The sequence below is a fragment of the Plodia interpunctella genome, chromosome 4 (assembly GCF_027563975.2).
Source record: "Plodia interpunctella isolate USDA-ARS_2022_Savannah chromosome 4, ilPloInte3.2, whole genome shotgun sequence".
Taxonomy (NCBI): domain Eukaryota; kingdom Metazoa; phylum Arthropoda; class Insecta; order Lepidoptera; family Pyralidae; genus Plodia; species Plodia interpunctella.
This window is the reverse complement of record NC_071297.1, coordinates 2,570,458-2,858,815: the sequence shown is the minus strand read 5'-3', so window position 1 is coordinate 2,858,815 and position 288,358 is coordinate 2,570,458. Positions and strand designations below refer to the sequence as shown.

Below are 288,358 nucleotides of genomic sequence, written 5' to 3'. Positions count from 1 at the left end.
GCTTAACTGCTTAACCCATAGACGATTAACTGCTTAACCCATGTGTCCTAGGTATGTGGCGCAACGTAGATGTGTCGCCGCTCGTTAAATTTGAGAATTACAGCGACATACACAGGCGAAAAGTAAATACATAAATGCAACTGATTTGAACGAATGACGACCTCGGTGGCGCAGTGGTAAAGTTCTTGCCACTGAACCGAGAGTCCCGGGTTCGATCCCCGGTCGGGTCATGATGGAAAATTATCTTTTTCTGATTGGCCCGGGTCTTGGATGTTTATCTATATATGTATATGTTATAAAAATATAGTATCGTTGAGTTAGTATCCCATAACACAAGTCTCGAACTTACTTTGGGGCTACCTCAATCTGTGTGATTTGTCCTAATATATTTATATTATTTATTTATTTTTATAATGAATTTATTGCTGTAAACACGGTGTAAAGATGTCACAAAGAGGAACTGGTTATGGAAACTCATGTTTAATCATTTATTGACAAACAAGAGACAAAATTTAAGTCGACATTTAGTAAAATGGCATATTTATGTATCGTAATACATAAATATGCCATATTACTAAATTTCGACGCGTCGTAACGCGTCGCACTGCCATGTCGCCTTTGTCGCTCACATAGGACGACGGGTAACGTTCCACGAGTTCATGTTACACTTGCTCGACTATTCGGAACACATTTGGCCCTTTCTCTAAAGTTCCACACGTTTCACGCTTGACCTTACGTTGGAAACAATTTCGCAATTGCCTCCGTCATACTTTGAAGGCCTGGCTATATTTATTTAATTGTAATTTGGGTAAGCTTCAGTGATGGGAACTGTGTTACGGTTACTTGAGAAGGGTTGATTTGATATCTAGTAGGCAATAAATTATTAATATTTAATACAATGACACAACTTACATCCAGTACTTTTACCAAGTAGTTTAACCAAAGTAAATCCATAATTTTCACTAGAGGATAATAATTCCGATTGCGCTTGTCACTTCAGCTGGATCGCGATTGAACCACGATCGTACCGGTATTTTTTACTTTTTTGTTACTTTCTATTCGAAATTTGTAGTTTTGATCTAAGAATCTGTCAAACTATATATTCGCGACACCGAAATGTTAAAAAATAGCACAACGATCGTGGTTCAACTGTGATCCAGTTAAGTTTTTAGCGCGATGGGGAGGCTGGAGGCTGGCTCGGACCGTATAACAACGGGTGGCTAATGGCCGAACCCAAATAAGAATTTTAAAAAATGGTATATCTATACTATTATTATAAAGAGGTAAGGGTATGTGAGTTTGTTAATTTGTGACTTTGTGATTTTGTATGTTTGAGGCGGGTAATCTCCGAAACTAATGAACTGATTTTTAAAATTCTTTCACCATTAGATAGGTACATTGCATTGGAAAGGTGCAGCAAAGCTTAAATAAAAAAGATCTTGATAGACGGACAGACAGACGACAACAAAGTGATTAGGGTTTCGTTTTGAGTTACAGACACCACAAAGTAAAAGAAAAAATCTTCACTCAACTACTGCTGATTTTGTACACTTTATATTTTGCAACGGTGTAGTGGTCAGTTCTTAGGTAAAGTTACGCAGTTCATCCCCAATTTATTTTTTACCACCCCCTAAGTAGGGGCACGCGTGACGGGACTGCGCAAGCATCGACACCACCGAAACTTAAAAAAAATGTTTGAAAGGCTATGTTACTATTTATTATATTAGTTATTATATCTTATATGAAGCGGTGGTGGTGTAATGGTTAAGACGCCCGCTTGTGGATCGAAAGGTCCCAGGTTCGCTGAGTCATGTATTTCATCGACCACTACTTGCTTCCGGTGAAGGAAAACATCGTGAGGAAACCTGCACACTGGTTGATTATTAACTTGTGTCTAAAATGGAGAAGGCAATGGCAAACCACTCATTACTATTTCCAAGAAAGTTGTTGTGTGTGTATAATTCCACGTAATGACCACGACACTCAGCCATGAGGAATACGACTATAAAGAAGAAGATATCTTATATCCTAGCGTCCCGGTTACGCTCGGGTAAAAACGTAATAAATTATTATTCCTTAGGAATCACAGTATGAATTATGAACTTCCTCAGGAATCACACTAGATATTGGTGAAAACCGCATGAAAATCCGTTTGTCCGTTTTCGAGTTTATCGCGAAAAGTTCCAGTGTCATGTTTATCACAATAAAGCACTGACATCTAAACTTTTGCTCAATCGATTGTAGATCTACTTCAAAATTGATTTACATGATTCCACCCGAACATACATATATTCATATCATCTACAATTTGGTATGTAATTTGTCGATATGTAAGTAAAATCCTAAATTCAATAGTATTTTTTGATTTTTTGATATCGATAAATACGCATAAGCATTTATGTCGTGACATAAATAAGATATAGGTATAAATATAATTAATTATCTTCAAGAGATCTCGAAGTCTTTTAAGTACATTATTTGTATATTTTAAAATTAGCTTAGCCAGTAATACTAAGTAGAAAACGAGAGGCTTTATTCAGCTTTAATCTTTCGTGTCTATATTAAGCTATCATTATGTTATTATATTCGGCAGTGAGCCTTGAAATTAAATTAAGCTCGGTTTCTGTCTAGACTAAAGTAATAGGTAATAATAACAGTAGAGATTAGGAAGTTATGTCAGTCTATATTTCAGTTATCGAAACGTGACTTTAAGAGCTACTAACGTGAATTAGAATTAGGTTGGGTGACACTAGACCACTTTAACGTTAATTTTAAACTCCGCAGAAAAACGCAATGTCCGCCATTTTGTCAAAGACTGGTGCAACTCAGACTAAGAAGTTAGATTGGACTTTTTTATACTATCAAGCAAGCAAACAGGCATACGGCCCCCTGATGGTAAGTCACCATCAATCAACATCACTTGCAACATCAAGGGTGTCATACTTTCTTATTTGTCGGTTGTTAATATTTTTATGTCCTTTATGAAGAACTCTATATAGTCTACTGTCTCTAGGGGAAGCTCATTCAATCATGGGAGGTAGTGCGTACTCTGAAGTATGAGCGAGGAAACGCAAGGTACACAATTTTTTTTATCAAATGGAGAAGTCGATTGTGTTTAAATTAAATTAGCTTCAACTGAAAATAAGTATTTTCAATGATCTTCAATGAACTTTTGTTATCTCATATGATAATTAGAAACGATAAAGAAGTTAATTCAGAATGAAACCTAGCAAAACCACGAAATTCCTTAATCAAATCAAGATTTGATAATACGAAGCTCTCTCGAGTAGGGTTGTTAGATGAGATGGGCGAAATATCTGGGCGTAATTTCAAAAAGTTGAGATTTGGTAGTGATCTTGGATCCCGACAACAATATAAAAGCAATACACCAATCGAAGTATTAAACAAGTTTTAAAGTTCAGTCATTTTTTGCTTGGTATATATAATTACAGTTATATGAAAACCAATTCGTTTCGTACGCTTTATATTATTATAAAATCAATATACGACTGTGGAGATTTTAAGAATTCTTTTTTCGCTTTTCGTTACAGTTCAAATCCAAGACTCGTTTCAAACTTCCTATTCAGTAGCGGGTTAGATTTTTTAAATATTGTACGTCATGACTACGGAGCTTGACTGAGCACCACATATGATTTGAAAAAATAATTATAATAAAAAAGATTTTCGACATGTGGCAACCCTAGTTGCAACAAAAGGGCGACTTTCACGACCGCGCACAAAAGTCGCTGGATTAAGTCGTCTTCACTTTAATCCTAACAGCTCACAATCCGACGAAAAATGTTAATCACGAACCGAAGCGGGCGACAATGTTATTTAAATTGTAGCTGTCGAAGAAATGCTGAATTGACGCAGCAAATGAAGTGGATTTAGTAAATTAGATGATCTTAGAAACAGTATAGGAATATTAAGTATTATATTAAGAATATAACTTAATTAAGGAATATAACTGTTGTTATATAATCTATACTATTATTATATAGAGGTAAGCGTTTGTGAGTTTGTATGTTTGAGGCGGGTAATCTTCGAAACTACTGAACCAATTTCAAAAATTCTTTCACCATTAGAAAGGTCCATTGAACCAAGATTGCTATAGGTTATATTTTATCTTAAATTTCCCACAGGAGCGAAGCTCCGGGCAACATCTAGTACTTAATATTCATATAACATTTTTCAATTTGATGCTTATATGTGGAACAATATATGTGTGTAATCATAGACACAGATATTATTTACACAAAAATTTCTATATTAGAAAATAAATAGCAAACTAGTCCGGCGCACTATTATTGGTCGAATCATTGGCTAAAATAGCGGACTGGTGAAGGGCGCCATGATTGATTGACATATTTTATTGGCTGAACAGTGGACAGTTTTAGGATGCTGCGATTGGTCGACATAGTTTATTTGGTGAATTCCAGCCATTTTTATCGCACTGTGGTTGGTCGATATATTTTATTAGCTGAAATAGCGGAATGGCTTAGCGTGCTATGATTGGTCGACATATTTTATTGGTTGAAATGTGTTGTATTACACACAATGTACCTATCTAAAGTAAATCAAGTCTCAGCTCTACAGCCGACACTAATTTGAAAATGTCACTACCTCTTTAGGCATCGTTAAGTATCGTTACACAAAGTCCCGGCCCACTCAACTCGCGCATTACAAATTCAGAGGCTGTATAGTCGTTATCAAGTAACACCTGTTGTCGACCGCTGACGTCACTTAAAGGTTACAAGCAACCCCCACTTTACCCTACTAGACATAAAAAGGTAATCCGTTTAGCGCGTCATTTGTTATAGCACGTTAAGGCCGTACCTACTCGCACTCTATTGGACACATTTGCCACAAATTACTATAAAACCAGGGGGATTATTGGTTAAAATAAGTATTACTTATATAATCTGTGTCTGGCATCCATTTGGTGCGATTTGAGAAAAATGTTAAAGTGTATTGTATACCTCTAAGACATCCCGAGCTAAACTGATACTAGTGATGGGGTCTATTGACTAAGCTGCTAAGGACGAATCGGTGCTATTACAAATGGTGCGCTAAATGGAATATATCTACTTGACGGCTGCTTTTTAAATTAGCCTAATTCAATTTTAAATTTCGAAAGACGTCAACTCAAAATATGAAAATGATGTACATTTTTCTGAGGCGTTTCGTAATTAACTTATCCAATGTGCAAATAAATGTGGTAGTTAAAAGTTAGTCGGTTTTCCGCATAGATAAAATAAATGTTGGCAAAATGTCGACGTCATTTCAACTTCCTCAAATTAATGGTATAGAGGTTTCGTTTACTGCTGTGATGCCTTGAACCCCAAGTCCACTTATTTTTTTAAACATTTGGCTCTTTTTGGAGAATGTTTTTAAGCCATTTAGTTGTTAAGACTTTTCGGTCTTGACAACTGAGAAGTAATATAAGCGCTGGCATCTGACGCGATTATTCTTTATCTAGTACTAGGCGACTCGTCCCGGTATTTCTTAAAGAATCATGCACCTATGCAAACTTAGCAAGAACACATACACAGAAACTTTACCCGCAACTAGGTCGAGTTGCAAATTGTGCATAATTAGCAGCCAGCCGACTTGACCGGATTGTGCAGATGCTCCCGCGGACAAACTGTATTAAACTTGAGAGATGAATTTCAGCCAGACAGTTATGCCATCCAACTTGAATTAGAATTGTTTCTTGGTCTAAATGTAATAATTGCCTTATGATTTTTACGAGCTTTTATTTAATGACAGAATCACAAGCCGTTACTTACTTCCCATTAGGACAATTTTTATTTTGTTTGGAAGATTACCGGCTAAACAGATAACCTAGCGATAAATAGCAACTAAAAGCCATTTACAAATAGAAAGAAAGAGTTTTTACAGGTAGGCTTCTTGATAGGGCTCTGCGCTGTCTAGTTTCACCAGCCCAGCTTCTAAAGCAGGCGAGCACCGCAGTTATGGTGTAAGGCAGGCTTCGCTCATAGTCCCTGAGTTAAACTTGGTTTCCCAGGAACTCTTCTCATTTTGATACAACGCCATGATAATCCAAAAAGGAGATGATTAGCAGCTGCTGTCACACAAAAGCTGTTATTTACTGTAGGCTTTTGTCCAGCAGTCGGACACGTCAATAGGCTACATAACTTGAGTGAAAGTTGAGAAGAGTGTAAGTTTGTTAGTTTAGTTTAGTAATGTATCTACATTCTGCCATCTTGCAGTAAAAATATTTTAGCAGTTGCTCTCTGCATCTAGATGAGAAGATAGTTAATAGCAGTACTGGCTCCAGTATTATCTACAGCTTCATGGGAACACTCGCTGTTTGTCGACATGACAGCTACACGATTGACAGTGGCGGGGCGATGTTATCTCACACAAACAATACGCCCCTAGCCGGGTAAATATGGCTATACTTATTTACACAATACTTCTTATATTGTTGGATCGTGTCATTGGATTTAGGTAACTCTTTATTTTATCTGGGAGGCGATTCACGTGTGATGCGACAATCTAGAATGCACACAATCTGTTGTGTCTTAAGCAATGTTGAACAAAAATGTTATGATGTTACCATTTTGATAGAATTTGAGATTGATAACGGGACATAGACTTGGCGATAATGTGTGTTTTAACCTGAAATTAATTTAATTAGATCAAATCATTAATTTGGTTCAATAATTTACTTTGTAATTTGTATATTTTAAAAAATTCTGGAACAGATCTTCAAACTGGAAATATTATTGCTTCTGTGGTAATTTTTAATTTACTTTTTGATATCCTAAATCCCTTTTTGCGAATTTCCTCATTTTTCCTTGAACAACCTCGCAAAACCTAATTCTTAAACAACCTTCGCCTTCATCGTTTTGTAATAAGTATTCACAAACATGCCGAAACGTCGAAATAAACGTGAAAAGGAAATATTGTTAAGCTTTATTACAAACTCAGACTACAGACACCCTTTTGTACAATGTTATTTTTGGTGATCCCTGCTGTAATTATGAAGAAAGAAACCTTAGGCAATTAATCCTCGTAATTATAAAGATTACTTTCATTTTGTGTTAAGCTCGAGTTATCCATCTAAATATCGTCGGCTTTGAGTTTTGCAACTCTGGGCTCTGACTGGTCTTCTTTGTGTGCTTCTCTCTTTCATCCCCGCGTGTTCACGGTTGCATTTGGAACAGAAAATTATATATAACCTTATTTTTTTTTACAACCGGCCTGACGTCAACTGTCCTTTGGAATGTTGTTGTTGCCTAGGCAAGTGACCCTTAGTCAAATTTGACAACCAAATGGAGGGAAACCAATGGGAGGAGGAATGGTCTTATTCTAGGGCGGGACCACATGCACGACTTATTATATTTTTATTACATAACATGGGCGATGTAACTTGCCTATTAAACAACTTGTTACAAAACTATTAAATTAACGAAATACAAAATATGAAACCCAACACCCTCAAGGCGGGCACAAGCTGAACATTTTTCTGAACTGCACAAGTGGCAATCAGATGTGGGAATAGCTGACTTTTTCATATAAAAGGCTTGTAACTCCCATAATACTCCACTCCGCGACACAAAAGCCTCCGTAATGGCTGAATTAACGTATACCTATCGCGATTCAAGCCAGTCTATTTTTATTGCATTTTAAACTTTATCCTCTGAAACATAAAAAATAATTTTATTAGCACTATAAAAAAATATTGCGCGCTGCGATGCGGTTTAGAAATGAACTTAGAGAATCTGTTTTTTCTGTCGTTGAATAAAATGTTAAAGTAATTTTGTTGTAGAATCTACTTATAATATCATAAAGGGATTTCTTTTAAAGATATGTGAAAGTTGTTCAATCATCATCGCCTGTTTATAGATGGATCTTTCTCGTATTGATGACGTCCTTTGTATAGTTATCATAGCTCATGCCGGACTCCTACACGTCCTGGACGTCCCAGGTTCTTTTCTGATTTTATTTATTTGTTATAAAATATAGTATCGTTAAGTTAGTATCCCATGACACAAATCTCGTACTTATTTTGGGGCTAGCTCAATCTGTGTGATTTGTCCTAATATATTTATTTACTTGGATATGATATGCTTGTTCATGATAAAATATAGTATCGTTAAGTTAGTACCCCTTACCCCAGCTTTTTAATTTACTTTGGGGCTAACTCAATCTGTGTGATTTCTCCCTGAATATTATTTATTAATTATCATAATCTTAATTATAATTACTATAATAATTTTTGTTACCTCTTTTATCAGAAAGAGATTACTTACACTCTTACCTCTACGTGTTCCTGAGAAAAAGGGATTTGAAAGATAGACAGACGGATAAAAGAGTGGTCCCATTAGAGTTTAATTTTTATTTTTTAAAATACGGTACCTTAAAAAGCTAACGACTGTAACAAAACATTTCAACTTTAACTTCCATGTAGTTTGTCGAAACATTTACTCCTTGTGTAATACACACTGGCTCAGAGCGGGGTGGTCTCATTACTGGGGGTTATCTTGTTAGAGGGTATATAAATAAGGGTCAGCTAACAAGCGCTCGTTTTTCACAACTTGAGATTAGGAATGCTTTCAACTGCTCTCTTACGGACTGCTTATTGTAAATTGAGTTTTACAACCTGAGTGGACTTTATTGAGGCGTTCACGTGATCTTTGGTTCCCGCTCTAAAACAGGACCATAGGACTAGTCTATATCCTCCCGTAAATGTCGTACGAGACGACTAAGGGACATAGCCTTGACAGCTGACAGATAATAGCGTTCCCATTTCAATAGCGTTTAAAATCACAGCCGAATCTTAAGGTTTGTTTTTTTGGCACTGATCATAGACTCGACTACAACTGAAAACACGCAAGATGATAGAGAGTTTTCTTGGCTTTGCTGTGTCACAGCCCCGAATGCAACTGAGAACACGTGAAGAATTGCGTAGAAACATATTCTTGACAAATATAAAGAGCCAACAGCAAATTCACAAAAACACGGCAAAACACGGAAGAAATCGACCACCTCAGCATGCAATTTTAATGCTCCCTTAGGAACCTTCTTTACCCGGGACACGACCATTGGAGGCCATGGACGTGGAATCAAATTGAATTATCAATCTGCACTTTACTATTTAACTGCTGCATTGTATTATGTACTGTCCCGGTTATGCATGGTCGTATAGGTTCCCACTTAAGTTCTAAATTTTTTCATCTCATTTTTTAATGGGTTGATGTTGCCAAATAGGATATATGTTAGAAATGAAAGATTAGTGGACTTAGGTAGGTACAACAGCGTTTATTATCGTACAATGAGGAGCCTTAACACTTTACAATCACGGAATATTTATCTTAGCACACACGACTGTTACAAGACGAACGACGACACAGACTGACTTGAGAGCGGGCGCGGGAAGCGGGAACGCGTGATGCTATCAACGGACTATAGCGACTGCGAGCGCCAATCACGATCGAGGACCGCGAACATTACCAAATAAGGCGCGTTATTTGCGCGTGTCCCAGTATAGTAAAAGCATACGCATTGCCGCCAGCCCACAGTATAAATTAATGCAGGGAACGACTTATGTATCGGTAACAATATATGTGTCAGTAAACTCTGAATGAAGACTGCGAAGTGGAGAGTGTATTCTGGGCTACGATACTTTACAGGAAGTAACCGGTAAAACGCTCAGATGAGAGAGAGAAAGAGGAACTATACTATTTAACTTTTGGCTTTTGTATTAGGCTTTTGTAACCACCAAGTGGCTTCGTCAAGGTGGGTACCGAAAGACAGGAAGGCCACAGACGAGAGGAACTAGCCAGAGATTGAGAGGATCTATAAATTATCTCTATCTCTTTCTGCTCCCCTATTTTCCAGAAAACTTTTGCCAACTAGGACATTTTAGTTTTTGCGAATTTGCACCGCAAGGCCGTGGGGATTAGCAAGGGATAAAGACGTTATAATATATATGATGTTTTAGAAATATTTGCATTACAATATTTAGACGCGTGTCGCTTCAAAACTCCTATGGAATGTGGATAAGATGACATAATAATGTGGCATATCCCGTCAGACGCGCGATGTACGCAGAACCGCAGAATCAAATGATAACAGCGATGCACGTCAGCTTTGACGTCGGAAATAGCTGGAGGGTTGTTCGCTCTTCGACTAAGCCAATTAGTGTCGCAGCAGTTCCCGTTGTCTCTCAGACTATGTCTTCGAGGACATTGAAATATTTTTATTTTATAAAAAAATATTTTTTCACGATTATGTATATCAATGTTTTTGAAACAAGCTTCTATTGTCGTTAGAGAGATCTTTTTGTATTCATGGCGTGACAAAACTATCGTATCCGCGAAATAAACCGATAGCCGATCTTCAGTGCACTATTTTTATTTACGGTCATTATTTTCAACGTGCGACATGAGAAATATTAACTCTGTAAGAAATCGGAATTAACTACTCACTAACTGCCTGGTTTAATAATAACTTCCTATGAGAACTGTCATATTTTGGAAAATAATGAAGATTTGATCGTCACGTTCTCTTGGTGTAAACCGTATAATTATTCTGTTTTATACACACATTTTTCAACAATATATTTGAAATTTCTGAGTCAATATTAATACCTAGAATATGTACCCAACTGTACGTAACTAACCCGATAGAACCCAAGAGATTTCAGGCATTTTAGGTAAATGATTAAAAGGAAAAAAAAAACAATCTATCAATGAGTTTTTATACATATTTATTTGAAATAAAGATATATTACTTGAAAATCAAGACCTAGAAAATATCTCCGTCGACTTGTCCGATGAGGCCATGTCCAGTGGAGACGAAGATGGGGGAACAATGGGAACAGCCAGTGCCGTGTCTACGACCTGCGCTCTGTACACCATTGCGTTTCAGTATTACAGCACGAGTTCAAGTTTTATTATCGTCGGAACACATCCAAGCTAATTATTATACAAATTGAGGCATACATTTTCATTGTGTATTGAGTTTATATTATTCGAATTGTCATTTATGATTTGATCGACTTTTTGCTGGTAATTTACTGTAAATATATTTTTTATTCATTTAATTTTAGAGGCACTTTTTTACAATAAAATTATCGATGGTATAATTTAATAAATACAGTTACTTCGGGTGGTCTCTGAGAGTAGGTATGCCAGCTTGTATGAGAAATAAAAACACTGAAAAGATCCGCCTGTGTGAGGAAGAGTGAGAGAGATTTCTTTGGATACCTGCTCTATTTCGTCATCGTCAAAGTTGTGGAAATTCGGTTGGTGTTTAAACCCAACTCTGTATACATATAAGCACTTGATATTGTGTGGTCCGCTTTTATACAATAAAAGCGAATTCCCAGACGACACTGTGATTGAACATCCAGTGAAACAGCCCTTTTGTCCTTGGCACTGAAGAAAAACGTTAATTTGACAGTATCGCAGTAGGGAGATATATGGGCTTTATTGGCAATATGTGAAGAGTACAGTAAAATACATAATAACAGTAATTTCGAGAAGTGCGGGACGAGATGAAAGCCACACTACAAAATAACATGGGAACAGAAGTAAAAGTCACCTTTCAGAATTATCAGTATAAAGATCACATTTGTAATTAAAGTTTTACCAGGATATGAAAACAATTTTTCTTTAGGGCAATTTTTAAATTTAATGTTTTTCATTAATTCTGACCTTTAATTGTCACTAATACCATCTATTCAACAGTTCCATGCCGTAACTAAAAATATCTAAAATGTATTTTGTTTTCTGGCATTGCCTTACTAGTTACTAAAAACATTGTCAGTACAATGTTTTTAGTAACTAGTTCCATTTTAAAAATAAGCTAGTGCCAGTATATTTGGGAAATTCTGACTTTATTTGTGCACTCTCGACGATTTGTGATCATATTTAGCCCAAGATGTTTTATAGGAGCAAAGAAATTTTATTTCAGGCGAAGTCACCCACTGTGACGATTTCTGTATGATCTCGTAAATATGCTTGTTGCAATGTTTTTATGTTAATAACATTTTGGATCAGTTTGTGATAAATCGTGATTTTCATGTTATACATCAATATGTACACAATTACAATTAATAACTAACTGAAGTGATTGGTCAGTTCGCCCTATCCAACTCTTGTGAAACTCAATTTTTGTTCTATATGTTACATATCAAATTCTTTATCAACTACCTAGTGGTGAAATTGGACCTTAATTCAATGGTTGACTGGAAGAGAACATTTTCAGCATCAAGTTTGTATTTGTTTACAAGTATGATTTTTCTTTGAACAAACCAGCCCCGAAATCAAAATTATTTGGAAGGTTTGGCTTTGATTTCACAACTATCCTGGCTCACGTCAACCCTCCATATTTCTATAACTTGAAGGCAGCTAATTGAGGTCAGTAACTTGACTGAGTCCCACAGGAGCAGGATTCCGAAGAACATTTCATCGGGAAACGACGGGAAATTGCAAGAAATCCCGCGGGACACGCACGAATCAATTGTACATTTTATTGTTTACTGTTTGATTTTTTCTCAGAAACGTTTGATCAATATTTTAGATGTTGTGTTAAAAAATCATAATATTTGTTAGAATGTCATACGAGTAGTTAAGGTTTGTAAGGGTTAGTGATCAAAGTGAAAAATAATTCAAAAATTATTAAATATTTCGAAGGGAATTCTAATTTAGTTTCAGTTATTACTTAAGATGTTATTACATAGAGAAGTCGTGCGAATTTCTCCAAAAAAGATAACTTCGCCAAACTAATACATAAATTACATATTTTTTTGTAATCGAGCCGAAATGAAGGTGAAGGTCAAGATGGGCTGCCCAAATTAATGGATGGCCGGGAGCCAAGGGGCCGTATGTTGTTTCCCTTCGAGATTGAAACGGCTTATGCGATAAAGAGCTTATTAGTGCAAAGCTATGAGCGGAGGTAGTGAAATTTCTTGATTCATGTGGCCTCTACCTATATTACATCCAACCTTGCTTTAAAATAGTTTCTTGAAGGATGTTGTGTATTTTTCGCTTATAAACTAAACTTTATTTATTATTCTTCTTTCGGGGTTATGTCGCCACGGTGATCAGGTTTGCCATAAAAACATCATGATTCACATGTGATTTTCCCACAGCTGCCTGTTGACGTCATGACCCTCTTTGGGAATACTATTCAATCAGTTGTCAAGGCATCTTCTAATTTAGTCGCAGCGTACGACATTCACGGGAGGATATAGAGAGGTTCTATTAAAGGGACCACAAAAACAATTCAATCGAAATGAAACACGTAAACATAAGACCGTATTGACTATTACAAAACAATGGTTTAATTTTGTTGTAGCGTTTAAAACTCATTTGTGTAAAGAAATGGCAGTGGTGAAGTTTCTTGCGGAGCTTGGAAGTCTGCGGTGGACTTGGTTTTAAGTAAATGTTTTGCCATCATTAAGTGATTTAATATTATAAATTAAATAAAGAAGTTTGAAATTTAAAAAAAAAGTGTTATTGTATTGTATTTTTTCTAAAGGTAATATCAACACATATCATTAAATGTAGCGGTATTATTCTCGTGGAGGTTCGTAGCACAGACATATTCTGTTTGTTGTGTGGCTCGATCGTAGAGGGTTTCGTAGCAAATCGGATTGATTCCGTGACTCTTAACAGCAGCTCGGCCGTAGAGGTTCGCAGCAAATTGGTTTATTTCGGTGCCTGATCTTAGATTGATCGTGGAGGATAGTACGAAATTGTGTGTACAAATCATAGATATTCGAGGCGTAAGTCAACTCAAAATAACTTGAAGTCGTGACGTCGCTCACTTGGGAATGAATAGAAGTTTGATTTCTTCTCCTAACTGTACTATAGTATCAAAGTAATATTCATATCTGCTATGAACTTTTATAATAAAGTCATGCCGTATTAATAATATTGATATTGTGAACCTCACTTTTATCTTGAGCATTATCCCAGTTTCTTCCGTAGCCATTGAGCGTCGGAGCCCAGGGTCCGTTTTCCTACATTTTCGTCTCCACTTCGCACGCTCGTCGACATCCCTACTTGTCAGCAGACCGTTGGCACGCATATCGTCCTTGACGACATCAAGCCAACACTACAATTACCCAATGGTAATTAAAATAATGATATTCTTGTAATACTAAGTAATACAATTATAAATCTATAAGGCTGTTTTGATGGAGTCAGGCACATGTGTAGAATATAACCTATAATAGCAAATAGGGTACTTGTTATCCTGATTTCCGAGAATTCACATAGAATCGAAGCTAGTACGAATATTGCCTTTCTGAACTCAATTAATTAAAAAAATATGGAATACATTTTCGCGCAATTTACAACAGGCGACTCGTATGTAAGGTCAAAGGTCGACTCGTACGTCGAACAGAATTTTAGTGTTTCATTCTGTAGAAAATCCACTGGAAATAGCTACTTTTAATTATGTTAAAATTATATTTCAATTCGTGTAAAAGCTTTGAATTCAAAACCAAAACATTTCAGTTCACCTTTGTGTAACCCTAAGGGTGGCTTGCACCGTCAACTTTGACATTAACTTTAACTTGCGCAGAAAATCGCAACGTAGGCAATTTTCTATCTAACAAATCTAACAATTTTCTCTCTAATTATCAGCGGCACGCCGGTTAAAATCAATGTCAAATTTGACGGTGCAACTCGCCCCCAGTACCTGTAATAATTACATGAAAATATTATTTCTAACGAAAGTTAGTTGTTTATATCCTGCGCTCTGTCTGTTTTAAAAACAAGTATTTCCAACTCGAGCAATGTTTAGTAATTAACTTGATATTTTCATTTAATTTATTGGCACCTTCCCTTGAGGAAGTCTGTCTGTATGTATATAAACTCAAAAACTACGGGACGCTCTGAACTCACAAAAAAAATATGTGTCTCATTAGGAATTTGTTTCATGATTTCGGTTCCTAATAATTATTGAATTTTTAAATTAAATTAAATCTTATCAAATTAACAGATTCTATTCCGTTTCAATTCTCCAATTACTTAATATTTGAGAGCAAATTTGAACTTAACAATTCCGAGAAAATGTGTCAGGGTTTGATCCTCATGCGTGCTATACCAACATCAAACAAATATTGTACCTAATATTACAAAATATTCTATTCCATAGATAAAAGGAAAATATTATTTATTTTATCTATGTTCTATTCTATTATCACTATCACTACATAAAATAAAACAAAGTCGCTTTCTGTCCCTATATACCTATGTATGCTTAAATCTTTAAAACTACGTAACGGATTTTGATGCGGGTTTCATTTATATATAGTTTTGATTCCTGAGGAAGGTTTAGGTATATAATTTATTAACGTTTAACCTGAGCGAAGCAGGGACGGGCCGCTAGTTAGATATATTTTGAGAATATGAAGTGGTCCAATTGAGCGAGAGTCGCAGTCGCAATTTTTTCTATATATTTTCGATAGCGAACTGTTCATGTTAGAGAAAAAAACAAAGATTCAAATAAATAAATCAGACAATTTCTCTCCACAAGTGTTGCAATAATTGTTCATAATAAATAATTTTCCTCTAACTTTTATCACATAATATTTTGTTTTTGGAAACAAATAATAATCTTGGTGTTTGTCACTGTCATAAATAAACACCTCGTTTCTTAGCTATTACCATTGAAACAGCCGAAAATAATTTAGAAATTAATAATGAGATAAATTAATATAAAGGAAGGCCTTTTGACAGAAAACGCAACGAGACATCGCAGACTTTCCTCAATACAGTTAAATAGTAATTGTACGTCGAGATTACACTAGTCCCTCGAGTTACACAGTTACATGATACATCACGTTACCTACACTGTAACCTGTAATTACAGCCACCGGCCCTTGTTACAGCTAATGCTGCCACGTCACACGATGAGTTATTACGTACTTAGCTTAGCTTGACTCGTTGTTACTGATCACAGAATGGAGGAGATGTTTTTGACGGTTAAAATACTAGTAATATTAGCATTGAGTGGAGCCTTTTCGCCGTGGTAGACCTACACGCTGATGCCACAGAATAATTCTGCATTGGTGGCATCTTACTGGTCTCTACACACGGACACTGTAAGAAGAAGATTGAGTCTCCACTCAATCTTATGATACTTGATAATTTATTGCATCGTTGTGTAATAACTTTAATAAAATAAAAACAAGATGAAGACACATGTACAACGATGGATATTTTCCACTTAGGAATCTATTTTAGAAATAATTTATCTTTCCCAACTGATATTACAAATCACGACAAAAGTTTATAAATATAGTAAAATTACATTGTCTATTCATGCCATTCGATAAATCGTTAATAACGAATGTAAGTTACGTAGGAAACTGACACCAAAAATTTTACGGTACTGAAAATAAGCGTGTTTTCCGGAAGCTCTCCTCATTTCTATGATCTCGGTATGTTTCGGCGACGTGAGTGGCGCTGGCAATCGAGCTTGCGCACGATTGATGGCCGTCGAGAAAAAAAATATGGACGTCGCTCGTGCAGTTTTGAAAAGCTGTCAGTGTAAATCTTGCGAACAGGTTATTGTGGGTCGAAACAGGATACATGACTTGTGAAGGAAATATGTTTTCATGGTGTGTGTGATGGGTAAAAAGTGGCTTGCCTCTGTTTTGTGTTTTATTTATTTAACTTGAGAAAGGCAGTTACAGACGATCTTTCACCTAAAATTTATACTATTTTAATAGCATAGTTTTGATTTCCAGCTTGTTTCAAAATATGTATGTATTTGTCTATAACCCCTTTTGCTGCAATCTTATTGATCCAATCACGGGAAGCCGGCAATGTTAGTGAGACTCGAACCCACTAAACCCTTATGAATGTTATTGCAATATTATATGATTATAGTTATAAGCTCACCTTATAAAATTACATCTTTAGTTAAATATATACACTGACATTAAACAAGTTTGACTAGCACAATAAATGTATAACACCTTGGTTAACACAATAAATGAATATGATCACACGGTGTACCGGCATCGTGTGCCATTCTCACTCCACAGTCACCACAATATGTATGGAAAATTCTTCCTATGAAAAAGGCTATTTGTTAAAAGTACCAATATAGAACCACTGAACCCCTACTAGGGGTTCCGATTTATTGATAATTTTAATTCAATAGTGTTAATATTCCTTATCTGTAATTTGATAAATAGCTGATTGTTAACGTAATAGTAAAATACGAAGCTCCAATGAAAGCCGTACGAGTGCGGAGTATCAAGTGCACAGTTTACGATTTGAATTTATTGGGCAAGTTGTAAGGGCTCGCAGTAGGGCAATGGGACTTGGCAACTGATAATGGCAACAACACGTGACAACTTTACGGTTATTCTGTGTTCTGTGTCTTGGCGCGACAATATCTTTTTTTTACTATTGGCTTATTACTTGCGAGAAATAACAGTAGCCTTTAGGACCGACAGATGTCGTTTATTATTCCGTAAAAGAATTTTTTTGTCCGCGCTATTATTAAAAACTTCAATTGTTGTTATACCGGCTACACATTCGCAGAACAGTCAAACTTAGCAGATTCGGCATGCTTTGCTGGTTTTTAATTGCGGCAAACAAAAGCTCTCATACGCACTACGCAATGTTCATGCATTTGTAACGGCATTTGTCCGCGTTCGGCGAAAGTGTGTAGCCGGCATTAAACTTTTCGTGCCTGATTATTAGGAATGGTTTTTTTGGTATTTTTCTTAGTTATCAAAATATCTTCTGCATAATCATAAACTCTATTTTCGGCGAATGTTCACATCGCCATCAAAAATATATTTGTATGATCTTAAACTCACCAGCGGATATGTTTTTCTGTTCTCATTGTCATTACATTTTCAGTGATGGAGAGTGACGTGGACTGAGTATGATTGATGGCCATCATTAACCTGAGGAACAACGGATTTAATTGCCCCCTAATTTCACTGCGGAGGTCGACATCTTGAAAAATAGAGGGCGAAGATTATGAGCGCTAAGTTGATGAGCGCAATACTGCTTTTTGTGATTACTTAAAAAAATAAGTTTGTGACCTTTTAATGAAAATCGTTGTATCTGTGAAAGATTAAGTAAAAATGTGTTCATAAGAGTTGGTTCAAATCTAGCTTTTATTTTTTTACCAAAGGTTAAATAACTCAAATTAAATGGAAGCTTGTAAAAATTTCAGACACACAGTTTCATTAATTAATTGGTATATGAATTGACTAGAAACTAAAACCTACAATAATAACAGTATCTAACTGAAATACTTGGGTCTCTCTGCTGCGCGTCATAAATCGAGTCGTACGCCAGATTTACGGTCATAATAAAAACAAATCTTAAATAATTCCACTAACCTATATTCCGAACAGCGCTGACAAGGACAATTCAATTTCCACCTAAACACGACCTTTATTACCATCGCATTAGGGCACGCAATTTTCCAAATACATAAAAAGGTACATAGACTTGGATTGGATCGTCTTCTCGAGTTATGAGGGTCGGAAACGCGGGACGACCATGCGTCACAATCACTCTCTGTCTGAGAACTGCGCCCTCTCTCTAAATATTGTTTTTAGATGGTTTAACGGCAAAACACGTGACGCAACGTAAGCAAAATTCACACATATGACGAAGCTCGTAAGAATTAGTATTCCGTACAGAGATGAGTTGGAAGTAAATCCTTCCGGTTGTGAGTTAATAATAAGTTACTTTTATGGCGTTTGATGTACTATTTACCTTTATGCATATATAAGTATAAGAAGATTTTTTTATATATACCTGTTTCTGTAATATTTGGTGCAGATTTTTTACTAGCTTAGGAATAAAAAAATCTTAGCTGGTGCTTTAAATATACACGTTAGTGGTCCCTATTCTTGGAAGGAAACCACATCCCAAATGAAAAGTTGCAGAGGGTAAGGTCATTTTTGTGAGCAATTATGTTATATTTGTACTATATTTCGTCGAATCAAAGTAAAGAACTCAAAAGTGCTTGAAAACAAAGACCGATATCGCGCAAACTAATGGAGTTTCGGTACTTTCAATACACCCACTTAATTCAGGAGATAAGTGCATAGGTTGCACGGTAGAGTTATGTGTGCGCCAAGTTCGGAATAACTTCGCTTGCGGTCTATTTGCCGAGCTCTCGTGTGACTGGACGCGGAATTATCGACAACTGAATTTAAAGTTGGAGTATTTTGCTTACTCAAGTTTGTTCTACAGCAAATTAAAGGTTTTGTGTACGTTTATCTCACGGAAAAAGCCCATCTGTGATCGAAAGGTCCCACGTTCGAGTCATAATGATTCAACATGAGTTGGTATAACAATCTTGTTTCAATCAACAACCAAGTTTATAAAACATTTGTTGCGTTTATGTTGAGTTCTAACTAATTATTTTCGCCAAATTGACAAGAAATAAATTCTGTGACGCAGATGCTTTCGTCAATTGTGTAATTATTCACCCTAAAATCCTTCGGACACGTCACCTGAAAAGATGACGCGTTGGATCGTCTAGTCATCCAAGGCCCTACTGAAGGCTAGTGGTCAGGTGGTCAGCAGCAGCCAAGTCAGCCATACTCTGGTATGGGTAGGTCTTTTCGGACACTTGAAAGATGAAGAGTGAACGACTAATAAGACGAATTTCTGTAAAAATTTCAGAATAACTAAACATTTCACTATAAAATTGAAGAACTAAGCAAACAACTAGGGAAGTTATTCCTAAGAGTCGGTACACAGCTACCGATATGCACTTATCTGCTAGGAATTAAGTGGGCGTTGCAAGTATTGGAATTCCATTACTTTTCAATTGCAGAAAACGCGGGGGCGAATGACGATGTTTTTTTTTTTTTATTTTCTCCAACTGTAGGGCTTTAAGTTCTTGACTTTGCTGCACTTTTTACTGCGAAATTTGTGAAAACATTATTGAGAGACACAAATTTTGTTTTATTATGAAATGAAAATACTGCAGAAGGATTTTTGTTGTGGCGATGGTTCGTCTTAAGAATGAAAATCTACTTACAATGTTCTAGTATGGAAATTATTTCTTATTACCCTGTTATTTATTATTTATTATTAAAAAAAAGGAGTAGATTATGTGAAATAGTCCCCTCGTATGACATACACGGGAGGATATATACAGTGTACATAATACATCCTGTGATTGACTTTTACAATATGTTCGGGTGCATAAACATGTACCAAATACATTCGCTGTTTATTTTGTCGCTCATCAGCCCGCATGGAAGCAAAAATCAATTCTAATTAAAACAATCATCACCCAAGTTCGCCTCCGAAATTAATTTCTGTTACGTTGAGTATTCGAGAGGAGCGCGGTTCTCATTAGCAAGTTCGTGTAGCTGTTAGTTGAGTTTCTTTGCATCTTAGACGACTTTTACGATTTAGCGCACTCTTTCCAACTAACACATAGTGTGCAATGCTTCACTAGGCAATGCTCGTGTCCGCCCAAAGAACGCAATATGTGGAGCTGTCAACAGATCGGCCACGTTGTTCTTTACACTTTCACAAGATAATTTTCTTTAAATCACACTTCATTTATTTGAAAGTGGCATCGTTCATACTACCTCTATAAAAACCATGACCTATGTAATAACAGCCAAGATTCAATAATGAATAATCGCCTAAAGAACAACAAGCAGTGTGAATGTTTTCCAATAAAACTTGAATATCTATCCATTAGAGAAAGTCGGCCATCAAAATTAGTTCGCCACAATCGTAAATCGTAACAAACAAAACAATTAGAGCTGGAATAGAGTTGTAGGTAATTTATAGGAGAGATATTAGTTAAGGCCGTCCATCACCCGCGCCTGGCTACAATCCGTGGTCTGTTCGGCGCGCGGTCGAGTGCCAGCCAAGTCATGAGAATTATTCTTTACTACTAAAATATTAATATTTGTATTTATAGGAGAGATATTAGTTAAATGACATAGGTATTAAATGTGCCTCCTTTGTTAAATCACATACTAAATGTTATGTTATGTTTTATGATCGATTATTTTTTTTATTTTCGCACCATCCATCACTCATACTCTGATATAATACATTCTGTTCGGCGCTTGGTTGTGTCGGCCAACTTTTAAGGATAAGTATTAAATTTAAAGAAGCGTTTCTGAGAAAAAAGGTTCATGAATTACAGATCCATTGATAATGAAGTAAAACTATAATATTATTCGTTTTTTTATTTCAGAAAGATGAACTCCTATTTATTTACTTTTATACAATACAGAGTAGAGTAATGATAAAGGAATAATTATTGATCATAACTTAGTTAATAAGAATATGTTTTACTTAACATAATAAAATAAATTTACATTTGAAAATAGGCATACTTTTGTCTTATGTAAAAAAACTCATATTTGACGATTTGGCTCTTTCACATCATTTATTTCGCGATCGTAACTCACTGGATCAGGCGGATCATTTGGCGCAATCACATTTTGAGCCGTTTCAATGTTTTCATTTCAACAAATAAAACAAATTTTCATTCAGATCCCGGTTTATCTATTTTAGTGTAACTGATGATTATGACATATTATATAGTTTATAATATAATTATCTTAGTGTAATCTTAGTTTCATATGTTTTACTCTATGATTATATAATGAAATCAAAGTTAATTATTTTTTATTATAAGGTTAAATTATCTTTAATAATTTCGTCACACAAAATTGGTTGTAACGATTCGGACCTGAATTTAACCCGTTGGAATTTGGTAACGTACCCTTATGTTTTATTTCGGTAGTGAATGTATCCAACTTTACATAATACCAAAATTCCAACGGGTGCATTATCCAAAATAAAATATTTACTAATCTTTATCCGGAAAACTAGATATTGAGGCTTTTCGAGGGAATCCTTTCAGCCGTTTTCAAGTTACATGCATATTCCCCAAGATTATCTGTTACTTTCATCAGAATAACATTACAAATGAAACATTGCCAAAGGGATTTTTCGTGGACCTGGCATAAAGTGGGTTGTGCAAGCAAAAAGAAAACGCAAACATTCACAGAAGTGGAAAACAGGGTAGTATTTTTCAAAACTGTAAGCAAAATCTCAAAAATAAATATAAAAAAACGTCGACATAGACTTTGTCCAATTTGTTTTTTTTTTTTTTTTGTAAAAACGTTTCATTTTTTAGCTAACGACGTCGCTCAATTCATTGGTGCGCTGTTAAATCGTATAAAAAGTTTTCCGTGTACAAATATTCAAATCAAGTGGGACATGGCGTGCGCTTTTGAATTTCATTCGGATTTTGCTGCCGTTCAGTTACTCCTAGTTTCGGTTCGTGTTAGGCCGTGTCCACATTTCGTTTATAAGCGGATTATACCCGACCAGATTAGTGGACTACGTCAAATTACTTTGAAATAATGAGTACGAAAGTGAAGGGATATGCACAGAATTTTATTTGAATGTATGATTTGTCAAAAAGTCTTTAAATATACTTACATTCATTACTTCTGACTCAATTTGTGTTTTCAAAATATTTCTTCTCATATAATTGTAAGTTTATTAGATTTCAGTAGCGCCAATTACTCCATCAAAGGCGGTCAAATCTTCCGGGACATTATCACTATAATACCAAAAATAAAAAAGTCATGTCACATACGTTTAGGCGACTTAAATAAAATCTGAAACCAATGTTAGCAATTAACACACTCGAAAAGGAACAAAAATCACTATAATTTTATTTTCAAATGGCTCCATAGATCACACTGTCTGTGTAGCATCCACAGATAATCTAAAATAGACATCTTCACTGGGTAAGTTTTGACAATATCGATGTAAAGGTAGCCAATTAATGTTTGAAAGCACAATACTCCGGGTACGTACAGAAGGTAGCTTGTTAATGTTGCAGAATAATATTGTTCGCAGACTTCGCAAATACTACTATGTTGCCTTGTTGTAAGTTTGCAACAATTTCTGCCTGTCTTGTTATAAAAGTATTGTTTACTGTTTAAACGCATTCTATACGTTTTTTATCTATGCTGTAAGTGTTATATTCAACTGCTGAGAATATGGAAATATACATACCCCTTCTTCTAATAGTCACATATCTTTATTGCTCTGTCTATCTCATCTACAGTTGCATTTGTTTTCGAATACATACATTGTTATGTATGTAGCTCGGAGTCATTTCTGTATACTTCTATTTGTGGCTATATTCACACCAGATTTTATCAATGTCGTCCCGCAACCTGCAATATAGTAAATTGTCGTCAGGAAATATCTTTTGGAACGCTTAATGGCTGTGGAAGAAAACAATCAGATGAAAGAGAGCTTGCATCAAGATTATAGGTACCGATGAACATATTCTAAAAACATTAAAATACTATCAATGATTTCTCATACATACATAGAGTACTTACAGAAATTGTTGTCTTATTCTTAAGAGAAACTCAATGGGAAAAGTCGTAAAAATATGTGGCATATGAAAATGAAATGGTTATATTTTAAAAAAGTTTAGAGAAACCTCTACGCTTGTAAATATTTTCACGTTCCAATTAAATCGTCCCAACATTAGGGTATATTAAGCACTAACATAAATCGGCTAAAATAAATAACATTATCCGTGTCATCATTCTGTAAACCAGATTTTCTTGCTAAAAGGGAAATAGGTTTATCTCAAAATGAAACATTTTCAGTCGTTATGTTGTAAGTTGTGTATGCTGCTAAGCTCATAAAATAAATTCTTAAACACACGTTCGTTGTAAGCGAGTGACAAACCGCATTGCAGTAAAACAAGGGATGCTTTACACGAAAAGATGTCAACATAGCCTTAGTTTCATCTGCATTGGAAACTCGTCCTTATTAGATGCGACATAACACCTAGATCTGTGTATAGCTCTGGTAGGATTTATACGAAACCATTTACAGTGCGTCAAATGTGACTACGTCTTTATCGCTTCGTATTAAAAATTATAGTAGTGAGCGAGGAAATGGGGATTCAAGTCATTGACTGTATGGATAAAATTTTCCCAAAATAGCCTTTCCTGATTTTAGATATTTTTCGTAGTCTAGTAGAACATAATAGTCTAAGAAGAAGACAAACAACAGTATGGATAATCATTCTTTAATTCTTTTTAGTTTACTGATTAGATCTACACTGTAATAATGTAATATTGTCAAAATTTATAAGGAAACCTAAAGAATCCTCTCCTCATCTGTATGAAAATAGTCTTAGGCTGAGACTCCACCAAAGTGCGATGCGTTTCTAACAACCAATGAGTTTGTTTCTATTGTATGTCCGTGAGCCAGCTGGTTATATAGACTTCGCATATTTATATATATTATAGATTTATACACATAAAATATCTTAAATTATATGTGATCCAACGATTGATAGTAAGATAAAGCTTTAACCATTAAGTCCGCCTATTTTACTGTCTGTAACCAACATAATTTCGTAACTTTTGACAAGGAAAAAATCAGTTGGCTATTCAAAATTTATTGAAGATTCGCTCCGCTACACACAGATTTGGTAGAGTCTCAGCCGTGTTCGGCGGTCTAGTAGCGGCCGGAGTTTTGTGCCGACGACGGTACCTTTGAATACTTAATGTAGCAGACGTCGCGTGAAGAGACGAGCTACAACTGCCCGCTGCGTGTCTGCGGATTGGCGGGACACCAAATACTGGGGTATGGAGTGTATTTAATAGTGTATACCTACCTGTTTTTTTTAGCCTTATTGACCATAACTGGTCTTGCCAACTCCAAAAAAGGCATTTCCGGGATTTCCCAGCTCGGCATCCGGGACTTTGGTATATTACGCGGGACACAACCAACACATACAAATGGTAGCAAAAAAATATTTATAAATTTTTTATTCATATGTATAATAGAAAAAAAAAACAATACAAAAATGTACCTATATGTAGGTACAGCTTGAACGAACGAATACCGAACGTTCCTCAAGCGAAATATGTATTGCGTAGGTGATTAATAATTTATAAAAAAACTGACTTCCGGGACAAAAGGCCCGCAAGGGGTCATGGCGGGACGGCCCCAAAATTGACCCAGGAGCGGGACGTCCCGGAAAATCCGGGACGACTGGCAAGCCTATCTATAAGGTACATTACATTTGGTAAAGTATGTTTGTTCACATTTGTTGTTTTAAGCAATAGGCTACGGATCACCGCAGCCTATTGCTTAAAACAACAAATGTGTAAAGGCCCTGAGTATATTTTCACCTCCTTATTTATTGAATGTAAAGTTTTCACCTATATTTAGTGTAAAGATCCTGAGGAAGGTTTAGGTGTGTAATATGTTATGGTTTTACCGAGCGAAGGCGGGATGGGCCACTAGTCCTTACATATTATAAAAGAATATATACAATATATACGAGAATATATATAATATATAAGAATATACTTAAAATTACTTCATACTAGATATATCTACGTCATATTCGGCGAATAAATAATATTTAATTTTATTCCTCAAGTCCTCTGTCGCTTCAGTCTGTCTATCTGTTCGCGAACAAGACCGGATTTTTATATGTTTTTCACAAATAGTGTTAAACAATACTGAGGAAGGTTTAATTTAGTGTATAATTTATTATGGTTTAACCTGAGCGAAGCCTGAAGGGCAGCTAGTAATTCGTATATGTACATTGCTTTCATGTAACGCTGTTTTAATTTATAAAGTTTTAATGAACAAATAATAATAATAATATTGTATTATAATTATAATAACTATTTAGTTTCTTGATTTAACTCACACGACTCAATCATTCTCTCGATTGATCCCTGGCTCCGAACGCTCAAATTTATTGAAATTGCCAAGTAAACCGCTGAAGTAATTCAATCTGTACTTCTCATATAAGAAGAAAATGTTTACGGTACAAAATATTTATTCACGAGTAAGAATTCATATCGTCAACATATTTACAGAAGCATGCTTCGTCAAAAAATATATTGAATGATTAGTATTTTATTTTCAACTCCGGTCCCGGCTTCGCTTGAGTAAAAACTGATTAAATTATACACACTTCCCTCAGAAATCAACACTATGTTTTTGAGTTTATCAGAACAGACAGATGAACAGACAGACGCGGCAGAGGACTTTGTTTAATATGTAAGTATTAGTATATAATTGTTAATACATACTTGTATACTTTGTTTAATATATACCTATGTGTATTTTTTTTTACTTTTTCACGCAAAACCAGTAGATTTTGCTTGGTATAGTAATTTGGTACGTGGGTAGAATATAGGCTGGAATAAAACATAGATAGCACTAACCTTTATTATCTGTTTGTTTCATATTTTTTACAGACTTATACCTACACAAGTAAGTAAGTACCTAAGTTCTTATAAGCGAAAATTCATTCGCCAGTTAAAGTAGTATCTCAACATAATTCTTCTCTTTATAAATACCTGTACGCTAAGCAATATGGGAAAGTTATTTTAGGAGTCACAGATAGATTGTTTGCGCCAAAAAGGAGTCGCCTCGGTAGGTGTAAGATTTGTTTGCAAACTTCTGAACTTTGCCCGGTAACAAACAACTTTTGCCTGTTTTGTTATCTCACCCAAATATTGAAAAATGGCACCCATATGTTATACTCTATTATGTTTATCGAGCGAGTGGCTTTTATTTAATAAGTCAATAGGTATTGGCAGAGAATGCCTTCGAAATATGGATACGGGAAGCTATTGATGGTGACATGTATTTTGAGGTCTATGATTATATTATGTTGCTCATGGCTTAGTTTTCATCAAAATTACTCTGTGCTCATTCACATTATTAACAATACACACAGGAGAATTGAAATAAATTTGTTTGCAAAACATTAAGTACAAATATTAACAAGTGTGATGTTAAAAAGAAAAATCAATTAACATGTTTCAGCTACTGTGGGTATGAAAATTATTTTATGGAAGCGTAATTTACAAAAAGTTACACTATATACTAAACAGCAAGTATTAAACGCGCACATACCTTTTATATTTTCCAGACGTACTTACTTACAAAGGTCAGTCGCCCAGTGACCGCGGACAGTTTAAAAGTAGTTAAAAACTATTTGAATTGGATAATACCTTAATTTTATATATAAACAGAATAGAAGCGATCTACGTTAACAATCTGGGTGAATTAGACGATATTAATACAACGCATCTTTCCACTCCGCTGAAACAAATTCCAATTAACTATAGCGCCATTAATGATCGCATGAATCCCAATTTATTGTGGTAAATAAATTGGTACAGCCAACACTGTTTGCTCAGATTCATACGTGTTGGTTTATCCCGTGCAATTTAACATCGCAACGACAAATAAAACCCAATGCAATATATTTAAAAAGGCGTTTGTAAATTTATTGGATTAAAGGTGGAGCCGCGAAGTATTGAATGGAATAAACATTTGTGTTAAATCAAAAGCTATTTTTTCGTAATTCTGTCAAAGGAAATTGAAGTTGGTATCATTTGTGCAGTATGGTTTTATGATTATCTGAGAATTTCAGGCATGAAGGACAGGGGTTTGTAATTACTATTTGAGATAATTTGTTTCTACAAAATGTAAGTGTTTATACATCCTTACGGTTATTGTATGTATATTATATGGTTATTTTAGGAGTTGCATAGGCTGGATTATGAGATAAAGCAAAATGAAATGAATATCTTCATATATATGTGTTTGTTACATATTGTAGTACACAGAAAACACATAGTAAATAGGAAAGTAAGTTCAAAGGCCTATAAATATTTTTTTATTGCTGCCTATGTCACAAGTGGCAGGTTAGACGAAATAAAATATTGTAAAAAACAGGAATCTTGTTCAATTACATTGACAAAAAGCCAACAGTCGTTGGAAAAAGCGGAAGTCGCGTTTCCGCCGCTGTAAAACCGCGGCCACATCGGCTGCAAGTTAATTAAGGCGACTTCACAAGAATCAGAAATGCAATTAGTCGGTGCGTGCCACGGTTTAATGCTTTCGGGTCAAACTTGCTTTGGACTTGTCCCACTCTCTCTCATCTTCACGTTCTCGGTTGCATTCGGGGTTGCGACGCCGCGAAAGGTCAGCGTAAAAAGTCTTTTAAATTTTCGATCATATATTTGATGAAAATGATTCTCCTGGGATTTTTCAACAGCATTCGTAAAGTCGGTTGACGTCAGGCAGGTGGCCGATCTTAAATCATAGCCAAATCTTAAATATTCACAATTTTAACATTTACTTTTTACGTGGACCTTGGGCTTTTGGTCGTTACAACCGCGAATGCACTCCAGAATGAGACAAGTAAAACCATACATACCAAAGCATCTTCTCCCGGCATATGTTATTTTGTTATAGAATTTGCTCTCTCTCACTCTGGTTTTTCATTTTCATGACACGAAATAAAACGGACAGGTGGAAAATTAATATTCCTTTCCTACCCTTTGTAATGTAAACGAATTATTCCGACTTGCACTTAGAACAACCTGTGGGGCTAGCACGAGTTTGTATATTTGTCAGTTCCACAGCCTATTCCTGCCCTAAGTGGGCTAGCACGAATATTGGCTATTGTTACTATGTTGGCATGAAAATGTATATTGAAAATTACGTTCCTTTAACGTTACGATAGAGTTGTTCTTCTTTCCTTATAATTTTTGTCGATGGCGATACATTTACGTTCTCTCAAATATTCGTGTAAAATGTTTGTACACTTTTTGTACTTACCCAAGTTTAGTTTTTTTTTTATTTTTATTTTTTTTTAATCTTAATTTTCTTTTATGGTTATTATGTGTGTGTCTGTAGTTTTTTGAATAAACTTATTTCTATTTTATTCTATTCTAAAACAATAACCTCGTAACGCCAAATCCAAAGTAAACACGCATGCCAGTATCTTATGACACAATGTTTTCTCTCAACGATTGTCGCATCTGGTTTTCTTACGTAGGCGCGTAATCCGGGAACATAATTCCGGGACATTTGTCCGGAGATTCCCTAATGAATACGCCGGGACCCCCATTCCGACCGGCGAGCATAACCCTATCTTGATTGAGAAGGATTACGTAAAGCATTACAACGAATGACCCCCCCTATTCTACTTTTGTCGAAGAAAAATTGTTCTGATTAATACTTCCTTTGTCCCCGATAATGACCGCGTTTGTAAACATTTCGCCGCTTTGTGCAAGTTTTGTATTTCTTTTTTTTTTGCAGTTATAACATTTTTAGCATGCACATGGAACATTTTATTTCTATACGACATAGCTTATATATAAATATTACATCTGTACTTATCCTACCTCATAACATAACTACAATATATATATGTTAATGGTACTTAGCACTAACCTTTATTATCTCCCTGTTTCATATCTTTTGAACCGTCTTATTCTACATGTTTTGTGTGAATTTTAATTCTTTTTTAATTAAAAAAATTTCTTTTAATTATTTAAGCATACATTTTAAAATTATTTATGAAATTTTAATTTGTGAAACTACACAGTTGCAGCAACTATTATAGCACTTATAAGCCTCGGAGCTACCCAGGCAGGCTAAAAGTGATAAACTACATTGTATGAATGCTGAAAGTTTGAGTAACTTTAAGTCCTTTGTATATCACAATTTATGTAGGCAGCGAGCTGTTAACGGGTAGACCATGTTAAATGTGGTTAAATTACAGATTTGAATTTGACAATGAAAATTACAAATAGAATTTATTATTAATTTAGGGTGAGTTGCATCAGTCAACTTTAACGTTGACTTTACCCTGCCCGCCGCCGATGTGTAGACAAAATACCTTACTTTGTATTTTTCTGCGCATGTTAAAGTTAACCTCAAACTCGACGGTGTAACCCATCCTAAGACAGTTTTTAGTTTTAGTTGACATTTCTAGAATTACATTTCTCGATTTTGACTTTCGATACTCTGATATTCAGTTTCTAAATCTATGATGACATTTAACTCTCATACGGTAATTTTTACTTTGATAGCATAGCCATTTTCCGGATGTCTATTCCAATTTATATCATCGTAAAAAAGGGTCACCACACCACTGTCGGTGTGATATGTCGACGTTCCCTAGGGATAGACGTGTTACCTTTATTGCATTAAGGATTTCTTCAAGGTCTTTCGCGAATTGGGATTCTGATATAAGTACGTGCGGTCATACAGGAGTAATGTAAAGCAAGATCGTTGTGACTAAGTAGATTTTGATTTCATCGTCAAAATTTTTGCATAGTCTGTCGAACTGTGAAAACTATTAGACAGTTCCAGTGTCAGACTCAGTCAGCTTTGACGTTTTCAACCTGCGCAGAAAAACTCAATGTACACCATTTTGTCTAACCGTCAGCGGCGGCTCGTTGGTCAACGAAAGTTGACTGATGCAACTCACTAGTGTATTAAATATACAAGAAATAAACCGGGCTCGTTGACACGAGATCGAAAATTCGTAAGACGGTTGACGTCTTACGAATTTTCGATCACGTGTCCTGACGCGAGTTTTTTTCTTACTCATAACAAAAAGTACACAACACCGCTAAATAAGTTTTCACTTCTATAAAAAATAATAGTTGTCCATTGCGATGGCTGGTCTATTCAAAGTAACAGAATAAAAAACTATCGAATACACGAGCGGGTAATTGCAATAACGTTATTTAACTGGTAACAAGTGGATAAGCGCATGATTTATTGTACATTTTACTCACCGCTAGCTTCCAGCCGGCATCGTCCGGTCGCGGTCGACGGTATAACAATAACTGTATGTTTGTATGTGTCGATACTGTGTATGTGTAATTAAAGCACAATAAAATAATGACTAAAGGTTAAGTACAATACATTTCTTTCGGCGTTTATTTTAAGCAGTGTCATCCCGAAATGCTAGTACCTAATTTGTATAGCTTATTAACAAACATTATCACAATATTTACGTAATTTCAGACGGAATTGGCGAAAAAGTACTTGTGGTTGTCTACTTGTTGAATATGTACTGCAATGGCAAACACTCCATTAATAATGCCAAGAAAGTTGTGTGTGTTTCATTCCATGTAACGATCACGAGCCACAGCCATGAGGAATACGACGACTATGAAGAGTTATGCCTCGGATATTGCCGTCCTCAGCAGAAATAAGGTCAACGAGCCAAGAAATACCTTTGCCTGTACTCTCACGATAACTGGGGGATGTAGACTAATTTATTTATTTACTAGCGGTCTGCCCTGGCTTCGCTCGGGTTAAAATATAATAAATTATACATCTAAACCTTACTTAGTCTTAGAAATATCTATTGGTGAAAACTGCATGAAAATTCGTGTAGTATTTTTTAAGTTTACCGTGATCAGACAGACAGGTGCGGGCAGACTTTATTTTATACGTAACAGTGTAAATATAAAAGTTCTGTGTTAATTTGTCCCATTTATGGTACCCTGTATACGCACAGTAGATACTTGACAAAAGACATAGTATCATATCGAGTAACAAAAAAGCTCAGTGATGATGCGCGGCAAGTCTTTTTGGTCCAAACCCTTGCATAATATTTCAGGCATATGGTAGGATAGCCGGCCCGACCATAAATATTACCGCTGCGCCGCTGCCAAACGCAAACTTTAAACCGGCCTTTATATACGACTTGCCAGCTCTGAGGTTTTCCAAATACATATATTTACGATGCCTTTTTACCGCTATGATACGATGCATTTTTACCGTTACGATACGCGTTTTTTTTAGGTTTTGGTGATGGGTGATCGCCCGGGTTAAAACCCAGTTATCACCCTGTCTGCGGCCACGATAAGATGAAAAAAAAAACTAAATACACATTTTAATAGGTTATTTACTTATTTGCGTGTTCATTTCTTCTGAACGATCTCTTATCTAAAAATGTAATAAGAACGATGTGGATAAATTAATTTTGTTCTTTTTGAATTTCCGGAAATCGATCTACAATTTTCCGAGGTAGTCTTATTGATAATAACTTGGATTATATTTACCCTGATAAATACTTAAATAATTTATTTTTGTATTTTGCAAATAATTATATACACGCGTAAAAAGATTTATGCAGGGCCGGCAATGCGTGTGTGACACCACTGGCAGCAGGCTTCGGTGACCGCTTCCCATAGATAAAATTAAATTTATTTTATCTATGCCGCTTCCCATCAAATATAAGCCGCATACCTGTTTTCTTGTTCATTACTATAAAAAAAATGTTTCAGCACATTTTCTCCAATAACAAGAACTTTTTGGTACTAAAAGAGGAAACACAACGTCATCGTTTATGTATGCATTATCATTAGCATCGTCCCAAAGGATGCCCAGCAGTTAATTAACCGTATCGTTGTACAGATCGCCAGTAGCCAACACGGGAACGCATAAGCCCGTCAGGATTGATATAAACGATAGCCCAATCGTAATACACGCATTATACTTTAGATACGTATATTTTCCTTTATCCTCGTCCGTTAACTGAAGGTTCTTCAATTCCCACCTTCGATTCCCACCTTTGACAAAATATGTTTGCACTTGTGTTAAGATATATTTATTTGTCTGTGATTTTGGATGTGTTGTTCCCATTTCTAAGTTTGTGTCACGCGATACATATGCTTAGTGTGAACCGTTAAATGTCGTCCATTTATATGTTTTGTTTATATTGTCAGTTAATGTGGCTAATTGAGACTTATTAATTTTATGTGCACTATATTTAGTGGAGCGGTTGTGGTTCAATTCGCAACTCTTGGTTTTGTCAACCCCGTAAAGAATATAGACGGGTTACTTACTATATGTGTACTTGAAAAAACAAGCCCTTTTTTAATTATATAGAAGCAGGCAGTTACGGACTCAGGTGATAGCGATAGATTTTATTTTCAATACTTGTTTCTCTAAGTTTTCATAAATAACTTCTTCAATATTTATCAAAGTAAAAGAGCATTTAGTTCTCAAATAAAGTGTTACTAAGTAAAAACAAGTTCAACGCAGTTTTTAAGTAAATAGCAGCTTTCATTTTACTTGAGTGGGTGTGGAAGGAATTTTTTAAGCGTTCTTTAAACAAAATAGTCAAATTGAATACACCTAAGTTTGTTTCACTTACCTTGCTTATCTTTCGTCTAAACGAGATTAGGTATAAGTAATATTCGCAATATGAATACTGAGAGATGAGAACTTTTTTCATATTTTCCAACGTGATAAATGTTTTGCAAACATTAAGATTTATTTATCTCTGAAATGTCTAAATTATTTACCAGCTGCACGTGAATTCTGGACTAGTGCTCCTATTGGGATTTTAGGATATATTCATAATTATAGATTTCACAACCCTCACACCAAATTCAATTATTATACTTAGAAAACGCCCAAAATATCTGAGAAAACCTAAAAGTTAGCAATCATCGTGGTTTATTATATAAATTAAATTCCTCCGTCGTATATGCGTTTTTTTTATCCAGATACTTCTGAAAAACTTGTCTATATATTTCAGAGGAACATTTCGATAACGAGGCCTGCCCTCTTATTCATAAAAAAATAAACATACTTTACTTTAAATAATAATTATAAAAAAAACTTTAGCTTAAAGTATGCTTAAACGAATAACCGTCCTAAACTGCAAGTTCAATGGAAAACACCAATAAATCGAAGTGTTATTGTTGCAACAGCGCTTCCTTTCCATACATTTGAAACTGGGACGAGTCACCTAAAGTTGCGTTCACAAGACAAGGTTCAATGAAGACTTACGGCGGTTGTCCAACACTTTCTTATAAGAATATATTGCTATACGGAACCGTGCCAACTTCGGAGCGCTTCCATTCCAATGATACGATTTTGCAAAGTTGTATTAGCTTCCTGGAGCTCGCGTGTACGTTGGCGAATAATGGAGAGTATAGAAATAAGCGGGGTTAATAATTTTATGACATTAGAAAAAAAATTCTACAAATAAATCAAACAATCTAATTATTTGTTGAGAGTAGTATGCGATGGTTTGGGCACGTGATGAGGAAAGATGAGGAATATGCTGTCAAAATGATCTTGGCTATTCCAGAGATGAAGAAAATCCGCTATTTCGTGGGTGACCTTCCGCGGTGTGACAGATGTGGCGGGGGGGGGAGATACTCATGGCGCCGGCGGGTAGAGGATGGTGTAGCTGGGAAGGGTACGCTCTCCCCGCCAACGTCTGAAAGGTCGCGCATGAAATAGCTGGACTATAGCCAAGTGGCAGATAACCGTTTCCAAGGGTAGAGAAGGGGCTAAGCTCAACACACAGACAACCCAGAGCAGAACATCCTGGTGCCTAAGCACGAGGAAGCCCGACCCCAAGTAATGGGAACAGACAAGGAAGAAAAAAGAATGAAGAAATGAAGCTAAGTTTCGAACAACCAATAGAATTGCGTTTGTCAACAATTTCCTATCAGCTGTCTCGTATATAAAATAATATAATATTTTTATTGATAGCTTAACAGATATATCTTATGAAACATATATGAATATATAGCGCTGTATTTTCCATGTTTTGAGATTATATATATATATTTCATGAGGATATGTACCACGGTATATGAAAGTTGGCGGTTGTTTATATGTGTTTAATTGCCAAATGAGCTTTTTGGATATTTGATATGAAGGCTTAAAAGCGTTCAAAGCTCTCACGTTTGAAGGCGAAACGCGTACCATAATTAATATATGTGTTCGTATACATATCTTCCGTGTATACAATATAGAGTACTAGCTTTTGCCCGCGGTATCACCCGAGTGATTTTTTCTTCTATAAAAGAATCTAAGTCATTGTATTGTATATTATTATTGTAAATATCTAGGGTTATAAGAAACATATCGCAAGGAAACATATACCAGATTCTAAGTTGACCTATGAAACTGTGAAAACTGCATATTATATTCAGTAGTTTTTGCGTGATATGGCAACAAACGTATCATACAGATAGATAGACAGACAAAAATTTAAAAATATATTGTTTTAGTATCTATTAGTCCCTCCTTATTTACAGTTTTATTTTATGTATAATTTTTTTTCTATCTTGCTGATAGATTTTATAAATATATTCTAAAATTAATGAGATGAAAAAATCTGAACACGACTGGGAATCGAACCCTTAATATATTCGTTTTGCTGACATAAAAAAACAATATTTCTAAGAGAGAAGAAAACAAAATATAAAGAACATTTCAAATTTCGAATACAATATTTTCTAATAAATAACTTGTGTTTGTTACTGGCACGAAAACTCGTGGAGTTAAAACAAATACTTGGCGCTTAAAAAATTAGCCCCGATTCCAGAAACAAAATGGAAGACGTCCTTCGGCAAAGTATCGAATATCCCGACAAAAGTTTCTTTAAATCCTCTTCCCTTTAAATCGTCACGATTTTGATCTGACAACATTCAATCAAGCAAAATAAATTTGTATGGAATGCCGGAACGTGGCGCTTATAAACATTGAATTAATTTGAATAAATACGTATACAGGTAGTAAAGATATTGGGGATTTAATAAAACGATTCTGAGTGAAATGAAGCGCAAAATAGAGTTCCTTCCAGAGATTAGAGCTTTTGTCGCTTGAGGGGAAATCGGGAGGAAATTGGTCGGCGCTGGCGAGCTGCGGAACTCCGAGATATGAACACTTGCTGCTTGAGCACATTCCTATTAACAGGAATTTCTGTTCATGTTCATTAAAAAAAATAAAAATATGGCATGATTTCCCGTGAGATAAACGTTCTGAGAAAACGTGCTAAGCGTTCATTAATTTATGTGAGGATTTCTACTGAAAAACGTTGAAGGATGTTGCCAGACTTTTTGGAAAACTTACAGAGATATTTATCATTTATAATGATAATAATTGCTGAGCAATAAGACCACCTTTGCTTATGCTGGTCTGCCTTTTTTTTCAACTCTTCTCTCATGGTAATGCTGGCAGAAATTTAATTTGAAATCAGCACTTACTTTCCTAATTAGTTTATGTACATAAACTGTTCAATACATTAATTAAAGTTGTTATTAATTTGGTAACTACCAAATAGTAGTTAACAAAACGTGGTCCGGTCCGCTATCGAGGCTTGTATGGGGACATAGGTCTAACATGTAGAATCTTTGTAAAACGTTAGTTTAGAACAATGGTATGGGGCACGATCCAAAGTATGGCAGCAAACAAACCATTATTACAAGTATTTTATCAACTTTTTTAATTTTTTTAATGTATTCTAAAAATATTAAAAGATGGCGGGGCCAAGACCTAAGCTTCCAGTAGTGGGGTGAGAAGTGGTCCTCCTCTCAATACGGGCCATTTCCAAGTTTAGTACCGTCATGTGGATCTGACTTCGAACCAACAGCCGAGCGAGAGCGTCGCAAGATGACGGTCGAAACTCATCACCATAAGTCCGTTCGCACTCACGTCTATCGGGACAATAATTGTAAATGCACGGTTGAAAAACAATTCAAAGCCGCGATACTAGCGACTCGGTCAAGCCATTAAAACTTAGCAAATGGCGACTTTTCATGAGGAGCCATACTTGCGAGTTCCTATTGCTGCTCTCCATCCCATTTTACTCTTCTTCCTAACATTTAGAAAGTTTAAGTTATAAATAAATTTGTCTTTATTAAAAAAAAATCTAAACATACTGCAACCGTCGAACATATGCTACTTCAGTATAATAAGTAATTAAAAAAAAAAAGATAAACGAAAGCTATTCGATATTCTGCCATTTAGATATCATAGAGAAATTGTATCTATTCTTATGTGGAGGGCCTGGCAGCTGATTGGCAATTACAGCATTCCTAAAGAGAGTTGAGGTCAAGTAGGCAAGTCGTAAAATCATAAGGTTAACAATGTCACGAATGTAACCGAGAGAGAAAGTAGTCTTTTGGCATATCAAAAGAAAATAATAACACATTTTTGTCCGTAAATGTGAAAAGAAAGAAAGATTATGTCATGTAGGTCAAGAATTATGTCTTGTATTTTTTCTCAAGGTAAAAGAGTTAGCTCCCTGTCGGGTCTTGTCCGATAATTTATAACTTCCATTTTGAAATGCTTCTGTTTATGCTCCCGAGGGAACGCCGTGAAATATGAATCGCGTTTCTTGTATTGTTTTTGTTCGTCCCTAAGGCATTACGGTGTTTGGAAGGAATGAATCTCGGCTGTATTTTGTTTGAAATAGTACTGGGGCTCAATTCTTTGAATTTTGTTGTCCATGGATCGCTGTTTCGAATGCAGGTTACAATTTTGATTTTTTCGGTACATACACAATTATGTTTTCAATTTCGCTGTAGGAACGAAATCTTTTGTTCATGTAGGTTTTGAAAAATGTATAGTCAATAGCACATCCACCTATCCACTGCCATAAATCCACTGTACCTGAGAATAAGAATTCGTTTTGACAGGCGAGAAGTGGAAATTCCACCGTTCGAAAACTAACATTCACTATTCAACGAAATCAACGTTGCAAAAAGCTACCATTCAAAAAATACCGAACTCGAATTGAATCTCATCAGTGAGATTCAAAGATTGAACCACACGGGGTTCAATTTCAGCGAGTTAATTTTAGACATTTGTTTTGTAAACTCCAATTGTTCCTTTATGTACATGCTATTAAAGGTTTTGTCAGTTCTGCATGTGTAATTGAGCAATTAATAAATTTTAAATTACATTCCATTGACTAAACTAATTATACTCAGAGCGTTTCGACCGTTATTTCAAAGTCAGATAGTAAAACTAATTCTTATCTTTGTTAATATTTGAAAAATTGTAATGACAGCGCGGTCGCAGCGGTCGAAACGCTGGGATAAACAACCATATATTGTTTGAACTTGATGGCCGGCATCGCGCCTGGCATTGCAGGCTTCGAAGACCATTTCCTCATGTGAACCGCATGCCTGTTTGGTTGCTCAGTTGTAAAAAAAGAAACAAATAGACCAATCACTGGTAGCTATTAGGTCAAGGGGCTCTAGGAGGATCATATTTTAATAAATATTTCTCGAATCGAACTTGAAAAGTATTGATCGTTGCTCTACATCGTTGCATTCGATGACATTTGTCGAGGAGTGACAATCTTCTCAGTAGCCTATGTTTTTGTACATTATGTCATTTTATTAATAGAGGCCAAATAATTCTTTATACTTCAGAATTTGAAATCATATAAAAAAAATCATCAAATACGATAACAAAAAAAAACTATCGAAAATATCACCTTAAAAAAATATTTATTTAGTATATCAACACCCATAATTTTCAAAAGAACTCAAACTATTTCAGAGACCATATTTACGAGCAAGTGGAAACATTTGTTGTAATTTCCATTGGAAAATTTTGGCGCATCCCATTTTAATATCAATAGAAAAGTGTCGTAACCAAATTATATATGAGTATCATTTCCATATAAGTTCCGAGCTTATCTCATAGAAAGCGGCAAGGTAGATGTTGTAATACGCACGACAAGGCACACAATATATTAGCGCTCTGTCTTGTTTCGTCTCTTTATTTTTAATGTTGTTCTTCTTTTTTGTATGAGTGAAACGGAAAATATGACAAAGTCTATAGGTTTCACTGTCTTCGGGAAAAAAATGTGAACAATCTAAAGATACACTCCAGCGGAAAGGCTAAAATAGTTTCAGTCACTTTGGTAAACCCTTATAAAAAATTAACAATATCTACAGTTCCTTCTTCTCCTCTTCATTGTCGTAATTCTTTGGTTGTTCGCCCGGCTTCAGTAACTGCCCCACGATGTCATATTTTTCTGGAAAAAACAAGATTTTGTGTTCAATATTTTCAGCTAACTTTGGGTTATTATCATTAGGTTACATTTAGATAAATGTATAATCATTAGTAACGTTAGTTGTCATAGTTTTAACACCAAGATGTATATTCAAAAGCACTGCACTGATTGACTTGGGGGTGCCATGGTTCCGAATCCAATTTCCCGTGGCACCCAAGGGGATTCCCTCGGGGGTACGGAATGAAAACGGCTACACACGCTCCGATTTAAGAGAACAGAAAAAGATGCAGATATACAAAAGAAAGGGAAGGATGGCTTCTTTTTTTGTTAAATAAGTGCATCCTTTTTTTCTTCTTTTGAGAGTCCGCCTAAACTCTGGATTTCCATTTCAGTTAGTCAATAAGATAATGCTGTATGTAAAGTGAACACCACATAAACATGTCCAAATTCATTGTAAATTGGTCACTATACCGCGCTGTAGACGTTCTAGGTAACTAGACATGCGGTTGGCTGTACATGCCAATTGTCCAAATTTTTCTCTCAAAGAACTAAATAGTCTTTCCGGGCACACCGTTTTTTATAAGAAAAATATACATTCAAGACTAAATAAAAAGATAAATTATTGTAATTAGCAAATAGGCTATATTCAATGTAATGTTTAAAAATATAGCCATCTCACCTCTGAACTGTTCCTCCCATTCTTTGGCCGAAGCGACCTCATCAGGCGAGAGGTCACTGGTGTCATCCCACTCCTTGTCACTCGCTGCTACCTGACCAGTCGCAAGACCCCTCGTCGCATCCTTGCCAGCGAACGCGGAGTAAGGACCACCTGGAAATGAAATAAAATATGAATTAATTTCTTTTAAATCAGAGGATATTCTTATTTTGGCATCGGAGAGGAATAAATATGCTGAATATGACACAAGCGGCACCAGATTCCGATTATCTGATATCATATTGTAATCTGACAGATAAATTACCTGTTAATGTTAGATAAGTCTGTCTCATGTGATTTGCAAGTCACAATACTTGTGAAACACAATGTTTTACGCCACATGTTAGATTTAGTAACTGACTTGGTATTTTATCAGCGGTAAAACAGATCCATAATACGAGTATAATATTTGGAAAATTGTATTCCCGCTTCTCATTCAGCTAATATTTGGACCGCTTTGAGACTTTTCTGCCATTATTTCCTTGATAATTTAAATCAATTCATCGTGATCATGAGTAATATCATATCTACATGTATACTTATTTTTAGATATTGTTATCGTTTTGATGACAATGACATGCACTATTACAGCGCGCACTATAGCTTTATGAATATCTATATAATATAATGTACCCGCATACTAGCGCCGCCATCACATCTTTTTTATTTTCATTAATTTAATTGCAGAAACTTAAAAATATATCTTACCAAATTATACTACTAAGGCACAGGATTTTATTACAAAGTATTTTAAATGTTGTACACAATTCAGTCCAATGGAAAACTATAACTGACACAATTTACTAAAGCGGTAAAGGCGGCGAAAATTGTGACTAAACTGTATGTGAAAAACTATAATATTTCCTAATAAAATCGTCTATTCAATATAGCATAATTTGTGATTGTAAAAACAAAAATGCGTTCATAGCGTTAGTGTGAGCCTAGGTCATAACGAGAACCCATAATTGCTAAGGTAGGTTGCACCATCAAACTTGACGTTGACTTTAACCGGCGCCCCGCTGACGTTAAGAAAAGATGGCGTACTTTGCGTTTTTCTGCATACGTTAAAGTTAATGCCAATATTGATGATACAACCAACTAGACTTTGCATTGAACTGAAGGTCGGATGTAATTTTTGTGCTTCATTAACAACTTGATTTGTGTGTCAATCAAATGAAAGACAGATACATGTAAAACTGTGTATGTCTCTGTATATAAATTATTTAATGTGTGAAGAAATATATTTATATATATGAGATACCCCCTCATATATATTTCTTCATAATTAAATTCTTCTCAAAATTATTTTCACTTTCTAAAAAACTAACGACATGGAAGCAGGAGGGGGATGACTTAGCCCAGAAGTGGGACACAAAATTGTCTTCAAAAAGTTACTATTTATTGGCAAATAAAAGGTGCCTATACGTATAAGGGTTTACCCACATTTTAGCATCTTGAATATATCTGATAAGGTTTTATCTCGTAGATGTAAGCGGTATGTTAATAAGTACTTTATCACAGTTACTTATGTATTCTAGTGTAACTGAAAATATTGTGCATGTTTTGCATAGCACTATATATAGTTGATGCATAAAATATTGCGGTTTCTATAAAGTTATTTTACAGAAAATAATGTTCTTATGAAACAACAATACACATGATTCTCATAAATTGAAAAAGATCGTGTTCTCTTATGATTTCCATCAAATCTTTAGAATTACTTGTTATGTAAAGAAACCACTGAACTGTTATTTCGATAGCCATCAAAGATTAGAGCGAAACCATTACAATACAACACAACCAAGAAATCTGAAATTAACGATAAAAATAATCAAATACGGCAAATATCACAAATTCATAAATTATGATTTACTATTAGTACTCGTATGTTTGAGTCTTTGAGTTTGACTATCCAATCATACAACATTATCTGAAGTTTAGATTAGATATTTTTTGAAAAAATATACCTATGATATTTGGTATTCAGTTCGTATGAATTTACTTTTGACAAAATTAATCGTGGTTTATTTATTTGCTCGCGGTTTATTTACCCGTAAAAATGCAAATTGATTTTTGAACACGGTTACCAGGTATTTTAATCGAAAGATACTGAAAAATTTGTTGTTTTTGCTATTTTTGATTTAAAATATATATATGACAGAAATTAAAACATTTTTAACCTTATAGGTTAACCGTTTTTGTAAATGGGAATTAAGTAGCTGTTTTCTGTAGCGGGAATTCTGATAGTCATGTCCCGCAAGGGGTACCTACTGCTACTTTCAAAAAAACCCAAGGTTCAACGTGTTTCTGGTACCATGGACCCACCGTGCTATATGATTATATAATAATAAGTATATGTAGCCTTATGAGTTCATACACCAATGTGTTTTAGATTATAAAGGTGAGTGCATTAAAATTTGAAGTGAAACCGCAAAGCCGCGACCCGTTGACCGAACGTTTCCGGTACACGGAACATGGTCTAAATGTTACTCCAAACCTGGCGAACTTATTTTATTATATTCGGTATACTATATACCGCTATGTAAATTTATATTTAAAAAATGGTAAGCCCTTCTGGCATAATAGGGGTCAACACTGTTTGAATGAGTTCCTTTCGGCATTTCTTCTCAGCAGTGGTCTTTCCGAAATGCTATTAGTTTGTAGCTTTGGTAAACATCATTTAATTTAGAATATGACGTGAAAAAGTGCCTGTGAAGGCCTAATTTCTGAATAAATGATTTGATTTTGATTTTTGACCGAATATAATAATTAAGTTTGCCAGGTTTGGAGTCTAGTCAGTGTACTGGGCTCCAACGCTCGATGGCTGAGGAAGGAACTGGGAAAACGCTCAGATGAGAAAAAGAGCGAATATATAGGCTGCCAGGTTATAATGCAAAGAATATGTAGGTACAGTGTGATATTTTAACACTGCAATTTTATGGGCACATTATGATGATGCGACCGAGTTGAACCTACGACAAAATAAGCCATTTTTTGTTGTTGTACAAATTTGTTGATCAACTGATCGGTTTTATTATGGAATGTCGAAATTATATATACTTTTTTCGAAGTATTCCTCCTCCGCCTAGAAGTCGGTATTGCATTTGTCTCCATCACTTCTCAAACACGTTACATGGCTAAGAAGACATAGGTACTACCCAAAAAATAAGCTGTCAGTCAAAAAGGCGAACAGTTCAGCCTGTGCTATACTATGGCGATGCGCCAAAGCGCTGATTTTCAGCTGGTACCAGTAGGAGGTTAAAATTATATCTACTGGTCTTATTGAATTACCATGTGAAGAGCTAGCTTCATAGTCAGCGTCTAACATAATGTTTACCTTTGCATAAAACAAATTATGAATACTTTCATTGTTCATATAACAATAGTGTTTGCTCAAATTACTTGTATTTGTATCATATACGACACATTCTATGCGTTTGAGTGCCATACAAGTCTAAACTGGTTGTGCATTCTCATATTTAACGACGCAAGGTCACTTGAAGATTTTCTTTGTGTTTGTGCGATGAATGGTATTTACTATTTACATTGCCTATTCTATATTAGGTACTTATAATTTTCAATTATTTTATAGGCAATTAATGGAAATATTATTTTTTATTTATTTAATTACATCTCGCCTGTTTTTCTGAAAGCCTTTGCATTGCTCAAGTGAGTTGATAAAATTATTAACTGAAGATTAGGTTTATCCATCAAGTTTTGCTCCACTGAAAGTATTGAAAATTAAAACATGGGTCGGATTAAAAAAAAACAACCGACCCAAATTTTACTTTTCAATACTTAAATATGAATAAAAAATTATATGGTACCTATATACATATAATAAGATGTGAAGACCCTATAATAATAGCCACATTATTACACTTATATTCAGTCTTGATAAAAAACACCTGCTTTTCAAGGCTTAGGTAACTGGTTTCCAAATAGTACACCTACATTGTAGAAGATAAACGTATTTAGTGCTATAATATATTCTGAAAGGTGGACCGTATGCTGTGTTTTTTCCATTTTTGCATGTATAATATGTATTTATTACCATTGTTTAAATGTTACGGCTTATGGCTCAATTTGAGTGTAACGTGCAAACATTTTGTGCGTCATAGAATTGAAATATAGTGCAATTTATTATTTGGAAATAATTTGCTTCGCTTTTCACATTAATTTAATGTTACGTTTATGAAATAACAAACTGTATGCTTAAGTTAAAAAATCAAACGCCAAAACTGTTGTTTTAATGCGGAATAATATCGTAGATCAACAATCTACATAATTCTTTTTCTTTATATTCACAAAACATCACAAATATTTTGTGATGTTTGATATCATGAATATCTTCTATTAGAATACTGAGAAGCTTATTATCATAAAACATTGCAAACACATCAAATTTGTGGATCCGATCGGTGGTCCATCTTGTTTATCGATAGTCGTGAATATATCATACTTTCCTTTAAATAAAACTTAGTACAGTGTTTCTTTTATCGAGCTCCGTGTTCGCTTGACAATGTTTGATGGTTCATAAAACGATAACATAACTTACGTCATGATTATGAGTATAAACATAAACCGGTTCTGTTTGTAGGTTATGAAATAGAAGCAAAGTGGTCTCACCCGTTCGCGCATGTAGCACAGTCTTAGGAGGGACAGGGATGGCCATATTGGATGGAGAGCACAGATTGCGTCGTACGCGCTCGTGCATGGTAATTACATAGAGGTAAATTGTGTCTTTTGAGAAGATTTAAGTCGTTATACAATTCGATTTCGATTGGGCATTAACTTTTGAATTACTTGGATCCCATTTCATTTGTATTATGTCATAATATACTTATATTACCTACAAGTCATGGCGTTCTGTTTATCGCTGCTTATCACATGTAAACTCTGATTTTACTATCTGCTAATAGCATGTCAAAGTTATCATGCTTATTTTGGTTAGCGCTGAGTCACGACTATTATTACCACTCTCAACGTTGGTTAGCATTATGATCCTATAAAATGAAATAGTCACTTACCTGGTCCGTAAAATCTCTTCCCTCTGGTGACGTCAAATATAACACCATTCACTGCTAACAATACTCTGCCGTCGGCTTGTGTACCATCGTACTGTTTCAGTTCAGAAACTGTGAGGTCTTTCCGGATTTTTGGTAACGGCGGTGCCGGCGGGGCTACTGGGGCGTTTGATTCGAAATTGGACTGTATTATCTTGTAAATAAGGTACACTATGAAAGCTAAGAGAACTAGGTTGATGGGGCTGGTGAGTTCGTCCCACAGACTGGTCGCTATTTCGGACATGGTGCGTGTGTGTACCACGAGCTCTTGGTAGTGACTGAGGCCGAGCCGTTATCAACTAGGTGGGGGCAAGGCGTTTTCATCAATTATTGTTATTATTGTGATACTTCGGCGTGAATCTGGGTTATTGCTGAAGTTACAATTGTATACTTCTTCATTTTATCATGTTTTATATATTTTTTAGTTATTGGAATTATTATATGACTTTAACAATTACTAAGCTTATTTAGTTTTTTTTTAAATATTACAAGTGATCTTTGCCTTCTTTAAATCTCAGTTGCCTAATCGTAGGACTAACTTATTGAGAGCAGCTAGATGTGATTAATGCATACGTTGTATTATCTTCGTGTTATTATATATATTTATTATTATAAATGCAAAATATATAAATGCAAATATATTATTATTATAAATGCAAAAGTCTGTCTCTATGTCACGCTTTCAAGGCTAAACCTCTATATTTAGAGAATTTTGATGAAATTTGGAATAAATATATTAGATGCTGGGGTCAGATTTGCGGGAAAAAGTTTTGATGATATATTTTTAAAGACACAATACATTCATAACTACACATACACCATTTACGAGTATATTATGTAGAAAAAATATTATGATTTAATATAGAGTTATTTCAACAAAAGTAATTATGCATCCATACTAATATTATAAAGAGAAGAGATTTGTATTTTCGTTTGTAATAAGTAAACTCAAAAACTACTGAACAGATTCTGTTGAAATTTGGCAGAGATAGACGAAAGTGACATAGGCTATATTTTGTATTATAATTTTACACGAGCGAGCCGGGCGGGTCGCTAGTAGATAATAAACATGTTCAATATCTTATATATGAAGCATTTTAAATTAACAAGGATTAAGATTTAATAAAATATAAAATACATTAAATAATTTTACATTCATATGTAATGAAATTACAGAACTTAATATTACATTATTAATCTCTAAAGTATTGTATAGTAAACGCGCTAAATAACAATGATAAGTATATTTTATTTATAAATACAAAGTCATGGTTATTATATTCACGAATGTCAATTAGGTCTACATGTTTATCTCTATTAGTTAGAAGATAATATCGTTTGAAAAAAGTTCTATACTTTTTTCCTGGAATCATAGCATATATTGAAGGTTAGTGATATAATTTATGTGCATTAATATTGGTTTAAAAGTAGTTGTTCAGTATATCAGTATTATTACATAGTATAAAACAAAGTCGCTTTCGGCTATCAGTCCGTCTCTATGTATGCTTTAATCTTTTAAACTACGCAACGGATTTATTCATAACAAACAAAATACAATCTTTTCTCTTTATAATATTAGTATGGAAGTATGTATATGGATAGATTCTAAACTTATTCAACACTTTTGCGGAAGCTCGACGCGATAGCAATTGAAACAATTAAAATTATTTAGTGTCTCGTCGAGCGTCTACGAATTAGATAAAAATACCTATGTAAGACAAAGCGACTATATTTTCGCAAGACACAAATTATTGCAATGCACAATGCGAGTATAAATCTCGCTGGCACCTTAAAGGACATCAAAGACCCCAGCTTCCTTACCGGGGCCTTTGTCAACACCGTTAGTTCTAGCCAGGCTCGTCGTAACTTGCTTAACTACTAATGCAAAGTAAACAACCCTGCGTACAACCATAATTAACTGGCTATTTGTTAATGAAAGCAAAAGTAATTACTGTGGGAACTACTTGATTTGTAAATGGAAGGATTCTTTCATAAGTTACTGACTGGCTATTACAGTTTATTTGTTTTGTTGGACAGAATAAAAGGTTCGATTTTTGAATAGTCTCTGTCAAATTTTGAAAATGACAAATACCTTGTATACCTCGTCCGATACATGACAAGTTGATCGAGCTAGGCATCGTGTGCTGATCAATATTTATTTATATAAAAACTTTAATGCATAAAATTACCAAAAATATGTTAAAATGGTGGGTTTAATATTCTCTACCAGTCAAGCATAAGACCTAACATAGGTATATCGCAATGTGAAAGAGATCACAGAGGCCTTTAAACCTAAAGTTTATTTTGAAATCATCACATTTATCGGTTAATTTCCCACAGGAATTGCACTTTTTCCCAAAATATAAAGTAGTTAATATCCTTCTCCGTATTTTTAACTATACGTATGAGACATTTCAAGAAGATTGGTTGGGTAGAGCGTGAAAAGATAACAAACAAACATAGGCACTTTCACATTTATAATATTAGTTGGGATAGTTGGGATAAAGCAATACTGGCAGCCTGTAAAAATATACGATTCTGCAATGTACAAACAGAAATCATGAATCCATTAGACGTGTCTCTGATTCTTTCGAACAATCAGTGTTTCGAGTCCACGGCCGTGGCACTTACGTCCTTTATTCCGGGGGATAGAGTTCAATATCACCTGATTACCATAACCGTTCGCCGGCTGACGTCTTGCTTTAATTTTAATATCATGAATAACAAATTGTAACATAACGTTCTGTTTTGGAGGCCTATTCAGATTCACAGTTTTTGTGTCCATGCTGGGACAGAAAAAATCTTGAGCGTAAAATAAATGTCGCTTATTCACATCCGATTTAAATACTAATATTTAACTACTAGTTTTGTTATGCGCACGCCATTCTTCTTGTTTAATCAACTCTCCTCACACGAGTCTACTGGAAGAGATTTCTTTTGTAATAAGTAGATCCTTCGTACTTGTTTTATCGTATACTTTTTTCTGTAAATAAATATATAAGTACATAAAAACAAATAAATACTTAAAAAATAAAATTTAAAATAAATTACAACAATCATAATAATAAATACTCTTGTTATAATGAAATAGACGAAAAGCTCAAGTGAGAGACTTTGCTATGTTTTGTCATTGTAAAAATAATCCCTACCATCTAATGTCCAATGGGTCGCATTCATTCAATTAGGCATCTGAATGTAAACACGCCTTGGAAGTAGGTTAAGAATAATTAAAGGTCGCTGCATATATTCATCTTGTGGAGTTATAACTTTGCCTCGTTCTGTAAAGTTGCGGTCAACTTTGACGTTAACTTTAATCTGCGCGCCACTATGTCTTAAGACAAAATTATGTAATTTGCGTTATTGTGCGCAGGATAAAGTTAACATCAAAATTGACTGGAATAACCGAGCCTTAAAAATATCCCTCCTTTTTTATGTTACATAATATCAAATATAATTTAGGTATTATACATTTCACAAATATAAATATATTTACCACATAATATATCTACACTTGGATTCGACTTTTCATCATATGCAATCAAATTGTTAAACCGCATGAAAAATGTTTTTCTTATTATTCGATAGAAATCGATATAGCCGCCAGACCTAGATATTTATTTATTAATTGAGTGAATGAAGTGCTCTCCAGTGTTCGCCAGTTATAAAATCTACATTGACGTATAATGTTACTGGAAGAATGATATAGTACCTTGGGTATATACCTACTGTTTTTATTTTATTACCAAATCAAATACCGAATATGCTTTTCACCTCTATATTATGGAGGTTGGTTAAAAATGGGCGCACATTACAATACTGGCATAGATAGATAAACATCCAAGTAATGGTAATTGTTAAGCAAGTAAAAATTCACATTTCATTACATCATTTTCAAAAATTGCCATTGAAAGGCACGCACCACTGTCTTTGAGTGGACTTGACAAGATATTGTTGAAATTTCAAGTCAACTAAATAAATAAATGGACAACGACCAGCACTTAGTTGCATTGTGGATCCGATAGATACAAAAAATAAAACACCCAGAACCGCTGACGCTGATTTGAAAACATGCACAAAAATTTTAGTCCACTAGTAGCTACCAGCTCCCTCTTACACAAGTTACCCGTGTTGAGAATCATAAGCCCAGGACCTCCAAATGGCGGTAGAGCTATGTGACAACTTAAAATTTTAATTGAATACATAGTAATATTCATTCTCAGTAGTATAAAAAAAAACTAAGTTTTTGGTCTCATCCAGAAAATATAGATCCCCAGCGAGTATCGATCTCGCCAGCGTCGGGCAGCCGGGCTCAAACCACCCATGTTGTTTTATTGATACGTATCTATGTCTCTCTTATGTGTATTTCATTATGTATTTCATTAATAATCAGCTACGTCATAATTATATTTCTACAAAAAAAAGTCGCCCATCGCGCCTGTATTCTAAGTTTTCTTCTTTTTTACCACGGATTTTGATGCAGTTTTCACTAATATTTAGACTAGTCCTGAAGGTTTATGCCTCCTGCAAAGCCGGATGGTGTCGCTAGTTATATTATAAAACACTTAGTTTGTACGTCTCTAGCACTGCTCTTATAGGACCTTCCATACCATACGAGGTAACTATATAAGAGACATAGCCTTGGTAATTGGTAGACAGCAATACTATCCCTAAGAAATGTTAACGTCAGCCAGGTAAATGCAAAATCACAGTCGAACGTAGCTTTAACGTAAATATGGTTAAGTTAGTGTTTAAAATGCTCAAGAAACTTTGTAACCTGTGAGCCTTCCATAGTGAGTGTACTATTATGCTTATCATTATAATGCATTGTCATCCAAACAAAACGTGTGTACAAAATTTCAGCTCAATCGGTTGATAATCTTCAAAATTGAAATACAAGATTCCACCCGAACACACATACATTCACATGTAAAAATTGACCATTTAGTAAATACAGCTGTTGCTGGTTTTAAAAATAAAACAAAAGATTTCTTTCTGTTAAAGTCTTTAGAGATAATGTTGTTTTAAAAAATAATTGAAACGAGTACTCCAGATCTCCATGCCCGTAACGCATTGACCTACATCCGCATCCACTGTGTGGGTACCACATAATGAATGACGTTGACATATAGTAGATTATTCTCTGGCCCCTGATTTATTTTAATGGGTTTAAATTGAGCTCTGTCCCAGAGCATCGGCAGGGTATTAAATGACTATGAATGAACATGCGTCAATACGTTTTTAAAATGAATTCATTTTAATTCTTTTAATATGGTGGGGGTTTTTGACCTTTGATTTTTATTAAAGAATTGATCATTATTATTATTTTAAAGAGTTGAACATTTTTATGTTCAATGGCCCGGTTTAATTATTGTGGATGTAACATGACTATGAGAAAAATTTTTGTATAAGTTTAGCATGGTCCTCAGGTCCTCATTTATTTATTTTTGCTTATCCAGTCGGTCCGTCCATCAGTCGGTAAAATATGTAGGCTTAGTTTTTTCATGTACACTCAGTAAACTGTTGAGGAATGCCAGTAGTAGTTGCTTTTGAGAAATTACTATATAATATAAAATTTGACGTGAAAAAGTGACTATGAAAGTCGAATTTCTGAATAAGTGATTTGATTTGCTTTACCAAATTTCATAGCAATCCGTCCAATAGACAAATTGCATGGAAATAATTGTAAATTAAATCTATAAGTCAGTTTATAGAAACTGAGTTGTGAGTTCAATACGTCGGACGTGGTTTGCATTTAATTTGGGGAGTTCCCGCGGGAGACGGCGCGAGTCGCCAAGTTTGTGCAAGTTCCAAATCCGTAATGTTTTAATGCACTCAGTCTGGCTTGCTGGTTAAATAGAGAACTGTTCGCGTTGACTCACGGGAAATTTCATATCATCTATTTTTAACAACGCATTCTTTTTGATTTGATTTTTGATTGCGAAAACTTTGTTTGTTTTTAGTTTTCTCCGTGTAATTCTCAATATACGGGTATTGTCCGTCCGTTTGCTACAAAACAAAAATAATTAATAAATTAAAAACCGTCTCTGTCAGTGTATTACAACATTTTCGGTGAATCAGAAAATAGAAAAAAGATGCTAGAATACAAATCCAAAGAGTCTCTATTTTATAATTATTTTCATACAACAACGTCGTTTATAGGCAACCAACGATTATCAGAAAAGTATCCGAGAAACATCCGACAATGGACACACGTCATCGCCAGAAATACGTCTGCGGAGTAATCGTGCAAGTTTGAGAAGTGTTTGCATTCGAGATAGCGTTAGGTGTTATGACTGCTACCCGCGCACTCCCAGCATTCGCAATACTTCGAATAGTTGCATTAGCCGTATGTTTAGCACCGAAATTGTGCCAAATTTTGTGCACTTCAGCGGTATTAGGAATTCCTTGTATCAATTCTATCAACAGCTCCTCGCTACATTGTAAGCGAATGTTAGCAAATATGTTTGGTATTCCTTATGGGATTGGAGAATTTGTAAAGTGACTAGATTTAGAAGAGGTTACTTTAGTACTGGACAATTAAAATGGTATGTCTTTATCCATCTATGAGAAAGGCCGGTGCCCTAGCAGTTGGGATAATAATGACTGATGGTGATGATGTGTCAAAAGAATACAATACAACACTGTCAAATTTGACGTTGATTTTAACCGGCGCATCGATGACGTTTAGATATATAACGATATAAGTTTGTAGATAATTAATTCTTTATAATGATGACTAAATACATAGCAATAATACGTACAGAAAATGCATGAAGACACAATCATTACGCAAGGTGTAGCGTAATTATAATGGAGTTTAATTAAGCTTAATAAATACGAGATAATATTTTAATATAACAATATTAAAACCGTAAAAAGCTATGAAGTCTCAAAGAAACACTCAATGGAAGTAATTAACTGTATTACAACGAAGCGGGACTAAAATGAAATACATTGTGCCTTGAAGTTACTAATTTGCGGGAACCATTGGAGAAGAGAAATACAGGTTATCAACACATTTTGATCTGAATTCCTACAACGCTACAGTCTATTTTTGAGCAACAGATTATGTACAATTCGAGATATTATTGCATTGTGACACATTTTGACATTCAGAATTTTGAATTGGCCTAATTATGTTCAAAAGGACGAACTTGGAGAAAGCTCGCGTACGTAATTGGGCTTTTCGATTAATATCGATAAAGGGTTGTGCCTTTGAGCAACCAATAGCAAACTCGTTTTGGTACGCCAATACTTACCGTATTTGGTATTTTCAATATTTACACCAAAATTAGTATTTTCAGTACATTCTTTACATTATAGTAAAATATATAATTATCATATTATTTTGGTGTAACTACAATGCTTCAGGTATTGTTTTTTGTCTTTGATCATTTACTTGCGTGCTGTTTTTTTACATGGGTATAAAAATAACCGAACGGGTCTGAAAATAACCTTTCTCAGTGGCTGAAAATCTCTTATAAATGTAATATAGATTCAACATTTGCGTTACACGCTCGAAGAAACCAGTTTCCTTTCGGAAGTAGGAGTATATCAAGAATCATACGTAGCCGACTCTGTTGCAGAAATGATGTAACTTTAAGCCGTCCCGTTGCTTCATTTTGCAGCCGCAGGGTTATCGACAATTTGAAATTCGAATTTGTATAAACAAATGGCCAGTATTTTTAGACATGCAATTTAAATGTTTTTTGTTTTTCTTTTGGTATTTGTTTTCTATATTCAAATTAATTTGGACCATGAGTTATGAAACTTACGTAATGTTTGACTTTTATGTGGTACTTTAATTTGGGTGACTGTTTTTTTGAGCGAAAACTGGCCACAACAATAATAGAGCAAAAACAAAAAGCTTAACTTTGTAATAATTCCACTGTCTTGTTTTTTTAACATCTATTTTGGATAATTGGATGCAGATAAAATAATTATTATTTAGAATATTTTTATAAGTGAAATACCTGTAATAAATACTATTGTCACACAACCCTACGCAGGAACAACTTCGCGAAATTTTAAGACGAGATTCGCACAAAATTCACTCGGCATGCGCTGGGAAGCTTTAAATTTTTTGGTAATATAAAACCGGATAAGCGACCCATTTTTACAACACAACAATTTAAAAACTACAAAATATATTTTTTAAGGAATTTTATTTAGAAAAGGTTAAAATTCATATGAAAAGGGAGGTATTTTAGGGTAGACTGCTAAGAATAGCACTTTGTGTTAATTTGTCTCTTATATTTGTAAATGGTAGTACAATGGTGATTGTACAGGTTGTATTCTTTATATATTCAATAAAATAACCTGATGAGGTTGAGAATGAGGATAGATAGAATTAAGATATATTAACAAAGATGTATTTACACCTTAGTATTGATACATAAAATAGTAATATAAAATATTAATATTTTTTTAATAAAACCTATAAAATTATCCTTTAAAAACATCAAACAACGAATATTTCATTAGTATTTTATCCAGATTTAATTGAACTTCACTTTTATAAAAAATATAGCATCACAATTTTCTTTTAAAGCTCGTTCGGTAATATGTTCCACCTATCCAGCAAAAAGGTCATAGGTAGAATTAAAATCGTATTTTTCTAAATGATTCCATAAAAATCTCTTTTAAATAATGTTGTTACTTTTATCAAAAAGCAAATAGTGTAAAAAGTACAGTTCTATCTTCGTTTCTTTGGCAGCAAGCGGAGCATTTTCGCCATTTTTAAAGACTTCATTTTAAAGGCTCTTATTTGCACAATGCAAATGTGACAGACTAGAGAAAGTGAAAATAAAACCACAAACTTATATCATTTCTTTGATAAAGACGAGGTTGCAGCTGCGGACATTACTTTGCTATGTTAGGGTACGTCTACATGACACCGAATTTCTTAATTTTAAGTCTTAATGTCCTTCGTGTTTAACGTTTAAATTAAGCGTTGGTGGCTTTTCTACCAGATGTTTTAAATTCAGTAAAGGTAAAGTGTAATTAAATTTTGTATCGAGTTCATGTCCAATTTGTTTTTTTATTTAGACATAAATAAAAAAACTAATTGGAGATAAAAGTTCAAAATAATATTCTCATATTATCTTTTCCATTCCCGAATGCTATTCAGTGATGAATAATTAGGTGAATCGCAAAAGGCTGGCAAATTTTTGTATATAAATAATTCATGTCAACTGAACTGATAAATAATAAATATATGAAAAATTAAGACCTAACATTATGTACAAATTTGACGCCCAAGTAGAATTGTTTCTGAAAAAAAATTAAAATCTTTGTTCGCAGCTAGTAAATTCAAGACACGTGTAGACTAACCTTTATATTTGTATGCGCTCTTTTATAATGCAATTCTTTGTAACAAGAAAAGAAACGAACTGATTGTTCGACTGTATGAATAAAATTCAGATTTCACGATCGGGGAGGTCTGTTTGAAGTTGTGGTTTTGAGTGAAACGGAGTTTTGGTCTGAATGAATTTTCTGTCGAATAACTTTTTGCGTGGAATGCTTTTTAAATGTTGCAGTCGCAAAGTGAAGTCGATGGAAAAGTTTAACGCTAAATTTTACTTTTAAGTAACTAATTATTGCTTTTAATTATCCAAAGTTGGAGTTGTCTTCGTTGTTCATCTGAACAACTCACTTGATACATCTGTATCGAGTTAAGTTTTATTTATCAGTTAAGTTAAATTAAAAGGTGTTTTACAAATAGATTCAATGATAAAGTCTAGTACACAGTTTCTGATTTTACTAAAACTTTATTGGGCTATTTAAGTCTAAGTAATGAATTAATGAATTAATTAAGTCTATTGGTGAAAGGACCGGGATATACTGAGATAATTCAGAATTTAATGAAATTTTGTCGTTTTTTTAACTCACTATTTGGCGCCACTATCGAATGAGGTGCTTTTACTTTAGCCGCTATAGTCGATTTTCAACTCATGCTCACACGCAACACAAACGTGTAAAGCCTTGTTCATGGACCCTCAGACCAAACTCTACACCAACGCTCCTAGCGGCGAGTTCAATCGCAGTATGGTAGTCACCTTGATTAGAATTATATTGATCTTCTTATCGATTGCATTAATTGTTAACAGTTGATGTAAGATTTCCAGTCGCCTAAAGACATCTGAAAAGTCTTTTATGACCTACTACGTCTAGTGCAGGCATTGATGACAAGGCTGTAACGTAGTGTCGGTTCTACCTAGTCGCAAACAGTAGGTTCAAAATGTTATATAAATTTGCCAGTAAGCAGTACATCAACCTAACCAAAATCATTGCAATTTTGCATATATTACATGCCGAGTAGTTTTATGTGCGGTTGATATATTCTAGAGCGGATCTATCCTCCAGAAAGGTTACTGTCGACAACAGAGTCAAAAAGGGAGTGTTTCTTTTGTACACTCTGATTTTGCGATGCACTAAAGTGCAAAACTGTCGGAGCCTGCAGAGAAGTGTCACGTAGCCGACGCCCCACTATTACTGCTGAGTGCTTCCTCACAATGAGGAGGATGAGGATTAGAACGAGGTCGCGGGCGCTGCGATTTATTGCAGTTAAAAAGTAATTAGAGAGTGTGTATTCTTTAAAATATTATTTATATAAGGTATAGTATAGGTATTATAGCAAAATTGGGTAAAAAAACAAATTGCTACACAAGATCCTCCTGGCACTGATATTATAAATAAATTCGTCAACTTATATTTAAACTGAAATATCTAAACTAGAATTAGTTGTAAGTCATTTTATTCAGGTGTCTAGGGAGATGTTATTCGACCAATAACGAATATCTGGGTAGCGGAGTAGTAGCGCAAACACATCAAGAAATTGAGACGCCATAGTAAACATTAATATCACTTACTAAGATATATGTTGTGTACGAGTTCCCTAATATATTGGAATTATTAGATTTTTGTGCCGGTTACTTTTATGTTCTATATCATTATTATGAAAGGCTTTTGTTTTTTTTAATGAACTACAGCATTATCAAGAATGTCTCTTAATTTATCATGTTGAAAGAAAGAAAGAAAATATTTTTATTCGACAAAAAATTACATAAACTTACAACTATGGGACTTAAAATTAACAATTCAGTAAAGCTCAGCGTGTTACTGTGACAGAAACCATAAGCAACCATGAGGCATTGGAGGTATGGTGGCTTGAGAACAAAGGGAAAAAAATATAAAATAAAAACAAACATCCGAATAAAATTCAGTGACGCAAGTGTTCATATAGTGATACTTTAATCAGATACCTATTAATATTTTCGCAAAAAAGCACAACGTTTGGACCTCATTTTCATGTTCTATTTGCCCATTCTAAAAACATATTCAATGCATTGAATATATGATTATTTACTTAGAACGATCCTCTTTTTGGAATTAATTGGATACCATAAAGTTTAGCTTCAAGATCATACTTCACTAACACTACATAGTATATAACAAAGTCGCTTCCCTCCCACTGTCACTCTGTCCCTATGCCTAGATCTTTAAAAATACGTAACGGATATTGATGCAGATTTTTAAAAGTTTGTAATGATTTAAATTTGATTCGTGATTTTTAGTGATTTTTTTAGAGTGTTCAGTGATTTAATTTTGATTAGTGTTTTTTTTTTCATAGATAGTGTGATTTGTGCGGGAGGTTTAGGCTGGGCTGGGCCGCTAATAAGACAATAACAAGAATTTTTGATTATCAGGTTTATTACCTACACAGTAGGGTCGAATCACGAAGATCCAGGGGATACAAGATCGAGTAAAGTGATTCAGTCGAATTGCAGTTTCCTTCCATCTTCCTCCCCTTAGGAAGCGCGTTTAATTTCGCCCGACGCGTTTGATACTACACTTTTATTTCAACTGTACCGTTTATTTCGACATCATTTGCTTTTAGAATTAATAAAGTTGATGAATAAACCAACAAAGCTGGCCGTAACCACAAAATATTAAGACCACAGATAAAAAAATTAAATATTAGTTAATTAAAAAGGAATATTAATTTAGTGTAATGCATTAAATTGCAGTGTACATAGAAGATTTTTAAAAAACAAACAAAAATAAATTGTTTTGGCTTCCATTTGTCCCATAAAGACACCCCATAATATGTATTTTTATATCTCCTGTATACGGACATAGCCTACTCAAAGTTTAAAAAATCTACGGTTATTCTCTATGTACGGTTCACAGCACATGAGCTTACCCGAATTTATTGCAAATTAAAATTGCAACTTAAGCTTCTCTTTAATATTGGGTTTAATCATTTTCAGGTTTTATTAAATGTTTAATTCTATATAATACATTGTTGGTCACCCATCCAAAGACTGCACATAGTGCAAGTTGCTTAACTCTCACTATCACGAGCAACGTACGCGAACCATTTTACCATCGCTATCGAGCAAAAGCTCGATATGTATTAAAAGATTTGAGAGTTTATAGTGTGTGTGTATTGCGTCTTAGAATAACAATCTACCAAACCACGGTTCATAACTATAGCACATACTTAATACTTCCCGACAGTAAAGTTAGACGAGTAAGTTTAAAAGCCTGAATGTATTATGGTCAATGGAACCGAGAGAAAAGTAAAAAAGTACCAAGTCTGAAACTTGAAAGTTAAATGTTCCAGAGTTTCGCAGTTTTTATCGTCGTCTCAATATTTCTTTACTGCACTTGTCGAGTTTACGCTGTTTGAGAAATTTAGTATCGATATTTTCTATTAAGTAAGATTTTTATCTTAAATAAATATTTCACTTCTTGAAAATACGATTCAATTATTGAACAGTAGATTGTCGTATTAGCGAACTGTCTCAGTATAGTAAGCTTATAAATACATCCAAATAAATAGATCGCTAGTTTAGATTCCCGAATCCAGAATAGGACTCACAGATGTTTTACGAGGTAACTAAATGATAAAAAAGCTTTGAAACAGCATTCTTAAAGAGATTAGACATCAGGCTGGCTGCCAAATGTCTAACATTTTAAAGTTACATTTCTACGCTGACGTTTGCGAGACGTCACAGCCACGAATGCCCGGAAAATGTGCGGACGACATAGAGAAAAGGTTCCCTATTTTCCATGTAAGGTAATAGCGAAAATGCATTATAAGATAAAGAGGTGTGAATCCCGCGGCGGCGCGGTGTGACGGAGGAATGTGGCCGTGCTCGCGTGATAAAGTGTCGCGCGTCCTGACCCGAGGAATGCTAAAACTTCACACCCACTTAGCCTGAATGGAAGGAACACATTTTCAGTATAGAATTTGGTACGATTACTGGCCTTGGTCTTTTTTTTTTTTTCAAAATGATTGTGATGCGTGATTTGACATGTTGCAATCAAAGACTTTTTTTTTGGTTTCGTTTATCCATGTGGAAAGGAAAAGGGATCTAAGCCCATACAGCCGTCGTCTTTACATAGTAATGTTGTAAGAAAACTGAAGATTGACATTGACTTGACATTGACAGAAAAATTGAAGAAAATAATGAAAAATGAGGCACAGCATCGCAGTGCAAATTGGCTATGCTGCCAGCCCTTGGGCACGTTGCTATACAATTTGTATTTTTCTTAATTTGGTACTTTCAAGTTTAATTAAGATTTTTATGTATTTTACTAACACTAGATAATAAGGATATTTTGTTACTAACACATATGGATCTATGGTCTGAAATAAACGTTTATTATTATAATATTTTTATTTTATTATTTAATATATTATAAACAGCTCAAATTTACTGTTAAATAAATACTCGTATATAATATAGAACTGTGAAGCGCCGTTTTATCTAGCTAAATGTAGGAATGTCTCGGTATGTGTGATAAACTGCCGCTAAGCACGGCGAATACTCTTAGTACTAATGCAATTTTATATTATACCCCTCAGTAATAAACGTTCTATGTGAATATTGTGAAGTTGTAAGTATAGTAAACTTTTTCTTGTAATTACGTTTTAATCCCTTAAGGGGGTCTACCCCTTAAGGGTTGAGAAACACTAAGGTCACATTTAGCTATCTCTTCATAGTCGTATTTCCTCATAGCTGATGCTCGTGGTCATTACGTGGAATGAAACACCCAAAACAACTTACTTGGCACTATAAATGGAACCGTTTGCTATTGCCTTCTCCATTTTACACACAAGTTAATAATCAACCAGAGCGCAGGTCGATGAAAACTACTATACATGAGTCAGGTTGGTATAAAAACGCATGCGGCACGAGTAGGATTTGAACCTGGGAACTTTCGACACCACCACCGCTTCGAATTACATAACAATATACATTTAGCTGTACACGGACATAATTGTTAAATAGTGATAAATTGCTATTTTATAGTCCATCGCCCGTAATTTGTTTATCTTTTTCACAGGAGAAGATGGAGTTAGCATATTCTTTTCAGCTTGAAGACTTTTCAACTTACAATTATTCCTGACTAGCTGCGACCCATGCATACACATACATACACACATACTTTCGCATACTTTCACATAATTTCGCATATATAATAATAGTAGGATAATAATAAGAATTTTGTTAATAGTTAATCCACATTAAAACTGTCTACAATTTTCCCTTTTATGCTCGCGTGTACGTAGCTGTGGCGAATCAATTTATGGCGTTGTAACTTCATAAACGATCTATTTCAAGATGTTATTGAAATAATTGTGCAGAATTAATTCCTGAAAATGAAGTTGCAGCAAGTCTTCGTTCAATAAATGTGCAAACAATTTTATTTGCAGTACCATTTTCTAGGTCTTGCAAAGGTCATTGTAGCGCTTCTTGAAACACTAGGAGCTAATAAATTACATTGCACTCCCAGTAATAGAAATGTTTAAAATATTCTTCACAGCTTTGCGCTTCTGTCGTTGTGAGAGTACATTATTCTAAGTTTTTGTATCGGGACCGCTTTATAGTAAAATGTCATCAATTACAGATATGGAGCTCAAGAAATTAGATAATTATGATCATATGAACCCAAAACACCATATTATTTTTTTTGAAAAGTAAGGTAAAATGTTTATTATTTTTTTCCTTTGCACGTTTCTTTTTTGACATATAATTACACTATTTTTAAGTCTTGCTTCTTTCTGCGATCTATGTCAATATCCAGCAGTGTATTGCTTGTCCTTACACATTAAAAAATAAACTCCTCTGCTGTGTCTGTCTGTTAAACGATAAACTCAAAAACTACTACCCGGTTTTTCATACGTTTTCAACAATAGATAGTGTGATTCCTGAGGAAGGTTTAGGTGTATAAGTTTTTATGTTTTTACCCGAGCGTGTATCTCACTCTCTTTCGTCAAGCTGAAGAGTTCTGTAATGGCGATATTTTGTGGCATGGTGATTTACGGATGCACAATTCATTGCAACAGTGACATTGACAAATGCAGTGTAGTATATTGAGTATGAAAGAAACAATTGTTCCGAGTCGCGAATGGGAAACACGATGAAGTAGTTCGGATGCTGTCTTATATTCTAGAGAGACGTCTGTCGACGAAATTATGAAATGAAAATGTGCTGGGAAGGAAAAGCAAATTTTATTGTTATATTGTGAATTCTTAACCCTAATTTTTAAGGGTGAGTTTCACCGTCAACTTTGACGTTAACGTGCGCCATTTTGTGTAAACATCAGGGGCGCGTCGGTTAAAATTAACGTCAAAGTTTACTGTGTAACTCACCTAAAATTTTTAGACTGTAGATTGATATTTTTTATTATTTTGATATTGCAGCAACACATACATTACATGTGTGATATATTATGATGGCATGATACAGTTTAATATTATCATGTACTAACTTTTACCCGCGGCTTCGCCCTCTTTAATTTCGTATTCCTATTATTGTCTATATCTCGAGTTTTAAGCCACGTATCGCGATGAAACCTGTACCAGATTTGAAGTTAGACCATCCGCTATACAACTGTGAAAATTTTGCATTAAATTCCATCCAGACAGGTAGACAGATAGACAAAAATTCTAATATAAATTGTTTTGCATTCTATTAGTGCCATAAAGACGACCCATAATTATTTTTCATTAATATCTCCTATGTAAAGACATATTTCACTTACAGTTTTATTATATGTGTAGATTTTTATATGTATGTAAACCAGTAGGAACGAATGAAAGTGATACTCTGCTAATCTACTGCACTGATACAAAAAATATCTTATCAAAAACAGTCTTGTAAAAGTAGTGAGCAGTTTGTTTTTAAGTAACGCTCGAAGAATCAGCAGTATCACCACAAACGAGACACACGTATGCGGGAGGCAAACGTTTACTCAACTTCGGTGTAACCTGCTACTAGCTCTCTTGTTTACTTGTAGAGACTATGGCGCTAGGGAATTCTGTACTTGTTTATTTCTTGAACACAACGCGGATCTTCTTTAGAAAGGAAAATAATTCTAAGTTAGTGAAGATAAAATATTTATTTGTTAAAATAACACAAAACAATTCAGACACAGACCCCCCTTATTAATAAAAACGTTATTCTCTGATTAGCCTCGGAATAGTTATTCTTTGTATTGTCTCGTTCTTTCAATGTCAAATGTTGAAAAGAGGGAGAGGGACAAAACAAAAAAGAACTACTCCAAGCCTGATCATAGAATGAAATGTTTATTTATAAGGCGGAATAAGACTAGAAAACATAAACAATACTTTATAGTTGGCAGTGCAATGGTTGAAATATTTTTTATGCTATTTAGCTTAGTATAGATTGAAAATAATGTATGTATTTGTTTTTCAATGCCATTTTTTGTAGACTAATCATTGTCATTTAGAAGTATATCACTATTCTATATACGTAGGTATATCTGAGCCGCTAGGGGGGTGACAAATAACAAATATATTTTTATCCCAGAACTCCCATGGGGGGGGGAAAACAACCGTCTAAGAATAGTGAGCCTTTCTCCACGCAGACGGTAAATACACTTCAGGGATGTAAAAGTAATTTATTTTGAGAACACAAATAAAGGACGCGACATAAAATTAGTAATTCAGCTTTCGTTTGTTGTAGCTGTTGGTATTTTGGTATTTAGGCTTACAATTATTCTTCAAATTGATTTGGTACCTAGATGATATAAATTACAATATCACGAGACATTTTAATCAAAATAGATACATAGATATACTGTCATCTTAAATGATCTATCCGATTTACGATGGCGGTACATCTACTAGTTTTATAAATCAACGTCATAATTGAGGGTCTTCATGACGACGTTGATTTTAACCGGCGCGCCGTTGACGTCTAGACAAAATGGCGTACTTTGCTTTTTCTGCGAACGTTAAAGTTAACGTTAAAGTTGACGGTGCAACCCACCCAATAAACCTCTGACTATCAGCTCATGTGCTAGAAAAGAGCTGACTGTATCCAAACGACTAGACGCACTTTTTCCAATCAAAGCTAAAACACTCTCGATTAAATTCTTTTTAAATAAAAAACTAGATCAAAATCCGTTCAGCCGTTTGGCTGCTACGATGCGATCTGCAGATATACTGTTACAAAGACACGTTAAATTTATAACTTCTTCTGTCGTCGGGGATTAAAAAATTAAAATGTTACAACATGGCCCAATGTAGGAGTTACAGATCCTTTTTTGGTTTTTGCTTAATTTTCAAAATTAAGCAAAAACGCAATTAGTTTTTATCAAGCTAAGAAACGATATACTGGTTTCTGGTAAATAAAGATCATTATTATTTTTATTATGTGTTGTCACCAACAGCATCTAATTTATAATACGTCAGTGCGTTATATGGTGTACAGTATCCCAATGGACTGGCGATCGCGGTCGTATGAAATTGATGTACAGCCGACATAGAGACCACAACCGCATTCACTGATTCCATCGGCTGTGCGGTCAGCTGTATGCTATATCGAATTCAGTTTGATAATTACTGTGTCATCTTTGATTTTATTGGCATCGGTAAAGGAGACTTAGAATAATTTAATCGTATTATTCAGCTATTTTTTTGTTATGTACTGAACACTTCGAGCTAATTATAAAAACAATTGAACAATAGGGTCGCAGTCCTATCGGGTCGGGCGAGAACTGAGTAGTTAATCTATTAAAAAAATATAATGAGCACCTATTTGTAGTGCCGTCAATTGTAGTCGTGAACAAAGCGGTACTCAGAACAAGAAGAATGCCACCAATTTTTTTTCAAAATTGAATTGTTTACACATTCGTTACACATGTATAAAAGCACGTACCACATTCTTTTTATTTTGGATTTTGATACGTAATCTTTAGGCAACAATAGCATTCCCAAATTGGTTGAAGACAGACAGGCTGCCGGTTGTAACAGTACAGTCGAAATATCAACATTGTTATGCGCTGATTTCAGGCTTCGCATTGTCACAGCTCGACTTGCTACCTAACACGCAAGTATGATGAATCTCTGTACGATTACTAAGATCCTATTGGTTATTTGGAAGCCAAAAACGGCATCCGGTTTGGTTGCCATGTCGCAGTCTGGATAACCACAAATGCCCACATCGGGCAGCCCACATTTCGTACAGATTGCGATCCGATTGCGAGAATTGGTTTTACACTGGAGCTATATATCATTTTAAGGTATTACGCCCTTTTAAAGAATCTATTTTGTTGTACACTGCAACATAAATACGCAAGTTTGATTGATGATTTTTCGGAATTTCTATTCCGAAAGATCGATCAATGTTGCGTATTTATAATTTTAGCAAAGAAATTATAATAATTGATTGAAAATGTGTTAAATGGTGTACAATGATTTATTTGTATTCCATTTTATACAAATCATATGTCTAACACCGCCAGCCCACATGATGTGAAATTGTGGAAGTTCCTGCTATTAATACTGACTTCTATTTGTTAGAAATTAGTCTGGGCTAGGAAAGAGGCTAGGTTAAAACCTCTAGGGACTAGATATTTTCATTCCCTAGAGGTTTTGGCCTAGCACATAATAATATTTCATTATAATTAAAAGCCCACACAAAATATCAAGCGCCCACATGAAATAGGAATAATGTACGTGCATAACAAACGGACCTATAACATAGTCGATTACCGACTTAGTCGATTTGAGCTTAGGGTTATTCACTACGAGACCTAATGGTGCTGACCCACGTCAAATGGTTCAACTATTTTTTCTTCGTGGGATCTTAACATCCTTACTAAGTAGTACATAAACTACTATTGAGCTATTACATAAAAGAAATCGAGTTTAACTATTTGACCATAGACGTGGTTTGGTCATGTGGTCTCATAGTGAATTGAAAACAATAAAGACGTATGTTAACTTCACAAAGCACACAATGCCCATTAACCAACAAAATTATAAAGCATAATACTTAAGTATGATATTTGCGAAACACAATTTGTAAACAAGCTTTCAGTCCATGAAAGTTGATTGTTATAATTGTGAGAAGCAAATTACTCTGTTATCACAGATTTAACACCTTAATTTAATGTTACAAGCTTTTATTATCTACGTGATAAAGTTGAAAATGTTTTGATATTTGGTTATGAAGGTTACATTTAAGTATGTGCAAGTACGGATTGCGCAAAGTAAGGTAAACTGTATACGATGTGTGACTTGTTACGTATGCCCGAAGCTTGACGGATACTTCCGCAAACCTTATCTTGTTAAATTTTAAGACATTAACAACATTGAAGCGAAATTATAAAAGTTTCAAGTATGTTATCAAGAGTTACGCGTGATAAATTATATATTTTGATAATTAATTTAAATTACAGGCAAGAAGAAACAATGAAAATATACTCGTTTTCAATATATCCGACGTTTTAGATCACATTATACAGGTATTGATATATACTCATATGAGCGATGTACCTATATAATATAGAAACTACAGTGGTCCCATGGTTGAGACGCCCGCTTGTGAATCGAAAGATGCCAGGTTGGAATCCAACTCGTTTCACGTGAGTTTGTATACAAATCTGATATATGTATAGTAGTTTTCATCGACCTCCACTCGCTTCCGGTGAAGGGGAACGTCATGAGGAAACCTGCACTCTAGTTAATATATAATTTGTTGTTTAGTATGTGAAATGAAGACGGCTATGGCTAACCACTATATTAACATTGGCAATAAAGTGTGTATTTCATTCCACACAGTAACAGTATTTCCTTTTAAGCTTGTTACAATTATTAGATTGTTCTTAAAAACCTTTTAACATTAAATTCATGTAACAAACCAAAGAAGTGTTTATTCACTTCGCCGTTTCACGATAGTTTATTTCAGTTCACGAAAGTTTAGCTGAACCTTCGAAATTTTTCGAAAGCTCGTTTGCGAGATGAATCTATGTGGAAATGACGCCACGGAACCGATAAGTACCCTATATATTTTCGAAATACTTGACCCTATTTTCTGTTTCAAGTTTCCTCATTATGTAGTCCTGAAAGCTGCTAACAATCCATTTTATTCAAGTCGTATTATTATCCGCGGTATGGACCGCGGTCTTTGTATATATTTTTCTTTGCGTGTCGGTGTCAATACCAAAAATGCTATATACATAAATCCTTATTTTAATATGGCACCTAAAATTTATAACAAAATTCCAATTAAATTTATTTAAAAAGCACCTCAGGTTCTTGCTGATTGATAAATGTTATTATAATTTGAACGATTTTTTAATGATAGATAAAGATACAAATTTAGTTAATATAGTTACTTTTATTTATTCGATTTTGTTTTGCGGGATGATAGCATGCTCTCCATTTAAATTTGCATACCCGTGGACGGTGAAACATGTAGGATGAAGCTTTTTTTTTAACACCACATTGTAAAAAAATGTAAACTCATGTTTTAGCAAATAAATAATCTTTGTCTTTGTCTTTGAAAATAGCTTCATCAGAAGCTAACAGCTTCAAGTTAACACGAGTATATGTACATTTTTTATTCAACACATGTTTACTCATCTCTGTGTAAAGCAATGCTCAGATCAATCTTATTAAAGAAAAAAAAATTCGTCCAACCCATGTTTTCCATAATCAGCCTCTCTGTGAGTTGTCGATCTATTTCTGGGATCCAGAGTAGATTAAAATTGCATTTAAAACAGTGATAAGAAACAATAATTTGTTTTAAGTCATATATTGAGTACCGCTGATGGGGGCTATAAAACAGCTAAGCTAAAGTGGCAATGGTCGGGACTTATAACAGAACGCATCCTAAAAATGTTCATTCTATATTATATAATTTCAATTTAACGTCCTGTCATATGTAATAATCCAATTAAAAGGAAAATAGACCAATCTAAAGCGGTCTACACACCAAAGCCGCTGACCCGGCGGCACAGCCCGGCGGCTTAGTGCCGGCGGGTTAACCCGGCGGCTTCAGAATGTCCAAGCCGAACGACTTTGCCGGCGGCAATACCGGCGGCACGACAGCCGCGGCATGTGGTGTTCTAGTAATTGCCAAATAGTCGTAGAGATTGGACGTGTGTGTTGCGAATAATTCAGAAGTAGTATTTTCAGATTGACATGGAGGAGGACGATAACAGTGATTTAATAATAGCAGTTTGTGGAGTTATTATCGGTGGATCCCTCAACACACGAAAGTGTTGGGTTAGGCCAAGTTTAATGAGTCGCAATAAATACAGTACTTGTCAAAGATTAAGTGATTTAAGGGAAGACGACTTGGTTCTATACAAACCCATTTCTTTTAAGACTTTCCTGTCATTAACCAGTACCGACTTTGAATATTTACTGAATATTGTTGGACACAAAATAGCTAAACAAGACACAAATTACAGAAAAGCAGTTTCACCAGTAGAAAGATTGTCAATAACGTTAAAATACCTAAGCTCAGGAAATTCTTTTAGTAGCCTGTGCGACGTCTTTAAAGTATCTCCTCAACTAATTTCAAGCATTATTCCTGAAGTATGTGATGCTTTAGTTGAAGGACTTTCAGATTATGTGAAAATTCCAAGGAGTCAGGAAGGATGGAGAGAAATTGCAGATGAATATTTAAAAAGATGGCAAATACCCAATTGTCTTGGGTCAATGGATGGGAAACACATAAAACTTCAATGTCCCCCAAAAAGTGGAAGTGATTATATAAACTATAAAAAATATTTCAGTATTGTGCTCTTTGCTTTGGTAGATGCTGATTACAACTTTTTGTACGCTAATGTGGGATGTCAGGGTCGGATTTCAGATGGTGGGGTTTTTAATAATTCAGCATTATGTCGATTGTTAAATGATAATGAATTGAATATACCACATAAAACCCCTTTACCCGGAAGGAATCTACCAGTACCGTATTTTTTTTTGGGTGATGACGCGTTTCCTCTGCAACCCCATATTATAAAGGCTTATGATGGTAATCACACAATGGGATCATCTAAGAGGGTTTTTAACTATCGCGTATGTCGAGGGCGAAGAGTAGTTGAAAACGTGTTTGGGCAGTTAACACACAAATTTAAGATTTTTCATAGACCTATTCAGCTAATCCCAGAAAAAGCTACTACTGTAACTTTGGCGTGTATACATTTATTTAATTATATCAAACGAACCGCTGCAACTCAGCAAAATGAATACGATACTGAAAATAATCAAGGAGAAATCTTTCCCGGTGAATGGCGTAGACATCTTGAAAACGACAGTTGCTTAGATAATATGTCAGGAGAAGACAATCAAACCTCGGATACTACAGTGACCGCTGAGGATACAAGAGTGGAGTTGACTCATTATTTTCTTTCTAGTGTCGGAGGATTAGAATGGCAATATAACCAATAACTCAACTCATATAATCAATATTATTTTTAATCATTAAAGTAGTTCCATGTATTATCCATTAAATCTAAAATCGTAAATTACACAGTGAGATACACTTTTATTGTGATTCGTATAATAAAATTTTAAACAAAATAAGAAATGTGTTTTTGTAAACCAATAACATGATATTAACTATTGGTAGAAGTGTCACTAAACTAAAATTAAAACCTTGCTATTCCTTACGCACATATGTCAAGCTCTACTCGTGTGAAGGGAATAGTCAACACTAATTTTAAATTTAACTTTAATGGGGCTACCTATAGCTACCTTTATTATACCAAAAAGAAAATTAAATATTTATAACATATTTTGAAGATTACTTTATAACACTATCAGAAGGATTTAGAGCTAGGTATTCTTCAGCAAATGTTTCTAGTGACGAAGGTTGAATTGTTTGTGGATCTGAGTTTGTTTGGGCAGAGTATTCAGAAGAAGTTAAGTTATTTGTAGAAGGGCTTACAACCGCCTGTTGTAGTGAAGATGCTGTATAGTATCCTGGATGACTGTGTGAACTAGAAACACTACTTGGTCTTGCAAAATCCGTAAATGTATCGGATCTATATCCAGTTTCGGCTTCAAATATTATATTGTTGATCCGATGTCTCACAATAGCTTTCATTTGTCGATCCATTTGTCTTAACTGACCCGCAATATAATCTCCAAATAAACCATCCTCATCTTTTGTCACATTTGGTCGTTGGGAGACATTCTTCATAATATTCAATGCTTCGGATATCAACTCTTTATTAGGGTTGATTTTAGGACGTTTATTTCGTTGCCAAGTTGTATTTTCTGGCGACATCTGTGGTAAATCATTATGATTTGATTGTGAATCTCCTGGTGACATCTGTGGTAAATCATTTTGATTTGATTGTGATTCTCGTCTCGATTGTGAATCGTGGCTCGTCGACGGTGTGTCCTGCGAAAAAAGACGAAAAAGACTGACGTTTTACTTTAATTTAATAAAAAATAAATAAGTATCTCTAGTCAAAATCAACATTTATTGTGTATTTTTTTATTATGGATTTTATTAAAGGCACTGAATAAGTCTTCAACATTTCAATTACTTTTTTTTCAAACACATTTTTTTTACCTGAGTGGCAACTATTTTGCCAATGCCCGGGAAAGGGTTAAAATGTAAATACCAAGATACACTAATAAATAAACTAATATTATAATTATATGTCTATGGGGCCCTAGTTGCCTGATTATAAATAAAAAAAAAATATATCTTTACTTACAGTATCGGTGGTTCCAGTAGGCACATTTTTGTTCCGCAGAAAATTTAGTGATTTGTAGGCAAACCATTTACTATGATAAATACCATCAGTACCCGCACCAGACTTATTTGAATTATCTTCTTTTTTTTTCTCTCGGTAATAATGACTAGTTAAATTTTTTATCTTTCTCTCGATTTCCGGAACATCAGTAGCAAATTCACTGGCAATTTCATTAAATGCGTCGTAACGCTTTGGCCGGCTTTTGTAGTCACGGTTTTTTGGGTTCCATAATATTTCTTTTAAATGATAGAGGTCTATTAGTTTTATAACTGTTGCATCGTCCCACTCCATATTGGTTAGTTGATAAAAATAAAAGTGCCGACACTTCACAACAACAGAGAATGAATAAGTGATACGTCACTACTCTATGAAAGCCGGCGGGCAACTGACTGAGTGAGTGGAGAGGGATGCCGTCGGCATCGGCATGCTGCCCCGCCGGCTTGCCCGCGCGGGCGCAAGCCGGCGGCATGATTGTACAAAATAAGGCCGGCGGGTTGGGCCGGCGATCCGTGCCGCCGGGTCAGCGGCTTTGGTGTGTAGACCGCTTAAGTAATTCACGTCCAAATCACGTTAAACTAGATGGCAATTATACACATGGGGGAAATAAAGGCGTTTGTTAGCAACTAACAGAATTAGCTGAATTGTAACCACGGCTCGCAACGAAATTCAATTAGGGCGATTAGACTCGGCCTGCAATTGTTGTCATTTTTTAATCAATTCTAAACTTTATCCTCATTGCTTTAAAGGTGTAGTGACCGGTTCAATTAAAAACAAACTGTAATAGTGCCTGTAAGATTTGATAACGAATATATAATTCTTATCGCGTGTTGCTAATTGTTGTCCAGGGTGCCCATCCGATTTAGCAAGAATACAAATGGTGATATCGATTTCGTATAATTGATGCTATTTACTTCTTCCGCATCTTATGATTTAAATAAAGATGTATGAACAAAGTCTAGAATCAAAGCCTTCCCTTAATAGAGATAGTAAGAAAAACGTCGTTAAACACATTAGTATATTACAGTCTAGATCAATAACCGCTATTAGGCTAGATTGTAATATATTATCAGCCTACGTAAAGACGTGAGTTAAGAAGGAAAAAATATTCTTATGATTTTAAATACTTCGCTAGTTAATAATCTAGATTGCATAAATCTAGTCAAATGAATTTAAACTTAAAACAATTTGAGACGAGACGTAGTCTGCATATTTTAAAGTTCCCAGCTGCATGATTAGAATTGCGACTGTAAAAGTGGTAACTATAACTTATGAATACCTATGGATAACTTTTGCTACATAATCGATCAAGGACGAAGAAATAAATTAAATAATAATTGTAATTGTAAAAACAAAACAACAGTCAAACTTTATACAAAGAAATTCTCATTTTTCCGGCGATCTTGCGAAATGCCCAGTGACTTAAATACGTGACAAAATAAAAGTGGTGCTCGGTTCTTGGGGATTCCGAGCAATGCAATCTAATTTGGGAGGCACCATTATTCCTCGCGAGCCGTCCTAAGTCACGTTCATTGCCACTCGAACGGGTAAGCTTTCACTTATCGCAGTTTTGGAATCGAATCCGGCGGAAAATTGTCATTTTACGTCGAACAATAAGCGCTTTGTTTGTCGTTTGCTTCGCTTCCTGTATCGAGATTCGCAGGATCTGATTCTATGCGTTGATATTTGGCTAATTCTTTTTCAAAAGGAATGTTTACATTATTCGTAGTAGGGTCGCCATGTAAGGTTATTAGTGTAGTTTTTGTGTTAGAATTCTATAATACTTTGTAACTCATTATCTTAGGCTACTGCTATACTATAATGTCATAAATGTAAATCTAATATAACTCGTAATAAATATTGTTATACGAAAATTTACCGTACCTCAGTACAGTACAGTAGTACAGTAGTGTTGTCCATTCATTTATTTACTATACAGAATTTTATATACTTTCCTTTGAAATGTTCATACATATTTTTCTTAATTTTATATACGTATTTTAATATCAAAACCAAGATGGCGTCGTTGTTTTTAAAATTATAATCTGTATCACCGCGAGGGATTCGTGGAAGCGGCTCGCTCTAGATACTGTTGATATTAATTTTGCTTGTGTTTTAATATCTTTTGGGAAGACGTGCGGGGATATCTCGAGATTTCATGTCGACAAGGAAGAATGTTAAACAAAAGCTTTCTGACTTTATTTAGGGAAAAACCATTTGATATTATTCAATTACATGTACGAGTATACACATCACCTTATCTTAACAATAATATTAATACCACAATTAATTGTCTTTCAATAAAACAACGTTATACCGCCTCGCTTGCACACATATAAATGACGTCCGGCCTAGTAACTTTATTAATTGAAGTAATGAATATGGAATTAGTAGGTACTCCGTAATTAATTCCATGGTAATGATATCAGCAAAGGAATCAATCAGCAAACTGACAGTTGATAGCTGTCAGTGTAAATAAAAAATAACAAAAATTTATTTAAATCACTTAGCTCACAAAGCTATATTTATCCCCACAAAATTCTCTGCATACAAATTAAAAACACTTTACATCGTTGCAACGGTAACAAATAAATTTATCAAAAAATGACAAGCCAAATTAAACGTTCAATATTTACAAAGTCGTATCGACAACGGCTGTTGGTCCATAAATAAATCAATCCCGCGAGATCTGGAAAACAATCTTGGCGAGTGGTTTCCTTCGAGTGAATTGAAAATTGCGTAAAAACTTGGAATAATTTTCGTATACATTAAGTTGGTGGTCGCTGCCATGAAGTTATGTAAGACTGGAGTAGACTGTAGACTGGGTACTCCCAAGAACTGATCCAAAGTGCTTGTATTGCTATCCCTTTCATCGGTAGTTCAACCTCTCTTTCTTGGCTGTTGAAAGCTAAATTATATGGTGACTAACATATCGCAATAACATAAATCGTGTGACAATGTGAACAATTTTGGTTATGATTCTATAATGACAATCAAATTGCAACGCCTTTGCAAGGTCTAATATGTGCACTTGAAATGTATTTACACTAACTGACACTAAATGAAAGCAATAAAGAACTATGAACCATAAGAGAAGTCGGGCTATCGATGCTTTCATCATTGCAGAAGCAGCTGGTTAGCAATTATCTTGCATCAAAAAGTTCTTGGGAGTACAAGCTCCAGTATCGTCTATAGCTTCATGGTCCGGAATGTTGGACATCCGCGAAGAACATTCATCTTTGTGCCATAACCGACAACGACAAGTGTACATTCTGATATCTTGACGCACGCCAGCGAAAACGTATTTTGGATGCGGTATTCGATTTTTCATGATATGAAAAAATCGCTCATTATACTAATAATATTACTCAAGTCCATCTATTGATAATTTTCATTAAACTAAAATATGTATGTGCTTAACTAGTAAGGGTGAGTTGCACAGTCAATATTGACGTTGTTTGTAACTGGCGCACCGTTGACGTTTAGACAAAATGGCGTACTTTTTGTTTTTTTGGGCACGTACCTAAAAGTTAACGTCAAAGTTACCGATGTTAGTATTTTGCTGCAGACATATTTCTATAAAGACAAACAAAAATACTTCAGTGCTGTGTCTGGCCTCTTGTTATATGGCTGTGAAGTTCGGGTCCTAAAATAACTCCGTGCCTTTTTTAAACTTGTTAATTGTCCATATCAAGCGGTGGTGGTGTAATGGTTAAGATGCCCGCCTGTGGATCGAAAGGTCCCAGGTTCGAATCCTACTCGTGCTACATGAGTTTGTATACAAATCTGACTCATATATAGTAAGTAGTTTTCATCGACCACCACTTGCTTCCGGTGAAGGAAAACATCGTGAGGAAACCTGCACACTGGTTGATTATTAACTTGTGTGTGAAATAGAGAAGGCAATGGCAAACCATTCCATTAATAATGCCAAGAAAGTTGCTGTGTGTGTTTCATTCCACGTAATGATTTCATTCCACGACATTCCTCAGCCATGAGGGATACGACTATGAAGAAGAAGAAGAATTGTCAATTCTCACGTCAATGTAATGAAAGTCCACCATTGCAACTGTTTTTTCTGTGTCTTTGTGTATTCTTATGTAATTAAGTTATTTCAGAAAACAATAAATTGTTTAGATTTGTTTGGATCGGACGGGAAATGCGAAAGTTTGTGAGGATGTGTGTATGTATGTTTTCTTTCTCGTAAAATCTTGATGGATTGTTATGAAATTCGGTACACGAATAGATTATACCCTGGAATAACACATAGGGTAGCTTTTATCCCGAAATTCCAACGGGAGCGAAGCCCCGGGGCGAGGCTAGTTAATTATATAGTTTTAGTTGCCTCCTCCGATCGTCTCAATCATATTCCTGCATCGTGTTGAAACATCTATAAATCCGGCAACGACGGAGTAAGACATCCAATTTTCTCTAAAGCCGGAGTCCAGAGATCTTTGTCGTGATGAATAGAATGCTCAGGAAACAAATCTTTTCTGAGTTATTTTACATTCTGGCTAAAGGAGATGACCCTTTATTTACTTAATGGCCGCACTTTTTGTGAATTTCTGGTTCAGTTTTAGCTGAAATTGCTTGGGGAGATTTAGTTTAGCTTTGTAATAATTGTTAAGATAAGGTTTAGTTTTACTGTAATTAGATAATTTGAACTCGTTACTACTTAAGTCTTATATTGTATAAGAGTTGCGATCGGTTCTGTAACCAATTTATCAAAATTACTCGACCACAAATTGAATTCATATAATAATTAAACGATCGAAATTGATAAACGGTCCTTCACTTGAGTCGAATTTATAGTAGAATTGAATCAAAAGAAGTGTATGAAAAAATAATTACAACGTAGATACGAGTACAATCACTTTAGAAAAATAGAATACACCTTAAATACGACGTATTGAATACAACAAGATATTTCCAATGAAAATTAAAGATTGTATAGAAAATGTAATTTTTGTAAAATGTAATTTTTCACTGATGTTTGTTGTTGGCTTAAAAGTATCTAAACTCAAAATGTAGCATTAAGATTTTAAGTATCTGCAATATGAGTATGCATGAGCTGTTTTAGCAGAATCTCAGATGCAACCCTGCAGATGCAGTCAAGCACTGCATACAAATACCACACGTGTTCAGCCTCTGAACGGCTACTTGGTACGATTATGTAATTCAAGTAGAATTACAATATATGTAAGGATGTGGTTCGGCAAACTAATTGGCAATTTTCGTATATTTATTTGACTATCTCGAAGTCCGAATTTCTAGAAGTCCACAGCTGAAAATAAATATTGTATACTAAACTAGATTTATACTAAACCGGTTGCATGACGCAGATATTTGGAGTCAAGTTTAACAAATGTTTGCGAAGGTTCAGTGTAAGTATCTCTAGTTTCACATGTCAAGTTTATAATAAAATGTGAAATAATAAATTCTATACTATTTTATTATATTATATGCTAGCTGAGCTCCGGGGCTTCGCTGCCATGGGAATTTAGGGATAAAAGTACTCTTATGTTTTATTCCAGGTTATATCCTATCCATGTATCAAATTTCAGAATAATCCGTCCAGTCCAGTCCAGATTTTGCGTGAAAGTTTACTTTTATAATATTAGTAGGATTATTATGTCATATTTCTTATATATTTTCTATTGCTGCAGGTTATAGAGACAAGGTTACGAATGATGTTTGGCTATCTTATACGAAACGACAACTTAATGAGATTTTTAATTGAAGGAAAAGTCGAAGCTCTGAGAGTGAACGCAAAGCCAAGAATTCATGGATCAATTGAAAAAAAAGGCAATGTTTGTGACGTATAGGATATCGTATAGGTCGTATAGGTTAATCCGATAGCAGAGGGAATGGAGTCTGCTCTACCGGCAAGAACGACGTTCTTAAATGTTTAAAGTAGGTTGCATCAGTCCACTTTGATGTTAACTTTAACCTGCGTAGAAAAACGCTAAATACGTTATTTTGTCTAAACGTCGGTGGCTCGCTGGTTAAAGTCAACGTCATAGTGACCGGTGCAAACCATACTAAACATTTAAGAACGACGTGAAATATTTGAGACGATGGTGAGATGACTAACTTACCACTGAATTTCCCAATCATACATAACGCTTATTTACTATGTTTCAAGTGAATAAATATTTCATTAATTCATTCATTTGTAACCAGACTGCTTCTAGTAATCCGTTTTATTTTTTCAAAAAGGCCACTGTTTTACACCGAGTCTCTGAGAAAAAAATCATCCTAATATCCGCTCCATACACAAGTATGTTTAACGAAAGGTAAACAGACGATGGAAAATGGCATGAGTAAGGATTCTATGAGCATTAACATTAACATGATATAAGCAATACCGGCGCGCGTTACCGACTCACTAATGCTACCGTCATATTTTTGTCGAACATCTAAAAAAATACCAGTAATCAGATAGGTCTCCAATAAACAAAACGTAGTCACCATTTACGACAAGGATTTTGGCGTATACCGTTTTCTTTTCAGTGAATTGTGGTAACTATGTCCAAAAGACAACTTTAATATTATCTTTAAAAAATCATTTGTATAATAAATGTAACAGTAAAATAAATTTAAAAAACGTGACGTTGGCGCTAGTGTGCGGATGGGTCCAGTCCTAAACTTATCCATTTCCAAACTTCAATGCTAATATTATAAAGAGAAAAGATTTGTAATATAAATTAAGGTAAGTAATAAATTTGGTACAGAGACGAAACATTCAAGAGCAACAGGCTACTTTTTACTAGAGCGAAGCCGGAGTGAGCCGCAATTTTTTAATATTCTAATTCCTTTCAATCTTTACTCACTGGTTTGAACGCGTAGCGGAAATAAGGCTTAGGTGAAAATGCTATACATCACGTTGTGCGTATTCGTTATGAGGGTAGTATTGATCGCTAGGCTGCTTTCATGTTTTTATAGATTTCATTGTTTATAATTTTAAAGTCTGAATTAAAATAAGACTTGCTGTGGTAATAGAAAATTGCAACAACTACATACTACCTAACTACATAACTAATTAAAAGGTTTTATATGGTAGGTTATTAAAACATGTGTATTTGTAGTATTACGATACTAAATGTTTATATGTATCATAGTGTTAGATAGTACGAGTATATCAACCCAATATTCTATAAGAGTATTTATGCTATAAATTTAATCATTGATAATATATTTATTTTTTAATATATAAATTATGAAATTATGTATAAACATTCGTCCACTTAATTGCAATATACAATTGAAGTATATAAATACTTATAAAGACCCACATCTCTGAAGAAAAAGCTTTGGTGAAGTTCATTGTGCGGCTTCTTTTTCACTTGCGTTTTATCGCTGACTTTTATATTTTTGACGACTGTTATGGTTGTTATATCCTTAGTTGGTCTACTTAATGCTATAAATTGAAAAGAAAATAACATTGAAATTTGATTTAAAATGAAGTTAAGTAGAAATTCGCAACGTTCTCGAACACTTAAAAACATTTTATACAGTGACGTCCTAAATAACATTTGCTAAAAAATACGCGTCACCGATATAATGGAAGCCTAAAACAAAGCTCAATGGAGCTGGACGGCTGTAACACGCTCCATACTGACAATGAGAGCGAACGAAAATGCCCGCGAAAATGCTATATGAACACTTCCATAAAAGTTAAAAGCTTTTGTGGAAAAAAGTGGAATAAAATAAAAAGTGGACTAAAAGCGGGTGCAGCGTAACAGTTGTCCCGTCCCACGGGACCGCGGGTCCCGGAAAATATTTTCCCGGATGGCTCGTGGCTAGTTTTTGAACGTAATGTCGGATCTTTTTTACAGCGAACCGTGTTTATCGTGCGAGCTCTTCAATAAATTTTGATGTTGTCACCGCTCGTCGGCAATGTTTTGTGCATTATTTTATTTAGTGTTTGAAGTTTTATCAACAAATGTTGTTGAGTTTCTAGCAAAATAGTTTTATTTCCTTTTTGACTATTTGAATCCACCAAAATCCAAATATGTGTCTGATCTTTCACGCAGAATCAGGCATAAGGATATGATACGTTTAAATTGTTTTAATGTGCTTTAGGAATAAGATTACTTTATGGAAACTAAGGAGCATTGACACTGCAATATCCTAAACAAAATATTGTATATTTTACTTTTTTATTATGATTTAAAAATTTCATAAAAGTGATAAAACAGTCATGGTTTTCACAATTTATTTACGTGCACAGGTGCAAGTTTCTGCGGGAGGTGTCAATGTACATTCAATCGGAAATAGTTGGCCTTTAGCGTTGTATTTCGATATACGAACACATTCAATCAAAGCGAAGAGCATTGGTAACCGACGTGCATGTACGAAGATTGATGGATATTGAGTTGGAGGAATCCGAGGCATGGGGCTACCACGCGTTCCGTTTAGCAGGGACTTTATAACATAGTTTCTTGTTAAATTATACAACACTTTGTCTCTGAAGATTGGAAAAAAACAAACGTATTTTTTCTTCTTTGCATGACATTGTCTTGAAGATTCTATATTTGAAATTCTTCACAAATTACTATTGTGATACGTCCAAAGCTATATCCGTGGCTAGCGTCAAATCATTCGAAATACAGTTAGGGCATATAGGACAAGAGAGTTGACAATATATGTACTGTAAAATTAAGCATTTGTTTCATTGACACTGCGCATACAATTATAATTTCTTCTATACTCACTTTGGACTCTGGTTGTCAAAAAGTTATTATGGTCGAGCCATGTCTGGATATCAAAGATAAAGTTTATTTACACATATTCAGAAATTGACTTTATCTGAGACATGAAGCTGTTTTGTGTTCATTGGGAAATTTTAATATCTCGAAAAATTTTATAGTGTTCGGCGTTCGTCCAACGCAAGATTTCTCGGAGAACGTTTCTCTATTACAAATTTTCGAACGTTACTCTATTTATTTTGGAATATCCTGCTTTTCCAAAATAGGTTGGTTACTAAGTGGTACATACAAGTACTATCCTAGAAGATATATGAGAATACATATGTCTTCAATCATAATATACATACAGATGCAAATCAATGATTGTTCACGTCACACTTTGTAGGAAATCAAATCATGTAAAAAGTACTCAATTACTTTTATATAATTGGATGGTTTTCTTAGAACAAGTAAAAAGGGGTTTAAAAAAAACGTATAATAAAGAAAGACGCACACTCTTTGGACGCCTATTTTCTCTAGTATGTATAAGTACAGCTATCCATGTTTTCCCTAGCCAACTGTACATGTAAGAAAGCCTCACTCGGCAGATTATTTCACTCGACATGACACCTCTCCCGGTGTTTGCTTACTGTACCGTTATCTCTTTATTCTTCGCTGACTTCCCATTTTTCTCACTAATCGGATGTAGACATCAAGGGTAAGAATCCCCCGTAAATAAATAAGGTATTTGTTTTGTTACACCCAGCTTTGTGTGACTTTCTTTTAGAAGTAAATTAAGGGAATCGTGTAGTGTTAACTTGTCCTATGGCTCTACTGGTGGCACGTGGTTTTCGTCGTAGAATAGGACTTTTCTGTATACGAGTATCTATCCCTGGATGGGCTTTGGAAATCAGCAGTAGACTTAGTTTTAATTAAATTTTTGTTGTCAATAAGTGATGTAGGTATATCATCCTTAAATGAATATAGAATTTTGGAGGGATAATATTATCATGTCTCGATAATTCACAAGCAATAACAAAGCTCTAAGAAGAAATTTCTTCTTCTAAGAGCCACGCCAGACATTCATGTATCATGAATTTACGTTCGCCAAAGAGAAATCGCATAAATTACCTGAATTTTAAAATAAATAGGTTCATAAAAAAATCACACATTCTTTCTTGTGTTAAAAGCAATTGTTTATCTACAAAAGTATCAATTCCACGTTAGTGCGAATGGACCGTATAGCCGAGGTGCTAAGTTAACCGATTACCTCACAAACCAAGGTAGGATTTAACTTTGAATCCGATTTGCCCCCGGTGCCGCGTCCCTAACACATATTGAAACTTTTCACACTTTTTGAGATACACTCTTTCCTTTTGTTGTTACAACATCAAGGTTTTAAAACAAGTAAATAAATAATAATGGACCTGAATAAAACAATTACATTATGACACTCGACGCGTCTCGATGTTTCATGACCGTAAGAATATCGGGATAAAAGAATAGATAATTTAGCTTCTTACTGGTGGAAGGTTTTCGGAAATCGTTTCGGAGATTAAGTACCCGTTGCACTCACATACATACTGCCTTTTTATAATATTAGTGTAGATTATTATATAGTTGATGAGAATAGACCATTTGTTATATCACAAGATATCGCTAGGTCGAATGCAATTCGGTCGCTTTCGATTTTTTTATAAATGAGTAAATTACATGGACCACGCGTGACGCCCAAAACGCGCCCATACCTATCACCGTCGTTAGGTAGTCGGTTGTTCAGTTTTCTATTTTCAATTAGTAATATATATGGGTAGTTAGTTCTTATAAATCCAAAGGTATAATAAGAGAAAATGTAAGCATAATATTCCTATACAAGATAAATTATAAAATTTGAAAATAAAATAGACTGAGAATATTGACCATTGCTACTCAGTCTCGACTGGTGGGGTCCATACGACCCCAAGGCCTCGCCAATAAATCATAGCCCACGAATCAGGACCCATCCTTGAATATTTCACGTCGCCTCCGACCTTTGATAAATCTCAGCACCTTATAATAAAACCGGTCGCCGAAAGTATCCGCGCACTGAGGGTCCCGTATACTAGAGAGATTATTCTCGTCTTGTTTTCTTATCGTAATTATTGTTAGATACATGAGACCGTTCACCAATCTTATAGTTATTATTGTTAGATTGTGAAATGCATGAGACCGTTCAACATAATCTACATGCGAGTACACCAGCGATTTCAGAATCGTTAAAGTGGTCACCATGACTGAAATCGGTCGGTCATCATCATCATTAAATAAATAAATAATAATAAATATATTAGGACAAATCACACATATTGAGCTAGCCCCAAAGTAAGTTCGAGACTTGTGTTATGGGATACTAACTCAACGATACTATATTTTATAACATATACATATATAGATAAACATCCAAGACCAGGGCCAATCAGAAAAAGATCATTTTCCATCATGACCCGACCGAGGATCGAACCCGGGACCTCTCGGTTCAGTGGCAAGAATCTTACCACTGCGCCGCCGAGGTCGTCATTGTTAGATTGTGAGGTGTTAACCCTCTATGGGAAAGCTGTTGCCGCTTGACAGCTTTCTTCTTATCCCTTAGTCGCCGCGTGTGATATACACGGGACGACATGAAGTACTCCTACTCGAATACCTGTTTTGTAGGGATTAAAATAATTAATAGGAGAAAAAGACCTAGGCTTGAAGTAAAGCAAAATAAATAAATTATACTCCATATTACTAAAACAAAGGGTTTTCTTGTTTCGATACGGATCTTCAAAAAATATAGCCTTCATAAGACCTTATCGATGGCCAATATCGTCTATTTAGGTTATTCGGCCGTAATATTTCTTCCCTTCATATCCATTTTCGTAGTTGATCATCATGGGGGTTGATCAATACTAGGATGACATAGTCGTATATTTAACCCATATTATAATCATATTATAGTGCATTTAAGAATCTGGCCGATTCATAAAAATTCTTGCTTTCCCTCAAAATCACAAGGTTTTTTTAATCACATGCGCAGTTATCTTCTTTTTCTTCATGGTCGTGTTCGAAAATCTAGTAAAGAATGCTTGAAAAAATCAATAGCATCGACTATGGTGATCAAAAATGAATATTGTATGAGTAATTAACAAGACTTGGTGACAAAATGGGTGTGATACACGCCAATCTAAGTATTGACTTGTCATTGAGTTCAAAAATTGAGGTCGATTATAATATACTTTTATCAGGCGGTAACGTAACATAACGTCGCGATGGGCATTTGTACCAATTTATTATCATTTTCGAAACTGGAGTCAAGAGACTACATAATGTTTTTAATTTTTTGCTTTTTTAAACTCAGTTTTAAATTTTTTTTTTATTCATTTATGAGAGGTATCCTGCTTACCGTAAAATAAGAACAAACAAGTTTATTTAGATCCATGCAATTTTTTTTTGGAAAATAAAGTTTCAATAAGGATGAAGTAATAAAAGAAATATAACTCAACATTATTTTAGTTTGAAATTTCCGAAAGTACAATTAAGTTTTACTATCTTCATATAAGCGGATCTCAGTCTTAAGTAGCCACACTCTCAACTTGAGTATTACACGATGATATCTTAGCGTCACTTAATGGGCTATTATAAACAACAGCAGTTAAGGATTATTACATTTTGCAGGGTAATAACGGCGATACCATGTGCTTATGGATCTTGAGTACTGATAATAATATTGTGTAATGTCTGTGTATACCTAATATGCGATGAAGTGGTGGTGTAATGGAAGACGCCCGCCAGTGGATCGAAAGGTCCCAGGTTCCAATCTTACGTATTCAATTCAAATCATTTTTGATTTTTTACATTGTACAGTATTCTGGATTATCAGTCATTATAAACAATATAAACCCTGTCGGGCATTGCAATTTAAAATACAATATAGATTAAAATTAAGAATATCAGATTATGAATTACAAAATTAAAAATATCAAAATATTAAGTATATTTTGATATTCTCGTGCCACACGAGTTTATATACAATGTGACTCATGTATAGTATTTGTCATTAATCGCCACTTGCTTTCGGACAAGTATTATTAACGGCAAGTGACAGTATCAAATGGCAGGAGTTAACAGACTGTGCCGACATCTGGGGTCTGTTGATCCTTTCCTAAAATAAAAGCTCAAGAAGAAACAGAAAGGAAGGAAGAGTAACATGATTGAAGATGATTCAAGATTTCCCATAGTTGTCGTTATTTTTAAATTTGCTACTACATTATTTTTATGTAGCCCAAGTGACTACTACTTGAGTCCCGACTGATGGGAAAAGATCGCAAGGCAAGCCGAAGCTGCGATGGTCCGACGAACTGTCGGCCTTCGATAAGGATTGGCAACAACTGGCGAGGAATAGAAGTGGTTGGAACAAAGATGGGAGGCTTTTGCCCACCAGTGGGACCTGAGAGCTACATAAAAAAAATGTAGTGCTAATGTATGCTACTAAATAAGTAATCAAAATATTTAAAAGGAAGTTTCAAATAAAAATAAAGAAAATTTAAAATCAGCTTAATTAGAAGAAGGTTTTTAAAGAAATAAACTCGCCGTTTCCATACAAAAATATATAAAGCATCACACAATCGTCACGCGCCTACATTTTTTCGAGACTTAACAAATAAGGGAATTCGCTAGTGGTCAAGATTTACGAGAAGCATTGTCTCCCACGCAGCTCCATAACAAAAGGTCCATTTCACATAGCGCGTCTCATTACACGCTCCACGAACGACAAAAAGAATGGAATGGGAAAAAAAACGTCGACAAAACCAGTTACAGTACATTCAGACTCGGAGAATGGGACGTTCAAGGAAATGTATTAAAAGTGAGGTTATCATTATATTTTATGCTAAATTTTTGGACAGTTCAGCTAAAAAAAGGCTAGGGTTTTTAAGTTGGATCACTGCCCCTTGTATAGAACCTCAGTCCAACTGATCGAGGCAGTTGAACCTCTGCCCCTGACTGTTATTTTCAACTAGCTAGTTGAAAATAACAATAATAATAAGCTGTTTGTTACCCGTGGTGATAAGTAGCCTAATCACTCTTCATCTTTCCATAAATCTTTATATCAAAAATCAATCTATCTCTTCGTTCCGTTTTGACGTGAAAGTAAGACAAGCAAACGCACTTTCACATTAATAAATTTGTATGAATGAAATTTTGTATTATGATTTTTGTAGTGTTTTTTTTTTAAGCAAAAAATGAAATTAAAGAAAACACTCAAATCATTGTGATCAGTTTAACTTGTTTAGAAGGACATGCATATATGCGTAATATTATTATTATATTTTTAAACTGTAAGAAAGGAAAATAAACTTACAACAAAAATGGCGCGCATTGAAGACAAGCCTAAAAATAAAATTTAAGATGTTCCACGATTCAGAGACTCTATAATGAAGTAAAAAGAATAGAATAAAATAATTGTTTCCTCTCCCTTTTTCCTTTGATAAAATAACTTTGTGAATGTTTATTAACTCCGGCTTAATATAAAGTTACACGAGTTTCTTTTCATCTGGATACCTGCAATTCGTATTATTTTGATGTTATAATAAACTTTGTCGTTTGATACAAAGGTTTTTACTATTATTTATGAAAACTGGCCAGTTTTATTACAAAGTAAAATTTTCCTAAATAAACGTCCTAGAATTGATTTTTATTTTTAAAAAATATCCTGTGGTTGTTCTTCCGAGATCGATGAAAAGATTTCATCGAAATCTGGCCAAAAGACTTTGTAATTAAAATGATTACGGGGTAGTAGGCAAACTTTCAACTAAAAACTGCATGTTACGTTATTAGATTTTTATATAAAAACTGTGTAAAGCATGTTAATTTAATATATCTTGGAAACAAAGTTTCCCTAGCTCTCTTTTAAAATAAATATCATACTTACAACGTTAGGAATAATTAGCGCATCCTCTTTTAAAGGCAGCTTAGTGAGCGGGCGCAATACCCCGTCGCGTTTATCTGTATGTTTGTTCGTGCATCACGCAAAAACTACTAGATGGAATTGGATGCAGTTTTCACAGTTATATAGCGGATAGTCTACCTTAAAATCTGATATAGGTTTCATCGCGATACGTTGCTTAGGATCCGAAATATTGACGATCATAAATTATGAGCGGACGCACATAATAAATACAGAAAAAAGCTAGTGAAAAATAAAATATGTAATTGATATCTTTAGCTTAAGGTAATTAAAAATATTTTAAATCGAGAACAGAGTTCTCTCCAATTGAATCCATCTAGTTTCTGTGGAGAACTAATCTTGTTGTCTAAATCAAAATTTAAAAGCAGATTTCAACATATTTATCCGTTGACGTTCTAGTCTAGATATTTCCAGTTCTTTTCTGAGTAGCAATATTCAGATTGGCGTGCCTTTAGCCCTCCAAAGCTGAAGCCACCCCTGTCTAGACGATAGAGACAGGAATGCCTTAATAACAGCTCTGAATAGATTCAATTCAGGAGGTGGTGAGGACTTCTGCGCGTGTGCGAATGTCACACGCCACCTGAATTTCTAATGTGCATTTTTTCAAACTTGCCGAAAATATATGCTAATAGCTGAAGTTGATATTTAATTACAATAAACAAATTCAACAACTATTGATAAAACGAGTACTGGTTCAATAGTACGAGTAGTTCATATTGCGTATGGTTTTGAAAATTAATATTTTACCATAATTAATTAGTTTTAAAATGTTTAATAATAATAAAATTACCGATTTAATATTTTGTATTAACTTATTATGTAATCATGAAATACCATTTAAGCATGCAGAATTTAATTTTGCAAACACATAAACATAAAGTTTTTTTTTTGTGGGTTTGTTAACATAAATGGTAACACAGAATGTTGCTAATTCAAAGTAAGTTTTTTTGGTATGTACCTGAAGCGTGTCGGAACAAGACAAGCGAAAATTGCAAACAGTTAATTTTTTTGGCCACCCCCGTCCGGTAAATATGCCACTGTGCAGCGGTACGCGAATTTTTGAATTATTCAACTAAGCGAATATTCTGGGCAAAGACTAACACAAGGGCGTCGCCAGCCGATAGACTAGGCGGGGAGAGGGGGGGGGGGGCTCCATTTGTTAAAACAATTAACTCTTAGTAAAATCAAGAGCACATGATTTCACACAATTTTTTTTAACGCAGTTTGTACCGAATACTATGAATTATGTATGTCAATTCATTCGAGTTTCGACCTACAGCAATGATCGATCAAGTGTGCACGATAGTGGTTGGCATCATTTTTTAGAATCTCTAGGGGTGTGGCTGCCCCTCCCCGTCCCCCTTGGCGACGCCATTGGACAAACACAAAGAATAACTGTAGTGCATCGTATGTTCGTCTGTTTTCTTTGTGGTTTTTATGGTGTGCAGTCCAGAATTTAAAGTGCGGAAATGAGTGTAGCTGAAATGTTGTCGACTGTGAATTTTTGATGTCGCCATTTTAAGGTTATGATTTTTCTTTTTGCATTGTGCCCTCTGTTCTATCACTCTGTATTGTGACGTTCATTCGCCAGGGATTACGTCGTGTGCAGTTTGTGAAGTAAAATGTAAAATGTTTTATGACACAAATTGCTTCTTGGTAATATTTGACATCAATAACAGATAGATAGATAAATTGTTTATTCAACTGTTACATACGCAAATAAGAGAATAATAATGTCTAAACATTGTTACTGATGTGAAATATGTATATCGTTTTCTCTTTGCACATTGTGAGAAAAAGTAAAATAAAGTTCCGAGTGTCATTGTGCTGTAAGAATTTATTGAAACGAAGAAAAAATTTAAACTAATCATGTACTAAATCCTTTGAAGCACAGTACAATATTATTTAAGCAACTCTCAGTGAGAAAAAAACAAGGGAAAATATTTAAATTCGTAGTCAAAATGTTACTGTTGTTTTTCCTTAATTAAAACCTTACTTCTAATTAATTTAAAGAAATCCGACCCCTTTAAGCAATTATGACTCATAGCTACAAGAAAGTAATATACCTATTGAATTTCTCAATACTTTTGCGCACTGAATTATTATTTTATCCCACAATATTCAGATTCTTTGATGTCATACAATAGCAAAGGGAAAACGTTTTGATGTTATATCAAATTTTAATGTTAATTTAATTTCCCAGCCAGTCCTAATGAGATAAATTTAAGATAAGGCGACCCTCACATGCTATGACGTCATGAGAATATTTTATCATAAGGGAATTACTATAGCGCCCTTATATGTCAACTTCGTGCCTACGGATGCCGGCAGACGATTCTGACCTGTGATCTTTTTATATGTGTGGTCTAAAGAAAGAGAAGATTGTTGATACTCAAGTTCATACCAGTTGCGTCACGGGTCTCCTATTGTGAGATTTAATCAATAATTTTTTCAACGACCGCGACCGCTAATCTCCTAAAAAGGCATTCAGATTTATTTCTTAATACGCATGCTGTTATCATAACATCACAATTGCCATGTGGCCGTCCATAATTGTGACGATATGGTAGGTGATGCTGAGACATTATACGTACCTATTTAGCCTTCAAGCGGTTAAATACGTATTATATTTTTATTAAATAATTTTCCATCCATTATTGACCATGCTTCTCCATTACGGATCAGAAGCCCGTATAAATTTATTAAAATGCGCTATTCAGATGGACTAACCCTACTATATTAGTTTTTTTAAGTGCAACGCCGCCATAAGAATTCCGCGATCGCTTACTTCTTGCGCTGGCGTTAAGGCTTATTTCACACAGCGCGTGCTGATATCATAACATCACAATTATCGCGCTGTCACAGAGACGACCCTCATCACGCACATCTGCGGTAGGATTAATCAGGAATTAACTTAATCTCAACCGAACAAATCTGCTTTGTTGTGCGAAATCACTCGTGACGTTTTTATTTCGAATTTCGAACGCCATGTCAACCCTATTGACGTTGTGTTGTGATCGTGTTCAAATTGGACCAGCGTTGTGTTTGGATTTGAATTCGATCAAATTTCATATCGAGATTATTCAATGTACTGTTAGTGAGGTTATACACATAGACATTATATAGGAATTAGTTTAGTTAATGATGCAATAAGGACTATTTTTGGAAACAAAGAGTTGTAATGTAATTTTTACCGAAAATTTAAAAGTTTTTTTTAGTGTTTGTATTTAATTTTGTCCATAAAATAAACGTCTAGATTGTATATTAGTCTTTCTTATTGGGTGTGCTATTAGATCTTATTGAAGTCACCTAAATATATCTTTACTTTTAAAACTACCCATCGTATGGCAAGTAGTGGTTAATGAACTTAATCAATGTGCAGTTTCCTTCACGATGATTTTCAGTGGAAGCAATTTGGGTCTCTGAAAACTACTATACATGAGTTAGATCAATGTACAAACTCATGTGGCTTGACACATGGGACACTAAGATAACTTAGACCTTTAACTACTGGACAACCGCCCCATTTGTACCATATTGTATTATTTACAATATAGAAATAACAGTTTAGAAATTTAGAGTTTTGTGTATAAACTTAAATAAGTTAATTTAATAGACTCGACCAATATGAAAAAATAAACTGTATATAAAGCTATATAGGCTGAGTTTTGTTAAAAACGACTGATTTATTTGAATTCCTTTTTTACTGTTTATTTATATGGACAATATGAGACGAATCGGACGCGAAACAAATTTCGCAAATTGTTCACATCATGTCACGAATTTTATTCGGGATGATCGAACGAATCCACGCTTTTACTCTAAAAGATATGAAAAAACCCACCCAGGCTTAGCCGGCTATATCTAGGTATAGCCGATCTCAGTTGGGCGGCTATAGCCGGCTATTCCTAGGTTTAGCTATTAACATTTCAGCTAGATCTATCGTTTTTATCTCAAGATCTAGGTGCAGTTAGTCACAGATGGTTAAATGGAGATTTAAGATTAGGTTAACTCGTACTGTTACATTAGTTTTTTAGACCTTACATGAATATTTGTAATATTCGTGCATAGAAATTTCGACCTTATTGACTTAATAATATTTTCTTTGATTTTTACTTACTTTTACATGCAGTTGTGTTAATGCGTTGGTCTGTGTGTGGTCCTATTTTAGGAAAACATAGAATATGAAATATTCATTAGCGTATCCATTGGTCTGCCACTTCTATAAAAATACGCAAACCATAGTTACAGTAAAATCAGTTGAATTAACTTAAACATAGTATCTGCCTTTACAAGAACTAAACTTTAACCTGAACCTTAATCAGCAATTCTGCAAGTTAACTAAAAAGAAAAGAACAAAGGAAAAACGAATAGACACGAAGCCGTACAAAGTAACTTGCCACTTAGTATTGTTATCTGCCTACTTAAAAAGCTTTCGGAATTACTTAAGGAGTTAAGAGAATTGAGTTGAATTTAATTATTGATGCTTTTTCCCGCCATTTTGTTTTTCTACTATTACACTTTTTGTAATAAATCAAGGTGGTCTTTCCTATGAAAAGGTAATTCCTAACACTCGAATCAAATTTTATTTTAAGTTACCTAATGGCATCTGACATGATGTAGGTACAGCGCACGTTGGGAGATCCTGGTTCTGGGTACACATAATTAAATGGCTGGAACTGCTATAGTTTCTCAATTTTCCAAACATTCAAGTCAATATGAGGAAGGGGATTACCTATTTTTTAAATAACCCATGTATACATCAAATAATTATTTCAAATTCGAATGTCATATACTTATTTCCTGTATTTTTTATATAATGTCTGTAAAATAACTGAAGTATACATAGGTCATGAAACAGTAGATGCACACAGAAGAAATTCCCTCAACATCTCTATCTATCTCAATGACAGACCCAAAGAAATCAGCTGAATTAAATGTACACTTGCTACGGGTTCATAAAACTTGGACCCATATTGGGGCCACAATTTCAGATAGAACCAACGATAACGGAATGTCGAATGCAAATATAATAAGCTACACACAACTTGAAATAAACTTTATTGATTAGGAAATAAAGTATAATTTATATTGATGAGAATGTCGCCTGCTTTATTTGAATTCCTGTTTACAGATCGCGTGCACTCCGCGACAAAAAGTTCCGAAGTCTCTAATGGAATCAGTGCAATTACTTTTTCTTGTTTTATTACTTTGTAATGACCCTTATTTTCGATTTTAATGGTTATTCCGATTTCGCGACAATTTTGAAGTTATTACAAAATTATCGTGGAAGTTGGTAATGATACTTATTTATATACATTATATCATCACACCGATTTTCCATGTCATAGACTAGGGATGTCCACTCGATCGTGATTAATCTCTCCTTCTTTCTCTGTTGGTAATGATAAAACTGTAAAATTCATCAATATTATTTCATGCATATACAATTTTAATTGTTTTTAAGTTACTATGATGTTTTTATTACTTTTTGCGCCGCATTGTTATTGTTTTTGTTGAAGTAATTAAACGCATCTACAATTTGACAGTTGTCTATGTCACAGATATAACTCTCTCTTCTAGCTTCGCCCATTACGCTATGTATTTTGTGCTGTATTAAAATCTTAATAAATCTCGGTTCATCCTGTGGTTACTTTCATCCATAACCCTTCAGATTTTTTCTGTTTGTCCTATAATAGTTAGCTGGGAGAGAATGCTTTTAGCATTAAGTTTGCCATTTATTTATAAATATGTTTTTTTTTTGTATAAAGTGTAATAAGTAAATGTAAGTTGTCCACTACTATTTTATTTTCTTCGTCCAACACCGATAGTCTTTCCCTTTTTCGTGGCCACATTTTTACAATGGTCATAATGTTTACGCACGATTTAAGTTTGAGCGGTTGTAATGAATATCCCACTGGGCTAAATGGAATCCACGCTGTGACGCGTCACTGAACTTAATATCATTAAGCCTGCTTATGTTTGTTACTTATGTTCGAAACAGATTGCAAAAAGTATATACTTAATTGTTCCTTTACTACTTAACACGTATGCAGACGCAATACTGCTATAGCAGTTTTATTAATTAAACTAATCTTGTGTCTGGTCTATCGCACGCAAACTTGATGTTAACCTGAATTAATGTAATAATTTTGAAAATGATGTATGACGGAAATGGCTATGAATATTCTGAATGATCACTCAATATTGGCGTATTTTCTTAACTATATCAGATAAAGTATTAAAATAAAATCTAAATACTATACTGCTGGCTACGTACATTGTTGTTATCTAAATAGCTTAAAAATAAAGATTGCCACAAAATCCATTTCTTGTTTTTACTTATCGGCTACACTTTACCCCACCCGAGGGACTACTAAATAATACCCTTTGAACGACTATCTGCTCGGAAAGGCGGAAATGCTGTTATTTAATAAAAACATGGCCTTATTGAAATTATAGAAAGAATTTAGTCTAATTATAGCTTTAATATCGGTTAGTGTAAAAGCAAACGAATGTGACTTTATCTTCATATATGATTGGTAATAGAAAATAGTCAAAGCATTCAGAATAAAAGCAATTCTTCACATCCTAATTTGAATTGCAGCATTTGGAATGACTATTACTGAGAAAAAATTGCCGAAAGAAACTCATTTAGATAGAAGGGCCTTACCTTTAAACCTTTATGTTTAAGACATTCAGAAAGAATAGGCAGCTCCTCACGTCCTAATCTAAACCAAATAATATAAAATTTTCCGAAAGAAATTCATTTAGACAGAATATAACAATATACATTGTAGACATGGTCAAAAAGTATAACAAAGCTATTGTTGTAAAATATAACAGATCAGAATTTAACAACGTCTAAAGCAGATATATTCATATATCGCAAATCATTTACATAATATTAGACGTTCATTATACGATGCACGAGTATACTCAGTGTATTAGAGATATGGACGGTATTGTGATAAAAATAATACAATTACGTTGGTTCAGGAGCCTTGAGTGCTGGATCAATGAAGCTTTATTGAGAGCGTGCTTCGGATCGAAAATATGAGATCTTTCACATGAAAAATATTCGTATCAGTACTTAAGAGTATATGATTCATTACTCAATTACGTAAAAAATGATATTTGTTTTTAAATATTAATAGTTATGTTTCTCTTTAGCTCACCCCCAATTCCACTTTAGTATAGCTATGTGCTCTGGTTTAGTTTCAACAAACGACCTAAGAAAGAAATTTTTGAAGACAAAAGAGAAGTCCCTTGCCCAGCAGTGGGACATACTCGTATAAAGAGGCTATATAAAAAAAGTTATTTCATCGTACAAAATAGAAGCGAAATAAAAGCGAAAAATGAATATAATAGTCGATACTCACCTATAAATATTATTCTAAAATTAATTTACGTTTCATATTAGGACGAGATTGGTCGGATAAACTTAGAGCAAGAGTCGACAAGAGCTCTATGGACAATACCAGAGACAAGAATGCATAGAAAGTGAATGGGGAGGCTTTTTCTCAGCAGTGGGACATGTTGTAACTATTAAAAAAAACCAGATTTTATTCTGTACTGTATTAATGTAAAACTATGAAATTATGTTTCATGTGAGAGACTCTCTTTAACTTTTTGGACGAATTTAGCCTCGAATAGCAAAGACGTCATACGAATAAATAAATATAGGGAAAAGTAGAAAATAGGCGCAAGCTGCAAGTGTTCACAAGTCAGATAAAGTTATCCGCAGCAGTTCTCGCTGATAGTTCCGCAGAACCCAACTCACGGAATGTGTCCTTTGAAATATAGTTTTGTATACGGCCCGTTTCTGTGATTAACGCATTCTATAGTATGGGAGTATGTGGATTTAGAAAACCAACAAGCCCGTAAATGATGTTCGAGGATATAATGTTCACAGCTAATAATCAACGACAGCATTCCCAAAGAAGCGTTGACGTTAGGCAGGTGGCCAGTTATAAAATCAAAGCCGAAGGTCGTAAAAATAACGTCCGGATTTCGGATGTCACAGTCGAAGATCCAACGATGTCGCGCGAGAATGAGGGAGAAAAAACCGTAGGTGATTGTTTCGATGAAAATTGATGGAAGGAATATGAATGTTAGTCGTTGATGGTTTTTTTCTTAGATGTTATTTTGTACTAAATTTTGACAGTTAATGTTTTTTATTTCAAACTGAAGAGACGTGAAATATTTCAATACTATAAAAGCGTAAGGCGATTGAAAACTGAAAAGTATGGAAAACAATAAACAAACCTGCAAATCTAATCGCGATATTTGTCTTAAAACATCAGCATTTAACGTCAATCATTTTAGCACTCGACAAATTGAGATTCCCATTTGTAAATGTTACTCTCTTGTTTACTTGAGAGCATCAAGCATTTCAGACGTTTTCCCGTATTAAAATAGTCCCCTTTACGATTCAAAATGGCTGACAGATATTCCCCGGCATTCCCCACTAATTGCTCGAGCCCTCAATATGCACCGGCACGCGAAAAGAGACAAATTAATATAAAAGTGATGAATATTGATGTCAGTATCCACTAGACAACACACTTGCCGCTTTTTCGTTCATTCATTGGTGTGATACTTGATTTGGTTGACAGGAATTTTTACCAATACTTATTAAGTAATATCTATTACGTAAGTTAAATTTAGTTTTTATTTTAATTTATGACCTTGTTGTGACTTTTAATATTATTATGTGTGCAGAAACAAATTTGTTTGTAATAAGTTCTTCGAGCAGATTGTTTTCGTTTTATCAAGTGTGTTGTTAACACTGGTGTCAGATTTTATTCAAGTTACTTGACGAATTCTGACATGACATTTACATTACATTATAAATATTCATTCATGTAAATAGATAAACAGTCAACCATATGAAATATGACGTTTAATTAATCTAATATTATGTAAAAAATATATTCAATAGCCCTCACAATGACACTTTTATTAAAAATAAACTTAGATTTTGGGAGTCTCACGGGTACATTGCCCGCAGACATTTGAATGTGGGTCAAAGGTACAAGGATCTGTCAGGCTGGTCACGTTGGAGCCCACTTATCGCGAGTTTGGTCCCGAAATAAAATGGATTACAGGATATCTTGGAAAGGCTAAAAATTAAAGAGCATTAGGTAGTTTGATTTTTGTTATTGGGATACATATGAATCTGACGCGTGTTTCATTTAAACCATTGATCCATATAAACCTATACAAAGGAAATTAAGCTTTATTACCATGGCATAAAATATTTATACAGGACTAGTGAAATGGACAGGCTTCATACGGGGTCATGTACTTATGTGTAAATCTTCGGGAGTAAATTGTCTAAATAACAGTGAAAACTTGATCAAAAAAACTTGTAACTCCGAAAGAAAGATCAGAAACAGACAGACGCGGCGGTCAACTTTGTTATATATTAGTAGTGATAACTTTACATGTAGTCTAACCCTTCCCGTCTCATAGTACAACTGGTTGTTGGGTCATTGGGAAAAACATTTACCAATAGCACAATTGACGAAAACTCGTTTCGTCGTCGCACCGTGGGTAGCTTAAGGCGTTGCAACTGACAAACAAGACAACTTTGTTAATATTTTTGTATTACATGTATATTTAGAACTTATTCTAGTCGACTAGGGAATAGAGTAACTCATGAAAAACTATCGTAAATGTTATAATAATATAGCTCGATCATGATTTCAGTTTCAAATGTACATGTTGTAAAAACATCATTTCTTTATCTATCAGTTTTGTAGAGGAAAATTTCTAAATGTTCTTGTAACAATCTTAAAATAGCCTTTATCGCCGGAGGTTAGTGACTGTCTAATCCGGCTATTGATGTATATTTGCAGACAGCATGTTTTCTTACAATGCACTTTCACACGGAGTAATAAACTACACTTCCATAAAAAATGTCTATAAACTAACGGACAATGAACTTGTCTTAATAAGAATATCTTTTAAAAGACAACACTTTATTGTTTCTAGTCTGGAGATGTTAGAAGCGTGGAGGTGGAGAGTGACGTAGACGACGACGCGGGCAATAGACGTTATATTATTTATAATTATAATTTGAATGTCGCATGGACAAATAAACTTTTACCTAGAAGTGGGACATACTATTGTATGTGTCTATTTCTGAACATAGGTATAAAAGGTTCTGAGATGTTGATCCTGGTTTGTCCATCCAGATAATATTTGTAATATAAATTTTGTAATTTTGTAGTGTAATATTAACATGTTGCGTAATTCATAATAATATTAGAACAATAAATCAAGTCAAAAGTTTAATTACATTTAAAATCACTTCTTATACTTAATTTATAATTTGTAATCAATCAATCTATCTATGGACAAACGTCTGAAAATAAATATTTTTTATTTTTATTTTATTTTTATTTATTTATTTCGGAACAATCATTGCTGAGAAGAATCGCCGAAACTCATTAACAATATCGGTTCTTGTCACGCCAAGAGAAAATCGAAAACTTACCGTGGCAATGTTTCATCGTAAACACAGCACTTACGACTTAATTCCAACAATATGCAAACCAGCTGCAGACAGTTGCATGTTCAGTGTCTTTATTTAGCTCTGTAAGTATAAGTAATGTGTTCGGTGCCGACTCGTGTCTGGGAATCTTGCGAAACGTATGGCGAATGTGCCGTGATAATATGAATTGAATTTTTAGCACTATATTCTGTTATGTACTTTGAAAGTTGGCCTAAGTAATGAACTTTGTGGAGAAATACAATTCGAAAAAAGGGATTATATTCCGTTTAGTGCACCATTTGGAATTACTTCGTTATATTGATTCGTGTGCAGTACGACGAATGAATAAAAATATATTCATGAGTACATCGAGTACATATTTATTTTGAAAAAGTGTAATAAAATAGAAATTAAAAGAATTTTTATTCCAATTTACGAATGTTTTAAGCTGGATATTTTGTTCTTTTGTTTATTTATGGTTTTCAGATACAGGTAAATGTTTTATTTCATGCAGGAAAAAAAATGGCTATTTTGAATATTTTCTTTTTATTCACTTTACGTAAATTGGTTTCATAAAACTTCGAATAAAGAAATCAAACCCCAAGTTTGATAACCGAAAGACAATTTTTCCGTGGTTTATTATTATGTTAAAAAGTTATTTTTGGGAGAGCTCTGGCCACTGCAGGCAAAGTTTTTGCTGCGTTCAACTTTCTTATTAAATATTCGGTTTGAAACTTTGCCCAGTTAATGGAATTTTAACCGCCGCAATGATTAAGTTGCTGAAGACTGCCTCATTCATGCTTCATAGTTAGCGAAGTTTCCGAAATTTGAATAAAAAGTGAAATAATGATTGCAGAGAGTGGCTGTGCATTGTAAGTGACACTTTGACTTTTTAAGAGAGGATGAAAATACTATACATTGCGAGTTTTTTGTGTACAAAATATTTCTTACTAAATTCGAACCGAAATGTTTTTGTCAGCTTGTAGTTTGAATGTTAAAAAAAATCTATTAAATTCATTAAATATCAATTAGTCCAAGCAAATGGTTTTCATTGGACCAGTAAAAATTAAGGCTTTGTAAAGATATAGGTTTACACTAATGAACACGACAGGTTAAAAAATAAATGAAACTATTTGGCTGTAATGGGAATCGAATCCAGGATCTCTTGATGAAGGCAGCTGGCGTGATGACTGTGGACTACACCACGGTAAGTAATATATTACATCTATTTATATGGCTTGCGAAACCTTCGCCTAGTTCTATATACATCGGTATTCTATATACATCGGCACACTCGTATAAAAACGTATTATATGTTTAAGTACACATAGTTATCACATTACATTAGGTAAGTATTTGTATAAAATGTATATTAATTCGTTGTATAAAGTTATGCTAATACTACGAAAATCAACAAACAAAACTCTGAACTGCTACAGAAGCAAAATAATAATTTGAAACTTTGCCCCACCTATCAAACTTACTAAGTATACAAAGTGAAAATTTAAGATCTATGAAAAAAGGAAGATACGTCCGCTTTCCAATATTCTTATGATGATCAAACTTGAAACTTGCAATACGAAATTAAAAAATAACTTTAACAGAAAAAATGGCATCATAATTTTGAACCTATGTGATACAGTTCATACTTTGTTCTGCGTAGTTTTTGATTCAGAAATAAAGAAGAGCACGTCTTCAATTTATTTTCCTCTAACGTTGGAAAACCGTATGTTGCAGCTGCAAGTCGTGATAAAACTCCAGCGGATGGTCATAATTCTAATACTAAAGTGCGCAACTCCTGAATAAGAATGGTACTTGCAAGAACCTTGTTTCTCCACAGATAAGTACTTGATCCTTGAAAGTTTCGGAGAATCTGTTTTGTCAACAACGGATCAATTTGGATAAGATCTTCTACTTACGATAAAGTACGTTTTATTACTTACGACATAAGGAGACAAACATAAATCAAGTGTTATCGGACTAAATAAACAGTGTTTGGGCAGTTTACATGGGAATGGAGAAAGGGAATCATTGGAAATTCTAGGAATATCCACTGAAGAGCTGTCAGCGATGATGTAATATTGAAATTACTTGGGGCGAGTTTCACCAGTCAACTTTGATGTTGACTTTGACCTGCGCGCCGCTGACGTTCAGACAAAATGCCATACTTTGAGATTTTCAGTGCAGGTTAAAGTTAACGTCAAAGTTGACTGGTGCAACTCTTTTAATCGAGAATGCTGTAGTTGGCAGGATACAAAAAATGTATTACAGACATATTTGCACATGCTTGGTCTTTTTTTGTGATTAAAATAAATTAATTAGTCAAACGTGAATATATGGTTTCTCTTGATTTCATTTAAAATTTATGGGAAGAGAATGAAATGCAAAAGCAATACCTTTTCTTAAGTTGATTATATACAATTATCCGATTTATATGTGAAAAAAATTCATGGAATGGAATTATGTTCGTTGTGTTTTTAAAGCGTTGCAGCGTTGTAATGACCATCTAAAAAACAATGTTGTAATCCGATGAAAGGTCTTCCAAAGAATATTACAAGAGAATTTGTATTGAATAATATTATCACATAAACGTAGGCTGGGTTCTAAGGCTCCATTCACATATTTACATGATTCTGGAACTCCTCCATGCATTAATTATGTATGTATTTATAGGATTGTGTTTTTCTAACTGCATGATTCTGAAATATGGTGAGAATTTCGTTGTATTAAAGTACTTAAAGTGCTCTTTGAAAATTAAAGCTATATTTAATATTATTTTGTTAAACGATTTTTCTCCTCTTTTGAGGAAACAGGGTATACACCATACATGCGGGCCTAGGCCAAGCATGTAAGGGAGATTATTGAATACAAATAGTGGAAGATAGTCTAGACGAACTTAAGAATTTTCGAGTAATACGGCAGGTGTTGAGAATAACGGCCTTCTGTAACAAGGTGAGTATATGTGATGGCATTTCAAGTGTAGCAAGACTGTGTTTTAAGGATATTGGTATAATTCCGGTAGACGATAATACTATTGGGATAATATGGACAATTTGAACCTTCCATTGGGTTTTAATTTCGATTTATTTTGTTTATTATTAATAAAAGTTAATTCAACTAATTCCACATGTAGTAGAGACTTCAGGTACTTTTGCTTTAAAATGTCTATAGTAATAAATATAATAGCTACTTTATAAAAGCTATTTGGTATAATATTTAAGGTCGGTGCGCTGGTAACGCGTGCGCTGGGAGCAAAAAAAATACATAGAGTGTGCCTACTGCTTCTCCTGCGCAGATAGTAAAAGTCAATCAAGGGAAAGAGCTACAAACAGGAGATTTTTCTCATAGGCGATTGGCTGGCAACTTATCACTATGTAATGTAATGTCAATTCCACCAATAAACACAGCACACCGCATACAGCTGAAATATTGACTTCGAGTTTGGTGACGTTCGGCTCTGTCGACCCCGTAAGGGTTAAAATACGTGATTATGAATATGTAGCAACAAATGTCCAAGTACTAAAGGAAATTTCGAAATTCGTCATGTAAATAAACCTTAGCTCCTTTGTTATGCTTAAGTATATCCCGACAACATTATTTTAAGCCGGGCTTATACCGTCCCTAGGCCTTTGCTGAACAATGATTTATCGACTTCTAGGGACGTATTTACTTCCCACTTTGTAAACTCTGTCTTATGTTGTCCTTCGGAAAAGTATTTCTGAGCGTATTAAAATTTTATCCGTACTTATCGAGTTTCTGACATTTTTCAACAGTTGTTATGAATTTTATTCTAAAGATTTTAATAAAATTATTTTTATTGTTTTTTAATTTTGTTATGTTTCTGAATAAGTTCAGCGGGACAGCAATCTCAGTCACATTTTTGGAATAGCTCGATCAGGACCGCATTCTTTTTGACAGAAGTCAACTCGTTTCGTTAAACATCCACTATAGTAAACGATGCTTTATTTTTCCCAGCTTATTGCGTTCTCAAAGAGCCATCAAAAATACCTACGGAATCACAGAGCCGTTATGTTCGTGAGATCACTTACAATGACTAACAAGGCCCGATTTGTCTTTAGTTTCTCACGTTTCGGGCCGTAATGTATTCACAAACGTCGATAAATCAAAGGTCTGCTCCCTCAGCAGTCCACTCTGTATGTCGCATTTTGACGCACTCGACCTGATACATTCAACTAGATACACAAACAAGGTCCCATTTACATATTTTGGCCAACGTATATCTGAATCTTCTTCAAGAAGAACTCAAAGGCGCAGTAGTAAGCGCGCTCGGCTTGTGATAGCGGCGGTGATTAAGACACTCTCACATCGTCTATCTCGGGTTTATCAACTTTCTTTATGTTTGTTACTATGGATTGTCTTTGATTTATTACTTTTATACTTTCGGGGCGTTTAGACTTATTGATTGATTTATTTCAATTCTATTTTAGGTGACCGAGGATCACCTATGCTATCACTATTTCATAGAGTACAAAAACTATGGTAATGAGATGTCATTAAACCTTTGACTTTGTTAAAACTGTCAAAACTATAGCTATTTATCATAGAATTAGTAGATACTCTGAACAACGTACCTAGTAATTCCATGCTATTTATACATTCGCCGACTGTTTTAATCTGTGGCCGTCGGCAATCAGAAAAACGGCGTATGAATAGTGGAAACAAAAAGATTCATTACGTCAGCGTCGTGCTAATGAATGACGTCATTATCTCTGGGGTTGCGGAATGGTCACGTTTTTCTTAGGACTGCGAGTACCTACAGTTACGACGAGATGACGTCTATCGTTGGTATCAAAATGTGTATCAGAAAATTTTGTTACGAACTAAGGGGCTCTATAATCCTTACATATTATAAAACAAAGTCCTCTGCGGCGTTTGTCTGTCTGTTCGCGATTAACTCAAAAACTATTGCACGGATTTTCACGTGGTTTTTACTAATAGATAGTGTGATACCTGAAGAAGGTTTGGGTTAAATTTATTATGTTTTACCCGAGCAAAGTCGGGACGGGCGGCTAGTATGGAATAAACTTCTCTCGATTGAATTTAGGATTCACGGTGTCATTGTTTAAAAGCCTTGAAATATATGAAAACAACACGTATAATAATATATATATTATTTATTTACTATATACTCCCACGTTATTACTTTACACGATACAAACTAATCAAAATATATTAACAAAAATGCGAACAACCTTTTACCGATAATCTAATTTGAACCTTTAATCAAATCACACAACGTACTTAAAATAAAATAGATGAGTTTTTATTCGTTAATTTAAATTAAATGATTTAACATTTTTTTATAATTGGGAGTCAAGAGCAAGTCGTCCGTTGCACGGTTAGACCAAAAGTGAGCCCGCGCCGTTTGTTTCGCCACGTCTCACCACCGAGTAGGGGCAACCGCTTACGTCAGCACGATAGATGGCGCTGGATGAACGATGTTGCCAACATATATATTTTTGACAGTATTACGTTTTCGTAACAATACTTTCACTTTTTTATATAAAGCACGCCCATAGACATGGGGCCTATTTAATGACAAGTGGTTACCCCAGCCTATGGACCCCTGCACATGCCTCGTTGCCGACTTTGTAGACATTCTGATTATATTATCTTAACTTTTAAAACCATTATTGATTTAATCTAGTCAGGTCATTATTTTTTCATCAGTATTTAAAAAAAAACACAACACTTGTTTTTGATTAGTCGCGTAAAAACAGTGCGTGCAAATTCCATGCTGCGTCATATAAAAATCGCTGTCGCCCTAACATCATTTGTCATCAGTAGGTGTTGTCCGCGCCAGCCTGAATGTAGGACACACTGCCGGATATTTTTAACGTGAAATGAATACTTAAACACCCCATTATTCAGCTTTCAAGGCTGTTTGAAATCAGTTTACATGTGAAAATATTTTTGCTGTGCCGTGAAAAAAAATCGTGTGATTGTGTGAGTATGTTTAATGCAGGCGATACATTATCGTACTACTGGACGGATTTTAATTAATTTCGGTACATCCTATAAATAAATAAATATACATATATATATAGTGTATAACTTGGCTCATAGTGTACTTTTTATCCGGAAATATTACTGGACCAAAGCCTCCATGCGTAGCTTGTACATAAATCCTAATAAGCATTGTATTCCTTGAAAACAAAACGCTATGCGACGCGATACAAAAATATCAAATGTATAGACGTATACGTCTGTGTTTCTGTATAATCACTATAACAATCTAGATTGTAATATAATTGTCATATAGCGTTACGTCCAATCACGTCGCGGATTTTATCTCAATGAAGACGCAAAGTTACAATTTTGAGACTTTTTCATAAATTGATTATATGGAAAAATATCATGTTTCTGTCACTTATAACGTAGGAAGTATCGATCCATGTATAGGGGAGATGAACTACAACTAAAGAAAGTTTTTTCAGAAGAAATAAATCTGCTTCAGAAACATTCTCAACTCTCATCACGCCGCACTGCGTTCGACGTTTGCGTATTGTGATATGTTCCCGCGTTTTTCACTTGACGCCGTCAAAATCACAACACGTGGAGAGCATATAAATGATGCTTCTTCTTCACAGATAACTTATTTATTCTTACTTACCTTGTCCTCACTGCGCAGTAGAACGATGTACGATGCGACACTACATGATGTCAAATCTAAATGCATACACGTGGCTGGTACCGTCTTGTTGCGCAGCTTCGAGCTGCCTTGTATTGTTGTTTAGTTAGGACAATAGGTTAGTATGACATTGACACTATATATACACAATATCCCTTCCACTGTACTAATCCTGTTTAAAATTAAAAAAAAATTGATCTGGAATGCTGTTTGTTAAAAGTTGCTAATTAAATTAATTAAAAAGTATTAGTGCGATCGTATATACGTTTAATTTATTTTTCTACGTATCAAAGTCTTAAAAAATCTGTCAGATTAAATAAAGTGCTCATGTTTCGTAGCAATAACTAAGTAGTCGTAGCGAACGCTACGAACTGCTACGAAGGTTTACAACAGCCTTGTTAAAATAGACTTGTTAGATATCCTTGAACGATATCCAAGTTTTAAACACTTCCGCTTCGAGTCTGTGAAAATGGTGATTTTGTAAAAAGTGTTTGCTCATTTATAGATGGGAAAACATAACGAAAAATCTATGTGATCATTAATTTTAAGATTCGGAGGTGGGCAACGCAATTTGGTTTTAATGTCGAGTATTTAATGTGTAAAGAACTTTTGGTCGACAAAATAATTGTTTGTCCACCAAAATTTGTTTGTCGGCCAAAATCGCGAATCACAGGAACATTCGGTTTTCGAACTTTTCGAACGCTGTTGCGGTTAGCCGTTGCATTACTTTGTGAATTACTTTACTGTATCCATAGACCTTAAAAATATAAACACTCGATTTTAAACGTATACATGTGTTGACATATTAAATTTTTTTAGCAATGTTGTCTCTATAGTTTATTTTGTATTCTTAAGGTCGATTTTAGTTTCATATGCTTCACATTTGTTTTTTTGTGTACACAACAGTGTAAAGTTATGCTTAAACCAAGTAATTCGGAATTATTGATAAAATAAGTTGCATTTGCTCGCAATGAATTTATAACTGATTATGGCTGCGCCCCGGGGCTTCACTCCCTTGGGAATTTCGGGTTAAAAAGTATAGGGTACTTTTTCTCCCAAAAGTACCGTAAAAAGTACTCTATACTTTTTATCCCAAAATTCCCATGCGTTATTCCAGATTATAATCTTCCCCGTGTACCAAATTTCATAAGAATCGCTCCAGTAGATTTTGCGTGAAAGTGTACTAAACATACATACCTCACAAGTTAAACAGAGAAACACAACATTACGGTGTCATTGACGCTCCACTCATTTTATGTATATTTATTATATTCTTGCGAGTTTTCAATTTCATTCTCGACTATGATGCTTAGAACTCAAGGGGCTCGCGTTAAAATGTAATTTTGAAGATTACATTTTGAAGATTTGAGTAATTTTGTGACTAACCTCCTACCTGACATCAGCTATATTTAAGAATTTCTTATTTATCATGTCTATATATTATAAAGTCAATGCGCTCACCACAGAAAGGAGGTTTGGATAAAATTCCCGGGACCACAGCCTAACTTAAGTTATGAATTGGTAAAAGGTCTAACTAGTGAAGCGGTTTTCCCAAGTTCACAAGGATCGGGGGGAAATAAACGGGAATATTGAAATTGTCCGTATCCTTTGACCTTTGCAAAAATAGTTGTTAACAGCCCGTTGGAGTTTTATAGAGCTCCGAAAATATTTGTGGTGCTTTCAGTGATTCGGGGTTTGGAAGTTTTTGTTTTATAATATAACTGCCGCTCGCTAAGGCTTCGCTCCGGTAAAACCATAATAAAAAGTAGCCTACGTCACTCCTGAAGGTTTCGCCTCTGTGCCAAATTTCATCAAAATGAGTTTATTAATTAGAAACAAAAATACAAGTCTTTTCTTTTTATAATGTTTTTATTGTATGTGTGGCTAAAGTGAAAGTAGCGGTCCCTGGGCTCCAAGAAAACGGAGTACATGCTCAGATGAGGGAGATTGGCTGAAGTCACGTTATGTTTTAATCCGATACAGTATCACATCCTTATCTCTTACGGGGTTGACCGTTACTATGAGCTACAGAGCTGAGTTGCAAATCTCGAAATTTATATTTAGCTTACTGTGGCATTGAGATTAAATAGTGACAGGTTTACTACTGAATAAATAAATAAAATAAAATAAATATATTAGTATAAATTACACAGATTGAGCTAACCCCAAAGTAAGTTCGAGACTTGTGTTATGGGATACTAACTCAACGATACTATATTTTATAACAAATACATATAAAGATAAACATCCAAGAAACGGGCCAATCAGACAAAAATCGTTGTCCATCATGACCCGACCGGGGATCGAACCCGGGACCTCTCGGTTCAAAGGCAAGCACTTTACCTCTGCGCCATCGAGGTCGTGAAATATAAACATTTCCAGTTTTACAATCTGCGAGGGGGAGAGGGGAAGAAAATAGTTAACTATATGGTAATAGTTTTATGAGTTTTATAGTTAATCTAATATTTTAAACAAAACACAGAGCATATTCAGATTATGAGTCTGTAGTCTTCGGATGTAGACAGAGTCAAGATTTACGAAAAGCTGAATATTATTGTGAAAGTATCCTTATCCTTACACATATTATAAAACAAAGTCCTCTGCCGTGTCTGTTTGTCTATTCGCGATAAACTCAAAAACTACGGCACGGATTTTTATCCGGTTTCAACCAATAGATAGTGTGGTTCCTGAGGAAGGTTTATATGTATAATTTATTATGATTTTACTCGAGCGAAGCCGGGACGTGCTGCTAGTTTAAAATAAATAAATCTATATTTTTTCCATACTAGCCTACGGTAGCCAACATATAATTATCCCATTTTAGGTCCTCTCCTTTATTATTTTGAAGTATTTGCAAATAGCAAACACCAAATAAACTCAAATATTATTCAAATAACATGTTAGCAAATATGTAAATCACTGATGTTCTTGCAACCTCAAAGTCTAATTAAATTTGACGTCTCGGTTATTGGGGCTTCAACAGGCCTTGATCTCGATGAGATTTCAATAATCTGCCACAAGGTCGACAGAACCCACTTCAGTAGCCAATGAACGTTGTCAAAACAAATCATTAAGCGAAATTCGCTTCTTCCTTACAGGTAGGTTTACCTTGTTTGTTGTTTGATTAAATGATCTTTCCATTGAACAGATTTTACGGTCATACATCCATCCGTATATAACGCATTGAAATTTTCGCGTTTCATTACCTTATTATAACTTATCTTATATTTTAAATGGCGTCGCAATGAAGATCATCGATCATCAATTTGACGACTTCAATGGCGCGGTGGTAAAGTGCTTAGAGGCCTCTGAACTTAGAGGTCCCGGCTTCGATCCCCGGTCGGGTCATGATGGAAAATGATCTTTTTCTGATTGGCCCGGGTCTTGGATGTTTATCTATATGTGTATTTGTTACAAAATATAGTATCGTTGAGTTAGTATCCTATAACACAAATCTCGAAATTACTTTGGGGCTAGCTCAATCTGTGTGATTTATCCTAATATATTTATTTATTTTATTTTATTTATTTATTCAGTAGTAAACCTGTCACTATTTAATCTCAATGCCACAGTAAGCTAAATATAAATTTCGAGATTTGCAACTCAGCTCTGTAGCTCATAGTAACTGTCAACCCCGTAAGAGATAAGGACATAACGTGACTTCAGCCAATTTCCCTCATCTGAGCATGTACTCCGTTTTCTTGGAGCCCACGGACCGCCTATCTGTGTGATTTGCCCTAATATATCTATTTATTATATATCTAACTATTTATACAGATATTAAATGCATTCGTTTTAAACTTAGGGCGCTCGCAGTAGCCGGTCAGTGACCCCGTGGTCGTTGTAACACACAGACCATTTAAATGGTTGTGTGTTACAACGATACGAACGAACGTACGAAGTGTATAATGTATGTGCGCACAAGTTACATATATACATATTATCACGCTTGTTTCCCATGGAGGTAGGCAGTAGGTACTTATGGTGATGATCACAAACTTATATATTAACCTCAAGGTGCTGATAATAATATAATAGTTAATTACTTTCGAAATAAGACTTAAATTTATTTGTTAAGCTAGATTTGAAACTCAGTAACATATTACATTATTTGTTATTATTCGATACTTACGAAGAATTGATTGTTTCTAGATACATTCCAATTTCATCTACAAGACCGCCAACTCTTAGTGAACTCCTTATAAGTAATTGTACTTTTGATAAGTACTAAATTTCTTTCAATCTTTGATAGTTAAAATTGGAAGTTCGAAATATTGAATCCCTACGAATTTGTGTTAATCCTTGTATTATTCTTTAACTAACCATTTTGACTCTTGGCGGTAATGTATAATACAGTCAACAACACATAAATTTACCCAAATTCATTACAAACTCGCCGCTATTACCGCGTCGTAGAGGTTCATGTAGGGTAACATGATGTGCTGTTGACTGTACTACATTGTAACAGTGATATAAATAGAAAAAACCACACATGGAACACCAAAATTGGATGGCCGTGATTGGCTGCAGGCGGCTGGTATGTCCAATTTCGGTCCAGATATTCAGAGCGTATCGATCTACACACAGATAAACCATAGATATAATGGCTGTATAGAACCCGCTACATTGTCAATAGGAGGTAGATAAATCTAGTCACCCATTTCAGTGTTATCTGCCTGTACACAACACAGAGAATTTTGCCTGACTGTACACAACACAGAGAATTTTTTTATTTATCATATTACAGCGTGTTATTACAGGCTTACCCTAAAACAACGTTAAAATAATTTACTTTGGTACATACGTGTATAACTGTGAGGTTATCCAAAGAACAATTAAATTTTGTACTAAAAAAACGCAAGTTGTTGTTTATTATTCAAAAGGTTGTTATTATATATGTTGGTTATTATTATTCAAAAGTTATAAATTTGAATAATTCTCTGAGTGGTTCCTGGTTAAAATAATTATTTTATTAATTTTATAATTTTTGAAATTGTGTAAATATTTGGTAAATAATCTAAGTATGATATAAGTAAAGGAATATGTTTTACATACCTTTCAAGTATCTAAAGTTGTATCAGTCAATATCGATTTGCATTCTACCTACACAAATGCGAATCGCGAACCCTTTTAGTAAAACTATCAAAATAAAATATGGACCCTCTTCGTCTTTTCATATATGAATCTTGTTTTTTCACTTCGATCAAATCAGTCACTATATGTATCTATTTCGGTACTTGTTTGACATCATGTTTTAAATTGTGTGGCCCTAAATAATAGGACTCCAGGTCCTCCCGTGGATGTCGTACGAGGCGACAAAGGGACACAAAGCCTTAACAGCTGATAGGCAACGATCGCATACCCAAAGAGGGTTGACGGGCGGTTGTAAAATCGTTGCCAATTGAATGTCAATTTGGAACATTACGCTAACCCTGGGCTTTGTGGCGTCACAGCTCCGAATCAAACCGGGAACACGCGAAGATGTGAGAGAGAGAGAATGCATCTATTTCAGCTCTTGTGTGACATCATGTACTAAATTAACGAGAAAAATTAAAGCAATGTCTCATTTATATATATGTTAGTTACTATGTACTCATGCTGTGAAATTTTCTGAATTAAAATAACGATATTTTTGTAATAGAATTCCACGAAAATTTTAAAGATTTTTATCGAATATATAAATTAAATAAAGTTAGGTACGCTTAAGTTGAAATGTTCAACTTCAGTTTCCAGGAAGTAGATTATTCAAATATTGTACATTCGAATGTCTTTGGCGAATTAGTTCAGGGTCCAAATCTCAAAATGATTGACATAGGTCATTTGAGTCTGTTATCAGTTTACGTGAGCTGCAACTTGGGACAGAGTGTGACAATTTGATAACTTTAGTTAACGAGATACTACTGTCCTATATTTCAAGCTATCGGGACTGCTATAAGTAATTACTAAAATGATTTACATTGAAGTATAAAAATATAATTTTTTTTTTACTTTTAAATCACCATGACGTGTGATTACCTACGGACATGATGATTTGGCAGCGCTGAGGGCTCAGGTAGCAATCATTATAAAAAGGTCTACTATTATACTGAAACGATAGTCGATAATAAAACGTAAGTACCCATTTTACATTAATAATGACATTAGTAACGGGACCTTTAGTGTAGCAGTCAGCACGATGACCATTAGGCCACGGAGGTCGTCAAAACTAAACTCTTATATTAACCGACAGGTATTAAACGCGCAAAAAAGTTATGTGCGCGTTTAATACTTATCGGTTAATATATAATTATGCAACACGAAAGTTTAAAAGGAGTTAAACTTCTATTAATAAACTTCGATTTATATAGATAGAAATTGATGTAATGTTTGAATTATAGAAAAGAAAAATCAAACTGACGAAGTAACCAGGAAAACGGTCAGTTGAGCGGGAGATGTTGCAGAAAGTGTAATAAAACATCTAAACAACGTATATAAAACATAGTAAAAAAAACATTTGCTTAAAAAACGCAAAACGCCAAGCTTTTATTCACATTGTCTGTTTATGAAGGGCACTCTTTACACCTTGCGTTATTTTTCACCCATCCGAAAAATGTGGCGACGAGCCCGCAAGTATTTAGGTCGCGTATTAAAAAAGAGTCGCTCGTGGTGATATTTTAAATGCGGGAATAAAATTCTGAGGGTCGTGGCTAGGTTTATTTTTAGTCTTTTATTTTTGATATGGTGTTCTACAGCTGAGCGCGTTACCTCCACTTTTTGCTTAGTCTTTTGTTATTAATTGTTATAAAATAATACCTATTACTTATAACTTTCACGATTGCCAGAGAATGTTACTGGACCGTGGGTTAAGAAACTTAATGGGTAAGGAAGAAAACGCCCAGATGAAAGAGGCTTATTTATACGTACGTACGTTTGTATAACTTCATGGTCTATTGACCTTGAACTTGATGGTCTTTTATTCATGGTATATATGGAAAATGATGACTATGTATTATTTAAATAGCTACATAAAGGCATTTTTTCCGAAACTACGGTTCAACAGTAATTATGGTATAGGTACCTAAATAAAAGTAAAAACTTTTGTTTTGTCAAACAGAGTACTAAAACAAGTGACGTGTCCAACAGTTAATCTTCACGCCTTCCAGAAAAACGAGTACGCGTGGCGAATGCCAAAGTTTCTTAAACTGAATTTAAACACTACAAAACTATTTATAGTGGGAGATAAGAGAAGACGTCTCTTGTTTATGGCGCGCGGAAGTCTTTAGCGTGGACTGGCGGGGTAGTCGGCGAATTACGTCGTTATGCGGCGCTTTAACATTTGTGACACACTGCTAGGAAATATGGCGATATTGTTTTGCAGATTGACGAGGTTATCTGTCCTCCAATCGCGCTAATAACTTCAGCTTCTTCACAATAGAACTCTCGCTCTTATGTTCTAGAATTTCTTCACCGTTTCCCTGATAAGTTTAGTTTGTTTTTTATTTTCGAAACTTGTTTTGACAACGTCAATGTTGGTTTTTGGTTCAGTTTTGATTCAAAAATCTATTGAACTGTTTCCACTATACCCGAACGTGTATAGCAAGCGAAAATAGGAGTTTAGCTTGCAGTATTTGATTACATACAGACGGAACAGATAAAAAAAGATTGTAAAATAATATTATGGAAAATGATGACGACACGATTGGATAGTTTGTATGAGTGCTTTTATTTACCGCAATGAAAATTCGACAAAGTTTGGCGAACTATTCGCGGATAGCGGCGGATAGCTGGCTTTACATTCTCAGTGCCCGTATGTATGATTGCACAAAGCGGTTGACGGCCGAAGGAAGTAGACTGATAACATACTCCACATTGTTGGATAACGTTGTTGTTAAGTGAATAACGTGTTATAGATACCTATCGTTATCATCACTACATAGTATAAAACATAGTCGTTTCCCGCTGTCTGTCCCCATGTATGCCTAGATCTTCAAAACTTACACATTTTGATGCGTGTTTTTTTAATAGGTAGTACGATTCCTTCAGATCTATTCCCCAAACACATTAAACAGCTTTCATGGCTTTATCCTTAGGTTTACGAGTTAAAACTTGCTGCTTAAAATTTGCATTAGTAAATAATAAATTTAGAGACTCCGCCGAGTGGGTACTTGAAAACACCAGCGCAACGTCTTCTTGAGACAGTAGGTGTTTCCGTCCCTCAGAATTTTCGTCCCATGCGGCGAAAAATCAATGTTGAAAAAATAAATAACAATGAGCTGTACGAATTTAATTTCATTTGTCTATTTTTATATAACCAACGTGATATAGTTTCGATTAGATAGCATAAATCTTAATTTACATATTCAATTTCAATTTTTATTAAGTATATTGTGTGAAAAGGATTTCAAAGTACCCACGGCTTATACTGTTGAGTGGTGGCGTAGGGTAGAACCTTTATGAAAGTTCAAGGTTCACATTTATCATTTAGTTGAATTGTTGAGTTGAATCTCTAAATTTTGTTTATATTTATATTTTACAGCGATTGTAAAACAAATGGGGTGAAGTGAATGCACGTATGTTTTTCGCAGTAGGCGTTCGCTTGTTTCGTCCTACGGGCGAAAATGTTGAGGGACGAAACGCGTACTCATTTACTCGTCTTCTAGCCTCGCTAACTCATGCAAGTTTATGCATACAAAATGAATTTACGCTCTTGGAAATATGACCCTTGAGTGCGCCGCTTGAGATAATTGTAGTTTAACCGTTCTCTTAATGAGGACGGCCTTTTGCAAGATTAGGTTTAAACCACAGTTTATAATTTACCATTTAATAATTCATACAGTCGTTTATTGACTTTACAGCGTGCTAAATGACACTGCCTTGTCTATGAGCTCCCCAAGTTCCCGCACTGATTTCGTGCATCTCTATTTTCAAACACCCTACGACTTCCCCGCGTGGAGGTATTTGTTAAACCACGACTCTATGAACAAAGTTAGGCCGGTAGCAGCACTAAAATCTCCATAATAAATCTAACACAGTTAATAATGTTAACACATTAACCCTGCTAATTCATAAAAAGTTAAAGTATAGGTACTTTTAGATAAAGTATGTTTGTTTCACTATCGCAACATAAAATATTTGAAATTATAATAACAATACCTTTTTTTCGCTAAGAAATAAAATAAACTGTTAAACATTTGGTAGTGGCGCTAGTGTGCAGATACATGACTCGATATTCGATCGATACTGGAATTTATCTCAAACTCGGTTCTTTATTTTAATATTACCAGCGTTTAGGTAGTTCTAAATGCCTTTACTCAGCTTTTAAATAGTTCTCACACATAACGCCTTGAAGCGTATAGTAACTAACATTTTTGGTTGACGTGACACAGGCACTCGCCGCCGCCGTCTCGACGCAGTAAAATCTCGTCGGCTATTCGAAGCAACGGCCCGCGCCGCCAACACGACCGGAAAATGCAATTTGTGCCCAAATCCGTTGCATTTGCCTTGTTATTGTGATGCACCTCGATTACCTAAATTACGTTTTATTACTTTATTTATCTTAAAATATCCTTTCAAATTTTTTGAAATGATGTAACTTAATGCGCACATAAATTGTTAAAACAAAGCTTGATTTTAAATATGCATAAATAAAAACTTGTAATCCAAAAATATTCATATAAAAATGTTTATCGCATTTCCCACGATTCTATTTTTTATAATATATACATATATAGATAAACCAAGACCCAGGTAGATTTAAAAAACATCACTTTCCATTTTTTGCCGTAACATAAAATAAAAGCTTGTCTGTTAATCGTAAATAATAATTATATAATAATAAATATTTCATTATAATAATACCAAGTACAGTTTTGTTCGATATATTTGGATTATTATGATATCTGTGAGATATAAATTGGCTAATATTATCTGAAAATGTATTATTACGCAGGATGACATTACTCTAATTGCGCTATTGAGAAGGGTATAAGAATTACGAAAGATTCCCAAATCTACCGTATGACAATAACACTTATATATTATATACATTAAGTACTTATATATATTAAGTAATTACGGGAAACAGTCGCTATTTAAACTTATATAAAATTATGAAATTAAAAAACAATACACGAAATTATGTTTTGCTTGTCAACCATTGAAGTTTCGAACTTTTTAATTTTTTCAATAGAATATAATAGGCACTGTTATAATATTTCAGTGTTAGTAAAATGTATGTTGCGTGTGTATGCAATACATACAACTTACATTTTACTAACACTGAAACATAACTGAAGTGACCAGAACTGGTTTTCAGCCCATACCTTCTTCATAAATGGACAACTTTCTTACCAACAAAACATTTTTCACAGACAAACTGAGATACAACATCTCACAAAAAGGGACCTTATTGTAAAATTGAGTTATTTGGTCAATCATAAGTTTTTTTTTTTCAATAATTCCTGGTTCCGAAAGCGGAGACACCAGACGGGTTGGTCCTGTCTGGGACCATTTCACTTAGTTATTTAAATAATATTAGAACCTATAATGTTTGACTTGAATTCTCATTAAATGCAACAAATATTGATAAAAACCAAAACAAACAGAAGTCATCAAGGGAAGAATATATGTCCATAACAAATTTATTAGCTGCGCTGGCGAAAGCCTACCCCTAAGTGAATTCTCCGATATTTTAAGTATTTACATTAAAACTTTGCGGAAGGCCAAGTTCTGATGTCGATAGCCACTTAACATGATTAATTATTCAGTTTTGTTGGTCTACGACACTTTATTATATTCTTAGTCGACCTGACGCAACTTTGAAACTTGCCAAAGTTGATCATTGTCACTGTGTCGCTAACTTTTCTCAAGTGCAATTTAAAAGTGTGTTTTAATAATTATTTATTAATTTATTGTTTTTGTGTTTTTATTTGAAATATTAAAGAGATATTGAAAAAAGTAATTAATATTTTATTTGTAACTGATATTGATCGACCAGCTTATTCGATAGATTGGATTATTTTTTATGATTCGAAAAAAATAATATAGTTTATGTAACACTCTTTGTTTTGCCGTGTTTGTGTGCACTTATCCATCATTTATCTGTAGGATTATATTTGCTATTTGTAATTTAATTCAAAGGCTCAGAAAATAACATAAAAATATTACCACTTAGTGTAATCGCTGCATGTGGCGTTATTAGCATAATGTCCGGGCGACCGCAACTGACGCGGGTGTTGTCGCGAGCGTAAACTGTCCGAAACTTTATCCATAAATAAATCTTTTTTTTTTTGCACATAACCGACGCTTTTAAAAGTAATAGTGTTAGCTCAACACTTAAAATATCGATTCTTCATAAATCGATATTATAATAGATTTTATGTGACTTGGCTGTTGAGTTCTATCTATCAACAAATAATGACGCGGTCGGTGATATAAAATCTTAAATATTATTGAAATGATAAATCGCAGTAAAGAACCTTAGACTTGAGCTACATTATCTCTGTTCTCTATTCGCGTTTGCGTATTTTAGTTACATACAAAAAAAAGTATATGGTACTTAAAAAAATATGAATTAATCGTATCGCAACACGATACAGTATATACAAATATATAACAACAAATATATATAATATATATATAAATGTCAAACATTTTAACAGTGCGCTAAAAGACTCCTTTTACCAAAGTTCACTCGGCTAGCTACTTGGTAACGTGCCACTCCGAACAAAATACATTTTCATCGTCCTTGTCAAATTTTAGCATAAAAGTTAATCCTTGATACTTTTGTTCTTTATATACCTATAGTTTTTAATAATAGACTACACAACAATCAATATATTTGAACATAATTGCGTATAAGCTTTAATACAATAAATATTTATTTTAACCCTGTTTCTCGTTCAATTAACGTCGAATATATTTAGTTCATACATAATGGACTATATTGCCATTAGTATAATCGAACATACCTGCGTATATGCAAAAATATAATCCAATACATAATTCAATTCAACCTTGTTTTTTGTTCTAATTATATTTAGCTTTGCTTGCCTCGAACAAACTGAATGAAATGAGTGGAGTGTTTCTCGATAATTACACTGCATATTAGTTAAGGCCCGAAGGTATTTCAGCTGGCTGTAATTAAGCCTGACATTTGATATTAAGCTCCTCTTTCTAGAGTTGTAGTCACGAGTGGGTTACTTTAATTAAAAAAGATAATTTCATATATGTTGCGTAATATTTCTAGAACAATTACTAATAAGTTAATTGTTCTTTTACGAAAATTCTATTTGAAAATGTTTTATTAATTGGATATTTTTAGTTACGAACATAAGATTTATTTTATTATTGTGTAGTGTCCCGATGCTAGGCTAAAGCCTCCTCTCTACTTTGTCATCCATCCCTGTCTTTTGCGTAACTAGTAATGTATAGTTTTTTTTTAAATACTCCATTTAAAAAAAAAACTATACATTACTAGTTACGCAAAAGACAGGGACAGGACAAAATAAAATTTAACGTTTTTATAAAAAATGGAAATGAATAATCCAGTGTTTGCAAATCAATCTAGCAAATGGGATGAGTAAACATATGACCGCAATACATCAAGGAAAGGCAAACGCCACGAAGTTATCGTGCGGCAATTTTAACGGATAACGAGGCATAAAATTGACCTTACCCAAGAACTGGAGGCTTCCACTGAAATAGCTTCAGCGCTTAACAAATTTATGAAGCGAGAGCAATTCTTGAATAAAAGATGTGAGATTTCCACCCATATGTGTTGTGTATAGATAGCGCACATGTATATCGATTTAAGAGCTACATTTTTCTGTTTGTGTTATAAAGGACCTTAACTTTCATTTCTTAATTTCTAATAAATGAATATAAGGTTTTCTTTTTAATAATTTCACTGAGTTTGACTTCAATCTGGCCTGTTAGGAAGTTAATATGAGGTCAAAGGCTCAAAAAATGCCTACTCATTCTTGGAATACCAATGATAATTAAATAAAACAGAGTATTATTATTATTAGGAAAGTTGGTATTTTATGACCTGTAAACTATAAAAGCAGCCGCGTAAAATTTTCACTTGTGGTTGTATTTCGATGTGAGTGAAATATCATAGACTTTGTGCATTTATGATTACCTAATGGATGTGATAATAAATTGAAGTAAATTCGGGGACATATCAGCTTGTTTCTAACAAGATTAATAAGTTGCTATATGTCTGTCTTACTAATATTATAAATGCGAAAATGTGTGAGGATGTATGTGTGTATGTTTAACTCTTTCACTGGCCGGTTTGTTATGAAACTTGGTACACGGGTAGTATATTAACCGGAATAACACCTAGGGTCCTTTTATCCCGAAATTCCCACGGGAGCGAATCCCCGGGGCGCACCTATTAGAGTATAATCCTGAAGTGTATAGTAGGCATTCATTTCTGAACACAAGTACTTTCGAGTACTAGTTTATTTTGCTTTTAAAACAAACTGTATATACTTTGTATTTCAAATAAATTCCAATAAATTTAATGCAGATATTATAAAGCGCGGCATTATGATTATCTTTCCTGCAACAATGCAAGCGTATCTATGGAAGACTAGGATTACCAATCATCAGAAATTTTCCGGATTGGAATTAAAATTTTTTTAATATTTTTTATTGAAATCATTGTTTTTTTTATCGAGTGAATTGCATTGTCAATTCATAAGAATGCAAATCCTAATGGATGAGTTTTGTCTAAAAAATTTTTGATTATATATAAAATTATCTAAAATTATATATAGATATACATAATTTTACGTTTCGTTTTATCATTGGGTCCATGGAAATGGGTCATGAGAAATGTTATTTTTTGCGGTAAAAGTATTAAAGTAGATAATCGTTTATGAGTGTTGTTTGAGGCGGGTAATCTCCGAAACTACCGAACCGATTTCAAAAATTCTTTGACCATTAGAAAGGTACATTATCCAAGATTGCTATAGGCTATATCTTATCTCAAAATTTCCACGGGAGCGAAGCCCCGGGCAACATCTAGTATATTATAAACAAGAAGCACAGACCCGAGGATCATGTCGTTAAGAAGTGCCTTTCCAAGGCTACCAAACCTAGAGGAAGAGGTAGTCTGTCACCAACTATCTGACAAGAGTCCAGCAGGATATGAAGTAGGTAGGCCTTTCTGAAGACGATGCTGTTACAGCATGCAGATAGCGCTACAAAATTAAAAAAGTCTATTCCGTATAGCGTAAAGAGACAGAAGGGTTATACTTATTCACAATGCACTGAAGATTCGCGCAAATGTTGTTGCAAATGTCGCCTGCTACCATATTTTTTTGTCCAGAATTGGTCAACCTACGTGCTACGGAAAAATATTTCAACGCGAAAATGTAGATCGCGCAATGAATATTAAATGTAGTAAACCACAGAAAAGTGCATAAAGACTGCGGAATAGCCCCATTATAATTAACTACAAACAGTAGACACAGCGCAGTAAATGAGGATTCTTAAAAACTGCTCCTTTGCATGCTTTTGTCTGATTTACAAACTGCCCCGCTAGTCTTTTGTTTCGTAATTTTTAACACTGAAATTCTGAAAGCAAATGGCTGATAAGGTAAGAGATATTCTTTTTTATTTCTCTGATATTTCCATAGATAAGTTAATTTATTTTAGGTAGTTCTTTGTTACTTTTCATCTCATTGATTCATGAAATTCTTATGTAATATATCGCAATACTAACTAATATTATAAATGCGAAAGTCAGTTTGTTTGTAACCTCTTCACGCTCCTATCTACTCAACCAAACTTCTTGAAATTTTACCTTTTGTCCCGGAAAAATAACTGCTTCCGTGGGAATTCAAAAGCTAGTTAATTAAATACGATGAAATAATGTAATTACCAGCACAATATTGCAATTTAAATATGATAGAGATGTAAGTATATACATTTAGAACTATAGTCACTGCTTATCCCAGCGGGAGAGAAACACACACAGATATCGTGTCCGTCCATATCCATTTAAATTGCACCCTTGTTCATCTCTTTTGAATGTGAAGTGGAGCTAAAGGTGTGAATTCTAAAACAAAAGAAGGAAACAAATACCAGTTGGTATATTAGTTTGTAATGGATAAAGTATATCTTGTTATAGGTTAGTTCATTACTGTAACGTTTTGTATTGCTTAGGGTGAGTGTACTAGTTAGCATTGACGTTGACTTTAACGTGCGTGCCGCTGACGTTTAGACAAAATGGCCTACATTGCGTTTTTTTTCTAGTTCACATCAGTTGACTGGAGCAACTAACCTTTATTATATTAATTTTTAATATATGTATAAGACCTATATTTGTTAATTTGACGTCCTTGGAGAAAAGGCTGCGGTGAAGTTTGTTGCGCCGCTTCTTCTTCACTTGCGCTTTGGAAGCCGGCAGTAGACTTAGTTTAAGTAATTTTTTTGACGTCAATAAGTGATGTATATCATCCTAAATTGAATAAAGAATTTTGAATTTGAATTTGAATTAATACGTACTTTATTTGTTTTGATGAAGTGGATACGAAAAACTAGGAAAGTGGACCCTGGGCTCTGACGCTTGAGGAAGAACTGGGTATCGATCAGATGTGAGAGATTATTGGATTCAAACCGTTTAAATAAGAGTGTGTAAATCATCCAATCTAGTTTACAATAACCAAATAATTATACATGAATTAACATACATGTTAAGTTATAAACCATAAACTGTTTAGACTATTATAGCACCTACATACAATCAGCAAACTCAAACAGACACCGTCGCGAATGAATGTGTGTACATTACGTAGTTTATAAATGAGCTTTTTATTATCGCAAGGAAAACAAGTAATGTATATCAAAACAGCCAAATTCTACGAACTGTTTGCTTATACCGCGGCTTTATGTCGATTCTAATGAAGTATGTTTTACGCCACATTAGGTATCGGGGTACATTGTTTACGTACAAGTTCGCGATATTAGATTTTAGGCAGATATTTGCATATTATTATTATTGGGTTAAGGTGGTGTTATCGAATACAATGTAATTTTCTGATGGTACTGCGTACTGTATTAAGTCCGCCCAAACTCGCGGTAAAGGCTTTCATTTGAGGTTCATTGAATGTACATTCAGACGTACAGATACAGTCGTGTATGAACTGCGAAAGACCAGCGTTGTGGGTTACGCTACCGCATATGCTGCGCGGAGGCAATTTTGTTTCAAGCATCAATCTATTCGTACAGTACTATTGACTGGCCAGTCCCGGCCTCGTTCAGGTAAAAATATAATAAATTATGTTGGCCTTGTAGATCTGAATGCCCTTATTAATTAAAGTTCTTATAAATTAAATCATTTTCTTTCTCTGCTATTTCTATCTGCTACATTTTAACGTCTTCTAAATTCAAATCCTTTTTTTCACAACACAATGTTTTTCACAACATTCTATATGAAATAACCATAAACAATATATATCAATGGAATATAACCTCTAAATGTGGTGGCTGTCCACTAACTTATGTATACACAACACTTTTCCTCAGACATCAGTTATTACTATAATAATTTAAAATTTCTAACTTAACAACAGATTCTTTTAAACAGATCTTACAGGCTTAGTAAAAATATTAGCTAATTGGTTATGAGTACTTATATATTCAACTTAAAAAAAACCTTTTTTTTCATCATAAGTTTGAACAGATTTGATAGTGATTGGATTATCTTCAAAAATTTTGAAACCCTTCACTCAAATTATTCAAAATTATCAACAAAACAAGACTCAACACAAGCTTCACACTGTAAGTACTATATATTCTGCTTCTATCGTACTTTAGAAGAGAGATAAAATAATTTAATTTAAAGAAACTTCATTTAATACACTTTATCATTCCTTAGGGATCACAGACAGATAGACAGACGCGTCAGAGAACTAAAATATAGGGATAATGGTTGAGCAAATTCATTCTTTTCAAATACTTTATGATAGAACCTTTATGCAAAATTACAGAAAACCCGAGCGAAGCCGGGTCGGTCTGCTAGAAACAAAAAAATACATTACATAAAATCGAAAAACACGAATAGGAAGCCCCACCTCTCAGAGGGAATTAAACTGAAGTTAAAATCAACATTAATTCAAAAACCTTTTTACGACACATGAGTTAGGTTAAAGCAAATGGAGGTTGTAATAAAATAATGTACTTTGTAGTCAATTTCAATTACCTGTTTTGTTACAAATTTATTCAAAAAGTCTTTGTAAACACACTATGGTTGGTAATTTACTTAGAATAATTTTCTTTGTAAGTAGTCATTGACCTATGTTTTGACACAATCTGAAAAACAAAACGGCACATAAAACAAACGGCTTTTATTGTCGTCGGAAAGATCTTGTTTTATTTAAAGTGTGACGAAAAATCATGTCGGTATAGTAAACCATTGAGCAGTTTCCACGTTGTGATCCGATTTTGGTTCACTATCATCTTGTATCATAATGGATTACCGTTAGAACTAAACTACAACTAAAGCCACATGTCAATTTTGGAGTCATTATTGGAGTTGTCTTGTCGGGAACCTATCCTGGGTGCACCATCGATCATGCATGTAATAATAACATATTGTTATCCAAAATAGGTAGATTTGTTTACAAAATTTCAGCTCAATTGAATGATGATATCTGCTTAAAAATTTAGTTACATACATTACAAATTAAAAAAAGCTTTGCACATTTTAAAAAAATGTGATTACGGTCCATTTTTCAATATAATTATTTTCGTTCTTGTGCAGATAAAATAAAAGTGGAAACGTATTTTTTTTTCCATATCGACTTTTTGCCTCGGTGTTTATATTCTGAGCCCCCATGAATTCTCATTTCGCCCATGCATAGGTAAGTTGCAATAAATCCAGAGTTGTCTGGGCTCGCCCTCTTGTCACTGCGAGGTGAATTACAATAATTTAAGTAAAGCTGACAAGGCATGAGATATTCATGCCGCGTGTTTGCAGGTGGATTCCGTGGAAATAATATAAAACTAAAACTGTAATATACATTGGAAATTTTGGGAATAAAGAGTCATACGTCTTGATATCTTTACTATATACAAAACAAAATTCTCTGCCGAATGCCGAACTCTAATAAAAAATAATAATAAAAGTCCCATGGAAACGTGCCTTATTTCATGCATTCTGAGAAAATAAAACAATGTTTTAATCTATATTTAGAATATTGTTCAAATATTTAGAGACGTTGGTGAACGAAATATACTTAAAAATATTTTGTAAGTGAAAATACATGTTGTGAAGAACCTTGATAAAACTTTTCTAGTGTGAAAATTTCCCTTCTCTCAGTAACAAAATAGTTTTAGAGCAATACTGTTCGATGACAAACTTTATCAACTACGCATTGAACAAATTTCACCCTTATATCGTAAATCGAAAATAATTTTCTATTGAGAAAATCGGTAGAATGATGTACAATAAAAAATGTTTCATTTTTTTCCTCTTATAGTAAACGTTAAGGTTGAAATTCGTTTGCAAATATTTAGAATCTACAACACGTAGTAAGCAAACCGCTAGGATATATTACAGCGATTTCTTACAATTTATTGCTTTGGGTGTGAAAAAAAGAAGGTGCGATTTGATACGTTATCTGTGAGTATCTTAGCGATTTTCGCCTTAAGTGCATTTCAACTGGAAAAGATTTTGAAAGCAGCTGGTGTTCTGTTCGATTGCCACGTAATTTACTTACTGAAATTATGCTCCTCAAAAAATACCTCGAGTTTAGTAGTTACAGATAAATTGAGACTATATTTTTCTTACAGGAATAATGTTTTCCTCCTAGAGTACCTCCAACTAGGTGATAACTGGTTATGCCTATTTGTTCTGAAGAATATAAATAAATTAATGGCGTGACAGACACGACAGACGGAAAGGTTCGATTACTTTTATTTTCTACTAGCGGCTAATATAGAATACTACTTTCTAATAAATAATCAAAATAATATACAGTTTTGTATATCATTATTAAGAATTCTTTATTCAGCTTCGGTGTTACAAGGTTTTACTACTTAGGTACCTATACAATGCTTTTTTATATATTTCATTAAATACAAATTCTCATCTAAAATATTAAATTTATTCTATCTATTCGAAATAATAAAGTTTATTTAAAAATAAATCTGTTAGATTTTTTTTCTTTTTTGTTCATCTATAATTCGAAATAATGAAGTTTAGTAAAAAAAAAATAAATCGCTAATCACTTTGATTTTTCTAGCAATTTAAACGAACGATTTAAAATTAAAACAGTGTTGCCAGCATTTTATAAAAAACCTCTACAAAGTGAAATTAAGGGAACATCAAAGTGCTTCAATGATAGACTCGATTTACCTACAGTTGTTTTTTGTTAGACAAAAGTAAATTAGAGGTCCGATCAACTTTCAAACAACGGTCGAATGGAAAGGAGAAACTACCCTTAACTTTCCTTTTTGCGTTTTAGGTATAAAGTTACTTTGGGTTATTCACAATGACACCACACGGAGGCCTATCACGGAAGGTAAATCAAATGACTAAGATAGAATAAGGTAATTTTTTCTTCATTTAATACGACACCATAACATTTTTTACATGTTGTTACTAAACTAGAACAGTATAATTATCGGACCGTTTTATCGCGGTGATAGAAGCTACTGTGCCATAAATTTAGGTAACTTTATGTGATGTTGCGAACAGTCCAAGAGATAGAATATAAAAAAATACATATTTTTTAATTATTTTATTAATCAAAACGTCACGCGTTATTATTACGTTTACACGACCTAATAAATAAACAAACAAATAACAAATTTTCGAGGCAAATCAGTTAACCACATGTGGTCAATCTCATGTGGTCTTATAGAGAATAACCCCCATTTTTTCTTTTAGCGGAGCTTATCAGGATTCTTCGGTATTTATGATCTGAAGGGGCGGAGAGGGTTACGTGAGGCATTAGCAGTAAGCTCGCTCGACTTTATCTCGCCTATATTTTATAATACATTCAGCGTTTTCAGGTACAGACAAGTTATTGTTCGCAAAACGTCTGGGAAGTTATTCTCGAGATTGTACAGGTCTGTTTTCCGTGGTAAGCAAAATTGATATTTATTTTCTATTACGTAAAAAATATTGTATTTTTTTCATAGATGTTTGTTTTAGGATCCTTTACGGAACCTTTCGATAATACTAAGTTTGTTAATGAATATTTTTTTTTGTGTTATTTACAATAAAGTCGTTATACTCAATTTCATCCGATTCAATAAGATCTAGAATACTAAGCTATAGAGTTTAAACACCAAGATGATCCGTAGTTGATTGAATTTTGTACATAAGTATCATCAAAACCACGGCAAAGACTTTTTAAATGAAGTATATACTCGTATACTTATATATACTACATTTAAAAAGTATTTGTCATGTTCTGATGTAAACTAGTTAGTTTGCATATAAATATGAATACTTTTATTGTAACAAGAAGATACAACCAGAATCAAAAAGTCACAATATAACAACTGTTATTTAATTCACCCGTGTACTCTTTGACTTACGTTTTTGGAGGCGTAAGAATGAATGTTCTGATTAAATTCCGTCCGGGCTACGCAATAAGGAGATTTATTATATGATGCGTCTGTGTGCAAATAGACTTTGTAATAAAAATAAGGTCAAGCACGAGTCGGACTCGCAAAGGGTTCCATACCATTGTCTATAATAACGGCAAAAAAACGTTTATGGAAGCCTACGTAAATGTTTTATTTTATTGTATGTTTTCAATATTTTTGTTCTAGTAGCAACAGAAATGCATCGCCTGTGATTCAAATTTCAAATGTAACTATGACGGTTCATGATAAACAGCCTGATAATAGATAGACGAAAGGACAGCGGACTCTTTGTAATAATGTCCCGTTTTACTTTGGGGTACGGAACCCTAAAAAGAAATAAGTCGTCATGCCCCTCCGGGTGGAGACAGAATTGAGAGGGTACCTACATAATATTAATTTAGAAAATATAGTAAGTATCAAACTTAACAATCGCCATACTTAGGGTGGGTTGCACCGTCAAATTTGGTGTTAACTTTAACATGCGCAGAAAAACACATAGTACGCCATTTTGTCTAAACGACAGAGGTGCGCCGGTTAAAATCAATGTAAATTTTGACGGTGCAACTCACCCTTTACGTTAGTTAAATATGTCATAAATATATTGAACAAATGTTCGTCGCTTCCAGTTATTTTATCCTTTCTTTTTCGAGTTTGACAACAATTTCAATAACTAGATCTGATTTTTCTTATGCTCTTACTACTAAGCAAGCAATCAGGCATGCGTCCCACCTGATGGCAAGTGGTCACCGCAGCCTATGGAGGCCTGCAACACCAGGGGTATCACACGCACGTTGCCTGACTTTAATTTATAATTTCACGCCCTTTTTGAAAAACCCCAAAAAGTCTTTTAGATTCCTATTCTCAAAACTGATTTTACAATACAGCACACCACAGTCAACACCTCCGTATATTCGTTTGTGGGTTACTTCTGAACTCTCTTTAATTGTATAATTTTAGCAATAAAGTAGAATACATTTTTATTTACGTACGAGTATGTTTGAACGTATGGCATACAAGTTTAATATAGGTAACTGAAATCTTGATATCAACCTTATGAACAAAAAAAAATTAAATTTCTAGAGATATTATCTAGAGACGTTATCCAATAAACTAAAGATTGAAATTGCGATGAATATTTAAAAATAATGATTCAAAACTTCGTAATATAGAAGAAGGTTAACAGTCGCCTCATAAGACATTCGATAGATATTTAATTTGCGCTCAATAACACCAATGAAAAGTACATTATCATACCCACAAGATAGAATAGGAAAATATTACAAAGCCAATCAGAATAACCAATTACATACCAATATGCTCGCAGGCGCAGCTCCGTTTCTAATTTACATAACACGCTCTTTAGATTTCCTTTTGAAAGGTGCGTCTTTTGTCGGAGGAAAACAAAGGGAATGTAAGGGGCTCGAGCAGAACCCATAATAATAAAAGAATAACAGAAATGTCATTGCTATTTTCAAAGATATCATTATTTTAGATTACGACATTTTAGAAACTAAATAATAATTTAATTCAAGCACTGATAAATTAATAATATATTTTTAAACACCACGAATTATTGTTGATTGAACTGAACAATAAAATCCACTTATGGAGTAGCTTAGAATAAGCTGTAGATAAGTAACTAAAATAAACATGTACAAAAATTGAATGTATAAATTGCATATAAGAAATGAAAGATGACAATGGAAAACTATTACAAACTTTCAATTAGGTACACGCTTTTTGAAGAGAGAAAGAGAGAGAGAGAGAAATTATTGTCGCCATTCTCCTCTCATTGTCATATAAATATCATATATATTATAGTTTTCAACATTTGGAAAAAGTATCATATTTGATTCGTTTCGATAGCAGTTTAACAAATGGCAATCTGATTCGATTAAGTGTGGCCTATGAAGGCTTCAAAAATCTATACGCCGATCTAATTAACGTATATCCGTGTATTGTTGTTAATGAAATCAGGACGCCAATTCTATTGTATTATCATTACAAATTTTGTGGGGGCTCGGAACAAAAAGGTCGAAAATTGTACTAAGTTAGTAACGAGATACGGAGGCGATGTGTGTATAAAACGTCAGATAAGGTAGTAGTAGTAGTAGTACTTGGACGTTAGCTTTAGTCGTGTATATTTCACGTTAACAGGACTACACCACGAACCTTATATTTAAATATAAAGAGTAAAATAAGTCATTAATTAATATAAAATATAACATGTAAAAAAATTAACGTGTAAAAATATAACATGTAAAGAATTTCAAAAAATGACATAATTTTTATTACAGTAGACTTTGCGTGAAAGAGTTACAAACATACACACCTTCCAAACTCCTTACAAACTTTCACATTTATAATATTAGTAGGGTTAGTAGGATAAAGAACATAAAAATATTAAATTACTATTCAGATGATACAGGACTCCGCAACGTCATAATGAACTGATGAAAGGAAAGATGCTCAACCCAGGTTTGCTCAGTGCAAGTCCAGTCTTATAATTAATTTTAATATTTGCACATACTCGGCACGAGACCTGTAAACTGTGTACAAAGAGCGTCTAGCAAAGCTAATGACATGCTGCAATTACAAAGAGAACGAAAAACAATGGACTAGCTTCATTAAAAACGTAATAATTTTATTATCATATTTTATGTTTAATTAATATGGTCCCAAATTGGAATAGGACCCGTCCGTATCCGTTAATGTCGTACGAGGCGATTAATGGGATATAGCAGGGCTGCTGGTAAGTATTAATAATATTCCCAATGATGGTTGACGTCAGACAGGCTGCCAGTCGTAAAATCACAACCGAAACTGAAAAACTTGAAGTTTTATTTTTACAGTGTCTAGTTCTGGCTTTATATCCTTAAATATTTTAAAACAAATTCCTCTGCCGCGTCTGTCTGTTTACTATAAACTAAAAAAACTACTGCACGGATTTTCATGCCGTATTTACCAATAGATAGTATGATTCCTGAGGAAGGTTTATAATTTATTATGTTTTTAACCCAGCGAAGTCGGGACGGTCCGCTTGTTATATATACATACTATAGATTTTACTTATATCGATAGTCTATCGATGATGAAAATCGACACTAGTGCAACCTAGTTGCTTAGACATATCAGATTATTTAAGGCACTTAAAATATTACCAATAAATAAACATATGATAACATAGCATAAAACCAATCGCTTCCCGTTGTCTGTCCCTATATATGCTTAGATCTTTAAATCGACGCAACAGATTTTGATGAGGGTTTTTAATAGAGAGATTCAAGCCGAAGTTTTATTAGACAACATGCACAATATTGCAAACATATATATTGCACCATAAATAACAGGAAATTCTTAAATGTGTATTACATTAGAGTAAAAAGATTACATTTGAGATAGGACCACGTATAATGAAAGCTATTTGTTCACGAATACAGGCGAAAACTTTAGGGCATAATTTAAAGTTTACACAGAGCTTCTTAGTTAATTGCAGTCGTTAAAAGCACTCGTTGACAGATCTGATGTTTAGTTAAATTTAAACATAGTTTTAAGCTAAGTTACATTTTAACCGCTGTTTTGATACTACCTTACGATCAACATTTATCATATGATTATCGCATTTGAATTTTAATATCGCATTTGATAATTGTGACCAGATGGTGTACCCAGGATCGGCTCCCAAAGAGGGAACTCCTCAACGGTTTACAGCACGGACATGGATTTTTTGTCAAGCAATAAATGTCACTGTATTTCTATGACGACAATAATAGCTTGTGGCAAAAATGACATTTTAGTAAAAAAAACTTGATACAAAATAGAACTAACACCACCTTAGCTCATACTAAACAATGACGTATGTACGAAACTTGGAGAACGCATTTTCTTTCGACGAAACTTTCCCATAATTCCCACAAATCCGTCGATTTGGGACTCAAGAGTTTTAATTTAAAGCGACTTAGCGATTGCCGATGGATTAAACTTGGTCAGGTATCAGAGATCAAAGGGAGAAGTGTAAATACAGGTCGTTCGTTCAACTCGAAGTACCTTTATTAATTCGCCAAGGTTCGAAGGAGCCAAGGTTTGCTTTTAATTTCCGCCTTTTGTTTTTTGTTTCTTGTTTCTTTACTTTTGTTAGTTACAGGTTTTGCTTTTAATGTTAAAAATCTTGGCGATATAGGGTCAGTTGCACCGTCCAACTTGACGTTAATGTTAACCTGTGTACCGCTGGCGTTTAACGTGAAATTTGATTAGAGCAACACACCCTAAATGTGATTCAAATTCTAAAAGCCAATCCCTCAGGATACATTCCTGAACATAAGTATCAAAGGGTAAGGGCGATAAAAGTAAAAATAAAGTCTTTGTAAAGCAGCCGAGCGCGTGTAAAGGGACCTATCATACTTGAATTTAAATTTATACTGTTTTTGAGAGCTCTTACATCTTCCTTATATGCAAACCTTTAAGTAAAATAATTAAAATTATAATATATTTATGATTTTTTGACCATTTGTTTGCATTGTGTTGCATTTTGTCTGAATAGGCTTTGGTAGGCCATTATAAAATAGAAATTAAATCGAGTATGTATAAAATGTATTTTTTAAAAATGTATCTTATTAAATCATCAGATAACACAAAAAGTATTCAACGTCATTACGTTGAATTAACAAAATATGACAGAAAATTAGCAAAATATGATTTCCAATATATATTTTTTAAACAAGCACATTTTTATTTTGAAGAAAAAAAAAAACCTAACATTTTTAGTTATTTCACATTCATTTTAAAATGTACTATAGTGAAAACTTAGACCTGTAATTAAAACATAGCTAGTTGGAAAATAAGTACAGTGCAGTGACTCCAAATGAAAGAAAGGCTAATGTAATTAACTAACATTACCTACTGATATTTCTCGTAATTTGGTTACGAGTAAAAACTGTTATTAGTATTTCTGTACAGAAAATAACTAGGTGTTAGTTAAGACTAGCCCTGTTGTACACACAAAAGTTAAAACATACTTTAAGCTAAAGTATGTTTCGTCTCATTCTTTCTATAGAGATTTTTGGAAGAAGTTAGGGGAGATCTTATCCCAGCAGTGGGACAACTACAGAAAAAATTGTAATCAAAATAAAAAAAATCATTATTTTTTTTACATTACATTTCTAAGCTTACTACTATCTAATTAATGAATTCACGTCAAATGTTACTTATAGGGGGTTGGTTGGTCAGGTGCAGGTGTAAAGTCAACGTCAAAGTTGACTTGTACAACTTAGCCATTATACATATTAAGGGTTAATGGATATACATATATTGCTGTATATACATATATTATACAATATATCTATATAAGTAAAGAAAAGTAAGTAACATTCACGATCACAAAACAACACTACCTACTTACGAAGTGCATCCCAGCAGACCATGCATAAGTTTTAATCTTTCCCGTCGGGATTTCTCTAAGCCTTTCTAAATTAAAAACTGGATAACACGCTCCCAGATATCAGTCTTGAGATTTTAGTTTTTAATATTAATATTTGATATAAAAATGTTTCACGATGTGCAAATCAGAATTCGAAATAAGAAATTAAAATTCTAATTCGCTCGGTTGTCGGTTTTTAAACTTTCATGTGGGTTTAGAACAAAGTGTGTATAAATACAATTTTGCTTCTGCATACGTGTTTCGAGTCATGAACAGGCAACCTTTTATAATTCTCATTAATTAGAATTTCATTATAATTATCATAAAAAATGTACTGTGGCTGAGTTGACTCAGATAAATAAAAATACAGTAACACGAGCCACGAACGCACAATAGATATATAGCGACTATTTACATTGCAATATTTTTTGGAATAATTATAGTGTTATCCTGGTTAGCATTTACACCCAGTGAGGAGAGGCTGGTGTAATAAGTAAGGCCCTGCTTAGTTCAAACACAATCTTCAACAAAAAAATCTATCAGTGCTAATTTATGGTTACTTCCACAGCCGTTGAGCATCGACCATAGTCCGCTTTCCGACTTTTTCTTATAGTTTTTATTATAGTATAATTACAAGTTTATGGACGAAAATAATGTTGTGTTTTAAAGTTGCAAAATTAGAAGGGCTTTGGTTTTACCTTAACTTATAAGGAGGCGGTGGTGGTAATGGTTAAGACGCCCGCCTGTGAATCGAAAGGTCTCAGGTTCGAATCCTACTCGTGCCACATGAGTTTGTATACCAATCTGACTTATGTATAGTAGTTTTCATTGTCCACCACTTGCTTCCGGTGAAGAAAAACATCGTGAGGAAACCTGCACACTGGTTGATTCTTATTAACTCGTGTGTTAAATGGAGAAGGCAATGGCAAACCACGCCATTAATAATACAAAGAAAGTTGTTGTGTGTGTTTCATTCCATGTAATAACCACGACCCTCAGCCATGAGGAATACGAATATGATTTCATTCATTGGTAAAACAACATAGTGTTGAACTGTTCAATTCGTTGCAGTCCCTAAGACCACTACAAGAATACAAGCACAGAAAATACACCCGACCCGAGTAAAACACCGAGTAATAATTTAATACTATGAAAACATTTGCTGGCAAGGCAATATCAATTTAAATGCACCTTAAAAGAATTCACTTTTCTTTGGCGCGCTCCCGTCCCATCACTTTCTAGAGACAGCCTTTGTATGCGGCTCTTCTCACTAAGTACATTATGTAAATGTAATACTGAAGGCAGGACCGGCTCCTTGTAGACAACCACACCCATATTATCGCGCACAGAGTGGTGAAATGCTTTAGATTTTACACCGGAAACTTCAGTAGGTTAAGTGAAGTTTCACAGTGGTGGTTACACTGTGGCAGTTAATTATTTTAGGCAAAATAAATGTGTTGACATGAAATCACGACCGGAAGTTATTTGACTTGATTTATTTTTTGTTTTATATGATTTTGTAGAATTATCTTCCAGCTTGCCTTACCAAAACAAATGAGAAAATATAACAGTTACTATAGCAATTAGGGCATGTTTCATCACTTTCTGGTAACATTTTACATTGCAATGTGATAAACTAACCACTTAATAAATCTGGTGGTTGTGATTGACCAGTCAGCCCCGTCATAACATTTGTGAAATACAATTTTTATTGCTTTCTGTTCTTTTCCGGCTGTTAGAGTGAAATAGTCCTACAGATACGTATTGTCTCATTCTCTGTCAATCAGTATTAAATAGCATTAAGGTCTCCAAAATTTAAATTCGTATATTCGTGGACAGTTCATAATCGCAAATTTGCAGAAGTAAAACCGCTTCGTATTATGCAAGGATCGGACCGGCTTATTTCAATAGCACGCTCGCTCGTGCCGCGACTGTAAGCGCGTTTTACGCTTCTTAGCACTAGTTAGAGAGCGGCTCCACTGCCACGTTGCGCTGCTTTCCGTCGCAAAGAATCAACGCCATATTGTATGCTGCTAGTGCTGTGCGTAAGTCAAAGTTAAAACAATGTAGCGGCAACGTGCTGCGTTGTCGCAACGGAGCACGACGGCGCGATGGGAGCGAGCCCTAAGGGACCTGTGGTGAGCTCAGTTCCTAGAAGTGCGGCCTGAACATTGGCATACAGTATTGCGTTGAGTTGCGGCGACATAAAGCGCCGCCTCACTGCTTCGTCACGCTGCGTTCTGTCGCAACGGATCAACGCAGTATGCTACCAATGTGCAACTTATATGTAAAACAACGAAATACCAACTCTATGTCGATGTAACGCAACGCTACGGAACAGTGAGGCTGCATGGATAGTCCACCTGGGGTTTGGTTGAAATTAAAATGGAACATTTAGGAACTTAGATGTAGTTGCATATACACGCTGATTTTGGTCCGTTGATTTTAACTTACTTCAACACTAGTAAACAATCTTAACGTAATTTAGATTAAATTTGTTGATGCACTATTTAATCTCACTAATAATTTTTTTTCCGGCTTCACTCAGGTAAAACCATAATTTAAAAAAGTAACCTATGTCACTGCTGAACGTTTCGTCTATCTCTGTGCCAAATTTTATCAAAATCGGTGCAGTTGATTTTCTTTATATTTTTTTGCAAATGGAAATTACTTAGTATGGAATTATGGTTGCGGAAATATAGATCAAATTTTCAATTTCAAAAGCTGATAAAAAAGACACATATATTCAATAATAAAACACAATTTGTTCAATTCACCATTTGAAGTACACTACATGGTTACAAAAGCCCTTGTTGTGTGACTGTATCAATTTTTATCCGTTGCCCTACGTGAGTGACAAACGCAAAAAGGCAGGGCGACAACTCGCCAATACCAAAAGAATGGATCCATAATTACTTGACATTATGAGATGAGGTTCGTAAAACCATAATTAATAAAAGTATCCTATCTTACTTCTAAAGGTTTCATCTGTCTCTGTGTCAAATGAGTTTATTCATTACAAACAAAAATAAAAATCTTTTCTCTTTATAATATTAGTATGAATTATAATATTAGTATGGATTATAATATTAGTATGGAGGTCAATGGCCAGCGCTTACCTTAATAGGTTAGCTCATAATAGGTCGGTCATTGGACATGTCAGATGTCTTCAGGCAACTGGAATAAAATCTAACACCAATGTTAGCAATAACACACTCGATTAATGACTATGATTGGACATAACTAAAAATGTCTTGAGCTCCTCCGTGCTTCGGAAAGCCGTTATAATTATTTGCAGTCTATAAAACTATTGCAATTGAAAATATCCATCTATAGGGCCACTGGCCCTAGCAATGAGGACGTAAAATGTCTGATGATGATATACTTGACGCCTATATTTTCGCTGTTATTACTAATGTGAGCACTCACACAGCGCCGCGTCGATTAGCGTTCAATTGCCCACCTAGGACGTCGGGTTACATAAAATTGCATCAGAGCTCGGCAACGCTGAAATCAGTCAAGTGTGGCGTGCATTACAAATAATTACTTGTAATTGGCTGTAATCAAGCTGCACACGTCACCTAACGTTACTATGGAATTAACTCTACAAGGGATATGTCACTTACGTGGAGTTTATTAAGGGAGATTTTTATTAAGTTAGTATTAATTTTTCATATAAAATCAAGAGCACATCTACCTACCCAAACTCACTGCAAACTCGTTGTTGCGCGCCATAGTGGTTCTTGTAGGTTAACTTGATGTGCTGTGGACTGTACAATGTGCGTGCTTTTTGAAATTTACTTCGCAACCTGTCTCTATTTTAGAATCTAGCCATCGAGTTTTGTGAATCTAGACTCGTCTACCCTGTAAGGGACGAAGACGTGATGCTCCATGTGTACTAACTATAATCGATGTTATAATCAGCAGTACATGTAATTGATGAAGTTACGCTGACTTTACGGTCAGCTTATCTTTGGTAGTGTCAGGAAATTATACTTGTTTATTTAATCCTATTTCCATTTGTTCTACTATCATACGTTTAGGTACTACTACTTAGAAGAACTAGAGGAAAGAAAAGGTTTGTTACTTATGTTTAATGATATTTTTTTCTAATTGTCGTCGTTTTTTTTTGTAATCGCTAAATAATTTTCTCTCTACTTAATTTTATAACGATGTAATAGATTCTGTCATAATTCGTTTTTAGCAAAATTGAGATCTGTTACACGTCCAAGTGGAATGTCATCAAGTACTTGCATCTGCAACTGTATTAAACAGCGATAAATCGGTTTTGCAGTCGAGTCTGTTCCGCCCCCGCTACAGCTACCGCTCCGCTTGGCTAGAAGCTGTTAATTTCCGCCAAGTTGTATCGGCTGAGCGCGGTCGTATTATTGCGCCTTCCACGTAGTTTGCGATCTGTTACATAACATTCATTACGCCTTTGCTATAGTGATGAGCGGAGTGGATGTCAAAGTGTTTTTAAAAAAAAAATTAATTGAGTTTGTTTTGCTATGTCATCTATTTAACTAATATCTCCATGGACTTTTATCCCATTCATGATGGAATTACTGTCAATAGTCTCATAAATCGCGCATTTATAGTCGAATTTCTAGTCTTCGAAGTTTATAATAGGCATACGATTACAACACAATTTTCAACGAGAATATAAAGCCACCGCTTGGAATGAATGACAGAACAAAACTTCGAAATAACGGTTTATAGATGAATAGTTTGTTATAAATTTTGCCTTGTTTTTTGCCTACAACATCGGACGTGAGTAAAAATCATATTCCCCTCTCACGTTCAGCGTCCAGTATTTTTGACGGTGCGTTGTCTGTCGAAAAATATTGATGAAAGTTTGTTCGGAAAGGTGGTTTCTTAATACGATATTTCGTAGCTAATGTGACCTCATCCTTATCTAACACTCGTAGGCAGCAGTGGTTGGATATTGAGGAAATGACACAGATGTTTTGGATCACATGTAATTCTACGTACGTAGCCGCTTACTATGTCACTATTTGTTAAATTTTGCGAGCAAGGTATGTCTAATTTAGTTTTCATACTACCTCTTATATGATTTATCAGTCAGAAAGTTCGCTTATATTTTTTCTTTATTTTTACTTATCTTTTCTGCACGTAAGTAAGACCTATGTTCGTTTGACATTTTTCAACTAGTTTTTTGCGCCGCTTCTTCATCACCTGCGCTTTGGCAGTGGGCAGTAGACCTAGTTTTAATTAAATTTTTAACGATTACTAATTTTAATTAATTGATTTTTAATTTTTACTTATATCCTAAGTTGGATAAAGAATTTTGAATTTTGACATCATACTAAAGTTTTCTTTCTAGTTTAGTAGTATAGTCGGAGCGCGATATGTCATTTGCTTCCATAAACAATTATCTAAACGGATCAAATTTTTAAAATATGCACAGCACATGACTATATAATGATTTCGATCAGCTGACTAACGAATTAGTATGGGAGAACATACACGTACAACGTAAAATTACAAACTTTGGTATACATTTCGTCGGATATTTGCTCGAGGTTGTCGTCTACACTTTCTACTTTTTTTTTACTTATAATATTTTAAATGCGACATATCATATTCATTGATTTTTAAAATAAATGGATTAATTTTAGACTAATACTATACATATACCTACTATACATTATTTCTACCTTTTATATATAGTATACAACAAAATAAAAATAAATATGCACACTTCAAGTTATTCAAATTCAGCTTTACGGCCTTCGTAATAAAGGTAAAGCTTAGTCAAATAAATGCGTAGGCGAATGCCATGAAAAATTTCTCACATCGGGTCTCCCGGATCCTCCCTCCTCGCATATATTGACATACGTAGCGCTTTACGTGAAATATTAAATAAGTGAACCGGCGCGGTGTTGCCCTGAGTCCTATGTGAGCGCCAAAAGCGGCAAAGCCTTCCGAAAATACGCCATGTATTATATCTACTTGAAATCACTATATGTACGGTATCGGCGTCGTGAAGCGTTCAGTCGCTCACCTTGAACTCTAGGTAAGTGAGGCGGCGTGCTGTAGTTGCCGTTTGGGAAGCGAATTTGTACGTACCTTGAAATTTTCAATGAGAGGGCAATTGATCCTTTTTCCTTTATGTCTGTAATATGTATATAGTTTTGTACATACAGTTTATTGTTTGTTTATATTTTGTGATCTTTTTGAGGGGCGTTTAGTTCGTAAGTTTCAATTATAGAACAGAGATGCTAACTTCTCTCAATCGTGCTCGACAATGCATTTTTGCATTAACCGCCCATATCGCAAGTAGGCTGTACTGTCTTGAAAACAGTTGGCAATTTACAAGCTCTGTTGTAAGTCATTAAAAGGTCATTCACACATAACTCCATAATAAACAACATAATAAAAGTGAAGTAAAAAATTGATAAATCTTGATATAAAAATCGAACACTTCAAATAAGACGCCAGCAGATGAAACAAGGAAAGAAACAATAATCGAATGAAACTACAAAGTGACGTTGAATCAATCGAGTCGATCTCGATTTTCTAGATCGAATAGACTAGCGGGCTGGCATTTGAATCCATCGATTCTCGACTCAGAGCCTTTAATTTCATTTTCAACTATTTTTCTTGAACCGACATTTAACTAACTAGTCTCGCCTGGTTGGAATATTACGGAATAGTTTTTGATTGCCGCTGAAATTTCTCACACTGAAGCTTTTTGCTCGATATTCAATTTTGTGAAATTGTTTCCGTTTATCTTTATCAAAAATAAATTAACCTGGCTCCGTATTAAAGTAGAATATGTTTGGAAAATGACAACTTCAATAAAATATGAAATTATTTTACTGCCAACTTTTTAAATATACATTACCCTACCCTAATAGGGTACTCGAGTAGAAAATTAATACATTCTACTCAGTAAACACGTTTTTACGCTTAAATTAGATATTAATCGACCTTTATCAAATATGGGGTTTCTCCATTCAACTATTAAGTTTTACTCTTAAATTAAGTATTAATCGATTTTTAATGTTTCGATGTCTCCATTCGACTATTAACTGTATTTTGAAGTGCGCCGTCCATCTTTCTTTCGAGTCCTATTTCCGAGCAGTTTCTATTGGGACCAACTTAACTGCTGTGGTGAAAGTTAAAAGCTACTTATTGCCGGTTTTTTCTTAAATATAATATATACTTATGTGTAAATATAATAGTTACATATTTGAAGTGAACTAAGAAACATTATTATTAAAAAAACCCGCAATAATCCTAAGATTAAAATTAGTAAATACTTTTAATTCCTGTGCGCGTTGTAGCCATTCAAAAGTAATATTTAGTTTATTACTTTACATAATAATGAATGATCAGAGCACTGGTGTATTAGTAATTGCAAATTTTAAATAAACTCACAAACAGTTCTATAAAAATAATTAAATCTATAAACACTTGTGTGTTTGAATGTACATAAGTAATTAAAAACATTCCGTTGATTTATATTTACTGATTAGGCTTTTTGCCCCCGAATGTACTGTTAAAGTGTCTTTATGACTAATTAACTTTTTGTAAGAAAAGTGAAGCATTTTTATATTAATGCAAAGAACCATTTCCTTAATTTAAAGCCATAATTAAAAAAACTAATTTGATTTTCATGGGTTTATTTTATTCACGGGTTTGAAAGCACAATTATAAAGATGTAATTTAATTCTTATTGCTATTATGAAGTATACATTCATTTTAGTTATCAATTTTTGAATCAAGTGAACTCTGAACTCTGTACTTTAAAATTAAATTATGTAAGATGTGATAAAAAAAATATATTTCTATAGGCACGTGAGAATATATAAATGGTCAATAGGCTGGTAGTTAAATACACCTTACCTCTATTATTTACTGACTGTGTGTGTTCTCCGAATAAAATTATATAAGAAAAACTATAAAAGTAGACCTTATGTTCATCGGAGCTTCGAGTCTACTCTCATACTTTTTCTTCTACTCTTCATACGATTTTTGGCATCCTAAATTGCCGCATATTTATTGGTTGTCTTGAATGAGACAAAAATAAATATATCTATGTCTTGTATAGTCTTACAGAACACAGATATTACGTTCGTACTCTCATCCTTGTTCCAGATTACATTCGGAACTGTGACGCCTTGAAGCCCAGCTCGCGTAAAATTCAACCAAAGATTTGGCAAAGTTTTTACAACAAGTTGCATTTGACATCAACTCTCTTAGCAATGCTATTATTAGCTATCAACTGATAAGGCAAATGTCCCTTAGTCACTCTGTACGACATCCGCAGGAAAATTTGGAGCAATTCTAGGGCGTGTGGTCCCAAACACACACCACATATTATATATTACGTCATACATTATTTGGTTCTTTCGCGTCACGTTGCGCTGCATCGCGCCACTTTGTCTCAATGAGGACAACCAGAATCGCTGGGTTCTACTGAATTGCTCCACACAGGACGAAATGTTGCGATCAAGAAGTTTAAAATCCCTTTGTGGAAACATCAATCTTGCTTTACATTCCGTTTAGGGTTCTGCCTTTGTATTTATCTTATTCGAAACACTGACAAGTGGTTTGTTAGGCTCAATGCAATTTGGGAAACAATGCCTTGTTAGTTATATCGTAAATATAATATCTGGTAATACAGCAGGAAAGTTTGTAATCAAATTGTGAGTTTAGCGTTCAGATTTGGAATTTTTTGATTGGTCAAAAAAGCAGAGACAAAAATGTTTTCGAGAAAATCGACATACAAATAGATAAACAATTGTTTGACCGGCGCGTTTGCACCGTTAGACGTTAAGTGTTGCTGATAAATGAGGACAATATATATAGCTCATGTTTATTATGTAAAATGAATTTTCCCTCTTAACACGTGGTACAACTGTTCCATATCCAACGGGTACCAGTACCATGCAAATGTAATTTTCTAGTTCAACTGTCACAATTGTAAATTTCTGTGCTATGTTTTACAAAAAATATTTTTGCATGTTCAGAATGGCATATATCAAATATTGGAAAATAATTAGTGAGTGACCTATTAAGGCGTTTGAAATAATATTTTGATAAACCAGTGAACAATGGTATACGAAAATACTTTTTAAGCAAAATTCTCTTTTTACTACGGAATTAATAATTTTCAGCATATTTTTATTTTGGAATACGTTATTTACATATAAATAATAATACGATGTAGACTTTCACCTTTTCCACCTCTATAGTAATTTCCCAAAAACTACAATCTACTTGACTCTGCAAAAGTACATGCAACTAAAAAATTGGTCTTGATAAACGGACAACAAAATGATCCTATAATTCCGTAATGAGATATTTATTTAAATTTATAATTAATTATTAAAATTAACTAATAAATGAAAAGAAAAATATCTTATTGTCATCATCAATTAATTTAAGAACTTTGTTCATGTCGGTGGAGCATTTTCCATCTAATTCTGTCCTCAGCCATCGATTTCACCTCCCTATACGACACGAGCTCTGCCTTCTCTTTTATTTCATCTAGGAATGCCCTTCTGGTTTCTTATTCTATAAAAAGCAAAATCTATCAAAAGTCATCGCTATCTTTACACTGAATTTAATTTCCGATTCGGTCAAATAAAAATAATTGTTTTTTATAATTGAAAATCTAATTTACTAAGCGAAATTGTGGTATTATTATTATTAAGGTTAATTAACGACAGCTTATATTCAAATTTTAATTACACAATAACTATGTTTTTGACTTTCTTTACGTAAACCAGTTTTGTTATTTACACCGTCAACAGATAATAAATGGATAGTTTTTCCTAACAGATTTAAAAATAAGGAAATATTGTTTTTAAAAATAAAAATGCTTCATTTCATAAAATTAATACACGTGTAGAAGAAACAGCTAGCAAAAGCACTCCCATGTAACTGTATTGTCATTAAAATATTATCTTTATTTACGTCTTTCAGTGCTGAATTAATTTGCTTTCCTTCTTGAGGATTCATTAGCACATTTAGGAGATCCCTTATCCCGGGTAATCATATTATATCATATTCGCTAGGAAATGCTTGTGGGTTGCTCTAAACGTAACCTAACTTAACATTGTTTTTTTTCTTACAAGTAAAAATATAGGCACCAGTTTAAGCCATGTCTTAAACTGATGCCTATATTTTTATTTCAATCATCTATTACACATCTATAATAACCTGGCAAGACTTTTATGATTATCTGATGATATCTATCGACATATAAACGCTTATGCTATTAATGATTAGATTTATTCATATTTTCTGCACCCGAAGCAAGTGGTGGTCTACGAAATTGGTGTGCAAACTATAGATTCCAACTTTGGATCTTACAGTCACTGGCATCATAAGCACTGACTGGACCAACAACCGCTCGGTTAACTTCACTAATTTTGTAATAAACAGTGACATACATTATTTAGTTTGAACACGGCTTCGATAACATCACCAATATTGTGAATGTACATTGCTTGTTTTAAATTAAGTTCTATACTGAATCTAGAATAAAGCAAACGATGAACGTCCCGTCGATTGGTTTTAACGTCAGCTCAATGTGTAAACCAAGCATAAGCCGAGAGCGAAGTATTTTTTATCAGAGATCTTGTGAAGGTTTTTTATTATATATTTTCATCGCGAAAAGTAAACTGAATTTGATATGACTTGAGGTTTCAAGCAGGATTTCCTTAAGGTTGGTCTGGGAACTTTACTAAATTGGATTAGCATTTGAGTAATTGTTTTATACTTTACGAAACTTATATAATACTTTCAATATAGTCAGATATGGCAACCTTGTATAAATGATTTGATTTTTGTTCCTGGCAACTATTTGTACTTTTTCACGATGTGCTACGTCAATTGTTTCATTACTATTATAACCCTGGTGTCAGAATTTTGACAAATCGATAATAGTGAGATTGTTTATGAGATAAATTAGTCTTCATACAAAATAAAGTACCTATCTGAAATACATTTATGTTTTCCTAGAATTATGTTATATTTAATATCTATTGTTAAAATGGCGGCGTATCTTTTAGAAGTCGGTTATACTGTTATACTACAGAATTTGTTGATTTTCTGAAGATTCCATAATGTTTTATTTTCCTTTCAAATCAAATATTCGTTTTTCCCCCAAGGCTATGCTTCAGATTACGTTCAGAACAATCTTCTGTATAATCGCTAATGATACAATCCTGGTTATCGTTCTAAACTAGCTTTTATTAAAATTTTACTTTCTTTTGGTGTATAATACAGATATAGTTATAATATATTTTTTTAAGTAAGCATGCAGGTTGATGAGCCTGGTGGTAAGCAAAAACCCCCCAGCAGCCCGAACAAAATAGATACAAGGATATTATTGGAATTAAGTTTTTCAAGCGGTGACAGGTTGCTTGCCTTGCCCATCGTCGTTGAAAATAATCTCCAGTTTATAGTCTAATCATTTAATGACTTTTAAATCTGTGCGGGGGGAAAGTAACACCAACATTCTACATTTGAACGATTGTCAAGGATTTGTAAAATTAGAATTTATGAGTTCAAGGAAATCTAAACAGGTTTTTCTTGTTATTCTCAAGAGCTCAAATGTTTTCATGGTAAATCAATGCGTGGGCTCGGAAATTTTTAAATATATTCACAGAGATGCTTAGCCTTACTTCAGTTTCACTACTGCCTTATAGTACGCCTAATAATGGAAATTGATCTTTATTTCTTTATTCTTTGAGTTGAAAATAAATTGCGTCAATATTCGACCTACCCTACCTACTACAATCGAGGTCAATGTTAAAGTAATTACAGGATTATTACAAAATCTTCAGGTAAATTGCTTTAGTAAATGATCGATACAGTCAACGTGATTATGTTAAAAATGTGCTAATTTGGGGCTTAAAAGCGTTTGATAAATAAAGCAGTTTGCATGTGGTTTTATTCCACCAAAACGGTTCTGAAAAGTTTGAATTGTATAGATAGGATAATTTTGGCCCTATTCAAATTCAACTCATTTACTTAGAAACTAGACCCACACAGGCACTTTTCTTCATGTCATATTCTAGTTGACATATAAGTTTAGTTAGGTTTCCTCACGATAGCTTAAGCGTACTGTTAAAATAAAGGTTAACTTAAGCGGAATGATGTCATTTAAACTAAATCTTTAGCCGAAAATAGTCGTTAATCTATTGAAATACCATCTCAAGATATAAAGTATACCTAGAACTTTATACACCACAAGGTAGATTAACTACGAACCACTCCTATTGCTCGAAAATTAAGACGGAGCAAAATCGACATCGTAGCAAGATCGTAGCTCTTTGTAGCAATCGTAGCATGTTCGTAGCAAGTTCGTTATCATAATGTAGAGATATATGTTTTTAATAGATGCGAAGACTGATGTTCATTTCTCGTTCATTCAAAATCTACTGGACGAATTTTGCTAAAATTGTGTAGTAACACCTGGTACAGGTTTTCCTCAACGCAGCAATTTTATGTGACAACACAAATACTTCCTGAATCCTTAAAGATTTCCTCTCGCATAATTCAAATAGTTCCATTGAAATATGCCTGAAAAACCTGCAGGCATGTAGATACGTTTTTTCTTCACTGTCCTTAGAGCGCATACTTTATTTCTATTTGCTCGTGGCGAGGTACGAGGGGTGGGGGTCGGACCGGCGCGGTAGCGTCGCCCCAGCCAGTGAGGGCTGCGACGGCGGACCGAACACACGTACCGACGCCATCTCGAAAACTGAGGAACCATAGTGCAGTGACGTGAAGTGACGCACATGCGTGCCAAACCGACCTGAGTGGATGTTTTGTACGGATAGTGTTACTAGTGTTGTGTTTCGGATATCAGCCGGTAAGTTGGTGTTTGATTTCGTATGTATAGTATGGGATCTAGTGACGATTTCGGACAGCTGAGGTGACCGTAACGTAGTCCGCTGTCTAATAAAACGCTAATTAGCGAAGTTGATGTTTTGTGTAATCGGCACTTCGGTTATATCAGTGTTGGATAATTAAGTAGCGAATTTATGACGTATTTATTACTATTAAAATTATATTGAAATATTATTAAAAAAATAAATAAAGTTCCCACCGAAGTATCTATGTGTATATAAAAAGATGTTTAGTATAGGAGAAAGAGGATTTCAAACACGTCGTAATAAACTTTATATAAATCATATAAATCGACTTTGACAAAAACACACGGCGCTAATGAATACAGAAATGATCGATTAACCAAAAATGGTGGCTGTTGTCATTAATGATAATTAGTAACGACAACAGTCACTTTACTTTTTTTTTAGTAAAAAGTCAGTTCATTGGTATTTATATTTAGAAATATATCGTTAAACCTATAAGAAGGAAGCAGTTGCACGTTCGATTTATAATCAAAACTGGTGTTTCTCACATGAATAATTGATTTCCACTAGCTCTAACGATTTTGCTTCCATGATAATAATACACTCATCAGCTAGCTTTACACTTTACATATTTCAGCTTCGCCCATCTTATCTCATCAATTTAGATCTTAAATTAGCTTTAGTTTGAAATGAGCTCTAAACAAGTTACCTTTAAGGAAAACAGTTAATTTTAAAAAGCACATGGAGCAGTTTTGTTAGGTAACAACGCGCGTGCGTTATCTCTAATTTTGCAGGCAACCATTGTCAACTCGGGCCATAATCTGTCCCACACAGCGAAAACAAAAAACGAATTTCGAATAAAACTTTTTAGTGACAAAAATTGCCCTAGGTCACAAAAAGTACAACGTACGTGTGACAACCAACTATTGCAGGTATCCATAGGCAGCGGTGACCATTTACCATCAGGTGGGTCGCATGCCTGTTAGCGTGAAAAAATCGAATAATACTTCTACCAAACTAACCGAATCAATGACATTTTCATTTTTTGCCTTAGTTTAAATTCAGTCAATTTGGTAACCCACATACTAACACAATAGTATGACGTGTCACATCTCAACACGAGCAATCGCTAGTCCGTTCTAGTTTCACAAGTCCATTCAATTTATGTAAAATACAGTTTTAAAGTTTTAGAGATTAAATTCGGTAGGAATTTAAGGAGTGGAGTCTAGACGTTTAAGACACCCTGATCAGGTATACGCTCAAGTATGTAAGAGAGAGGGATCTGACTCCGAAATGGCTGGAGTTGATGATAATAGCTTTAAATGACTGCTAATAAAAATTCTCCACATAAACAATTTGGTTTTGTGAAATATTTGCGATCCTGTTATCAAATAATCAACTGATAGTTGGTTGATTAATCTAAGTTAACAAACACATCATTTTGATCGTAGAATGTAGACGTAGGTAGCATCGAAATATTGATTTAAGCAAGCAAATGATTGAATTAATTGGATTAACACCACGCTAAACTGGAGGACAATCGACTGGATTTCAATCTAATATCTATAAAACCTTTTTTAGGAGGACTCTAGTCTCAAAATTTGTTATAATAACATAAAACTTGGTATTGGATGATCACACCAATAAACTGTGTCAATAATGAGTATTTTTCTTTTGATTTGCCAAAAATATTTGTACGTTAAACATGTTTAGATAAGCAACGCTCGAATTGAACTTTATGCGACGGAAATAAGAGTGAATTTGCATTGATGTTGGTTAGATTGATTTGCTGTTAACTATGCGTGCACGTAAAAAAAGTTATAATACACGAATTAAATTGTTTATTTAACTTAGGATGCTATAGATACATCACTTATTGGTGTCAAAAATTACTTAAAACTTAGTCTACTGCCAACTTCCAAAGCGCAGGTGAAGAAGAAGCGGCGCAATAAACTTGAAAGTAAACTTTCTTTTGATATAACATAATATTATACTGAAACAAATCTAATAATAATCGTGTAGCATAACGATTAATGCAATGTCGTAGCTCGTCGTAGCAATCGTAGACTTTCGTAGCATTTGTCGTAGCAATCATTGCGTTATGCAGTACCAGTATATTTTTGTAAATAATTTACGGGTATAGTGAGTTGGGATAGTGATTAGGTCTTATGCATGTACTTAAAGACCCCTGTTCAAACATAGGCTACCTTTTTTTCAAAAATCATCAACCCCCATTTGCAACCCAATTGCTATAATGATGGGGTGAAAGTTTACATGAAAATCGTATCTGTTCCGCTTTCGCAGGGAAAACCTAGTATTATATAAAAAAAGAGAAATGATCAGTTAAAAAAAATAGTTTCATTCGTCCAAATTATGAAATAAAACGAGGGGGCTCGAATAATTCACCTTTTTTTTGAATAGTTTTAGTTTTTAACAAATTTTAAGAAATAAAAATTACAAAATGGTATCATATTTTTTACAAAATTTATTATGTTTAATAGCAAACCGTCAACAAAAATAGCATAAGTAATAAACATTAAGTATTTCCCAAAAATAGTATCAATATAGAACGATTGCCTATGTAATTCATCATGTTTTGTCAATCATCTAATTGACAATATATTTTAAGGTATGGAATCAATATTCCATGTAATCAAGCATATTTTTTACTTTACGGAAATAAAACTAAAAACTTTAAATAAACGCTAGTCACTAGAACGCCTTCACCGATTCAGGATCTCACTCCAACATATATTAAACATGAATTTATATAATATGAAATGGAGAAAAATTACCAAAGACACGGATGTCGTGATCCATATTCAGTAAGGCTTTTGCCCAGTTGTGGGACATAGCCAGTTGCTAAAAGTATATTTATTATTAAAAAAATAATCATTCATACAATCATTTTATCAACTTATCAACAACTTTGTTTGATCCCCGACGCAAAAAGAGGGGTGTTATAAGTTTTTACGTGTCTGTCTGTGTATCTGTCTGTGGCATCGTAGCTTCCAAACGGATGAACCGATTTTCGTTTAGTGTTTTTTTGTGTCATAGATAATTTTATCCCGAGTGTTCTTAGCCATGTGTCATGAAAATCTGTTGAGCCGTTCGAAAGTTGTGGCGTAATGAATATTGAAACTCGGTGTTTTTTTAATTTGTCTAACAAATAAACTTGTTTTATTAACTGTCTTACGAATCAAGGAGACGATTCATATAATTGGTAGAATTTTAAATACTACATGGTATAAATGAAAATAAACAGGTAACATAAATATAGCTACAATAGGATTACTCTGGATAAAATATGGAACACTCAGCTCAATTATTTTTACAAGCTTGTAAACTTGTAACTCAATTTTGACGCAGATTTTCAACCGGTTGAGCTGAACTTTTGTACGTACGTTTATTTTGGACGACAATGTATTATTATGATAATGACCCGATGACGGACTCTAGAACGGCTCCCGAAGTGGGAACTCCCCAACGGTTTCCTGCAAAATAAGATTTTAAGTTATTGAAGCACTTATACTTAATTATTAAAACTTAAACACCAAACGATCTTTATTATTTTAAATTCCGTTTGTGGGTTTGTGTTTTTGATGGTCTATTTGAAGTGATGATATACGTCAATTGATAACGATAGTAATTACCATAACTATTATTGGAAAATTTCCGTTCAGAATATCAAATTAGCTGTGTCCGCGACTTCGCATGTATAGGAGATTCGGGAAGCTATGTGGCTTATGTTTTCCTGTACGTTTTGTTTCATAAAATTCTATGTACATCTAGATTTGTTACGGTATCTTAAAAATTTTAACCTTTACCCTACGGGGTACTGGAAACCGGAGCCACCGCCCAATATGGGTTTTTTTTGACGTCATCGAAAATAGTTTTGACTTCACGTGGCGATATTTTTGAAACTTTAAACTTCAAATAGTATTGAAATTTTTGTCTTATATGTTAAGTAACTAATATACTTTTTTTAAATTGCTTATTTAAAATAATAATAAATGAACTTTATTGCCCATAAACACATTAGGTACACAAAGAATAGAGTTTAGGTAAATATGGAGCAAAGGCGGACTTATTGCTCAGAAATATCTTCCAGCCAATAATATTTTTATACAAAAAGCGGATTGTTATGAAATTTAGATTAAGATATAATCTGTAATAACACATAGGGTAGTTTTTATCCCGAAATTCCAACGGGAGCGATGCCCCGGGCGCATCTAGTACTTGTATATGTTAAAAATTGCTATAAAAATAAAGTGGCGTTATCTACTATTAAATTAAATGCTTGCTTACTAGGTGGTTCGTTAATATATGACGCACGTATTCAGAATGCCTGAGTGACGTGTTTGCGGTATGTGATTAAATACATTCCCATTAAATCTCGAACTAGATCACACATATATGTCTATGTATGTATATCTTTTGCCCAAGATTGCATTTAACTTTCAATGCAGGTGTTGCTCATGGGGTCTCTTTTTTCGCATAATTTATTCTTTGGCGTACCTGTTTCGGCATAAAATATTTTGTCTTAATAACTTAATAATTGATTTTCGGCATTAATGTAAATGTGGCATAATTAACTTTTAGGGTAGGTTAGGTCAGTTATGCCTCAAACGGTTATACGTAAAAATCATTATGCCAAAATACTATTCAAGCATTTAAATTTTTATGCTTAACCATACCCGTAGCTCATCTGTAATCTCATTAAGACGTTTCGGTAAAATCATTTCTGTTTCACACAAACGTGTGAAACAAATGACTCTCGTTTGCTCTCTGGTATTAACATAAGCGACATGAATGCGAATAAAACAGAAAAAGTAACATTAATACACAAATGCAAATATTATTTACATAACGACTGTGGTAATGACTTGTTCATTTATCGTACAATTTTCGGGTCAAAATGTATTTATCTACGACACATTGTACTCGTATTACTTACGCTTTGTTATGATTTGTATAAATGATGAAACATCGTCCTATTTCTTGCTAATTTAGTTTGAATATAAAATAATGTATCCTGTCCGGTAAAATCTAATTTTTATTACGGCTCTAGTAACATAAAAATAGTTTCGTTTGTCAAAATTTTTGCCGACGTGTAAACGTCAAAACGAAATTTGTCATTGGAATGTGAAATTTTTAAATTTAATTATTATAATATTGAAGTTTAAGTATGTTCATTATAATGTGTTACTTTTTTAAGCTGGGAGAGCTTTTAGCATTAAGTTCGCCATAAGTATGTTTTTACTTGGAAAAATAAAGTTTAAGAAATAAATAAATAAATATTATTATTTAATATATTTCTATCATTTAGATAGCATTAATCCCAAAGAATAAAACAAAAGTTGTCACAAAATTACGACATGTTATTTATATCAAAAAACTCATCTAATTCCAACAAATCATGACATCAACATTGTCACGGTGTTTACACAACATGGCTACGTTTGTCCCACAAAGCCTTTTCTATGTTAGTCCCACAAAGCCTCGCCTATGTTTGTCCCACACAGCCTGGCGCGAGATTTGTGCCAATTGTTTAATAGTCAGGCTTACAACCTCTTGTATCGTCGTTGGGTTTAAGCGACCCAAACTCAATTACAGCGAGCCTTGAGTAGTTTGATTACAAAACCGATTCAAATTACGTGTTAGCTTGTGAAATATTTTACAAAAGAAACCGGATTGCACTCCGGGAATGTTGTGCATTTTTGACATCTTACGAATTTTCGATCACGTGGTCACGTGTCCTGATGCGTGTTGAACATTTTTTACCTATCACAAATGTGCACAACGCCGCTAAAGAAGTTTTCACTTCAAAAAATAACAAAATACTTAACGTCTAACTTACGAACCGGTTACGGTCAAACAATTGTTTATTTAATGCGTCTCGATTTTGCGCGATCGACGGGTTAGGTTTTCTTCTCGATCTTGATATGTGAAAATTCAAAGTCATGTTGATGTTGACAATTTTGTCAAATAAAAACTTTAATATTGTCTATCAAAATCTTATCTAATGTTAGCGGAGCCACAAGGCTCGTTAGTAATTATTTTGAAAATCTTGTGAAAAACATCCTTTAACTAAGTACATATATTCACGGGACTTACTGACGTTTTTTCAACCCTTCAGTCAATGTGGTAGCAGCAAAAAATACTATAAAAGCCTACACAACATTAAAAATATCAAAACTATATTATTATAATAATTTATCGCCATAATATTTCTATAAAGGATTTCTCAGGTTTAATTTAAAGTATATTTGCGTTTACAATTTTGAGATTGGTGTCTAAACTAACCAAAGCTGTATTTCAGGATACCAGCGTCTCCTCACAAGAAGTACAACTAACACTTGTCTACAAAATAATATAATAAGATGCATTGTTCTGATCGGAATTAAGAGTTAAATTTAGCTCCTATTAAACATCTAAATATGCTTTGTATCATTAATTTTTTTACTAATTTCTAAAACTAATTTAATATCGAACAGTCACGCTTACAAATCGCTGTTATAACAAAAGGTAGAACAAATGAATAACGAATATCTAATAATAAATTTCGCATCCTCACACGATTCACGGCTATAAATTCTCTTTTGTAAATTACGATCCCGAACATGCCTGAGGGATCGCAATTATTCTGTGTTTGCTACATACAAACCCTCATACTGTAAATGTAATTAAGTTAATTATTTACTTGTAATCATCTCGACGAAATTACATATAATTTTTTTTTTAACACTTTGGCTGCATGCTTTCATTTTTATTGACGCTTTGGTTTGTCACATACACACATAGTTTATACGGTTTATTTGCACCAATACATTCGGTATACAAATTCTTCGTTGCCACAGTGCACAAGTCGATATCATTTGTCATACAGTGTATTAACGATTACTATCGTAGATAAAGCGTCGGGCACACAGAAAACAAAACTCATTTTCTTAATTTTTCTCATCCAGTATATCTTAATACGATTTTTGACTATCTACTTATATTCTTCCACAGCACATTAAAAACCAAACCTTGCTTGAAAGGTTTGTTTTTTATTTTTTAAATAATTTAACGAATAAATTTCATCAAAAATAATGCTGCATTTGTTCTTCGTATCATCATAAATTAATATCCTTTGAATTTGAATTGGTCAACGATCATTTCAACTCGTACTAACAATCTTATATCACGTTCGTGTTTATGGATAGAATTAATACCGACACGTCATATAGAACTCAGTCCATTCGAGTAATTACTTTTAGCAATGAATGCTTTACAACTTTTGGCTAATATTCCTTAGGCACTGTTAAACGACTGGTCGTATACTAGCATTTATGTGAATTAAGATTAATTATGTATATGAATATTTATATTATTTTAAAAATATATTCAAAATTATGTTGTATTCATTGTATGTGACGACCTCGGTGCGCAGTGATAAAGTGCTTGCCCCTGAACCGAGAGGTCCCGACTTCGATCCCCGGTCGGGTCATGATGGAAAATGATCTTTTTCTGATTGGCCCGGGTCTTGGATGTTTATCTATATATGTATTTGTTATAAAATATAGTACCGTTGAGTTAGTATCCCATAACACAAGTCTCGAACTTACTTTGGGGCTAGCTCAATCTGTGTGATTTGTCCTAATATATTTTTTTATTGTTTATGTAATAAATTACTTAATTTTAGGTTACATAGTTTCCCATTTGTGGAATAAAATTTGAATACATTAATCTGGGTATAGTTTCATAATAACATGGTTTAGTTGTTCTGGCATGATAGGGACCGACATCATTTAGATGAGTTTCTTTCGGCATTTCATCTGAGCAGTGGTTGTTCCGGAATAATAGTAGTTCGCAACCTTTAAGGTGTATTATTCAATTTAAAATTTGAAGTGAAAAAAGTTGCCTGTGACGTCATAATTTCTGAATGAATGAATGCTTTGATTTTGGTAATGTTTTTCATACTAAATGAATAATATTTTATAAATTAGATCTCAGTAGACGCGTTCTCGAATGGAGACCACGCCTGGGTGAGCGAAGTGTGGGCCATCCAGTAGCTAGATGGCGTGATGGCCTGCGAAAGGTTGCAGGGTACGACTGGATGCGTAAAGCCCAAAACCGACAGCAGTGGCGCACCTTGGGGGAGGCCTATGTCCAGAAGTGGACTGCTACAGGCTGATAATGAATATTTAATAAATAGCCTTGAATTTCATGGTGTCTCGCTCATATACAATCAAATATCTAAGTTACTATGTATGCGAGTTGGATATATGTTTTTTTCTGTTCGTACAACGCACGATTGGTGTACGAGAAGACCCATGTATTCAAAACAAAACACCCTAACATCGAACCGCACAAGATTTATTGTTTGTTTTGAATTAAAAGAAAACACGAGTAAAACAAATGTGAAATTGCGGTGACCGCAGACAAACTGCCTTTCAACGCAAAATGACGAGTGTGCAGAAACAAAGCATTAGATTCTAGCTCTGTCCCTAGCTAAGAAAATCTTACAGCCGTAGGTGATATGTGTATTGATTTATTGTTAAATCAATAAATATAGCGAATAAAATCAATAAACAGGTTGGAATTTTAATTGACTGAGCAGTACTCTTTTAAAAAAAAATAAGGAGAAAATAGTAAATAAAAAGTGCACGAAACAGCATTTTTTACTTTATATAACTTCAGATTTTATAAATAACTTTTCCAATATTTACTTATTTGTGTCATAAATAATATACATACTTAAAGCTGTTTACGTATAGATGTTTTTATTTTTGTATTTATTTAACGTAACTAACAAATTGACTGAATGAAACTTTATTGAAGCTTGTTTTCTGTAAAATCAATGTTTTGTCCATTCTCGGTTTCCAACGCGCAGGGAATTCTAATAAAGAAGCAAATTGGAAAACGTTACTTGTATTGAAACTGTCCGTGACGCACGTAACGGGATCACAGCGGAACACCAGCTGATCCCCGCTTGACAGCTATACTGAATTAAAATTAGCACTTTTCTTTGTCAGCGATGTAACGACACTGTGAATTTTTAACACTGTATTATTATTTTGTACTACTATCTGTAATCTGTAAGTAGGGGACAGTGTAAAAAATACTTGGCTATGGTTCATCATCATTATTTGCTTTCAGGGCATAGGCCTCCTTTCGTCTCCGCCAACCATCTCTGTCCTGGGCTATCCCTATCCAGTTGTTGCCAGCAATTTCCTTTACATCGTCAACCCATCTAGCTGCCGGATGTCCTACGCTCCGTTTTCCAATTAATTAAATTCTATATTTGCATCATTTAAGCAAGTAACAGATGTTTCAAGTACTTAGTGAAACAATTAAAGACCCTGACGAGCGCTGTAATCAAAGAAGCTGATTTTATAACCGGTCATTTGTCAAATATTAACCATTCTCAGGAACACTATTTTTGCCTAGGTTACTGTACTGTAATCGCTTTGAACGTCCACGGGAGGATACAAAGTGTTGCTATTCTAATTAAACTACATAAAAGAATAATTCTAAAGGTATGCAAAATGTTTATTCATTTAATTGTATTTGTTTATTTACAATGTATCGCTTTTTATGCTCATTAGTGAAAACTTTAGTATCAGTACCTTAAATTATAACCTTGATATAAAAAACGTTCGATTAAGTTCAGATAATACAAAAAAAAAACTAGCACAGCAAATTGAAAAAAAAAAACTGTTACAAAAAAGAAAGAATTAGTTACCTAACTTAATTTAGAATTAACGTTTTACAAATACAAAATTCAAACATTTGCAAATCCTTAATTTCGTCTAATTATTTAAAATTTTAAGCTAAAACGCACTCTTTTATTGTACCAGACAAAATGAACTCTGATTAAATGAACAAGTCACACTGAATTAGGCATGCCTACTTTATAATTAAAGACCGACTCAAGAGCACTGTTGGAAAAGTATTTTTCTGCGAAACTCGGACGTCGAATTAATATAAATTTTAGACAGAAGATCTGTATATTCCGCACGTTTTTTGGGTAACAATTTTATTTTTCATACTACTCTTACTATTAATTTGTAAGGATGTGTGTGAGTGTTTGTTACTCAATCACGCTTAATCTACTGAACGGATTTCGATTAGGATTTACAGAACAAAGGATACCTTTTATCTCGAAACCTCGGGGCTCAGTTAGTTAATTATGAATTTTCACAGCCGCTACCTAGTTTTTCAGTATGGATCTATAGCTTTTTATCAGATTCTTTAGTTGAATGGTTAGATAATAGCCCAAGAATCAAGTTTTGTTGAAAATAGTAAATAAAAAGTGCACGACACAGCACTTTTCACTTCATGTGACTTCAGATTCTATAAATAACTTTTTCCAATATTTTCTTATTTGTGTTTTCACTAATGAATCAAGTTTTGTCGAAAAATTAGTCTACCCATGCGACAAAATGGTGAAGAAAAATTTGTCACGGTACAAGGGTCCTCCGATCTTGCCAACAATAAAGCTTGTGTCAATAAATGTATTTTGAAGAAAAAAAAATTGGCAAAAGAAAAAATATTGTAGTTACTAATCAATTTTCCATTCTATGAACCAACCATTCTATGAAATGTGAGATAACATTTTGACTCGTAAACAGGTCAGGTGATATAAAGTTATCCGAAACTAGCGCTGGCGAGCACGGAACGACCCTAGGGCGCCGCAGTCCTCTTTCGCCGAAATAAAACTTTATTACGAGTTGTATATGCCTTTATATATGTTACGGCTAAACCATGTAGCTCGGTTCAACTGGCTAGGCGAAGGTGCAGCCGATCGTAGATAGTTACACCCAGGTGAAGCATAATTATCTACGGCTTGATTGATCGTGTTTCGTGGCATCACAGATGAAGATGTAACTGGGAATACGCTCAGATAAGAGAGAAAAAGCGGGACAAAATATTTATTTTAATTCTTCCTGTGAAACTAAAACACATCGTTACCTTACCAGAGCTTCCAATTATCATAATGTACGAGGTATTCAGTTACGCTCAACATTGTATATTACGAAATGATATTATACTAACATGTTGTAACATATTACCGCCTGCCACGACATCTCAGATAACATACTTATGAATAAATTACTGCGTCTATCTACGTCATTATTAAAATAAACTTTATCATAATAATATAAGTTTGAAATTCGCTCGGTACAATGATTAGTTTAAAATTTAATTTCCGTTATAATTTCTTTGACGTTAACACATTAATTTATTATGACATTTGATTGGGTTTGAATGAAAGCAACGTGTTAATCTAATTGCCAATTAACGTCAATTTGTCTGGAATTCATTTGTTTACTTTGTGGCTCAGTAATAAACATAATGAGTGACTTCATAATAACCATGTCAAAATAAACTGGACGATAGTTGAACATTTTACTTAGTTACTATCTCATTTCCAGATATATAACATATTAAAAGTAACTATATTTTGAATAAGTATTGCCAAAATCGCAAGTTAAACAAAATCATAGAAAATTGGCTATTATAGCCCTCGTCCCATAGAGCTCGATGATAACTTAATATTATGCAGTTGATTGTACAAAAAAGTCGCAATAATACGATGCAAAAAAAATACATGATACATTTTCTCAAAAGTCGAATGAATATTTTTAGAATCGCATAATATATATCTTGACCTTGTTTTTTTTTACTTTTTGTAAAACCTGGCTACACCTGCGGGTACCTACACCTAAGTTAAGCCGGGTAGAACTAGGTGGCCAACTGGTCTCAGTTACACCTAGGTCGAGCTAGATAAATTTTGGGGTTAAATCATCGGGGTTAACCCGTACATATTAACTTATTATATTACATATACATATATATTAATTTATTATATTAAACCAATAAGATTTTTTTATATAAAAATTGGCAAACTAACCATAAATTCTCGCTTCAAGAACAACACTACAAAAATCAACGTAGCAAGCGATCTCGTCTAATCCGCTAAAAATTTAATCCTCAAATAATAATTAATAATAGATTAAATATTCAGATAGCCTATTCCGTCCCGCCCTAAACTATACGTTCAATAGCCGTGAAATCACTGCTAATTAATCTTTGAGGGGAACAATAGCCTCTATAGCCTCTAGATTACTTTGATAATCCGATTGGAAAAACGTTACATTGTTCTAGAATTTCCGTTTTCAAATTAATTTTAACTCCAACAATGCCTTCGCTTTTTAAAGTTTCAATGTCCGAACTACCAACGTTTTTATTTTTAAAATTTGTTCCAGCCAGTTACCTTATGTATAAAACGGTGATTTCTTTTTAATTTATTTCGTGCTATCAATGTTTGTTTTTTATTTTTTTCATATATTTGCTGTTGATTTTGTTCAAAGTTCTTTTAATCAAATGTTAAAGCTGATCGCAAAGAACTAAGTACCTAGTTCTAATTATAGATATAGGAATTCCAATATCCAATATAGATTGATGAATTAAGAAAAAATAATAAATCAAAATTAAACAAAATTAATAAGTACAAAAATTTATTCGGGTCTAGTAATTTGATGAAACTAAAGCGTTAATAATATCAACCTAAACGCTGGCTATATTTACTCCCAATTTTCCTATAAATTTTAATCAAGTTTGCGTTGTTTACCATGGCCTCCCCTCTTCTCCCCTACTCTAGCAATACATTTTGATCTTTATCTTTATGTTGCTTCAATATTAACTTCTGCTATATTAACCCGGGTTATTTATGGTTTCCTAATATTAAATCTCCCGTATCCAATCTAGGTGTGTTAAATATACTTACTCATTTCATCATATTTCGTTAAGCTTATTAATTACAAAATCTACACTAATATTATAAAGACGTAGTATTTGTGAGTTTGTATGTACCGCAGTAATTTTCGGAAATACGCAGCCAATTTCGATGTTAGATCTGTGTCACCGAGGGATTTCCCAGTTTTCATCTTCGATTCTAAGTTTCATGGTAATTTTAACTATTAAATATGTACCACAATCGAAATCAGGATAGCGTTGTAGTCAACAAATGCTCATGTGAACGTTATCATGTCCTCAATAATAGTAATAATCCATAGACTCATACACACATAGATTATTTGAGTTTTTCTTGACATAGAATAGCAAGATAGCTAGGTATACTAAAATAAATAAATTCCCCCATAATATCTCTATATCTTAAATATTTACTCCACAATAATATTACAAGGATAAGGGCTATCTACCCTACAAAAATGAATGCAAAACACGAGTCTTAATGCGCCAGAGGGACCAATAAGTGAAGCCGCGGAGACACAAATATTTGTCAGTAACGTACGAGGGGTGATTTCATATTATAATAGACAACTATTTTCCTTATCTTCGCGTGTTTGATGGGATATTCGGCGAACGTCGCGAAGTCCGAGGTCCGCGTAAAAAATAAACCTTAAATTTTGAAGATTCAACTGTGGTTTTACAAATAACCGTCTGCCTCAACATCTACTCGATCAGCTGCCGCTATATACCTTAGTCGCCTCGTACGACATCCACAGGGAGGATTAGTCCTATTCCAGGGCGGAATCACACGCCACATGCTATATCTGTTTGGTCTTATGATCTACTAGTAGTTCAGTTTATACGTTTTATTTTACCGCGTTTATTTTGTGTGTTCGCTCATAACTTTTTATTGTCAATGTCTCTGGTTTTAAGTAACGTATCGCGATGAGACCTATACCAGATTTTAAGTTAGACCATCCGCTATACAACTGTGAAAACCATATCTAATTCCAACAAGTAAATTTTACGTTATGCGCGAACAAACATAGCCCATTTACAGTGTTTTTATATGTATTTTATTATCGATATAGATTTTTGCAATAAAGTTGTTAAAGAATGGCTCCATTTAAAGATGACGCCCACACGTGTTAAACATATATTATATAAAATAAAACCATTTATGTAGACCATATTACTCGCAAAATGTAATACCGTTTTACCTTTTCTATGAATTTCCAGATTTAGTAGCCTATAGTAGACGTAGAGCAAAAGGTACTCCAGTAATGTGTGATGACGCAGTATTTTCATGGCCCGTAATGCTGACGGTGCGGGATCGAACCCACTCTATCCGATCACATTATTGCAATACCATTTCCACTGCTAGGTCACGGGTGTAATAATGAACATTGTTGCAAGGATTCTTAATTTTATTGTTCTATTTTGAACTGTCTTACTGCTGTTGGCTGTGGTGTTTTGAGGTTTCTATATAGACTATGGTAACCACTTCTATTTGCTTGTTTGGGAGTGTAAAAATATCCTGCGAACATAGTAGCTGCTCTTCCAAGAGACCAAATCCTTTGGGAATTCCGTAAGTTCGGGATAAAATGTGGTAATCTAATGTATCAGCTACCTCATCACCAAATTTCGTTAAAATTTGCCCAGCCCTTTGAGCGTGAAGATGTAACAAACATAAACACAAACTTTAGCCTTTTTAATATTAGTGGGATTGTTTTTGACTTTTTTCCTCTTTTCATCGTAATATTATATGAAAAATGAATAAATTTAATTAATTTTTAAATCGATAAACCAATTTTGTACTGTACTAAGTAATTATTTAGAGTGTAACTCTATAACAACTAAAAAGCTATCAATGATATTGAAACTAAAAATAAACGCCCCAAATTACAATACCAAATTGAGGTCCTCTATTTCACAAAGGAAGCCCGTAGCCTCCAATAATATCAATCAGTTTGAATGATTACACAATTATTTGTACATTACAGAACTCACGTTTCCCGAAACCATATTTCAACATGATTAAACATAAGACAATTGGGGTAGCACGCAACGCCTTTGTGGTTCACTGCACAGTCGCTTGGAAAAGGTTCACATTGAGCCAGTTACTTGCACTATCATTGTCAACTTCGCATATTGTCGTTCGCCGGTTGTCTACGGGGCTCTGAGGCCGGGGTCAGTGAAAAATAACCTTAAAACGAGGATACGGCTGTGATTTGACAATCGGCCACCTGCCTAGTGTCAACCCTCCTTGGGAATGCTAGCGCTGCTAGTCAGATGTCTATTTGTACCTCATTCGCCTTGATCGATATAAATGGGTGGATGTCAAGTAGTCCTATTTTAGGGCACGTATAAAAATCCGTAACATCTGCGAGGCAACGATAACATTCCCAATGAAATCTGATGTCCGATTTTAGCCGGTCGAAAAACCACAAACGAATCTTAGGGCAGCTATCACAACCACGCATGTAACTGGGAACACGAGTAAATAAAAAAAGAGGTCAATTACGTGTTCCAAAAATAAAAACATAGCTGCAAATTGTCACACAAATTAAATATTACGCAATGCGTATTGTCCGTATTGTTTACCATTATACGCATGGCATTCGCCGTGATAGTGTTATATAAATAGTGAGAACATTTAATGTCCAATAAATTATATTGTCATTAAACTACCAATAAATGGTAAATTATATTTATATTCCAGTGAAATATATATTACATTATTATTATTATACATTAGTTGATCTTTTTGAAACGGTATTCACAATACGATATAGGATGAGCAGTGTGCGTTTAGTTTTTGTTAATCATGTGTAAACATTACTTATGCTTATAAATTTCGCTGCGTTCTTAAAAGTATTTCTCTATGAAGTAGAAAATAATGACCTGTGATCACTCTAAGTCCTCACATGGATGACGTATGAGGCAATCAAGGGACACATACCTTATAAGCTGATAGGCGACAATCTCCAAAGAGGGTTGACATCAAGCAGGCAGCCGGTTATAAAAGCATAGCCAAATCTTTAAAAAAATATGGTTGATTAGTTACGCGAATCCTGGACTTCAGGACGTCACAGCTCCGATACTTGGAACACATGAGAATGAGAGAGCAACTTGGACCAATGTGAAAAAGATTATAGCGATCGCTTATATAGAAGGATGCTTACGTCGCAAGCTCGCAACCGAACACAAGATAAATATATCGTATTGATTCTATTTGGAAGGGTTCGGGAATTACTCTATCTCGTCTTTAGATTCTGTTGTTATCCAAATGTATAGGACGTAAAATTAGATACGTATTTCGAGTTGCTGGTAAATTAGTTCCTTGTTATATATGTTTCATGTTATTTTAGTCTACATAAAAATTTTAATAAAATATCTTTGAAACGAGGCTTGATGTATTTTTGTTTTGTTTTTTAACATAATAGTTAGTTTTACACACATAACTCGTATTCCTAAAAAATATACATCAGATACTTTTTCAGTAGATAAATACCTATGTTAAATTATGTTAAGGCTTGTTTCACCACTTTCTTATATCTGTGATCTTGTAATTAACTAAATGCTAGATAAATCTACCCAACATGTTGGCCAATTGACCGTATTCAACACTTGACAACCACAATTCGATGTGTTTACCTTTACATATAGACTATTAGATTTATCAACAAGCAGGGAAATTATATTTTTCGTGATCAAACTTATAATCATACAAATTTTAGGCACTATTTATACTTGACTATATTTTCATAAAGTAAATGTCGAGGTCGAAGAAATTATTGAAATAAAACGACTCTAATAGGACTAAGCTTTTTTCCGATAATATGGTTATTTACATTATACCTACGCGAAAAAGAATTATCCCAAAATAACTTACCTGCGTATACATAAGCGATGAACAAATTAGGATTTTTTGCGGTTTGCTGGTTAGAGCTTAAACCAAATCCAGTGTAACGTGGCCTTAATTCTCAACGAGTAGGTCTAAATTTAGGGACCTATTACCATAGGTGTTATAACCTTAAAATGCTGTATAATCGGGTCTGTTTAACTGAGCTTAATCTGAGATGGCATTTTTCGGTTCATTGGTTGCTCGTTTGATGTGGGTCGGAATTGATAAATTTCAGACTTGATCAACTGATGATGTCCAAGGTCTCATATCAATATTTTAAGCGAAATTATGAGCAACTCATTTATTATTCTTATTTATGTAAAAATTCCTAAAGGTAAGACATAACATTGCTAAAGGAAAAATAGGGATTTTTGTCAGCTGCTATCAAATTGTGGAATAAATTGATGTATTATAATATTATACACAGAAATTATTTCCTATATAAGATTAAAATTTACTATATTAATTACATGTTTTGTGCCACATGGCCTTAGTATTAAGTCCTCTTCTCGTACTATAAAATATATCTTCCATGTTTATAACGTTGTCTTTAACATACGCGCCACGTTTTGACAAAATGGCGTACTTTGCGTTTTTCTGCCCAGGTCATAGATAACGTTAAAGTTGATTGGTGCCACCCTACTTGTGAGTATAATAGATAAAATCGAAATAATTACTTCAAATCAGTTGATAACATGAATCTTGTAAATCTTTCATTAACCATCTATTTGTTTACGAGTAAATGACAATCAAATAAACAGATTATTCAAATGTGATTCATCGGGCAGTTAACTCGTTTAGTCGTGCCGCAGTATGATTTGAAATACGAGCGAGTTGTAAAATATTCAACAGAGCATTACAGTTCGTCGCTGCAATAGTAATATGGAGCGTAAAGTGACACATTTATTTGAGTGGCATTTACGACACACTCGAAGTGACATTGGGGTATTCAGTTATGTCACCTCTAACCACGCAAAGGAATTGACTATATACAGTGACAAGGTGCTATGTCAGATTATTCAGATTATGCTAAACAAAATAGGTGAGCTGTTCACTTGAATATATAATCGATTGTCGTTTTAAGCATTGACGGTTAGGTAATCTGCTTCTTGCTGTCAATTATATAAGTAAGGCGTGTTAAATACAAGAGCAATTTAGGTACGTCGCGTATCAGGTGTCTTTCTCTCATTTGAACGTTTTACCGGTTTCTTCCTCAGCTGTTAGTCGTCAAAACTTCGGGACCGCTTTCCTACTTTTTCTTCTCTCCTTCGTGATGTATTATTACAAGAATATAAAATCCTTACTTGAGAGTTCTTTATTTTGGTATTCTGCTTTATAATGTAAGTTTTATATTTATATTTTGACATCAGTTTGATAAAAATGTAGGAAGAAAATCAGAAATTTTAAGTTTTTTTTTTTAATTTTAAAAATATTTTTTGAAAATTAAAATTGACTGATGGTAAAAATCCGTCCAAAATATTTAACAGAAATGCGATTATATACTTAAAATTGTAAGCCTAAAGCTGCACCCTAGAAAACAAGTTAATTATAAATAATTTGGGGCTCAGGATAGTGCCCTGTGGACCCGTTATAATAACTTTCTCTTTACTGAGTAATTCGTGTTTTTGAATTCTAAAAATGATTAAAAATATTATTTTTATGAGCATGAAACTGTTGTATGTGTGACTGTAGCTATTAATAACGTAAACAAATGAATTAATAGACACATTCATACAGATAAAGCTTGCCCCAAAGTTATATATAAATCATAATTAATATATATGGACAAACCACAGATATTGTGTTAGCCCCAAAGTAAGTTCGAGACATAATGAGATATATAGGTTGGTATATTGTATAGTAATAGATTGAATATAACAGATATTTCGAAGATATTAAGTTTTTTTTTATTATCCCAGAGTAGTGTGTGATATGAGACGTCATAAATCACCCAAAACAGGGTCTCTAAATAAATCGAATTTACAAGTTATTTATAACTTTAACGGCGTATCAAAGTGATTGATGTGGACTTAGGCAACCTATATCAAGCTCTGTAAAAGCGCTAAAACGTTCGATCGTTAGCAGAAACAACGTGATATGTGAAGTAAGTATATGGCTCGTGAAATTCAGCTTAAGGAAATTGCCTCTCCGTGAAGGAACCCTTAAAGACGTTCGGAGGGGAAAATTTGATAGCTTATAGCACCGATAGCAGGCACGAGTGATGGCGCAAGCCTGTGATGTGCATGAAAATTAACTTATCAGTTGTTTGCTGAGCCTTAAATGTTAAGTTTAATATTTTATAGATGGATAGGGGTTCCGTGCAAAAAGTATTAATACAAAAGATACGTCTCTAATGCTATTGAAGAATCGTGCATGTGATTGATTCATTCATGATCACATTTAGCGTACCCTTAGACAACCATAATGAAACCATTACTACATTAGGTACTAGACCGCTGATATTTACTGAAAAACATGATAGGTATGTTAGCGCACGAATTTTGTCAGTTGGTGGTAAACGTTTTAGCCAGGCGTTTTAGCTAGTGATGCAGTTTTTTTATTTTTATTTTACGAACTTTATTTTTCTCTAATTTTTTTTTATATGTAGCAAACATTATGGAATTTTAGTGTAATTTTTTAGAAAAACATATATTATAGGAAACAGAATTGTAGTCTAATAATAATATTATGACATCTTATGCGATTAAATATAAACATTATACATTTAAAAACAATTTTGCATTTCCATTACACGTCAAAATATTTATTTGGATAAAACTAGGCATGTTCTTAATAATTTTAATTAAATTTGAACAACATTTTAATCACGAAGCAAAGCTACCAAGCGTTATAATGAATATAGTAATTACTGTCATGAAACCAGATCCATTAATTAAAAACATTAGTACCAACCACAAAGTGATCTGGTAAAATGAACACATGACATGACAGAAAAAGCATACACTTCCATTAGTACTGATTACTAATCACCAGTAATGGAAACTTTGGGTAATCGAGGTTTTGGACGATAAATGGTCATACCTATCTCGTAATAACATGTTATATGGTGATGTGGTAGCTTCAAGATTGTCATGGATTTAATGGTTACAATGTACTTTGATTTCGGTATCGAAATTGTTCAATAATTGTGATTGTTAGTGAAAATACCATTTGAAGTAAGTATTTAGCCTTTAGTATAGGTACATTCTCTTCAATCTAGAATGTTATTTATATAAATGTATGTATATAATGAAGGATACATTAAAATGCGCATATTTTAGGTAACAATCCAAACCGAGGACAAAAATAAAGTTCTCGAAAAAAATCTAGTTTTATTTTCATAATATCACAATATTAAAAATGAGTTTACAACACAAGGTGTCTCTTTTTTCATTTTTCTTTGGCACTACTGGAAGAAATGTCTGTAGTAATAAGTAGTACCTTTATATTTAGTTATTACACAGTTATGCTGTGTAAATAAATAGGTAAATAAATAAAATACTGTATGTAAGTAGAAAAATAAACTCTGCAATAACGAAAATAAACAAAAACAGCTTTTCAGCTACTACTTTTGCAAAGACAACAGTACAAATAGAACATTTAATTTTGTTGAGACATACATATTTTATGTTACAAAAACAATAACCAAATAAATTAATATTCGGTTATAATCATATGTTAGACAATTTCTATACCTGTGTGAACGTGGCTTTAGTTAACCGCAAAAATTAATCACTCTACTACAAGTTGACAAAGTCAAATTAACTAAACTAACGAAATATTACCCCATAAGTTTGATATAGGTCATGTACAAAATAAGTAAGCGTAAGTTAAGTCGTAAACATGAAACTTGGGCCATGACGCTGATTTGATGGAATCCCGTTGAAGATCAAGCTAAGCATGGTTCGTTAAGTTTCATTCCACGTAACTAAGTTACATAAGTAAGGGGGACGGTTCACTTCTTCAAATCTGTTCACTTAAGATCCTCAGTTTGGAAAGGGTATTAACAAATATTTGCTTGACATGAAAAACGGCTACAAAAATTTAATTTACACTTGAAATTTTTACGTGTATTTTTTTCTTGTAATCTTGAAAGTTTATTTATTATTTTTCTTGTCAAATTTGTACATTATCTTCCCTTCACGTATTTCCTCGTGGCTGAGGGTCGAAGTCATTACGTGGAATGAAATACTCACAACAACTTTTTTTGCACTATTCATTGAGTGGTTTGCCATTGCCTTCTCAATTTCACACACAAGTTAATAATACCATGTATTCCTTCACCGGAAGTAGGTAGTGGTCTATGAAAACTACTATACATGAGTCAGAATGGTTTAAAAACTCATATGGCACGAGTAAGATTAGAATCTGAGACCCTCTGATCCACATTTACCATTACACCACCACCGCTTCAATCTATAGAACACTGCATGTTGATGAAATATTGAATTTCATGCCTATTTTAATAAAAGCAATATATTTTTATTTCATTAAAAGAACAATGCCAGGTGTTAGCCTGAACTAAATGAACAAACTTCGCTAATTTCAACTTTAAAATTAACCTTTTTAGGCTTTATTACAAAACTTCTTAAGTAGCTATAAACTATCTCACTCTTCTAACTTCACGAACAAAAATATTAATAAAGAAAGAAAGTTATAGAACAAAACAGAGACATTGATGTGAAATATTAATTCAGTCAAAATGCCATTGTCAAGATGTAATTGTAAATTAGCTATATCGTGCGGCTCAGCATGCGGCAATAAGAGCCTATGCTATCCTGCAGCTCTTCAACTATCTCCATGCTAAAATCTCCTCGATCAAATTCTCTGTTTTAACGTGAAAGAAAGGGAAAAAATAAAAACACTTTCACATTTATATTGATAAATGAACGGATACGGAGAAGGATGGTATGTCATACATCCAAATTTTTCAACTATTTTACAAATATCACCAACTTATGCAATGGTAACTACAAATAGAGGACACAGTGGTATATTTTACACTGCGATAAATCCGATTAAATATGTTGAGATTCGCGTTGAAAAGTTTAAGAAAACATATGAATAGAGTTTTTCAAAGATGTTCCGAAAGTGGATTTGCTTTGAAAGGGTGCCAGCCTATAAAAGCCGTTCAACTAGGCCACGTCCTTATACAGGCCCGTGTACATATTTGTCGTAAGATGAGTTGACACAGTGGGCGAATGTACCGACAACTCGGAAAATATTGAAAACTTTTTTCATAAATATTTCGCTAGATCCTTTCGAGACGCAATAAAAAGTTTTTGTAATAAAATTCGGACGAATTTTATGTTACTTTGTAAAGTTGATTAAACTAAAAAGTATTTGTGTGCAAAACTAATATTTTTTAGTTAAAGGTGCTCTGTCTTCGGTAGTCAGATAAAAAGACATATAATGTCCGTTGCATCTGGAAAGATGGACATCGCATGGATTCCAAATAATGACTACCGGAAGAGAAGAAGGTCAAGGACGAGAGGTAATTTTAAGTCATTTAAAAAGAAATAGAGGGAACAAACAAAAGAAAGAGGGGTTTTGTAGAAGAAATAAGGGGCGGGCTTTTGCGGAACAGTGGGACTTTTAGTCAAATAAACAAAGAATGTCCCTTATTTCTTCATAAATAATTGAAATAGTTGTAATGATTAACAAAGATATCTTTATTACACGAGTATTTCTGGAACTTATGATAATTTTTTTCTTAATAAACTAGTACACAATTTGCATCAAAATGCTCCAGATAAAAAATCAAGTTCCTTATCTCTTTGCATCCACCGTCATACCAGCATCCTCGTTGAAAATAATTAACTCTATTAATTTTGCACTAGAAACACGACAGGATGGAATGTTAAAAGCAAACATTTTCTAGTTAATTTACACGGAAAATTGTAATTCTGTGCTACTTTACTTATATCTTGAAGTTATATAGCTGCGTCCCGCGACTTCGCTCTCTAGGAAAATTTGTGTTAAAAAGTACCCCATGTATTATTACAGATTATATTCTACCCGCGTACCAAATTTCATAACAATCGGTCCAGTAGATTTATATACATCCTCACAAACTTTCGTATTTATAATTAGTAGGATATCGAAGTAGCTTGAGTGTTTTGCGGACCGTACGCTGACAGAAATGGGTCACTTATACTGTCCTGTAGTTACCTAGACGTTAAAATGTGGTATTGTTTTATCAAGCTCGTGTGAGAATAAGTTTTTATAGTAAAGATTTCTGCAGAGAAAATCTAGGACGGGTATTTTTAATAATATGCATTCATAATGTATAATACAGTCAACCGCAAATCAAGTTGCACGGGAAAAGCGGCGAATTCATAACTTTTGGATAGGTGATACATATTACAGTTGATATACTGTAATATTTAAACTGTAAACTGTAATGATATAAAATTATTATCAAATATTGAGTTGGCGAAATTATATTTAGTGATATACTATTATGTATAACTTGTAATTAACTTAGAATAAATCCTGAATACTTTTCCCGTGCTATGTTTTTTATTTACTCTCAAAACACTGTATTCATATTGCATTATCATCATATATTCAATTTACATTATCATCAAAAAAGAGGTATATTTTCCATACAAAGAAGATTAACAAAAACGCCGAGTAAAACGAATGTAAAAACACACCCTTACAATCTTATTTTCCTAAACGTTTCCTAAATAAATATAGCATGGCACCGGCTGGGGCCATATTTCAGGAGTCCATGCGAGATGAATCTAAATCTGCCTATAGTTGGCTCCTGCCCAATGTTCGGTCATCAGGTCGATGAACTTTTTATTGGAAGGGTTTTTCTGGAGCGAGAGTAAATGCTCCCAGTTTAATTAGTTGAGCTGGCGCAAATGAGAAGCTATGCATTGATGTTTTTTCGTCGGATGTAATTTAGAGTTTAAGCGGAAAGAGTTTTCCGCTTTACTTTCTATTTTCGCTAGCGTTAATTATTAAATGTTACATCTGCTAACTGGCTTTGGTTCGAATTTGCTCAAAATTTATACACAATGTCCCTTAATTTTTATACAAAATATTCAAAACCACTGCTACAGATGTAGCGATGGTTTTGAACATTTTGTGGAAAGATGTCATATCAAATGTCTTACATTTGATATGATTTTTTAAACATCGTCAACAATAGACACAATAGAAAATAAAAGTTCTTCTAGTTCTAGTGGATAACGTTATCGCGGTGCAGTTTGCCTAACTTTGCGCATTAGATATAAATTGCTGGTTTTTCATTGCGATAAAGAAAAGTTCTCATACAAGCTACGCAATGTTCATGCATTCGTGTCAACATCGTCGCCATACGTCAACGCACGTCAATGTCAAACCTATAGAAAACAACGGCTCATGTCGGAGCAACAACCTACTGCGGCGACGCAACTGAACAATGGGGCAATTCTTACAGTTACGCTTGAATTTGCGTTACGTTCACGATTCAGCTTTCAAAACATACCTATCCAACTGAAACTGAAACTTCATTACCAAATTACTCTCATTATAAACCAAAAAGCGCACGAAACAATGATTTAGCGCCATCTAGTTAGCAAATCGGTCCCCAACATCGTCGTGTTGCAAAACTAACCTAAATTCAAGGCTATTAATATAAATTACTTAGATTTACAATCCCTTTGGGGTGTTAAATTGCTGTTATTTCCCTTAGCAGTGTATAAAGGCTTTATTATAACGATTTCTCTGCGTCTAACGTGTTTCGACATCAATTTTAATTATTTATTATTGTTTCAACTCAGCAGGGCGAGGTTCTGGTACGAATTTAATTATGTTTAATAACGATTAGGGAAATGGACTCCACTGTTTTAAAAGTTGGTGAGGATTAACTTTCTTTTTGTTACTCTATCGTTACAATAGTTCATGCGAGGTAGTGGAAAAGAAAAGGCAGGAAAGCGGAGGGGCTCCAAAGAATTCTAATGACCTAATGAGATGGAGAGAGACGTAGCATATGAGGGCCCGGCCCTATTGCTCCGTTGCCTAGACGTAGCGTGTTGCCACTGCGTTGTTATTTCTCGTTTGATCTCCAATTAAATTTTCTTTTAAGACGTCCGTCGACGTATCAACGTATAATGTTTATAGTTTCGACGTACGTCAACGTCACCTTAAAACTTCATACTTTCTGCGTTGATACGGCGACGGACGTCAATACATCGACGGGCGACGCATATGTCGGTTGTATTTTTCTCAGGTCGAAAGTATCCTGAAAAATACTGATTCTGTGTGGTGAAAAATAAGGTTTCGTAATAGAGCTAACAAAAGTAAAAATAAGGAATCCATGTTTTTTTTTATGTTAATAACTCTGGAATGATAGGATTCTAAATTATTTTTATGTCAATAGTATTGGGACTAGGGCAAATGGGAAAAAGTTTGCAAGGCTTTTCTGATCGATATAAGATTTTTTATTGCTTTTCGTAACAAACAGATGATCGATAAATATAAAATGTATCATATGAGGAACAGAAACATAATCTTTGTTATCAATGTCACTGAAATTTATATCAGTTTAATATGACGGTTACATTTTTTTGTTGATCAATGGGTGACAACGATGTAAATCACTTTTTGAATCTAGCAATATTCGTGTATTTTCTAAATTGTAAAAAATCTGATGCAATAATTTGATCCCATTTTTGAGACAAAATACTAAACGGAGCTTGGTCACTAAGTTACTTTTCTTTGAAATCCCTATCACTACAATTGGAAGAAATTCTAAGAATCTCAGCGGTGATAGCTCTTTAGGGCTCTGAGAAACAGGGAAAAACTACTAGACCGATTTTGATGATCACAGAAATGGACGAAACGTTAAACATTTATGGTTTTACCCGAGTGAAGTCAGAACGGGCCGCTTCTTAATAATAAAGTATACAGAATAAGTTTTTGTTGGGTAATCTTCAGAACTACTGAACCGATTTCGGAAATACTCTTACCTCTATAGGCTCCAGGATATAGCTAATCCACATATGTTACAAGTAGCTACCTATGTGACTATATTTTTGGAGTCGTGGTATTTCTAATACCTATTTCAGGCCATTTGTCCAGTTGATTATATTTATAAAGAAGAGCTGTTTTAAAGGGATTTTATTTACTTTTCGTTCAAATAATCTTGTATCTCTTTGATGTAATTTCTTGAAGATTAACAAGGTTATTTGCTCGGCTTAGTCCGCATTAGTATAATGACGTTTTTACCCTTAAAATTTTGTGAAATTGTTCCGAAAAATATTACAGTCGTCCTGAGTAATCACCTTCATTTCGCCCCCGTTTCTCCAGCGTAATCTTCAGGTTATTGCATCAATATTAACGCGGACGTATACTTACGTACTTTTAACATAATTAACTTCACCTTTAAGGTAAAATAAAATACGCAATTTGAACCATTTCCAAAGAGTTCACGTCAAGCGGATGGTAGTAAAATCATAGCTGAATAGGTCAATAAATAATTGAATATTTAAAAATGATATAAAAAAATTTTAGTAATTTGAATCAAATACACTCATGAACAAATATATTTTATTGTTGATAAAAGATAATTATGTCACAATATAATAAATACGACTATGTATTTAAATAAATAAATAAATATATTAGGACAAATCACACAGATTGAGCTAGTTCCAAAGTAAGTTCGAGACTTGTGTTATGGGATACTAACTCAACAATACTATATTTTATAGCAAATACATATATAGATAAACATCCTAGACCCGGATCAATCAGAAAAGGATCATTTTCCATCATGACCCGACCGGGGATCGAACTCGAGACCACTACGCCACCGAGGTCGTCATAATTTATAATACAAGCGCAACTGTTGGTATTTTTTTACGTAAGAGACGGGATTTTTTCGCGACGCTAAACGGACCATGTATTTATAATACTATATCTTTTTAGCAGTAGAGTTATAAAATTTCGAGCAAATGGGTTGAAAAAATAGCTTTATCTAATATTTTCTACAGCAAAATTCCACGGCGTCCATAAAGCTTGTGTCGTAAAAAGTCGACAAAACGCAAACCCGCGGGTTCCTACAAGACTTCGTACAAAAGGGCATTCTCTATGAAACTATTTGTGTCACCATTACTCGGAAATTCCAAACAGAGTTCTGGTTCAATACCCAAATGATATTGTTATGAAAATATGCAGCCTGAGATAATATATCAAAATATTTATTGGTTAATACTTGAGTAAACTGTACGACAGGCGCTAGCAGAAAAAAATATTGTATCTGTTTGCAGAGTGGTGGTGGTGTAATGGTCAAGACGCGCCACATGAGTTTGTATACCAATCTGACTCATGTATAGTAGTTTTCATAGACCACCACTTGCGTACAGTGAAGGAAAACATCGTGTGTATGCAACTACTTGTCACTAGATAATAATAATAATAATAGTTTATTTATTTTTCTCCACAATAGAGTAGATGAAGTAGATGGCGGTAAGTAGTCATAAAAGTCATGTCAGATGCCTTTAGGTGACTTTAGGCAGATTTAGGACACTTGATATGACATAATTTAATGTTTTGAAATTTGACTATACTGTGATATAGAAAATTAAAAATCCTTACTTCCGATTATTTTATACGTATAATAAAAGTAGTCCCTATTTTTGCTCCCCTGTGTGTCTGCCTGTACGCAGTAAACTCAAAAGCTACCGGACGGATGTTTGTACGATTTTCACCAATAAAAAGCGTGATTCCTGGTGAAGGTTTCGGTGTATAATCAATTATGATTTTACCCGAGCGAAACGGAACGGGTCGCTAGTGTTATATCGCTACTTAATCGCGTGCGTTAATGCTAGCAGGTGTCAGATTCTTTTCAAGTCGCGCCGAATGACGTCAGACATCACTTTTACGAATACCGCCACCTAATGACAGTAGACATACATGAGTATAGGTAGTAACTTAATTGACACATAGTAACACTAACGATGTGTTCACAACAGACCTTGATGTTAATATTTATTCGATAATCACAAGATTATTAGGTTTAATATGTTTTGTTATTTTGACTAGATATTAGATGTTATTTTCTACATTGTTAGGCTAATAGATATTGGGTTGCTATGAGAGCATTTTACAATAATCACCATTTCCAGCATATCATATGTAATGGTACCAGAAGGAATGATTATACTATATAAATTATCACGGACACACATCTCAAAGACTGCCAGGGAAACTTCAACTAGTTCTCTATCAAATATTCCAAAAAATATTCAGTGCATGCCAATAGAAAATCTGAATTCCAAAACTCCAAGACTGATTTGATATTCCATGTAAATCTGCGCCCTGATTTTGAGATAAGTATTGGTTTGTCACGTCCATCCGTAGCAGTGTCACGTCTTCATATATTTCCTGTTGAAGTGTATGTATGTTCATGCTCAAATTCTTGTGTAACATTTGTATTGTGTTCTGTTGGAACCGATTTTTCTTCGCAATAAGGCGGAGTGTTTGTATAGCAGCTGTTTTCTAGAAAATATGATATCAAATTTGATTTCTAAAAGCTATTCTCTGTGAAACATGTTCAGACCAGATTTTATTTTGACATTGTTGGTTAATTGATTTTTAATAAATATATTACATACTTTGGTAAAATATTTTGATGATTTTATTAGATATATGAATATTGAAATGGATGTTATAGATAGAATGTTAAGACGCATGTGAACTGCAATATCCTAGGCTCGAAATCTACTTATAGCACAGGAATATGTGTACTAATTTCACTGCAAATAAATCACATTATTTTCGCATATAAACGAAAATATCGCAATGAAACCGGCACTCTTATTTGATGATTTATCAGCTAGAGTGTGAATAGAGAAGGCATTGGTAAAACACCACATCGATATTGCCCAGAAATTCGTTGTCTATCTTAAACTATACATAATGACCACGATCTATTTAAAGACAATTAAATTAACATAATATTTACTAAAGCTTTAAGAAAAAAACAGTAATACGTCTACTGACTATACTTGACTTGGCAAACTTAACAGTATAAATTAAGATCAAACAAGAAACTCTCGAACTTTCTACAAGTTAAATGTTTTTGTGTCACAGTCTGTGTGCTGTCTCAAGTTTTGTTTTATGTGTCTCATTTACCGAATTCTAATCGCTAGTAGTTACTTCCATGTTTAAGATTGCTATCTGCTTATTCAGTTGCCTTTGAATTAATGCTAAATGTGGAATAAGAGCCATGCCTCATTGCTCCGTTACGTTCCGCCGTCCCTGTTACATTGACACCCGTAGACAACAAGGCAGATATTGTATGGATTCGATATTGTATTCGACGTAGGTCCACGCATGTCTGCGAAGCACGACTGAGCAATAAAAATGGCTCTTTTGAAGGATTTTTTGTAGCGAATGATTACGACCTCATATCCTCCCGCGTGGATGTTATACGAGACAACTAAGAGACACAATGGTCTTGGCTGCTGATATGCAACAGTAGTAGTACGTCTGATTTTTTCTCTCTCAGCCGCTTATCGAGAACACGCGAGGATAAAAGAAAGAAGTTTCCTCTTTCGATATCTTCTGTTTATTTCTAAGTCCCTTTCCATTTAAAAGTGTTTGAAATTAATTCAATAACATTTTTTTGTTTATGGAATTGTAAACGTGAAATGATATCAGCCGTATTTTTTATCTTCACATTTTACCAAAAACTTGTACAATTCTATTAGTCTCCCTCCAAATGAGATCGGAAAGAATGATAATGTTTCCGAGAATTCAGAAATATCGTGACCTTGATTTTCTAAAGGTTCCATTGACATTGAGATCGTCTATCTTTTCATCATTTTACAAAGAAATAGACCAAAAATTAAAAAGTATTAAAAATTTTGTTCCATCAATGTAAGTGTTGTGTAACTTGTATTCGCCCTGCGTGAATTAAGCCACATCTTACCGACATATAATGTGAATTATATATATAAACTATGTCTTATTACGCAATCACAATAATCAATCATATACAACTAGCTATTACCCGAGGCTTCGCCCGCGGCTGGAAGTAGCCAGCTCCAGCTATCTTTACATCAAAAATCACCTCAATCCAATGCTGGGTTTAGGCGTGAAAGACGAACAAACAAACACGCTTTCATATTTATAATATTAGTATGGCTTACAAAGACATACGATCCACATTGGGCACCTCAAAGAATGCCACATATTTCACAGTATCTACTTATATTCATCAATATTTTTCGCAGCTGTACAATAGTGGAATAATTTAACACGAAATAAATATTGATTGTTAAGTGTCGTATAGAAAATAATGTAAATTATTACCCAACGTGAAAAAAGTACGCTAAAATACAAATATTCTCACATGAACTCTCATAACTTTAAATTTCTCAGACGATAAAAGCCAGCGAGTCACTCTTGAAGAAGTTACCGGCATATTAAAATTTCAGCGTGTTTGCTTACGCGAACTTATAATGAGTGGCAATGTTGGTATACTTGCGAGTAGGTATGTACAGTCAACAAAATTGTCATGTTAACTTATACCTTATACTTAAGGACATTCATTCATGTTTAAACATGCTGTAAACACGTGTTGAGTTGTTGCCAAGTTATTTAGTTTATTAACATATGTTACTCCTGAACGCTTCGTCAATTTCATTAAAATTGGTCCAGACCAGTAGTTTTTGAGTTTATTCATTACAAACAAAAATAAAAATCTTTTATATACATGATAGTAGTACAGAAGCATTGATATGGAAGTATGGATACCTACTTTCTAAGATAAAACAAATACAATATAGTTGATGTTCGGTTGACTGTACGATCAAATAATGCTTCGTGACCGTAAGGAAATTTACCGTGTTTAAAAACATACCCTATAAGCCATAAATAAATAATTGCACCAATTTCGTTTGGTTTTACAACTTTTCGTGGGGCGAACTAGATTTTATTGATTTTAGTCGGCGGAGTCATTGTTACAGTTGGCGTAGAGTTTTACGTTTTAGTTTTTTTTTACTAGCTTTTGCCTGCGACATCGCCCGCGTGAATTTCTCTGCGAAAACGGAACAGACATGATTTTCATACTAACTTTCACCCCCCATTATAATCATTTAACGATGATCTTAAACTACATGCAAACTAAATTGAATCTAAATCGGTTCGGGGATTCAGCGGTGAAAGCGCAACAGACTTGAATGACAACTTCTCAAAATTCAACCCCCAAATGACTATAAGGGGAGGGTGAAAGTTTGTATGAAATCGTGTCTGTTCCTTTGTCGCGGAGAAAAACATGACGACACAATGAGACTTGACACAATGACAATCACACCCTTAGGGTGGGTTGCACCGTCAACTTTGAAGATAACTTTAAAGTGCGCAGAAAAACGCAAATTACGCCATGTTTTTCCAAATATCAGCGACGTGCCGTTTTAAGTCAACGTCACATTTAACGGTGCATCTCATCCTTATTTTTTAAAACGGCTAAAAAAACGAGCCACGAAAACTGTGAACCCACAATTTAACTAAAAGATATTGCCTACCATAAATTCGCTCAGCTGTACGGAGAACGTAAAGTTTCTACATCAGTCTGACTTACACTGTTATAATGCAAGCTACCTATGTGACTATATTTTTGGAGTCGTGGTATTTCTAATACCTATTTCAGGCCATTTGTCCAGTTGATTATATTTATAAAGAAGAGCTGTTTTAAAGGGATTTTATTTACTTTTCGTTCAAATAATCTTGTATCTCTTTGATGTAATTTCTTGAAGATTAACAAGGTTATTTGCTCGGCTTAGTCCGCATTAGTATAATGACGTTTTTACCCTTAAAATTTTGTGAAATTGTTCCGAAAAATATTACAGTCGTCCTGAGTAATCACCTTCATTTCGCCCCCGTTTCTCCAGCGTAATCTTCAGGTTATTGCATCAATATTAACGCGGACGTATACTTACGTACTTTTAACATAATTAACTTCACCTTTAAGGTAAAATAAAATACGCAATTTGAACCATTTCCAAAGAGTTCACGTCAAGCGGATGGTAGTAAAATCATAGCTGAATAGGTCAATAAATAATTGAATATTTAAAAATGATATAAAAAAATTTTAGTAATTTGAATCAAATACACTCATGAACAAATATATTTTATTGTTGATAAAAGATAATTATGTCACAATATAATAAATACGACTATGTATTTAAATAAATAAATAAATATATTAGGACAAATCACACAGATTGAGCTAGTTCCAAAGTAAGTTCGAGACTTGTGTTATGGGATACTAACTCAACAATACTATATTTTATAGCAAATACATATATAGATAAACATCCTAGACCCGGATCAATCAGAAAAGGATCATTTTCCATCATGACCCGACCGGGGATCGAACTCGAGACCTCTACGCCACCGAGGTCGTCATAATTTATAATACAAGCGCAACTGTTGGTATTTTTTTACGTAAGAGACGGGATTTTTTCGCGACGCTAAACGGACCATGTATTTATAATACTATATCTTTTTAGCAGTAGAGTTATAAAATTTCGAGCAAATGGGTTGAAAAAATAGCTTTATCTAATATTTTCTACAGCAAAATTCCACGGCGTCCATAAAGCTTGTGTCGTAAAAAGTCGACAAAACGCAAACCCGCGGGTTCCTACAAGACTTCGTACAAAAGGGCATTCTCTATGAAACTATTTGTGTCACCATTACTCGGAAATTCCAAACAGAGTTCTGGTTCAATACCCAAATGATATTGTTATGAAAATATGCAGCCTGAGATAATATATCAAAATATTTATTGGTTAATACTTGAGTAAACTGTACGACAGGCGCTAGCAGAAAAAAATATTGTATCTGTTTGCAGAGTGGTGGTGGTGTAATGGTCAAGACGCGCCACATGAGTTTGTATACCAATCTGACTCATGTATAGTAGTTTTCATAGACCACCACTTGCGTACAGTGAAGGAAAACATCGTGTGTATGCAACTACTTGTCACTAGATAATAATAATAATAATAGTTTATTTATTTTTCTCCACAATAGAGTAGATGAAGTAGATGGCGGTAAGTAGTCATAAAAGTCATGTCAGATGCCTTTAGGTGACTTTAGGCAGATTTAGGACACTTGATATGACATAATTTAATGTTTTGAAATTTGACTATACTGTGATATAGAAAATTAAAAATCCTTACTTCCGATTATTTTATACGTATAATAAAAGTAGTCCCTATTTTTGCTCCCCTGTGTGTCTGCCTGTACGCAGTAAACTCAAAAGCTACCGGACGGATGTTTGTACGATTTTCACCAATAAAAAGCGTGATTCCTGGTGAAGGTTTCGGTGTATAATCAATTATGATTTTACCCGAGCGAAACGGAACGGGTCGCTAGTGTTATATCGCTACTTAATCGCGTGCGTTAATGCTAGCAGGTGTCAGATTCTTTTCAAGTCGCGCCGAATGACGTCAGACATCACTTTTACGAATACCGCCACCTAATGACAGTAGACATACATGAGTATAGGTAGTAACTTAATTGACACATAGTAACACTAACGATGTGTTCACAACAGACCTTGATGTTAATATTTATTCGATAATCACAAGATTATTAGGTTTAATATGTTTTGTTATTTTGACTAGATATTAGATGTTATTTTCTACATTGTTAGGCTAATAGATATTGGGTTGCTATGAGAGCATTTTACAATAATCACCATTTCCAGCATATCATATGTAATGGTACCAGAAGGAATGATTATACTATATAAATTATCACGGACACACATCTCAAAGACTGCCAGGGAAACTTCAACTAGTTCTCTATCAAATATTCCAAAAAATATTCAGTGCATGCCAATAGAAAATCTGAATTCCAAAACTCCAAGACTGATTTGATATTCCATGTAAATCTGCGCCCTGATTTTGAGATAAGTATTGGTTTGTCACGTCCATCCGTAGCAGTGTCACGTCTTCATATATTTCCTGTTGAAGTGTATGTATGTTCATGCTCAAATTCTTGTGTAACATTTGTATTGTGTTCTGTTGGAACCGATTTTTCTTCGCAATAAGGCGGAGTGTTTGTATAGCAGCTGTTTTCTAGAAAATATGATATCAAATTTGATTTCTAAAAGCTATTCTCTGTGAAACATGTTCAGACCAGATTTTATTTTGACATTGTTGGTTAATTGATTTTTAATAAATATATTACATACTTTGGTAAAATATTTTGATGATTTTATTAGATATATGAATATTGAAATGGATGTTATAGATAGAATGTTAAGACGCATGTGAACTGCAATATCCTAGGCTCGAAATCTACTTATAGCACAGGAATATGTGTACTAATTTCACTGCAAATAAATCACATTATTTTCGCATATAAACGAAAATATCGCAATGAAACCGGCACTCTTATTTGATGATTTATCAGCTAGAGTGTGAATAGAGAAGGCATTGGTAAAACACCACATCGATATTGCCCAGAAATTCGTTGTCTATCTTAAACTATACATAATGACCACGATCTATTTAAAGACAATTAAATTAACATAATATTTACTAAAGCTTTAAGAAAAAAACAGTAATACGTCTACTGACTATACTTGACTTGGCAAACTTAACAGTATAAATTAAGATCAAACAAGAAACTCTCGAACTTTCTACAAGTTAAATGTTTTTGTGTCACAGTCTGTGTGCTGTCTCAAGTTTTGTTTTATGTGTCTCATTTACCGAATTCTAATCGCTAGTAGTTACTTCCATGTTTAAGATTGCTATCTGCTTATTCAGTTGCCTTTGAATTAATGCTAAATGTGGAATAAGAGCCATGCCTCATTGCTCCGTTACGTTCCGCCGTCCCTGTTACATTGACACCCGTAGACAACAAGGCAGATATTGTATGGATTCGATATTGTATTCGACGTAGGTCCACGCATGTCTGCGAAGCACGACTGAGCAATAAAAATGGCTCTTTTGAAGGATTTTTTGTAGCGAATGATTACGACCTCATATCCTCCCGCGTGGATGTTATACGAGACAACTAAGAGACACAATGGTCTTGGCTGCTGATATGCAACAGTAGTAGTACGTCTGATTTTTTCTCTCTCAGCCGCTTATCGAGAACACGCGAGGATAAAAGAAAGAAGTTTCCTCTTTCGATATCTTCTGTTTATTTCTAAGTCCCTTTCCATTTAAAAGTGTTTGAAATTAATTCAATAACATTTTTTTGTTTATGGAATTGTAAACGTGAAATGATATCAGCCGTATTTTTTATCTTCACATTTTACCAAAAACTTGTACAATTCTATTAGTCTCCCTCCAAATGAGATCGGAAAGAATGATAATGTTTCCGAGAATTCAGAAATATCGTGACCTTGATTTTCTAAAGGTTCCATTGACATTGAGATCGTCTATCTTTTCATCATTTTACAAAGAAATAGACCAAAAATTAAAAAGTATTAAAAATTTTGTTCCATCAATGTAAGTGTTGTGTAACTTGTATTCGCCCTGCGTGAATTAAGCCACATCTTACCGACATATAATGTGAATTATATATATAAACTATGTCTTATTACGCAATCACAATAATCAATCATATACAACTAGCTATTACCCGAGGCTTCGCCCGCGGCTGGAAGTAGCCAGCTCCAGCTATCTTTACATCAAAAATCACCTCAATCCAATGCTGCGTTTAGGCGTGAAAGACGAACAAACAAACACGCTTTCATATTTATAATATTAGTATGGCTTACAAAGACATACGATCCACATTGGGCACCTCAAAGAATGCCACATATTTCACAGTATCTACTTATATTCATCAATATTTTTCGCAGCTGTACAATAGTGGAATAATTTAACACGAAATAAATATTGATTGTTAAGTGTCGTATAGAAAATAATGTAAATTATTACCCAACGTGAAAAAAGTACGCTAAAATACAAATATTCTCACATGAACTCTCATAACTTTAAATTTCTCAGACGATAAAAGCCAGCGAGTCACTCTTGAAGAAGTTACCGGCATATTAAAATTTCAGCGTGTTTGCTTACGCGAACTTATAATGAGTGGCAATGTTGGTATACTTGCGAGTAGGTATGTACAGTCAACAAAATTGTCATGTTAACTTATACCTTATACTTAAGGACATTCATTCATGTTTAAACATGCTGTAAACACGTGTTGAGTTGTTGCCAAGTTATTTAGTTTATTAACATATGTTACTCCTGAACGCTTCGTCAATTTCATTAAAATTGGTCCAGACCAGTAGTTTTTGAGTTTATTCATTACAAACAAAAATAAAAATCTTTTATATACATGATAGTAGTACAGAAGCATTGATATGGAAGTATGGATACCTACTTTCTAAGATAAAACAAATACAATATAGTTGATGTTCGGTTGACTGTACGATCAAATAATGCTTCGTGACCGTAAGGAAATTTACCGTGTTTAAAAACATACCCTATAAGCCATAAATAAATAATTGCACCAATTTCGTTTGGTTTTACAACTTTTCGTGGGGCGAACTAGATTTTATTGATTTTAGTCGGCGGAGTCATTGTTACAGTTGGCGTAGAGTTTTACGTTTTAGTTTTTTTTTACTAGCTTTTGCCTGCGACATCGCCCGCGTGAATTTCTCTGCGAAAACGGAACAGACATGATTTTCATACTAACTTTCACCCCCCATTATAATCATTTAACGATGATCTTAAACTACATGCAAACTAAATTGAATCTAAATCGGTTCGGGGATTCAGCGGTGAAAGCGCAACAGACTTGAATGACAACTTCTCAAAATTCAACCCCCAAATGACTATAAGGGGAGGGTGAAAGTTTGTATGAAATCGTGTCTGTTCCTTTGTCGCGGAGAAAAACATGACGACACAATGAGACTTGACACAATGACAATCACACCCTTAGGGTGGGTTGCACCGTCAACTTTGAAGATAACTTTAACGTGCGCAGAAAAACGCAAATTACGCCATGTTTTTCCAAATATCAGCGACGTGCCGTTTTAAGTCAACGTCACATTTAACGGTGCATCTCATCCTTATTTTTTAAAACGGCTAAAAAAACGAGCCACGAAAACTGTGAACCCACAATTTAACTAAAAGATATTGCCTACCATAAATTCGCTCAGCTGTACGGAGAACGTAAAGTTTCTACATCAGTCTGACTTACACTGTTATAATGCAAATTAGCTGTATAACTGGTCCTTTTAAATCTTCTCTTCCATAACAACGTCAATCTTGTGCCACTTCCTTGTGACAATAGAGCCTTTTCTTTCATCGTAGTTTATTTTTGATTTAAAACTTTGATTTATACGAATTTATGTTGAAATTGAATCGTCTATAAAATATGCTCGGAACTGAAAATGTTAATTATTAGTTACTAGCGGCGCGTCCCAACTTCGTTCGGGTAAAAATATAATAAAATATAGACATTTCCCGAGGATCATACTACCTATTGGTGAAAATCCATGTAGTACTTTCTGAGTTTAACGCAAACAGACAGACCGACAGACGCGGCAGATGACTTTGCTATTGATTTTGAGTATTGGGCAAAGGTTTATCTCCATATAATAATGGCGTATCTCCATATAATAACGGCGAATTTGCAATGTATTTGGAAAGGTTGATGTGCTGTTGTCTGTATAACGAATACCAAATTAATCCTGGGTACTAGATATAGATAGCCACCTAAAGGATAACAACCAAGCGGAAACTTAGTAAACTGAAAACAAAATGGTGACACGATTTAGACAAGTGGTTTCCGTAAAACTTGGAATGTTAGACACAGGTACGGACCGAATGGGTATGTCTGGTCTCCAAAAGGAGACAAGGTCCTTGTTTCCGCTTGATTGTTATCCATTAGGTGGCTATCGTGTACCCAGGATTAATTTTGTATTCGTTGTGCAGACAACAGCACATCAACCTTTCCAAATACATAGCAAATTCGCCGTTATTACTGTGCCATAGAGGTTAATGCATGGTATCTTGTTGTGCTGTTGACTGTACGACCAATTCACTTCTTAAATTAAGTACAAACTATTTGATTAAGAATGTTATATTTTATATGACGGTCCTCTATTTACAGAGAAACTTGCAATATCCTTTTGCAAATTCTAGTATTCAGTAATCATTGCCTTCGGAAGCTGCCAGCGCGATACGCCGTAAAATGTTTTATGTTCAATACAAAACTTATTTTATTATCTGTTTACATGGCATAGTGAAGAAAAGGGCTATATTGTTGACGGGTATTGGTGATGAAAAGATTTTTCAATAAATTAGTGTCGTTTTCATATAAAGAACGAAGCAATTCGTGAGCTTTTAGTGCACCAGTTCGATTAGTTCCCAGTAAATGGTTTCCATGGTCTAAACGAAATTGTTTTGATCATCGAAATCCATTTTCCAGAAGGGAATTGATCAATTGAAGTATTCTATGAATCTGGTTGTCATTTACTAAATTTTTAACAAATTCCACGAATACAAAAATAGGACTTTGCTTTGTTTTAATCTATACAAATAATCTACACGTATCTACAGTCTAAAGAACAATAATTAAAGGGGGGGGGGGGTAAAGGGACTAATAGAGGATAAAACATTTTTTTTTCAGCATTTTTGTCTGTCTGTGATCTCTATGATTGTTCGGGCATCACCCAAAAACTACAGATGGTCTAACTTAAAATAGGTTAGGTTTAGGTTTGGTATAGGTTTCTTAAAATCCCAGATATTTACAAACATATTTATGAGCACATACGCATATAATACGCGGACGAAGTCGCGGGCAAAAGCATAAATAATTATAACCCATACTTGTTATCCACTGTCCTCGCTCCTCTGCCTTTTTGAATAATCACAACCTCGCTTTATAAGCATAACCATATTATACCTACCTATATAGTTTTTATAGATGCGAGAGTAGGTATGTATTTTTGTCATGCTGCACGCTTAAACCGCTGAACCTATTTTGATGAGATCTAGAATTGAATACCACGCGTGTAGATTGTACATTATAAGAATAACATTTAAAATTCGCGGCTGGCAAGTAACACATGTAGCCAGAGACATTTTTTCATGTTTCAAGGGACTTACATTGAGCAAAGCAGACTCTGAAGTGAAATAAATCTCGTTTCCTCTGCATTAACATTAAGACAAATTGGAAAAAAGATTGCAAACCAAAGAAATGATAGGATTCCTCTGTTTCTTTGTGTAATCACAACCTCCCTCTTTATTTCGGCGACATTATTTATTCTACTTTATTAGGATTAGACAAAATGAGAAATTCTTTATATAAAATTGATCAATTCAATTATATTTCACAGTTTGTTGGCTTGACGAAAGGTTTGCTTATTTTAATGTCTTTTTCTATTTGCGTTGCGTATTTTGATCAAAATTGTATGCGACTTAATTTACATATTATTGTAAAAGCTTTTATTTACGAGTATTACTAGCTTTTGCTCGCGGCTTTGCTTACGTTACCGACACCTTACGTTTTCCGATATGACTTTGTATGCCTAACAATATATGTTTGCAAAATTTTAAGATTTGGTTTAGCAAAGAGGTGCAAAATATCGGTGCAAAATATCATCAACGATTAACTCCACATCTGTTGTTCTGATCGTTAGTTAAGATTTTTTAACTATCTATATTAAGTAGCAGAAAATAATATAATTGCACCAAATAAATAAAGAAATCTATAAAAAGCAATTAATAAATAAATAGCTTCGCAATAAAACATTAGATCGGTTACTAAGAATTTGTAAAGCACTACTCGCTACTGAAAGCATTATGTGGTAAATTTTATAAAATAGAAACACATTAAAACAGTTTATTGAGTGGACCCTGGGCTCCGACGCTCAACGGAAGAAACCGAGTAAACGCTCAGACGATAGTAGAATATAATAGAATGGACATCTGCTTCATAGTCATCATATTTAACAAGTCACTTTCAAGAAACTTTGTCCTTTCTTCCTCTTTCCTCTCTCGGGTCTGCTGGAAGAGATTTATTTAGAAATAAGCAGTAAGTACATATGTACTTATTATTCCACTTTTTATTTTTCTTATATAATCTGTTCGTGTACATAAACTGGTAAATAAATAAATAAGAAAATTCCTTATTAGCATAAATATATGTACAGCATAGAGCAATAGGCCTTCGTGCTCAGAAAGTATGACCGCCACGTCGCACACACTAAGTTCCTGGATTGCAAAAGAACTAAGATATCCTTTGATCATGTCCTTTGAACCAAGCTCTTTGGACCCTAACTCTATGGCCTGGAAAACATTAGCTAAATAATTTCCAACTGTGTCCATTAAACACGTGTAAAGAAACGGAGTAACTCATCTAAATACATGACAACAAAGAACAAACAGCGAACAGAAGCGGCACTCGCGACATAAAGCAATGTAACACAATACAATTTCTGCCGGCGACGCCTCTATACAATACATGTCATCCTTTTCAGGTCATTTCCAGTTAATGTATTCAGCGAATAATTATGGGATCGGCTTGGAAAAATATTTAAACAAACGGAGTATGTGATTTTTTTTACGGTTCCGTAGTCGATTTAAAAAAGAAACGTAGCCATAGCTATTAAGGCTAAAACAAGTGAAAAATTCTACAGTTTTTTATTTTTGGCAATCCACGTATGCCGGGTATTTATAGATAGGCTATTTAAACCTTACATTGAGGCTATTGTTATGGGTTGCACCGGTTAACTTTAACCTGCGAGGAAAAATGCAAAGTACGCCATTTTGTCTAAACTAGGGAGGCGCGGCGCGGCGCTCAGGCCGAAGTCTATGTGAAAGCAAAAGGGTTTTGTTTCCCGTCATTCTGCTATGGAACCCTGAAAAGAGCAGGATAAATATGTATTATATGATGTCTTTACTGTGACTATTTGTTACTAAGCTTATGAAGTCGTACATTCCAAGACAGAAAGGGTTTTGATAAATTAAATTAACTTAAACCCGACAATATGTTTCTAAGAATTGTGCTCATTTACTGTATTACGAAGAAAACTTTGAGCTTTGTAACTTTTGCTAAGCATGCTTAGATCTGTGCAAACAAAATACATGTAGGTATTTATTTATTTTATGATGGTGTGACAGCTCAGTAATTGCCCGCATTTATTCCCCAAGTTCGAATCTTACTTATCCATCTATACTGATATTAGAGTAAAAATGTTGTATTTTTGACTTTTGTAGTGAATCTACTGAATCGATTTTGTCACAGAGATAAATGAAACCTTTTTGTATGATTTTACGGAGCCCCGGCTTTTTAATTGTTGTTTTAATCGACCATCACCTGAGCGATGACTTATCGACAATAAGTGTGGGTTGCACCAATAACATAACAAACGTAACATGTGCAGAAAATGCAAAGGACACCATTTTGTCTGAACGTCAGCGGCGCGCAGGTTAAAGTCAACGTCAAAGTTAACAAGTGTAACTCACCCTATAGTATCGTTTCTAGTATGGTTGTATCGATCTTCTAATCTTTTCATAGTTCATTGCAATCGAAGATCGTTAGGTTACTAAAATATACCGAAGCCTTCACGATAGAAATTATATCTAGTAAACACTCTATTGATCTCTTAATTGTGTTGTCAAGTGTACCTACCACATCAATAAAAGGTCGTATCTTTAACACACATTTATATTTTTTTCAGATGTGACCCTCACGTCATCGAAGTGACAGGAACAATGAAGCGGGACACTAGACAAAGGACGATCGTGCCAAAGAGTTGTTGGTGAAAATTGCACAAAGTAATAGTAAATATGTTGGTAAAAGCGAGTGTGGGTTAAACAAAAAGGGAAAAATGGGTAACAAGGGCTTCCCAAGCGAGGTCGCCGGCTTTTTCCTCGCTGTGGCTTTATGCATCATTTGCCCGGAGTACGGTAAGTAGTTTTCATACTTCATACCCTTTCGTTTGAATATGGAATATTTTTTTTCCCTTGTTGCGTGAAAGTATTGATTTGTGGCTTGTGTTTTGCCAGTGACATTAGATTACGGAGAGCTTTGTGGGCTGTGGGAATGATTTTCTCTTTAAGCATAAATGGTATTGGGCGGGTTCCATTTTTTTAAATATGTTTTTGTTTCAATAGACGTGGAATTTATGGGATCTTGCTGGTATATTTATTGTTCCTTTTCTTAATTAATTCTGTTTTAATCCACATGGAAGTCCGAGGTTACCTTTTTACCACACCTGATGCTGAACAAAGCTGAAAGATTCGAAATAAAGTTATGTTAGACTTTCTTGTATATTTGATTAAGTAAAAAATAATATACAAGACAAGCTGCTGGTAAATATTTATTTACGAATTTATTTATATTAGGCTTAATCCTTGACTTGGCTTGTTCACCGAAGCAAAGTTTAATAAAGGGCACTCAACGTGATGAACAAACTGGTAAATTAAAAGTTACTGAATTTGGCCCAATTGACACAATTAAAGAAATTACTACTTTATATTCGGTTATACATGAACTTGTTAAAATAGGTTTTAATGTTCACTCACTCTGAATAATCGATTCAGGTCCAATTAACGGCGAGTAGGCGTATTAATCACCATTGCCCATAAAGAAAAAAACAATTTTCTTTTATGTCAATGCTACCGCTACGGAAAACTTAGGGTAATAACCTATTTTATAATAAATAAACTTGCTTGGATATTACGTCGAGTAGAGTAACTCACCTTATTAATAATGTAAAAATATTTCTCAAACAAGCCCTGCCCCGGGCTTCAGCTTTGACGTCAAAAGCTATAAATAGTTAGAACAAAACAACAAAAAGGTCTTGCCTTTCCCAAATCAACAGCTATTATTCCACAAACAATTATAATGTTTCGAGTTTCTGTTAACAGACCACGCTTTTCATGACGTTATCAGATATAATTAATGATGTATTCGTGTTATTTTTAGGTTCACATATTATCAAGAGTTTTTATTTTTCATCTGTCGAGGTAACATGCTCCTTTGTAATGTTTGTCACTGTTAAAAATTAATTTATCATCTTTCTCCTTTGTAACCCCCGACGCAAAAAGAGGGGTGTTATAAGTTTAACGTGTCTGTGTATCTGTCTGTGGCATCGTATCTCCCAAATGGAATAATCGGTTTTCGTTTAGTTTTTTTTTTGCGTCATAGATAATTTTATCCCGAGTGTTCTTAGCTATGTTTCATGAAAATCCGTTTAGCCGTTCAAATGTTGTAGCGAAATTAATATTGAAAGTCGGTTTTTTTTTTAATTTGTCTAATAAACAAACTTGTTACGTCTTTCACCTGTATTAGTATTTTAATTTTGAATAACAAATAGTACGAGTACGAATAATTATCGGACTTGTTTTACGGCTTCATATTTAATTCATAATTTTATGTTAAATTTTAATATAAAGTACTTTGACAATTATCCTCCGTTCGATATTTCAAAGACAAAAATTTTTTTTTTAGACTTATCTAGACTGATTTCTTCCCGTGAGCAGTTATTAATATAATCCAAACTTCAACGAAATTCGTTTTTAAAATGCGACTATAAATAAATATTGGCACAGTCTTAGTTTTCTTCTGAAAATAAGTTTAATTAAAGCCCGATGTTACAAAGTAACCTGCATTGTGCTATCTACATTTAACTATTGTTATAGATAAGTAATCATATATTGAAAACCTAGTCGGCGTTTCGTATTTAGTCTTTGCCTAAAAAACGCCACGCGAAGTCATGACTCAGTAATTTTATAGCTGGGCGAAGTGTGTGATTAAAGTAAACGCCGAGTACGGGAACACAAACTTTAATCAGGTAGCCACACATACACCTCGCTCGCTAATAGAGCGTGCGTCGGCGAAACAGCGGGAACACGGCAGCGCCGGTTCGCGTTCATTACAAACTAGTTTTCTTCGATGAGCCGCGCGCGTACGCCGCGGCGCGAGTGCTGTGAGCGTCGAGGAGAAGAAGCGGGGGGCAGAGGGTAGCACGGCGTCTCACCGGAAGGGCATATAATGTTGCCCGCTATAATTTGTAATTAATACGCCATCATTGCACAGCGTTTGATCGCGTCGGGAAGCGCCTAGTCGCTAATCTAGTCCAGTCACCGGCACATCAAATCACCCAAATTCATAGCAAATTCGCTCCTGTTACCACAGTATAAGAATCATCTTGACATGCAATCGACAGTCTGCCTTTGTAATACAACGTCACAATTTGCCTCGGCCAGTTTTGTCTCGGTTAAATTTGTTAGCAAAACTTTTGAAAGTGGAACCCGGTAACCCAAAGTAACCCAAAATTTTGGGTTCAGCCCAGGATAATTGGATTTGCGAACTATTTGCAAGTGGTTGGTTTTTGGACCGGATAGTGCGCACATTTATAGGTTTGCTCTTCGTATCGGGGTGTTTAATCTACTTTTGTGGTATTTTTGTGAGGTTTAAACTGTTTGATGTTGCGTTATTTCGTTTACGTATGCTACTAATTCATGTTGTTGTTCGTTAGTTATTGTCAGTATATTTGGCGTATTTACAAAAACATTGATTTTACTGTAGTTCTGTATAGCAAAGATCGTAAAATCTATGATGATATTTCGATGTATTTAAAACATCTTTATCCTTATCACACATTATTTTAATTTTTTTAAAAATGAGACGTTTAATGTGCATAAATAAAGTTTATTTTTGTAATTGATTACGACGAACTGAATATAAATTATATAACTACAATACATTTCTACTATTTGAAAATGAAAACAAGATGCTCAAAATACAGATAATTATCTAAGTATAGTATAGCGTATATAGCTACCTGTATAAAATTATTAGTAAAAAACGAAGTAATATGTATTTCTTTTCCGCTCAGATAAGCAAGCATTCAAACGGCTTGTATAAATCAAACATTACTGGGAAAGGCGGTCGTGCAGTAAAAAATATATAAATTAAATAATATCAGGAGTCGGGTCACGCGCGCCACGGAAGAACTTCATAACTAGGGAATGTTTGTATTGAAAAATGTATTTTTGCAACCTTATTGCCTTTAGAATAAGAGCCAATTTTGACCACTAATTCTAAAGCTCGTTGGGTATTCGACACATGGAGTTAGAAAACGATAATTAAACAGTATACGTGATAAACGATTATGCGAATGTAATTATTTAATTTGTCACGGACGTGTTGTTGGAGGGTCGAATTTTGTATTGTCGCTACTAGACAATACTATAAAAAAATATATAAAAAAATATATAAAAAAATATTAACGCCAATTTTTTGTTTTATTAATTTTATATTTGCAAAATTATTCCATTTTAAACTTGTGATGCAAGTAGAAAAATTGTTATTTCTCATGAGAAATAATTTAAAATAAGTTATATTTCATACATATTACTATATCACGTCTTTACAACCGTTGCGGGGTAGACAAAGCCAAGAGTTGATGTCTTTCACCAATCTTTTGATCTTATATCAATATCAGTACTTGGTCGTCATTTTGTAAGTGTCGTGAAAATTGATAAAATATCGAAATTGAATATGACGTAGAACATGTTGTATGTCGGAGAAAGCACAGCCTTAAACAAAATAAATAAATAAATATATTAGGACAAATCACACAGATTGAGCTAGCCCCAAAGTAAGTTCGAGACTTGTGTTATGGGATACTAACTCAACGATACTGTATTTTATAATAAATACATATATAGACAAACATCCAAGACCCGAGCCAATCAGAAAAAGATCATTTTCCATCATGACCCGACCGGGGATCGAACCCGGGACCTCTCGGTTCAGTGGCAAGAATCTTACCACTGCGCCACCGAGGTCATCAAAACATTTCTCTATTATTATTGTTTTCTTCCTTTTTTGCACAATTATTGTTCGTGGATTTGTCTGATTGGGATTTTTGGGAAGTGCTCCTTTACATGTGCAGATTTTTATGAAACTTCTTAGATAAAACAACTCTACGATCTGAATAAATATTGTTATATAGGTATTATTAGTCTCATGTTACAATGATTTAAATAAATAAATGTTTATTTGTACTATTTGCTAAATCCTACTAATATTATAAATGCGAAAGTTTGTGAGTATATATAATAGCGACAATACTATAAAAAAAGAAAACTTATAAAGTCATTGACAGAGAAAGCTGTAGACCCCGTCATATCTTCCATTTCGCTCATAGAAGAAAGAGTTGTAGATATTTGAAATGACATATTTTGTCCCTCATTACGTGCCCGGCTCAGTCTACCACTTTGTACGTGATTAGCCGGATTGGCCGCGCAAGTTGCAAAGAAATCTTCTATCTTATTTGGGTACACTCGTCCGTTGTCTAGTTTTCTATATAGTTTTCGTTGTAGGTTAGACAAAAAAAAAGTGATCAAATATTTTTTGAGATTAAGTGTAATGTATGTAAATACTTAAAGTAATTTTTTTATGCCAAAATGTTGAAAGACCTCTTATAATATTTTGTAAATGACATTAATACATAAATTTATTATTAATTGCTAAAATAATATACTCATTATTAATTTTTAAATTCTGAACTTGTTACAGAGAAATTAAGGCTTCAAAACTTTAAGTTATTTATAAACCACACGACAATGATTACTGTATTTTACATGAATAGGATCTGAATAAAATATATCTCAGATTAGTCGAAATCTGCGGTAGATGTCACCTGTTTAAACCGATCTAACCACATAATTATATGATTCGGAGAATATAAATATGTGTCTTTCATAAATACTAAATTTTTGTTCCCACAGCAAGTCGAAATACAGCAAGATGGAAAATCTGAATATTTCTATCTTAACAAAGCTATTTAAAATGTAAATAAGGTTGCTCATTTTGTGAAGAAAATACCAATTCTCTTACAACTGCAAATACTTTTATCTCACTAGCACATTTACATATTACAAACAGTTTAGTTAAAATCTATGTTTCTAAGCTAAGCGTTATGCATTGTCTTGTAGCTAACTCTGGAACTTTATTGTCTATAATAATAAATAGAAATCAATAGATTAATAAAGATTAATATGACTTTATACTAATATTTTTTTAAATAAATATATATATATACGGACAAAATCACACAAATTGAGCTAGCCCCAAAGTAAGTTCGAAACTTGTGAGGATACTAATAATTCAACGATACTATATTCTATAAAATATTATATATATAGATAAACATCCAAGACCCATGTCAATCTGAAAAAGATTATTTTCTATGTTGAGCTGACCGGGGTTCGAACCCGGGACCTCCAGGGTGAGTTAGCTAAGAACTGATATCAGTTTTACAATATATAAAATCTAATAAAATACTTCGCAAACATTTTAAAATATAAAATAGCTTGAAAAGTATTAATAGTCATTTAGTAATGTTATGAAAAAAAAAAACATAATTCTCAAATTCGCAATTTGTTTTCAATAACTGAAATACATCTACGTACTCATTAAAATAAAGACTTAAGTATGTTCAAACTCATACTCGTACGATGGAAATAAGCCGGATAACCGATGCCCATTCCATAAAACGGGCACGTGCTCCCAGAGAGCGTGGGGTAAGCTGTGCTTGAAAAATTAAAAACACGGGTTATACTCTTCCGCTCGGGGCGCTCTGCGCAAACTTTGCAGAGGTGCTGAAAATACGTGTGCAGTTTTATTATGCGACTGGCCGAAAGTTGAGGTTAATGCTTTTCATACGCGTTGAAATACTTTATTAATGTTATTTTCATATATTGTAGTTATCATAGATCACACTTTGCTTTTGCTGAAGGAAAACATCGTGAAGAAACCTGCACGCTGGTGAACATTTGAGTTCACTAGTGTGTAAATGAGTACTTGTCACGTTTACGTCGGTAGGTAGTCGTAAAAGTCATGTCAGATGTGTCATGTGTGTTATGTGACTTGAATTTAATCTGTGTTAGCAATAAAACACTCGAAAAGAAGTAAAATATAATTTTGGAAATCTTTTTTTTAAATAGCTTTTTTTCTTCTTCCTCTTTCATGAGGGTTAAGAGTTGAGAGTCTAGGCCGTTATGTGGTGTAACACAATATCTACCTGCAATATTAATGCAATAGTTTCCCATTGCTTATCATTGTTATTATCAGATATTTGAATACTCTTTAGTCATTATTAAATCGATCTTTAAATTTTGTTTTTACGTGCGATTATTTGTAAATTAAATATTAATAGTCAATGAACAAGTAATATTTGATAATTGGACTTTCTTCTGCGCTTGTGATAGCTACTGGAGAAGGCATTCGATCAATTCAGAACAACAAAACTCCAATGGAAACAAAACTATGTAATCATAAAGTTAACTTTAAAACAAACACATAGGCAAGTGAAATAACGGTAATAATATAAAGCCGAAATGGACTAAAAAGTTCCAAATTACATAATAACTCATAATTATTAATATAATTAATTAATATAGTTGGTAATAAAACCACATATTTAAACAAATATAAGCAGAGTATATTTCAGCAACAAGACGACATGTATATTATTTTAAAGACAGTAACATCAATTTTCTTATTTTTATTGATAATAGTCGTGCAGGATTACAAACAAGGTTTCTATAGTAGAATACAAAATAAAACCAACAACATTAATTTAACTAGCACCAAACAGAATATTTCCAATTTGTAACGTTCGAATATGGAATAAATATAGGAAATGATGTAAGTTATAATACTTTTGGCTGGAAGTAAATAACTACTTTGGTTTATTACAATACGTAGGTTGTGGAGAACGGTGGAGTCTGACCAATAAATATAATTAAGGTCGCTCGTAAGGGCCGATATAGGCACGCAACTTGGCGATTATGCGCGGCTAAGCCGTACGTGTGATTTGATAACGACAGCCTAAAATAAACAGGTTGTCCTAAATATCGTTTACTAGCTGTTGTCCACAGTTCTGCCCACGGTAGCCTATTTGACCTTGGGTCTATTATCACGACTGTTTTCCATGGCGGTAGGCAGAGAGTGATTTCCAGTTGCCACAATCCAAATCTCATTCGCTTCCTGTAGTGTTCACTCTCTTCATCCATTCGAGTTATTTATTATATTTATTCTAAACTAGATGTTGCCTAGAGCTTCGCTCCCGTGGGAATTTTGAGATAAAATATAGCCTATTGCAATTTTGGATAACGTACCTTTCTAATGGTCAAAGAATTTTCGAAATCAGTTCGGTAGTTTCGGAGATTACCAGCCTCAAACACACAAACTCATAAACGCATACCTCTTTGTATACACTACATCAAATCGGCACAACGGTTTAGTCATCAAAAGCATGATAGAAAGACAAACAGATTATCGCATCTATAATAATTATGTATTCATGTGTATGTCAAAAATTTGTAGTCTTTAGTTGATATTTCAAATATAATTTTTAATCCTATGTCAAATGTAAATTTGATAGAAGCATGGTTATGCTTCAAAATTATTTAATTTTTACATTATTTAATGTACCTATTTATTTACCATCTATTTACAAAAAGAAAATATTTTCAAACAGAAATATATAATGTTACTCCAAATTCTTGAGAACATCTAGTGATTCATTTTAATTGTATGTATATTAACCACACTTATGTCAAAATTAATTATTCACACCAATATATCTCGTTTTCGTAGAAGATCTAATAAAATACCTAATGGATTTAGGTGTTCAAACCAGAAAAAAATATGCTTTAACAAAAATTCACCGAATTCTAGATTTTCAGAAAGCATTTGGCAAACAAAATTAAAATTGAACGTATTTCTCACTTTCCCTAGTACAGTCGGCCGCATATCATGTTACACTTGATGAATCTTTAGGTCACAGTTATAAAGGCGAATTCGTCATGAATTTTGGTTGTTTGATATTCTGTTAAATGTACCTAAGAAAATAACGGGCGTTAAAAGCTTTATTTTCCTTTCGCGGTTTATTCGATTCCAAGAAATACTTTACAAAGTACCTTATCTTTGTAATAAATAAAGTAGCAAATTATGTTTTCGAAAAGTTTGGAAATTCTTTCTTTTGATTAACAGGCAATTATAGGGCCGTATTTTCATACAAACGTAGTCCCCTGATTTCTCGCCAGATAGTGTGATAGTAGAGCAATTGGCATTATTGGCATGTCTCTATGTTTATTTTTTTTCATACTTTAATTAATAAAAGAGATGTTAACCTTCCTAAACATGTAATTCTCTTATGAAAAAATTAAATAAAATAGTTCTTAAATAATTTTCTCGATTAATTTTAAAACACGAAATGTAGAACTGTCTCATCTACAAACATTTATTAATCATTAAAATATCCTCAAAATATCTAATATATAATAATCCTCGACATCATCCATGTTTAGTTCTATCTATCACTATCACCATAGAACGGTGCGAGGTGAATAAGAAAAGTAGGAAAGCGGACTAAGTTCCCACGCTTACAATAGTTTTGCGTTTCGAGTACTTTTTTCTGCCTGGCAATAGATACAGCTTCGCATAGGGGTCGGGCACATTGCTTGGATCCTTGAGCGGTATGTGCCTGTAACATACACAATAGTTGAAAAATGAAAAACCCTGAAGTACGGCTATACCTAGCTCTAGCCGACTGAGGAAGAAACCGGTAAAATAGATTCAGATGAGAGTTTTTTTATACTACCAAGCATGGAAACAGGCATGCGGCCGATCTAATGGTAAGAGGCCACCACAGCCTATCAACGCCTGCAACACCAGGGGCGTCGCACGCGCGTTGTATACTTTGTCGTAAAGGATACGACACAGTAGACAACGCGCACAGTACCCTGTAATTACACTGCCTCTCTCACCCTTCAAACTGAAACACAACGTCAACAAAGACTGATATTTTGACGACAGTATAATGAGAGGGAGGTACTCGTGCAGACGACCTTTGTACCAAGGTTTACCCCTGGTTAAGTTGGTCAAAATCATGTAAGTTCGATCTCCGTTAAACTTTTATTTTCTCACCGTTCTTTGTAAAATGCAATCCAATACCTTTTCTCTTTAAACGAGCACCTTTCACTAACAATGTCAATATGCAAAATAAAGTTGCATGAACGCAAAGCTCATTATAGTGAAAATTGGAAGCACAGTGCCGTCGCGACCTACTTTTGCAAGTAACATGGCGTCGATATTCATAGTAGTAATTTATTAACTATGTAATTTGCTCAGGGGTAATATTTTCACGACTATAGTGTGATTGCGAATGTAAAAGATTTAAAATGCAAAACACCTTTACAAAGAAATTTCCGCACGCCCGTTCCGCACGTCTAGATTCGATGTCTCTGGAGACCCAAGGGCTGGTGACTATTTTGGCCAACTGTTGAGTTTGGCCATACAATGAGGAAATGTCGCCAGCCTTCTGGGAACTTTACCGCATGACGACGGCGATTTAGTGTAAATTTTTTATTTAAATTAATTTAGTCATTATTTTAGTTTTAATTTTTAATTTTAACTTATAGTAATTATGTTGTAAATACTTTTATTATTTTAGTATATATTAGTCGTGCAGTCTAATAAAAATATTTTTTACTATGTAATATTATATTTATAGATTTTATATTTTTATTGACCTGTGCAGACGTGAGACGGTCTAAATAATTGCACATCATAATGCACATTGATGCCTCGATCACGAAAAATCGAGCAATGCATAAACTATTGATATCCGGTAGCCGGCCATCGGCCAGTAGGCGATGGGATGTAGCTAAGCCGTTGGTCCCGGCTATACTCACTGTCATGAAAACCCACCGCACTGGTACCACGTGTTGATTTCAGTTTGGGCCACACTTCATATCCATATAAGGAAGGCCAATAGATAGTTACGTTGTAACGTTGCTAAAGTTATTATTTATTCAGGCTAAAGTAGCGACCGTTACTGAAATAGCCCTTCCCATGGGAGGCCTACTATTAGAATTAGGTCTTGCTACAGTTGACTCAAGTTAAAACCAGCTTTTATTTTTTCATTTTGTTCATTTACCAACATTAAGTTTCATGACTTTTTCCTAAAATATGTAAGTATTTAAGTTTTCCATTAACTATTTTTCTTTATTTATGAAATATTCATTATTAGCCGACTTAAAAAATGAGTTTTTCTATTCGTCAGCAACTTTTATTTTTATGTATTTTATTCACTTATTTGATACTAATAAATAAATCTCTTCGACGAGGACAGGATAATTAAGATCTAACTTCACTTGAGGTGAGGTTAGTTTGATCATTAAATTATAAATAGACATTTTATATGCATACGTGCGATTAACGGTCACCTATTTTTATGTAATACATTTAATTGATGTATATTTATACGTAAAGGTAAAAAGTATATTTTCATAACGACCAAAACTTGTTTTTACAAAGTGTGCAATGCAAGTTTCAACCAATCGAAAAATTGATTTGCAAGAAATGTATTACATATTATATATTATTATTATATATGGTACAGTGATACAATTTGAAGTTCATAAAAATTTGCTAAAATGTTACCCACAAAGTTCCTAGCTGAAACTAAAGCCAGCATTTGACGGCACGCACTACCTAATTCTAACGGACAACCCTTACATTTGCATCCCCAAGCAATTACTGAGCCTGCAGCCGCTGGCTGTGTAATCCAGCGGAGTCACGCAGGCTTGGCCCTACCGCTCCCCCGCTTCGTGACTAGGGATGGGAAACGAAAAAATCCATATTCCTATTTTCAATGAAATAATAAGAATAAAACCTAAGCCACTTTTAGAATTTACTTTTGAATTACGTTAAGTCATGTAAACTACTTTTCATAGTTTGACGTCTACAACTTTTGCCATCTTGAAATAGTTGTCTATACAATATCAATGAAGACGGCTTTCGATTTTCTAGTCTTTTCATAGGAACTCACTGACAAGAGCCATTAGAGCGAGATACCACTGCTGCGTTGTGCTCTGTCGCGCTGCGCTTTGACAACGGAATTATATATGCCAATTGCAGTGCCTCGATGTAAGTAAAGGTCAAACTTATATAAGAAACGAATCCTGCCCCCTTAATACGGAATATTTACATAACAATTATTACCTCCAGTAAATAAATCACATGTTGCCATGATGCACAAAGCAATGTTCATTTGTTATGCTGTAAAGGCTTTGTCTGCTCTGTCAAGAAAATACCGCTGTTCACACCACGGATTTCCTTGATATTAATTTTCTTTTATGGGTATGGAATTTTCTTTTTACATCAAACGTGCTAGGCGTCACAGAACGCCATAGTAAAAAGTAATATCGATAGTTTGTTGCCCAAGCCTATCGGTAACCTCCCCCTCCCGCTACCCTGCAGGCGAGTCTATTAACCAAATTGTAGCTCAGCATTGCGGCAGTTACCTAGTGGTTGCACGCACCGAGACTAACAACTAAGTTTTAGCGTCTTATAACATGACATTCGTAACTTTTTCTGACACTAGCGTGTCGAAAATTAGACTATGATTGTAAATGCGAATAATAGTGTTTTGTTTCATTGTAATATTAGAATGAATTGTAATTCTAGACGTCGCGTCGGTAATCGTAAAAGTTATTATCAGATAACTTAGGCGACATGGATATAAACTGACACCAGTGTTAACAATAACACACTCTACAAGAAAGAAGTCAAACGATGATGCTGTTTTATCAATTTCGGAGATTTTTCACTATTAATAAAAAATCTAAATATGCAATTTTGTATATTTTATATGTACTATCGGTCTTATTGTTCTCGAATACATGTTAGAGTTTGATTTATATCTCAAGAAATTAAACTCCACGTTTAAGCCAATTGAGTATAATAAACGTGGTATATAGCGAATAATCATGTTACAATCAACTAGTAACTTTTATTTAAGTAACATGAATTATATTATTATCATTATTAATTAAAAAATATATAATTTTAAATGCAATGAAAATCAACAAACGTAAAAGCAGTTGTAACATTGTAACTTTTAAATTTGTATAGTGTGCAACTCGGCTTCGCTGTTTTAGTATTCTAAAGCCTTTTTAACAAAAGCAGATAGAAAAATAATTCCAAATTGGCCCAGCGGTAGTTCTAGGAAACAAATATGTTTTCAGCTTTATTATATTAGATTTTTTTTTACTATGTACATTATGTACTTTGATATATTATAAGATAAAAATAATTTGTAAGAAACAATAATGGTAAGCCCTTCTGCCATGATAGGGACCAACACTGTTGAAATTAATTTCTTTCGGCATTTCTTCTCAGCAGTGGTTGTTCCGAAATGCCAGTAGTTTGTAGCTTATGAGAAATAACTATTTGATATAAAAATTAACGTGAAAAAGTGCCTGTGAAGGTCTAATTCCTGAATAAATTATTTGAATTTGAATTTGAATTTAGAATATATATATATAGAAGTTACCAGTACTGTTTTTGAAAAACAAGCTGGAAAAATTTAAATACTTAGCAAACAATAGATTCTTTAGCAATTTTGTGTCTCGTTTACATGAAACACGTTGTTCTCGTTTTACACGCTAAAATATTATGTTGGCTCCACACTATCGCCAAACTAGGACAGACGTCGATGCGAATGCATGTACATCGCATAGTTTGTATAAGTGCTTTTATTTATCGCAATGAAAAATCAGCAATGTATACCGAAGTCGCCAAAGTTTGGCAAACTGTTCGCGGATAGTGTGAAGCCGGCATTATCCGAAAACAGCACTTCTGAAATTTGCCCTGTCTGCCCATATCATGGCCTGAAGCAATGCGTTTGTCCAACATGCTGGGGTAATCATATTGCATGCCCAGCGAATCAGTGTCATAGATCAGGAAATTATGAAGATGTGGCAATTTTATTTTGTATCATGTCGCAGTTAATGTTTTAATCACTAAAGACATACGTACGCCGAATATATTTTTCCTTTTGAAATCTCTTAATTCTTATGGCACCACCTTTATCTTCTTTATCTTTAGGGGTCTTTGGGTCCTGAATGCATACAATAAGTACAATAATACTTTATTGCACATTTTTTTTATATAGAATACAAATATACCCAAACCTTCCTTAGGACTATGAACGCGCACCAAAATCCGTTGGTCCACCAAAATAGGGACAGACAGACAGCGGGAAGCGACTTTGTTTTATACATAAATAGAGTGATATTGGAAATGTATTCGGGCATCACGAGCATCATGTGCCAGTTTTTTATTTATTTTATCAATTAAAACCTCTTGTTTCTGTTATCTACGTCGCCACGGACCACTTCCCGTTGGTCCAGTGATGCGTGAGCCGATGATAAACAGATAGACCAACAAAGGTTTGGACGCGTATTGGTTATATTTAATGCTGACACCATTTTGTTTTATCTCCATTTTCGTAATCATCAGCCAAATAATTATATTAGTTTTTTATTTTTCTGTGTGTATGTTCGCGCATCTCGCAATACTACTGGGTGGAATTTGACGCACACACGGTTTCCACAATTGTATAGCAGATATGATGATAATAGTTTACGAGCAGACGACGAGCATGAAATAAACGCGGGAAAAAGGTAGTTGATAAATGAATTTTTTTATTATTATTTTTTAAACCCTCGACTCCAATGTTGTAGTCTTCCTCTCATCTTCTAGAAAATAGCTGAGGACTTCCCAACTGAACACACATTTCCTAAACATGGCAACAGAAGAACAACTCTCGTTTAAATTATCTTTAAAATAAAAATAAAACTAGATTACAACCGGACAGACATACAGATAGACAGAAATGTTAAAATTATAATCCCCTTTTTTGTGGTCTGGGGTCACTATACACTTCCTAGTTTAATTTGCATTAGCCATTCATAAGCGGACTTCATCGATTTATTGCGCGCCAATTAATCTTGGGCCGCTATAATGGGAGGTGAAAGTTTATGTTCCGCTTTCGCAGTCATGCGGTCTAGTTTTTAATACATTAAAATCACTTCATTCACTGCATTTTGGCAAGCCAAATAACAGCAGGTTTGAATGAAAAACTCGCAAATAATTTTTTTGGGAATCCGTACCTCAAAAATAAACCTATACGTAGTTTTTTTCGTCCCTCCGACCTTCACAGCTAGTTTGCTCCGGAACTACAGCACTAATTGAGTTGAACGTTAGTACATACCTAAGTATATGTATTCATGTGGCCAAAAGACGAACAAGTGACTATAATACTTAAGTATAAACATCTCTAATCGTCTCTTTAGACGATTATAATTTGATATTGTACGTCTTTACGTACAATATCAAATTATAATTTTATTATTGTAGCACGCAATGAAATAAATACCCTGACATTTTTGTATGCGCCGAGCGTAGATGATAGATGATAATTAAAAAGCTAATTTAATTATGTCTATAGCAGACCATAGCACCGTTGTAAAAAAAATTCATAAAATAACCACTCGTGTCGTTTGATACATAGATCAGTTGATCGCCGCGAACTCAGACCGGGCGAACACAATAAATTTATGATGAGTTTTTACAAAATTTGCGAATATTTCAAAAACTACTTAACCGATTTTGTTGCCTCTAAATCCTACATCACTATTAAATTTCATCAAAGTCAGACCAACGGTTCGAAAGTTATCGCGTTACAAATATACATACGAAACATTTATTTTTGCCCCAAGTTGATTTGTAGACCTTGACATTCTTCGCTCGCTAGATCAAGAACGGTAAACGCAAAATGGACCGTTCTTATATTGCAAAAAATATAAAGTTATGTACTAAGTGTGTACGTATGCTATATCCAAATGTAATGATAGCATTGGGTATTACCATACAATTATTATTCATAACTCCGAAATATGTTCATACGGAAACGAAACAAGGAAAGTTAAATTAACTTGCAGAAGTTGGATTTGAGCTTATCCAAACGTGTTCTATGTTTATTAATGGAAATAGGTCAGATGACACAAAAAAAACACATTACTGTGTTTTTTGCGCTTTAGCGAACGTGTCTAAAATTCTATATATAAATAAATATACAGGAGTTATACATAATAAATGTGATACTAAATATTTTAGTTTGATACATTTGTTTTTAATATTTCAAGCATTCGAAAAACATTATAATGTGTATTTTATTAGTTGCTTATGCAATTGATAAGATGATATTTTCATCAATCCTATTTTCATCTGAGTGATATCCCTGTTACTTATAGTAATTATAGAGCGTCGGGGCCCAGAGAGTGCGTAAAAATATATTTATGTGTGTGATGGAATATGATAATGTTAGATAAAAATTGGTAAAAATGTTATATTTCCTGGAGCAATGTTGACTTACAAGTACTTACAGGTATCATATATCACTATTCCATATGGAGTTGACAGAGTTAAGAATAAATGTGAAAGTATTTTTTTTTTAATAAATCTTATTGACTTTGCGATTCTGTGTACATATTATCATTTTTTTCGCTCACAGAATAAAATAAATTCAAAATAAAATATAATCTCGACGACCTCGGTGGCGCAGTGCTTGCCTCTGAACCGAGAGGTCGCGGGTTCATCCCCGGTCGGGTCATGATGGAAAAATGGTCTTTTTCTGATTGGCCTGGGTCTTGGATGTTTATCTATATATGTATTTGTTATAAAATATAGTATCATTGAGTTAGTATCCCATAACACAAGTCTCGAACTTACTTTGGGGCTAGCTCAATCTGTGTGATTTGTCCTAATATATTTATTTATTTTATTTAATCTAGGATTCCTTTCTCGCAAATAATGACATTATCTGTGATAAACAAATCGTTGGTATCAAACAGGTATCTAGTGTAACGAGTTAACTGTATAAACTTCAGCTCAAAGATATGAGAAGTAGTATATTGACAAGCAAAAGGCTTTTGTAAAACCTTTATAGGTTTAAGAGGTAATACTATAGTATATAATTAGGTACTAGGATTTGAAGGTTAAGTTGAGAATCCAGAATGTTTGCTTTGAAAATGGAGCCAAGTGGCCTTAAGAACATTAACAAAGCTAATTCAAGAGTGGATTGCACCAGTCAATTTAGACGGTAACTTTAACCAGCGCATAAAAACGCAAAGTACGCCATTTGGAAAGAGCGGCGCGCAGATTAAATTTAACGAAATTTGACTGATGGTGCACCTTACCCCTAGTTTTACACTTAATTCATGTTTGATGGGAAGAACTAAATAAATTAAGTGTGGGTTGCACCGTCAACTTTAATGATACATTGTGAAACTACTGAGTATATGCAATTTTACGTACGAGTAAATGTAATTTTATGAATAAAATGTAATAATTTCTGATATTATACAATTCGTAAATCAAATTCAATCTTCAAATGCTTACATAAAGAGACGCATCGAACCAATCAATTGTGACGCAACGGCAACCACATCGCAATGTGATTGGTCCCTGCCCAAGCCCTGTAGGTTTAGATTTTCAACATCATTGTCGTGTTTACTTGTGATTGATAGTCTTGTTTACATATTTAATAGACGAACAAACATGTATTTTGGTGGTTATAAAGAATCTTACCATTAATCACTGTCAGGTCTGGTATGTTATCTAGACACTAATGTTAATATTTTGTATCAAATTTACTTCAACAAATTAACCTTTCGTGTTTGGATATTACAGAACACGTATCACTGGCCGCCTGCTTCTTTAACCCTTTTAGGGAATGCTGTTGCTACCTATCAGCTATCAAGGCTTCTAATCCTATTGTCGTCGTTTAATTAGCCTCATAACATCCACGGAAGGATACAAATTATTCCTTGTTCTATATTTGACCTCGGATCTTTAGCTATATTTTCAAAATGCCAGTAGTCAAAAGTAGATTTTAGTTTTTTTTAGAAATTGCTATAGCATATATATAGATTATAATATACATTATATATCAATCTATTTGTATAAAATTTGAAACGTGAAAAAGTGTCAGTGAAAGTCAAATTTGTGAATAAGCGTTTTGACTTTGGCTATTCGTATCAAATTTCCATGGAATTAGTAGGTACTCGTTGTGCGTAGTACTTACTAAATCCATGCAAATTTCATCAAAAACAAAAGACGAACTGACAAGACTTACTTACGTATTGATAGGTTTCATCTTGTCGTATGTTTCTGATAGAAAAAAGTATATACTTTTTACATAATTATATTGGTGACTATATGCAAATTTCTGGAAGAATGAAGCAGTGGTGTCCCTGTGGTTAAGACCTTCCGCCTGTAATCGAAAGATCTCAGGTTCGAATCCTCCTCGTGCCACTGAGTTTGTATACCAATTTGACACATATATCATAGTTTTCAGAGACCACTACTTGCTTCCGGTGAACATCGTGAGGAAATCTACAGATTGGTGGGCGGTTTAGTTCACTTGTAACTATGCGACTATGTGCCACAAGATGGCGTTATGTAGTCGTAAAAAGTCATGTCAGATGCCTTTGGGCGACTTGAATAAAATCTAACACCACTGTTAGCAATAACACACTCGATATGATATGACGATAATAATACTATAAAAATAAAATATATATAAAAAATAAGAAATTTATAAAGTAAATACTATTATCATATTTTCATAATTTCCTAAGTAAAACTTTCTTGAAAGCTTAAACCTGACTCTAATTATAGGCATCTCTTGAGACGTACCTAGTTTACTTCCAGGAAGTTACTTGGGTCAAGATAAAGTATTAATTATGCTAACATTATAAGTATCTACGTCATACTGTTGTAGTAGCTAAGATTTTTATCTTAATTAACTAATTATAAATGCGTTAATTAAAATAAAAGTCTATCTATGGTAGAGAAATATTTCTAGTAAAAATCATGACTATATAAGATCTTTCTCTAATTTTCCTGGTTTCTTTAGTTATTATTTTACTAGCGCCTCATCCCGGCTTCGCTCGGGTTAAACCGTAACGCTCAAACCTTCCTAAAGAATCACACTGTATGTTCCCTATTGATGGAAACCGCATGAAAATCTGTGCAGTAATTTTTGAGTATATCGCGATCAGACGAACAGACAAACAGGCTAACGCGGCAGAGGACTTTGTTTGTGCAGTAGTTTTTGAGTATATCGCGAACAGACGAACAGACAAACAGGCTAACGCGGCAGAGGACATTGTTTTATAAACTTTGTTGTATTGATAATACCTACTGAATTTTTATGTGTATCGATCATTAGTCTGAATATAAATGATAATTATACAGCGTCGGGGCTCAGTAATGTTCTGACTTGACCTTCTGACCTCAAATATGATATCTGACTCAAAATAATAAATTTAGGCTGAAAGTATTATATCTTCTCTTTCTACTTCGCCTGTCCCCAGTTGTATTCGAGGCTGTGACGCTTCGAAGCCCGTTATTAAAACTATTACTATATACCCGCCCATTAAAACTTTGTAGATTAGGTTGTGATTTTAATCTGGCCGCCTACCGATATTTACCCTTCCTGACAATGCTTTTTTTACCTATCGAGTGCCCTGTCTCTGTTGCTTACATACGACATCTACAGGAAGATATTTGAATAGTAGACCTACTCTAGGTTTTAACGTTTTTTTCACATTTGCATTAATAGATATCAATATTTATATTGCGCATCCTCTATTTTGCGCATCCTCTATCAATTCATTACTTTATTTTGCGCATTTTATAACTTCATTTATTCCGTGATTATATGTTCAGTTTTATATTGATTGCTAAAAAAAATATTTAGGGTTCAATAATGTTTCATATGAAACACAATATTTTTTAATATCGATTAAACATAAATTTCACCCGTTTTAATTCAACATGTTTATTTTAAACTGATAATAATATAACCTGCTTTCAGCCATGTTCCAATTTCGGCACTCGATAGCCGCATGGCCGACTCCAATATATATCACAGTAAGGCCTCTTTCACACATTATTATCAAATTAAAATTAATATTTTAAATTATTACTTTTCGTAATTTTAAATTTTATAGTGTTATTGCAAACACTGTGTCAAATTTTATTCAAGTCGTCTAAAGGCATCTGTGATGACTTTTACGGCTACCTACCCCGCCGTCAGATAGGCAGGTAGTCGGATACGCACTAGTGAACTAAACTGTCCACCAATGTGCATCTTTCCTCACGATGTTTTCCTTCACTGGAAGCAAGTGTCTATAAAAACTACCATACATAAGTCAGATCAGTATAAAAATTCAAGTGGTACGAGTAGGATTCGAACCTAAGACATTTCGATCAAAAGCGGAAGGTCTTAACCACTGGGTCACCACTGCTTCACTGTGGTTTTTGAAATCAATCAAGCCCTATGTGAGTCAGATTGGTATACAAATTCGTGTGGTACGAATAGGATTCGAACCTGGGACCTTTCGATCAAAAGCGGAAGGTCTTAACCACTGGGACACCACTGCTTCACTTCATCACACCAGAAATCAATCAAGCCCTATGTGAGATGGGCTTTACTATCACCTGTCCTGTTTGTGGGAAGGACTGTGATTATATGCGAGGGATATATATGGGAAATAATCCTCCCGGAAACAAGTGAAAGCCTAGTTGATATCAACCCAGTTATTACATTTGGTAGGGTTTGGATCAATACTACTCGTATATACGAGTAAATCCATTTTACTGTTGCCGAACTATCGATAGTTTAACAATCGATAGTTGCAATCGAAAAAGGCCACACTATCGATAGGCCTGTCGATACTGTCGATGGTATGGTTTGGACTATACTATATAGAACAATATTATCGATATTATCGAACTGTGATGACGAGAAGATTATAGGTACTATCGATACTACTATTAATTATTATTGGTACATTAGTACTATTGATTTTGTATTATAAGAGCGTGACCTTCTGATACAGATATTGTTTTACCTAATAGAAGATCGCAAATACTATGCACATAAATATTCTTTACCACTTTGATAGAGTAAATAAACATTTTTTTCGTTTTTCATTGCACCAAAACTGGCAATAATCGATAGTATTGACTTTCGATAGTTGACTATATCGAGCGGCAATACTAATCCTGGTTTCAGATCTGAATATTTGAATTGTGACATTACAGTTTCAGTGCTAAATAAAGTGTGAAAGACATGCATATACATACATCTATCTCTTTTGCTCATATGATTTTATTTTCAAGTTTGTAACTAATAAGTAGAATAGTAGGACAGGTACATAGATGCAGGTAAATAAAATTAATGTAATAAAAATCAGATAACTATGTCATTCATGATTTCTGTATACGGCTAACCTGGCATTAAAACAATTACCTTCCGTATAATTTGCAAATTTTAATGAATCCTTTGTCCTTTATCGGGATTCAGGGATACGCAATTCTAATTTAATTCCATTTTTGTTGATGTGGTAACGCTTCTAATAACCGACATTTTAAATCTCTTATATTTTTCACGACTTTTTCTTAATGAGAAAAATGTAAGTAATTTTGATGTTGTTACTTTTTCCAGTTTAGGATTTTCTTGATTTTTATTTAGACAATTTGAAATTGGTAGATTATTAATTTGTATGTGAAATGGAGAAGGCAATGGCAAACCATTCTATTAATAGTGCCAAGAAAGTTGTACGTGTTTTAATCCATGTAATGACGTCCATCAGCCATGAAGAATACGACTATGAAGAAGACCATTATATTTCGGTGTAATCCGCTGTAAAATTTTAAAATATAAGTAGTATTAATATTACAAAGAAAATATTTAAACATGGAAAACATTTTGACATACATAATATTTTTATTATACCTATATTCCATGGGTATAGGCAGAGAAACGTTTATTCTTCATAAACATCAACTGAAATTTGTGTTTGCACACAACAAGTTCTACGACACGCCACGAACGACGCAGCTAACGATCAATACCACAGCGTTTATGATTAATTAATCCAAAATTTCGCATAATTAAACCACAGGCACGTTAAACTTCATAAATCTTGCCGTGAATGCGTTCGCAAATTGAGGTTAAAAGTACCACAAAAGATGAGTTGCGCAATCAACGAATTCACCCAAGAATTAGGGCTCTTTAGCCTTTTTCGCGTGAGAGTAAAAAAAAACTCTACTTTTAGCTTTTATGACGCTTACTACTTCGACATAAGTGACATTGGCGTTCAACCTATCAAATGAACAGCGGTGGAAATGCAATGAAAACGTCACGTGAATAATTAATTAACATACAACGATTTATAAATGCGTTTGGGTCTACGGAAAGGATATTCAAATTATTAATGTTATTAATTGCGATGATTTTCAAAGCATTGAAAAAGCGCTCACGCGATTGAGGTCTTCCGTTTCGAGGTCAGGGAAAATGGGTTTCTTTCAGATCTCTTGCAGCTGTGTATCTGCTGTTGTCAGCTATTGACGAGTTACGCAATTATTTTTGAAGATTCATTTGCTATGATTTCGTTGGAATTTTTATGTCGACAAGAAAATAATATGTATTGTTTATTTTAGCCGTATTTAATCCTGCCTTTAGTAACTCCCTGAGGCTCTCTTTTTACGATATGATCTACTTTGGTTTCTTTCATAATAAAGTATTTTTTCTTAAACTATTACCAATTACAGATTATAAGGAGACAAAATGTTAAGAGTTCCATAACTTTAAAAGTGATTTTCAGACTTGAATATAGGCATTGAACGAAATAACAGAGAAAATAATACTTTGATTGTTCTTTATCATACACTTGTATAAATACAATTTATAGCTAATTATATGTTATACTTAAAATTTGTCACTTTAAATTCAATCAATAAAATCGGATAAATTTTAATATTATGTTCCCTATTCAAAATAAATTGATCGTATTGAACTAAATACGACTTGCGTATTATTTCAGTCGTCTGTACTCGTATATCAGCTAAATCATTTCAATATATAGCTATACAAGTGTTACAGCAGAAGCTTGTCATAACAAGTCAACACAACCGCCCAAGCGTCCTTTGCAAAAACAGATTCTCCTTATCTAACCGAAGGATCCATGGATAGTGTAATCTAAGTTGTGTATTTCGTATATCGTGGCTTATGTCCATCGAGACAAATGTAAGGAATTGGCATATGTAAATAAACAGTGTATTTTTAACTCCCGACGCAAAAAGAAGAGTGTTATAAGTTTAACGTGTCTGTCTGGGTATCTGTCTGTGGCATCGTAGCTCCCAAATGGATGAACCGATTTTCGTTAACTTGCTTATTCATAATATGTTCGGTACAGAAAATAATTATTGGTTAGACAAATAACAGTAATAAAAAAAAAACGGCTTTCAATATTCATTTCGCTTCAACTTTTGAACGGCTCAACTGATTTTCATGAAACACTCGGGATAAAATTATCTATGTCACAAAAAAAATTGGTCGGCCACAGATACTCAGACAGACACGTTAAACTTATAACACCCTTCTTTTTGCGTCGGGGGTTAAAAAAAAAACAATGAACGAAAAATTTCATTTCTCCAATGGAAAGTCCCCATACTTAACCCATTATGAATTGTGTTTGTGTAATTATTTGTCCGCCTTTTACATCAATACGGATTAGCAGATTGAGGTAATTTTTGGTGTGGAGATAGTCAGAGAATTTGCCGCGGGCGGAGCTGCAGACAGTATTTTTTTATGATTTATTTGTTAGCTAAAATTTCATACTCTGAAATATATAATAATTATTATCATAGAAATATTATTGCTACATCATTTTTAAAATGTTTATTATCTAAAAACTCCTTGCGCACAATAAATAAGTCGTGCATTATTCAATGAAAACCAAGGATTACGAAAACTGTCGTTACAGCAAAATGGTAAGTCATCTCTAAAGTGGCACACTCAATGCTTTCCCACAATTTGGCTCGCTATCGCATGGCATTTGCTCAGATTTATGGCGCGACTCTTTCTCTAATATTGTTTACTCCAGTAATGGTCAGTTTTATAGCACAGTCTGTCGGTCGCATATTTCTCGGTTGCTATAGATTATACCGGTTAATGCTATTTCCTAATTGTCTAAGCGGACGTATTTTGCTAATTCTTTTTCCTAATATATACATAGCATAAAACAAAGTCGCTTTCCGATGTCTGTCTGTATTACTAATGCTTAATAATAATAACGTCCAACAAATTTCGTTTTTGGTCGACATCAATCACGCACTTTCACATACATATAACTTCAAACGTTGAATATGATTACTTCCGAGCCTTTGTCATATAAGAAACTTTGAAATATACTACGATTCATCATTATAGAAAATATTCTTACGATACATTAAACTATATATCTTTCGAATGACTATTAACGGGCTATGATCAATCCTTATTCTCTCAAGAGCTCCCGATTTGTCACCGAGGAAGTATCCCATAAAATGGATTAGAACAATGAAGATCAATGCGCCCTGTTTCCGAGTAATTAGACGCGGATGGATGGACAACTTTTTATTCTATATAGCGGCATGGGATAAATTACATCCCTTATATTTTGTTCTATATACACAATACCGAACAAAAGTGATCTGATGGAATTATTCAATTCAAAATATTTATTTCTGACTATTTATTATTATTGTTACTTAAAAAAGTATAAAATCTACTTAAACGCGCCGCATCGAGGCAATGTACCCAGAACGCTGGCAGTATTTTTCTGCTGAACTGCCAGACATACAATAAATAAATAAATATATTAGGACAAATCACACAGATTGAGCTAGCCCCAAAGTAAGTTCGAGACTTGTGTTACGGGATACTAACTCAACGATACTATATTTTATAACAAATACATATATAGATAAACATCAAAGACCCGGACCAATCAGAAAAAGATCATTTTCCATCATGACTCGACCGGGGATCGAACCCGGGACCTCTTGGTTCAGAGGCAAGCACTTTACCACTTCGCCACCGAGGTCGTCATCACTTACACGTTGAGCAAATAAAGCAATCGCTCTTGGATCTCTAGTCGTCTCGATGAAACGCGCTGAGATTATTTTTTTTTTGCATCTTTTTCAGATCTATTATACTAATTTTAGTAAAAAGCAAATATTTTATAGACAGTATACAGCATGAAGCCGCAAGCACGGCTGAACCAAGGGCGTATCCCATCGGTCAACAAACACTTTCAGTATACTATTGGGGCTGCCATGCAGCTAAATTTATAATTAGATGTCACATGACAAAAGCTAGTGGGTATATAATCTTGAATTTATTAAAATAAATGTCATAGACGCAGAAAATATAAATACCAAATTAAACACTTCGAACCTTTATGTTAGTGGTCTGCAATTACCCTAACTTCCTAACTAATACTATAAATGCGAAAGTAAGTTTGTTTGTTACCTCTTCACGCTCTATCTACTCAACAAATCTTCTTGAAATTTTGCATACATGTTTGAAGTACGGAGAAGGACATAGAGTATCATTCATCCTAAAAAAAAACACGCAGGCAAAGCCGCGGGCAAAAGCTAAAATAAATGTCATAGATGCAAAAAATAGAAATACCAAATTGAATTCTTTCAACATATTACTTATATTTAGTAGTTTATGTAAGTGGTCTGCAATTATATGATATAAAACATAAAAGTCGCGGTGTGCTGTTTGAAATAAAACACTGAATTCACTACGCCAATTTGTCTCCAATTTCAGTTCGCAGGTAGTCATTACAACATTGTTTCAGACGAATACTCCTTCTTCCACCTAGCAATTACGCGAAAAGCCAGAGGCATGCACTTTGTACAGCGACATGAACGTGCCCAAATTCATTCTAAAATCGTCTCTATTGCATCAGCATAGAGGTCTATTAGAAGGCTTGACATGTAGTTGACATGACATTTTGGCTACTATTACAGCGGCATAAAGGTCCGTACTGAACTAGCGCTAAAACTAGCGTGTACAACTAATTTGCTTTGCAATCGACCTTCTTGTTCGAAACTCTGGTAATTCGAATCACAGGTCACCCACATAGAAGTCACCTTAGATGTGACAGTCAGAAAAACTTCATTGTCTTCATTAATTTGGAATTTTTTGGCTTACAAACTTTCCCTTTGGTTATAATTGAAAAAATAGAACTTGTTAACAGGAAAACTTTTCTAAGTTCAAATTTAATATTTTATTTGGTTTTGTTTACAAACAACTTGAAAGTTTAGTTCGATTTTTAAAATTATATAAGTGGTGATTTAAGTTTTTTGAGGACGTTCTCGTCCTCAAAAACCTATTATAAAATGTTTCTGAGAATAGCTTGTCTGAATGAGTTAATTCGATCGATACTAATAATGCTCTGAAATCACCATCTTGGATATTCTCTTTGCTACAACTACTATCCAATTACCATATTATTTTAGCGTAAGGAAGAAAAACATAAACAAATAAAAAAATAGGATCTCAAAATCGTAGGTAATTTGTATAGGCTGTGTTTTCTTATTTAATTTCGAATATTAAAATTTAAGATTTATGTTAATAGATGTCGATACTTCATTTATAGAACATACAAAGGTTTATCTCCTATGTAATTACGAGTATATAGTCGTTTGTAATGTTTGTAGTGTTTTTAACAGTTAGGTACACGGTCGTCTCGATTTGAATTATTTATTCAGATCGACCTAATGATGTATTTTTGAAAATCAGTCAATTCAATAGTGAATTTATAGAAAAACCTTTTTCTAGTAACTATAGCTCATAGCTATAACTATATATATATAAATGTATATTGTATTTTACTATCATACATGATAACTTAGAGTAACTATAGCTCTAGTAAAATACAAGGCCGCGGGGCATTGTTATTGTAGTATTGAATGTCCCGAAATGGCGGCGAGGGATCGCAGCAACAAAACAAGAACTTGGAAGGGTTGCGGAGAAAATGTTGTGGTGGTAACTCTGAAATGTTATCATCCTTACATATTATAAAAAGTCTATCACATCTGTCTGTCTGTTTGAACCTGAAAAACTATTATATGGATTTTTGTACTGTTTTCACCAATAGATAGTGATTTCAAGGGATTTATTCTACTGTACGCGACCGAGTGGTAATGCGAATTTTGACGTTAATTAAGCTGCGCAGAAAAATGCAAAGTACGCCATTTTGTCTAAACGTTAGCGACGCGCTTGTTAAAGCCAACGTCAAATTTGACGGTGCAACTCACCCTATAGATATAGGAATTATGCTTTTATGATTTGAATTCTTATAGATACATCGAAATAGGTCTGTGTGTTTTGTAAATTTATACTAGCTCGCTTCAAAGTGTAGAACAGATTACTTGTTGTTTGTTTTCCATTAATGAATCTGAACAAGCTATCGATTTATTACGTATTTTAAACAGTAATGGAATGTTACAAAATACGCGATGAGATTAATTGCATTTTGAGCCTCATCAATGAACCCGATAATCTTGTTATCAATATGGTCAATGGTATTTACAATATACCAGGCTTCCTCCTTATCAGCTGATAAACAACAATAAATATAATTCCAAAGAATTGACATTAGGCAGGCTAGGCACGCTATGTGTCCCTTAGTCGCCTCATACGATATTAATGGTAAGATATAAAGTGGTAATATTCTAGGGCGGAACCACACGTCACAACTTTTCGACGCTATGATAATTAAAAAAAATATATGTTAAGTGCTATTCCAGGTGTTCATAATCGTTTCACGTCGACGATTATTCACTTTCGAATTTGGATACTATTTTCTATTTAAGCTTTAAAACGAATGAGCCCGCTTTGTCCCATCCAAATTTACCGCTGTCTCCCGATTGCCGTTAACACTATTATTCCGCTCATCCCACGCGGAAACTCGGCCAATCACGTGAGTGAACACCGTGACGTCACATTATACATATATGTTACAGTTCCATTTGTGTATACGAGTGAGTGACGTGACGTCACTTATTCATCAAAAATATGTACAGTGGTAATACAAATATGATATGGTTTAATATACATATTTGTTATGGTTTTCTATTAGTGTTATAACTATTGTATTGTTTACCTATGATGTGATTTGTACAACTCGGTCATTCTCCAGATTTTCGTTCTTCTCTGTTTGTTACTAGTTTTTGAGAAAACTGCCATTGATATATGACCTATTGATAATAATAATAAATTGCACTCATTTAAACTTAACGTTTTTTGAAATATACAGCTTTCAATTTTTTGCGTGAAGCGGTAATTAAAAAGGAACGGATATTTATAGGTAATATTTGTATTTGAATCATGTGTTGATGTCATCAAAATAAATTAACCCTTAAGCAATCACATTCAAAAGAACAACGAGTACATACATAAAAGCGATAAAACCGCAAGTTAAAACTAGTTTTAATAATTCTTTAAAGATTTTTTTTAATTGCCACGTTCATTTTGACGTAGTACTAAAGACGTGGTAATTAGGACCAAAGCACTTAATAAAATATAATTCCTCTTAAGTTTGGTAAAAATTAACCCTCAACCTCTTCATAAGGGGGGTGAAAGATTGTATACAATTTTCAAGATAAAAAGCTGAAAATTGGCACACTAACTTTTTGTAGCAAAGAACAGTAATAGTTAATACAAAAAATGTTTAATATATTTTTTTCGTTTGTGGTTAACAAAAAACCGGGACGTAAAACGTCATGGAAAATGGGACGGCACGCGTTGCAGAAAGCGGGAGTGGGAGTCGGAGCGGGAAATGGGAAGGAGACTCGTAGTGGGAAACAGGACGGGACACATTGCAAAAAACATGATGGCACAATATCTAGGAAACGGTACGGGATATCTACTTTACATTACATAGCAGGAAGCGGGATTGGACAAGTTTGCTGGACGAGACACGCAGCGGGAAATAGAAAATTGAACTAAAGATGAGAAAAAATGCGAATTTGAATCATATAGTCTTTATCAGTCTTACAGAGTACGCGATAAAATTACTGAGATTCAATGAAATTCCTGCGGGCGAAGCCGCGGGTAAAAGCTAGTATTTTAATAAATACATGCCATACTTAAACTAAATTATATATGGTCATAGGAAATTATTTATCTGGCAGTTTGGGAGGTGAGACACGACGTGGTATTTAGGAGGGTTTACATTTTTTTATACAAAAACGGTTAAGCCTATTTACTTGTAATTTCAGGTACACGCAGAACAAGTATCTTTTACTAATTAAAATTATACTTGAGTTAAACGTGCAGTTATTATATTGTTTAAACGCGAGGACACGTGAAAATCGATGTTCAAATAATGACCGTACTACTTAACTTATCTACACTACCGAGGCTATTATGATAATGAGAAGGGAAAAGTCGAAAGAAAATGTATTTTATTTCTACAATTGGATGTAGAGAGGCGGCTACATATTTATAGTCAGTTTCACAGATCAACTTGGCGTTAACATTAACCTGCGCAGAAAAACGCAAAGGCCGCCATTTTGTATAAACGTTGGCGGCGCGCAAATTAAAGTCAACGTCAAAGTTGACTGATACAAACTCACAATTCAATTGACGATACAATATCCTTATATAAAAGTGGAAAACAAATTTTAACTCTCGAGAGTGTGAGCGATGACGTCACATTTGATTAACAGCGCAAATGTCAGCGCGTTGAAAATAGCACGAAGTTTTTTTTGTTATCCATAGACTTTTTAAAAAGCTATATGTCTAATTTTTAGAAGTCTATCTCTAATATAATTTGGCTATTGTGTCACAACCGAATCTTATTTAAGTTTATTTTACATTTAACCCAGGCTTCGCGTCATCACAATCCCGAACACAACCGGGGAAAAAGCAGAGATAAGAGAGAGTATATCAAAACCAAACAAATAAAATTAAAATAATCCGATCAAACCGTTGTTGTTCAGTGTTAGCGAGGCAAACGAGTTGAAGTTGATTGATTGCTTTATGATATATTATGATTTTTTGTGTTTCCAATAATTTTAAGTTTGACCACATTGATAAATCAAACAAACATGAATTTACCAGACGTAGAATTTGAAACAAAGGCCATTCGTGCTACTTCTCATTAATTCCTCCCACAAATCAGCGTTGTGTCATTATAGGTGAGAGAACAACGAGTACTTAATGTAATTAAAAGCTACTGTAGCAGAAGGTTCTTCATCTCAAGAAGTCTTCGACATACCAAACATTGCAGTAGTGGTCGTGAGGTCCTAGTTTAGAATCTGATTCGTGTAGTTTGTATACCTAAAATAAAACTGTACAAAATACATGAATCAGATTCGGATCTGGAATCTTTTTTATTTGTACCTCCCAATCTGGCTCATTTATAGCATTATTCATTGACCACCACTTTTCTTGCGGTGACGGAAACGTTGATGAGGAAATCTCTACACTGGTTGGCTTTTGGTTTACTAGTATGTACGTGACTAGACATTAGAAGATGGTTGCCAATATTAGATGATAGTTAAACAAGTTACGATATATGACACTTCATAAAAAGAAGTTGAGAATTCTTACATTTATACAAATCTTTATAACATGCCTTGCTTACAACAAAATATACATTTTAACAAAATAGGTTACAATGACTACTCCCATTCATAGTTACTTTACCAAGTTTATGTTATAAACGGGTACGCGCTTCGACTTTTATTACCAAAGTCCTAAACTAACACATTACTTTACTTTTCTATCCAACAAAGACAGAAATTGTCCGTGATTATTTTCAGCTAAGCCTGCTCTCACTTAGCTTTCTAAACAAGGAATAACTACATAATACAAACAGAGTAACTCGATACAGCAATATAGAAGTACCGACGAAGGTCGTTCCCCACTCGGTTTAGTGCCCACCCAAATATAATATTTGTTTTCCCCCTTCCAATGCTTTCTAAGTGCTTTCGCTGGCACAGTTACTGCGTACGTTTTGTTTAATCTGTACTTTTTTCTTTTTACGCATTACAGGCGACGGGTTGACGTTTTATTATTTAGTTTTATTTTTTACTACTAAGCAAGCAAACATGCATGCGGCTCACCTGATGGGACGGGGTCAACGCAGCCAATGGATAATGTAACTGCAATACCAGCGTTGTCACACGCGCGTAGCCAGCCAGAATCAATCTTTTCTCGTCCCTTTTGAAGAACTCCATGTTGTAGTAAAGCCAGTACATTTTTAAGCCCGCTGTTCCATTCGTGGCAAACTCTTATGAGGTTAATTTAAAAAACTAGTTAGATACCTAACATTGGTTTTTAATAAATTATTAACATAATTTGGCAACAAATGAATATGATTTCTTCTTCTATCGTAAGTTCGTACGCGGATTATACGAGTATCTATAAATTATCTCGTATCTATAAATTAAAATTGAGAAATATAGAAAAGTTCTTCCGTTAATTCGGTTGCTTCTAATTAAAATTTCTCTCATTGGGTCGATTTTGTCTAGCTCTCCATTCACTTTGGGTTCAAAAATAATTTTCCTTACTATCTTTTCATCCATCCTAAATAACAAATTTTCATTTCATTAAATTCAAAACACGAAACAAAATGGTAAAATCTAGTTTAGCTATAAAATCTGGCTGGTTTGAATATTCAAACTCATAATTAAAAATGTAACTTACAAAAACAAGTTCAAACTTTTTCACAGCATAACATACATTTCCCTCACAAAATCCGCTAAAAAGTACGAACTTCGCAAGAAAAATGTGCCACTTAAATGTCCTTACCATTCTTTACAAAATGACACAATCTGAATAAAAGTAGCCGATTATCAGCAACGCGTCTCTCTGATTGGCACCCCTCCCTTCGATACACAATCTTCTATCCTGTTCTATCTCATACGGCTTAAACGGAAGCGAGGGAGAAAGCAAATAGGACGTGAGATAAAAGTCTTGACGGAGGAGTCTTAACTACATTTTTATGTAATCTCAAAGAGATAAATGCTTCAGGGCTCTTTTGAGGGATTGTGGGGTCAAAATTATGGGATTCTTAGCTTATCTTATGAATTGAAAGTAACGCTTTCTTTTTACAAGAAAAGGTTATTAATCAGCTGAAAGTTGCCATTTTACTTAAATAAATGGAAACCGAAGTAAGTAAATTATACTTTCGAACTTAAGTGTATTTAGGACAAAACCATATTTAATTCATGGTTTATTCTAAAAACAGATCAAATATTCTTGGTGTTTTATTTTTTGTTTTATTAGTTAAGTGTTCCTTTGTTTCTTTCGCGGCTAATATGCTTGGAAGCCCCGGGTCTGCGTAGAAGTGTAACAATATTTTTTTAAGATTTGGCTATTATTTTACGTCTGTCTGCGTGAAATCTCTTTGAAAGTGCTATTGTTGTCTAATAGTTAAATTCTAATCTAAAATTGGGGTCATTTTCATTAAAACCATTTGATCATGCGCTTGAACTACAGATATGGCAAGGGTTGCGAAAATCGAAGCCCTAGTTTTGGTGTATGACAGGCTTATATTTGTGGAATTGAGATTAAATAGCCACAGCTTAGCCCATCGCCTATGAAAATGATCTTCTGTTTAAAGTCTTTCCCTTGATCGCCTTTTACGATCTGCGGGGAAGGAGAAGCGGCTGACACCTTTTATGTTTTCTTTTGCTTCTAAACCAGCATGGAAGAAGTGGGTTAATTAACCACCCAAATTTTCCTTTACATTAAAGATGGTAGTATTTTCTGGCTTGATTCAGATCCCTAGGGGATAATGTCGTTATCCTGCATGCAGGTAAGGAGCTTAGTAAAATTAGTAACTGGGTAGCTTTAGTTGGAAGCACGTCAAAAACTTACCAAAGATAAATCTTAAAAGCCATTTGCTTTAAACTGTTGTTATGAATTTTTAAAAAAGGATTTTTATTTTAATGTGAAGGCACTACGATTTCGTAGAACAATTTGTAGACATCCCGATACTATTTCGTAGCACAATATGTATACATCGTAGACATCACGCTACGATTCCGTAGCACAATGTGTAGACATCGTAGACATTACGCTACGATTTCGTACAATGACTGTGTAGACATCACGCTACGATTCCGTAGCACAATGTGTAGACATCGTAGACAATACGCTACGATTTCGTACAATGACTGTGTGTAGACATCATGCTACGATTCCGTAGCACAATGTGTAGATATCGTAGACATCACGCTAAAATTTCACATTATCTACAAGTTTGACAGTCAATACGCTTCGCCTTGTTCGTGAATATACTAATAACGTGAATTGAACTAGTTTAGACAATACTCAACTCAATTGTTAATATAAAATCATATTTTATTGTTACAGATTTTACCTTTTTGATTGAGTAAACAATTACTGACCAATTTTATTTTCATAAATGATAATATTCGAATGGAAATAATGTCAGGATATGCTTATGATAAAAGTTTTGTGTAAAACACCTTTGGACGAATTAATAATGAAAAAGTACTTAGCCAAAATTTAAACGTACCTTCAAAAAGAAAATTTTTACAATGTTTTTACAGTGAATACAATCAAATTGGCTGAATAATCCTATGAAGATGTGTTAAAATATTTTTGTCTTGTCTACAGTATCATCAGCTCAAAGGGAGCTGGGCAAAGGAACCCCGACTAACGAATCGGCGACAGTGGCGCCGGCGGGCCCCGTGGACAACGCGATCAGGCCCGGGGCCGGGCCCGGCGACCTCCCGCGCCCCACTCCGCGCTCTGGGCCTTACTTCGACCTGTTGGCGTCAAAGAACGTCACAGCTCTCCTGGGGAAGACTGCTTATTTGAACTGCAGAGTGAAGAATTTAGGAAATAAAACTGTAAGTTTTTTGATAATTTATTATAAGTGAATAACGAACGGTTTTGCGAAAGACGTTTGGCGAAAAAAAGGAAGTCGCTTCAGACGTTTCACTGTAGATGTGCATATAACACGTCGTTAAGTGACTGTTCTCCATAAGGTATCGTTTTTGTAGCATGACATGATTGTTTATATTCCCTTCCTCTTGTCGTAGTGTCACTAGTCCTCATTGTATGAAATGAAATACAACGATTCTCTTGGCAATATCAATGGAATGGTTTACCATTATCTTGTCAATTTAACCATTGTGTTCTCAAAGCAGTCGCTAATAAATTATTCACAAGAGTGCAGGCTTATTCGTGATGATTTCCTTCATCGGAAGCAAGTGATGCTCGATGTAAACTACTATTCAGATTGGCATACAAACTTAAAGATACGAATCTTAGACATTTTCCTTTATAGGCGGGCATTTGAACCGTTGCACTTCAATGGCTAATATAATAAGTAGTAAGCTATTATCTTGTACGTCCATTTCACAATTATATACTCCAATAATAGTTTCAATAATATTTGGCGTTCATGATGGTGTTAAAGTACAAAACGTTTCTAATAAAGAATTTAAGGAAAATACTGTTTAATTACTTATAAACAAATTTCCGTAAAAAATACATGAATTTTTTTTTTGTGTTTCTCGGCATCGATAACATAGCGAAAACCGTCAGAGCATTCGAATTTCAAAACAGACAACGCTCGAGTGATTACCATGAAACAACGTAAACATATCGAACGCCACCAAGTGGAATTACAATGCAAACTCCGCTTCAGCGAGCTAGTAACCGCTCCGTTTCATAACACAAATATACGAGGAAAGTCAAGAACACACGCCAAAGACACAGGGCTGGATTATCTTGAGTCAGACTAGGTAACTGCTTAGGGGCAACTTTCTAAGGTGCCTTAGATATGCGATGATGAGCACATGGGAATACATTAACTTACATTATTTCATCAATAAAATTGTTAGAGAATTAAATATTTCATATATAATCATCCATACGGTATCGTCTTTGAGATTATACATAAAAACCTACACTAACCTACACAAGACCAACTCAAAAGTCACACTCTTATTTTTATATTTTGTGTATATAAAAAGTATATATTTAATATATACTTACTACTATACTATATTTATATATTTAAATATATTATATAAATACCTTATTATTATTATTTATTAGGGAGTTTGTTTTGAAAATAACTAAATTTTCGTTGTTATATTGAGGTACCGCACATTTTTTTTATTTAAACTATGTTGTCCTACTCTTGGGCAAATATCTTGGTTCTTATACAGGCTTGGCTATAATATATTGGCTCTATACAAATCTATGTTTGATCATTTTATCAATCTTTCAGGAAAATATCAAGATCGATCCGATATGTTTTCCATAGCTTTCCTTACAACAACTTTATTGTAGAAAATTTCAAAACGGTAACATAGCCCCATGAATTCCACTGCACTGGTTCCGAAATACTTAATCCGGCCCTGCGCTACGTCCTTATTTCACCAACGTCCAATTTACATACGGGTGTGCCGCAACCACGCTTAAAATGAGACGTAACAATAGCACAATGCAACTCTAAAGTCTCAATTGTGTGCTCAACTTTATAAATAAAAGTCTCATTAGGCGACGCCACATCTTCCACATAAATAAGGCTAACGAGATATCTCTGTTTCGTTCTGCGCCGGTGTTGTGAAAGAGATGGAAGTAGCTAAATGTTCTGGGCAGCAATTAGGGTAACAGATCGTTTCGTGGATGCAAGTGGTGACTAACAAAACGGAAAGGTTAAAAGTATATATAACGACTGATGATATTTCAAATGGCTGAGCATCTTGGCTCATTCATATAGATAAATTTATATAAAAATATTAAATTGGTTTTCAAGCAGCGGTATCATGGAAAAACACAGATTTACCATTTTTTTCTTATTAAAAGGTCAAAAGCAAACAGAAACAAATTTACCGCCACTGAAATTACTTAAAAGCGCCATATTTTTGGCACATAAAAAGTTAATCAAAACAATGACAGAACAGGCTGCGCGACAGACAATCTTATTTCAAGAACAGAACAAACATCCTAAATTTAATTTCGCTATTAAATTTATTGCTCGAAATTCAATCAAAACTTCGGCTGGCCTTGGGAATCGCGATTTATTAAGGTATTCAGTTCAACCACTAAATGGAAATCAAAGCTTGGATGAAACTTTAAACGGGCTTAAGTTCATGATTTGTGATAACCATTAACACGCGGTTATAAAAATATACAAGATGTTTGCATTGGGGTGAATAAATTGTCTTGCTTCTTTATTCAATTGAAATCAATCTACAACTTCATAGTAAAAATAAAAAGCATTTTTGTTTGTTTATTGAAAACTCTTGCCATAATTCTTGACGCAGTAGATTCTTTTCATTATATACCTATTTACTTTTTGAAAATTAGTCTATTATTATTTATTAATTTGCTTATTTTATCCATTTCAACGAATTTTAATAACGGTTGCTTTTATGATTTTCAATACATAGACGTATCTCTTGTTACTGAACAATAAATAATGATTTTGGGTAAAAAAAGTTGTTGTTGTACAAGAACGGTATAACTTTATTTAGAAATCTGTTTTGATTATTTTTTTATGTATTAAATTCAAATAAAAAAAACATTAAGTATATGCTAGAAAAAAGTTATGAAAACGTAAATCATCAAGTGAAAATTGATGGAAAATAAACTTTGATTCGTTGGAATCAAAGTTTATATTCCATTTACTCAGAAGCAAATGAAATGCAGCGGGAGTTGCGACCAATTTACTTTTATTTGAAAGAAATCTTTTCTTATAACCGATTTGATGTGATTTTTATGAGATATCTTAAACCTGAATAGCTCTATTTGGACACTGTATCTTTTAGAAGACAAAAGAAAGTAATTACATTATATTATTGAGGCAAACTTCGTATAAATAAACGCATGAATATCATTTCATTTTAGATACGACGCTAAATTCAACAAATAATAAGATAAAAGCTAAACATATTTTTTTTAAAAACCCCGTCCCGAAATTGCTGGCTTTCTCTCATGTGCTAGAAAAAGAGCTAACGGTTTCCAAACGGTTGAATAAACACTTTCTAAACATAGCTAAAAACACTCTAGATTAAATTATTTTTCAAATAAAAAACATTAACCTACCGTTTGACATTTTTCAGCATGATTTCGTGTTAATACATAGAAGACAACGCAAAGTCACATTGTTCTAGGCTACGTTCAGGTGGTGATGTGATATATTGGCGATGCTTGTACAGTCAACAGCACATCAAGTTACCACGCATGAACCTCTATGACTCTGGAATAGCGACGAGTTTGCAATGAATTTAGGTAGGTTTATGTGCTGTTGACTGTACTATAGTAGCATATACCTAGGGATATATAACATACACTAACAGGTAGCTATTATTACATAAAATATAAATTATGAGATGAATAAGTAAGAAAATAGCAAGTACAGAATTCGGTTTACAGCCTGAGGCGAATAGAAATTACTATGTTTCATAACTTTAAGACTAAGCAGTTTGGAATGGTTGCATAACACCGATATAAACTTTCTAGATACTGAATAGCAAATTATGAAGTCGATTTTTTGGTGCAAGGTTATTTTTATATTTTAGCTTATTTATTATGATAATAAACCTGATTGTAGGTATACAATTTATATATTTATATACAAAGACAGGTACGTGTAAAGTGGAAACCTATTATCCCATTAACTTTGTAAAAAAATATATTGTGAAATAAAGTGTGTGTATGTGAAGATATTATAGATTTATATGAAATGTGGTAAGTGTATTTGTATGTGGTATCTTTGTACTGGAATAATAAAACCTAGAAAATAAATATTTTTATCCCTACATTTTGGGAATGCCGCGGGACTCAATACATAAAAGATAATTCGACTTCTGTTCTGTTAGGGCTTCTAGATTATGAATGTCTCTTGCAGTTTATGATAAATGTTAAAGATAACTTTGTTACATTTGAAGTAGTCCTTTTCTGCATATATTTAGCATATTTCCGTTTGCATCACAATGATATCTGAATAATCTGAATATCTGAAAATAAAACAGTATTTTGAGAACAATGTTGGCGTTTTGCTAGTTTCGGCCATTATCAATTTGACCCGAATTTTATTGTTACTTACTAAGCAACTATATTAAGACCTAGAATTCATATCCTTCCTTGGATGTCGTATTCGCCTCGTACGAACTAAAGTAAGGGTACACGTAGTCAAGGCAACAAATTGCATTGCCATGTCAGGCAGGCGTTGGCCGGTTATAAAAATTATAGCTACCCCTGGGCTTTGCGGTACCACAGCCCCGAATGGAACCTGGAACATACGTAGATGAGAGAGAGAGAGAGAGAGAGAGAGAGAGAGAGGAAAGTATGTAAGTCGAATTCCATTAGACATTAAATACCAAACTGAAGTCTGATATTATTAGGCGTTTGGACTACTGACACATTTTTGAACTTGGTTAGTAGGGGATCCCAACAGGAGATTTCTCGGAAATAGGTGTTCTGTTGTCATGAGCATAAACTTTAAATAAACTGTTATTATCTTATTGGTCTTCGCTTATACCCCTATGATGCACCGACACGCTAAAAATAATAGTAATAAATGATCAGCTAATTATGTAAATGGAACAGGCGGATCATGAAGTGGTTTAATGTGTATTGCAAGAGTATAGCTTATCTTAATAGAAACTACTCTAAAATATCGAGAAAGTATGTACTTGATGTTGACCTTATTAGATAACAGCGACTCTCACGGGGTCAGATATACAGAAAAAAATATCGTTGTCGGATATTTTTTTCTGTGTTATCTTTATTTTGATTACTACTACAAAAGTTGTAATAGAAACCAGTCTGCAATGAGCATATCATAAAGCGTGAATTATGCAAAATACAATGGAATGTTGGTACTTAGCATAGTTGATGGCTCCACGCCACTTTCACACTTAGAATTGAGCTTACAATTTCATAATAGATTCGCGTGTTTATTATTTCATCCATATTAATCCTACTAATATTAGCGAAGTTTGTGAGGATGTGTGTATATTTGTTACTCTTTCACGCAAAATCTACTGTCTATCTATCTGGACCGATTGTTATGAAATTTGGTACACGGGTGGAATATAACCTGGAATAATACATAAGGTACTTTTATCCCGAAATCGAAGCCCCAGGGCGCAGCTAATATAATAAATGCGACAGGCTGTCTATCTGCCCGTCTGTTCCGCTTTCACATCTAAACCGCTGGATGGATTCTGATGAAATTTTGCATGCATGTAATTAAAGACCTCCGCTCAAACATAGGCTACTTTTTTCAATATTCAAGATCAAAAAGATCTTGTATTAAACACAAGTGAAAAATCAGTTTTATTTATAACTTCCCGATCTACAATCAAACAAAAACGCACATTAATTGCTTTTTCTTCGTAAATAATTTCCCAAAACTTTATCCGAATCATTTCGAGCAGATTGTGAAAACACTATCAAGGAGTCATAGGTACGGAACGTGCCAAGACAAACTCGGAATAGTCTGTAGCCTGAGCAAACACTAAACTCATTTCCTGAGCTAACTTTCAAAAGTAATTTTTCGATGTTTCCCCCGAATACGGGTTGGCACCATTTTAGATTTCTGCTTCATGGGGAATTTCATCGGAAATGTTTTGACGTTTCATTTTATTAATATTCGCACAATTTATGTTTGTGTAGCTTGTGCTATGCTCATTGCATCGAGCGTAACATTTTTCTTTGCGTTTGCGAATAAAATTTAATAGCTGGTTTTTGAAGTATTTTTTTATTTAAATATACACTCTAGTCTTAAGTCACTTATCCTATCCAAGTGCTATAATTTAGCTGCACGACGCGTTTCATTTCTGTGGACCAGCTCCATAAATGAGAACCGAAAATCGTGTCCAAGTCTTAAAGAAATTTTTTTATGATTTTACAGCAGTATAAATTAAAATATATACTTTATATGAAATTAGTTTCGTTGTTAATTACATTAGAATGTATAAGTTGAACTAATATTTGTTACTTTATTCAACAAAATTCTGCAATAAGTGAGAAGTTTGTTCACATGTTACTAGTACTCATAAGAAAAAAATGAGTACATACTTATTTTTCACTGGATGAGGATAAACCTTATAACCATATTTCTCTGCCAAAAACCATGCGAGGTTCTTCACCTTTTTTTGTCCCAAATGATTTCATTTGAGCTTAAATGATGTCATCTGTGTGAATTTTTTGTGAGGTCACAAACTAACCATGTATATTTGTTACAGTTAAATATGCAAGTGTCATGGGTGAGACACAGGGATATCCATTTGCTGACTGTTGGCCGGTACACGTACACGAGCGATCAACGCTTCAGAGCAATACATCTGCCACACTCTGAAGATTGGACCCTTCAGGTATCAAACTTTATTGCACAAAATTACAATAAATGTCTACAAATGGTAGACATCACACCATATGGCATAGGATCAAGACCAAACAGAGATAGCACTGTGGTGCATTTACATTAATAGAAAACCTATTCAACTAATTTTATAAAATCTAATAAACTCATATTACTCGTCATTATTGTCGGAAACGAGATATTGTTAATGAGGATATGCGTGCCAATGGCCAGACCACTCAGAATGCCGAAAAAAAAAGTAGTAAAATTAACCCTAGGTTTCGACGCTTTACGGCTGGATGCGACTTGGAAATCGCTCAGATGAGAGATATATTGAGAATATGGAATGTTGTTATAGTATGAATCGTGCCAACAGTCTGACAACTGCAGTAAAAATTTGGAGTAACAAAACGGACTCCGAAAAGTTTAGATGATAAAAGGATTCCGACTATTTTTTCAGAATATTACAGAAGTAAATTGTTGAAAGCCTTGTAAATAAAGTAATTATATATTTAATTTTACTCTATTATGTATTAAAACCAGATAACATAACAATTTCAATTATAGTCCAAACTTTAATATTTAAGATCAATTAAAAACTATTGATTTATCTATTGTTTATTTAATATTATGAACTAATTAAATATATCGCTTTAAGTTTGACTATAATAAAAACGGAGAGAGACTCAAAATATGACTCAAAATGAAAAATTACACGAATTCATGGCACGTCATAATTTAAATGTAAAATGTCGTGTCCACTAGACTGTTAAATTGAATTGCATTAATTCAAGTCTTCAAAGGAGATAGATTTGTTCTAATGAAATATATTTTCTTACAGATAAAATATCCTCAACACAGAGACTCTGGGATCTATGAGTGTCAGATTTCTTCAACTCCTCATATGAGTCACTTTATACATTTAAATGTCGTTGGTAAGTATTCTTAATTATTTTCCTTCAAATAATATTATAACGTTATTGAATAGCCATCATAATTATGCCCTGATATTAAGGATTAGTAATTTATCTGAACGTGTTTTATAACTATATCTTCTATACAGCTGCGAAAACTGCATCAAATTCCACCCAGTAGTTCTTGCGTGATGCGGTAACAAACATACAGAGAGAAAGATGTAAAAAAATATATTTTCGCTCTTATAAGTCCCAAAAGACCCGCCATAATTATTGTTCTGCTATATTTCCTACGGTTATATGAAGCGGTTGTGGTGTAATGGTTAAGTCTGTGAATCGAAAGGTCCCAGGTTCGAATCCTACTCGTGCCACATGAGTTTGTATACCAATAAGACTCATGTATAGTAGTTTTCATCGACCACCACTTGCTTTCGGTGAAGGAAAACATCGTGAGTAAACCTGCACACTGGTTGATTCTTATTAACTTGTGTGTGAAATGGAGAAGGCAATGGCAAACCAGTCCATTAATAATGCCAAGAAAGTTGTTGTGTGTGTTTCATTCCACGTAACAACCACGACCCTCAGCCATGAGGAATACGATTATGAAGAAGAAGAATATTTCCTACGGACAGACAATAGCCCACTTACAGTTTTATTTTATGTATATATTTGGTTTACAACTTTGGGTCGCTATTCATTGTTATGTTTTCATATTGTCGTATATCTATATTGATTTTTGTACTGACGTACAAAATCATGCCAAAATGTACCATATAAATATATCTTAGAATATTTATTCGTGGCGTGACGAATAAAGACGAGCTTCTTAGCGCTTCACCCGTTGATGTTTGTGTTTGGTTTGTCACAAAAGTTCGGAAACTTGGCATTGTTCACTCGTCATGTTTGAGAAAGTCGGTTAATTAAGGGTGCTATATCAGAGGCACGCACGGAAGTTATAGGGTCAAAGAAAAACAAGCAAACAACTGGCTGGTTCTGATTGCGCGGGGTATGAAGTAGTCTTTACTTGAGGGCTGAGGGGTGAGGGAGGTAAAGGTTTACCTTAAAGCTAAGAAAGAATTATATTTATTACAGTACTACCATGTTTGTAGGTCACGTTTGCAATCTTCGATAGCGCAAAACAACCACGTTCTAGACTCGAATGTAATTAAAACATCGATCATAATAATATGACGATTTTATTTTACGATTTTAAAACAAAAACAAATATACTGAGTCTATTTTGCTAAAAATACTTTTGATAAGGCATATGTTGTAACTAGTAGTGGACGGATTTAACGCTCTATGATTGGCCTAAATATTGATGCGTGTGGTTCCGCCCTAGAATATGTGGTCATATTCTAGGGATAGTATCCATATCCTCCCGTGAACGTTGTACGAGACGACTAAAGAACACACAGCATAGACAGCTGATAGACAGCAATAGCATTCCCAAGGAGGGTTGACGACAGGCAGGCGGCAGGCGGAGATGTAGTAATTATGAGAGTATATGCAGATGTTTAATATGATCGCAATTTATTTTCTCTCCATAGAAGTGTAAGTAACAAGCCATTTAATTCATTACTGTTTCCACACAGAATATTTAATACCGAGCAATAAAACTCCCCAGACATTAATTTCAGAGGAGCATTTGTAAAAAAAGTTGACGCACAATATTTTTTTATTGCTCCAAAAGAATTAATCTTTATGAATTCTGCGGGCTGTCGTTTCGCCTGATTTTTATTGCTTCTGAGGAGACATTTTTATTTTATACTGAACAAAATATTAAAAATACGACAATGAATATAATTTCCTTGTTTAGGACAATATTAAAAATATATATAAGTAATTAAATTACTTTTTTTTCCTGCAATGTTTTTCCGAAAGCATACAAATAAATCCTGAAATAAAAAAATACGTCATTCTAGACGATAGCGTCTGCGCGGGAGAAACAATACATTCCATGTTTTTGTGCCAAGTTTACTTTAAAAAAAAAAAAAATTTTATTCGTAGAACCAACGACGGAAATCATCGGTGGTCCCGACCTGTACATCGACCGGGGTAGTACCATAAACCTCACATGTGTGGTCCTATATTCGCCGGAACCACCAGCGTACATATTTTGGAATCACAATGATGCGGTAAGGATAATTTATTTATGTTTAAATCAAATCTGAATCAAATAATTAACAGTTTTGTAAAGAGATTATACAAAAAAATATGCTTTGTTTATTTAGTGTTTCACCAGAATTCAATTACATTCCTTTAAAAAAAAAACTCGAACAAAAGATTAATTACTAGTATCACATTTTCAATTAAAGTGGGTCAATTTTGTTTAAACTGTAAATAAAAAAAATAAAGATTTTTATATGCTCTTAATAAGTAAATAATTGCTTTTTTAGCGACAAATCTTTTATTTTCTCATTTACGTATTTCATAACTTTTATTGATAGTTTGGCTTGGCTTGTTTGCCAATACTGACCTGATATCGGCCACATAATTTGAGGTAGCTCAACTTTGGGAATACATTACGTGGCCTGTTCTCGTTGTTAACTCAAAAAAGATGAATATACCTTGATTGCATCTTAGTTTTATTAAATACTTAAAAACGAATACATTGTAATCAACGCAAGTGTATAATCAAGACTTACGTCATAGCATCGATAAACCTACTTTCGTATCCACCAAGTAATCTACGTTATCAAGGTCAGAAAAGATCTATATCAAACCTTGTTCTAAATAACCTTTGATAGGGTCAACATTCGTCCATAGTGAAAATTCTTCAAAGTGTTAATATAATATTTAAAGCAAATCCGTAGATTGCTTAACATCACGACAATTTTATTGCTTTATAGAAACAAATGTATTCTAAATTCAAAAAGACCTTGCACTTTTTTATCATCTAACTAAAATTGCCTGGTTATAATACTGGCATGCTAAAAATAAAACAATTGTGTCCCACAGATTATTAGCTACGATTCCCCACGGGGAGGAGTATCCGTGGTGACGGAAAAGGGAGAGACGACAACCTCCTTCCTCCTCATCCAGCAAGCGAGACCCTCAGACTCTGGCACGTACCAGTGTAACCCGAGCAACGCCCAGTCGAAGAGCGTTGTCGTTCATGTGCTAAATGGTGAGTATAATAGACAACCGAACTAAATTTTGATTTGATTTATCTTTGACGCACCTCACATTTAATTCAACAGTGAAAGAAACACCAAAGATTTTCCCAAGATATAACAATAAATAATGCATATTTTAGACGAATTTTTGACTTACCAAAACACCGTACGAATTGTACCCCCTATGACATAATCGGTAAGAAAATAAACTGTTTTCATAAAGTTAAATCGGTAATAAATTGATCATATTAAATGTTATGATTGATTACAGACTGAGTAATGACAATTTTAGCAATTAAAATTTTAATTCTAAACTTAAATAACTTACATTTATTAAAATAAAAATTAGACTTTAAACTGCCAAACACGTAATTACTCAGCAATCATATAATTTAATTTCCTTTCCATGAAGTCTGAAAGGTCGTTAAATTGTGAAAGCCATTATTTATTGCTTCCATTTTTGACTGCTTTAATTTTAGTACTAAATCATATTCACTCTAGTTCTCGCTCGTGGCTATGTTAATACCTTTTTATAAATACATTAGGTATTTGTAATACTATATAAAAGAAACAGAAAATCCTGGGCTCCGACGCTCTATGACGGCGGAAGTAACTGGGAAAAAGAAAAGCGCTCATCAGTTTCTTACTACTATATAACATCTAGAATAGATACTAAAATACAACCAACCAATATCTTTCCCATTCAAGAGTTCATATGGGAGTTTTTTCGTTATCAAATAAAGCGTCATTTTCAAAAAGCTGAAAGAAAATTATTTTTCCCAGAAAAATAAACTCGAATGTACTATTGTTGATGCAATGTAATTTAATTTGCTTGCAGTTGATTAAGTTCTACAATCGTCATTCTCTGAAATAAAATATGTTATAACTTATTTTGATACAAACTTATACCGGCTGACCATTTTTAAATAATTATATTCCGTCATCGGTTTACCACCATTCATAAATTCAATCTAACAGAAAAGGACTATCCAATCCATCCATAACCATTTTTTATTCATTCAGAGATTTTTTTTAATGCGTTTCTTTTCTGCGCTCTCATTGTAGGTCGTTTATCAATTCTGTGTCTTCAGAATAATGCAGTCAAATATTTTTGTGATATTCCTTACCAATTACTCATTTTCAATTTATGTAGATGATATGAATGGAGGTAAAAATGAAATATACGGTCGAAATCACTAGAAATTTTCATTTTTATTTATAAAAGATGCTTGGAGATTGAAAAATATTATTGAGTTAAGTTCCGCTCCTGTTTCTGGGCAGCGGTGATGACTTACCATCAGTTGAATCGCTTGCTATAAAAAAAATCCTCAGACCGTGAGATCCAGTCAAAAAAGCTAGCAATATACTCACAAGTGGCCTGTGGGTAACAGCAGGTAGCGAAATATAGAAAAAAATCCTAAATAAAAAATATGTTTTTTTAGTACGTACGATATAAATATACCCACATTTTATGTTTTACGAAGATTACAGCTACCATTATATATCATCTTCGTAAATCTTATGTAACATTGTATTCCAAAAATGTAACAGAATTTCAATGCACAATTAACACGTATGTTAAAATCGAAGATCATAAGCGAATTCCTTCATTCTACACGTATGTAGAAATTACTCAAACTATATATGTTTTCAACATTGACGAAATTAAAATTCACTAAATAACTTTTACTTAAATTACGCCTAGTGATATGTGTAATTGTTATGTCCAGAGCAGTTTTAATTTTGCCAAAGAAGCAAATTCTATTTTTCCTTTGTCAGGAGAGTACCCTGCGGCCATGCAGAGAGGGGGTCAGGCCTTCGCCCCAACTTCACCAGCCCACTGCATCATTTTAGCTACTTCTCTCTTCGTCACCCTATCTTGACATTTACCTACAATTAATAACCTGTAAATAAAGGAGTTTTGAATCATTCGGCTGTTTTTAATAATACTTTTATTTATTATATAACTTGGTGTAAAATAAATGTTATTATTATTAGAATCAGCTGAAATACTCGCTATTTCATAGTGTGGGTTGTGTTATGTAAAATATAAATTTAAATCCCTGTAGCTACAATGCTTATATCGTATAGAACTGTATATAGTGTACTATAAAATGTTTATGAATATTGATTTTCGTGGATTTTTAACGTTAGCAAGTCACTGTTGATTTCCCTAGCTCCAATATTGTTTCATAAATTAAATTTGTGAGAAATTATTTGTAGGGAATTCTTAATTAAATTGAATCCCATTTTAAAGTAAAAAAAGATGTGTTTAAAATAGATGCATTTTTCATTGGAAAAAATAATTCGGATTAGACCTAGATATATGATATCAAAATTGGGAAAAATGTCGATCCGATGAGAGAAATCTATGTACACAGGAATGTATAAACAGCTGACAATACTACGTTAAAACACAAATGTTTAGAAATTACAAGGACTGTACATAATATTAAAGTAAAGATATACGAATCATTCTATCTAGCTTTACTGTATCTATATAATAAGAAATGTAAATTGTATCTAAGTTTTTAGTAAATAAATGGATTTAAATAATGATGTAAATATACTTGTGGACAAATCTATCAGGTTTATCTGGAATAAATTGAATGAATTGGAGGTTTAATAGATTGAAGTGAAAAGATTGAGAAAATGAGTGAACCTGAGGATGTTGTTCTCCCTGTAATTAAAATATTTAATACAGACTAGAATAATGTTTTGAGAATAATATTAGATAACAAGATATTTTACAGATTAGTTAGAAGAGTTCTGATTTTAAAATAACCGTTGGTTGTACGTAAACGTTCTTCCCGTTATATCTTTCCAATTTAAAAGTTAAAATGTTTCTATTCTCATATGATTGCTTGACATTTTGTACTTCGACATTTTTGGGCCAGAAAACCCAATGGACATTTCAGTAAAGTCATATTTCAAATTTTAAATTACACCATCATTCTCATAGTTATTTATAAACTACTAGCATTTCGAAACGACTATTGATGCGAAAACGTATTGAAAATAACATTTGTAAATACAATATACTGACAAATATTGTGAATGGCTGACAAATGTCGAAATACAAATTTATCTTTTCAATTATTTACTTTTCTTGATAATTATTGTCTTCTATTCCACCTCAACCGCTCGATTCATAAGTATTAAGCTCTTCGACTAAAATTTGTGTACATTTATTTTTGTACTAAAATATATTTATTGAACATCGTAGATACCCCGTCCCTGATCGTTTTAAAGCAAGGATCCCATCAACAAATTGGGATTGGATTAATGTGCTTTTCAGACAGATGCTGTCAATAAAAAAAGATTTATATTTCTGTTTCAATATAAAATTGTACATACGCTGTCCAAAATTCTGCTACTATTTCAATGTAAATTAAATAAAAAATATGAAACGAATATTTCATTGAGGTGTTTTCTTGGATTAGGATATTGACAGATCATGATTAATATAACCAGTTATTATTATGTCAAAAGTTTATAATTGTATACAAGTAACAATAGTATAAAACTTGTTGTATGTATTATGATACCTGGTGCGGTGCGTCGCACAGTATACATTACATGTGTAATAACATAATAAAGAAAACAATAAAGTTTTAAAAAATAATTGCGTTTTCTTCCGAAAATTTATCAAAAAAGACGTGTATTTTTCTTACCTAATAAAAAAAAAAAATTGTTACCCACAGAGCCAGGACAAAAGTAAGTATGTTTATTATATTTCAGGTTTCTATTTCTTTCTTATCGAGTGTGTAAAAGTCGTGTCAAATACCTTTAGGCCACTTGAATAAAATCTGACACCATATGTAAGCAATAACACAATCGATATGTATGATGATCGAGTGTGTTGGTAACTCCTGTGTCAGATTCAAATCAAGTCACCTTAAGGCAATAGACATGACTTTCACGTCTACATACCCACACCTATTAGCAAGTAGTCGTATACACATGTGAGTCAAACTGTCAACCACTGTGCAGGTTTCCAGATCTATAAAAGACCAAGTTAATAGTTTTTTTAACAAATCCGTACATAAAAAAGAAATTCGATATACAAGGATACAATATTAATATTTACGACAAGAAGCCATCAAGTAATAAATAATAATATAACAAAGTCAAAATTCAACAAACAAACAATCATGAAACTTTTTTGTTTCATATAACGAAAATGTTAAACAAGGTTTGAGCGACCCTGAACGTCCTTATGAATATCTGATAGCTGTGAGATGAAAGATGCCTTCCCTAATTCCGTACGGCTTATTTACGAGTATATGCTACATCAGTAGGGTTGCCAGTCTTGTGTATACGAACTGTCACCATATTTGACTATCCCATCCTATATGGCAACGCGACCCTCTTAATTTTGTCAATACCATCGCAATCGCGATCTTAAAACAAACATAGAAAGAGATAAATAAAGACATCGGTCATATTTTCCGTTTCGACTGTAAAAGGAAGAAAAACATGTTGACACGTGACTTGTCGTTATAAAGTTCATTAGTCAACGTATCACAATTTATAACTTATTTATAAATATATTACGGTTAGTGATCTTAAATTGCCTGTTTTTTTTTATATTATACATTATACAATACCACCATAAGGTGGTCTTGTATATATCACTAGTGTTTCTTTAAAAAAAAATCCAAAAACCTTCGACCTATCTTTTCAAATGTCCTATTTTGATTAGAAGTGACAACCTTATATCTAACATACGAGTATTTGGCGAGAAAACGACGAATCACTTGGTTTAAGGCCTTCTAAAATTGTTTACATATCGTAAAAATTTCAACACCCTTGTGACGCACGAGGTCGTCAAATGCGAACAATTACGTAATAAAGGATCGTATAAACCTTTTGTTTCAAGAAAAAGCATGTTATTATTATTCTTCCATAACAATTATGTTGCTTACACTTGCTACACTATATATATATATATATATATATATATATATTTCAGATTGAAATCTGACACAAGTGTAAGCAACATAATTGTTATGGAAGAATATATATATATATATATAATTTATGACTCACTCTGACTAATCGACGGACTAACGCCATGTAGTAGTAGTAGATGCGTACACACAAGTGAACGAAGTAGTGTACCTAGTGTGCGATGATTTCTTTCATCAGAAATAAAAGATGGTCTATAAAAACTACATAAGAGTCAGAGTAACATTTGTTCTGGCCTGCAAATTTCTTTTCCCGTCCTTCCTTTTATTCCTATGTTTGTACGGGACTGAAATGAAACGTCACTGCGTGTGAATTCAAAATTCGCGCGCTACCAAATGTCAAAACCGTCAGTCGAGTCCAACCACCGCGAATGGCGGGCTGAAAGCGTTGCTCTGCGCCAAAATAAAAATATTATCATAACTGAAAGTGGACTGATCTTGGTGCTGGTGATCCTCTCAGTGCGTGTTAGTTCCTGTAATCTCTTCAAGGCATCGAAATCCAGAGATTCTACAGCCGGCATACAGCGCAAGAACCAAGAAGCTACCCGTAAGTAAGTCTTGTACTTGTCCTTTGATGTCCTTATCTACCTATCCTGTGGGCCAGACGTAGGAAACTCCTAGGGGACTTATCTACCTATCCTGTGGGCTGTGGGCCAGACGTAAGAAACTCCCAGGGGAACTACTGAACGGGTTCAGGAATTTAGGACAAGGCTTCTTTGTAATTCAAACGATGTATAGTGGCATCAACACATATAGCATGAGTACTAGGTTTCCAAATATTATTATATCTAAGTGAAAAATGAAAAATTAACGTAAGTTACTAACTTATAAAAACTATTTTCGTTCAAACCATTTTTCGAAGTACTTATAAAAAACTTTAGAAGTACTTAAAAAAATTGTTTGAATGAGAACAGTTTTATAAACCTAAGGGAAAAATATTTTTAATATCTTTTTGTCGGTTGTCACGAGAGTCGACTCATAAAAAAAAGGTTTCACAAATCGATAGTTCATGTTCGGAACATTGACACGTGTAATGTTACTAAAATTATATTTTTTTATATTCCCCCAAGCCGGGCAAAGCAGTGTAATGTTGAAAGTTGACGCTCATACCAGTTACCATCATCGTATCGGATATTTCCCTCACGCACGTATAAGAAATTACTGAGTGGCACGCTTGCCGGCTTTGGATAATTTTTACGTGAGTTTTACAAAACCTTGTTTATGTTTATGTAGAAAAGTTTTATAGCAGCGATACGGAAGGTATATGTATGGAACTAAATAAGGATTATTAGGGTAGGAAGTATGGCTATCAACATAGATTTACAAGCATTTTTTTATAAAATGCCATTTAGATATTTTTTACTTTACTCCTAGTTAAAATTGTACTCCTTATTTATGTTTCATGGTTTCTAAAATATAATTTATTAAAAAATTAACTATGTTATGTGTCGCTCAAAAGCTTTTACATTTTAGCTAAAATATTTCTATAAAATTGTTATAACCATTATTTCGACGCCAACATGGTTTGTATAATTTTTCTGCCATTTATTTCTAAGTACGTTTTTACTAAAAACAATAAAAACATTTACCAACATAATATTGTGGCATCAAAGGCATTGCAATACAAGACTGTCCATTAGCGATTACGAATTGACGAAACCTACGCGATCGACAAAATGTTAAACGATAAGAATTATTCAGATCTTTCTAATGTCAGATCTCTGTGATCCCCTCGGAATGAAAACCTACGCATTTTCGTTGCGTAGCTTCAAAGGGCATTGTCTAAGGACCAAGGAAACAATATAGACAACGGACAAGTGTAACCAAAGATAGAAGATTTTCATACAACTTCCCGACATAATCAGGCTAATACTCATATAAAGTGGCACGTGATGAGGGACAAAAGATGTCTCCTTTCTTTTCATGTATTTCTCTTGGCATTATTTCTATGAGCGAAATTGAAGATATTTATTTATTTCACATCACATACAGCTATCATTTCAGCTAACCATTATGAGATAGCGGAGCCTTAAATCTATTTCACTAATAAAAATATAAATTAATTATTGATCTAACAAATGACAAATACGACCCTTGTCAATTCACTTAGAAAGCTATAGAACCCGTCATGTTCTATAGCTTTCTGTGTCTATGGCTTTGTGGCTGCTGTGTCCTTATCAGGCGTATGCGATGGAGTACTGCACGATGCTGTGCTTAGTATGTCGTCATGGAATACTACGGACATCACATATGTCACACGTAAATATATTATGTTTGATTTTATTAGCACTGAATCGTCGCATTTTACCAACCAATTACATAAGCCTAAAACCAAGCAGTTACATATATGCCTAATTATTGTCCTAGCTAAAGAGCTACAACGACAATTAGGTATGAGTAACTGCTTGATTTCTCTCGGATTTTTTGGCCACTTCCTGTTTTATGAATAATTTGATGACAACGATGAATTAAAGCTTTAAAAACCAGTTGGCTACGTTAACACGTATTCATCTTCTTCATGAAGTCTGCTTCGCACACTTCTCCCTGTCCATCGTCAAGCGAAACAGCTGTTCAACTCTGTTGATTCTTGTCCACTCCCTAGAAACGCATTTATCAGCAATTATATATTTTGCCTTCTATTTAATTATTACTGGCCATCATAATTAATGCCACATCATTTACACCCCAAATGTAAACACTAACATCCTAAATATACTTAATTCTCGAAATTCCTGCAGAAACAGAAATCTTCACTCCAAAATTGACTCCTGTAAGGGGACTATAGAAAATTTGTTCAAAAACTAAAAAATTCTCGAAATTCCTGCAGAAACAAAAATCTTCACTCCAAAATTGACTCCTGAAAGGGGGGGACTATACAAAATTTGTTCAAAAACTAAAAACATGAAGCAACTTTACTCTTTTATGCTCTTAAACGCTAATACTGCGCCGCTGGGCTCCCAAAACCCCCGTTTGATATAATGACCCCATCGACTTCGACTGAACCTATTTCCTTATACCTCTTTATACTTATACCGTATACCCACGAGCGCGTTTCGCCAAATTGGCCCGCGTGACTTGCTATACTAGGCATCGAGTAATGCTGCGGCACACTGCGTGATTCATTTGTAAAATCGGCTATTTTTCAAAGGAAAACATTAAAGTCGGTTTTTTTTTGTCCTTAACTTGTCTCGTAGAGGTTGGCGTAATATAAAAAAAATATACGCATATATTTTCTAGCAGAGATTTTTGTTTTAGAAGACAAATAAAAGACGGCTCTCTTAAAAAGTCGGCAACGCATCTTTAACATTAAAATGTTGAAATGAAAAAGTAATAAATGCTTTAATTTTAACAATGCATTACTTTTTAAGGGAAACTGGTGTCGCCCGTATCTGGACAATGTCTTAAATATTTTTTTCAATATCCATTTGAAAGTCACTTTACTCGTAATTCAGGTGTGTCCATAACCTTAAACTAGTCGAGGTCAGGGCAATAACGAACCGATACCATCCGCCGATAAGTTGTTAGTTTTAAAATGTTCTGATCGACTCCCTCGTAGGCTGTACTTTTAATATTTTTATGGCAACCCCCGTCCTGCATAGGCTGAATAGTTTAAACCACAATCAACAGAGAGGTGCAAAAATATATAGACGTTATAAATATATAGACGATTTTCTGGCTTTGTTATACACGTCACACATGCTTTTTGAAACTAATCAAGGGACGAGAAAATTCTGGAATTCAACCAACGGCCCTGTCTATCCGGGAAAGTGTTCTTAACCACTGAGTAGATAGATGATGGATTCAATTCCCACTCAATTCTAGAGGACTTTTATTCCATTATTATTTTCAACAAAGAGTTGACATTTCAAGATCCAGGCGTTTTAAAATCATTTATTAACAATGGCGTTTTAATATAAAGACGTTCGAGCGATATCGTCATTTTACAACGTAGCTATTCTGATAGTAACGCGTGAAAATAAACAGGAACATCCAAGTTATAGTCTTAGTTAACGTTTAGAGTCTGTGTGTACACATACTCTATTTTCAATACATAATGTAACTGGGTAACTGAACGTGCGCATGACTGTACAAGAACCTGCTACGATTTTCCACAAAATATTAGCTAGAGGGCTACATAGCCTTGACCTTTAAAATAATACCAACAAAGTTCAGCATCGTTTTAGCTGTGTAAGAAAATGTTTTCGTTTCCGTCATTAGGTGATGATAAAATAATGATGTTTCAGTTTTATGTAACAAATAACCCTTAAATTGTATTCGTGAAATGTTTATGTGAATCTAGGTATCAAATATCAGCATTTTGACGTCTGGATATAATAAACCTTTTATGTATTAAGTGGCGCATTAGCGTCTACCAACGATACTGGCAGTTAAGCAATTCAACCAATGTTTGGTCACGAGATTGGACCAAAAAGTATATAATCTGTATTTTTTATACTCATCATTATTAAAATTAAATAGGTAAAATAGAGATTAATTCAAAATTCAATCAGTTCAAGTAAGGTTGCCCTCAAAATCTCCTTCTGCTATGTTAAAATAAAAAACTTAACTGCTGATTAATTGCTGATGTAAAAAGGAGACACCACAGAGATAAGAAAAAAGTGACCAAAAACTTCAAGGTGGCAATGTAAAAATATTTTTGCAAAACTTAGATTTAAAAAAGTTGCACAGTGTTTATGGTCATAAAAGTCGCAGTTTATAAGAAAGTTGTAACGGAGGAAAATATTAATCACGCAGCTCTGAGAAAGCTGCAACTTTGGCTGCAGTTTCTCGATGGAGAGAAATAGTTCATGTATGCTTTACTTACCAACGTGAAAGTTGGGTTGTACCTAAAAATAGCAATAATGTTTATATTCAAACTATTTGTTGAGTTTGAGATAAAAGTAATTATAATTTTTACATTATATTAATTAAACCAAAGAAAAATAAGTTAGTCATAATTAAATCAGGTAAATACTAGATATTTATGCCATTTTACAAAACATTTTTTTTTTTGTGTTTGTGGTATCACATAATAATAGCGCTCATTATTATGTGATACCACATACACAAAAAAAATATACATTTAAAAAAAATACATTATAAACTGTACATTTCTTAAATTTTGTACTGACACATTACATGATATATTTTTAACTTAGTTTAAATGAATAGAATTCACAATGTTTTTTTGTTTTACTAATGACTGGTAAATGTCTAGACGTTTTTACATCTTGAACGAGCTGTGGCTTCAGTGTGATTTAAATTCTCCAAATGTTTCCCGTCTTTTTTACTATAATTATTTTGTGGACTTTAATTAATTGTTGTTACTGTTGCAAACTAAATGATATCATTTAGATATATAGAAATAAAACATTTTTCAGTTCAACAAAGATGCTTTGAGAAAATAAATAACATTTTATATTTAGCTACGTACAGCCAGACGTTCACGTCTCTGTTTTACTAACAACACGTCCCGGGGAATGTGCTGTTGTAAAAAACTGTACACTTCTTAAAATCTTATCGTTTTTCTTCAATTTAATCATAACTCAATATAAAATTACTGTAGAAATTACTGTTTAACGAAGTGTAGTAAAGACATGTTTAATTTTGAAATAGTGTATTAAAGTACACATAGGTATTTTATCATGTCTTATAGGCTATTCTAATGTTTATACATTTTATTTCGACTGTAATTTTTATTTAACTCTATTTATAGTATAAAAGTTTTTATTAATAGCGACTTCATTTTAAAAACAGAAATATCCCAGCACAGATATTTCGAAATAGACTTATAATAGACTTTTTATGATTTGTTATTGACCATGAAACGTTCAATGAACTCTATCGATAATAAACAATTATAATAACAGTTTCCTGTTATGACTACAACGTTCTGAGTAGATGAAAGGGCATGAGTAGGAAATTATTTGTTGTTTAATGAACCAATTCATATGTGAGTAGGTAAATATAATATATTGTTTCGGTAGGGCATGCGATTCTGCACACCAATTTCGTTATATATTTTTATAATATTTATATTATTCTGTACAATATTTTTTATTACTAGATATTCATTTAGTTTTCTCTAAAATTTTTGACAAGCATTATTTCCTTTCGGTGTTATATCTAATTTTATCCACTCTAAGCACGTTGTTTCAAAATGAAATCAACTAATTGGAGGACGCAAAAGCGAATCAATCCAAAAAGAACGTGACCGCGTTTCTTGCTCAATTGGAGCACTGTTTTATGTTACCACATTTATTGTGTACATTGTACATTTTCTGTGTGCCCAGCGTTTCCTTCAGTGAGCGAAAGCTCGTACAGGAATTGTTGAAAATTGTATTGTGTTTTGTATGAGAGCTGAATGTAACTTCCTTGCTTCACTCCTTTCTAACATAAATGTAATCATTTTCATACTGTCTGCTAACTTTTTGGCACAAAAATAAAAAAAGTTATTACCTAGTAAAATAAAAATAAAAAGAGTTTTTTTTTTATTTTAGTAGATAATAACTGTTTTCTTGTCAAATACTAACTGCAAAGTTGTACGTAAATTTTTACAAATCACCTCGAGGTGTGGCATCGAGGCCGAAAATTCAAATATTTTTACCTTATCAACAATTAATAATAAAATCAATCAGTAAAATAGTGACACAAATGTTGTATACAGTACAGCCACTTCCAACCTCCCCCACCCCGCTAAAAACCGCTAAAGTCGGTTCCTAACGGCCGCGCTATCGGTGCATGCCGCCTCGTACATTGCCGAATACACTACGATTGTGACGTCAACCCATGAACGCATGTTTATGTAAGTGAAACTGGACCTGTTAATCAATGTCATTCCAAACCAAATACGTATTGGTCCTTTTAAAAATAACACAGAAAAATAGCAAACGTAATACAAACATAAATAGGTAGGTACATAATATTCTCACGGTAGCCTCATGTGGGAGACGTCAACAAATTGCCAAGTTAAAAAACTTCCACCGCTCATTCTTAATAAAAGGTACCTAAGTTTATATTAAGCAGCCCAGTTACAGGTCAGTGCAACATACTTTGAAAACACAACCTTATGCTCTTCGAATTTAGTTCAAGATGCTATAATGGAAACGTTAAATTTTCTTGTCAGCTGCTTTAAGTCTAGAAGCTATTTATTTATTTTTTGTTTTTCTAAAATATACCTAATTGTTTCTCGGTGTAGATTTAAATTAAAACCGATATATATTCGAGGCCTTTAATATCAAATATATACTACATATATTTATAGTTATTTATTTCTCCGCAAATAATCGCTCATCTGCTCGTCTCGTTTATCCTGAGAAACCTGCATTTGAGCTGACCTAATAGCAGCCACCAATGGAGCCATTGAGGTAGCTCAGTTTTGGGAACACGTGATTTCCTATACTCGATGTCAAATGCCATTGCAATTTGTTATGATTGTATTCTCAGACAATATATGATTAATTGTTTTTAATCTTGTCTCAAAGAATGTCGAGAAAGCCACAAGATACTTTTTGGCGCGAGAGGTGCCGCAAGCATCAGCTAGTTTTATTATATGTTCACGGATGAATAAGCTCACGCCATAACAGATTCAGCCAGGTGTTAAACCCGACAAATCTCGCGCATGTCACTAAAACTATCCGAACGTAGACTATATCTGAACGGAGTGCCGGCATCAGCGCAATTTTCTCCCCAACCGACATCCTAGCTAAGTGCAGAACGCTGCACTACGTGATACGACGCTGTGCGTATATCAGTGATTACGGCTTGAATTCAAATTAGTTTATTATTAATTTTTCTAGCTGTTTAAGTGGCCATAAGCCTGCCCTTACTTCCCCCAAGCATTCCTATCCTTTATTATGTTTATGAGGAATACAAAAATGAAGAACGAGTCATAATTTGGGTACTTCTGTAGTACACTTCTGTAGTAGTAAGTAACAAGATTATTGATACAAAAGAGTGAAGACTCATAGAGTCGCACCATCTAACCGTTTTTGTCGTACATCCAGGACACTGGATAAAGTAAAACGTATGGCTATTCATCCGCCGACGTCGCTTCCCTTGAGCGTAAACTGACATATACAAATATATGTAATATCTTATATGTCGCGTAAAGAATGATCAGATTTTTTGTGAAAACCCTTAGAGACTTGTTTGAGCGGGAAATTATGACGAATCATTGTTTAGCTAAAATATGTTGACATTAAATTTCATTTGGCTTTTTTTTTTTGAGTGTCAGATCTTATTCAAGTCGTCTAAAGCTACGTTTACGCCGCGTCTATTGGTGGTGGTGGTTGCTGGAGCAACAGCTTCACTAATTTGATTTTAACCTGCGCAGAAAAATGCAAAGTACGCTATATAATTTGGCTAAATATAATTTTGGCTAAACGTCGTACGCGCGCAGGTAAAGTCAACGTCATGGTTAACAGGTGCAACTCACCCTTAGATTTCTGAAAAATACAAAATAAACAATCATAATGCTAGTGTCTACCTGCCCCTATAAAAAACAGTCGCGATAGTATAAATCTTTACAACATTATTGAGTTCAAATTCATGTTCTTACTAAACGATAAAAAATATTGTTCTAAATATAAACTCAAGCGAAATATGTAAGCAAAATATTCGCCGAGTACGCTATAATTCTAAAGTAACAAATAGAGGTTCAATACATGGGACGTGCTGGCGCGTTCGAAATAACTATACTTTATAGGTTCACGAGTTCGAGTCCCGGGGGCATTTTTCGGGACCAGTTTCGCTGGCGCGCAATACGCCCTGTTATTTTCTTAAAATGTCGCCGATTTGTTGATACATTTATTTAGATCGGTCAAACGTGGAAGTATATTTTGAATGTTTTTATTTTTATGTATCTAAGGCGTGCGGTTTCCGCCCTAGAATTGAACCAAGTCATATCCTCTTGTGGCGTTAAAAAAAGCGACTAAATAATAGGAAACTACAACATTCACAAAGAGGTTTGCGTCGGACAGGTCGCCGGTTGTAAAGTCACAGCCTCTGAAAAATTAAAAAAATTTCAGAGCGTACCCCTGGCCTCGGACGTGACGGCTGGCGATATAACCGAAAAAAAAAAACTTTAACCTATAAAAACTTTATTCGATCTGACGCGATCCTATTGTTGTTCAATTGCGTTTATTATTTCTAAGATCGTAGGGTTAATCCCGCTACCATAGGCTTATTACATTTTTCGTATAAACTATGCTTTAATCGTTGTACTCATAAAATAAACATCAAAACTCAAATTCCAACAAGGAATTGTCCCACAAGGATCCCAGAGCCAAAACAAGTCAAACAGAGGAAACCAAACTCGAGTTGTTATGAAACTAGAACAATTACAATACACGATTGTCGATCTACTCAATGGGTCTTAGAACACAACTTCCGCCGAAAACAATGACCGTTCCGATATTACGAGACACCTCTTGTTGAGGGCCAAAGTTCCGCCAAACAATAGACAAATCAAATGACTTGTGGTTTAAGGCACCAATACACTGCTAAGACATTAATAATTTGTAGCGGTAGTGGCCCAGTGGGTAAGTCCTTCCGTCTGTTATAGAAAGGTCCCAGGTTCGAATCCTACCTTTGTATGAAAGCGAAATTTTAAGTTTTTCTTTCAGCTGATCCTATCAGCTGATCAGCTAATTTGAACAAAAATAAATAAATATTGGAAATCCCAGTAGGTAGTGGTAATAATACAAGTAGGTATATATAAAAAAATATATTAGAAATAAATTTCATTACAAAACCAACTCAGATTATAAAGTTTCATTTCATATTTAATTAGAAACGATCAAGTTTTATGGATACATAACCTTAATCTATATTGAGGGTAAGTATTTGTAATCCAAATGGATCAAGTAGTACGTGAGGGCTGATTGGCTCAGAAAGGGCTTTAGCGGTTAATCACTGACTGGTAATGAATGGTGAGGTGTAGCTCGTTAGACTTATTAAGAACTAGCTCCTGCCCGCGGCCTTGGCCACGTTTATTTCGTACGGCCGTTCGTAACCTATTTTTGGTAATATCTAAAATTTTAAATAACGTATGGAATGATTTTAAGTTAGATTATCCGCTATATATAAATGTAAAAACTGCATGAAATTCAATTAAATAGTTTTTACGTGATGCGCTAACAAACAAAATATTTGGCTTTTATTATTAGGCACCTAAAGATACCCCATAATTATTTTAATGTATTTTTCTTTAATATCTCCTATGTAAAGACATATCCCACTTATAGTTTTATTGTACCTATGTATTGATAAAGAAGAGTTAAAACGTTTTTCCCTTTTTAGGTTCCGTTTACCATTTCGAAAATCTTTGAAAATTTTATTCCTCCTCTAAATAAATAAGTTAGGATGTTTTCATATTCATTCGATTTATTTTACATATTACTTGATGTTGTGTTTCTTCATATTTCATTTTCGCTGTTTAGTTCCCCTACTGGATTAATGTCGATGTCCATTTTCATTTTGATTTTGTAATAAAAAGCGGAAAATATAATTTGATAGGAAAAATATTAAGATGTAAATGTCAAGGGAAGAATAACTGGTAGTTAAGGCGAGCCCCCAAATCTCAGTAATCTCTAACTGCAGTCAGGGGTGCGCCGGGACCATAGAATGCCTATAAATGTTTGAACTTTAACCATAAGAATTATGATAAACGGTGTTAGGGGTGGAGAACAGTTTTTATTATTCCGATGCTATCTTGTTACTAATTGCGTTGCATACGATATTTTTGATAATAAATTTTATGTTATGATTTCCATAAGTCCACGTTTTCTCTTGTGTTTATGTTTTTTATATGTTTCAAATTTCTGTATATTATTATGTAGATTAGGGCATTTTGTTCACCGTAAAACTGAGCCTTCACACACGCTCCAGTTTTCTTTGTGCTATGTTTGTGTTAGTATACTTAATATTTGTTGGTTGCTCTAGTATGTATGCAATAAAGCGTATTCTATTTTAAAAGTGCCTAAATAAGAAAAAATATGAAACTTAATATTTTTTAAAATATTAAATACTTTAATATTTTTGTTTATGAAACAAATAGCAATGATAAATTATGATAACTTAGTTTTATGACAATGTTCTGTTAGATGCAGCTCAACAGCGCAAGGAACTCTCACCTTTGCAGCATTCTTCATGTTCGTGATATAACAAACAAATGTTACTATACGGCCATGTCTTGAGTACGCCGGAAAATTACGTAAGGAACTAAGACAACTGAACTGGCTAAGCCTTTCCCCCCTGGCCCTGGCCAAAGGCAAACCCAAGAAGTACTGGCTTGATGTCTCCGACCCTCAATGACTGAGGAAGCGACCGAGAAAACGGTCATATTAGGGAGTGTGATTAACTACATTTTTAACTATGGTTTGGGTAAAAAACGAGATATTTAAAAATATATCGTAATGTAAAGTATATAATAAAAAAAATAATTAATATATGGTACAATTGAAATTTTAATTTTTCTCATAAAATACCTTCACTTTGCTTATATATTGAGTTTAGTTCTATGTACTCTATGAGGTGAAATGTGACACTTTATTTATATCTGTACATACCATACAGAAGTTTTATCCAACAAATTCCACAAAACAAATTAAAGATTAACCAATGGGAAGGGTTGGATCCGATTTTTATGTAATTTCTCGCTTACCCGTATATTTTGCAACCCCTGTCTCAAGGCCCCACTTGCGATGCAGCATATCTTGGACAATAACAGCCCTGCGGCCCTCTTTGACCCTTCGCTTTTAGTAATTTTGCCTGAATACGCAAGGGAATAATTTAAGATATGCTATTGGCAAAGGATAGCCCCGAAGGGCTCTTTTTCCCTTATTGCACATTGTCATTGAATGAAAAGGAATGTCGATTTTGCGTTTCACGAGTATGGAACTATTCAGAGTTAGAATAAACTTTCAAGTTAGTCTAGTAATGTAAATTTATTTATTTTTACAATTATACGGTGCGGTTAAGTGTTATGTACGAAGGAGCCAAAGGTATGACGTGCGACCATAATGGACCCCGTTCCATAATGATAATAATAATTTATAGATAGTCCGATAAATAATGAATATATGTATGTGTATCAAGTTTATTTCTTAGACAAATTAAAAAACCCCCGACTTTCATTATTCGTTTCGCTACAACCTTTGAATGGCTGAACAGACTTTCATGAAACATAGATAAGATCACTCGGGATAAAAGTATCTATGACACGAAAAAAACTAAACGAACATAGGTTCATCCGTTTGGGAGCTACGATGCCACAGACAGATACACAGACAAACACGTTAAAATTATAACATCCCTCTTTTTGCGTCGGGGGTTTAAAAAAAGTTCTATATTCCTTTATTTTAATTATCTGTGAACCTAAATGGAACACGCCTAGCCAATTAAATATGTAACGGGATAATTACTTAAAAGGTAAAGCCTATGATAATTATTGGAGGGTTTTATTTACGCGGCTTTTGTGATCATATTAACTCTAATTATTTTAATGTTAAGGAACACATGTCATTATAATTGTTTCGAAGTGAAATCTCATTGTTTGAAGTCTGTTGTAGTATAACTCTTTGAAATTAACTTGCAGAGCATGCTTGTTTGTGACGTGCTTATTTACATTTTAATTGGTTTTATCGACATAATCCTAAATCCTAAACAATTAACTTGAATTATGCCACGCTAATTAAGGTTTTTATAAGAAACTATTAGTCCCATTAAGATCTCCCATAATTATTTATCTTTAATATCTCCTATGTACAGACATATCCCAGTTACAGTTTTATTATAATGTATATGGAATAATTAGATTTAATAAATGTTGTCAAACTTTTTTTTAATCGTCTGTATGGCTTGAATACGACACTGGGGATATGCGAGGATTTCCAAACACAAGGGAAAAAAATGTAATACGAGTATAAATGTATCTCAAACATTTGGCAAAGAGCATTTGAAAGTTTTTTTTTTTTAAGAATTCGTAAAAAACTGCCGCTGCCAAAAAAATCAAGTAAGTACCAGTTTATTGATGTGACTTTCCCGAAATATCTCTATTGGATGGATTTGCTTTACAGTGTGTCAAAATAATAAATGTACAGAATTGAAAAACGTTGAATTTTGGCAGTTTTCAGAAATGGTCACATTGTGTTTTGTTTTTTTTTTTTACTTATCATTATTAATAATATTAATAACAACACTTATTAATATTATTATTTAAAATATTTGCCTAATATGTTAGAAATATTATACAGATATTAATGTTTTTTTGTGAAAGCAAAAATACAAAAAAAATGCTGTCCACTTCGCAAAAACAATGCAGCTATAGCGTAAGTAGAAAACGAACATTCTAAAAAACTTCCCGTCAAATTTTTATGAATTCCAAATAATTCTAATGCGTTCAAATTTATAATACAAAAATTATCACCGACATCACTTCCAGCCCCTTCTCGTACACCACCCTCCTCTGTTCTCTGCCTCTCTCAAGACCTGCTACTTTCATTATATCGTGCAACCGATGAATGAGATCAATGAAAAAAAAAAATAAATTTCAAATCTAAGATTTTCGTCTGTGTATTAACTCTATTTTTGACGGCAACAACCGTACGGGAGACTTTTTATGTCGTTATAAAGTTGGTTCGGATTGAACGCTCTCATGCTTGAGTTTTATTTCATGGCATCCGAAACGAGTAAACCCCAATTTGATTACGAGCCAAAGTTCTCAAGGTATTGCGAATAATTTTTCAAGCTTACAATGTTAAAGTTTAATCCAACTCAGAGGAAAAGATTCTAAATTCGGAAGTTTTAAAAATACTGGCTGGCCATTTTTGTTTAAGAAATTTTTTATTGTTAATCCAATTCGTTGACTTTTTAATCTTACCAAGAACATTATAAAATAACGTTATAAAGGTTTTATTATTTTGATGAATTTTACTGTACCAGAAAAATGGGTTTATTAACTAATTCATAAAACTAAGATAAAAGAGACTAATTTTAATTTTTGCTTTCCTGATCATAATGCCTAAAAAACCATAGCCTCAAAGTATGTGTGTCAATTTTTTTAAGTATTAATACAAATTAATTATTAATTAGTGCATAAGTTAATAAGACTGTGATTACAACCCTCATACCAATACATACAGACAAACGAACGCACGACTTGATTAACCTCAGTTCGGAAGCGAGTGCTCTTATAAATTAGCATAATGCCAGCTGATGTCGGCTCTAACCAGGGGCGAAGATATTTACATACAATTTGAATTTCCTTTGTGAAAGTAGTAAATGGAAAATTTTATTTGTCGATTTTTTAAAACATTATGGATATGATGAAAACAATTAGAATTTGACGACCTATGTGGTTTAATGGTCATCACACCGAACTGCTATACAGAAGTCCTGGGTTCGATGCTGATTAGGTCACGGAATCATTTCTTCTTTTTCTGGATTCTTCTAATTGAGTTGGTTGATCTGTATCTATCTGTATGTAATCTGTTATTTTGGGATAAAAAGTACCCTATATGTTGTTCCCTGGAACAACACATAGAATGTAACCTGTACATTCTAACTGTGTACCAAGTTTCATAAGAACCCGCCAGTAGATTTCGCGTTAATGATACATTCTCACAAACTCGCATTTACACTAATAATAGTATAGTAGGTATACAATAATAGTAGTATAGACTAGACCGATAACAGTCACCATTGACCCACGTTGACACTGAGCCTAAGCGTCATATTTACCTAAGCGTGTTGACGCGGGAAAAACTTAGGTCACAAAGTTACCCCTAATGTTGATTAGGGGTAACTTTGTGACCTAAGTTTTTCCCGCAGTACCCTGTATTTATACTGATTTTCTCATACTACAAAGCGGATCACAATGGCGATTCATGCATTAGCAGTATTTGCAGTATAGATAGATTATTACTATAATTTACACTTGCACAATGATTATAAATTATGTTTGTACAATGGTCTTCTGCTGAAATGTGGTGCTGGAGGCGCATGGAGAGAATTAATTGGACAGATAAGAAAACAAATGAAGAAGTACTAGACAAGATCAAAGAGAGAAGAACGTTATTGAAAGAAATAGAGACAAGAAGGGGAAAGATGTGTGACCACCTTATACGACACGACAACTTTATGAAATATCTGATTGAAGGAAAAATCGAAGCAAGAAGAGGAAAACGAAAGCCAAGAAGGTCATTCCTAGATGAAATAAAAGAGAAGGGAGGTGAAATCGATGGCTGAGGACAGATAAGATGGAAAGTGCTCCACCGACAAGAACAAAGTTCTTAAATTAATCGAATGGTCTTCTATATGGATCCAAAAGTCCATTATATCGAACTCTATCGTCTATTATTCTTTGCAATTGTTTTGCCATATCAAGCAGAACATTCAAAAACAAATTGTTTAAATGTAATGTAAATAAAATCAAAGCTTTTTACAACATTTCTACTAAAGTAGGACCAATTTAATAAGTTACATTTGACATCTGTCAGCCTATAGTTAGAATTGTCAAAAAATGTCTTCTTTTGTTAGTATTATTAATTTCAATGATTTTGGATAAACCCCTTATCTTTGATTTTTTGTAGTTCTGATTTTGTAACAATAAATATTGTATGCCCTCCGTTACAAGGTTACATTTATGAATTTGGACGAAGTGTCAAATGTGACCTGTTAAATTGATCCTACTTTACAAAAGTTGATCTGACAACAATATTTTCTACCCTACATCTCTGCATTTCATTTGCACAATCATACGTACATAATTAAAACCACACCGCCAATTAAAAAGGCTCAGTGAAAACTATGCAAATTAACCCACTGCTCGCATGTAACATTAAATTCATCTCCCCATTATCCGGTTCAAAAGTAAACACGGAAATTTAATTTGTATTAAAACAGATTTTGTTTTGTCTTCCACTCGACCACTTTCCATTACAGTGTCTTTAAATTGAAAAGATTCTTTAAAAGAATGAATTAAAAGTGTTAAACACTCACTAAATACAACGCGCTCTTTTGGGATTTTTTAAAACCCCGTAAAACTGATTACCTTTCCTACTTCACCTGGTCTTTGTTACATTTAAAATAGAGGTGAAATTCGCTTGGAATGTGGAAGCTAACTGTGCGCGTAAAATTTAATGAGGCATACTGATAATAGCTCTGTCTCATTAGATATTCAAGCGACGGTAGTTTCAGTATTCCGATGCATTTGGGAGTTCAAACGCTAGAATTGGGTCGTTATATGAAATATTGAAATCCTACTGTTGCTGTTTATATTGATAGATATGTACTGTAGGTCTGTACTCTTTTTTACTGAAAATAACTCGAACTATGTAAAACACATGCCATTTGGAAAAAACATAGTGACGTTTTGATAAAATGTTATTTTGCGTCAGTGACCAAAATTAATGACGTTAAAATTTTAGTCACTATCGCGCGTCAATACTATCTGCAGTTAAAACAATACAATAACTGTATCACTGATAATGTTATGGGTTTATCCTCAACAAAAAACTATGAAAACAGATTGTGATTTTAAATTTACCTATTTTAATTAACTCTTTGTCATGTAGAGGTGCTGCCATGCAATATTGAAACTTTGTAAAACAGCGCTCAACGCGCGAAAATTGGTCGAATTATTCATTGAAATTTTACTGATTTGTAAGCAATGATCCAAAAGCGAACATCGAACTCAAAGGTAATATGAATCAACTAGTAAAAGACTCGTATTATTGACTCCCTAAACCGTAGAGAGAGAAAACTAATATCGTAATCCAACATCGTAATATTTCGTTTCGCTCATACATGAATGTGAAATACATGAAATTCACAAGAACTAACGTGACAGAGCACTTATATATATTTTGTTCTTCATCGTGTGTCCGGTTGTACAACGCTTACCTTGCATTATGGCTTTTTGTATGAGATAATCAGGAAATTGTACGGTAATGTTCTATGTCATTATGTTTGTTTCTAGTGTTAAGGTTGAACTCTTCTCTTTCCCTCTGAAAAATGTCAAATTTTCATTGTCAACTTTTTGATAAGTACTGCATAAAATAGAAAGGAATTCTTTTTACATTTAGAAGAAAATTTTTCAATAGGTATCAAAAATTTTCTTCTAAATGTTAAAAAATAATAACACAAGCTGTGTTCATACTGATAAACACTAATTCAAAAAAAATCAAAAAAATATACGCAGAAAGTGTTTTGAATATTTCGCAAGCGCAGATCTCAAATCATTGAACCTTAAAATAAGGAGTTCTTAAGACGTTTCCTTAAGTGTAGTCGTAAAATACTGAATTCACAGAATTGCGGCGCGGTACATTTTAGTATTTATTTGTAACAAAATCTAGATAAATCTTTTGATGTCTCTCACCTGCCCAACTTGGGTAGAAAGACATGTAAATATTCATAACGTAGGTATATTTTATTTAGAGCGGTAATAGCAGATATTTATTTTTGAACAATATAATATGTATAGTATAGTGTATTCATTGCCTTCTCCATTGTACACAGAAGTTGGTACATTACCGATTTAAAGATATTTGACTGAAAGCATTTGGCGATCGATATTATTATATACGATATTACTATACGTGAGTCTGATTAGTATATAAATGCTGTGACACGAGCAAAATTCGTACCGTTCGTTTCACTGGTAGACGTTGCAAAAACGGTGGTATTACTAATATACTTAATATTAGGAATACCACCGTTTTTGCAATACATAAATACTTTGACGACAGTCGTAACGAGAACTACCATGTGGGACCTTATCTATAAATTCTACAATTTATGGTCGCGGATAAGTCTCAAGAATATGCATATACACAAATAAATACAGAATCGCGATCAGAATTAATTGAAGTGCGTGTAATATACATACCTAGCATCGATTTGAAGCAGGTAAAACATTTTGGTTATTTGTGATGATTAGGTAGATACACATACATACATATACATTTGTATCTATATTAAATTACACAGTTGTATCTTTTTTATTTTAATATTTGACTGAAACTACATTACAATATTGTCATATATCGGCGGCCTTACAAGACCTCCTTAAACAGTCCTTGTGCCAATCTGAGTTGGTCATTTTGAATATTCTTGAGAGAAGGCTCAAATTTATACTCAGCAGACTATTTGTGGCCGATGATGACGCAATAAAAGATATTTTTTGTCAATTATATAAAATTCATTTATTCCTTTTAAATAATTCGGTACATGTAAGTAGCAAGGTCTCACCATTTAAGTTTACAAAAACCTATGGCTGGTCAGTCCCGCTCTTCAAAAACAATAGTATTACATACTAAATAAGATTAATAACTATATTATGATTGCTTACAAAATACAAATAATTTATGGCATATATTGTAGGTGCGAATATGCATTCGTATATATAAATTTAGTAATATTACCTATATTTATTTCACAAAAGGAGAAACAATATTAGAAATACCTACATAGGTATAAAATTCAATTGCGCAGTTTTTCCTGTATTAAGTTACTCAGTGAATAGTGCCTTAGTTTCTTCATAAGTAAGTTTCTGCAAGAAGGATGCTATATCTTCGTATAGACTCGAAAACTGAAATCCGTTGAGGTGTAGCAGCAGAACATGAACATGGACCAGGGAAAATGTGCTCAGGTAATCTGCCCGTTTAACAATGACAAGTCCCTGGAGACCCTATTTGGCAACGTTTAGTTTATACAAGCTCATTTCTATAATATGTCGTTGTTGGTCCCCATGAATTAATACGTTTACTTTGTTTTCGGCCTGGATTTAAATAAATTAGACGGTACTTAGGCGAAGTGCCTATAATTGAATCATCTACATAACGAGTTGTCAAACGAAAATGAGCTTTATTATGCTACCAAAAGACATTATTTGCATAATAGGTATTTCTTTTTCTTAGCATTGATGAAATTTTCCTATTTGACTCAAATCTCGCTTGGCGTCCTAGCTGAGCGATTAAAGTAGCATAGTAGAGCAATGTGTAGAGAGCTACGAGTAAACTTTGGATTATAATAGTATTTTGTACACTTCCGCGCTCTGATTGAACATATAACTAGTACTTACATAATATTTGTTTACTATACACTAACAAGTCTTTTTTTTTATTTATGTACGTGCTGACGTTTTAACGACTGCAATCTCAGTAGTAGCAGCACGAATCTTATATTCGTGCTAAGGGTACTTAGTTATTGTATTTTAAGTCAACTAAAATCTTTACAATGAAATAAACTCAAAAATTTATGTTACATCTCTGTGAATCTGAATTGACGCTGTAAAACGTGCAAACGTTTTAATGAAACCAAAATCCTGCTTGTTGTCACTAATTGTAATTAAATTTCAAACCTCAGACATTAAGCAAATAGGGCACCATCTTTCGATCAATAACAATATGCTCTAAAGCAGCCTTTATGCCGAAGAGATAAGGACTACGCCGGTCTGTAACAGTGACTTAATCGAATTATTCAAATAAAGACGGTTTCTCAGTGCGGCGCTCGGCGGTCCTTCAAATACTGAGTTTAAACCACAAATCTACTCCTAGTACAATGGCTTTCGAGGTGCAGTGGTTAGGACTTTTGCTTTAGAGGTTATAGGTGCGATCAGAACAAACTTACTAAGTTTTATTGTTTCCAATTTGCGAGAGGATATAGCAAACTTGAATCACCTACGGAGAATCTATTCTTATTTTACCAATCCATTATTTATTTAACCAGCTGAGATAGCTTCTTTCAGCTTCAAATTCATGACAATCTACAGATAATCTTCTATATCTAATATCTTCTTCTCGAAAATAATTATAATAGAAAATATTATTATAGTAATAAACTATTGGCCACAGTTTTCACAATTTATGGAACCGAAAACTATAGCCGCAAAAATCCACGATAAAACCGCGACGACGCAACTGCAACATTGTATAATTGAAAACTATAAAATATTTTCTAATATTTTTTTATCTAGTGTACCACAGCCAAAGATATACCATTGAAATTAATTTAGTTGTAACAATATTTGTTCAATCATACCTGTTGACTGCCAGACTTAATTATTGAAATCATGTTACTTTCAGATTAATACAGATTGTAATGTAATTGTGTCTATAAATAGAATGATTTCGGAAGCTCTTGAAAATGTTTGGGGTAGAATCGATTGAGTAAGTGTATCTTTAGTATATCTTTTCCAAATAAGATACTTTTTGTTTCAAAAAAGGCGTTGTTTGGATAAAATCGAAGTCACCATGTTGTGTTTTTTAATATTACACTATTATAGAAAGCTCAGCGCAGATGGCGCTACTGGTTATATCTTCAAAATAATTACACATAGAGAGGTTTGTTCCAGTCAACTTTGACATTAGTATATTTTATGCACAGATTTTATAATAATAAATTTTGATAAAATTAACAGAGGATATTTTAATTTTCCCTACAATATCAGACGAAATACGGCTAGCATTGTTCATTCCCGGTTTTACTCAAGGGTTGCGTGTTCCACGTTATTTGGTGCGGGTCAATGACCCGACACGTCTTTAACCTACTAAATTTAATTGCCTCTAACAATTTTCATTTTCTAATAAATTGCTGTTTTTCTATAAATCATATAAATATATCAATAGTAATGTAAAAAACGAATTTTGGGATTTTAGTAGAAAGAACTCTGACAGTAAAGTTTGAGCCATAATCAGCTTTAATAATATTACTAGCTGACCGTAAAACCATAAAAACTAGCTCATGTTATTCCTAAACGTTTCTATAATCTCTGCGCCCAATACCTATCATCGAAATAGGTTCAGTAGTTTTTAAGTTTATTCATTACAAACAAAAAAACAAACGGTCCGGGGCGCTTGTACACTTGTTTTATTCCGCTGAATCCATTATTTCTCTGCAGAAAGAAAGTCAACTTCCTTATCGATATTCTATATGACCTCGTATGACATTTTTATGTTTTCGCTCACGCGTGGAACCGAACGTATTCTGGGAAATAAAACGTTTAGTTTCTTGCAATCGCTTCCAAATGTATTACTTGTTTAGACATGTATTATTCATATTTCGCGTGTTTTGTCGCACTGGCATCCGATTATCATGTCAATGGTTGTCGTTGTTATTTTTTGAAGTACATTTTACGCACGGTATATATTATAGTGTAATTAGAATATGTGGTATGTGGTTTTCGCCCTAAGACAGGACCACTCCATACTGGATGTCGTAAAAGGTGACCAAAAGGATAAGAGCGGCCTTGATCTCAATCCTAAAGAGTGTTGACTTTGGGTAAGTGCCAGGTCGCGAAATAAAAGCCTTGTTTTTTAACTTATAGTTTTTTTTTTAAATTTGTTCGTACGAGTACCCATATTTATATATTTTAACAGGCCGTAGTTTAGATTAAATGTCTTCGTTTGCATTTTTCTGTCCAGGTTAAAGTTACAGTCTGTTCACACACACTCTTAAACTTCTCCAATTTACAAAAGGATTAAGTTAATTTTGTAACAAAATACTTGGCTAACAGCTCAGAATGATGGCAAAAACCACTATCCATTCCTATTACCAACTTGATCCAATCATAATCGACTTAGATCTTCAAGTGTTTTTCGGATTGGAAATTTGACTAACCAAAACTTATTAACCACTTGAGACTGAACCTTTCTCATTAATTTCAGGGCGTTTAGTGCGATTAAATTTATTTCAAAATGCTTTTGATCCAGATTCTGAGCGAGACTTGATTTAACTGTTGTTTTAATATTGATTTGAATATTTAGTGCTAGCATTTACACGCCTACACTAATAGTAGCTCAGGATTCAAATGTAATAAATGCACAATACTCACCGGCCCACAGTAGACAATAAGATTCTTCTGCGTTCTAAGCCTTTTCCAGGTATCAATAATCAGTTTTTTTATACTACTACGCCGGCAAATAGGCACGCGGTCCATATGCAACACCAGAGGTATGAGACGCGCGTTGCCTACTTTGTGGCCTACACGGTACCCTACACGGTACCCTGTAATTACACTGCCTCTCTCGCCCTCAAACCGGAACACAACAATGTTAGCACTGCTGTTTGGCGGCAATAATAAATGAGAGTGAGATACTCATGCAGGCATACTTTGTACCAAGATCTAACTCTGGTGTTTACATTATATTATAATAGGCGTAACTGTGTTTAATGTCAAAGTACGGAAATATTACAGTATGTAATATAGTGACAAACTGTTTACATTAAAATATCGTTCAAACAACGATAAATCAAGATCCCCTCCATACTTCGCGTTAACAATCAACCAATCTAATGACCAGATGCCATGTCAAAGAATTCCATAAAGTACAGTGTAAACACATTCTTGGGTAGTTGAAACGAATGGTAAAAAAAAATCTTAAGTGAGAGTTTGCGTGCCTACGCGTGGTCACTGTAATTCGGCACCGCAAATAATACTGATATGTGGGTAATCGTTTCTCTCTCTCTTTCATCTTCGCCAATTCAAAGTTACATTTGGAGCTGTGACACCACGAAGCCCGAGGTTAGCTTCAGCAATAAACCTTAAAATTTTAAACTGTAATTTTAGAACTCCGACTGTCTGACATGGAAATTGATAAAAAAGGACAAACATTATGATGATCCAATATCGATCTGGAATATGCAGAATAAGAAGAGCTGGTCTCAAGTATATAAATAGATTAACTCATGATTGCATCATTTACAGAAGAAAAATAAGTTATAACTAGGTATTCAAACATAAATAAGCGCGAAGGCGGACTTATCGTAAAAGCAATTTCTGCCAGTCAAAAGAAAGAAGTGAACCTATATATTGATAAATCTCTTTATCAAGTAGAGAAGTAGTATAAGACCAGAAGAAAAAGATGAGAGACTTTCGAACAATTAAAATGTAATGTGTAAATCTAATTCAACAAACCAATTATTTTCAAAGAAGTTTTCGTTTTGCCCATCCACGGGTAACATAATATTCTTCGTCATTCTAAAAATCCAATAGTACACCCAATAAAAGTAGAACCAATTTAGAGTCACGCAATCCTGTATTTAAGGATGCACTGAGCAACTTTTTTGCTTTGCTTGCAATGTTCGCAGAAAAACGTTATTAAATTTTTAAATCACTTTGTTGCGAATATGCATTATTTATTTGTTAATTTTGTACCATCCAGTGTCTACAGGGCTAAGATATGTATAATAGAGAGGTTTACTAATTGATAAGCCAGAAGTAATGTCAGAAGAGATAGTAAGAAAGCGTCTCCGACGCTTAACTGGTGAAAAAGGAATCACAATTCGTTGGTGAATGGGAGACTTATCTATGTCAATCAAGTGCAAATAGATCTTTATCGATTCGTACGCCAAGATCATTCAAAAATGGCAGTTTTCAAAACCCGCCTCACGTATATAACAGTAAACTACAAGCGATTTGTAGGCTATTAGAAGGTTTAGGATTCCGCACGCATCGCGTTATTGCCCTAAGTGGCTTCCAAATTTATAGTCGACTGGCTGATGGAAAACATTGATGTTTGATTGATATCATATGCGGTTGACGAAGGTGTTATCAATTTAACATTTCACTTTGTTCAAATGAAATATTTTGAGAACAAATCTCAAATAACCATAGATTAGATGGATAAAATCGATAGTCAAGACCAAGAACCTCATATTATTAATTAATAACCTTTCTATATAGATTTCCTATTTGTATCATCAAGACTTTTGTTAAAAAATCAAATAAATCAGTTATCTGTTCTCCATATTTGATTTTACCATATTTCCTAAACAATTGGAAAATATGGAGAAAATTCCTATTGTAAAATAAAAAAATGTAATGTAGAAAATTACAAAAAACAAAAACCTAATTAATTACCAAAATAATTTATAACTTTTATTATAAATGGTAAATATAAACTATTATTATATACTATATATTATATACTGTTGTATATAAGAACTTATATAATTGTGAGACCGCTGCTTATTATTAGGCAGCGGTGATCATTAACAGTAACATACATCTAGTGACATGCTTATCTATTAGCCACCCTATTCCAATGAAAATAGTGTTGTATATTGCTCCCCACTTAACTTCCATTTGTAAAACAAAACTTAACTGTAAATAACAAACACAAATTATAATAACTAATTGCGGTGGTGGTGTAATGGTTAAGACGCCCGCCTGTGTATCGAATGGTCTCAGGTTCGTATCCTACTCATGCCATTTGAGATTGTATACCAATCTGACTCATATAATATAGTAGTTTTCATAGACCATCACTTGCTTCCGGCGAAGAAAAAACATCGTGAGGAAACCTGCACACTGGTCGACAGTTTAGTTCACTAGTGTGTATGCGACTACCAGCCACTAGACGGCGGTATGTAGTCGTAAAAGTAATGTCAGATGCCTTTAGGCGACTTGAATAAAATCTGACATCAGTGTTAGCAATAACACACTCGATATGATGATGATGAATAACTATTGTTTATTGTACAACTTCGATTGATGTTTATATCAATTCTTAATTTCTAAAAACGCGTTTCGTCCCACGCTTTCAAAACCCCACGTTCAAAGGGTCCATTCCAATTTGTTCATGTCACAAAATAGAAATTTACCCAAATTCGACTAGAAAGGTAACGGTCGCAGAAGTACTCGTACTCCCATTCAATCGCCATTTGTGCTATTTTATCGGTATTGTACCTTAAAACCCTTTGGTATCGACCCAGACTATATATGTTATCATAAAATATTAAAGTACAGATATATGTGTAGGTAATTAGTTTGTAAATGGCCTTAAGTATTTTAAAATATTATTATTTTAACTAATTAAATACAATTTTATTGCACATAAGACAAAACGTACTATAATTAAACTTAAAACCAGGTTATCCACAAAAGGGTTTTAAAATAAATAAATAAATAATGTATTTCTTATTAATCCCAAACGTCCCAAAATGTCTTTATATGTGCGAAATTAATTTGAGTTTGTAGTTTATCGATGACATTCCATTCCTCCATCCCTTTAATTGTGTCGAATATGTAATATATTCGACACAATTAAAGGTTTTTTTGTGCCGCGTATTTTGTTCCGCGAGAAAATTTTGAAATTACCGAATAAAATTTAAATAATAAGTTTTTTTTACAAAAATTACATTTTTGATGCAAGCTTTTATTGTTGTTAGTGATATCTTACTGCACTGAATACGTGATAAAAAAATCAAATCCATGCACTAGGTAACCGTTGAGGAGTTCCCTCATCGGCCGTTCCTGGGTGCACCATTCGGTCAAGCTTATCTCATATTAATGCATTGTCATCCAAACTAGACGTGAATACAAAATAAGCTCATCTATTGAAGATATCTGCTTCGAAATTGAGTTACAAGGTTCCCGAACATTAAAGCTTGTAATAATTTGAGAGTTACAATTCTATAATATTTTTATTTTGTGATGTAGATCTGCCCCTACTTTATGTTGAGATGTGACGTTTTCTATAAGCCCTTTTCATACTCTGAACAACTATGGAATAACTATATTTGCTTTTAATACACGTCAAGTTGTCTTTTGTTATCTAGGTCGACAATTCGGAATAAAGGTTTACAAAAATATTGCCCTATTACATAACAATTATATTCGGTATAGTATGTAAAATGCTACTTTGCTTATTATTTAGAAAGAAAGAAAGAAAGAAAGAAAGAAAGAAAGAAAGAAAAATATTTTATTTGATATCACAAACTTAAGTATTTTACAGGATTTCACAATTTGGGCGTATTTGTGTATACCAAAAAGGCTTCCTCTCAGCATAATGTTGCGGTGATAACCACAACGCTGGTCTTCCGAGGACCAGTTAACTTGCACAGTTAAATTAATAACAGTTAACAGTTAATTTAATCAAGTTAACTTGCTTATTAGCTTATTTTATAGAATGTAGTTATAAAAAAGCACTGTATCTTGCGCGCAACGACAACATTGTGAACACTTTTTTAGTTTCAGCCATAGATTCTAAGTTCTCATGTAAGTGAATGTTTTCTTATGAAAATAAAAAATTTCTTGAACCCGAAAATTCAAGTCTTCGTTACATACTTACATAAATTATTCGATTATATAATACATACAAAAAAAAATATTTCTTTTTAGTATACTTTTTTATCTCTATGAATAGCAATGTGCAATATAAATGCTTTCAAAAAATAATAAATATTCAAAAAAACGTATCTTAAATACCTACTATTTTAGATGTGGTACGCTATTTTGGACACCGAAATAACCCTAGGTTACTAAGGTGTTCCACTAAAAGCTTTTATAAATTTTAAATGACTCAGAAACATAGCTCTCTTCAAATATTCAGAAATCACCACAAAATTTCCTTTAAATCATACGTTGAAAGAATACCCACTTATTTAAAATCAATGAATTAGGTTTTGTGAAACAGCTATCGTTTTAAAAACTGTTAAAAAGTATTAAAAAGTTACAGACCCTGGGCTCCGACGCCAATGGCCAAGGAATAATCAGGACCCAAATGAGAGAAAGAGAGGCGCAACTTGAAGCCCAGGTGAACAGTTTCGTCCTGCTTATAAATATTTAAAGTGTACATCGTAACGGTGGTACAGCGCGGTAGCTCGTTATGATACACAGAGTTTTATTTCATGGAATAGACAAATCAAAGTATTATTTTGTTCGTTTTTAACGTGAAAGTGTTACTGTCCCGCGTTATGTTTGTTTGACTGTTGACTGCAATCAAGTTTAAAAGTTTAGTTCCTTCCGCTTGTCACACAGAGTTAAAATTTTTAACGCCGTTTCAGATTCTATGATAATAAAATATTATGATAACATAGCTAGAACGGTGCACCCACGATTGGCTTCCAATTAGGGACCACCTTACCAATTTTGTGCACACACATGATTTTTTGTCAAGGATTGATTTTTTTGAGACAAAAGTCATATAACAAATGATTATGACGATGCTGAAAAGTGTTATTAATTTCTTTTTATTTTTTTCTTTTTATCACTTAGGATTGGAAGTCAATGTAGAACCCAAGTGATGTAATTTATGTAGGTCCAGATAAAAGCGACTGATTACTTAGCCGAGCCTTATAATAATAAGGCTTCTAATAATCTACGGAGAAGGCGACCCACCAAAAAGCTCCGTTGGAGTTTTTAATTAAAATTTTCTACTTACGTCACTATATTAGCAGTGTGAGATAATTTTCGATGACTTATGAAATTCTTGTATGTTTGAGGGCCCCGTTTTATGTATTAAATTTTAATTACATTCTTATGGGTATGCAAATCATGCATGAGTGGTTTATATTTATCGTGAGGTTCCCTCTGTTGTGGTTGAGCTTCGCGATGGCTCACCATGTGTCAACTCGTGAACATGATGGCAGGAGGAACTGATCAGCTCGGTTTTCATGTATTTTGTTTGGTTAATCATATTTAACTTTTTTTTCCTATCAGCACTCGATCACTATTATAACATGGTTTCTTTTTTAAATACTTATTGATTATGTACTCTACTCGTATGTACTTTGTTATACTATTAGAGAGAGAAAAACTGCAATAAACAATAATAGGGATAAACACTGTTAAAAGAGTTCCTTTCGGCGTTTCTTCACAGCAATGGTCGTTCCGAAGTGCCAGTAGCTTTTCGAGAAATTATTACATAACATATTAATTTTATGTAAAAAATGCCTAATTTTTGAATAAATGATTTGATTTGATATAAACTTGTAAGTATTAGATGTAATATAATTAATAATCTCAACCGTGGGATTTGTTTTCGTGGGCATATCATGATAAAAAGTACGTAGTACGTAAGTAATAAATTGCATCAAAATGATTAAAATTAAACGTTGAATTTGATAAAACAAACAAAATTTATGAAATTGGGGATCATCGTTTGTACATTTCTCGTCTTATTTCGTGGAAAACACTCGCTAATAATAAATAAATATTTAATACAAATCACACAGTTTCAACTAGCCCCAAAGTAAGTTCGAGACTTGTATTATGGGATACTAACTCAACGATATATATTTTATAACATAGGTATACCTACATATATAGATAACATCCAAGACTCGGGTCAATCAGAAAATGATCATTTTCCATCATGACCCGACCGGGGATCGAACCCGGGACCTCTCGGTTCAGTGGCAAGAACTTTACCATTGCGCCACCGAGGTCGTCGTACAATAACATCTTACAATGTAACAGTCGTTACAAATTGCGATAATGTTATACGACGAAAGACTTTGTAACAAACCCACACTGCCGAAACCTCGCTCCCGAATAATAAGTCGTTAAAGTAGAAATGTACAATAAATCTTAAAACAGCTACAATTTTCAAGTTCGCCACAATCAGCAAGGTTATCTCGCGATCTCTCGACATATTCCAGCCTTTATTACTACCAATTAAACTTTGCTATTAAAATGTTACAAATGAAACTCTATTTTGAAGGTGATAAGGGTGCGGGGAGTGCAGTGGGTAAAGCGGCTTGTAGGTAACCCCTTTGCTTGGCGAGTTGTTTGTGAACGCAGTGTTCTCCCACGCGAATGCTCATTGCTTTTGTATGGCGCAAGTTTAAAATTACCTCTGATTGTCCTGTTGTTTTCAAAAAATATTTTTGGAAATATAAATAAAATATCTTTAAGCTTTGTTTTATGCCAAGATGCGTGTTTTTATATAGTGAACATAATTGTTTTAGTCAGTAACACAAATTTGTATGAGTATTTGGAGTCAAAAACAGTTTCAATTATACTTTAATGAGAATTAAAAAGTACATTTTTTTTTATATAAATAAAATTAATCAATTAAAATGACATTCGATTGTCATATTTCATTATGTGAATAAATTTATACGATTTATTTTATACCCAAGCAACTACCTTTTGTGACTTAGATCCCACCCTAAACTAGACAACAGGGAGGGATGCGGTCGCGTTAATTAACTAGTGACTGAAAACTTGTTACAATAGACTCCAGTAATTTCCAAATTGTTATAAACGTGTCGGTAAAAGTTAATAAAAGGCCTCTTTCACACTAGCCTTATATAATTGGGTTGTCACATACATGGCTGCTGTGTTTCAATTCTATAAGAGACGTCAAAAAACTCACGTCAAACAAACGATATGGCTAATTTGCATTTTGTAAAACTCACTCGAACACTAGCGCTACACTTGCGGGTGCGTCGGCGCGTTGAACTAAACTCACTCTGGAATTTTGACAAATATGTATGAGATGACGTGCAAATTTGCATTCTGTAAGAAAAACGGATTCCGCGCGGAATCCGACGTGAGTTTTTTGAAAGATCCACTAGCGCTAGCCAAGTGATTGCGGGGCGAGGTGGAACTCCCTTGACAATGTCGAAATTCCGCTGCAGGACTCGATCAACTACGTTATAAACATAACCAAGGTAAAATCTAGACCTACAAATGTTGGTTCTACCAGCGATACATAGCCTAGATAGTTGATAGGTAACAATAACATTTCCAGGGAGTGTTGACGACAAGCAGGTGACTTGTAAAATAACAGCCAAATCTTTAAAATGGATATTTATTATTTTTTAAATAATTTGACCTAATATTCAAAATAGACTGAACAAAAGTAGACCGAGGGGTTAAGGGGCTCAATATTTTTTATTTTGTTTTACAGTCAAAAAGGATTTCTATAAAAACGTGAGAGTGGGTCAATACAGTGGCTGAAGATAGAAAGAGATATAAAATTCTCCTAGTACCTACAAAAAACCTATTTAGACTTTTATAAAATGTTGGCTATAAACTGTTTGAAGCGGTGGTGGTGGTGTGTTTTGCCTCAATATATTTTGTCCACGAGAGTGAACCCTCGGGCCACAGCTAGTTATTTGTAAAAAAGTACAAAATAAAAATAAAACAATGCTCCATTTTGATGAAGGCTATAAAAAGAAGCTTAAGAAAGGTAAGACGGAGATAAATTTAGTTCATTTTTACTGAAAGGATGTAAAAAATATGTAATATGAAAAATGAAGGCAATTCTACATATCGTCGCGACTATTGTCCTAGATTAGACCTCACATATTCTGAGATTAAGCCTAAAATGAAGCTTGAAGTAAAGATGTATGAGATTTTCTTAAATTTTTCAACATATTTTATTTCCAGATAAATGTATAAGTATTTTCTAATAATACAATTCAAATAAAACCAATTTGGAAATGGAGTTTGTTTTTTTTTAATAATTACCAATTGTACAATATTTGAGTTTAGTTATTTTTTTTACGTTACAATTAAAAATCGACTGATAGGCACACGGTTGTACATACATATTATAATGAAAGATAAAATGTTTTAGTATTTAATAAGACAATTAGTAAGTAAAGCAACATTATTATATGTTGCTATATAAGATGTCTTATGTAAAAAAAAATTATCTCTATAAAACTTGAACTTAAAAATACATAAAGTAGGTATATAATATTTCCATATTCGTGTCCCGTGGCTCCACAGTCATACTGATTGGACCCTTGCCACGAAATGTATTGCTAAAATAAAAACCCGAACATTTTGCACGTATGAAATTAAATAACATCTGATGGAGTATTCAGTTTACTGACCTCGCTAATTCTGGACCCGCGGGGCAAGTCGATAAATTGCAATATTTTACGTCGACTGACCTCAATGGTCACTCATTGGCAGAAAAGTACAGTTAAGACGACCTTTGTGGTCATCATGCCAGACTGCTACACTAGAGGTCCCGGATTCGATCCCCGGTCAGGTCTGGAAAATGACCTTTTAAGATTGACCTGAATCTTGGATGTTTATTAATATGTTGTAATATTTTAGGTAGTAAAATATAGTATCGTTGAGTGTGTCCCATATCACAAGTTTCGAACTTACTTTGGGGCTAACTCAATCTGTGTGAATTGTCCGTAGCTATATATATATATTTATTTATTCTTCTAATATCTGACGAGACTGCACAATTTGGCCAGAACGTTAAAAAGAGATTTGGCGGTGGGTTTAGTGTTCTGAAGATTTTTTAAAACATTGCATTCCATTAACTGAGACCGCGTGGTAAGCTGTAGTGAGATCAATACTCGTCTGATGGAAACATCGTATCGGACGAAAATAGTGTACTATTTTATATTCAGTCAGATTCTATCGAAGGGAAATTGAATAAATTTCTGTACGTTCTTGCATTTTATGGGATTTATGTTGTTGTTATTGTATTTTTATTTTATTTCCATGTCATATTAGTGATATTATCCGTGCCAATTTAGTAGTTTGTTTGTAATAACATTATTGCACGAAATTGTGTACATAAATTAAACAAATACAAGAAACATCATCAGTTTACTTACCTCATGTAGGGATCTCTTACAGCCAACTGGTCATAGAATCTATTTACAATATTAATTACAAATTTGGTTAACAATGTACGGTGAATATGAAATTGATTTGATTCACAGGAGAACACCTTAATAATAAGCCGACGTGGTTAATGGGTTATGCTGTAAGTAAAAGTATAGTTCTTAACTGCCTTGAGAAGTTGAAATATGAATATAATCAACTGTATAAAACTCTTTATTCAATTTATGATGACTTATTGACATCAAACAAACTTCAGAATTATCTTCAAATACGTTAATTATCAAATGTTGACATTTTATAACTATATCGATGAATGTAGCTATATTACGGTCTAAAGTCAGTTTTACATGAAATAATGCAGACCCGTTAGCAAGACAAATTACAGTGTAGTAGGCCATCAGCATACAGTTTAGACTTGCAATCTCCGGTTACGGTCCGATCGAATCGCACTAATTGAAAGCTGCTCAGATTTTATCTTTCAGATAAATACAGGTTGTTGTGAAGACTAAATTTGTTACGCTATCTCTTGAGGGGTTAAGGCTATTTGCATTTTTTAATTAGGATTCTGTGTTTAGATCGAGTTTTAAAGATAAGAGAGTTACCTTTGAATAATGTGAGATGTGTCTGTAGACGATCTTGAGTTTATTATTTGGTTTTAGTTAGGTTTGAATGAATAAATGAATTTATTTATTTTCAAAGTGAGTTTAAAAGTTATCCAGTCGGATACCGTACAGGTATGGTATTTAGATGACGGTATCAGTGGCAAATTGCCTCTATTACCGCAATCTAAATTGGCAATGGTGCTATTTTAAATTAATTTAAATAAAATTATATGCAGCTAACTGTATTCGTAAACGGATACAGATTACAGGCCAAAATTTTGTATCTTTGTCACAAACGAAACGTCTTGAGAGGCATGTTTAGTACAATATCATGTTCCTTCCATGAAAATATACTGCGTACTGAGAAATGGTTCCACATTTATCACTTTCTTTTATCATTTATAAAATTTGGGTTTCATGTTTAGGTAAATATTTCAAAGTATCCATAGCAGATTTACTTATTGCGAAACATATATGTATTACTCTTTATACAATATTTTTATCACACCAAAGAAAAGTACAAAAAGAGTTACCAAAATATCAAAATACAAAAATGTATCGAAATAATCATAAAACATACCGAACATAGCATAGATTCTTTATGTTTCTAAATTTTGTATGGATTTTGACACAAATTATGCTGCAAGTGTTTGAACCGTCTAAAGGTATGCTACCATAAAATTCCTACAAGAGCATAGTCTGTGTAAACTAATATACGAATTGCAACGTAACCATCGCTTTACAGAAAACGGAATGGAATTACCCGCAAGTTGATTTTCAATTTCAAACAAAAATAAGGAGAGCACAAACGTATTTTCTGAAAGACAAACCCGATATCTTATCCAGCATATATGGCCGGGTTCGTTTGTGCTGTTGATTTTTCAACTGTTGTAGCTTACAAGACAAATACTAGTTCAACTGAAATTTATAAAGTTGTTTCAATAGATCGTGTTTTTAATATTGAATTAAGAGTATGATTTTAGCTAAAAAACTTTAGTTTTGTGCGATGAATTTAATATTATACAGTTTTAGTCCGTTTTTTCGTCTACCCCTATTTGTATAGATTTTCCAAGTCCTTTCTGAATGAACGTCTTTTAGTCACAATCTACACACTTCCCTATATAATTCATCTTTATTGTCTTAGTAGTAACAAGTGAGTGTTTTTGCTTTTATATACACAGATTATTTATTAATTGGAAGGTTGGGATGGCTTCTTTAAATATATAAGGATCTTTATTTATCACGTTTATCAAGTAAATCTTTTAATATATAATGTGTTCATAAACCAAACTGTATTTTTCATGGAATGCAATATCGAAATACAAAAAAGATCGAATCTCTTTTGACTTTCAAATTGTACTATAAAAAATTAAATTGAATATATAATTTAATACTTTAAATGATTTCTTTAATCATAGATTAGGATAGGAATTTAGTGCTAGTATACGTTATAATTCTTTTTTTTGTTATTTGTAGTGGATAGCATGCTCTTCTTTATTTATTTATATTTGCATACCTATATTCGATAAAACATGTAGGTTTAATTCATTTAGACATCAATTTGTAAATTTGTACTCATGATTTTGGCAAATAAATGTTTTCTTTCTTTCTTAACAAATACATTTAACAAAATAATCTCACCGTGAACTTGAACTTAACGCTCCAGTCTTTACTTAACACAGCACAGAGACCCGGCGAGGGAGAACTTTTAAACAATAAACAGTAGCTCAGAATTAAAAAGTAAAAAGAGTGAATGGAAAACGTCTTACCCTTTGTGGAACCACTTCCCTGATAGCCACCTTTATAGCGGAATGCTTTTCTTGTTTTTTGCTACAAAACATGAATAGAGCTAATATTTTTTCTTAATGAAAGTATAACGGTGAAAGAATTATTGTGATTTAAATGAAAGCTGTTAAAGTTTTGTGCTATGATTGTGTTCATTAGTGAATGTATTAATTAAATGTGATGGATGTTTTATTTCAAACTATTAACTATTTAATTTTTGTCTCTTGAGTTAAATAAATCGATCTAGTGATGAAAGCCAATATTTATAGACGCCATGACGCGGTGGTGGTGTAATGGTTAAGACTGGTGGATCGAAAGGTACCAGCTTCGTGTACTCGTTTACCCAAAAATTGTTAAGACTCATCGTTAACTGTGATTTTGTGTCTATTTTATTATAACATCTTTAAGGCTGATTTTGATAAATATTTTCTTCCTTCTTTTTAATTATTTGTGATAGTTATAGCATGGTATGATTGTTATTTTTATATTTAACGTTAATTATTTGTGTATATATTTTATTATATTTAAAGTAACAAAAGTGATAACTGTGAATTTTAGTATTTTTGATTTAGTTGTACTTTTGACACGTTAAAGCTGATTTTATGACAAATAAATAATCAAATTATTTATAAATTCTTAATAATTGACAGCATGCTGTGACTGTGATTGTATTATACATTTATTATTTTAAATATTATTAGCTTAAGATTGGACAAACCTCTGTAGTAAGCGAACTAGCGAGCGCCACAAATTTATTTTATTAATACTATGGCAAAAGATACTAACTAGGCCACAAAATCAGCAACGCACTTGTGACGCTCCTAGTATTGCAGACGTCCATATGCTGAGGTTACCACAATTACCATCAGACGGTCCATAAGCCTGTTTGCCTGCTTATTAGTACAAAAACAGAAAAAAATATTATTACAGTGAAATTCTACATTAAGAAGGTAGTCAAACGTATTACAGACTGGGCACAAAACTAAGACTCTTCAAGTAGTGGAAGACAAGGCTAGGGCCCACTTAAGCCACTTGCCGCCCTGCCGCCATTTCAGTACGTTTGATCTCGGCCCAAATAAAGATAATTAAGGTTTTCTAGGACTATAAGGTCACGTTTTTAACTTAAATCTTATTTTTCAATCCCTCTCGTTAACAAAGAATTAGGATTTTGGAATAATAAATCAGGATAATGTTTTAGTGAATAAATTAAAACTACGAAAGAAATACGAATATTTCAAGCTTAAATTCTTTATCATGAAATTTTAAAAGTCAATATTATACCTAATTTAAGCCTTTGAAATAGAGACACACTATGCATAACGTCATACAGAACATGGCACAAAACAATTTGCACTAAATGAACGTCTAATGATCAAACCGCATTCACTTTGATTGATAAATTAAAGCACAGCATTCCCTTGACTATAAAAATATACATATTTCTCCATTGTATCTCTCAATATATAAAATATAACAGATCAAGTTCTGGCTTCGAAGCCTTTGGCTTCAATCAAATGTTGGCTGCATTTGAACTTTTCTCTATATAATTTGACGCCCTACTTTTTCAAAGCCGTCTCATTAATTATTTACAAATCTAATTACACTTATAACAAATATTTATAAATATTAGTATGGATATAAACAATGCAAATAGTTTAAAGTTGCCTGTTTTAAGGTATCGATAACTAAAATCGTTAAAACAAACGCATCATGTCCAAAAGATAGTAATACACCAACGGTAAATAATACCATTTTAATTCATTTCCTAGAAATATCACTAACAAACAAATGACAACGTGAAACGGAGTGTTCAATAAGAAGATTCCGTGTTTAAGTTCGAGAAGTTATTACAAATGAAACAACTAAAGTTACGTAACGTTCTGTATTGTAGACAAGGACAGGACTTTGCATAGTTCCAGAATGTTTATTCCCGTTGTCTCCCAATGGGAAAAGTAAATAAGTAATATTGTACTTACTAAAAAAAATCGTTGGACAGTGTTTCTAAGATTGTATGCCTGGATAAATTATAGTTATGCCCCGAGATCTCCGAAAGAGTTTCATGTGTTATATTCTACTCGTGTATCACCCGATAACATTAAAATCCGTACAGATAAGAATTATAACTGATTAATATACAAAGCACAAACAATTCATGCGAATGTTCGCTTTTAACTTATACCTATTAACTGATATATTTTCGAGATCAGATAACCACGAGTAAAATTATGTATGTGTTACACTGCTTTACTAATAGTTAACAGATACTTATTAAGCCTACCATACAGAGAAACGTTCCTTCGAGCTACGCAACTCTTGGCTCTGTCCACCCTAAGGGATAAAGACGTAATATTGTATCTATAAACTTGGTTACAAAATGAGTGACCACGAGGCCGAAGACGCGAAGATTACTCTACTGTCTCCATCTCCATACCAATCATCTAGAATCCAACCGATCCGTTTTGATGTGAAAGAAAGACAAGTAAACACACTATTTATCGTCGTAAACACACTATGCGTCGTATCGAGACCTTAAAATTAAAACCGAGGTAGGGAATACTCCAACGACAAGAGCGTAGTTCTTGAATAGGAAGAAGAGAAAAACAATGATAAGGGTACAGAAGGAACAAAAAATTTCAAACTGCTAATAGGTCGCAAAGAATTCGCTCCGAAACACAATTTACAACATCTTTCCATTCCTGTTGTAATGAAACTTGTGAATATAATGGAGCTGACTGAGTACGGAGATATATTTCATGAAAGTTATATTATATAGACATTGAATAGTTAAGTTGAAGTGAGAATAGTTCTTGTATTTTATTTTCTCCATAGTCGAATCGGTCATTCCAATTGCAACATAAAGTTAAATTATTTTGGCAGTGAAATATGCCACGGTCAGCGCATTTGTGCCGTTCATAAGGTCTCTCTAGCTACGTGAATCTGGGCAAGTTGGATACTCAAGTATGTGAGATATAAGCATTGTCTGAAGCGGCTCTCTATTTATAATTAGTTTATAGCCTACTAGCTGCGCCCCAGGACTTTGCTCCCGTAGGAATTTCGGGATAAAAATACCATATGTGTTATTCCAGGTTATATATTCTAGGTATCCGTATACCAAATATCATAACAATGCATCCAGTAGATTTTGCGAGAAAGAGTAATAAACATACAGACACATTCACAAACTTTCGTATTTATAATATTAGTTGGTTTGTATTCCATGTACTCGTAATAGGTAGCTATATTTAAAATAATCTGCATGACAGCCGTATTAATTAAAAAGATCTGAAACATCAAGTTTAAACGAGATAGCAGGTCACTACTAGTGCATCTGCAAAGTACGATTATTTTTACGATATTGACTCGATATTTACGGCTTTTAATTAATCGTTTCCATCATTATCGAGCACAATCATTCGGGTAGGTACTCGATTCTCGTACTTTCGATAATGAACCGCGGAATTAATTAAAAACGTCAGCCGGCAGTGATTGGGAGCTGTAGTGTAATGAAGGCGTTTAAAAACATGTTCAGCATTGTTTTTGACCCACATCAAAAGGAGAATCACCATTTTAAATTTTAAAAATCTCACAATCGCATCATCCTACTAATTTTTGATCCAAATCAGTTATAAAATCCATTTATAAAATCGTTATAAGCTATAATCGAAAACTTTACGATTTTAAGGTACCTGTATATTGTATAGAAAGAAATACTTTATACAGCAAATACAATTTTGTGTTTCCGACCTAGAATAAGACCAATCCAAGCCCTCCCGTAGGCGTCATGTGATGCGACTGCCTAGGCTCTCTTCATGTCAGCAATAATAGTATTCCCAAGGATGGATGACATCAGGCTGGCAGCAGGTTGTTTTTTAAGCTGAGGGCTTCCGCCTTATAATCCCGAACGCAAGCGGAACATGTGGGAGATCCCCGCGTAGCAGATAGTTTAAAACGAATTCCGATGTCTCGGTGTATTGCGCATTCATATTAAAAGAATTCTGTCGTAACATCTAAACCTTAATACAACATTTTGTCGGATGATATGACATTGTTTTCAAATTCCACCACGAATACTGACATTCCATGGAAATTGTAAATGTTTTGTTATTGTTTATATCCTACTGGCCGATTTCTTTATTATAGCGTGGATATTATCTAAAATAATATATACATTCTTGAACATTTATATAAATGAAAATTTTTAATGAGTGTTTAAACTTACATACTAATATTATAAATGCGAAAGGAAAAAGGTGACAGACAGCTGTCACCTTTTTCACGGCTAAACCGCTGGGCCAATTGTGATACAAATTAAAAATCGGCTATCGTACCAACAATTTTGTTTTATTACATAGCATGATTTGGAAAGAGTTAAAAGCCTCACTGATATGTAAGTCGCTTGAAGTCTTGAATCCATGTGGATTGAGAACACAGGCGAAAAACTATGTCAAATATATCAAGAAACTTCTACCTACCTATATGAATTCAATTAAGTATATTCAGTTATGATGTGTATCAAACAAATGAGCAATGATAAATTACATAATTAATTATCTGTACAATTTCGTGTTCATTCAAATCTTAATCATGATTTTAATAACAAAGATTTGAAAAGCTTATTTTTAATCACGAGTGTAAGGCGTCAAACGCAATCACTTTAAGGCGTAAACAAAAACACGTTTCGTATTGAGAGACTTTTTTCCTTTTATTAAACAGACGTCAATCATTCTGCTTGCTTAATAAACGTTATAAACATTGTTTCTCCTTGTTTCCCCTCGGACCACCTTCAAGTGATGGGCGGAAGCGATAGAAAACTTAATGGAACCGTGACCACAAGATGCTAATTTTTAAGAAAGTTTTTTTTTGTTTACCCACTTCGCCTTTTGTTTAGTGATGAGCACCGAGTGTTTAACGCAGGAGTTAAATGATTAGTAGATACAAATCAAAGCGAGAATGGTCCAGTGGTTAACATGCTGTGTTTGTCTATGGTGACTCGAATCTGGGATCTTTAGATCACATGATCTAAAGATCCCAGATTCGATTCCTACTCGTGCCACATTTGTTTGTATACCAATCTGACTCATATATACATCCTGAGGAAACACGTACACTGGTGGACAATTTAATTCACTAGTGTATATGCGATTACTATAGACAAAAAAAATAATGATAAAGCCTTAGGCGACTTGATTACTTGATTATATACGTATAGAAATATAATTTATGTAAAACCCTTATTTAAATAAATGTTTCTGGTAATTTATTTGAAAATTTTAACGCCAATATTTTGTACCACACAGTTCTTCGTTGACTGTCGGGTGGTTCCGATAATGGCGTAGCTTAACACGACACTTATTGCCAAAATAAATCATCCATGGTCGTGCTACATGTTATTTAAATTATTTGTGTACCCGTTACGATATAATACAATGGTAGGTACTTATAATTATTTAGGGCAGCATTGTAGGCCCAAAAAATTAAATATTTGAAGTTTATGTAGCGTATCTTTTAGTTTAACACAATATTTGTTATGATATTTCTCATCTGACCCCTCGGAACCCTCCCGTAAAACATACAAACATATGCACCAATAGCATGCATATTGCTTATCTCTTTTCGCCCCATGTTTTGCCCTCATCGTTGTAAAAGGAAAGAACGTGTGGACTTCGTGTTTAATGTTTCATAGTATCTATAAAGACAAAGACAAAGTTAAATGTTAATTTAATTTTTTGCTTAAGCTTTGTATGCGATTGGCTGCCTGACAACCCTATCTGAGAATTCTATTGTTATCGTCTCAGTTTTTAAAGAGTTTTTCACCTTTAGTCTTCATTTCGTATGCTATCCATTAGATATGATTATATTCCAAAGCGGGAGTTATGCGCCGCAAAAAAATCCGTATACACTTAATATTTATGGATGTAGAGAAATACGAAACAAATGAATATGACAGAAACATTTGAAGTTATAAAATAGGAGTCTAGGGTATCGGTCTCGACTAGCGATGTGGTTTTTGTATACGATGTGGTATGGTGGAAAGGTACTCGGAAATCCTCGAGAATTTTCTTCATATTGTTAACGAAAAATATCTGATTAGAATTTCTCTTGGAAATCTGCAGGAATTCTCAAGGAAGGAATTTCTGAGAACAGATAATTTCTCAGCGGCACTACCAGCCCTGATTTCTCGACACATGGAAAAGAGACAATACAAAATTATATATAATGACACTAATTACATCCCACGAAAACGATCGTCGATAAATCTGCAAATAGATGAAGCGAGTCTGATTGCAATGACAATAATGTAGTCCGTTTAGATGCTGAAGTATAAATTACAGGAAGTGACATCACCTTTATTCTAACATATAGATACGAAGATACTATTTGATTACAAAATTAAAGTCATGAGAAATCTATAGCCAAGAAAATGTTGAAAGGCTAATAACATAGTTGAAAATGTCCACTTTGTCTTGAATTTGAATGACCTTTACAATCTGCACGGGAAAAAATAGCAGGTACATTCATAGGATATCAAGCATGCCAATGTTCTGACTTGTAAAAATGCCATAGACTATGCGAAGTGGAAAAGAAAAAGTAGGAAAGTAGATCCTATACTCCGTTACATCGTGGTTGAAGAACAACCGGGAAACATTCGAATGAAAGAGAGAGAATACTGATATTTAATACATTCAACAGACGTAATAATATGTCATCTCTAGACGCAGTAATAGCAACTCAATTTTAGCGCAATAAAATTTACTGGCTAGCCAATGCTATGCAAAGTGGCTAGTGTCGCATCACGTACGTTCTGTTTATCATATCCGAACGCTGCTCTACTATTGTTCTATATTTGCAAGATAATTTGGCTCTAAATATAATGATAAGGAGGTGGTATAGTGGTTAAGACGGCCGCCTGTGGATCGAAAGGTCCCAGGTTCATTTGAGGTTTTTTGTCTTAATTTGTATACCAATCTGACTCATGTATAGTAGTTTTCATCGACCACCACTTGCTTCCGGTGAAGGAAAACATTGTGAGGAAATCTGCACAAAGGTTGATTATTATTAACTTGTGTATGAAATGGAGAAGGCAATGGCAAACTACTCCATTGATAATGCCAAGAAAGTTTATGAGTGTGTTTCATTCTACGTAATGACAACGACCCTCAGCCATGAGGAGGAGGAGGAACTATGAAGAATAATTATAAGATTTACTAAAGACGATATATTTTTTAGAACACTGGGCAAACAGGCAAACGGGTAAACTTTAGTTCATCTGTGTCTGTCGTGCAATTTTTCTCCTTCCTACTTATGTGTGTTATCAGTGTCATTCGAGAACATGATACAGCGAAGCCTGGAAAATAAAAGACCTAAAAATTTTGAAGATTCAGCCGTGATTTTGCAACCGTTCGCTTGTCTGACGTCGATCCTCCTTGGAAATGCTATCATTGTCTATCCAAACCAAGACTTGAATGATTTGACTCCAAATTCAAGGGACAACGTAGTGTGGTCCTACTCGAGGGCTAAACTATAAGCAACCAATCAATGTTGAGTATAATTAAGATTCAGAAATGCGACGGAGAGAGCACGTTTTTTTGTTGGATCAACTGGTATGTACAACCAGTGGAGGTATCCTAGATCTGTGTTTTTAATGATACATCTAAATCATAATAAGCTTTGCCATCCCCAGGTAAGTATAATATAATATTAAAAAGGTACTGGCTGACCCAAAGAAGTAGCTGGAATATTCATGTACTAAAATTGTATTAGCAAAAAGGACTTTAGTTAATTAAGATTTGCTATAAAAATGTAAATTCGAATGTTACATTTATGTCCTAAAATAGTAAGTAGAATACTAACCGTGAACTATAAAAATAAGGAATTCCAATGGTCCCTCGTCCGAGATTGGGCTATAAACGGGACAAATAAACAAAAGCTTTACATATATGCAATTTGTTTGAAGATGTTTGTTCAAAATAACGCTCGGTCGAAAGATTTTATATGAGCTCGAGGTAATTCTGCGCAACTACAATTGAGTTTTGTTTTATTACCAGTGTTGTATGGAAAATTGAAAAGTCTTCAAGTGAATTATGTTAAAAATTGTTTGTTAGATACTTGGTTCAACTTTATACTTTTGGTTGATACTTTACAATACTTTCTCATTCCATATTTAGCCTAATCAGTTACTTTTTCAGGATAAATGAATAAAGGTGGGTGACGACAGTCAACTTTGACGTTAACGCACCGCCGTCGTCGATAACACAAAATTGCGTAATTTGCGTAGTTGTGCGCGGGTTAAAGTTATCGTCTCAATTAACTGGTGAAACTGACCATAAAGGTGTAAAAAATCTTAATAATAAAATTAAGATTTTATTATATTAAAAGTGACTACAAAATTCACTTACAAAACTTAATATAAACATAAGTATAAAAGGCAAGCAAGTTCGTTTGGCCCAAAAACCATTACGGCCCTAACATAACTGTCGTTGTTTTCTTAATAAAAAGAAAAAAATTCTGTTACCCGATATTTTATATTCTTTACGTTCAATATTGTACGGCCATGGCAGCAGGTGGCGCACCGTTTATTTCCTATACAAATACCGTATTTTCTTAAATTTTTAACATAATTGTGCCACTTTAGTATGTGGTATATTCAATTATCACAAAGTTTTCTCAAAGCAGATATGATATTATTTAATTTGATGTGATTTTTTTAATTTGTTTTCTAACGTTTTTACCAATGATATTACGTTTGCGAAACCACAATAACCACAACCACGCATATTATTATGCATCATAATTCCCCAAAAACTTATAAGTAAGAAAGAAAAACTACAAATTGTATATTAAAACTTTAAAAAAAACTATTACTACTAGCCAAGAAACCAAGAGAAAAATTATCAAAAAATATTCTATTTTTTTGTTATTTTGAACATCCTTAATCTCTTTAACGGTAAAAAAAATCACTTATTTTATTTCAAATTGATTAAACTCCAACTTTTCCGAACTTATTTCGCGAAATATAACTATTAGCCGATTTTATAAGAAGCTAACTCGTGACGCAATCAGTGTTTGTGAACCAAACTCCACTCGCGAACTTACAGTGAAACTCCCGCGCCTAAGATGTGGACTTATTGGTGACATTATCTTTTGTTGTTCCACGCATTTTGTTTGTTTTTATTTATAGCTTGGTGGCATCTGGGGGCACGGCAGTGCCCCCGCAAGTCGAGCAAAAAAAAGGCACGGCCGTATCATCCTTTTCTCGAAGCAATTCAGGCCAATTTCGAGCCCCAATAACTTCGTAGTTATTTATTTTCTCCAATGAACAGACAGACGTAGCCCACTTAAAGTTTTATTATATGTATAAACTAGTTTTTTCCCGCGTTTATTTCCTGCGTCCATTCATAAATTGTTATTGTCAATATCTCGGGTTCTAAGCAACGTATCGCGGTGAAACCTATAGCAGATTTCAAGAACACTATCCGCTATACAACTGTGAAAACCACATCCAATTTTATCCACTGGATTTTACGTGATGCGCGAACAAACATACATACAGACCGAAAGACAGAGATTTATTTTATTACTTTACATTCTTAAGAGCGCATTTATGACATTCCTAATCCTGTAAATTTTGTGTTACGAATCAGTTTACATTAAATGTGAATGTGCCAGTTAGTACACACCTTTACAAGTACTTACCTCAAAGTTTCTTACGTTTGGTTTGAAGGCGTTTCTCCTGATTATCCTTTTACCTAGTTCGACGTTAAACGACGCAAAAAATCAAATTGTTCAAGTTTTGATGGAAGTTCCTGGAAGTTTATAATAACTTTTCTAAGCTCTACGTTTAGTTGCCTAAAAGTATTTATAACATTTTAACGTTAAATTAATCGTTTTATTAATTACTTACGTTTGTTTATGTAGCTTTTAAGAAATTGATTGTTTTAGATTACAAAGGATTGTGAGCGATCCTCGTAGTCTATCGACGTATGCGCTATTGTCATGAACACCTAATTTTTTTCGTGTTTCCAGTTTCATTCTTGTCTATGTCAACCTGAAGCCTTATTAACTTCCAAATTGTAAAGATCACGAAGAAGAATGCTGTCTTCTAAAACCGGTCACTCGTCTAATGTCTACTCTCTTTGGAAATACTGTTATTCCCTTAATAAGCTGTCCCCTTAATCATCTTGTAGGGTGTGAACGTCACACGATATCGCGTATGCCATGTCATACAAATGAGTCATATTAATATACCAAGACTTTCAAAGAAGGGTTCAATTGTATTTTTACATGGACATGAATATTTTTATCTACAAAATTCACATGATTCATAGTAAAAACCAAATGCCACGCGTAACAGCGAGCAAAAGCTAGTCACACAAGCCTCGTCAAACCGAAAATTATTTACCTCCGATGAAATCCTCCCTGCGTTAATTAAGTCGCATCAGTTGATTTCGGACATTACAACCGGAGGCATGACGGCACGTTCTTCGTTGATCAACTGCGGTGCCTCGAGACTGCGGTGTTAGTGTAAAGGGCCGGTGGAATCAGAATTTTAAAAAATACAATTAAACTGTTCTTCAAAAAGACATTGACTCTCATTGGGTTGCAAGTGATGAAATGCGGTTTTCAGGAAACTCTTATATTTGTTTGTACTTCTACTCCTACTACAAATCGAACTATATTTGCATAAAAGTGATCAAATAGGTGTATCCCAATGCTGCCACCTTGTAATGAAAGACATGTTTGTCAAAAACAACTTTATTTTCAAAATCAACATAAAGTTTATCATATGGGTTGGAAAGAACACTTGTGACCGGAACGTCTCATGCTGTGTTATAATTGTATAGACCAATATCACTACTACAGTGAAAGAATAACTTTTCTTTTAGGTGATTTATCAGTTGTTGTCAAATAATGTGAGGTAATGAAAACAGTATCTACATACGGCGATCGACGAGCAATTGAAGTTATAGGACGAGAGGAAAATTACGCAGTATAATTCTCTTTTTCTAATATTTTCTGGAATTTCTCCGCTTCGCCAGTCACAATGTGAGCTGCCACTGCCGAAACACGTGCAAATAATGACAACTGTAGGAGACCCGGCCAACATTACCATTAATTTGATGGCCCGGGCGTCGCCAGGATAGTTTCGATGGCCAGCGCTCGTGACCGGCCTGAGACGTTAAAATTACGGTTATTATGAATATTAATGACTTGTAAGTAAACATGGGACCGAGATTTTAATATTACTATCCGCTTTAGTATATTAACTTGTCAATTTCGTAATTATAAATGTGAGATAAGATATAAAGAGATTTTTTTAAATGGTATAGTGGCATGCTAGTTGTCGGATGGTAAGCAAACACCGTAGCCCGTGGACACCAGTAAACAGATATGGATCACTGGTGCATTGCTGACTCTTTAAAAAAGCGATACTCTTTTATTCAAAGTCCTAATGTCGAGACTATTAGGGAATAAATACCATTGATATTTCAAAACTTCTAATCTGTATTTTTCATGAAGTAATTATGTAAACTGGCATCAGAATGTATTAAATGTTTTTGATAGTTTGACATTTTGATCAAGGGTCTGTATTATCGAAAGAAAATTCCAGGATATTCGAATGTTAAACCAACGCTTTGTCATGTGCTGTCACCCTGCTCTGTCTATATATCATATAAGTACTAAAAGCCGACAAAGATCTATAGCGATCGACAAAAATCCGTTATACAAATCCTAGTAGGCCTGTATGTACTTTTGCCTGATTGTGACAGCATCATATTTTGCTTTTCATATTTCACGTTTCGTAGCATTACCGCGTTTGTTGTTGACAATAGCTTACAGACGAATATTCATGAAGCTATGTAAACAAAACTGACAATGCTGAAATAAAATTTCCCATCCATTAAGTCTGTTTGAATAGCGAATCAAACCGGGCGATCACATGCCACTGCATGTGTTAAATGTAAATTCGCGACGTACAGTAAACTAACAAATTACATTGACATCTATGCCACCGTAATAACGGCGAATTTGCAATGAATTCGGGTAGGTTATGCTAGGTGTACCTAGTTGCAAATTGCTTGGAACAGGAATAGTGCTATTGTCTTAATTCTCTTGTTTGTGTTACTAATGTTGTTTGCAAAGGGATGTAGTAATATATAGTCCTTATTATCCGTGCTTGGGTTTTTCAATTAGTTTTACTTTTCGATATAAAAAAAAAATAAAGTCAATTCCATATGATTTTAATTACAATAAAACAAAATAAGGAGCGGTTTTGTCGCTACTGTCGAATAAATTTTACTGGACTTCAAAATTATACTTTGTGTCATATTTTTGTAACTATCCATGTCATTCTGTAACTACTTAAATTCCCTAACTCAAACCGTTCAAGAAATCTCTCAATGGAGTCAGCTCCATGAAAAAAACAGAATCAGAATATTTAACATTGGTAAATACTTCGGCTGTCATCGAGTGACACGGGTCTAGTCCGTTCAACCGGAGCACAACGGATCAAGTCCTTAAACTGCCACTTTGCACTTCGACCGTCACTTACAAATTTAGGTACAATGGTTATCAAACCCCATAAGGGGTATAATTTTCTCATAATGCTGGCACGGTATAACAAATATCACTAGCGTATGTACGGCCATTTCCTATATCCATCTGAAAACCCATGATTCGATTCACATAATCATGGTAACTTATTAACGGCGATAATTTATACATTTTCTCGGGAACAATAGTCTGATGGTGTAGTGATCAGCCAATACGGACAGCATCACAAGTTAAATATGACTGTGATATGACACCACCGCAAAATTGTGCGATTTGTACACAAGAAATATCGTCAAGTGCTGGCGTCTGACGGATACGGTAAACATTGCTGGTTTTTCATGCGGCAAATAAAAGCACTCATACTAACTACGCAATGTTCACGCATTCACGTCGGCATGTGTCTGAGTTCGGCGAGGGTATGGAGCTGGGATAACATAGATACTTTTTTGCCAAAAGCAGCATTTGTATTCAATTGTATATTTATCCCTCGCGACTCGTGATGACTTTCGATTTTGCCAGTTATAAGAATATGTAATTTCGTTTACCTAGTGGTAACGGTACTATTTCGTAGCTGGTTGGTTATTATGACTATTGTTCAAGAAGGAGCCTTCTATACGTTCAGTATTACATATTCTGTGTCTCGGAACTTCATTTTTATTTGAGCCCCACGTCACTGAATGGAAACTCTATTTTCGAGCAAATTCCCGATCCACGTTTCCAATTTGGTCTTAGTACTGTAAGTCGGAATAGATGGCCGTAATTGTAGCAATTATTCTTTGTAACTGAGGAGAATGCTTCTACAAAAATATGCTTTTTGTTGTTCAACAATTATGATCTAATTATAATATAGAAATTCACTAAATATATTTATTACGAGTTTCTATTATAAGTATTGTAGGAAGTGAAAATATTTCTATCCGCCCCCGCAAGAAACATGCGAAAGAAAATTAATGTACTATCTATATCTATCTTTGTTCTCATATCATTTTTGCAGTTGTGCCTCATGATTGTATTATCTACCTTAATAACGTTAAAGGTATTATTCTCTATATTTCTACCGTTTTCGTCTCTCAAAAGTAAAAAACTAACAATGAAAGGATCAAAGGCTGCAAACGTCGTTGTGTTCCCTCTCACGGAACCACTTGGCTCGAGCGATGTCATCCCGAATGGTTTTATACTCAAAGTTCTCAAGTAGGAAGACATTTTTCGCAGCCAAATTGAATCGATCTTCACGTTATTTGGACTTCAGTCAGCACGTTCGAAAACATTCACTTTGTTTCAAATCAAAAAATCTGTGAATTTTCAACGTTGACAATGTCAGGCAATGTCGTTGAAAGGCTACTGGAAACACCAAATAGCGGCCCACAAACAAAACTGTAATATTTACGTTTTCGTCACGTTCATAGTGCGCTTTATTTAATTAAGTTCGCTGAAGGCTCCGGCCCTATTTATTTTAGCTAAGGGTTTTGTGTTTATTTGCAGGGGACTTATTTGCTTCTACTTTATTGGAAACTGACGCCCAGTTTGTATTAGCATACGTGTCGGTAAAGACTCTTATTTTGGAGGTTATTTTTGGAAAGGGATAGTGGACTTGTCTTTGTAGTTTCAACATGAGTCTTGTACAGAGACTTTCAAATACAGGACACGAAGTGTCATTATATGGGTCATCACATCTAGGTCAAAACATGTTATGCATCATCAACTATATAAAGACATGTAGCCAATAATGATAGGCTAATTGAATAACAAGTGACAGGATTTTCGAAAGAAGAAATTCTGGACTGGCTTCTGAAATTTCTAGAATTAACTAAGATACCGAGCATCTCCAATCTTTTCCACCGATCTAAGGACAAAATAGACCTAAACGATGCATCCTTATTTATTTATTTAATCTTAGGGACGTCTATGCGATCACCAGATGGATGATCGGTCCTCCCATACTGGCAACACACCCAGATCCCCAAAACACCTAATAGTGTATGCAGGTTAACCGTGAAATAACATAAGATATGTTGATTACTCGACTAACTAAAATCTATTATTTTAATGAAACAAGGTACACAAGGAGAACATAATTACGGCCTACCTGATGGTATGCAGTGACCACAATCTATCAGCGCCTGCAACACCAACGGTTGCCTAATGTAGTCTAAGATATTTTTACCTCAGTACCACATAATCACACCCAACACAACCAGTGCAAGCACTGCTATTTGACGATAGTAAAATATGAGAGTTGAATTTACTTATTTTTACAACAAAATTGTCCAAGACCTTTGCCACAACATCCAAGTCGTATCTGCACTTAGATATCACAATGCATATCTATGCAAATGAAGCAATGCAACGTGCAAACGTCGAATGCAACGTGTGTAATTGAATCCTGGGGAAATTGCATTCCAAACGCAGAGTTCCGACCCCAAGTTCTCTGTATGTTTACAATGCACAAGACGGCACTCTCTGGATCTTATTTATGGATTGTTATCTATTCACCACCCTTCAGTATTTCTGGATTATAAAGATTGTTTTTCAATACTTTGCTTCAAATACTTGCTAAATGCTCTTACGTAAATTCAATTATAAGTATGACACACAAATGCATTGACTTTAAATTTTATTTATTTATTTAGTAGCACACAAAACTGACTACAATAAAAAAACTGACAAATAATGTAAGTATATATAATAAACAATTTAGCCGATAATCTAAATTATTTATAGATAATTAATTATAGATAATTTAATCTCTCTAGATTTTTGAAATGATTTTATCATTATCTTCACCAACCATCCGTAAGAATTTCGAGACTAAATAAAACTCTTTGAATAATTTCAGATCTCATATCACTTGTATATTTCATCAATATATAATAGCACTGGAACTAATTGATTTCTACGTTTAAATGAGTTATGTGAACGTTACATTCGAATGTTTTCATTGAATACTCTATAATAACAAGCTATGTATTATACATTCTCAAAGTATAGTTAGTTACCTACCTCATGTATACTGTACATATGCAGAAAGCTAAACAAGCTGTCTAGCTTTTGGCTTCACTGGAATATTAAAAGCTGTAGCCGCCAAGCAGCCGCATAGCTCGGAAATTTCTAGACACATTGAGACTGTATTCTGTACTATTATGCCATTATTAAAGTGAAAATCCCACTAATATTTTAAAGGCGATACTGTAGGTTTGTTACCTTCTTGATGCTTGAACGGCTGAGCCAATTTTTCCATGACATGCCACTGTGATTCTTGCAGGAAGACTATGATGTAATCTCACATATTGTGGTTTAAATGTACTTAATCGTTCTCATATATTTATTTCTATTTTCAAATTAGTTGATCGTTTTCAACGTCTATTATTTATTTATAACTATATTTCTATGTTACTCAATCATGCCAAAATACAATGACGGATTCCAAAGAAATTTGGTATACGGCTAGTATTTCAATTTCCAAATTTTTTATTAACCATAATATTTTTTTTTTTATTCGATTTCCATCTACACATATCCTCGGGGCTTTCATGATGCATTAGACCAGGAAATGCATTAGATTAAATTACCTAAATACCTAGTGATTGTTTTACTAATTAATTTAATAAAAAGCATAAATACTATACAACGAATATTCTCATGCAACTTTTTTTTTTTTAATATATTTGGACAAATCACACAGATTGAGCTAACCCCAAAGTAAGTTCGACACTTGTGTTATGGGATACTAACTCAACGATACTATATTTTATAACAAAACATCCAAGACCCGGGCCAATCAGAAAAAGATAATTTTCCATCATAACCCGACCGGGGTGATCGAACCCGGGACCACTCGATTCAGTGGCAAGAACCTTAACACTGCGCCAGGTTGCGCCAAGTCGTCAACTCTTAGAAATTCCCTATAAACAGTATAATAAAAGAAGCTATGACCAAAGAAAATCCATGTTATTTGCCAAATGAAAGCCCACGACAACATGTCAATAGTGAGACAGGTCAACGTATGCGGAAGATGGAATTACGTGATGGAATATTTACGAGTGTAATTTGATGAAACAAAACAAATACGGAGACCTGATTTTCTGTGTTTTTCCCTTCTGTTGTTGCCGGGAAAGTATTATGTAACTCATCAATTTCGTGCTTGATACCCGTGCAGTCGAATAGCGTGTATATTCAGTATTACACGAATATTTTCAATATATATTAATATACTAATGAAATGTTTATTATAATATGGACTGTGTAAATATCAATTTACACAGTAATATAAATAATGTGTTGTATCATCTGTGTCGATAGGGCACATATGAGGACACCACAAAACCATATAGCCAGGAACGTATTGAAATACAATCCGACACAAAGACCGATGACCAAAACAAACATGTCTATCATGAAAAATGACGTCACAATAAACTGAAGTTGCTAATTGTATCCATTGGCATGAAATAAATAACCAAGAATGTCATCTAGTATCTTAAAAAAGTACAAATTAAAAATACAGTCAACAGCACATCAAGTTATCCCGCCTGAACCTCTAAGCCAAGCTGCGAGTTTGCAATGAATTTGGGTAGGTTGCATTTGACTGTACAAGCAATCTGTAGAATTTTCTACTTCTGATTTGGGAATGTTAGACAATCCATGGCAGCAAATAATCTATTCGAAAATTCATCTACAATTGCCTATTATAACAATTAATAACAAATAACTAGTGAGAAGTTAAGGTATGAGAAAATAATGAACATTAAATAAACGAGATCCATCCACAAGCAACATTTAGACGAAATGGAATAACTCTATGAAATTTTAATAGCGACCGTGACTTGTCTTACTTGACAGTGATAGGCCTTGGCTTTGTCGGGCCAACTTTTTGATTCGTGTAAATTATAATTTGCTAGTAGGCTTCAGCGGGAACGCCTACAGCTCATATAGCGCCCTTGTGCAATCGATACCCTGGCGCGCTTTCTTCTTCTCTCCTTACCTCTTCCTATTATTTGATACCCGCGCGCCCTTACAGTGGAATTATTAGTAATGTAGCATCGAGTAAAGTGCTGAAAACGCGTTATTCAGTGGAATTTCTAGTTGTTGTAAGAATCTGGGAAAAAGGCTGCAGTAGAGTCTCTCGTACCGTTTCTTCTTGGTGGTGATGGTAAAATTATTGAAGTCAACTTGTTCTATCAGTAGTGTATATGCGAACAAAAATACTTTTGATTTCGCGCTCCCGGCGCCCCCTAACACCCGGCGCTCGGGTGCACCGTGCCCATGCATTATTAGCAAAGCCACCTGTGTGCTTGAGTGATGATAAGAAGCGGTTGCCACCTGATACGGGGCTTAAATTTTTTGGCTTCGAAAGAATGGCGTTCAACTTTATAGGTATACATTCTAATGCATAGTCAAAACCGTCATCGCTTATAGTTAATGTTTTTAACTAGACGTCATGTTAACCTGAAACTTTGAAACACTCTTCTATCTTTTCATAAATGTTAACAAATAATTACTAATAAAGATTTCATTGAGCATACTCTAATTGGTTCAGGCTTGCTGAATTTCAGTCATAATCCTCTTTAAAAAGAAATATACTCCTCCAAAAAGTAAATATTAAAAATCCCACGAACAAATTCCCTCAAAATTGGCTGAAACCGGCAAATTGAGTCGAAATATTCAAGCACAAAACCTATATCCAATGCGATACGTTATTATTACTGCGGAAGGTAACAAATATGGTTCGTTTCTTCCCCTCCCTTTCAATGGTTCGTCGCCCTTTGTATTCCGGCGGCCTATTGGACAACAATGATGTAATTATTTCAAAGAAAATCTTCCAGGGGATACATGTCGCTAAATATTACATTCGGAAATTAGATCAATGGGTAATGTTTCTTCTAAAAATAATTTTTAGTGACTTTTCCCCGCTGATTTTTTTTTATTTACATTTATTCAACGGAATATTTAGTTACCGTGGTCTTTTTTTTCTAATTCCATTCAGTCTATAATTAATAATTGAAAATATATCTACATAAATTCTTATTGAATGTATTATGAGCCTGATGAGCCAAGTGATTATATATTTTAACTTTTATTCACTTATATTTAAATTATAATCAGAATTTATTTTATGTCAAATCAATGTTTTTAAATAAAATAGATATGTATTGACAAAGGCACAAGTACAGAAGCAATACCATTAATTTAGTAGGTACTCCGTTGTACGAAATACTTATTTAATCCATGGGCAATACAGATAGCAAGCTGTAGAAAAATTTATGTACATTCCATTTCAAAATCGCCAAAATGAGCTTCTGCTACGTCAGCTCGGCAAAATAGGATTTAAAAAAAAGGCAACATAGGACATGACAAAACAACTAAACTGTCAACATATAACTTAACAACTTACACACATGACATTTCTTCTATCCTGAAATCGTATGGGACCTAATTCGAGCACCTAACTGAGCGTTCGCCGCGTCAGCTTGGCGACATTCAATCAAATTCCGCTTACGCGTGCTGACCGCAAATCACATCGTCTGCGCGGTCAGCGGAAATAAATCCGACGTGCGTATCTGGGCCGACTTGAGGACTGCGATTATCTTGTGGCTTTATGTAATCAATTGATTGACTACTTAGATTTTACCGGTTTAAATTTCTATGATTTATTTATATAAAAGTTCTAGCTACTTCTTAATATACCTGTTTATTGGCCTAAGGAAGGCGTTAGTATCTGAGATACAGGCTAGGCCTGGTTCGGATACTAGTGTACTGAACTTCACTAGAGTATTCTTCAGCCTATTTTGTGATAATGATAAGCTTTTAGCTTAACCTAAGGATCTATCTTGTATAGAGTAATGTAAGTTTGAATAGTAACTCCTTAAAGAGAACAATAAATTATTAATAGTTGCTCTGTGAGCTGGAGACATTGTGAGCTTATAAAGATTGCAGATCAAAGGAACATTAAAGGAAGTAAGTTTGTTTGATACCTCTTGACGCTTTATCTACTCAACCAATATTTTCGAAATTATGAATATATTTAGTTCATTCCGGAAAAATGATTCTGTTCTGTGGGAAATTCACGCGGATGAAGACGCGGACAAAAGTTATATTATATTATATTAGAACAAATCACACAGATTGAGCTAGCCCCAAAGTAAGTTCGAGACTTGTGTTATGGGATACTAACTCAACGATACTATATTTTATAACATATACATATATAGATAAACATCCAAGACCCGGGCCAATCAGAAAAAGATCATTTTCCATCATGACCCGACCGGGGATCGAACCCGGGACCTCTCGAATCAGTGGCAAGAACTTTACCACTGCGCCACCGAGGTCGTCGTTAGTACTGTTATATGTCCAGTAACTGGCATACGAGCTAATGCTGAGAGTAATATCTAATAACAGTAAACCTTTGGATTGAACTAGTGATAGGACTCAAATCACATTTAATTCGAATGATTCGAATGATGGCAGTCAAAACTCCATTCGAATAAGATTTTATGTTCATCCGAATCATAGTATGATTCGAATTGTCAAATTTATCCGAATCAGCTTCCTGATTCGAATTGTCGAATTGATTAGATTGAATATTAAAAATTATAAACTATTAAAATATTGAGTTTGTGTCGACCGACAACTTAATGTTCATGAAAATTACTTCTTTGATATCTCATAATTATTTTTTTTTCACAATGTTGCATTTCTCCTAATTTAGGTATATATATTTCCTATTTATATTCGTATTGATTCTAATCATCATTTCGAATTGTATTGATTCGAATTATTTTATCAATTCGAATTATCTTATCAATTCGAATTACTAGTCAATTCGAATCGAGGGTTAATTCGAATAACGATTCGATTTTTTCCAGGTGATTCCAACTAATTCGAGTACAAATTTTCGATTCGAGTCCCATCACTAGGTTAAACAAGGCTCGGCAAGCAATTTTGAAGAAAACAGTGTCATTATATCTTTTCTTAATGCTTTATTAAATTTGTTTCATTGAATTAGTAAATCCATACGAATATCTCTTAGATAACGTTTTACATTTGTTTCATAAAAATATTTAATTTCATTGTTGTATTAGAAGGTCTAATAATGTCAATATTAACAATAAAAACTCTAATTAAGCATGTTATCTCAAAGTAATTCAAAAAGAATAACTTGTTTATTTCGTTCTATTTATCTTATGTAACAACAACTGTTTTTATTTTAATAAATTCTGTGTCAAACTTCAAACAACTTCATTGTTCAGTGTCTAATTAATATCTTGTAATTGTCGAAAAAGTTTTAATTACCAAATCGCTAATTACACTTCAAAAACTCGAACAATGTAAAGACTTGCGAAGATTTGTTGTTTTTGAGTGAGCCGTTTGAAGTCAGGTTTTTATATTGTGACGTATTTGAAGTATAAGAAATGTATTTTTTAGAGTTTACAGTTCTTTTGTCAACCGAACTGTCGCTTTGGCACACTTTCACATAATATCAAAACAAAATTGGTATGTATAGTGTGCAATCATAATTTATTTTAATTGCATACATATTTAATTATGTCACAGCTCAATTCTGAAGTGCAGCTACACTGATTGAAAACATTATACTGTATCTAAGGTATATGCTCAGAATAGAAGGAAAGCTTCTTTTAGAATGCTTATAATCAAATAAAACTGCTTTGAAACTATGTAGTAATATATGCAGTAATATATTCACAGCATAGTTCCTAATGATATTAGATTAATCAATTAAAACGCTACACGTATTGATGCGATCACTAATGCACTCAGTGACGTCACAGGCATCTAGTATTAATTGCACTATCTATTCCAGTCTGTGACCAAGCGAATACTTCACACTATCGATTGCTGAACGACGCGTGTCCAATCTACGCTAATAGCTAAGCCGGACACGAGTTTTTTTACAAGCTTTTATTTCACTTGTAATGTATGTAAGTACGTATAAATGTTTAGGTGGAATCTTGTAACTAAATTTTGAAGCAGAAGTGCGGGTTTGCATTTTCACTTCTCATCATCGAATGGATTCCAAGTGTGACGCAGCGTACCAATGACATTGCAGTGTTGTTGCCGTTGCGTCACAATGGCGCAATGTGATTGGTTCGCTGTGTCTCATTTCGAATCGATTCGATGGTGAGAAGTTAAATCCTAACACGCACTTCGCTCACAAATTTATATATTAACCTCAAGGATGCAGCCAACCTTATCATAGTTCGCCATTGTGACGTAACGACAACCACATCGCGTCCTGTGATATCTTCAAGCGATTGAGCTGAAATTTTGTACACACGTTTAGTTTGGATTACAGTGCATTATTATGATTAGCATGACTTGATGGTGCACCAAAGAACGGCTCACGATAAGGAAACTCCTGAACGGTTTACTGCACAGACCTGGTTTTTTGTCACGCATTGAATGCAGACTCTCTCTGACTGCAATAAAAACCTGCATCAAAATTTTGTATGAAACGAACGTGTCGCTGCACAGAGCCGAAGTACGTGTATGTGAAACACAACGCGCTAGTTTGCGTGAGACATACAGATAGTTAAATAACTAACGCTATGGACGGTTACGGGATGGGTGACCATATACATATTATGAAGCTCCAACTGAGCTCCCCATACTTGGGAGGAATTATCAAATTCTATGTGATTTATCAAGCAAAGATATTTGTATTTTGTACTCGCGTTTACAAAAACGATTTTGTTAAAATTTTAAGTCAGTAGGTACTTAACAAACAATCGCTATTCACAGGTCCCATTCCTGAGAAAATTCACTTTTTCCATATTCTCATTGAAACATATAATCAAAAATAGAAATAGAAACAATATATAATTATGCAATAATATGTTGTTTCTAGTACTGGATATATTCTTCTCATTTTTCTTGACGAAGGTAAGTAATTAAGGTTAGGTAAGTGTAATGTCCTGTATATTTATTGCTGAGTTTATATTATCCTATGGTGTCCCACTGCTGGACAAAGGCTTCCCCTGCACTTCGCCATCCAGCTCTGTTCATAGTGTAACTCCTTCAATTCTTCGAAATCAGCTAAATCATTCGACCATCTAGTTCTGGCGATTTCTTTTACGTCGCCAGCCAGCAGAGCTTTTTTTTAAGTTCAATTATTATATGGAACAATGATAACTTTACGACAACAATAGCGTGGCCATAGCACTGTTCAATGTATAAAGAAGTTTGTGAGCGAGTGCTCTATAAAATTGATTGATTCCATTCAATTACGGAACAATGCGATGCGTCCAATAAGAATTAACGACTGTCTGACATCGATATATAGAAATGTCTAGATGTAGCAGACAACTTTATCAAAGATGGATTTATATATGAATGAAAAGTATTCGTTTCTTGAATGAATTTGTTGAATATTGTTTTTTTTTTTGTATTGTGTCAATAGTTAGACAAACTATTTGCTGAAAATAACCGTATATGGTCGTGAAACCGGTGTTTTATCTCGTTAATTTAAACATTATATTGATGGTGGATTCATAAAACAAAAATTCATGTGTATGATGATAGACATACAGATATTAAAATGTATCACATGATGTATGTATGTTGTATATTATGTAGTGAAGCATGTGCTTCAAAAATAAAGTCGCGACCCGCTGTCTGTCCCTATGTATAAAGAGCTTAAAACTATGCAACAGATTTTGTTTGATGCGGGCCTTTTTTAAAAAATAGAGTAATCAAAGAGGAAGATTTAGGTATATTAATAATTTAAAGCTAACCCGTAATGCGCCGCTAGTATTTCTATAAAAATAAACTACTCATCTACTCTCACAAAATGCGGGCCAATTTCAAAGTTCTTGGGTCGACAAATACATACGCAATTAACTCATTCGGATACATTATGTACATGCATATAGGTATTTTGGAAAAATTAACTATTGTCTATTTGCCTGACAACCCCAAAATATCACACGATCATCCAGAATCTCTCTTGCAGTATTAATACTCTGATGGTATTTTTGCGACTGATGCCAGCTTTTGCAGGTTAATCGCTTCGAGTTTTTTTCATAATTGCCGTTCATTTTGATGACCGCCGCGAACGATAATAAAACACCCAATATTTGGAGATCACATTCATATTCGTCGGATTTTTATCTTCCACAGAGTAAAAATTTCGCGCCCTTTCTAAAGTGACAGTGTAGATACAAAAATAATTAGACTGTCAGAGTGGACTGCATGGCGCACGTCCAGAAATTTGGGCGTTATATATTTATTTTCACGAAATCTTATTCATCATAATTGGGGCAAAATACAATGTCAAAATAGTTGCATCGTTAAAAATTATCGCAATAAAAAAATACAAGGGCAGAAAAAATATTAAATTTTAATATAATTTTTTTAATACAAAAAATAAACCGTTCGTTCGGAGCATCGAAGAATAACGAAGCCAATAGAAAAAGAATTCGGTATAATAGGTTCCAGGAAGCACGATAAAAAGGGAATTTCCCCAATGCTTGAGTAAAAAAAAATCTATTTTAGTAAAAAGTTTAGTAAGACCAATTTGGTCTAAATTCAAATGTAAGTAGATTCAGTTGTATGCTACTAATAATATAAATGCGATAGTTTGTGAGCATGTCTGTGTGTATGTTTTTTACTCTATCGCGAAAAATCTACTCGACCGATTGTTATGACATTTGATATACGGGTAGAATATAACCTGGAATAATACACAGGATACTTTTTATTCCGAAATTCTTACGGCTATCATAAATGCGAAAGTTTGTTAGCACGTATATGTGTATATTTACTCTTTCACGCAAAATCTACTTAACCGATTGGAATGAAGTTTAGTACACGGGTGGAATATAACCTGGAATAAACACGTAAGGCACCTATCTAAATTTAAGGGTTTTGTCCCTTGGTCTTCGAGGCATCATAGCCGAGAGATAGATAAATAGAGATAACAATTATTTTAAAAGTACTAAGCCTGTTGATCTGCGAGGACAGCGACCTACCCACATTATCCCACAGTTTTACACCGCTATATATAATATTAACTTCTAGCAGAATTTTGAAGCCGTATTCGAGACCTTATGTAAAATTTTAATTATAAAACGGGTTTCGCTTTCATTAAAAGTGGAATCTGAGGGGCACGGCGTGCGTGTTTTTAATATGCGGCGAAATTTCTGAGAAATTCCTGGCGCTTTGAGGGCGCACACCCGTTCCCCTTATTATTATTATTATAAAGAGGTAAACCTTTGTGAGTTTGTATGTTTGGGGCGGGTAATCTCCGAAATTACTGAAGTGATTTCAAAAATTCATTAACTATAGAAAGGTACATTATCCACGATTGATATAGGCCATATTTTATCTAAAAATTCCCATGGAAGCGAAGTCCCGGGCAACATCTAGTAATAAATATAAATACAAGAGGTTCAAAAGAAATGTCTTATTGTATTTAAGCACACACAAAACTTTAATTATAGGTAAACATATACTTTTGTTATTGTTAACCTTACTATTATTTGGTAAAACTTTGGTAAATGTTATGACTTATGGATTGAATGATTTAAATAATCATAATTTCCCATATCATTAATGAAATGTGGCGGTTATATGGGTGCGAGACTGCCTTAATATTACGCACCTATTTATTTACCAACTTATAACTCGAGGCACTAAAATAGCTATAAAGAAAATAATTATAATTTACACATAGTAACAGCTAGATTTTTAAATAATACTAGACAAAAGACTACGGTGAAGCTTCTTACGCTGCCTTTTCTTCACTTGTACTTTAGTAGTAATTGTTTTATCGTCGACAGATGTATTTAGCGAATTTTTTAAAGAGTTTCGACACGTAGAATGGAGTTCACAGAAAAATACATAAAACTCTTCCTGATCAATAACCGCGTTCATAATGACAGGTTACATTATTAACTAACCATTTTACCGTAAAATCGTCGGACATAGCTTATGTACATGACTAAATAGTCAGGTTATGACGATGCAAATAGAATATTAGAGCGATACCCCATTGCTCACTAGCGCTCCGTTGTTTTGACGTCCATCGACAGAAAACTCGGAATAACGCAGGAATTAAATGAAGTTTCGACTTACGTCAACGCACGTCAGTGTCAAAAAAAAGAAAACACGCTGACAAAATCATGGTTTTGGCAAAGGATGGAGTCATAACAAAAGTACCTATAGAAGAA

General features: G+C 34.0%; 3 protein-coding genes across 5 annotated transcripts; 1 reads left to right on the top strand and 2 right to left on the bottom strand.

The window, feature by feature from the left end:
• Nucleotides 1–38,111: 38,111 nt before the first annotated feature.
• On the bottom strand, nucleotides 38,112–44,717 carry LOC128669437 (membrane-associated progesterone receptor component 1-like). Its single transcript, XM_053744276.2, has 3 exons — nucleotides 44,386–44,717; nucleotides 39,320–39,469; nucleotides 38,112–38,661 (listed from the first exon to the last, which is right to left on the bottom strand). Exons 1-3 carry the CDS (start codon nucleotides 44,663–44,665, stop codon nucleotides 38,576–38,578), a joined length of 516 nt encoding a protein of 171 aa, XP_053600251.1. The 5' UTR covers nucleotides 44,666–44,717; the 3' UTR covers nucleotides 38,112–38,575.
• A 21,948-nt stretch (nucleotides 44,718–66,665) lies between these two features.
• LOC128669466 (uncharacterized) lies at nucleotides 66,666–69,015 on the bottom strand. The gene is made up of 2 exons (XM_053744325.1): nucleotides 68,431–69,015; nucleotides 66,666–68,108 (listed from the first exon to the last, which is right to left on the bottom strand). The coding sequence occupies exons 1-2, from the start codon at nucleotides 68,758–68,760 to the stop codon at nucleotides 67,506–67,508; spliced, it is 933 nt and encodes a 310-aa protein (XP_053600300.1). The 5' UTR covers nucleotides 68,761–69,015; the 3' UTR covers nucleotides 66,666–67,505.
• A 69,992-nt stretch (nucleotides 69,016–139,007) lies between these two features.
• Nucleotides 139,008–227,535, top strand: LOC128669506 (uncharacterized). Of its 3 annotated transcripts, none has more exons than XM_053744400.1 (8): nucleotides 139,008–139,156; nucleotides 180,476–180,704; nucleotides 213,182–213,417; nucleotides 219,781–219,909; nucleotides 220,738–220,831; nucleotides 222,821–222,948; nucleotides 223,772–223,940; nucleotides 225,709–227,535. In XM_053744400.1, exons 2-8 carry the CDS (start codon nucleotides 180,626–180,628, stop codon nucleotides 225,810–225,812), a joined length of 939 nt encoding a protein of 312 aa, XP_053600375.1. In that variant the 5' UTR covers nucleotides 139,008–139,156; nucleotides 180,476–180,625; the 3' UTR covers nucleotides 225,813–227,535. The 3 variants fall into 3 exon arrangements, with proteins under 3 accessions (XP_053600375.1, XP_053600373.1, XP_053600372.1); XM_053744398.1 differs by having other exon boundaries at nucleotides 225,685–227,535; XM_053744397.1 differs by having other exon boundaries at nucleotides 225,682–227,535.
• Nucleotides 227,536–288,358: the final 60,823 nt, after the last annotated feature.

Excerpts from the sequence above, each read along its gene's own strand:
- LOC128669506 (XM_053744397.1), top strand. The coding sequence starts at position 180,626 with ATGGGTAACAAGGGCTTCCCAAGCGAGGTCGCCGGCTTTTTCCTCGCT. Across the intron at positions 180,705-213,181 it reads CATCATTTGCCCGGAGTACG|TATCATCAGCTCAAAGGGAG; the intron begins GTAAGTAGTTTT and ends TCTTGTCTACAG. Across the intron at positions 223,941-225,681 it reads TGTCGTTCATGTGCTAAATG|AAGCAAATTCTATTTTTCCT; the intron begins GTGAGTATAATA and ends ATTTTGCCAAAG.
- LOC128669437 (XM_053744276.2), bottom strand. The coding sequence starts at position 44,665 with ATGTCCGAAATAGCGACCAGTCTGTGGGACGAACTCACCAGCCCCATC. Across the intron at positions 39,470-44,385 it reads GAAGAGATTTTACGGACCAG|GTGGTCCTTACTCCGCGTTC; the intron begins GTAAGTGACTAT and ends TTTCATTTCCAG. Across the intron at positions 38,662-39,319 it reads ATGGGAGGAACAGTTCAGAG|AAAAATATGACATCGTGGGG; the intron begins GTGAGATGGCTA and ends TGTTTTTTCCAG.
- LOC128669466 (XM_053744325.1), bottom strand. The coding sequence starts at position 68,760 with ATGGAGTGGGACGATGCAACAGTTATAAAACTAATAGACCTCTATCAT. Across the intron at positions 68,109-68,430 it reads CTACTGGAACCACCGATACT|GACACACCGTCGACGAGCCA; the intron begins GTAAGTAAAGAT and ends CTTTTTTCGCAG.